Raw genomic sequence first — 288,358 nt, forward strand, 5'->3', positions numbered from 1 at the left:
TATTCATGTATGCATTGTTTTCTCAACATATATTGTTATTCAAGCCATTTTTGTTTCATTAAAATATCATGAAAAGCCTCCTATAGAAATGAATAGGCCAGGCATTGTGGCTCATGCCTGTAATCCCAGCTCTTTGGGAGGCTGAGGTGGGCGGATCACTTGAAGCCAGGAGTTCAAGACCAGCCTGGCCAATATGGTGAAACTACAACTCTACTAAAAATACAAAACTTAGCTGGGTGTGGTAGTGCACACCTGTAGTCCCAGCTACTTGGGAGACTAAGGCAGGAGAGTTGCTGGTGCCCAGGAGGCAGATGCTGCAGTGAGCCGAGATTGCACCACTGTACTCCAGTCTGGGCAACAGAGTGAGACTCAGTAAGAAAGAAAAAAAGAAAAAGAGAGAAAGAAAGAGAGAGAGAGAGAGAGAAAGAAAGAAAGAAAGAAAGAAAGAAAGAAAGAAAGAAAGAAAGAAAGAAAGAAAGAAAGAAAGAAAGAAAGAAAGAAAAGAAGGGAAAGAAGGGAAAGAAAGGAAAGAAAGGAAGAGACAGAGAGAAAGAAAGAAAAGAAAGAAAGAGAAAGAAGGGAGGGAGGGAAAGAAGGAAGGAAGGAAGGAAGGAAGGAAGAAGGGCCAAACCCCAGCTTTTTAAAGTGCTGTACAGTAAGTAGTCCATGGTAAAGCAGTAATATAACTAACAAATGTCATATTTGTGCACTGCTTGGTTATTTCCATTGTTTTCTATTATGTTAACAGCATTACAATGAGCATCTTTGTATAGATACCTTTGCTCCCGGATCCAATTCGCTCCTTAAGGATACTTTTCTAGAAGTAAACGTGCTTGATTTGTGTTTGGTTGCTGCTATCATCTAGCTTTATTTTATAGCTGGTGTTTTAAATACACCAAATAGGGGGACTCCACAGAACTGTGCTGGTCACTCACACAACTCTAGGAGTTAAAACCACATTTTCCAGAGTAATATGAGGCACAGGGATGTTAAGAGACTGAGCCAAGGTAGCAAAAACAGATTAGCCAAGTAGGGAAGTGAGCTGGAGCGATAAGTAATGGGGAGGGAAGTAGTTGCTTGGACCTCATTTTGCAAAAGCAGAATTCTGAGGGTCAAGAGGTGACTTAGTTTCTTCTTGCAAAGTTCATGTGGATTGGTTAAGAGGGATGGAGTGTCCTTTGGTTCCATACACACTATTCTTATTGTGCCTATAATAGCCGCCGAATCTGAGATCTCAAATGTCCAGGATAGCTCAGGACAAGGATGAATGTTTTCCCCATTCTCAACACCTACTCAGGCAAGAAGGGAGGAGGGAAAGAGCTCTTCCAGACAGTTCTTAAACCCTGGAGCCTATCATCTATCCAAGATAATGGAGAGAGGGTGGGTGTGGAGACAAAGGAAGATTGGCCAGCTGGAGAGGCTGTCTGGGACACTGGTCCTATTTCCCATACAAACCTCTCCTAGCTCTCTTGAATGTTTAGTTTGAATGGATTGTGTACAAGATAAAAAATTCTGAGAGGCCTGCACAGTGTTACTGGAGTGCCATCACTCAGTGTAACACAAAGGATAGGAACAGAAGTCCAAGTCCTCACGGCACAGACATTCTCCCCAACATCTCACACCATTCACAGTGAGTGATGGGGGATGGTTGGCCCTTCTTATGAAACCAAAGGCAAGACAATATATTAAGATTTGTTTTGGTGAGGGTGAATGCTACTTCTGAAAATTGGTATCTCCAGGCCAGAAGCAATTCAGTGCACAAAGAGAGTGATTAAGCTAATTTGGTGTAATCACAGTCTGTGTTTCATATTGAATGAGGGTACTTCATGTCCTAAGCACAAATTAGAAACAAAGCGTAGCCCCTGACAACTAGGTAGTTTCCATCTGAACAGGCCTTACAGATCTCATACATATGACTTAGGGGCTGAATGCTTGAAATGTGGAAAGCAGAGCCCCAGAATGTTTTGACTATTTCCCTTAACTGCTTCCTTTCTAGAATTCTCTGAAATGTTAAGGGAAGTGGGTTGGTGTGCCACAGTCCAAAGTCCTATATGGTCACTGGGTGCCCCAGAGCACAGTTTGGATGGGAGCTTGTGGGCATGCACCGGGTGTCTTAACCCCAAGTTCACAGTGACCCATCAGAGGGCCTTGGGTGGCCTGGGGAAACCCATCATTCCAGATTAGTCTTGGAAGTCAGTGGCCCACGGAGTGGAGACCCTGGATTTGAGTGGGCCTCTCTTTCTCGGGCCTCTTGGGCCAACTGCTCCAGCAGCCACTCCCACCTACCCTGTGGATGGGTAAAGTCCTCTTAAACTACAAACGTGCACTGACTCAAGGCTGCTGCTGCTACTAGAAGTGACCCTGGTGACTTTTTTTAATCCATGTGCTCCCTATTAGTTACCTCTAGAAGTGAGAGAGGGAGCCCCAGGGCAGAATTTGCTGCCTTCGCAAACCCCTGACCACACGAATGAGTGGAGAGCAGCTGAGCAACACCCTGACGCAGGGATACATGGGGCAGGCTAGGATTTTTCTTTCAGCAGGAATACAAATGGCTTCCACTCCACTTACTTCAACCCTGGGCATCTAGACCCTACCTCTTAGTCCCATTCATCCCTCTAGAATTCCTGATGCTGTTGATCCTGAGACAAGACCTATCCAGAGAGAGCTGGTCTCCATTTCCTACACTGCCCTTTTTGGGTGAAACTGGCAGGCCATTCCCCCTGCCTTCCAAGCATACCCAGAGGCACCACACATTTCCACCCATATACACTTTTGGGATCTCCAGAACACTCTAGAAAACATCTTCAGGCATTTATGAATTTGCCTCCATTCCAGAGTACCTTCCCTCCACTTTGTCCTTGCATGGAGGCCCTGGCTTCCTATTCCAGATTAGTTTTTCAACATACAAACTTAAATGTCGCCCTTTCAGAAAGGCCTTCCCTCAACCTCCAATCTAAAGTTTGTGACCCTGTTACTTTCTGTGACTGCACCCTATTTCCTTCATGGCAGTAATATAGTAATTTATTTATTTCTTAATTCTTACATTCATTCATTCACTATTGGTCTTCTTTATCATTTAGTAAGCTTGGCAAGAGCTGAGATTATTTCTCTTTTGTTCACCACTATGTCCCCAAGAACTTGCACAGTGCCTAGCACATAGTGGCCCTGAAAAAGTATTATTCTAATGAGTGCACACGCATGTTTACACACAAACACACATATATATGCACAATTGCAAACATGTACACACTCATAAACACAAACATGCACACACACACACACACACACCCCACACACCCCCTTCCCCACTGAACCTTTCTAAATCGAAGAGAGCAGGATGAAAGTGGTTAAAAGCACAGACTTTGAAGTCGGAGAGGCTTGGAATCCAATCCCAGATCTGCCACTTCCTAGCTGTGTGACACTGAGCAAGTCCCTTCCCACCTCTGAGACTGTTATGAGATTGAATGAGACAATCCACGTAAAAGGTTTAGCACAGTACCTGGTACACATTTGGCACTCAATAAGTGGTAGCTGTTGCTGCTGTTATTATTAATCATTTCAGTTTAGAAACCCACTCTGGGTTTCTTTACTGGTTTGCAACACTCAGCATAATCAACATGAAAAAAAGCAAGACGGTCATTATTGTATGAGGCCTGAGAATCCTCCCTGCCAACAGTCACCTAGTGCTGGAGAAGGGAGGGGCAGAAAGGACTGAGCCAAGGGGCCCATAACAGCAGCAGAGGCAGCAGCAGCACTTCAGGGCCGGTTTGGAGGCTGGAGCAGATACTGGTTATAAAAGAGGGATTTCAGAAGTCTTTGCTCAGTCTGTGGCCATTCCCAGGGAATAACACATCAGAGATGGGCAGGAACAATTTGTAAATATAGAATAGTTTTTGTTTATTGAGTACGCACTGTGGGCCAGGCACTTTACTTAGCACTCTGCATACATGATCTCACGTGATCGCCACAGCAACCCAGATGAGAAAATCGAGACCCAGAATGGTTAAAGTGACTTGTCTAAGGCCACACAGCTAGCAAATGGTAGAGGTGTCTGATTCCAAACCTCATGCTCCTACCAACTATGCCTCCCCAATATTGCAAAGAATGCAATGAGCTGGGTACTTTCACATATTCCTTGGGTTGGAGGTCTGGCAGATTGGCATAACACTTCTAGGAGGAAATTTGTCGGTATATATCAAAACCCTAAAATTTTTGTATACTCTTTGACCCAAGCATTCCACTTGTAGCAATTTATTTTAAGGATATAGTCAATGATGCATGTAAAAATGAACCTACAAGGATGTTCAAAGTGATTTGTATAATATAGCGAAAAATTAGCAACAACCTAAATATTCAAAAATTTTAATAAATTTGGTACATCTATAAAACGATACTCTTGAACCATTAAAATGATGTTGTAGTAGAACATTTAATGGCATGGAGAAGTGGATATGACATTGTTGAATTTTTTTAAAAAGCAAGTTACAACCCATTATGTGCAAAATGATGTCATGTTGTAAAAATTAGTACACGTACATGGATGCACATGTGGTTTTTGTTTCCTGAATGCTTATCTATGTTTTCTAAATTTCCAAAAATGAGTATATTTTGTATATTTTATGTTTGTAAATAGTAAAAATTATGTTTTAAGCAAAAACTTAAACCACTTGACCCATGAAGCGCCCAAAACACAAGTCACAGCTGTGAATGACTAATCCATGATTGCCTGATTTCCTTCTGTCTATCCTTTCTTCTTTCCTTCCTTCTCTTCTCCCTCTTTCTGTATCTTTTAATGCAAATTCTGCGGGTTTTTTTTTTTTTTTTTGACAGGGTCTCACTGTCTCCCAGGTTGGAGTGTACTGACAAGATCATAGCTCACTGCAGCCTCAGTTTCCCCAGGCTCAAGCGATCCTCCTGCCTTGGCCTCAGCCTCCTGAGTAGCTGGAAATACAGGTGTGAGCCACCACACCTATACAATTTTTAAATTTTTTTATAGAGACGGGGTCTCTCTGTGTTGCCCAGGCTGGTTTTGAATGCCTGGCCCTCCCAAAGTGCTGGGATTACAGGGGTGAGCCACCACGCGTGGGCTACAAATCTCATCTTATGATGAAGTTGAAACCAAGAGTCCTCTGAACACATGCACATTTTGCACTATGAAAGTCCAACCTTTGACCTGCATGATCTGTATACATTGACTTTCCCTCTCTGCTCTCTTTGCTGGTGGCACTTGCACTTCATTCATTCACCCCCAGGCACAAAAAGCATATTGTTTGCATTAACTGAGGTCAAAATAACACCGGAGGTGGAAGGACAGCTTCAAGGAGATTGTCCTGTTCCAGGGCACCAGGGGGGCCTCTCAGTTCCTCCCCCTCTTTCAGAGCTGCCTCCCTAGGGTACCTAGTCTTTGGATGAATATCCAGGTTCCTTTTCCCAACTGAAAATAGAGATCAAATACAGAATATGAGCTAGTATTTGAAATATTGAGTGGCTAAGATCTGAAATCAATTCCATCTGCCGGCAAATACTATAGACTCCCCATATTAGCTGTGAGATCTTGGGCGAGTCACTTGACTGTCTGAGCCTCAGTTTCCTCATCAGGAAAATGGACATAGAGTTAACCAGTAGAGTTGGTGTGAAGATTCAATGAGATAATCCACGTGACAGACCCTAGCAACAGACAGTGTTCAAAAAGTGTTAGCCATTATACACATTATTAGCGATAGTCCTTATAGGTATTAAATCCTCTTGCTGGGGCATTGTCAGAGTGTACAAAGGCAAGAAAATGGGGTAGTCAAGAGACTGACTCTGGAGATTGATGGACTTGGGTTTCAATCTTTATCACTCACTGGCTGTGTGACCTATCTCTAGGCACTTACCTTCTCTGGGCTGCAGTTTCCTGCTCTGTAAAATAAGGATAATAATATCCATTGCAAAACGGATTTGTGAAGCACAACCAACATGCAGAAAAATGCACAAATGGAAGTGTGCAGCTGGGGGAATTTTCATAAACTGGGTAATGAGCACCCAGCTAGAGTAACAGAACCTGACTACCACCCCAGAAGCACACTGTACCCCCTTTCAGTCACAACACCCCCAAAAGGTAACCATATCCTGTGTTCTAACACCATAGGTTCAATTTGCTTGTCTTTGCACTTTATAAATCACAGTAGATTTTGTGGACTGAAGTAAAATGCACTAATTTTAGTGTGGTGTCTGGTATTTGCTGGGAGCTCCATGTATGTTTGTGCAGATAGATTCCTTTTCCTTACGAGAATGGAAGACAGGAAACTGTCAATATTCACAAGGGCCATAAACAACTAGCATGACTATTTCTCACATAGATATTTACACTTCTTTTTTTTTAAGCCAGCATTTCTTCCCTACCCTCACTGATTATAGCAGATGGGAGGGGAGAGAGAAGGAGGCTGGATCCTTTGAGACTGGCTATAAAAGACCTCTGAGTGCCCACGTATATACCCTCTCACCTTCTCTCAGCAGCCCTGGAGCAATGTTGCCAGGCCTGAGGCTGGCCTCAGGACTGGGGCTGGGGACAGGACAGAAAGAACACAGGGTAGCATACGTACCAGGACCATGCCCCCTACAAACTATAGTTACTGAAGCTTCTCTAGTTACTGATTCTAAAATTCCCAATGTCCTTTTAATAGGGAGATAATTCAAAGATACCTTCAATTTGTGTTTTCTTTTTTGAAGTACAGCCAGTATAAATTATACATAAGTAAACAAAAACATAACATTGATTGGCGAAGAGAAGCTAGGAAATTCGACGGCATTTCCTAGCCACACGGGTCTCTGTGTTTGGGCTTTGCACATTTGGCTCAACAGACAGCCCTTAGAATGTGGGCGAGTTGGCCATGGGAGCCCATGAATGGGAGCCTGTTCTCTTTGGAATGGCCTAGCTGGGCTGGACGGCCTGGTGCTGGCCTGTAGGGGTTGAGAGGATACTAACAGTCAGTAATGAAAGGCCACTTGAAAGATTTCCCACCATTTTCAAAGCCATATGTATGTCATATAACACCTCCAGTGAGAACCTCTGTGGGACTGGAAGCCTTTCTTTTTTTTTTTTTTTTTGAGACGGAGTCTCGCGCTGTGTCACCCAGGCTGGAGTGCAGTGGCGCGATCTCGGCTCACTGCAAGCTCCGCCTCCCAGGTTCAGGCCATTCTCCTGCCTCAGCCTCCGAGTAGCTGGGACTACAGGCGCCCGCCACCACGCCCGGCTAGTTTTTTGTATTTTTAGTAGAGACGGGGTTTCACCATGTTAGCCAGGATGGTCTCGATCTCCTGACCTCGTGATCCGCCCGCCTCGGCCTCCCAAAGTGCTGGGATTACAGGCTTGAGCCACCGCGCCCGGCCTGGAAGCCTTTCATGGGGTCCTCCCCTGAGGCAGCAGAGCTTATGAGAAACTTGACTCCTAGTGGTGATAAGAGAGGCTTTGAGGGAGGCAGTTTTTCCTTCATTTGCTCAATCAGTGGACAAATATTTGCCTAGCCCACACCACACTCTGTGAGGGAGACAACATCTCCAGTCAAGGGATTTGTGGGGTTCTTATAGGGAAAATGTAACAACCAAGAAGGAAGATGGAGAAGCAAGCCACCTCTCTATCTGGCCTGTGAAGGCTGGCTAGGGCAAGAAACAGGGCCATGCCCAACTTCCCTTAGCGGGCAGGGGCTTCACAGAAGGATACAAGGTGAAGTCAGAAGGCACAGGAAACTCTACGGCAGCCATGCAACAGAACCCCCTGAAAACCTGGAGGCTTATGGGAGAGGCCTGCTGCTCTGTGAACCTGGTGTTTTGAACACAGGTCCTCATATCTATCTTAGTTTTTCAAAAACTCAACTCAAGCCTTGGACTACATTACACTTACTATGTGCCACTTGACATGCATTATCTCCTTGACTCCTTGCAAGCACTGTCCTATAATTCAATAATATTCCATTTTAGAGATGAGGAAACTGAGGCACAGAGAGGTAAAGTGATATGTCTGGAGATCACACTGTTAGCAAGTGATGGAGCTGGCTTGGGCCCACGCTGAGTGATTCTAAAGCTGTATACCACACCATATCCCCTCTCTACGGTGACTCCCATCTGTAGGATCAACACTTTGTGATCAAAATCATAATTTCATTCGTTCAAGCCGTATGTATTGAGCGCCTCCATGTGTCAGGCATTGTACTAGGTACTTACAAAGCAGCAGTTAACAGATTGACTCCCTACTGCCACGGAGCTCAGAGGGTAAGGGGAGAGAGGAGTCGAGAAAAGAAATACAACATATAATGTGTATTTATATATATTTCTTCTTAGCATTTGTCAAGTGACAAATGCTAAGAAGAAAAATGAAGCAGGGTAAGAAGACAGACATGAGACGGTGGGGGCTTTCATTTTTTAAATAGATTGCTCAGACAAGGATTGTTTGAAGTGGTGACATCCAGGTGGAGACTTGAATGGAGAAAGGTGAAGCCATGCAGGTATCTGGGGAAAGAGCATTCCAGGGATAGGAGAGACCATGTGCAAAGGGCAGGCCTGAGGCAGGATTGTCGCTGGCATAGTTTATGAATACCAAGGAGCCTCGACTGGAGCGGGTGAGGCAGAAAGTGGTAAGATATGAGATCAGAAAGACAACGGGGGCCCAGATGAGGCAGGGCCCCATTATAGACTTTGGATATGATTTCAAGTGACATGGGAAGCTGTCAGAGGGTTTTAAACAGAAGAGTGCTAGGGTGTGACTTTCATTTTAATGCTACCATTCTGACTGCCCTCCTAAGAATAGACTGAAGGAGAGGAAAGGAAGAAGCAGTGAGACCAATTAGGAGGGGACTGCAGCAATTCAGTGGGGGGCGATGATAGCTTCTAGGACCCAGGTGATAGCGGAGGTGAGGGGACGCGGTCAGATCTTGGATATTTTGAAGATAGAACTTACACAATTTCCAAAAGGATTGGATGTGGGGTGTGAGACAGAGAGGTGTTAAGCATGACTTCAAGGAATTGGAAGGATGGAGCTCCCATTTATTGAGATGGGAAAGACCGTGGGCAGAGCAGGTTGAGGGGGAAATTAAGAGTTTATTCAGTTTGGAAGCTATTTTGTTTGAGTTTCCTATTAGACATGTTAAGTGAAGATCAAGTAGGCAGTTAGAGAGGCAGGTCTGAAATCTATTCTGGGTTGCAGATATGCATTTGGAATTGATCAACATATAGATGGCATTTAGGACCAAGAGAGTAAGTATAGATAGAGAAAGGAGTTGTCTGGGACCTGAGTACTGGGGCCCTGAAATGTTTAGAAGTTGGAGAGAGAAGGACATATAGCAAAGGAGACTGAGAAGAAATAGTAACCAGGGAGGCAGGAAGAAAACCAAGAAAGCATAATGTTATGGGCTGACTGTAAGCGAAGTAGGTATTTTCAGGAGGAGAGAGCAATCTTCTGCAGCAAATGTTGTGATAGGTCAAATCAGATGAGGACAGATAGGGACCACTGGATTTGGAAAGTGGAGGTCATGGGGTAACCTTGATAAGAGCGATTTCAAGGAGTGATGAGGTTGAAAGCATGAGGGGAATGGAGTCTAGAGAGCATGGGAGGAAAGGACAGAGTACACATAAATACCACTTTTGAGTTTTGCTGCAAAATGAAGCAAAGAAATGGTGCAATAGGCCAAGAGCTGGTTTTATCCCAGCTTGGGTTTTACCAGGCAAGTAGAATAGAGGAAGTGAGACCATGGCTTGGTGGTGCTTACAAGGGAATGATTATAATGAATCCAAGCCAATGTGTTCAGAAATAAATCAGAGTCAAATAGCCAGTCAGTATACTTGCCTGTGTATTAACTGCCTGGGATTTTGATACTTTCAAGGAGCCAGTTAGATCTTCTGATTCCCACACACCACATTTCTCAGCTCTTACCACATGTCAATCCCCCATGTGAGTCAAGACCACGGTCATTCTTGCTCCTGCTGTGATTATTCAGCACACTCTTAGACATCACCTCCTCACTTCCCACCCACCCCCTCCTGCCCATTTTAACAGCAAGGTCCACATCATTTCCTTTAGTATCTGCTGCTACCTCCTGCCCTTCCACATGTTTATTTAACGCACAAGATTCTGTGAGAAAACCGCATTGATTGACTGCAAAAGTAATTTCTAAGAGAGAAGTAAATTCTGCAAAGATGAATACATCAGGTACACATCAACTCCCTCTCCAGTCCCAAAAAGCAAAGCCAGAATGATGGCATCTGGAAACAGGGGAGCTCTTTGCCTACAGGCAGAGGCCCCACTTGTCCACTTTACACAAAGGCCCTCACTTGGAGGTACATATGTCTTCCAATGGGAGCAAGTCATTCAACATGTGCAGTCAGCAACACCAATAAAGAGATCTTGAAATCCACCAGACCCTGATCTATTTGCTCACTTTTCAAAAAGGTAAAGGGATCCATTTTGAGTCACATCCAGCTGGCAAAGGTGACTTCTCCATTAGGCACAGGAGGTACAGTGCCTAGGGCCCATTAATAGTTTTAGGGGCCCACAAAAATGTTTTAAAATTGGAAGAAAAAATGAATATGACAATGATACTGAATATATTTAAAACACGAACCCAGCTTGGATTATATTCATCTTTATACCAATGCAGTCATAAAATGTAACTTTTAATGTTTTTGAGGAGGAAGGAGGTCCATGAAGACAAAAGTGTCCAGGGCCCATGAAAGTCATACTACAGCCCCTGCTAGTGTGATGTTTAAGGCTTCCTTCAAACCTGGGTATTTTGTTATGCACATTTTGACTTAGTTCTCTTCAAGTAACTGCTTTGAGATGTACGACTGTTTATTTCTTAACAATTACCAAATAGACACACCTGGCCCTGTGAAAGGTGGGAAAGGGATGTGGCAAGATTATTCATCTGCTTCCCTCTGGCCCCTGCCCTTGCTCACCAAACCATCCACTATTAGTTGAGAAGAGGCTGGGAGCACCTACATGGGACATGTGTTTTCTTTTCATGGATGCATTGGTGTTACTGCCGCATCAGGCCATAGTAATAATAATAGTGATAATAATACTAGCTGGGTGTGGTGGTTCACACCTGTAATACCAGCACTTTGGAAGGCTGAAGTGGGAGGATCGCTCGAGGTCAGGAATCTGAGACCTGCCTGGGCAACATAGCGAGATCCTGTCTCTACAAAAAAAAATTTTAAAAATTAGCTGGGTGTGGTGGCGCATACCTGTAATTCTAGCTATTTGCGAGGCTAAGGCGGGAAAATTTCATGAGCCCAGGCATTCATGGCTGCAGTGAGTTGTGATCACGCCACCACATTCCAGCCTGGGCAACAGAGTGAGAACCTGTCTCTAAAAAACAGAACAAGAAGAAAAATACTGATAATGATAACAGTAAATAGCTGTGGAGCTTCATTGTGTGCTGAGCAGTAAACCCAGCATTTAACATGACTGAGGAAATAATAAAATAGGTGAACTAATTTGATTAAACAGCACCCATTTTTACATTAAACTTCACTTTTTTTTTTCCAGTAGCTTTAATTTTTTTTTTTTCTTTTGAGACAGGGTCTTGCTTTGTCACTCTGGCTGGAGTACAGTTGTGCAATCATGGCCCACTGCAGCCTCAACCTCCCAGGCTCAAGTGATTCTCCTGCATCACCCTTCTTAGTAGCTGGAGATACAGGTATGAACCACCACACCTGAATAATTTCTTTAAATTTTTTTGTAGAGACAGGGTCTCACTATGTTGGCCAGGTTGGTCTCAAACTCCTGACCTCAAGCGATCCTCCTGCCTTGGCCTCCCAAAGTGCTGGAATTACAGGTGTGAACCATCACACTCAGCTAGCTTTGATTTCAAAACTTTTCAAAACCACCTGTCTACAACTGGGAACACTCCATTTATAGAAATAAATTATATAAAATGCAAATATTATCAACATTTAAAAACTATCGCAACATACTTCTGTTCTAATGGCTTATTCAGCAAGATTCTAATCTATGGTTTAGTATTTTATGGAAATTTCAAGGTTCTTTGTACCTAAAGTGCTCACAAATTTGCATATTTGTATGTTCATTTACTCATTCAACAAATCCTTTTTGGTTGTCCCATATATCACAGTCACTGTTTCTAGATGCTGGAAACACGATATTGAGCAAAATCTGCAATGGTCCTTGCCCTCACAGAACTTTCATTTAATGGAGGAGTATGCAATAGTCAAATAATTATACAGGTGTGAAAACTGCAACTGTGACAAGTGCTTAAAGAATGGCAGGAGAATCTGTAATAGGATATTTGAATGCTTGGGGGTGTGGGTGGTCAGGGAAAGCTGCCCTAAAGAAGTGATCTTAGGATGAATGTGGGTTAATTAGGAGAAGGGAAGGAAGAGTTTTGCAGAAAAGGAACAGTTTGTGCAAAGGCCAGAAAGAAATCAGAGCGAACATGAAGGACAGAAGGAAGCCGGTTTCTGGAGGACAGTGCTGGGGAGGTGAGGTTGGAGCAGTAGATGGCAGCCCCATTTTGACGTTAAACTTCTAGGAAGGGGTGTGGCTTCTCACTAGTCAGAGCAACTTGCCTTTAGCAAACATATATGTGTTCAAGTGTGTCAAGTACATTAAAGAACTGGTGTGTCCGTGGCAGCCTTGATAGGGAATCCCAACTTCCTCCCTCCCGACATGCTCACCGTTCTTCAGCATCACACTTTCACTCTGACTCGAGGGGGTCAGTTCCTGGGGGCTCTTGATATTGCTCAGAGCTCTGGAGAAGTGCTCATCCACAACACTGCTGATGTCCCCTTGGAAGTAGGTGAAAAGGACACACCGGGAATTCCATTCTGTCTTTATAGGCTTCTGCTTGCCTTTGGGCATCCGGATGTCAGTCTTCTTCATTTCTTCCATTGTGAGTGAGTGACACAGGTGATAGCTGTGGATCAAAGGCAAAATGTCACTGGCACTATTTTACCAAGTGGCTTGGCTGTGGTTTGGGTGAGCAGTATCCTCAGGGGCAAGCGATTTGCTCCCACCAAGTACACATGCTCACTGGGGCCTCAGGGAGCCACATAGCTTCTAAAGGTCAATGACAATGCTGTTGGGAAGCCTTGTCTAATCAGTCTTCAAGGGACAACACAACAAATCTCCATGAAGTGCTGAGAAGGAGCCTTCTCTTACAAATGAGAATGATCAGACAACCTGACTAAAGAGAGCATCAGGAAATGGGGAGGTGGGAGGACACTGAGGCCAAATAGCAGAGTAACTTGCCTCCTGGGGAAGCGCCTTTCTCCTAAACGAATGAGCCAAGGTTGGCCCAGAACTGCCTGTAGGCATGGGCTCCCATGGAAAGCTTGACCAGGCAATCCAGTGGGTGCTTGACAATTTCAATAGTAGGCATTGCTTTCCATCTTGACCACTTGCACACAAAGTAAACACATCAAATTCTCCTGCTCCCCTGATGCCTTAATCTATGTAAGCCTGTGTCCTGCGCCTACCCGCATTCCATCTTAGAAACTAGCAATTACAAACAACACATCTATAAGGCCTCCAACAGATATATTCTGAACAAAATGCAGAGGTACAAAAAAACATTTTTACACCAATGTTGTCACCATTGGTGGAAACCTCCTGAAAGGTTGTAAGGTTGTCAGCTCTGTTCCCCAGCACATCTTTTGTATCTAGAACAGGGCCTGGAATAGAGTAGATGCTCAATAGCTGTGTATTGAACTACCCTAAACTTGAGTTCCATCATTGGTATCATCATATCCTACCCTGAGAGTTCCTTGTGGGCAGAGGCTGTCTATTTACATCCAGGTCAGGTCCTGGCATGCAGTGGGCCTTCAAGACATGCTGTGGCCTTCCTTTACTAGGGAAGTAGCCTGTCAGGATGCTTCTTTACCTTTGACCAACGAATCTGACTTGCCATGTGCTCTGGCTAAAGATGGATTTGATCTATTCATTCTTGTAAATTTAATGAAAATGACTAGAGTTTAATAGACTGTCTCTTTCTCTCTCTAGTTTATGAGACCTTGAGAACAAAATTTCATATTCATTTCTTTATTCCTAGCACCTAGCATAATGTAGGTGTTAAGTAACCAGTGTTTCCCCTGGTTGACAGTCATGCTAAGCATAACCAGGTACTAGCTCAAAAACGAATCCATTGCACCCTTACTTTCCAAAAACATGCGAACAAACGCTTTGAAAAACTGGTAGATTCTTATAAAGTTAAACATATTCTTATCGTGTGACCCAGCAATCTCACTTCTAGGTACACACAGCCAAGAGAAACAAAAACTATGTCCACACAAAGACATGTACATGAATGTTCACAGCAGCTTTCTTCATAGTAACCAAAAATGGAAAATACCCACATGTTTATCACCAGGAGAATATATAAACTAGCTGTGACATATTTATACAATGGAATGTTACTCAGCAAAGAACAAACAAACTACCAATCTACACAACAGCATGTATGAATCTCAAAAACATGTTGAGTGAAAGAATCCAGACACTAAAGGTCACATATTGTACAATTTCACATACATGAAACAAGCACAAATAATCTGCGGTGATGAAATTCAGAACTGTGGTTGCCTGTGGGGTAGAGATTGAGAGATTGACTAGGAAAGGGCATGAGGGAGCCCTCAGGGGTGTTGGAAAGGTTCTGCATCTTGATGAGGGAGATGGTTACTACATGAATGGATAAATTTGTTAAAACTCATCAAATTTTACACGTAAGACATATGCATTTCACTGTAGGTAAATTATTCCTTTATTTAAAAAAAAGTACATGATCTATTCCGATACTTGAAGGGATAGAAATAAAAACCAAGGTGTTATGAATTATAAAGCAATGAGAAGCATGGAGGCAGTACTTTTTTAAAGCTACAGTTTATAGAACACCTACTCTGTGCCAGAAACTACACATCTATCTTCTCCAATCTCCATAATCCTCAAATTAGGTATTGTTATCCCCATTTTACAGATGAGCAATCTGGGGCTTAAAGAAGGTGAAATAGACTGCCTAGGCTACACAACTAGGGAGTGGCAGAGCTGGGATTTCAACCCAGGTCTTTCTGGCGTTAATGTCTGTCCTACCTTCACCATCCCTTATTGACTATCCATTGGATTTAATAATACCTTCTCCTCTATGGGCCTCAGTCTTTCCATCTATCTCCTAATCCCTAGGGGGCCTCATGCCAGAACCCTAAACCAGTCATCTGGTTTCCTTCAGATAACGCAGGCAGCAACTCCCAACTCCGTCTGCTCCCTCGGGGCTTCTCCTTGAAGCCTCTGCCTGCTGCTGGAGGGGCCAGTGAGCACCTTTGGAGGATTCACCCTCTCATTCTCAGAATTTCCAGTGGCCACTGCTCAAGGTTCAGGCTTGACACAGCTTGCAATCTCTCTTTGCTAACTCCCCTTGAAGCCACATGGGAAGGAGCTGGTAGGACCCTAAGGACATTAGGGCCCTGAAGCACATGCTTAATCTCCTTGGGTAGAATCCACAGATGACCCGGGCCAACTGGCTACAGTCAGGAAATATTAGAGATGGAGAAAGTCAGAGGTGGTGTTTCAGCCCCTTCACCTTGGAGAGCTCAGTCCGTGGGAAATTGGGCATCCTGAATAATAAATTCAGTATTCACTGAATAAGTACTACCTATGCCCTTCTTTTCCTCCCCAACCACACCTCACACAATCAAAAGGAAAGCCATAGGCTACTTCTCTGGATCGACTCACAAGCAACTCCCTGGGCTGCGCTTGGACCACAGTGGAGAGAAACTGTATTTGAGGAATATTAAAATTCTGAGAACTGTCATTGGCATAGTCCTATGAAGAACTGCATCTCACTCTACCTCTGGAGAAACATGAGAAGCTTCATCCTCAAATGAGCCCTCCATAAGAGGTCTCTTCATTCATGAATTAATTGCTGGGGTGTGTCTTGCTTAGGAGAAAGAGATGCTGCACAGTTGGATTGAAGGGGATGTCAGTGAGGCTAAAGAAAGGGTGGCTGTCTCCCAGAGAAGATGTTCCCATATCAATGCCTGGCTTATAGCAAAAGCCTCTCGTAGTAGACAAAACCCCAAGGTCAAGTTTTACCAGTGGTACTGCCAGAACAGCATAATTACTAAACAACGGGCAGTTTGCAACTTTCCCATCTCACAAGATACAAAGACAGAAAGTGCTCCCTCAAATATTGCCCACACTTCTGGAAAAAAAAAAAAAAGAGTGAACGAAAGAAAGAAAGAAAGAAAGAAAGAAAGAAAGAAAGAAAGAAAGAAAGAAAGAAAGAAAGGAAGAAAGAAAGAAAGAAAGAAAGAAAAAAAAGATCTGTGAGCACAGAATCCCAAACCAGCATTTTGGCCAGAACTCTACCATAATCTGCCTGCATGGACGGACTTACCGCACTTCTCCAAAATGGTACCTAGCACTCTGGGGTGGGGTGGGAAGTCAGAGGGGTTGGTTTGTCAAATCAATAACTTGGAACAAAATCCCCAAGGGGACCAGATTACATCTCATTGAGCAAAGTATTTGATGACTACCCCATTTCTTCCCAGTTAAGTTTCTTTCCTCCTCCCCAGAAAAAATCCCCAGATTCTCTTACCTCTTAATTCTGGACCATCACCTGATTCTATGGCTGGGAAAAGATGGCCAGAGCTGCCTGGCTCACTTCAGAGCAGCTTAGTGCTTGCGGAAGCAGGAGCTGAGAATTTGTACCCCCACCTCCTTGTTACTTTCCGCCCCTCTAGCTGGGACTGTACAAGGCGTTTCCTGCTAGCTATCTATTAAGAATGCAGAAAATGTACTCCAACAAGTCAACCTGGTTGGGCACCTGCAGGAATGAGGAAAATGGTAGCTCTTTTTTTTTTCTTTCTTTTTGCACTAAAAAAAGCATTTTGTGGGATTGTCTCTTAAACTGGGAGGCCAGTTGTTTGTCCAAAACCATACACAGAGTCAACAACAAATCAAACATCAGTTTTGGGGTTTAGATCAAACCGATGTCACATCAGTCTCAGGAACTGAGAGTCAGTTTGGTTTATCTCTAGTTTTTCCCTCTCTCTCCATGGGAAGAAAAGGAGAGCTCAGACCCCTAGGAGTCTGGACTTGTCACAGGCTTCCATTGGCCAAAGAGGGAGAAAGGACTTCTCTCAATCCGCAATACGCAAAGCAATTCAGGGTAGGAGGTTTGGAGGAGGGGATCCCAATCCTCATTTAAAAAACCCCTCAATATTACCTCAGTAAGTGGCACCATTATTCAGGCTCCAAATCCTAGAGCCATTCTTCGCTCCTCTCTTTGTCTATTTCATCAATATTAATTCAACAAATATTTATTGAATGCCAACTGTGTGCCAGGCACTATTCTGGGGGTTGTGTTTTATAGTGAACAAAACACACCAAATACCTGTCCTCATGGAATAAATACATACACATGTTATATGTTAGTGTATATATACACATACGTACATTATGTGTACAATGCCAGATGGTGATAAGTACTATAAAGAGATATTAAGCAGGGTAGAAGAACAGGGAGTGATAGGCTAGGTGCTAATTTATAGAGGGTGGCCAGAAAAAGGATTTTCTGATAAGGTGACACTTCAGCAGAACCCTGAGGGGGAAAAAAACCACATGGATACCTGCTTTCCTGATACCTGAGGGAACATCAAATTCAAAAGGTGAGATCGTGCTTAATCTGTTCACAGAAAGGCAGGCCAGTGTGACTAGAGGAGAGGGAGTGAGGGGAAAAGAAGATGAGGACCAGGTCACATGGGACCTCATTGGCCACGCTACAGCTTTTGGCTTTTCCTGTAAGTGAGAAGGAAACCCACTGGAGGGGTTGGAGGAACACATCCACAAATCCTGAGAGTTCTACCTTCCAGATGCTTTCCAATCTCTCCTTTCTCACTACCTCTCCAACATTCACTGTAGTCCAAGCCCTCATCATTTTCCCCCGGACCATCACCACCACAGCCTCCTAACTGGACTCCTGACTTCCACCTTTACCCTTTTCTAAACCATTCAACCCAAGACAGTCATAGTGACCATTTTAGAACACGGAATGCAGTCACTCCTTGTTTAAAAGATTATAATGAAAAAAGTTGACCTCATGGGGGTAGAGAATAGATACCAAACACTGGGAAGCGTGTGTGGGTGGGAGCGGGGGGAAGAACAGAAGCTCTAAACTACAGTTAAATAGAAGGTATTCTTCTGTATTCAAACAAACCTTCTACTGTTTGATAGCAGAATAGAGTGTCTATAGTTAGCAACAATGTATTATGTATTTCAAAATAGCTAGAAGAGAAGACTTGAAATGTTCCCAACACCTAAATACTCAAGGTAGAGGCTGGGTGCAGTGGTTCCCACCTATAATTCCAGCACTTTGGAAGGCTGAGGTGGGAGGATCGCATGAGCCCAGGAGTTTGAGACAAGCCTGGGCAATACAGCAAAACCTCGTCTCTACAAATAACAAAAAAAATTAGCTGGATGTGGTGGCACATGCCTGTGGTCCCAGCTATTGGGGAGGATCGCTTGAGTTCAGGTGGTCAAGGCTGCAGTGAGCCTAGATCATGCCACTGCACTCCAGCCTGAGTGACAGAGCAAGATCCTGTCTCAAACACACACACACACACACACACACACACACCCCAAAGCAAACAAACAAAAATACTCAAGGTGACTGACATCCCAAATATCCTGACTTGATCATTACATAGTCTATACATGTAGCAAAATATCACATATATACCATAAATACATACAAATATTATGTATCAGTTAGAAAAAGCTTCTAGTGGCTTCTCTTCCCACAGCATGACCTACGAGGCCCTCCCTGACCCGGTCCCTGCCTCCATCTCTGTTCTTATCTCTTACCACTCTCCCCTTCACTCCACTCCCCTTCGCTGACTTCCTGGCTCCTCCTTGAACAGGCTAAACACCCTCTAGTCTTTACCCTCACTATTTGCTCTTCCCAGAATGTCCGCCCCCCAGGCATCCCTGTGATGAGTTCTCTCACTCCATTCAAATCTCTGCTCAGTCATGTCTTCCTTCTTTAATTATCCTTTCTTTTAAAACTTTTACTTTAGCTACATGTGCAGGTTTGTTATATAGGTAAGCTGTGTGTCATGCGGGTTTGGTGTACGGATTATTTCACCACTCAGGTAATCAGCAGAGTACCTGATAGGTAGTTTTTCTATCATCTCCCTCCTTCCACCCTCAAGTAGGTCCCGGTGTCTGCTGTCCCCTTTTTTTGTTTGTTTGTTTTTTGTTTTTTGAGACAGTCTTGCTCTGTCACCCAGGCTGGAGTGCAGTGGTGTGATCTCGGCTCAATGCAACATCCGCCTCCTGGGTTCAAGTGATTCCTCTGCCTCAGCCTCCCGAGTAGCTGGGACTACAGGCACACGCCACCACACCCAGCTAATTTTTGTATTTTTAGTAGAGACAATGTTCCACCATATTGGCTAGGTTGGTCTCGAACTCCTGACCTCGTGATCTGCCCACCTCAGCATCCCAAAGTGCTAGGATTACAGGCGTGAGCCACCACGCCCGGCCTGTTGTCCCTTTCTTTGTGTCCATGTGTACTCAGTGTTTAGCTCCCCTTCTCTATCGTATCCAAAGTAGCAGCCTTTCAAAGTCTCTGGCCTGTTGCTCCATTTTGTGTTTCTTCACAGCACTTTTCACCTCTTGGTATCATATTGCACATTTATTTGTTTTCAGTTTGTCACCCCTTCCAAAATAATGCCTGGTAAGTAGTGAGGACTCAGTAAATATTTGTTGAATGGACACATGAGAAGTGGCAGGGGGAGAAAAATTATTCCAGTATTCACACAAGTAAATGTACAACTGCAATGGTGAGGACTCAATGCCTGGTAAAAGAAGAGCCTGTGATAAGGATCCCTGACTTCATCAGGGAAGACAGGGTACCCTCTCTGAGGAAGTAACGCTTGAACTCAGATCTGATAAGACGAGTAGTTAGCCAAGCAAAGAGGGGAGAGAGGAGTGTAATAGGAGGGGCGTGGCAAACCTGAGTGACAGGAGCAGAGGAAGCTATGTGATTGGAGTGTAGGCAATGAGAGGGAACCAGTGGGAGAAGAGCTGGGAAGGCAGGCAGGAGCCAGAGCAAGCAGGGCTTTGAGGCCATGTTGAAGAATTTTGTCTTATTCCTAATAACAATATAAAGCTATTAAAGGGGTTTAAGGATACATGTACTGAGGAGTGTGGGGAAGCGGTGGGAGTGGGAATGATGACATAATCAGATGTGCATTTTGAAAAACACCAGTCTGGCTGCAGTGGAGAGAAAGGATTGAAGGAGTCAGTGAATGTGAGTAGGCTGACAACATTTACTGGCCACAAGGAAGTGATGAGCCAGCAAACATTAAAGATAAAGAATGGGCCAGGAGGTAGGAAGAAAACCAGAGGGATGCTAGAATCCTAAAGCCCAAAGAAGAATGTATTTGAAGATAGAGGAACTGATCACCTGTACTAAGTGCTGCTGAAAAGTAGAACAGTCTACTAAAAATGTCTGTTGGATTTAGCAGCATGGAGGTCATAAGTGACGTTAGTGAGAAGTCTTTGCTGGAGTGTTGAGGCCAAAGGCAGATTCAAGTGGGATGAGAGAAGTGGAGAGGAACAGCTGATACTGACAATATGGAGAGTACTTTGCAGGAGTTTGGAGGTGAAAGAGTGGAGAGACAGAAGAGAATCTGGGGATGGGATTAGGAGGTGCTAAATAAGGTTTTTGTTTCTTTTTCTTAAAGGTATAGGTATTGACATCATTAAAGGCCAATGGAAAGGATCCAGTTGAGAGCAAGAGGTTGAATATACCACAGAAATAAGGTGTTATTAATAATATAAAATTCTGGAGAAAGCAGGTAGAGAGGATGGGATCAAAGTTCAGGTGGAAGGATTGGCTTTACCCTCCTTCCATAGTAGGAGGCCTCCTTCCATAGTAGGAGGCACTGTTCTAAGAGGAGAAAAGACATAGGATGCACACAGATATAATGGAGTTTCTAATCTTGGTACATGTGCTAACCATTATTTATTTACTTATTTATGTATTTACTTATTTATAAGTAAATATAAAAATATTTACTTATTTTTAGTGGTAGGGGAATTGCACTACGAGGCGAGAGATCTTGACTCTAGTCTGGGATCTTTTCCTAAATAGATTTTCAACCTTGGGGAAGTTATTTCTCATTCCTTTGCCCTTTTTTTTTAAGTGAAGGTGCTCTGTTAGATGATCTCTAAGGTTTCTTAGAGCTACTGTAAGTAAATCAAGAGAGGGGCAAGTCCAAAATATTAGAAAACTAACTTAAAATGTTCATTTCATTATTTTTTCAGATACAAGTGCTTGCTTCCAGTTCAAGGAGATAAATGAAGCCACTGTATTTAGTCTCATCTTCGTTCCAAAATCTCACTAAAATGCCAAAATAAATATAAAAATAAGAAGAAAACAATCTAGAGCAGTGCCAGAAAGCCAGAAAAGGTATCACCAGCAGACCAGAAAAACACAGTGGGCTAGGTGCTACACTAAGCAATTGACATGTATTAAAGCATTTTAATCGTTCTATTATTATCCCCTTTTTAAAAATTGAGTAAACAGAGCCACAGAGAAGTAACATAGCTTGTCCAAGCCAGGCAGTCTGGCCTCTAGGGTCTGCATTATGTTATATGACCTCACTGAAACAGTAGGAAATGTTTAAAAATTATAATGTGGAACCCATGCCCTGCTAACATAGAAATAGGAGAAGCGCATTGGAGAAATGATCATATATCTTCCAAATGAAGCACCAGAAAAAGTTCAGAGTTAGCAGGGGCTAGAAGCTAGAGTGAGTCATGGAGCAGAAAGCAGAGAAGTGAGTCGAAGGTCTGCCAAGCTCCTGGGCCATGTTCCAACTCTGTGCACAGTGTCTTGCTGTAGTATTCACCCCTGACTATAGCCAGTGAGAATAGCTTTCTAAATAAAGCTCTTCTTTTGCATAGAGAGGGAGCCGAGCATGGACTTTGTGGTTGGAGAGTGAAGTGGGACTGCCCAGGTAATTTAGAGGCCATCATAAGGACATGGAGACAAAAGCCATCTAGGTCTAGCAGTTAAGTCCTCTAAAGCAGTATACATCCAATAAGATGCTTTCCCAACCTCTAAGCTACTAGCTACCCAAACTGCAACCCAAATGTGTCTATCCACATTTCATAAATAGGAGCCCTCCTGTTGGCTCACCTCCAACCATTCACCTGCACAATTCTGTCACATTCAGAGAGGAGGTCTGTCAGGTGAATGGTAACCTCCATAACTGCTGAGGACCCCAAACCAGTTACCAAAATATAGCAATCTAGACCTCTGTATCAATGGCAAGTCACCAGACATTTAAGAAAAACCTACAGCATGATACAGAAACACTAAGATGACAAGGCAAAACAGTGGACTTCTGAGGGAAAAGTGAATGTGGAACACAGAAGCAAATATGTTTGAAAAATTCTAATTAGCATCTTGAGAGATGTCAAAAATAATATTGCATTCATAGGACAAAATTGGTGTGCTATGAAAAAGAAGTAATCAGAGAATAAGACAGAGTTCTTACAAATTAAAAACATAATTGCTGAAATAAAATAAGTCAGTAAAATAGATAAATAGCAATGGAAATAAATTGAAAACTGTCTTAGCAGTTTGGAAGACCAAGTCGTGGAAGATCAGTGGAACAGACTATAGAGTACCAATATATATGGGAATTTCATATTTTTAGAGGTTTCAAATTACCAAGGAACAGATAGATTAATCAACTGATGATATCGAGACAGCTGGCTATTCATTGGGGAAAAACATCAGTTTTAAGGCCTATCTTAAAACTCGATTATCCCCTTTCTCTCCTGCCTCAATTTTTCCATCTCTACTGGATCATTCCCATCTTCATTCAAATATGCCCATGTATCTCCCACTTCTTACACCCCTCCCACACCTCTATTTTTATTTCTCTGATCCCCTTTACAGTAAAACTTCTTGAACTTGTCCATGGTTGGTCACTATCTCTACTTCTCACTTCCGTTCATGCCTAATCCCACTCCATTAAACTTCCATTTTCCAGTGTATCTACTTTTGTCAAAGTCACCAATCATCTCACTGTTACTAAATCCATTCCTACTTCTTTGTCTTCCTACTCAGTCTCTTAGAGGCATTCAACAGAGTTGATCACTTTCCTTTCTTCTTCAAACATTCTCTTATTCACATTATGGCACCACCTTGTACTGTTTTTCTCTGACCTCACTAGTTCTTTCTTCTCAGTCTCCTTTGCTCAAACCCTAAATCTCAGATTAACTCAGGGATTGTTTGGTTCTGGGATCTCTCCTCTGATTCTGTAATCTCTCTTTTGACAATCCCAGCCCAAAGTTTTAAGTGTCTTCTATGTAACTATGGCTCACAAATTTACATCTCCAGCCCAGACGTCTCCTCTAATAGGCATCTCAAACTTTTTTTTACTTTGAGACGGAGTTTCGCTCTTTTTGCCCAGGCTGGAGTGCAATGGCACGATCATGGCTCACCACAGCCTCTGCCTCCCAGGTTCAAGCGATTCTCCTGCCTCAGCCTCCCGAGTAGCTGGCATTACAGGCATGCACCACCACACCCAGCTAATTTTGTATTTTTAGTAGAGACGGGGTTTCTCCATGTTGGTCAGGCTGGTCTCGAACTCCCGACCTCAGGTGATCCACCCGCCTCAGCCTCCCAAAGTGCTGGGATTACAGGCGTGAGCCACTGCTCCTGGCCCAGGCATCTCAAACTTAATATGTCTAAAACTGAGCTCTTAATTCTCCGCACCCAAATTTGTTTCTCATACTTCACATGAAAGGAAATACCATAAGGTTAAAGATGTAAACATTAAAAATTAAACTATTAAACTGCTAAAATAATATATAGAAATGTATACATGGGAAATACATTACAATAAATATAATATCGATTTGGGGAACGTCTTTCCAACTCTGACATGAAGCTCAGGTGTCATAAAGAGAAAGATTTACCAATTGACACAAGGTGAGCTTCTGTGTACCTAAAACCAATATAAAGTTACAAGACAAAGGGCAGACTGAGAGAATCTACTTGCAGTACCTATCCATATGGTTTCTATCCATAATATAAAAAACTTCTATGAACCATTAAAAAAGGGAAATAAGCCAATAGAAAACTGAGCAAAAGATATGAACAACCAAATCAAAAAACTGAGCAAAAGATATGAACAACCAAATTAAAAAACTGAGCAAAAGATATGAACAACCAAATCAAAAAGCAAGAAATACAGAGTCAACAAACATTTAAAACAATACTTAACTACTTATCAGGAAAGTACAAATTAAAATAAGATACCATTTTCAACTATTAGATTGGCAAAAGCTTGGAAGGTCAGTAATACCTAGTATTAACAAAAATATGGGAATAGAACATTCTCATACACTTGTGAGTGTAAATTAGTTCAACATTTCTGGAAGGCAATTTGGCAAAATCTATCAAAATTTAAAATAAATTAAATTTTGTTTACATAAATTTTACATAAATACATAAATTTTGATTTATGATGTGGCAAACCCACTTTATGAAACCTATTTTAAAGAAATACCATTTCTTTAAATATATTAAAAGATATTTTAAGAGAAACTTGCATTTAATAAAAAAAATTCTGATTTGTAATAAGATAACTACAAGTCAACTAGGATGTTTCAGCATGAACAGTGTTCATCTGTGTAAACCTCCAAAGACACTAATAATGCTACTGGTCTTTGCTTAATTTAAAAACTAAACTTAACTAAACCAAACAAAAGAATATCAGTCTATAGCAAGGGACAGTAAAACTGTGTCTTCATAGGATGGGTAGACCCTTAAGCTATTAAATAAGCAAGGGTTTTCTGGAGTAAGAGGAAGGGAACAGTGGCTATTTTTCTGAAATGTTTATTAATCATCTATTATATTTTATGGTAGGAAATGAAACACATGTGTCCCTCCCTTTTTTTTTTTTTTTTAGGCGGAGTCTCACCTTGTTGCCCAGTGCAGTGGCGAGACCTCGGCTCACTGCAAGCTCCACCTCCCTGGTTCACGCCATTCTCCTGCCTGAGCCTCCCGAGTAGCTGGGACTACAGGCACCCGCCACCACACCTGGCTAATTTTTTTTGTATTTTTAGTAGAGACAAGGTTTCACCGTGTTAGCCAGGATGGTCTCGATCTCCTGTCCTCGTGATCCGCCCGTCTCGGCCTCCCAAAGTTCTGGGATTACAGGCGTGAGGCACCGCTCCCGGCTGTCCTCCCTTCTTTCCTCCTTTATAAATCAATTGAGATTCACAGAATCTAAATTTGCGGTACAGAATTAGCCGAGCATATTTCAAATCTTTTTACATCATAGTTAATTGGTAAAACTAACATCTCCATTAAGACTGCATTACTTAAAATCAGTATTTCATAATCTTCACTCCTCACAATAATGGGCAAATACCAAGCTGCACACTCAAGAGAGATTAAGGCAAATCTTTGGTTAAGAACACCTGAGCATTGATGATTAAAGAATAGACAATTTCAGTTATGTAAGATAAGTAAGTTCTGGAGATCTATTATACAGCGTAGTGCCCGTAGCTAATGATACTGTATTGTATACTTAAAATCTGCTAAAAGGGTAGATCTTTTTTTAAGTTGTAGTTTTGAGTTTTATTTAAAGAGGGTATTTACAACCCTGAGTTGGTAATGGCTAGGAGAAGAAGATGGAGTCCTCTGAAGTTTTGTTTCATTTTCATTTTCTAACTTAGAACATCAAATCTATTAGTTCCTTGTTCAGGGAGGACATCTCCCTTTAGTTTTTGGTATTGAGAAGTTGGTGTGACTCTTCGTGATGTCTTGAAAGTCATAGGCTATCTCTGTTAAAATAAAATTTTTTAAAAGGTGTACAACTTGGTGTTTTGTTGTTGCTTTTTGTTTTTGCTTTTGGTTTTTTTGCTTTTTTTTTTTTTTTAAGACGAAGTCTCGCTCTTGTCCCCCAGTCTGGAGTGCAATAGCGCGACCTCGGCTCACTGCAACCTCCGCCTCTCAGGTTCAAGCAATTCTCCTGCCTCAGCCTCCTGAGTAGCTGGGATTACAGGTGCGTACCACCACGCCCAGCTAATTTTTTGTATTTGAAGTAGAGATGGGGTTTCACCATGTTGGCCAGGCTGGTCTTGAACTCCTGACCTCAGGTGATCTGGCTGCTCCAGCCTCCCAAAGTGCTGGGATTACAGGCATGAGCCACCACACCGGGCCAACAACTTGCTGTTTTGATATAGGTAGACATGATAACCACAATCAAACTAATTAACATATCTGTTAACATCTACACAGTTACCTGTGTGTGTGTGCTGAGAAAATTTAGCTCATGTTCTATCCACTAAAAGAGTAGATGTTAAGTGTTCCTACAACAAATAATAATAATAAAGGGGACAAGAGGAAACCTTGTGAGGTCATGGTTGGTAGCACAGCAGATGTGTTCATTAGTTTTGCTAACAATCAACATTGATCACCACATGATCAACTTAGCTTAAGCTGCCACCAAAGTGAATAAGAGCCTCCTCTCCTCCCGTGCTTGGCTTGTCCAACATATATGCATCTTTGCAGCTCACTTGCCTGTCTTATGAAGCTTTTCCTCACTTTCCCCATCAAGAAGGGATCAGTCCCTTCTTTGTGCCAATGGCTCTTAAAGTGTGGTCTCTGGCCCTGCAGCAGCAGCAGAACCTGGGAGCTTGTGAGAAATACAGAATCTCAGGCCCTACCTCAAACTTACTAAGTCAAAACTTCTGTGGGTGAGCCCAGTGTTTTAATATCCCCTTGGATTTTGCATGCTAAAGTTTAGGAAGCACTGACCTGAGGGTACTTCACTTTACCAGAGCCTCTGAATCTCTGGGTACAAATGAGGTCACCTCTACATCAGCATGCAAATTCCACTAGATCCCTTAATCACCTACATTTGTAAGACTTCCAAATCCTTTCAAGGTCTATTTTCTTCCTGAAAAGTATTTTTAGAAGTACCTAGGGTGTGTTCACACATGCTCCTGAATTGATGAGGGCTTCTCCTCACCTCTGCTGTGCCTAGTCTCCACTGCTGTTCAACAGGTGACTTAAGCAGACAGTTCTGCACGAATCCCCTTAAAAGTTAGTCCAGTTCTGCAACGGAACAGAAGTACAGAATGTGTGATGGCTTGATGGAGTGAGATGCAGAAACTGCTGGACACAATACAAGGTTAAACATGACGTTAGCCACCCTATTAGTTGCATTGATCAATTGAATTGCCCAACCAAAAGCAACTTGGTTGCATCTCTCCAGTGGAAACAGTCTACTCCAGGGCTCCAACCCTGTAATCGTCCTCTCCTGTCTTGCACAGCCCTTTCTCTATTCTGCAGTATCCCATCATTATGCAACCGGATTCAATAATAAATACCCATTTAAAATAAAACCCTTCCCATAACCTTACATTCTCTTCCAGAATCTGCCCTATTCTCTATTCTCTTTCACAAAAAAACTCCTCAAAATAGGTGCCCATGGTTGCTGCCTCTACATCCTTGCCTCCCATTCTCTTCTCCACTCCCTCCATTTGGGCTGAATCCCCAGCACTCTGCTGAAATGACTTTTTTTTTTTCTTTTTTTGAGACAGAATCACTCCGATACCTAGGATGGAGTGCAGTGGTGCAAGCTTGACTCACTACAACCTTTGCCTCCCAGGTTCAAGTGATTCTCTTGCCTCAGCCTCCCGAGTAGCTGGGATTACAGGCACATGCCACCACACTTGGCTAGTTTTTCGTATTTTTAGTAGAGACTGGGTTTCACCATGTTGGCCAGGCTGGTCTTGAACTCCTGACCTCAAGTGATCTGCTCGCCTTGCCCTCCCAAAGTGCTGGGATTACAAGCATGAGCCACCACGCTCAATCTGAAATGACTTTTAACAAAGATCACCAACAACCTCCCACTTGACAAAGGCAATGGCCAGCTTTCTGTCCTCAGTCTCACCTTCTAGCAGCATTTGGCACAGCTGACCCTTCCTTTTTTTTTTTTTTTTTTTTAACCATTCCTTCTTGAAATATTTTCTTCTCTAGCCTTCCAGAAACTCACCCTCTCCTCATTTTCTCCTGCATCACTGAGCACTCCTTCTCAATATCTTTTTCTGGCCCTTTCTCCTATGTCTTACCTCCAAATGCTCAAGTGTGTGAGGGGTGGTGTAGTCCTCTCCTCTTCTCTCTATATATTCTCTCCTGAGGACAGCTCCTCAGTCCCTTGCTTTAAATATGAGCAACATGCTACCGTCACCAAGTTTATATCTCCAGCTCTGACTTCATCCTTGAGCTTTAGACTTGTGTGTCTGCTTGCCTATTTGGCATCTCCCTTAGATGTCATATAGACATCCCAAACTTCACAGAGCCAAGACAGAAGCCTTCAGCTGCTCCACTTCTTAAACCTATTCTTTCCCCAGTCTTCCCTACCACAGTTACTAAAACCACCCGTCAGTCACTCAGTTGCCTGGGACAAAATCCTGGAAAGTCATTCTTGATCTCTTACCCTTAATCCTTTCCCTTAATCTCTCTCCCTTACTTTCTACTTTAACTCCATTAGCACATACTATCACCACTACCTCCGAAATATATCCAGAATGAATACAGTCATTTCTCACCATCTCCACTCTTAGCCTAGCCTAACCATCTATTAACCATCACCTCTCAACTGGACTACTGCAGCAACCCCTTGCGGCCACCTTTTCCCACCAGCCCTTCACTGTTTGTCCTCCTCTCAGCGGTCAGAATGATCTTTCTGAAGCACAGATCAGATCATACTACTCCTCTGCTTACCAGGTCCAAAGACTTTCTTTTTACTTAATAAGCGTTAGGGAAATAATATTGGTATAACACAGGAAGTGTTGGTTTACACATCATTTTTCTAGCACGTTAACATTTTGAGATGATCTGTGGCAAACTTTCACACCATTAAAAAGAAGGTCTTAGTAATATATGGAGACCTTGAGCAAAAAGGAAATTTACGGAGACCTTTCTTTAGTGCTAGTGTGGCTAATTAAATGGTTTAAGTATTGGCTATAGTTTTTTCTATGTTAAGCTATCTGACAAGGCTGCGAGTACAGATGAAGATGCTGCAAAGCCATAAATGCTAAATGATGTTAACATTTAAAACCCCTTGTTAAACCATGAACAATGAAAGAGGCGATGTCCCAGATCACTTTCTTAACTTTGATGAAAATGGTCTCTAGTAGAAGTGAATGTCCTCTAGGACTCATATCTTGGAGAAGGAAGCTGACCCAGAGATTAAGTCTATGATGGGTTAACTGGCTGGGATGTGGGGTGCAAATGTCATCAGAGAGAAAACTTCATTTTTACAATTATTGCAATTGCTATTGTTCTTCTTAATGCTCTATTACAAATTTCCATGGGTTTTGAGGGTTTGCCCTAACCCTACATTTCCCATAAGCCCTATTATTTTTAGCACACACTTTTGCATACTATAAAGTCTTTCAGAGGTATCATTATAATAGAAACATCTGTACTTATTGTAATATCCAAACTTCTTAACATCCTCATCCCCTCATGTTATATCTACTTCTAAAATATGTCCTGAATCCAATCCCTTCTCTCTACTTTCATAGCTACCATCCTCATTGAAGCCACCATCTTTGCTTGCCTGGACTTCTGAAATAGTCTCCTTTCTAATCTCCTTCTTCTAGCTCATTCTCCACACAGCAGTTAAAAAGATCCCTTTAAAACATAAATCAGATTGCATCACTGCTTTGTTTAAAAATAGACCCTCTGTTGGCTTTCCATTACACTCCAAATAAAAACCATCCTCTTTCTGTGGCTTTCAAGTCCCTCTTCTTCCCAGTCTGGCCTGCATTACCTCTTAAACCTCATCTTCCACCACTCTATCCATCACTCACTCTGCTCCAGCCACACTGGCCTGTTTTGGATCTTGGACACACCAAGCTTCTTCCTGCCTCGGGGTCTTTTCATTTGTTTTCTCTGCCTAGGATCATTTTCCCCCAGCTCTTCACCAGGCAAGTTCTTTCTCATCATTTGGGTATTGGCTTAAATGTCACCTCCTCAGCAACCTTCACTCTATCTCCCCAGCTTAAGAATTTTCTCCCCCCAAGTTGTCTCTAGTGCATCATTGTGATTGAATTTGTTCCCAGCATTTACCATCTGAATTTATCCTTTAAAAATATATGCATATTGTCTATCTTTTCTTAGTTCCCCCTTATTGATTCTGGTATGCCCAGACCTAGATGATTGAATTTGTTCCCAGCATTTACCATCTGAATTTATCTTTTAAAAATATATGCATATTGTCTATCTTTTCTCAGTTCCCCCTTATTGATTCTGGTATGCCCAGACCTAGAACAATGCCTGGCTTACAGCCTGTATCCATTGTATCAATGAACAGTCTAACTAGCACTTCTGAAAGTTTCATAAACAAACTCCCAAGAACTCAGATATAAACAGGCTACAGTTCTAAGATTTGCAGGCCTGTTCTTGTACTCCACGGATATTCATGCGCACTCCCAGTCATTCATTGGAAGTGGCTTGTTGACTTCACCATTGTTCTTGTCATCATTTTTGGTGATTTCAATACCAAGTAGAATGGAGAATGAAGCTCAGTACCTTGGTGTTGTGAACACCAAGTCTGTCACAGAAATATTGGTAAATAAATAAGTGAAATATAGTCTATTGCCAATTGACCCAACTCCCTACTCTCCTGCAGTAATAAAACATTTGCATTTGAATTGAGCTCCTATTTCTTCATTTTAATCAAACATGTAGATACTTTTCTAATGATTAGAGATAATAAATGCCAGGCTGTAAGGGATCTAAACAAGTTTGTAGATAGCATGATTTTGGTAAAATTTCTTGTTGTCTACAGAGCAGATAGAGAGAATAAGATGGCAGGGAAGAAGAGTGTAGGGAAATCAGAGAATCAAATCATTTTAGAAATCAAACCAAGGGGTTTTCCAAAAGAAATTTCACATAGTTCATTTAAGAAAGACATTTTTACATCTAGTAAGAGAAATGAGGAACTCCATAAGCTCCCCACTGAGAAGCCCTAGTGATTAGCTATCCAAAAGCTTAATACATCTTGCCAAGACATTTTGCTATTATTCAAATCCAGTTCCCTATGAAGAAAAAATCTTTAATAATAGAATTTTTTGTCCTCAGTGACTAACTCTACTTGTGAGCCTCGTGTTTTCAAAATCTTATCTCATTGGTTTTATGTTAGAAATAACTGTGAATGTTCCCTTTTCCTTAACCTACTCAAAGTTCTTCACATTCTTCTAAAAACATGGAGCCCCTAAAATAATACAACACTTTCATGATGACTATTCTCAACCTTTTAAAAAAAAATGGTTGTCGATTATGTGCCAGTCACTATTCCAGGCACTGGAGTTACAGCAGAGACTGGGACAAAGCCCTGTTTGAACTGGCATGCCGCTAGGGTGGTGGAAGGAGGAGCAAGAGGAAGACAAGTGAACAAACAAGATAATCTGAGAGTGTAATAATTGCTCTAAGAAGGTTCATCAGTAATAGCATCAAGGGAGATTTGGGTGGGGAGGAGTGATGGGTTACCACAGTGAGGATTTCTAAGTAAGCAATAATTCAGCAGTCTGAAAGATGAGAAAGACCCACCTTGGCTGGGAAAAGAGCATCCCAGGTGGAGGTATGTGCAAAGGTCCTGAGGTAGGCATGAGAGACTGAAATAATGCCTGTGTGACTGAAGAGTGGTGGACTAGGCAAAGTTTTGAGATGAGTCTGGAGAGGCAGGCAGGACCAAAATCATTCAGGGCCTTGTTGCAAGGCCATAGGAGGGAGTTTGGATTTCAAGTACTGTTAAAGCATTGTGATAGAAAAACATCAGGGCATTTGGGGCAGTGATTTTTTTAAATCTCAGTGGCTGTTGTATAAATTATTTGGAAGAGGACAAGAATATAAAGGGGGAGTCCATCTTGGAGGCTTTTTTAAGCAAGCAGGTGAGAGATGATGGTGGTTCGTACTAATGTGGTGGGAGTAGAGATGGGAAGTGTTCAGATTTGGGATATATTTGGAGTTTGAGCCAACAGGAAATGAATGTGGGATGGGGAGGTGAAAGAGAGAAAAAATCAAAGACGATTCCTAGATTTCTGGTTTGAAGAGTTGGGCTGCTGAGGTGGAAAGACTAGTGGAAGAATAGAATCAACTACCTTGATATTGAAATCAACAATAATGACAAGGTGGTAGTGATGAACCTCGTCAAATGAATGAGTGTGTAAGTCTATCCATGGGATAAATTAATTCATTTAACAAATATTTATGGAGCCTCTACTATGTGCCAGGTACTGTTCTAGGCTCTAGAAGCACTATTGCTGGATTGATGGCTTTTGTTTTTTGGGGTTTTTTTTTTGGGGGGGGGGGCTGTCTTGTCTCAATCTAGACATTACAACGGCCAGTTGAGGAGGGCCCATGTCTAATGCTGTCTTTCTTCTTCACTGCCTCATTTCATCTAGCATATTATTGGGTACATACTAGCCAAATACATAACTTGCTAATTGAACCACATTAAATAGATTCTATAGTAAGTGTAAATCAGTAGCCTAAATCAGTAGCCTAACACTACTAGTATTTTAATATGATAATCAATATATTCCCAGTGAAATGTGACATTAAAAGCATCCAAGTGCTGTACACATTTTTATTAACCTATTCTCTAATTTCTTAAGAATCGCCTAAAAAACAAAGTTTATGCTGTTTACTTAAAAGGTATTGTAAAAATACGAAAAAAGAAAGAAGGGTCAAGAGAATCACATTTTCAAACTGTAAAGTCACATAGTTGAGTCTAGAAATGTTTACATGAAGATGTTGCAGGTTTATCATTATTTAAGCCTAATTTCTATTATAAACCTGGAAAAGGGCAAATCAAAAGGTCTTTTGTTCTTAGAGCTTGACTCTTCTAATACTATCACTACTATTTAACATTAAGAAGTGGTGCAAAAAGTAGAACACTGGAAGCAAAAAAAGCCACCTTTGTGCTCCACTGCTGGCCTAGCTTTCTTTATTTAGCCTGGGACGACCAGCGCATCTTAATAGCACAGACTTGAAGTTTCATAGATAACTCAAATATGTTTCTAAGCCAACCTGTTTGTGATATTTGAGTGTAATACATCTGGCATACCATAAGAGCAGTATCTTCTTGGTTTCAAATGGAAAGTAAAACAGACCTGTGGGGCTCTGAATAGCTAAAAGTCAACTTTATACTATGAAGTCTTTTTCTCAAGCAATCGTCCCCTGTAATAACTGGCATCCACGAATTTAGGCTATCTGCAGTATCAATTTGTGATTTTAGAAGGGAATAATTTTAACATGTTTTTCTTCCATCAGGGAAGTACTAGGAAGATATACACAAAGCCCATCATGTAAATGAGGTGTGGTAAGAGGCAAAAATCATTTGAGCAAACTCATTTTAAATGAAGTTACCATCCAAAGAAAGGCATACAGTTTGTATCTGAAAGAGATTCAATAAGGAAAAATCTATAAGAAAATTGACAAATATTCACAAAGGGCAAATTTATAAGCCTTCTACTGTTCTCCAGGCCATGGCTTTGTTCAAACTAATTAAGAGCACTTCTCTGCATTACATAGAAATACTTGGTTTACTTTTCAAAAAATCACTCACATGATTGAGAAAGGCATAATCAGAATATTAGCTAATCCCTACCTTCTTGCCAAGCCTCAGAAATGACCAAATAATTTACATCAAGAAAACAGATTATACTCTGAAAAGGAAGTAGTGGCTTCCAAATGAACTGGATTTGGCTCCTCAGGGCTTCACAAAGAGCCCAGAGCTATTACTACTTGAGAAGGAAGTACTTGAGTTACTCCAATGTTGCCCTTATTACATTTCTTTTATAGAAAGCAGTAATAATTTCAGTATTTCATTAATATTGCAAAGACCAGAAATAGTTTTTTCTAACATGAAGTTTCATGTTTGTTCTTGTACAAGGTACTTGTGGACTCAGACAGCAGGGCATTCAAGCCATTCAAAGTTACGCCTGAAGCCACTTCTGGTTTATGCATTTAGGACAGAATGTACCAATAGTTTGTGTAAATTACAGCTGTAAGGAGCATTAAACTTAGTAGTTGTCAGGTGATTGTGGAGCATTGCTGGGCTTAAAATCCACCCCGCTCCCATTTTTCTTTTGATAATAGGATGTATTCTTGCCTCACATTAAATTCAGTTTTCAGGACTAATACAATCTGATTACTTAGTAAACAGGTAGCTATGTGTGCTTTATGACTCTAATTTCTGTTGTTTATATCACCTTATAAATTATTTACCATTTTACATCTGTTTGTGATTTTCACTTCCAGTGTGTTTATATGAAAAGAACCTGTGTATGTGGTATCAACCAAATTGAAGTCAAAATATTCAGGACAGTATCGCATAACTGAAATCCATTAACACACACTTGTGAACACACACACACACTTGAGTTCACACAGAAGACGGTTAACCTGCCAGGGGTGGCAATGACTTTAGACAAAACCCACCAAATAGTGAAAGTTTGCTCTATTTTTAATGTATTTCCCATCCCAAAATTGTGGCAGGGAGTCTTTACTAAGCAATGGTTAGTATCTAAAACAACAGACTAGATGGATAGTATATTCTTTTGAGAGATTCTGGATTTCCAAAATTATAAATTTTAACGTAAAGAATGAAATAAATTCTCCTAATGGTCTCAGAGCTAATTTATGTTGTAGGGTAATCCGTTGTAACCACTGTATATGGAAGGTAAAGCATTCTTTTCCTTTCATTTAAAAAAACAATTTTCCAATAAATTCAAGTTGAAATGCTTCTGGCTTATCTTTAAAGGAAATACTATTTTGGTTTGCAATTTTTCTATACTTAACTTTCTTCACCCCATTTACTGACTTATCCCTGGTGAAAATCCTGAAGATTTTACGAAATCCCAGACATCAACTAAAAAATTCTCAAAATAAAAACAGACTTGAAGTATAGGAACTCTTCTCTATCTATAGGGTTACACTTACAGATACTGTAATGAAAGAGCACCAATGCAGTTTATTTTAATGCTTCTAATTTCTGAGAACAGCTTCTTAATGCTACATCAAAAGTAAATTCATCAATACTGAATTTGGAAAGCATAATCAAGAAAGACCCACAATTTTATTGGGACTACACAACTTTGCACAGTGCTAGGCACTAAGATTCTAAAAAAAAGAACAACTGAAGCATGCATGAAGTTCTTCAACTTCAGGGCATCCACGAACCTCCCCATTTTTTTCTGGGAAGAGGTCCTCTAACTTGAATTAACTTCTAAAGGGGCCCAAGGAGGCTAACAGTACAAGGCAGAATTCTAATCTGGTTCTCTAGATTTTTAATAATAATGGGAGCTGTAGACCACAGGAAATTCACTTTTGCACATCTGAGAGTCAATTTTAATGGAAAGAGGGTAGAAAACAAACAAGAGTTAATTTGCAAGGGCTGGGCAGAAAAAGCAAATCCAGAGGGTTGTTTTCTGAGTTTAGGAACATGTTCTGGTTTATAGAGAGGAAATGGAGACATATGTGCTACTACCAGCGGGAAGCAAGGAGACTACAAAGGGATTCTTCAAGTCCTCAGAAAAGCCAACCGTCAGTATAAATAAAGCGGTATCAAGAATTTACAATGCAATTTACCTCAAGTCCAATTTTCAGTTTCTGCGTATTATCAACTTATTTTTATTGATGAATATCACAAACTTCAATCAATGCTTTTAAAAATATTATTCTGCATGCATTTAACAAATCTGACAAAAGAACAAGTATCCAGTTTACTTGCATTGTAACTATGACATTTTAACTAAACAATCAATTAACATATATTTAAAACCATTAGGTACAGGTAACAATGAAAAACTTCAATGCTTTAATCTGATGGCATCCTACCACTATGCACATGTTCATGTAACACTACTAGTAATTACCCTGAAGCACAGGCAAATGTAGATGGAGGACTCTCCCTAAAAAGCAAGTTTAAGGGATTAAATATCATCATCATCATCGCTACTGAGAATAAAGCTGCTGCCAGTGGATAGGGGCCCTTCTTCAACACTCCCAAAACCACCCAAAGTCCCCCTCTCATCAGAATCATCAAACAACTTCTCATTGGAATCTTCCTCCTCATCAAACAACTTCTCATTGGAATCATCATCTTCGAACAACTTTTCGTCAGCATCTTCAACTTCCTTTCCGTCTGCATCTTCATCTTCCTTTTCATCTGACTCTTCAAACAGCTTTTCATCTGCATCACCTTCTTCCTCCTTTTTACCAGCAGCTTCAAGCCCCTTTTCATCTGCATATTCTTCATCCTCTTTCTCATCGGACTCATCATCAAATACTTTTTCATATGTATCCTCCTCTTCTTCCTTTTCATCTGAATCTTCGTCAAACTCTCTCTCAGAGCCTTCCTCATCTAACACTTTTTCAGAGCCGTCATCTTCAAATTCAGAGTTTTCGGAGTCATTTTCCTCTAACTCGTTGTCAAGAACATTTTCATGAAGCTCTTTTTCAGAGCCTTCCTCGTCCAAATCTTTCTCGAGACCATTTTCTTCAAATTCTCTTTCGGAGCCATCTTCAGACTGTTTTTCAGAGCAGTCTTCGTCAGACTCTTTCTCTGAGTCATCTTCTTCGGACTCTTTTGTGGGGCCAGCCTCCTCTTCAGATTCCTTGTTGGGGTCATCTTCAGATTCCTTTGCGAGGCCATTCTCTTCACAATCATTTTTGAGTGCCTTCTTTTTAGACTCTTTTTTAGGACTACCCTCTTCAGATCCTCTTACGGGATTGCCTTCTTCAGACTCTTTTTGGGGGCAGCCACCTTCGAACCCTCTTTTGGGGCAGCCCTCTTCAGATTCTTTTGCAGGGACACCTTCTTCGGCTTCTTTTTCGGGGCTACTTTCTTTAGCATTGTTTTCAAAAGCACCTTCTTCAAATTCTCCCCCATCTTCTGTCTTTTCAAACTTCTTCTCATCTATAGGTTCTTCAAACGCCATTCCAGTTGCAGTTTCTTGAGCATTCATTTTAGATGTGCTGGGGTGCTCTGAAAAATGCCTTGCTCTAGAAGGCCCTGCCCTTTCGGAAGCAGAGACAGAATCTGAACGCCTAAGGCCTCTGTTGGCCTCCGGAGCATTGAGGAAAGCCTCCCATCCTCTCAGCCTTTCCTCCCTTTCTCTTGAGGTTTCCTCCACCTGTAGATAAATGGAGACTGCCATTAAAATAAGTTTTAGGCAAAAGGTTACTTTTCTGAACATATCTAATATTGATGAAACAACCTTAATTTTATAAAGCATCTCTTCTTAGGAAAGCAATTCCCTGTCTTCAGTTTTCAAAACTTTACATCTTGATTTACTAGAGTTGACCTTAAATAAGATCACTTGAATAAAGGCCAAATATCACAGTACTGCAGAAATGTCTCATCTCTTAAAAAGTTAATATTTGAGCTCTGTCCATACTTCACAGCATACAAAGGAAGAGTAACATTTGGTTGAATGTGTTCTTTTCTTATCACTATTCTGAACAAGCCTCAAACTTTCAGATTTATAAACTGAAAAACTCAAATAGTTCTTTATCTTCTGAATGCAAAATATTATTTAAAAGAAGCATTGTAAATAATAAAGAGGAAGAGTAAAAAATTAAAACATGTAAATAAATAAAAAGAAAAGAAGCATTGTTACATTACATAGGTTAAACCAAACCCAAAATTTAGATCTGAAGGATCAGTATTTGTTGGTAATGAAACAATGTGTGTGTCCCTGACAAGCTGCAGAATTTACCTGATAATCTGTAGTCCCATCCCATGCCTGGGCAGTGATTTGACGGCCACCAAACCATCTTCCATCCAGAGTTTGAATACAATAATCAGCTTCCTCTGGATCCCGAAAGGACACAGAGGCCACACCATCTGGGTGCCTCTAGAAAGACAAGAAAGAAAAAAAAGGAATGAACGGTAAGATTAAAAATAAAACACATACATTTCACAAAGTAGGTAAGTAGTAGTGTTCTCTCTGATACTCTGAAGTAAAAGACTTTATGTATGAAGTCTTTCTTCCCTTTTATCCCAGCCAGTCACATGCAGTCAGCTGCTTCTTTACCTTAATCTTACCTAGCAAGAACCAAGCACAATGTCCTTGGAAATGTTTCTGCTGACATCCCTGTCTGAGAAGCAGGACAGTATAATTGTTAAGAGTGTAAACTCTGAAGTCATATTGCCCTGGGATTAAATCCTGGCTCTGTCAGTTACCAGATGAACAACCTTGGGCCAGGTGCTCAATTTCTAAAGTGTTAGCTTCCCCATCTGTAAAATGGGTATAATAGTGCTAACCTGCCTCAAAGGGTTTTGAGAATTAAGTAAGATAACATGTAAAGTAGCTTGTAATACACAAGCAATAAATGGTGACTCTTAATTACTGGGTGTCAATTTTGGAAGTAAAAAGAGGGTGAGAAGAGGAAATACACAGGAGAATATTTTCCCTGATTGTTCCAAATATGGAGGATGAGAACAATTCACAAAGAGGAGAAAATGTGACTAATAGGGAACCAGAGATCTCAAACATTTTTCTTGTACCCTCTTTCACCTGATCATGTACTTTAGGGTAATGATGATGGAAAATAAGCAAGGCATACCAAATCCATCAAATCCTTGGCTTGTAATCCATGTTCATCTCATTATTGCTAATAGATGATTATCACAAGATAGTAGACTACTCTATAAAAACATTAATCTAAAATCCAGGGGTATACTAACATCTGGGAAGAACTTATAAGGTGGAGGAATGACTGCTTCAGGATCCGTATGTCCAAGCCATGAACTTACATCAAAGAGAAGGAGCTTCCTAATTTGTCCAAACTTCGAACACTCTACTCGAAGGTCTTCTCTGATCTCATTCAGCACCAACGGATCATCCTGAAAAATACGCATGATGAAAATGGGTGTGCTCCCTTCTTTAACTATAAATCCTGAGAATCCAATTTCTTGTTCTGATAAATCAACAGACACAAAAAGGTTTCGCTTAAGGTGAGCTGTGTTTTTCAGTCTATAAAATTTTTTTAAAACTCAAAATCAAATAAAATTAGACTACTAAATCCACTGCTACTCCTATAGGTTTGCCCTGCTTTAAACAAAGGAAATGGACAAGTATGGCAGGCAGCAGAAGGGGCCTACAGTGGCAGAGCAGGAGAAGAAGGCGGAAGTCCTGTGGTGCATATTCAGTCAGACTGCTAATTCCTATGTTCTGCATGGGCATCAACATCACGCTGATGAGAACCCTTTGCTTTGTGTTTTGGATACATTCCTATTTACAGAAATGTTGTAATGGAGAGAGAGAGTAATACATCCCTTTTATTGACTAAGTGTCCTAAGATTGATTTTTGTGCTTCCAAGATGCTATTTTAACTCACAGAGTAAACATGATAAGGATTACTGTTTGTCTTGTCTCTTTCCCACACTGTAACAGAACCATACAAATAAGGAGCTGTTATTAAGCATGCAATAAAATACATTCTTAGCTGTTGCTTTCTTGTAACTATGACCCTATTAAGAACATTCAAGTACTGCTGTTTCTAGTAGCCTAGAGTTCAGGTGGAAATCTCCCTATAACAACAAAATGATTTAAGATTCCCTCTGGGAATTAACAACTCTCTCTCAAAGCACCAATGCATAAAAGGGGCTCAGGAAAAGCTACATTATCAGCTTGAATTTCAACTACATACAAATATAAATGAAAATATCCTATCTATAAATTTCTATTGAAGGTGACTTATACTTTCTAGGAAACATTTAAGTGCATCTATCTTTCTTACACGCTTTCATTTTTCTCATCAGCTAGAGGAACTATAGAGAATTGTGGCTTTCTTCCCATAAGGTTCTTCAAAAAGCAAAAATAAGCTCGCAGGGAGTTACTGAAATCTGATTTAAAATAAAAAAATATAAAATCGTACTCATTTGCATAAATCTGAGGCTTCTAAAACTACAGTTGGCAGAACTCTGGATTTCCCCACTTATAAATCCCAGTTTTGGAGAAGCAGCCAATCTGCTGTATATAAAATTATCAGACCTGAGAAGAATAGGAGTAGAGACTAAAAGTTATGGCTTTTGGGGTGGGTGTGTGTGTGTGTGTGTGTGTGTGTGTGTGTGTGTGTGTTTAACTCCTATTAGAGTGAGTGCTTTCAGAAGGCAGGAACTTTGTTTTATTGAGTTTCAGATACCTCACAGAAAATAGCACAGACTTTTGTACAAAGCCAATATTCAAGAAAATCTTTTTAAGAATTTGACAAACTGTTTCTAATACCTCTCTTTTATTCACCAAGGAAAATCAGGATTATATTTTTAAAAAACTGTTTCAACACGTTTAACAACTTTTAAATTGAAGTGTGATTCCATGGTGGGGGTAGGCATCACCTTTATTTCTATACCAATGTCTCACTGCTTTGCTTTTTTTTTTTTTTTTTTTTTTTTTTTGAAGACAGAGTCTTACTCTGTCGCCCAGGCTGGAGGGGCAGTGGCGCGATCTTGGCTCACTGCAACCTCTGCCTCCCGGATTCAAGTGATCCTCGTGCCTCAGCCTCCTGAGTAGCTGGGATTACAGGTGCGTGCTACCACGCCCGGCTTATGCATCTGAGTTTTGACTCTTCATGTCTTGGTATTCAAATTTGCCAGGCAATGCATTTTAAAATACGGATTTGAATTAAATACTGAAGACCCTCTGAAGTTACATTAAAAATGTTAGCTAGCCTTCACTATTTACCCTGATATCAGACAGTATTCTTAGGTATGTTGCTTCTAACTGTTTGGAATCAAAATATACCCCTCCACCCAAAATCTGACTCCTTTCAGATACTTCAGGATAACCTGACAATTCAGTTTTTGTTTTCCAGTAAAAAGCTCAACGCTGCTGTGTGTTCTTTAGGCTCATATGGAGTCTTCAGTCAAATCAAACACCCCCCACCCAAAAAAAACATGCAATAAAAGCAGGTTTTCCTGTTGGACACTTCTGTCAAAAGTTATACAATGTCTATACCAGTGTTGTCCAATAGAAGGTTCTGTGATGATGAAAATGTTGTATATCTGCATTATCCAACATGGTAGCTACTAGCTACATGTGCCTAGTACAAGTGATGAACTGAATTTTATTTCATTTTAATTAATTTACATTTAACCACACAAGGCTACCATATCTGACAGCACAGGTCTACACTGAGGTTCAGGTGCTCAGAGACAGTGAACAAAAGCAAGATTGTCACTCTTCTTGCTGACACGCTTTCAGCAAGCTAGTTGGACCATGTGAGACCATGAAGATGGGCAAACAAGGATAGCATCACCAAGCATTTCTTTGTGAACTAATTCCACCACTGCCAAAACAATGTCCTACCATCCTTTGTGGCATAAGCATCTAAAAAGAAAATTTGCTTTCATTTGCAAAGATGCTGAAGAGAAAATGTTTTATCCACCGGATGAATGAAAAGACTCTGGCTTGTAAATAACAAGGGTTTCATTTAATAATTCTTTCAATTCTTCATCACATAAATATTAAGGGCCAACTGTGTGCCAGGCACAATTCTATGTACTGAGAATACAGCAGCAAACAAGGTAGACAAAATACTGGGTGTCATGGAGCTCGCATTCTAGTAGACGAGTCAAAATTACTTCAGATAATAATAAATGCTATGAAGGCAACAAAATAGGGTAGCATAAAGGCTCTGTAACTCCAAAGTAATGTTTATACTAAACCAAGAAGATTAAAAAAAAAATCAGGAATTTGCAAGCATGAAACTTCTATCTTTAAGAATATTCACTGGAGGGAATATACAGGGGTCAAGGTAGAGTAAATGTGGTCTTGGGGAAAGAATATTTGTTAAGCTAGGAAAAGCTAAGGCTGCCCAGGGTGATCCTTAGACTCAAATAAGGTGTTTCAATGAGCAAGGCAGGAGGCAGAAACAAGAATAGATAAAATTACACAACAGATTTCTACTTGCAGAGGTTCCAGATACTTTGAATTAGGTTTGCATTTACATTCACACTCGAGTGGCAGGAGTATGAAATGTGTGAATCAAAGACCTCAAGTCACAGAAATAAATATGTCACCTAATAAATCACTTATTTTATTATTATTATACTTTATGTTCTAGCGTACGTGTGCACAACGCGCAGGTTTGTTACATATGTATACATGTGCCACGTTGCTGTGCTGCACCCATTAACTCGTCGTTTACATTGGGTATATCTCCTAATGTTATCCCTCCCCCTTCCCCCGACCCCACAACAGGCCCCGGTGTGTGATGTTCCCCTTCCTGTGTCCAAGTGTTCTCATTGTTCAATTCCCACCGATGAGTGAGAACATGCAGTGTTTGATTTTCTGTTCAACAAATCACTTATTTAGCAGGGGGATAAAATGTAATAAATAATAGAAATCTCGGAGTTGTATTTAGCAGACTAACTATTGTGATCAATCTATGCATTTATTTTATATGCTGCTTTAATGACTATGATCTGGTTTTGTTTTGTTTTGTTTTTGGTTCTTTTTTTTTGAGATGGAGTCTCGCTCTGTTGCCCAGGCTGGAGTGCAGTGGCGCAATTTTACCGTAACCTCCGCCTACCAGGTTCAAGTGGTTCTCCTGAATCAGCCTTCTGAGTAGCTGGGATTATAGGCATGCGCCACCATGTCCAGCTAATGGTTTTGTAATTCTATGCGTTTATTTTAAAGTTATTGCTGGCAAAAACAGTATTTCAAAATGCAACTGGTGTGCATGTGTTTTTAAACCATATTTCATTATCACTGCAACCGTAAAACTGTAAACTGTTATATTTCAAAATTCTTCCAGATTTCTGGTCAGAAGAGACATCAATCAATCAATCTCATAAATAAACCACACGTATCTTTCCAATGACCTCAAAAGATGCCCAAACTCCATAGGTACACAGTAATCACAACACTATTCATTGAGATAGAGCTGAACTGTCCGTTGTGGAGCCCTCGCTAAGGGAGCTACTATTATCATTTTGACTGCTTAAATGCACAAAAGGGTCAGGAATGGGCACTGATGACAACTAGATCATTTGTAAACCTGGAAGTTTACATTATGAACATTTTTCTCTGTATAATTTGCTATCTGTATAATCTGCTTTCTGTATAACTTGCTATCACTAATTTCAGAACCAGGGAGAGAAGAAAGAGTTGTTTCTCCACTAACAATAAAATCAGTCTACACCAGTAGACAGAGATAAGAATAGAGGCAGAAAGTAACACAAGGTACTTTGATGACAATATTCCTTAGAACTCCTTGTTCTTTGCTCCTCCTTTATTCACTTTTTTGAGAGGAGGAAGGACAGTTCCATTCACTTTATTTTTTTTAAATCATTTTAAAAAGTTGATATATAACAGATGTACTTATTCACTTTTACTTGCTGTTCTTGGACTTTTCCACGGACATTAAGCATTGTAACTTTTAGTACCAAGCTGAAGTTTGCATTCACAATTGTGAAGCTGGTACTCCCCACCAAAATCAGCCCATACTTGTTGGCCTGCACTCAAAATCCACAAGCAGTTCCCATAAATCTTTTAATGATGATAAGTTTCAATGGTTTCTCATACCAAGTAGCTGCTGTTTGGGGCGCAGTATGGTTATTAAACAGTCTTATCTGAGATATACTTTAAAACAATACTGGGCTTAACAAAGGGAAGGGAAATCAAAAGACTTAAGTAGCTTCTTGGCTCCATCTTCCTTTACTCCTCACTGCACAAACACGTAGGAGGTGACATAACAAAGATGGGGCAAGCAAGCTCCAGGCTCCCTTGAGAGAAAGAAAGCCTATCAGCATTTATATCAGTAAGTACACCACTTCCTACCTCAAAATCCATAGGATGAAACATATTCTTGATGATGACAACTCGCTCATGGCGCATCCGGGATGGTCCGGCTCGCCTCTCAGGTCTCCAATCCAACTGCCTGAGGCAATGAAGCAGTAACAACAAACTGTAAATTTTGCTTCAGACTTGGAGAGAGAAAAAAATGAGTTGTTCATACAGTACTTTATTGAATATTTAATAATTACTGGATTTTACAACAACAAACTGTATTTCAGTCACAGTTCCAGTCCGAAAACTTTCTGAAATAAAAATAATGGGCAGGGGGCCATGTGCGGTGGCTCACACCTATAATCCCAGCACTTTGGGAGGCTGAGGCGGGTAGATCACTTGAGGTCAGGAGTTCAAGACCAGCCTGGCCAACATGGTGAAACCCTGTCTCTACTAAAAATACAAAAATTAGCCAGGTGTGGTGGTGCACATCTGTAATCCCAGCTACTGGGAAGACTGAGGCATGAGTATAGCTTGAACCCTAGAGGTGTAGGTTGCAATGAGCCAACATTGCACCACTGCACTCCAGCCTGTGTGACAGAGCAAGACTCCTGCCTCAAATAAATAAAATAAAATAAAATAAAATAGAATAGAATAAAATAAAATAAAAGGCAGAGGCAAAATGGCCCCAGTATCTGAAATCCCCAGATTTAATGTTTTTCAGGGCAACTGTTGTCTGATTATACAAACATTCCAATGAGACCCTTGAAAAATCTCTAATTCCTAGTATTTATGAGTTCAGAAGGATACACTTTGAGGCTAAAAAATACTTTTAAATTGTATTGGTTTTTAGGTACTTTATCATTATAAAAAACAAACTGCACTTTTTATGTAAAACTACTCACTCTGTTACAATCATAAATTTTACTGATACTGTTTAAAAAATATGTGGTTAGCAATTTTACCTACTCTTGTAAAAACGATGAGACATCACAACCAAATGCTTTTATGATATTTCATTAGTTTAAGCATGGTGTTAGAAGTGTCACTAGAATTTACTCTGATAAAAGTATTTATCATTTTGACTAATTTCTTAAAACTAGTATATTGCAAAGTACATTAAACAAACAGAATAATAACAGAAACTTGATGACATTAAGTATATACTACATACAACTACAGTAAATACAATTATAAAATCCTGTCATTTCTAATTCCTATAACAAACCTGTACATAAAAATTTAGCCCCGGTACAAGTGATTTAAATCCACACAGAAGGTAAACTAATGGTTCTGGTACAGAAGCCTAACTATCTTATTTAATTTGATGTTCAACGTTTTCCAAACAGATGGCTTCTCTTAGCTCATTGAAGCCCTTATTATATTACAAATAAACACCCTGGAAAATTAAAATTCCCACTACTGCTAAATTATCCTATTGTATAGATTGCTAGAAGTACCAGATGATCTAATGAAATTATTTTAAAATAATGTGTAGGCACATTTGACAGAATAAAACTAGATGGCTATTACCAAAAATATACTCTAGAATATATAGAACTTTTCAAAAGGGAAAAAAATTACAAACTTTTGTTGCATAGACAGCTTCTTCTTATAGTCTTTGCACTTCTTCTTCTTCTTTGAGGCATCATATTCTCCCTTCAGTTGAAACTTTGCCACCTCAACATGTAATTTGTAGCCTCTAATTTCATCTTCATCCAAAAGTTTTAATGCAAGTTCCACAGATTCTCTCTTTATAAAGGTAAGATAAAATATAGTCAGTTATACAACAAAATAAAAGTTCAGGAGTTTTTTAGATGAATGATGATTATACACAAAATAATTTAAATTCTTATATTTATATAGTACTAATATATGAGATCTTTTTCTCTCTTTGAGATAAAGAACTCTAGAATCCGAACCAGGACACCTGCATTTGAGACACAGCTGTCCCTAACTGGCTGTGTGAACTTGGGTAAATTATTCAAGCTTCCTGAGCCCCAGTATCGTCATATGTAAAATGGAAATAGTTAATACCTTCATCACAACGTTCTTGACAAAATTAAATGAAATAATGCATAGAAAGGATAAGGACTAGCATATGGTAGGTGTTCAGTAAATTATGTTATTATTGGGTAATTCTGTCTCTTGAGGCTGCAATTTCTTATCTGCAGAATGAAGGGGGCAAATCTGCATGATTTCTAAGGTGTATTTCTTTTAAAATCCTATAATACTCTTACTTAAAAGACTAGATGACTCAAGGAACTGGGAACACCATAGCCAGCCTTTAATTTTTTGGTTCATCCATTAAATTGTAAGTCTGCAATACACTGAGAAGCAGAAGACAATTATTTGATGACTTGTACTTTATATTAAATACATGTATGGATTCCGGGTCTTACAGAAAGGACAGTTATCAGCCCTATACAAACAGAGTCAAAGATCAGAGGACCTGTAGAAAACAAAAATGGATAACTGAACTCAGCTGCTCACATAAATATGGGTCCTGGAATAATTCACTATATTTTCCTGGAACTCAATTGACTGTTTTGACAATCTTGTACTTCTATGGGTCTCAAAACCCTATTTTTTTTCCTTTAAAAAATTTTAAACATCTAACAGAACTCCCTAAGAATCTGTTATCAGATTTTTGAATAATCCTTAAAGAACTTATAAAACTCTCAAATCTCCTTACATTTGAACATTACAAAACTACCATCCTAAAATGGTCATGCTCATGTCCCATTACCATCACGTTTAAGATTCAGGTCAAAAACCTATTTCCCAAAAAGCTGTCACCTTAATCCTACCCTCTTCTGATCCCACTGGAATACTGCATGCTCACAACACACCTGTGGTGTTTGTACTTTTGCTTTACCATTTTGATTTTACTCTGTAATTATTTTCAGGTTTGACTTATGTACATGTCATCATTTGTTCTGTACCCTGTGATAATGTATAACACATGCTCCTAAGGTGGCAGGTGTTCCAGGAATGATGGCTGCTTTTGGCACTGAGGTTTCTTTGTGTAATTTATGGTACTATGACTACATACAGTTCTGCAAATTTCTCTTAATACCACTCTCTCTTTTCTCACATTCAAAAAAATATTTTAAAGGAGTAAGAATAAGCTATCGTCTCCTTCATGGTCTAATAAAAGGGTCAGAAAAGTCCTTTTGTTAAAGGGCCAGTTTGTAAATATTTTAGGCTTTGTAGGCCACAAGGTCTGTGCTGCAATCACTCAACCCTATCAATGAAACACAAAGGCAACCATAGACAAATGCATAAATGAATTGGTGTGGCTGTGTTCCATAAAGCTGTATTTACCAAAACAGAGCCGGAGTTTGCTGAACCCTGGTGTAATTCATTCCAATGGACAACTAAAATGTCACTGGCTTTTTTTTCTGCTTGAATTTTTAAAATGTAGTCTGAATTGACTGTACACATCAATAAAGAAATCTTTCCAGTGAGAATTTTTCAAGACAAAAGAAGCACTCCAGTCACATACTTATATAACACTTTAACCTGATAATATATTTTCTTAAAACAAGTAAATAATCTTACCAATGTGATACACACAGGTACTAACTGAAATTTCAGTTTTCTTCATATCCTGTTTTGAGTAGTCCTTGGTGTTGGTTACCATCTACAGAAATTATAGCCCTGGTTCCTGAGTTAAAAACGAAGATATAAGAAACTTATTTGATCATACAACTTACCTTCAAATAACAGCAAAGACCATCTCCTTTAAGATTTCCTTGATTATCTTTGTAAAGTTTGACCTTAAATTCCTCTGTCTGAGGATCTCTCATAATAATGCCAAACTTGGACATAAGTTGTATAAATTCATCCACTGTAATATCTGGAGGCAAACCTGTCATTTAAGAAAAATTAAAAAACATTTATAATTGATAATGAAAGTGAATTACTTAGCATTCTATCAATTAGAAATCTATAACTTAGGTGAATGCAGTGTTGATTTTCTAAATATATGTAAGAGTTTTACGTTTACAGAACTGAAGACATTTCACATTTCTGTGTGTTCAAATATACATTAAAATTATGCTTTGTTAAGGGCCTCACTGAATGGGAAGGGACACACTGCTATAAGTTACATTAATGAGGCCCAAAGGTTGGTATGCAAAGTTACACACTAAATTTCTTGGTTCTGTAATAAACACACATATTCCTTACTAACATAAACGGCTGAACAAAAAATGACACAATGATAAAAAATGGACTCTGGAGAAACTGAAAGCTCAAAATCACTTCATGAAAAATCTCAAAATTGAGTATTTCCTACCTTAAACTTGTTTAAAAAGTTATACATACCAGACACGTATACATTTGTATTTCTGTCTTCTTCAACATGAAACCATCCTAGAAATCAAAATTAATTAAATAAATAAAACACTTGCAAGAAAAGATAAGAGTCATATTATGGAATCTGGACAAAGCAGCAGTTTCTTGAAACTTCCAGGACCTTTCTCTTACTCTTAAAAGACCAAGATAAACTAACTCAAATCACTGCCCAGCTTTCAAAGGATTTAAATCTTTTGACAAATAATTAGTTTTAGAGCCCTATCTGGGAAAAATGATGGCCAGTTTATCTTGATTCTTTATAACTCTGACACTACCTTTAAGAAAAAACTCACCTTATTCCTTCAAAGCTATTATAATTCTCGGAAAAGCAACTGTACATATGCACACCCATATTTTTAATTTTTACACTTAAAATGTGTAAGCCAGAACCACTTACCTGACTCAGCCTTTCTTTTTTCTCCCTTCTTTCTGGGATCAGTGGGTTCTGAGGCTTTTTCTTGTGGAGGTTCCTCTGCAGTTCTAGCATGGACATCTTCAACATTTGCGGTAGAACTAGATGCGCCATCATTAGAGAAGCCATAATTGGCCTGATATGTAGCAATGAAATCTTCAGTGATCTAAACAAGCAATTCAGCAGACCCAGACAGAGAAATTCAAAATTATTTCCACCCATAAGAAGTTTAAATTGTTTTTACAGCATGGTTACACAACTTAAAACAGAAGTGTTTCTGTGGATAATAGTTGTAGTTATTAGAGTATAAATGCAATAGTCATCTTATATAGAAAATTGTGCATGCGGTGATAAAAAATAAGACACGAGTACTTAGACGATCAATGCAAATGTCTGAGATATGATTTAAAGCATTTTAAATGATGCTGGCACCTTTTCTAGTTGTTTCATTTGTAAATTACTACCTCTCTACAGTCTACTTAACTAAGGCTACAAATACATACAACAAAGGAAGTACCAGATAATAAAACAATAAAAACCAACAGTCAATGAATAATCTAACCACAGAATCCACTTTTCTCTTACTGTACACATGCACAAATATACGTGTACAATAAGTACTTAAATATCTGTATGCAGAGAGCACGTAGAACAGAACTCTGACTTGGTATATAAAGAATGGAGTTAACAACTGTAAAACTAAATGCTCATTTTAACTTTATCACAAATTAAGACGTTATCTTTTAGTAACAGAACAAATTAAAGACAAATCCAACTCATATCTATCTTCCTCCCCTTTGGGGGAAAAGCGTTATTGCAAAACTAAAGAAATATAGTTATACCATCATACCAATCAACATTAGGCACGCATGGAATGGGGAAAATGTAAAACCCAAAGTTTGAAGAGGTATGGGCTTCAATAACATAAAAAGATAAAGTCACACATTAATCCATTATCACACCTTTGTTAAAAGTATTCAGAATGCTGAAGAAACCAAATCTGCACTCAAAACTAGTACTACCAATACAGAAGTGAAATCGTAAATTTTAACAATCTGGAGCCATTGGAATATGTATACAAATACAGAATGGGAAAGAAAAGTTGCAAAAGAATTTTTAAAACAGCCGTCCAGTCGCGCAATGGAGACAGGTTTTGTATTATTGGCTTGCAAGTCAATTTGCGTGCTACTAGTGTGCCCTTTCCTGCTCATGAGAGCCAGATTAAAAGGGCACTTTTACCACAAAGTTTACAGAACCAAGTTTAACATTACTTATTTTACTTCGAAGCTGAAATAAAAATACTTAGCAATTTCCAAGTACTCCAAACAAATATACACAGATATTTTCCATCTGTATTCTGTGCGTCTCCAGTCTTATTCCTGTGGTTATATGGTTCAAACATATATGCTTAGGGACAAAATTTGCTAGGAAAGTAAAGCAAGGTGCAAAGAAAGTTCAATTAGTAAAGATATGTAAACAGCTACTTTAAAAAAATCAAGAAACTGCATTTTGCACATAGTACATAAGCTAAACATCTGAGTTCCTAGGACAAGTGGGGTCGGCTACCAGAAATGGACAGCTACTAAATTTGCTCTTGGTGTTTTTCCTCTTCGCAATAAAAAGCAGTCATCAATGTAATTACCAACTGTGACCTTCACAGACAAGATTAATAAAGCATAGAAAAGACTTAAAAATTACATTTAAGACACCACCCTAAAGATTTACGTTCCTTCACACATCGGTGCCCCAACAAACACAACAAAAAGAAGCGCCGCTATCCAAGGGGGCTAGGACCAAGGACCAAGGATCTCAGCAAAGCAAACCTAAGAGGAGTGCTCCGCGAGGCTGGCCAGGCGACCCGCTCTGCAGTGGCGCCCGTGGCACTCTCCTACCTTGGGGAACCAAGCCTTCTTGTCCAGGTCCCACTCGTAGGGGGTGTCCGTCGGCTGCTGCCCGAGAGAATCGGTTTCTCCGCCGGCATCGGTCTGGGTGTCACCATCCTTGCCGTCTCCGTACAATTCTTGCATTCGCAACTGCTCATCAAACTCATCGTTCCCATCCAAGTTGCTGCCGCTCATGTTTCCTACTCAGCTCAGGAGAAGGGTTCAGAAGAACTAAGAGGCCGAAATGACGCTGGAGCTGAGCAGAAAAAGGGAGGTCAATCGCGCTCTGCTCGCGCCCCGCCGCCCCCCGGCCCGCCTCCCCGCGGCGCCCCAGCAGTCCCCGGGAAATCGGGGCCGCTCGGCTGCCGCACCGCCCCCTGCTCTGCCCGCCCACCGCGCGCGCGCTGATGCTGGGAGCTCGGCCGCGCCGCCGCCCACCTGGCTTGCTCCGCTGGGCCTCGGCACCGCCGCTAGGTCCAGGGCGCTGCGGGAGCGCGCAGGCGCGCCGCCGCCGCCGCCGCCGCCGCCGACCGGGTCTAAGGCGGCGGCGGCTGCCTCGGCAACGTCAGGATATTACTTGTAAACTAAGCCCTGCTCAGGCCGACGCAGCCGCCATTGTCGGCGCGTCGCGACGTCGCGGGTCGCGCCGACACGCCCACTGTGGCGTCAAAAGGCGCCGACGCCGGCACGCGGCGCGAGACCCGGGGAGGCGGGGCGCCGGAGAGGGGGGAGCGCTACTGCCGCGCGTCGACGCCCACCGGGTTCGGCCTTGGGGCGGGGCGAGGGCCACTGGGATGCCCTGACGCCTCAAGGGCCTTGAGGTCCGCGGGGTTCCCGGCGAATCGGCCGGCCCGGGAGGGAGACGGAAGGAAGGCGTGGGAATATTCCCTCGCGGAGGTGGCCGGGCGGGTGTCGCGAGGACGCCATCTTGGGGGAGTGGGTGGGGCGGGCAGGACAAATATCTCTGGCTTCGAGAAAACGACGCGCCTCCTTCGCCCAAAGGCCCCTCCCCCGCGCAGGAACCGTGTCTTTTACTTGTTTCTTTCCGACTCCATGGGATGGACACCGGATATTGTTCTTCTTGGTGACCTGAGCTCCTGGCACCGGCTCTGGTGTCTAATGCGGAATGAGCGAATGAATGAACGAATGAGGGGTAAAAGGGCCAACTTTTTTTTTTCTGATGTCAGCCTTCTCCTTTATCGGTCTCATACCTTCCTCTGGCTGGAGTTTGACTCCATGGGAAGGATGGGAGGGGCTGCAGTTGCCTGCCTCTTGTACTGCAGGATTCAGTGGCGCTCGAGCTGCGAACTTGAAACTTAGACATAAATGTAAACATCCCAGTGTAAACACCAGCTTTACTGGCCGGCAAACTCCGCTTCTTTGTCATTGTTTTAGAAAGACACAGCATACTTTTGTTCTAAACAGAACTTTGTTTTCAGGAATTACACTCATTGCTGAAAATGAAAAGGTCCATATTTTTAAGTTGGGCAGGTATTTATCCAGCCCCTACTAAGTGCAGGGTTCTGCACGAGGCTCTGGCGACCCAGGAGTCGACAAGACAGGCACAGCTCAGGGGAGACAGAATTAGGATGGTTGGCAAATGACAGATATGAGATGCTGGAGGACAGCAGTTCTCAAACTTTTTGGTCCCAGGTCCTCTTTACACGAAAACATTGAAGACCCCAAAAAACGTTTGTTTGTGGATTATACTTACCAATATTTCTGCACAAAAATTAAAGCGGCCGTTAAAAAATATTAATTCATTTAAAATAATAAGGAACTCATTAGTGTAACCATAAATATCACAACCCAGGCTTGAGGGTGGGGAAAACCTTCCCAGAAGAAATTATTTCACTATTCCAGTGACCTTCACTTCTAAACATAGCAGTTGAGTACTACTTCTAGAAAATCCTGGCTCCCCACGTACCAGCTGTGTGAATCTATGGTTTCAACGATAACAATAGTTTTTAATAGTTTGGGTTAGTTTTTTTAAATTATATTTCTTTTTCATGAAGTTCGCGTCCTGGTAGGAACTCGGAGAACTGAATTTGTGTGCATTTTTATGATACAGGTAATGTGAGTTTTATTAGACTTAAACTTTGCTAAATATTTTTTCCTGGATCCAAAAATAGCATACAGCTGTTTTCAGCAGTGTGTTATTGAGCTCACGTTTCATTCCCGAGTTCACAGCATAGGTGACAATATGTGACACCATCCTACTGCACATGTCATTGAGTGCCGCTCTACTACAACCGTCTTTTGAGCAGGTGACTGAAAGGGTTTCTTATGCTTATGCCCCATGTCACACAGCCATCCTGGCCCAAAGGCTGCCCAGGGCCTGTGTGGTGACCTGGCAGAGTAGCTCTGCGTTCTAGGCTGGATTTGACTAACTGAGCCAGTAAGAGCCTCTCCCAGGGAGTTTTGAGTATGGAACATACAGAGATGTAGTCAGAGTAGCAAAGAAACAAGGAGATACTCCCAGGGAAGGTAAAAGGCAGAACAGAGGCCTGCTATGGAGAAGTTCCCCACGGAGGAGCAGCTGAAGCAGCGAAGAAGAGTCACTGAGTCACCATATTAGTTAGGCAGTAGAGTTGAGAAGTAAACACATTGTACTTGTAATGGCATTCTGTTTGGTCGTGAGATCTGACAGTTCTAATTGCACCATGCTGTGGTCTCTTATGAGGCCTGGTTCGTATTTTTTCTCATTTCCCTGTGTATTCATAGAATAACTCCCTAGTGACTGAGGTAATCCGAAAGCATCTCTGTCTCTGTAACCTGTCTTTTTCAAGTTTTTTTTTTTTTCTTGCAAGTTATAGAAACACTTGAGGTAACAAAAAAAGGGGGGTGGGTGGGTTATAAAGATAGGCGTGGCTACTGAAACTCCAGGACTGCCATGTAGATGGGCCACATAAAGGGATGCTGGACCTAGGAAGAATCTACACAGCTGACTTCTCTTTGAATATGTGCTTCATTCTTCTCTCTGACTTTATATGGGGTGATCTGTGTTATATTTCTGCCCTAATAGGCCACACCCTTCTTGGTGGATAAATATACATTAACCTATAAAAGCAGAGACTGCACTCCAGATAGGACTCACTTACCTGGCCTAGGAACTCTTTCTGAAAAATTACTGAACTATACCAAATCAGATTTTTTTAAAAAATGGTCCCTTCAAGCCCACTCTGTCCAGGAATTTTCCTATCCCCACATCCTGTAATCTCAAGACTTAGTGGAAATAAAAAGACTTCTGTCTTTCTGACAAAAAGATTGATGAATTCCTGACCTAAGTTGACTCAAACTGCAGAAATTCTGCAAACCCAAATTTGCTGTTTTCAGCAGAAATGCCAGTGGTAAGTGTTTTGTAGTGCTTTCACCTCAATGACGAAGACCTACCTGCTGGACATTTGGGTTATGCCTAACTTTTTGACTGTGTTTTCATGCTTTGTGGAGTATTACTCTATTATGGTCCATGTTTTAAGTCTTCGGTCAGGGAAGACCCCGAGCAAAATTGAGATGTATACAGACTTTATTTTGCATATGTCCCACCTCTCCCTGCCATTTAGAGTTCTCTCCAAAGAAATGAAATCTTCCATAGAAACATTTCTGGAACCACAATAGGCAGTGTGAAAAAAAGCTGTGACTATTAGGGACTACTTGTAAGGTTAGCTGTGACAAGGATAATCTGTTGAAAAACAGACCGCCCTCTCAAAAATCAAAGCAAAGCTGTGAATTTTAAGCCAACTACAGCTACAGATGGAAGGAGGCTGATGCCCTACACAGCCATTTAGGGAGTTATATCCCTGACTCACCTAAGGATTGCTGAGAATGAAAAAAAAAAGTTATTTGAGTTCTAGTTTTATGAACTTCCAAAAAGTTCTCTTCACTTTTGTATTCTGGTACTTTTATCAAGTTATATCTGAAAAGTTATTAGAGTTTAGGAGAGTAAAGATGTAATTTTTACTCAGAGTGAGGAAAATAATAAGATTGTTTTAGGGCTCTGTGACTTGAAAGTAACATTTTGGGTTTAAAATGGGTTCCATTATATTCTGTCAGAAATATTGTTTTTAGAATATAAAGTTACAAAGGGTCATTTAAAACTTTATTTCATATTTATTTGTTTTTCCACACTTATTACAGTGTCCACTTTAAAACAATACTAATACAGTATCACACCCCCCCCCCACTTTAAGTAAACCAGTTTTACAGAAAGTTGAAGTCTGATGTTAATACGTATTACCTTTTGGAGCCACATCATTAGCAAAAGTTCACGACTCCACAAGCCATTTAAAGAAAGCTCAACATTACCAAAAGCACACTCAAACATTGTTTTTTTTTTAATACAAATTTACCTATAGTGCCAAACATATGTTTAAACTTGCTCCAAAAGTTTTTCTGAAACCACAGATTTAAATCTGACATGTCTATTGACAACAGTTTAAAAAAAAACAAAAACAAAAAAACCCAATAATTGTTAACAAGCGAATGATGTTAGCAGGTAGGAGCACAGGATAGAAAATCAGAGCTTTCCATCTGATTTCCATGGGCAGAGATTAATTAGACCATACACTTACAGGACTTAGGCACCCATCAGGTTTAATAAAGTCAACCAGGAAAATGATCTGATCACAATTGCGCACCCAGGGGTTAGGGATTTCATGTGGTACTTCTGCATGTTTTTAGAAAGAGGGCACTGCTTACCAGAAAGAAATGAATTTCTGTAAAGGAAGAATTTCAGACACCGTGACAGGTTTGCAGATTTTTCAACAGGGGTCCTCAAATGACACCATAAACATGGCCACTTATTCTGCCTATGAATAAGGCAAGTTCTTAATAGTATTTGTGAATGATAACAGCCCAGTTATTAATCAATGGCAGTTGTAAGTGTTGAAACTACATTAAGTCAGTAAGTGTTGACCCAGTAAGGGAAGCAGTGTGCCCCAGATCCTTACACAGTGCTTTGTACTCGCTGACTCCGAAACATTTTCATTTCAACTGCACAGAATCAGCTACAATGGAATAGAGATGAATGGAAAAGGGCAGCCATTCTGTGAAGGTTTGTTTTTAAGAAAATAGCATAAGAGATGCTTTATCTCTTTTGTGATCCCCTTTTCACATACAAAGTATTTCTAGATTTACACCACACAGTAAATACAAACACAATTTTATGCAAATCACAGTATATGAGGAATTAGAAGCATCACAGATGTGATTACACAACAAATGAGATTTTTAAGTTTCATCTTGTTTATTACATCTTCCTTCCCATTCGACTTCGCTTACTATTCACTGGCATATATAAACTTGTCTTTCTGCACTTAGTGGGGTTTCATTTTATTTAGAAAGCCTGATGACATTACTATTTGTACTTTGAAGAAAGTAATGATTTGTCTTTTACTTACTTATAGGGATCCTTCACTCCTAAGATTTCAACACACTTTTGAAACAACAAAAATCTGGACATCATACACCTACACACAGCTTAGAGTTGGATACACATGCTGGGAGGAGAAACAGCATTTTTCATTGGAAAGCTAGACTCTATCCTCTGCCTGCTTCACACTACACCCAGGGAACGAGGTCACACTAATTTCAGACATCTGTATGTTCCCAGTGCCCGGGACCCTTCCCATCACAGCCAGGGTGGTAAGAGAGGTGTCAGCAACAGGAGGCTCAGGCTGCTCTGCCTTGCAACAGAAAAACTGAGCTTTAAAATGCTTCTGGAAGGTTTTGCTCAGCCAGTAGAGAGCAAAGGGGTTTACGCAAGAGTTGCTGAAAGCCAGAACCCGAGAGAAAATGGTGAAAATGAAATGCATGGCAGAGGGGTCTACATAGGTTTGAGAAGTGAATGAATGGTAGAGGTACAGGAGGTGATTTGGCAACCAGCAGAGGGCAAACAGAGCCACCAACACCAATACCGTTCTGGCAATTCTCTTCCGGGATTCAATCTATAGGGGGAAGAAACATAGCAAAAATAATAATAATAATAATAATAATAATAATAATAATAATAATTTAGCAGTAAGAGATTTTAAAAAGTTTTTCTATAAATTTACATAGAAATTTACAGTTAATTACAGCTGATTTCCCTTTGAACATGCATTTGTATGCTAACTGCCTGGGATGTGCAGGAAGTCAGCCTGTGACTATATAACACAGCAAGTCAATTGGCATGGTAACCTCTGATCCTGGACTCATTAACTCTAATTCAGATACACCTTCCCCCCTAATTTCGAGATACTCTAGGATGTCTGCAGTTAACTCAAAGAATGCCGTGGAATTCTCCAAAATTTAATGTAATTGAAAACAGAGAGATGCTATACAAAACTGCTTTCACTGCATCAGCAGAAGCTGGCTAGGTCAGAATATTCTTTTGAGGTCTACGAAAGTTGCCAAGCTTGTATCTAAAATTGTTTTTACTCTATAGGAATTCTAACCATATAGTCAAAGAAATAAACCCAAAATATGCTGTCCTTTGTATGCAAATATAATCCTACTTACATCTATTAATAAGAGAAATGAGCCAAGTTAGGTGAATATATAGCCCGTGGTCACAAATAGAGCAAAGGTAACTGGTTCACATGGGCATTAAATATGCAACTTCAGTCTCATGAGCACTATTGTTAAACTAACTGAATGGATTAGCTCTAAAAAAGGCGCAGTTTTCTGTGTACTGATCAAGGGGTAAATGGAATCATCTCTCCCCCTTCCCCAGAAGTTAGAAAAATATTTTTAATTAAATGGAACTATGTTTTGGCAACATTCCTTTTATTCTGTCCATATTTATGAGAGGGGGGCACACCTGGCTCTTGCAGTGCTCTTAATCAAGCTTCTGTGAGTCACCGTGTTCTTGTGCTACTTGCATTCCACTCTTTCCCCTCACTCGTCCCCACCTCAGTTTGCTCATCTGTGTGTAAGTGGTTTGCATTGAATAGTGTTATGGATTCTTGCCAGTTCTATATGCTATGTGTTTTTATTCTGTTACACTTCTAAAACAAAAGATGCTTTTCTTCATAGTATCATCTTATGCAGTGTTCCCCACTATTCCATAGGGTAAAAAATTTTGACTACTCTCAAACTTCAATTGTCACCTCTCTAATAGTAGTAGTCCTCCCATTTATTGAAATACTTACTCGGCACCTAAGCATTTCATCTATATCATCTAGTAATCATCTTCATTTTACAGATGAGGAAACCAAGGCTCAGAAAGGTTAGGTAACTTGCTCAAGATTACTCAGCTATTATGTGATAGAGCTGGGATTCAAACTGGAGCCTATGCTCACAACAAAAATACTACACTGCAATTGCATTTATACACAGGAAGATACAGAGTTACTCACTGTGCAAAAGTAGGAACTTCACTTCTAAATTCAAACTAGATTTGCATGAGTACTGATTAATACATACCTGCTTACGGGCATGGCCTTGTTCCTCAGTAGGTATGTTCAGGGTGCTTTTATAAAGGGTCCTAGCAATCAAAGAATAATAGACAGAGATAATAGAGAGTGGAATAATGTAGAACACTAAGAAGCACAGCAGAGAATGTATTTCTTGCAAGAGCTTCTTAGAGACAGGATAAGAGGTACACGATTCAAATGTCATATTTTTGTTGGGATCTCGAAAAGTATATACATTTGAAAATATAGCCTCAGGTAGAGCAAATATCATAGACACGATCCAGACGCAGCCAGCTTTTATACAAGTCTTCAGGATGGCATTGGAGGGCTGTCGCTCAAGTGGCTTCACAACTGCCTTGTATCTAGAAACACATAATCAGAGGCAAGGTCCAAATAAATCAAAGTTACCAAATTTTAGGGTGAGAAGTGACCTTAGTGGTCATCCAGTTCTACCCTCCATGCATATGTATATAACAAAGTCAACATTAACCAACTAGAATTGGCTATGGTTTTAAATGCACATAATACATCCCAATATTTTTATTTATGCTAATCACCTTTTCCATTATTCACTCCTATGAGATATTCCAGATTTGCAATTTTATAATTTTATGTATATACTCTCTATTTAGGACAAATAAACATTTATCAGCATGATTTCATGTGTGATTCACCACCTGGGTATTACCTTAAGTGTTCTAAACGACTTCCTTTTGTATAAGTGACTGATGTTAAACTGAATTAATTTTCCTTTCTTCATGACTGAACAGTTACCAACCTTCCTAGAAAAGAATTCCAAGGGTTTATGTGGTAAAGAGGAGAGGATTAATTTCTTCCCCATTTATAAGTGTTAATTCGTTGCCCAAGCTGATCAGTGGACAGATTTAGGGCGAGGCAAAGTTGCAATCAGAAGTCCTGTGCTGATACAGAGAGATGCCTCCTCATTCAAACAAATCCACCTTAAAATCTACAGTCATTAAGCCAGTCTGCCCTCAAATAGAATATAAGACCAGTCAAAGCAAAAATCTTAAAAAGACACAGGGAAAGGTTTTCCTCCTCTCGGATTGTAGAATCTGAAGAAGCTATTCCTTCGGGTACTGCCAAACATCAATTACCTACAGGCTTCTTTTAGGCTTTTTAAAGCATCACTTTTAACATTTGGAGCCTCAAATTTTTTCATGTTTTTACAGTTATTCTACAATAGGAACACAGAAAAAACAGAGTACTTGGACTGAAAATATCCTAACACAGAATCTGAACACCCTGACTGCAAGAGGATCTCACACGCTCGCTCCACAGAGCTCTAAAAGTCAACCAAGATTAATTTATTTCTCTGGAAATGATAATGTCACTGAATGCCTATAGAGAAAACAAATAGAATTACGTGATGACATTACACTAAGTTACCAGGGAGCTGAAAACCTCACCGTTTTTTGCCATTAGCTAATTTGATGAATTTCAAATAAATTAGATGCTTGTGTCTTTTTACCACTCTTCCGATATATAGTAATGCATATGTGGTCAATTTCACACCTATGCTGGTTTTCATGTTGACTATATTGCACCACTAGGCTGCACTAATGTATAAAGCATGAATTTTTTTTCTTTTACACCTGGAACAATTTGCTTTACTTAATAAACTGGAGAAAAATAAAAACCCCGTTCAGTATACTTTCGAGCAAACAATAAGAATAAATTATCCATAAAGCATGCAATTTCAACTTCTCCTCCACGCTAACACAGAAATTTTAACATTCTTACACTAACTTTTATTTTAAATGCCACCAGATTTTTCAATCTCACATCCACGTTACAGAGTGTGAGAAAAGCAGAATAGTAGCCAGTAAATGCTAAGTACAAGCTTTCCTTTCTTTTTGCCCAATTTCACATCCTGGCAAATATAACAGAGAAAAGAAACTCACCTGTCAGCGCTGAGAATTGTTAACGTGAACACTGACACACCAACAGAAGTGAGCCGGATGAAAGAGAGCACCTTACAACCAATTCTTCCGAACAGCCATCCTTCTGCAAGGTAGTGGGTTGCATCCACTGGCACACAAGTTAGCAGAAGTAAAAGATCTCCAAAAGCCAGGCTGGTGATGAAAATATTTGGAACTGTTTGCATGGATTTGGTCTTGAAAAAGACTTTGATGAGAATAGCATTTCCAAGGATGCCCACTGAAATGATCACAGCATAAGTAATATAGATGGCACACAATGCTTCTATTCCTGGAGAGTTGTCCCCGCTCCGTCCTTTATTTGTGTTATCGTTAGAAACCACAGAGCTTGATGATTCTGTGTCATTTGTGATTGAAATTAAAGTCTGATTAGGTGAGTGAGGCTGCCTTTGAGCCATTTCTTCTGAAGACTGTGTCTTTAATATTTCTTCTTCTCAGTTCAAATACAGTGATTGTCACGTCCAATGCCTACGTCTAGTAACGAGATGGTATTAGGAGAACAGAACAGAACAGAATGGAAAGAAAATCCAAGACATCCGGATACTCCTTTGCTTCAGTTCTGTGTGTCTCCCAGCATGCTTGGCTAAATGCTTACCCATCTGGCACTGAAGAGTAGGAGGTGGAGTTTTATTGGCGTGTCCTGTCATAAGGAGAGGGAGGGGGCTGGGGAAATGCTCTGCAGTTGCTTATTCTTCCCTGTTGGGGAATCTTGGGACCAACTAGACCTTATTAAATCATCTTATTGATTGTTAGAATCACCGTGTTTTCATGTCTACCCAGGATGGTCTATATAGGTTTTGTCAATTTTTTTTTAGAAAAAAACCATTTATCCCCCTGCAATCACATGGTAGTCTAGTGCATTTTCATTTACATGATAAATAAGTGTAGGTGTCCCCTGAAGCACAACCTTGAACCCACTCCTCAAAATTTAATATCAGAGAGATGGTGAAGCAACAAATCATTTACACTTTGATGGGGTTGATGTCACCTCCAAAGAGTGATAATTCAGGTCACTTGGGCTTAATACCTAGCTCTGTCACATGGTAAACCCCAACTTTGCAATTATTCAGACTGTGCTGTACAATATCAAAACAACCTTTTTAATTTTTTTTTTTTTTTTTTGAGGTGGATCTCGCTCTGTCACTCAGGCTGGAGTGCAGTGGCTCGATCTCGGCTCACTGCAACCTCCGCCTCCTGGGTTCAAACAATTCTCCCGCCTCAGCCTCCTGAGTAGGTGGGATTACAGGCACCTGCCACCATGCCCAGCTAATTTTTATATTTTTACTAGAGACAGGGTTTCACCATTTTGGCCAGGCTGGTCTTGAACTCCTGACCTCAGGCAATCCGCCCGCCTCGGCCTCCCAAAGTGCTGGGATTACAGGCATGAGCCACCACGCCTGGCCAAAACAACCTTTAAGAGATGAAAAATCCAGGCACAGCACCAGTTGCTTTGTCTCTAAATGTCCTAATAAAACCACTTTTACTGTTTGATGGTCTGTTTTAATGCCATGTTTTTTGTTTTTTTTTTTTAAAGGGCTGTTTAGGATTTTTCTCTCTAGAAATGGTTAAAGGGAACCTAACCTGCCTTATTCCAAAGCAAAACAATACAGAACATCACTGCTCAAGCTCCTGACACAAAAGAACTTTTAAGAATGAAAATCATTATTTGCAGATGAAGAAATGCCATCGGTGACTTCGGGGATGATGGGCATGTAGATGATGTTTACATCAATTGAAAGAAGTACATATTTAAGGCAATCACCTCAGTACCAGCCAGATAAGCTACTTTTTACAGAAAACATAACCATGTGCTTTATATGTATGTGTTCGTGGAGGGGGGGCATTCTCTGGGAGCAGGAGGCTAGCAGTTGGAGTGTAGTTAGTAATTGAAGCTGCTAAGAAATATTCTCTGAAATTATCAAATGCAATGCATAATGTCTCAGCTAGAAACCGTGTAGTGAGGTGTTCATAAATATAACCATATTAGAAAGTAGTCTGGGGAGTAAAATGAAAAAGAGCAAAGTATTTGGCTAGCTAGTGAACAGGGGGAACAACAAAGGTTGTTCTTTATACTTAGTAGGGGCAACCAGTTCTTCAGAGAAAGTGAAGTGGATGAATTGAATCAATTACCTGCTTAATTTCATGAAGGGTGGAAAACAGATGTGGTTTAAGTCCCCCAAACCACACCTATCCCCCACCCTTTATAAGTTATCGCCACAGCTTGAATCACTCAGCTAAATAACTGCCTTTGATGGGAATGGGGGTGCGCGGAGTGTTTGCATAAACCCAAGTTCCTAAGCTTTCAGATACATACACTTTAGTAATTTCATACACTGGGCAGGTTCTTTAAGATTGTCTCTACAGAAAAGGGCTCCTTAAAGGGTTCACATCTTGTTCTCAGCAAACTAGTGATAAAATCTCCCTCGGAATCCTGTGTATCATTTACCAAGGAGCAAACCATGTCTCACTATTCACACCACAGCCGATCTCCATGCAGCACTGTTTTGTAAGTTCTGTAATGCTTACATGTGATTTCTGAGATTATCTGAATTCCCAGATCTCACTCATGCTTTCAGCAGGCTGCAGCCACTGGAATACTTTTTCTTCTCCCTCTTCCTTCTGATCAGGAGCGGTCAGGAGAGAGTAGTTGTGTTGGAGTAATACTGGAGCAGTGGGGGTCTTAGATCTCTAGAATTCCAGGATCCCCGAGTATCAGAGATGGAAGTGACCCTAGACATGACAAAATCAAATGCTCTCATTTTGCAGAGGCAGAAATGAGGTCCAGAGTAGGGAAAGTATCCCACCCAAAGTCTCACAAGTTCTCAACAGAACTGATGAAACACAGATTCTCTTTGGCTTCTGAAAGGTTAAAAATCAGTGACAAGAGATGAAAAACACTCAGTTCCTGACAATGAGCCATATTTGCTCATTTGGCATTGTAGGCTTAGGTTTTCTACGTGTTCTATTAACCGAAGAACAAGAGATTTCCAGGCTAACCAGTGATTCATGATAGATAATTTAAATGCATTTGCTTTTATATCTCTTTTACAACCTTATAATTCACTCGCAAAAGATAACCATGTCTTGTTAATCATTTTTAGCTAGGCTCCTGGCCTATACAAAATGATGAAATCCTTTTTTGTTTTTAGTACTTAAGTAGTCAATATTATCATCCAAGATTTTCAAAACAACTACCTGGTTCTAGATTAAGGAATTATAATACAATCCTAACGCAGCTTTTTAACTCAAAAAAGTATAAGAAGTTGGATGAGTAAGTTACCAATTTTCTGAAGTTGTGTTTTCTGGTTCACAGCCCAGTTTAGTTGGTATTGTGAAAATGTTTTTTTAAATCTCTAAGGAGCTGGGCATCTAAGGGTGCTGAAGCACCTCTACCTCTCAGGTGGTGGGGAGAGGGGTTAGAAAGCAGCCGCTGGAGAGAAGCTGCCAATTTGGTTCTAAGATTCTCGGCCACCAGTAAACAGGACAGCGGTTCTCAAATTCTGGCTTCCCCCAGAATCATCAGGAAGGCTTATCAAAACACAGATTGCTGGGTCTCGCCTCCAGAGCTGCTGATTTGCTAGGTCTGGAGTGGGACCTGAGTATGTGCATTTTGAACAAGGTCCCAGGTGATGAGGATGCTGCTGGTTGGGACCACACTCTGAGAACCACTTAGGATAGAAATAATTCAGTTCTTCCAAGAGGATCATGGGTTTTTTTTTTTCCTGATACTGAGGTGCAACAGATATTTCTGTGGGTCTTCATTAAAGAAAAAGGTGTTCTCTGCTGTGATAGATATGTCAAAAACCTTCCTGGAGCTGGCTGTCCTCCCTATATATCTCAATCCCTGGTAAGCCAGATTCACTGAACTCTTGGGCACCTATGCCCAAATCATCCAGGGTGCTTGGGTGATCTCTCTAATGGGAGAAATATGAAGTGCATAAACTTTTTGCCTCTTACTCAATTTCAAAATCTGTTTGTATATTTAAGAACTGAAAATTGAGGCCGGGCGCGGTGGCTCAAGCCTGTAATCCCAGCACTTTGGGAGGCCGAGACGGGTGGATCACGAGGTCAGGAGATCGAGACCATCCTGGCTAACACGGTGAAACCCCGTCTCTACTAAAAAAATACAAAAAATTAGCCGGGCGAGGTGGCGGGCGCCTGTAGTCCCAGCTACTCGGGAGGCTGAGGCAGGAGAATGGCGTAAACCCGGGAGGCGGAGCTTGCAGTGAGCTGAGATCTGGCCACTGCACTCCAGCCTGGGCGACGGAGCGAGACTCTGTCTCAAAAAAAAACAAAAACAAAAACAAAAACAAAAAAAAGAACTGAAAATTGAATGACTAGAACTGTCAATCTTTAAGTCTGTAATGACCACAGTTTCTTCTTTTATACTTTTGCACTAGGAAGTCGGATGGATTTCTTTGTTATAGATTAATTGGGTTAGATCAATTATAGGATAATATAATTCGATATGTAGGTGTGTTTGGAGCTATGTAATAATTATTTCTGTTGTCACAGAGTTCTCTTTCATTACTTCTGGTCCTAAAACCTGATTGGTACAGTTTCGTATTCCAAGGGCAGCTTACTATTCAGAATGGCCTCTGCAGAGACCAGGTAAAATAAATACAACTGCGCCATGGAATAGTTGTACTATTCCACTCTACATGGTAGAGTAGAAAGCCAAGAGGTAGAAGCGAAGAGTAGAAATTCCAATCGAATCTTTGAAATGGAATTTTTTGTTAAAGGCAAATTCTTGTCATGATTAAACTTAATGGCTCCATAAAAGTGGACAACCATGTAGGCTGTTGGCAGACTTAGGTGCCTTTATAGATGCCCTTATCACTGTACTTGTCCATCCACACATGCCTAATGGTGTATGCTACAATCAAGGTGAAATTCTACTGTTATAATAGATTGAGACAATTTTGTAATTACATAAAATGTTTAGGCTTCCTGCATATATTGAAGTACAAACTATTAAGTAGATGAATTTTTCTCTTAATGCATTTCTATCTTTCTTCTCAGTTATCTTGCTTTTCCTGGAATTCTCTGCCGTATCCTCAACCATGTGTACCATTCCCATGTGGCTTACTTTCGGCTTCCTCCTTCTTAATCCTGTTCAGGTGCCTCAAATCAATGAAAATTATACATTTACTGTATAGCCCCACAATTTCACTTCTAGGCTTCTACCCAAAATAAATGAAAACATATATCTACACAAAGACTAGTAAGCAAATGAACACTGAAGCATTTTTTGTAAAAACAAATGAGAACCCAAATGTCTATCTGTTATGTTAGCAAGTGGGTTAACAAAATGTGGCTTACCCAGGCAATGGAATACTACACAGCAATAAAAAAGGACAATTGATACTTATTACAACATGGATGAATCTTAAATGTATGCAATGAAAGACACCAGATATACTATATGATTCCTTAATACGAAATTTCTGGAAAAGACAAAACCATAAATTATGGACAACACACAAATAGTTGCCTGGGTCTGAAGGTTGGGGCAGGGATGACTGCTAAGCAGTACAGGGAATATTTAGGAAAGATGGAAGTATTCCAAAACTATGTGGTGTGATGATGATGGATGCATGATTGTATACATTTATTAAAACTCAACCTGTACACTTAGAATGGGTGAATTTATGGTATATAAATTATGCCTCAATGAAGCTGAAAAATGGGGCGAATAAAACTAAGCCCAGGGCCAGATGCCATTGAGGGATAGGGATGAGTGGGACATTTTCTAGCAAGTCTCACCTGTGCACAGGATGGAGCCGGCTCTGCCTAGTGCTCCTGCTGATCCAGTGGGCATCAGGCCACCCTGCAGTCTCCACAGCCTCTGTGAGGACTAGGGCTCTTGCTCTTGGGAGATACTGAGATGAGTAAGACTTAACACCTGTCCTGAAAGAGCTTGGTGAAAGAGATAAAGCAAAGATGCAAATAGCCAGAAAATCGGAATCTCTCTGGCTGCGACACATCCTTTCTCACACATAATGTTTAGCTTCCTGCAACGCCCTCACCTCATGCACTTCTAGGAGCCCCTAACAATGAGGGTCCTCCCAGTATGTTCTCACTGGCACTGTTGCTGTTCCACTGGGTGCCCCATGCTCTGCCCTGCAGTCTCTATGTTACTTTGCCAAGACTTGTAGTCTTTTGCACTTTTCCACCAAGCACAGCAGTCCCTCTCCAGTGATCATGACTGATTTGCTGAGCATTGCCGATATGACAAGGTATGATCAGCCTGCAAATAAAAAATACGTTCTCATTAATCTGCCATGGTGGCACATGCCTATACTCTCAGCTACTCTGGAGGCTGAGGCAGGAGGCTCACCTGAGCCCAGGAGTTCAAGGCTGTAGTGAATGATGATCACACCACTGCACTCCAGCCTGGGTAACAACAGCAAGACCTCGTGCCTAAAAATAATTAAAAAAAAAAAAGAAAAGAGAAGGCCAGGTGCAGTGGCTCACACCTGTAATCCCAGCACTTTGGGAAGCTGAGGCAAGCAGACCACTTGAGGACAGGAGTTTGAGACCAGCCTGGCCAACATGACAAAACCCCATCTCTAATAAAATTACAAAAATTTAGCCTGGCATGGTGGCAAGTGCCTGTAGTCCCAGCTACTCAGGAGGCTGAGGTACAAGAATCAGTTGAACCCGGGAGGCGGAGGTTGCAGTGAGCTGAGATCGAGCCATTGCACTCCAGCCTGGGCGACAGAGTGAGACTCTGTCTCAAAACAAACAAACAAACAAACAATCATCAACAACAACAATAACAACAAAAGGAAAAAAAGAAAAAAATAATAAGGTCTCATCCTTTAATAGCCAAATTATAATGGCATCAAGACCCTCCCCCATTCTTTCTAGAAAAAAATCTAGAACTATTGTTTCCCCCTTTAAACAGAGCCAAGAATCTGTAGACTGCTTTTGCATATCCACATAGCCACAAATCAGTCCTCTACTTTATTTGATACAGTCTGCTGGGCCTCTTGAAATGTACTTCACAACTACTGACATCAAGGAGGTCTCACTTGCTGCTCTCAGTTGACTGATTCTGTTATCCCCATTTATCTATGAGGAAGCTGAAGCATAGGGCAAATCAAATTCTCAAGCTGAACCCAGGGAGCTGGCTCTGTAGTTCATACTCATAGCCACTACCCCATCAGACAGAGGTGGCCTCAACCCAGCCACCAGTTTCAACTGGTTCCAGCATAGAATGCTGACTTGATCCATCCTCATCAAGATGGTTTCCGAAGGTGTCATCTGTACTCTATCAGGCTTGGATGTCCTAAAGAAAACCTGCCTGGGTTCCTGAGGATTTTGACTCTCCCATGGCTTAGATGCAGCTCTTGCCTTTGAGGAGCATCCACCGAGTGTCCTGAACCAGAACCCTCTCCAGTGATCTGGACTCCAATTCTCCCTCCATGGAGGTGTCCTCTCAGGGCACAACAGTTGCTCCTTCTCTGCAGTTTGGCCTCACTGGGACCATTAGAGAGGCCATTAGACAGACATCACTTATACCTTTGACCTCAGTGGACCGGATTAGGGATCTCATTCCCTTTGCTGTCATGAGACTCCTTCATGGATGCAAATAAGTCCCTGGATAGGACACTGGCCTGCGTTCGAGGATTCTGGGCTGGAGGCAGATTCGTGCCTGAATCAGCTCTGTTGCACTTGGCTATTGCCTTCCCTCAGGAGACTTTATCTCTTTGGAGGCCCTCCACCCTACCACTATTCCTCCAAGTTACCAGACCTGCCTGCGATGTTGGAACCCTAGCAAGGGCCACAGTCTAGGCACAAACTAGAATCCATGCCACAAGTGAGATAGAAGTAAATTCTATCATAGTTCAGAGAAAAGAGGCCAGTTGGAGGAGCCTTGGGGATCAGGAAAGGACTCATGGGACAGTCCATTTTTTCAGAGGAACTGTGAAGGGTTGAAGCAGGTAGAGATGAAGGACAGGGAAGAAGTCACAAATAAGTATCAAAGACACAGAGGTGGGAGTGTGTGGGAGCGTGTTCAGGGAATGAACAGTGCTGTGTGGCTGAAGGGTGGGTGTGGATAGGAAAGCAAGGTGAAGTAAGCCTGGCCAGGCAGGTTGACATTAACTTGTGAAAAGCACTTGAATGCCGTGGGCTGAGTCTGCAGTTCATTCAGCAGGCAATAAGAAGTTATTTCTAATTTTTGAGCAGAAGAGTGATTGGTTTGGACCCACCCCTCTCCACAATCTCGGAAGAGGTCCCAGGGCATTCTCATATATTTTGGTTGACAATTTAGGAATGTAGCAGCCACACTACACTTGTGGTTGGGCTGTGCACTTGAGTGAACTAAAGTGGGTGTCTGGATTCGCTTGGCTCCTTTAAAAACATACGAGGCACACCTTGTCCCTCAAGAAGTGCACTGAACCATACCTAAGGGGTGTGCCATGGCAGAGTGGTTGTGTCCCTGGAATCACGTCTGAACATTATTTTGACCTGCTCGTCCTTCATCCCATCTTTGACCACACTGCCTCTAAGTCTTACTTAGTTTTAAGGCCTGACCTTGTTTTCCTTTCCCAGTTCCCATCTTCTGGGTCCGTCCAGTACAAGCAGTGCTTATTGGAGCATAGTGAGGGACTGGGAATGAGGGGCTTCAAAAGTTGGTTTATTGGGGCCAAGTCAACAAAAGAAATCTGTTTGTTGGAGCTGTCTCTGGGAGAGATAAGCCACATGGTTGTGGAGGGAAGTGTTCTAGCTCAAATAGAAATAATAGCTAGGTTCAAATATGAAGAGCAAAATACACATTTTCCTTTGTCATCTAATTAGACCACACTAGCCTTGCATATAGGTGAAAGAGGTGCCACCTCAATGGCTTGATCTGAGATGGAATGACAGACACCATGTACTGAGCATCTACTGTATGCTGGGTGCTATAGGTATTCTTTATGTATGTTATCTCATTTAATCCTGAGACAGCTCTGAGAGGGAGATGATATTCTTTTGCATTTTAGAGGTGAAGAAAGAAAGCCTCAGAAGGTAAATAAATTTGATTAAGGTCATGTATGGTAAACGCACCTAAAAGCAATAGCAAGCATACCCAGAGAACCACCCTGTATAGCAGATGCACCTGAGTGTGTGTTCCCAGCTAGAGAGTGGCCAGCCTGGGATGCCTTCCTTGTCTATGAGGAACATCTGAGCCCCCTGCCTGTCCTGTGGAACACAGACCATACAGGGGCTTGGGGGCCCAAGTTTTGGGTTGCATAAAGGTTGCCAGATGGAGGTTGTTAGGGAAAGGATGCTAACTGAAAATGCTATATAAACTGCATGCTTTATGCAAGTAGTTGCAGTTCTCCTGCCTAGCCCACCACCACTGGACTATTTCCCCATCCATAAGCCCCAGTAAAACCCTATGTCTTTTTCACTAGCTCTGGATCTCTTCTTCAGCCTCTGGAGCCTGGTGCCATCCCCCCTGGAGTTGATAGGGGTTTGGCATGACAGGTCACACACATCTGTAAGTGGAAGAGCCAGAGTTCAAATCCAGAGCTTTCTAGTACCAAGTTGCATTCTCTTTTTATTCATCTACAAGGGCAGACAAAAAAGGAAGAACCACAAGGATGAGTTGGAAGCAGGGCAAAATGAGATACGTGGAATGAAGGCTGTTAATAGTTGAGTCAGTGCTGGAGCACCTTTTGTTTTTCAGTGAAGGTATCTGGTGCACGGTATAGGGGCAGGTGTGGCTATTTAAAAGATCTACTTTCTAGAACCCTGGTCTTTCTTTTTAAGCTTATTTTTAATTTATACATAAGAGATGTACATATTTTGGGGCTACATGTGAAAATTTGTTGCATTCATATAATGTGTAAGGATCACATTGGTGTCATTGGAATATCTATCACCTTCAATTTTTTTTTTTTTTTGAAACGGAGTCTTGCTCTGTCACACAGCCTGGAGTACAGTGGTGCAATCTTGGCTTACTGCAGCCTCCACCTCCCGGGCTCAAGCAATTCTCCTGCCTCAGCCTCCTGAGTAGCTGGGACTACAGGCACCCGCCACCATGCCCAGCTAATTTTTGTATTTTTTTTTTTTAGTAGAGACAAGGTTTTACCATGTTGGCCAGGCTGGTCTCGAGCTCCTGACCTCAAGTGATCCGCCCACCTCAGCCTCCCAAAGTGTTGGAATTACAGGCATGAGCCAACGCACCCGGCCCCTATTTGTCTTTTCTTTATGCTAAGAACATTTGAATTATTCTCTTTTAGCTTTTTTCAAACGTACACTAGATTATTGTTAACTATGGTCACCCTAGACTAGATCTTATTTCTTCTCTCTAACTGTATATTTGTACAGATGAATCAACCTCTATTCCTCCTCCCCTCCCTCTACTTTTCTGATTAGTAACCTGGATGATCTTCAACTGAGATTCTTATGACACTGACTTGGGACCTCTCAGGCCTTGGTGAGCAGTTTTGAATAGCTGGATCTGGCCTGGTTTCTATGAATCAGTCTCATATTTGTGTGTGGGGTGGGGGGTGATGAAGGGAGTAGTAGACAATAAAGCTAAGAAGCTAGAGCTTCTTGCCTGGCTCTAGGAAGACATGGAAGTACATAAATCAGAGAAGATGGGATATATGGAATGGGAGGATGAGGATTGGTTATTCCTTGCTGTTTCAGGGGATTCTTCCAGATTCTCACAGCAATACTCAGACTTACGATTCACACACCTCCAACCCCACCAAGAAACAAGAGAACTCCCCATCTAAGGAGGGAGATGAAGTGTATCTTGTAAATTATCAAGAGAAGGACATGGGCTCAAGTTTAGGAAAGGTAGACAAAAGGTAGGGCTGAAGTCATCTAGATTAAGCACAGAGGCAGAGCCACAGAAGTAAGAAAGGTAGCTTGAAGCGGAGGTCAGAATGCTGGCCTAAAGCTCCTTAAATACCCCTCTGCCTCAAAGCCAAGGTTGGTCATATGGACTAAGGGGTGGAACTGAATGCATAGATGTGAGACATATATTCCCAAGAATGAGGACAGGAGGATGCCGTAGTCCAAGATACAACAGGATCTGCACTACCCCTCTCCCAGACCATGTAAACCCCTTATAGTCTGGTACAAGAGACAAGTGACTTTCCTGAGCAGTGTTTATCCCCAAAGCAGCCCTATTTTGGAAGACAGACTTCCAGTCTCTAGGGACCATGTCCATGATGTCTTTATTACTGAGTGTTATTTGGGTATCTAAAACACATTTCTAGTAGAAGTACAGAGGATCTGAATAATAAAACACCGCACACCATGAGACAAACTAAATATCAGTTCTAGGAAAATAAACACGTAGATGAGCTGAGTTAATAGATGCGAATAACAAAAATAGTTTGAAGCTCGGGAGATGCACACAAATTCTGTAATAATAAGAGTGGACCATAGACTACTGACAAGCAAAACAAACTGCTGTGGCATGGTGAATATGTTATTGTGCTTCAATTCACTTTTTCTTTCTTTCTTTTATTGCTTCTAAGATACCTGTTTTCCCACACTCTCCACTTTCCTTTTAGCAGAGTGAGGAGGTGATGAGCTCCCTGCATCCCCTAGTACGTGTAAAAAGCCAAGGGGCCAGCCCCTTTCCATCCCCAGTGGAGAGCACCTTGCCTTGGCACCAGCAGGGGGAGTTTAGGAAGAGGTAGGACTAAGCTGGGAGTTCCTTGCACAACAGGCCTTTATCACTCCAAAGCCAACCTCACCCAAGAGATAGCTTCCTACTGCAGCAAAACGCAAAAGTTTTCAATCTTCCTTCCTGTTTGCATTCATGTATGTCTGACACATCCTCAGAGCAGTTGGCCAGGCCTGCCGCTTGAAGTGGCGTGAGACTAGGAGGCAGTTCCGTGTTCCAGGCTATTTACTGGGCTGGCTGCATGGACTTAGGTGCCACTCTGACTCTCATGGACCTTAGCTAACTCGGGGCCCAGCTCAGACGTGAGGTTGGGGGACGAGCTTCCCCCGATTAACCTGAGGCTGGTGAACAGAGGTGGGATGAGAAAAAGGCTTCCAAACTAAGACTCCTCTATCATCATCCCTTTCCAATTTTCCTTGTCTTTTAGAGTAGGGAAACAAGTTTTCCTACAAGCGCAATGAAATGAACTGTTTTAGAGATTTATCTCACATGCCCCACATGCTTGACTGCACATCAGTTTATGCAAAGTTACATAATCTCAAAGATGATCTCTTGGCAGATCTTGAAAAGGTTATATGATTGCAACAACCGTGAGTACCAAAGAGGGATATGTTAGTGAAGTTGAAACAACAGTTTGCCAATGTAGCCACTCTAGAGTCCTCTAGAGTCTAGATTGCACTTCTCACAGTCCTCGGCACTTGAAGCTCTCTGCTTCGCTCCATTTCTTCAGCTCACATTTTCTTGAAAGCATCTGTAGTTAGGGCTTTTACAGGGCAAGGGTATTGCATTTAAGGTAACATTTTACACTTTCTGCTGTATCTACTATGGATGAAGGAACACTATTTCTCTTGGTTTCTAAAGCAAATAAGCCAGGACTAATCCTTGAGTCTTTGGCAGTGACTCAGTGGCCTACAATGAGGGTGACTTGAGAAGGATATGTGATCATGACTTTGAGAAGCATAAAAACAGAAGCCAGAAAATAAGGATTCAAACTCTTCCTAAATGGATTCATTCTCTGCACATAAGGATCAATACTCCTTACACTCTCTCCTTTATTTTCTTCCCTGTCTTCTGTAAAGTCTAGACTGTGGGTTCTCCATACCTCACCTCTCTCTTGGGTAGATTGAAATAGGGCAGCTCCATTTAGAGCCTGATCTATTTCCAATAGAAGCAGATGTGCACTGACTATTAGGGGGGCAGAACAAGGATCATCCTGCCATTACTTGATGCACAGAAAGGCATCTCAAAAGGAGAATTAGGGGGAGTTGTGGTCCAGAGAAAGCAGGAAGAGGTGGAGGAAATGTTGCTGCCTTGTGAGGTCTAGAACCTAGTTCATGGGCCTCTGCTTCTTTGCACCTGTGCCTCTGAAGACCTCTCCTCTCTGAGAGATAGAAATTGAATAGTTATCTTAGGGCTTCCTGTGATGCTGGGAACTGAAAATACCATCAGCTTTTCCACTTTCCCAGAGCCTGATTTCTTTCCAGTAGGAGCAATTGTGCATTGATTATAAGGGAGATGGATCAAGAGACATCCTTCCCTTGCTAGGTGGCTTGGAAGAAGCCCAGAGGGAGAATAAATTGGATGACCCACATGGAGAGATTTGGTATTAGTCAAGAGAACAGTGGGAACCACAGAGACAGAGTCACTGCCCTGTCCACACAAGCTGCCCCTTCATAGGGGTTGTCCATGTAGGAGGAGGCTTAATGTGAAGACCGGATAGGGGGCTCTGACATTAGTTCTCCACAGTATGATAGAAACATTGGAGAACATGTGTCAGCCCCGAACACAGGGTGTAGGAGATCCCCTTTGTGGGATACAGCAGCTGTGTTCTTCCCTTTACAGAGGCAGCCGCCTGGAATTACTTACAGCTTTTCTATCATCCTCAATCTTTAACTATGTGGAAGCATAAGTGTGGGTGGTGATTTGTGGTAGAAAATTGTGCATCAATAGTGATCCATGCTTTGTGTGGTGGGCTGGTAGGCAGCTCAGAGGTTGGTTTGCCAAAAAGGCTGCCCCTGTTTAGGGACCTCTGAAAGCATTCTGTTGTAGAAATAATAGTGGGGAAGCTGTTGCCCCGTCCCTTCTAGCACGTCTTTTCCAGCCCTTTTCTATTGTGCTAATAGACCCACTCACTCTATACCTACCTTCCTTTCTCCCTTTACTGCTATTTCTGTGTCTTTTACACAGAATCAGAGGCTGGGTGTACCTAAGTTTTTTTGTTTTTTTTGTTTTTTTTTTTTTCTTCTTCATTTTTCTGCTTTATCTTTGTCCCCAGGAAAAGCGTGTGTTGCTTCATAAGGGAAATTGATTAGTTAATGATGACTTATTTTAGGGCTTTCAAAAGGGCCCAAAGAAATAAGCACCTCTGGGATAATTGAGTATTATTTACCTTAGGACTGAATTGGCAATGATGGAATTGTAGTAGGGACAGGCAGAGAGAAAGAGTTTGACTGATTTATAATGGGCCCTGAAAATTATGCATAGACTACAACTCATTCTGATGCTAGCCATGTTTAAGGGTAGCTGTGCCATCTCTCATTCATCTTACTTCCCTTCGCTCTCATCCCTGTCCCATTTTATAAGGACATCTCTAAAACCGAAACCAGTAAAAATGAATGAGCCCATGCTCACAAGGAATATTTCCTTTGGTTGCTGGGGTCAGCCTTTGGCCTATCTTCCTCCTTGCCTCTTTCTTCTTAATAGTTTCCACTATTTGCTACTCCTACTCATTGGCCTGGATGCCAAAGTCAAAATCTCCCTTCCCTCACTTCACCCTGCACACCCTCTTCCTCCATGCTAAGGCATTGGGAAGCAGGATACCACAGGGGCAGGCTTGGGGACTGGCCTTTAGGGCCCTCCCACCCCAGGTTTGCTTCATGGTCCCATTTTCTGTGCGAGGATAGCTCTTGAGGACTAGAATTCACTCTCTTTTTCCAAGGAGACAGTCCCTTACCCCTATTGGCTATACCCGGTAGAAGAGTTGGTACCTCACACGCCATAGGTGGGCCTCTCCTACTTCCTGTTAATAAGGGCTCCGCTCTTCTCTTCCTCTGGCAGCTCTTTCTGAACATTTCTAGGTTTTTCCACCTGTAGGGCCAGCGTTACGGGCATGTGACCCGGGTAGTTACACAGGGCCCACTGCATAGAAGGGCCCTATGTTTGGTTTCACGTTCTGCTGTCATTATCTTGAAATTCTTAATAATTTTTGAACAAGGGGTCCCACGTTTTCATTTTTCCTGGGCCCTGCAAATTATGTAGCTGGTCCTTTGTGGCTGCCGTAGCCTGAGATCAGGAAGGAAATTACACACAGTGCACTTCCTCCCTGCCAAACCAGGCCCCATGTGGGGTGCCAGATCTGTTCTTCAGAACCTTGGTTGAACAGCTCCACCAGCCTTGCCCAACCGCTGGCTGACCAGCCCTGGCCCCTTCTCCAGTGCCCCTTGTTCTCTCCTCACAGGCTTTGTGTCCTGGGGCTCTTTTAGTGTAGACCTTGACCTTATCTCTTAGCAGACTTCAGTGGATGCCTTAGGTCAAGGGTGACTTTTCCCTGCTGGATAGCGTGGATGTGCATTATCTCTAACCATGGGGTCCCTGGGCTCCACTGAAAGACTGTCCCTTTCAAGGGCCAGCAGGTATCAGGGAAGAAATACACACGTGATAATTTGTGATGAACAGGGGTGCTTGGCTTAGATTTCTTGAATTTTGTAGGGCCTGCTTTGCAGTGTGTGTTCCTGACCATGTCTTTGTGCAGCAAAGCAGGGATGACTTAAACTGACCCTTCCCTGGGATCCTCCTGGCACTCAGGGGAAGCCTGGTGAGTAGGACGTGGCCCAGCCCTAAGTTCTTAGAAGAGACTAAGGTTAAGGTGACTGCAGCCCTCTGTGTCTGCTTGGGACAGGAGAGTGGAAGTCGTGGTGTGAGTCCAGTTCCTTCCTTCCTTCCTTCTTTCCTTCCTTCCTTCCTTCCTTCCTTCCCTCCCTCCCTCCCTTCCTCCTGCCCTTCCTCCTTTTGTCCTCCCTCCCTTCCTCCCTTAATTCCTCCCCTTCTTCCTCTCTCCCTTCTTGCCACTCTCCTTCCTTCTCTGCCTTCCTTCCCTTATTTTTATGTCTGTGAAGCTGTCTCGGCTCTTAGATTACCAGGTAGTAGCTCTCAGGATTGGGTACCCTGACACTTTGCCAGGGGACCAGTGGAACACCTCCAGGAAAGTGGCTCACTTTGCCTGGCAGTAGTGGCATGTGCAGTCTGCCTTAGCTCCTTTTGGCTATGGCCAGTGGTCTGGTCACATCATCCCAGAGCCAGACATCCTGAAGGTGAGTGGGGCCTCTGCGCTTTAAAGGGGGCCTTCTCTGTATGGCTTCTTCCAGAAAGTTCTCCATTCCCAGTTTTGGTGCCAAAGAAGGGGTGGATAGTCTTGGTGGACTGACTTCTTGGGTGTGCTTGAGCTGCCCTGGGCTGTGGTGGTTGAGGGGCATCACAGGGGAAACAGTGGGACCAGGCAGGGCCAGAGACAAGCAGGAGCTGGTGATACTTGGAAGCATTGGATGTAAAGACCTCTGCTCTTCTTTACTTCAGACCTGGAGCAAAGGCCAGCCCAGCAGGCAGAGTGTGACCACAACAGGCAATTGGTGAGTGGGTGGTGGCATCAATATCTGTGCCAAAAGAAATGCCCTCTGATGGGGGATGAGGAGTAAGGGTGAAGGGAGAGTTGTGGAGGGTATTAGTGGGGCAATGAAGAATCTGGTGAGATACAAGAGAAATTCAGGCAGGCTGACAGAAAACTGTTAACAGGTATCAGGGACTAGTAAGAGGAGCCAGCAAGAGCAAGAATGATGTGGTATGATCATGACAGGATGACATGGAGGTCAGGCTGGTTGCAATTCATTTCTTGCTCTTGGCTTACTAGCTGGGTGTGTTAGGCTGTACTTGCATTGCTGTAAAGAAATACCTGAGACTGCATAATTTATAAAGAGAAGAGGCTTAATTGGCTCATGGTTCTGCAGGCTGTACAGGAAGCACGGTGCCAACATCTGCTTAGCTTCTGGGGAGGCCTCGGGAAGCTACAATCATGGTGAAAGGTGGAGGAGCAGAGACATCATATGGCAAAAGGAGGAGCAACAGAGAGAGTGGGGAGGGAGAGGAGGTGTCACGAACTTTTAAACAACCAGATCTAGTGTGAACTGGGAGAGCTCGCTTATCACCGAGGGGATGACCCAAGCCATTCATGAGGGATCCACTCCCATAATCCAAACACCTCCCCCCAGGCCCCACCTCCAACATTGGGGATTACATTTCAACATGAGATTTGGGCAGGGACAAATATCCAAACCATATCTCTGGGTAAGCACAAAGACCCCAAAGGTTTGAAACAGCTTTCTTGACTGCTAGCGAGCACTCACCCTTAGTTGCAGTGCACTCTGCTAATTGGTAGGGTCCTACCTAGTCTGCATTGCAGAAGGAGCCAGGCCACTCTGACCGGGTGAAGTAGCATTGTCCCACCTAAGCCTTGGCTCCCCGCCAATTGTTGCTGGTGGGGTTCCCCTTGGCTATTGTGACTGTAGTATGCTGAGGTCCATATCCACTTAAGTGGGGTAGCCACAGAAAACCCTGCAAAGCCCTAAAGGCTTTTGCTATTGTGGCTGCCTCTGCCTCTGTCACAAAGACCCAAATTTGCCCAGGTATAGAGACCCATCGTTGGTGCCCTGTGACAAAATCTTTGATGCAATCCAGCCCTGAATGCCTAAATCCTTCACTGCCAAAGAGGCCTCAGGTCACCACTGCATCCTATTTGCAATGCACAACAGGCTGCCAAGGAGCCTGTGTATTAATGCTGTGCTCCAGCATTCCAGCATGCTAAGGTGCTGGCTCTATCTAACATGAAATCACACACCCTGGCTGCCATGGCAAAACTGAAAGCCGAGGAAGGCAGCACTGCTTCAGAGGATATAAACTGGGACTCCTCAGAGGAGGAAGCCCACCACCATGAACAACAAGAAGTAAAAGTTCCAGCAGCTTACCCCGTAATCAGTCACAAAATAGCGACTAGAGGGTAAGAAACAGGAATGCAAAATAAAACCTAACATCTGACCCTATTGGAAATTCAAAATCTCATTAAAGTTTACATGCAAATGAAGAACGAAAAAGGGACTAATTGGCTATTATACCTCTTCAACAATGGCTGTGAGCTAAACTTGTCCCCTTCCGAGATCCGCCAAGTGATAACTATCTCACGCGACCTGTTAGTTAGCAACATATTGCAGGCTCCTACTGAACTCTTAAACAGGGCCTGTCCAAAATACAATATTCCCTGAAAAGACACCCTCTCTCCTACTTTGGAGTTTTGTGGCCCAACTAAGAGCCCACCCCAGCACAGTAGTACTCAGTGTCAGGGCCCTTACTAACTAGACCTCACTAGGAGAAGGCAGACAACTGCTCAACAGAATTGGTATGGTCCAATAGGTCCACCATTTTGGTGAACGCCTAGAAGGCAGAAATGCCCTTACCAGCCCTATAAAGACCTCCCTAGATGCACATGCCTGACAGCTATTTATTAGGAGAAGGACTCCAAATTTCAGGGCATCCCCACTACCCCTAACTGGACAAGCAGACCCTGTAAAAGAGGCCCTGGAGGGATTACTGGCCAACCATCAGGTCAGTCTCAATACCACAGTCTACCAGACCCTAACACGAAATAAGCCCTTTAAACAAAAGAGTGCCGATAAGGGCCCTGGGGCCAAATTCAACCCCATCTCCCCAGACAAGACAGCCCCACCTCCCCAGACTCAACAACCCCACCTCCTCAGACAAGACAACCCCACCTCCCCAGACAAGACAACCCCACCTCCCCAGACTCATCACTGGTACCAGAAACTTCAAGATTTTAGGTATCCTCAACCACTAAATCTAAGGAAAAACTGTCTTGGAACTACAGGACACCTTAGAACTGGCCATACAAATAGCCCAGCACCACCAATTAAAATAGTTAACAATATAACTCAATTTTACACGAGAAAATTCCCTGAACTCTCAGGGACCTTTTCTCCTGGGTATCCCCTGCAGCCTTGGATGATTGGCTGTACACCTTGTTCCAGGGTCCCTCTTGCTGGCAGGTGGACTTTTCATACTGAGCTGGGTTTGGACAACCAGCACCACCTGCATGTAAGTATTTTTAAAAGAGTCCTGGCATAATTAACCAAATGTCAGGGGATGAATTGTGGAAAAATGAAGCCGAACTCTTAGCACCTCTTAGCAAAATGAGCCAAGTCACTCTTAGCAAAATGACATTTGACAAAACTATTTACATCTGCCAGGCCAAAAAAAACCATCAGAAGCACCAGCTGTACTCACTACGCCCATTAAGTCCCTTATGAGGCAACCTGCCCTGCTTCTTTTGATCTCTAATTATCCACAGCACGATAATAGCCTGAAATTAGCCTCTGACATTATTTGAAAATCCTGCAGGCAGGCTCCTGTTCTTTACACATATCCCCAGGAACTGGTTCTCTCTGTCTTTCTCTTCCCACAACCCCCTCCCCACCCAGGAAGGTAGACAAAGCAAGGCAAAAGGAAAATCCCTGAGGGAAAGGGCCCACGGGCAAGACGGCTCTCTGATGTTTAGGCACAGGAAGAAAGAGAGAATGGGCCTGCCTGGTGGCTCATTCCTGTAATTCCCAGCACTTTCGGAGGCTGAGTTGGGTGGATCACCTGAGGTCAGGAGTTTGAGACCAGCCTGACCAACATGGAGAAATCCCATCTCTACTAAAAATACAAAATTAGCCGGGCATGGTGGGGCATGCCTGTAATCCCAGCTACTCGGGAGGCTGAGATAGGATAACTGCTTGAACTTGGGAGGTGAAGGTTGCGAAAGAAAGAAAGAGAGAGAGAGAGAGAGACATAACAAAACACCATAGTTTGGGGGCTTAAACAACAGATATTTATTTTCTCACAGTTCTAGAGGCTGGAAGTCCCAGATCAAGGCCCAGCAGGGACAGTTCCTGGTGAGGACTCGCCTCCTGGCTTATGAGAGAGAGAGAAAGAGCGAGAGAGAGAGAGCGAGAGAGAGAGAGAGAGAGAGAGAGAATGAGCTTTCTGATGTCTATTCTTATAAGGACACTAATCCTATCAGATGAGTTGCCCACCCTTATGACTCATTAAACCTTTAACCTTAATTACTTCCGTATAGGTCCTGTCTCCAAATACAGTCACATTGGGGGTTACTGCGTCAACATATGAATTTTGGAGGGACACTATCCAGTCTGTTGCACTGGATTGTAAAGTTGGTGAATAGAAATGGCTCCAGCTCTACTACTAGCTACGTGGCCTTGGACAAATCACTTAACCATCCAGTGACTCAACTGTTTCTCACCTGTAAAATGTGGATGGTAATGCCTATCTCACAGAACTGTTTTAAGGCAGTGGCAGCTCTTGAATTCCCATATAGGAGTGAGTGAGTTAGAGGGGACAGCCAATGGGAGCTTATCTTGAATATCCTAGCAAGTATAATGTTGTTGTTTTTTTTTCATTACTCACCTCCCAATATATATATATGAGTTGTTTTAAGCCATCTGATGGAGATAGGGGTGGGCAGCTGAAGTCCCTATCTCTCGAGTTGCCCCTTGACTTAACACTTTGTGAGGATAAAACAAAACAATGTGTGTAAAGTACAGCGCCTGGCACATAGTAGGAAAAACCTTGACGAAATCTGGTTATACAATGCAGTTCACAAGACTGGGTTTATGCAACCATGATCAGTAGGTTGGGCTAGATTTACAGTGGTTGTTAGTCCTCCTTTTAAGAGACACCTATGCCTAGGCCTAGCCCCAGAGGCTGTGAATCAATTAGTCTGGTGTGCGTTTCTAGCATCCACGTTTTAAAAAATCTCTCAAGGTGATTTCTAATGTGCAGCAAGAGTTTAGAACCAATAGTAGGGCCTATAAATGTATCTAAGTCTGTCTTGGGCATCAAATTAACATTGCCTGTTAAGAAGGGAGGCCTATACACTCTAGGAATGAGTCAGGGCTTTCAAAGTAGGGTTGAGAGGACAATAAATGACCATATTGATCTAACCACTGGGAGGGTAGCTATTCCCTTTCCCCTTTTCTCTTTTCTTGTGAAGATACAGCACTATGTCAGTAGAACTGTAATCAGTGTTCTTTTTCATGCTTTTCCCAGTGGATATGCCACATCATAAGACACTTTGGAAACTCACTGGCTAATAGAATGAATAATTCAATCTTCAGGAAATTAGAAGCAGCACAAACATCCTTTATTTAATTTCTACTTTGAGCTCAAGATGTTGCTTGGCAAATACATCTGACAATATGTCTATCTTGTTTATTTCTGGGCCCACAGTGTCTATTCCAGTGGCTCATATAGAGTAGGTTCTCAGTAATTACTTGTTGAATGAATGAATAAATGAAATGAATATAGCTCTCCACACAGATCAATGGAACCGAGCTTAGTTGCCAGGACATATTCTAGTTTAGGGACCTGTGCATGTAAGGCTGGTCTCTTGTCTTTATATCAGTGGGTTAACGTTAATTTTTTTTTTTTTTTTTTTTTTTTTTTTTTTTTTTTGAGACAGAGTCCCGCTCTGTCGCCCAGGCTGGAGTGCAGTGGCGCGATCTCGGCTCACTGCAAGCTCCGCCTCCCGGGTTCACGCCATTCTCCTGCCTCAGCCTCCCGAGTAGCTGGGACTACAGGCGCCCACAACCGCGCCCGGCTAATTTTTTGTATTTTTAGTACAGACGGGGTTTCACCGTGGTCTCGATCTCCTGACCTTGTGATCCGCCCGCCTCGGCCTCCCAAAGTGCTGGGATTACAGGCGTGAGCCACCGCGCCCGGCAACGTTAATTTTTAAATAACTTATTGTAACTAAGAATTCTCATGTGTGTGCCACCTCAGAAGACTAAAATAAGTGAAGACAAGGTAGAATTATGACTCTGAGTTCCTCCATCAATTGTTCTAATACTTCCTCCTGGAATATGTGCTGCTAGACCTGTACAAGCTTGCATTTTGATTATTAAAAAGATATTTGGGTCACAGTGTTTAGTATCACCAGACTGTGATCAGACATTCACCCTATGACCTGAGAGGGAGATTGGGTTGTTGTTAGAATAGCCATTTGCTTAGGCTTTTTGCTTGAGTTTACCTCTTTCTTACTTTTGTGTTCACTTTTATTATCATAGTTATAATTTGAAAAGAGCTTTGAAAGCATTAGTGAAAATGTTCCCTTAATGGAATCTTTGAGGCAGGCCCATAAGCTAGAATCAGTCCACAATCCCTTATCCAAAACCCTTGGGGGCCAGCTGCATTTCAGAATTCAGAAATTTTTAGCTTTTAGAAAGATAATATGGTATATATGCTCTATATTTGTTAACATCACTAATGCGGTCTGAGGTAATATCCCATTAGAAAACACATTAATATTTCTGCAGTGAAATGTGTATATCTTCACATTAAATAGAATAAATAAAGACCATAAATAGCCTAATGTCATTTCAGGACAGGTTTTGCCATCAAATCTATTTTTAAAACTTACAGTTTTCAGCGCTTTTTGGATTTTGGAACTGTAGATAAAAGCTTATGGAACTATGATGGGCATTTCTTAATGGAAAGTGCTTGAAACGGTGCTTGGCACTTAGTAAGAATTCAGTAACTGTTAGTTTTGTTATTGTCATTATTACCCACACCAGTGTATCCACACTGACATACTTAAAAGAAGGACAACAGAGCTAGGGACAAAGACATTATTTTCTCCACCCACTTACAGAATACACTTTCAAATATAGGAGCATAGAAAAATAATCTTTAAAAATCTGATTTATTTTTTTAAGAGTGGGGAGTGATGAGGGGAGCTCAAACTCTTTTTTTCTTTTGTGGAGAGGCGAGGGTCTCACTGTGTCACTCAGGCTGGTTTCAAACTCCTGGGCTCAATTGATCCACCTGCCTCAGCCTCTCAAAGTGCTAGGATTACAGGCATGAGCTGACTTCTGATTGAAAATGGAGTAACCCATTCCTCCCAAGTCCTCCCTTTCACAATTAAAAATTACTGAACAGCCTGTAATCCCAACACTTTGGGATGCAGAGGCAGGAGGATCACTTCAGGCCAAGAGTTCAAGACCAGCCCTGGCAATACAGCGATACCCCATCTCTACAAAAAATATTTAAAATTAGTTGGGCATAGTGGCATGTGCCTGTCATCCCGGCTACTCAGAAGGCCATAATCATGCCACTGCACTCCAATCTGGGTGACAGAGAGAGACTCTGTCTCTTAAAAACACACACACACAAACTGAAATTAACACAACAAACAAGCGTAGGAAGATTCTGAAAGTTGGAAAGAAGGTAGACTATCTTAGGACCTCGGGACTTGAGGCTTTCATGGTGGTGAGTCCCCTGGATTTCCTCATTGCCTCCCATGTATCCTGGACAGGGTGCCGGAGAAAGGTGCTGTAACCCAGCACTGCCAACAGAAAGAGACAAAAAGGGCTCCAAGAGAAGCCTGCTACCCCTAGTCAAAAGACTGGGAAAAGGGTGACCTGACAGAATAGAAAAGAAGCTGAAAATACTTGCCTTAGTGCAGCCAAACACCAGTTGAAAAATTGCACCAACCCCTGTGGTTTTAGCAAGGCTGAGTAATGAATTCATCTTCCACCCCAGACCCAGAGGAAGTAGGCAGTGTTCTGATCTCTCTGCCAGGGTCAGGTCAGCAGAGCCCAGCAGACAGGTGAGCCTCCACCTGCAACTAGGCATCAATGAGACAAAACAAGGTAGGGCTGTAGTGGGTCTGGTCTGCATTCTGATTTGCTGCCCAACCTTGGGTCAGTGGGACCCCAATGAGGAAATTAGTCTCCACCTTCACCCAGTGTCAACAAGGTAGAATAAGGCAGTGAGAGACAGTGATCTGCTTTTGCCACAGAATCAAGGTTGGGAAGGAGCTGGACTTCTACCCCTCTCATCTGCAATGAGGAAGTGTGAGTTATCAATCACTTTCGCTGGGGTGGTGTCAGCAGGGCCCACCTTCCCAGGGACGCATGCACTAGCACTACACCTAAACAGGATGGCTACCTGCTAATAAGGAGGATTAAATAGGAACCAGATCTTTTGCCACAATACCCCAAATGTCCAGGATACAATAGAAAGTCACTCATTACACCAAGAGTCAAGACAATCACATTTGAATGAGAACAATCAACAAATACCAACACTGAGATGACCCAGATGTTGGAATTATCTGACAATTGTTTTAAAACATAAATCATAAAAATGCTTGAACAAGCAATTATGAATTCTCTTGAAACAAATAAAAAAGAGGAAAAAATTCAATAAGGAAATAGAAGCCATTCTGAGAGCCAAATGGAAATTATAGAACTGAAAAAAATGAATGAAAAAATAAATAATCACTGGACAAACTCGACAATAGATTGAAGATAATAGAGGAAAGATTCAGTGAAATCAAAGATAAATCAATAGCAATTACCCAATCCAAACAACAGAGAGAAAATTGGAGGAAAAGTGAATCGGGGACCTGTGGGATAACAAAAAGGATCTAACACTTGTATCATTGGAATTCCAGGAGATGGGAAGAAACAGTATGGGACTTAAAAAATATTTGAAGAAATGATGTCTGAAAAATCCCCAAATTTATAGAAAGACATAGTCTTACAGATTCAAGGAGCTAAGCAAATCCGAATAGACCTACAGAAATACATGAAAAGACACATCATAATGAAACCCCTGAAGACTAAAGGCAAGGAACAAAATCTTGAAAGCAGACAGAGAGAAATGAGACATTACTCACAGAGGAACAACAATTCAAATGACAGTGTATTTGTCACCTGGAAGCATGAAAGTCAGAAGGAAGTAGTTCTGGGGAAGCTGGTTCTTCAAGACTGGTAAACCTCTAGAAAGACTGACAAAGAGAAAGAGATGACAAAACACCAATATCAGGAATGGAACAAGATATTACTACAGATCCTGCAGCCATAAGGAAAATAATAAGGGGCTACTGCAGACAATATACACATATAAATCTGCGAATTTAGAAGAAATAGTTCAATTCCTGAAAAAGCACAAAATACTAAAACTTACCCAATAATAACAAGATAATCTGAATCTTTCGATAACTATTAACAAAATCAAATCCATAATTTAAAACCTTCTGGAAAAGAAATCTCCATGCCTAGATAATTTTACTGGTAAATGCTATTAAATATCTAAAGAAGAATTAACACCAGTTCTGTCTACCCAATCTCTCTCTCTCTCTCTTTTTTTTTTTTTTTTTTTTTTTTTTTGAGACAGAGTCTCTGTCGCCCAGGCTAGAGTGCCGTGGTGTGATTTTGGCTCACTGCAACATCCACCTCCTAGGTTCAAGCGATTTTCATGCCCCAGCCTACCGCGTAGCTGGGACTACAGGCATGTGCCACCACACCTGGCTATTTTTGTATTTTTAGTAGAGACGGGGTTTCGTCATGTTGGCCAGGCTGGTCTCGATCTCCTGACCTCAAGTGATCCACCCACCTCGGCCTCCCAAAGTGCTAGAATTACAGGCATGAGCCACTGCACCCTGCCACTACTCAATCTCTTACAGAAAATAAAAGAAGAGCGAACACTTCCCAACTCATTTTATGATCCTTAATGTGAAAAACAGAGACAGTACCAAGAAAAGAAAAAAAAAGAAGAAAAAGAGAGAGAGAAAACTTGAGACCAATCTCTCTTATGAACCTTGATGCAAAAATCTTCAACAAAATATTAACAAATAGAACCGAGCAACATATAAAACAAATCATACACATCATGATCAAGCATGTATTATTCCAGAGATCCAAGATAAATTTGATATTTGAAAATCACTCAGTGTAATCCACCATATTAACATGCTAAAAAAGAAAAATCACATCATCAAACCAATTGATGCACAAAATTATTTGATACAATACAACATGCATTCATGGTTAAAAAAAAAGAAAATTGAAAATAGAGGGGGCAGTTCTTCAACTTAGTAAAGAACATTTACAAAAACCTCATAGCTAACATCATATATAATGGTGACAGACTGAATGCTTTACCTCAAGGATCAGCAACAAGGCAAGAAAGTTCACTATTCACGATAGCAAAGACATGGAATCAACCTAAATGCTCATCAATTGTAGACAAAATAAAGAAAATGTGGTATATATACACTATGAAATACTATGCAACCATAAAAAAGAATGAGATCATGTCCTTTGCAGGAACATGAATGTAGCTGGAGGCCATTATCCTAAGCAAACTAATGCTGGAACAGAAAACCAAATACTGCATGTTCTTACTTATAAGTGGGAGCTAAATGATGAGAACACATGGATTAATAGAAAGGAACAATGCACACTAGGACCTATTGAAGGGTAGAGGGTGGGAGGAGGAAGAGTATCAGGAAAAACAACTAATGGGTACTAGGCTTAATACATGGTGACTAGATAATTTGTACAACAAACCCCCATGACACAGGTTTACCTATATAACAAACCTGCACATGTACTCCTGAACTTAAAATAAAAGTTAAGGCTGGGAGTGGTGGCTCACACCTGTAATCCCAGCACTTTGGGAGCCTGAGACAAGGGGAGTTCAAGACCAGTTGGCCAACATAGTGAAACCCTATCTCTACTAAAGACACAAAAAATTAGCTGGGCGTGGTGGTGGGCGCCTGTAATCCCAGCTACTCAGGAGGCTAAAGCAGGAGAATTGTTTGAACCCAGGAGGTGGAGGTTGCAGTGAGTCGAGATCACGCTATTGCATTCCAGCCTGGGCAATAAGAGTGAAACTCTGTCCCCCCTCAAAAACAAAAACAAAAAGAAAACCAAAATACAAGTTAAAAAAAAAGTTTCATCTTATCATTCTTATTCAGCATAGTCCTAGAAGTTCTAGCCCCTGCAATAAAGCAAGAATAGAAATAAAGGCATTGAGATTGGAAAGAAAGAAATAATGAAAAATGTCTCTGTTGGAGATGACGTGAATGTCTATGTAGAAAATATCAAGAAATCTTTAAAAAGCTTATAAAATTGGTGAGTTAGCAAGGTGTTGGGATACAAGATCAACATGCAAAATTACCTCACACTCTTATATATAGTAGTACCTCCTTATCCATAGGAAATACATTCCAACATCCCCCAGTGGACACTTAAAACCTCAGCACTGAGCTCTATATATACTATGTTTTTTCCTATATATACATACATACATATGATAAAATTCAATTTATAAATTAGGCACAGTAAGAGATTGTCTCTCAAAGTACTGTTCAGACTGTGGTTGATAGATTGGGGGACTACTGTACTAGAAACAAACAAACAGAAATGAAAATTTAAAACAATACTATTTTCAATCACGCTAAAGAAAATATATTACTTAGATACAAATAAAACAAAATGTAATAGGATCTCTATGCTGGAAATTATAAAATGCTGGTGTAAAAAATCAAAGTTGTAAATAAATAGGGAGATACGCCTTGTTCATGGATTGGGAGACTCAATATAGTAAAGATGTCAATTCTCCCCAAGTTGATCTATACGTTTAATGCATTCTCTATCAAAATCTTAAAAAGATGTTTTGTGGATATAGACAAGATTATTTCAAAATATACATGGAAAGGGAAAAGAACTAGAATAGTTAAATCAGTTGCTAAAAAGAATAAATTACAAGTAATCACTCTACCTAATGTTAAGACTTACTATATAGCTATAGGAACCAAGACAAGGTGGTATTGGCAAATAAATAGATATGTAAATCAAGGTAACAGAATGAGAATCCTAGTATAGATGAACAGAAATGTGTTCAATTATTATTGTTATTATTATTATTATTGCTTTTTGAGACGGAGTCTCTCTCTTGTTGCTCAGGCTGGGGTGCAATGATGTGATTTTGGCTCACTGCAACCTCCGCCTCCCAGGTTCAAGCGATTCTCCTGCCTCAGCCTCCCAAGTAGCTGGGATTACAGGTGCACAATACCATGCTCAGCAACTTTTTTTGTATTTTTAGTAGAGACAGGGTTTTACCATGTTGGCCAGGCTGGTCTCAAACTCCTGACCTCAGGTGATCCAAGCACCTTGGCCTCCCATAGTGCTGGGCTTTTTTTTTTTTTTTTTTTTTTTTGAGACGGAATCGTGATCTGTTGCCCAAGATGGAGTGCAGTGGCATGATCTCAGTGCAACCTCTGCCTCCTGGGTTTGAGCGATTCTCTTGCCTCAGCCTCCTGAGTAGCTGGGATTGCAGGTGACTGCCACCACGCCGAGCTAATTTTTTTATTTTTAGTAGAGACAGGGCTTCACCATGTTGGCCAGGCTGGTTTCAAACTCCTGACCTCAAGTGATCCACCTGCCTTGGCCTCCCAAAATGCTGGGATTACAGGCATAAGCCACTGTGCCCAGCCTCACTTCATTTTTGACAAAGGTACAAAAGCAATTCAATGGAGGAAGCATAATGCTTTCAACAAATGGTGTTAGAACAATTGGACATCCATACATAAAAAGAAAATAAACTGTAACCAAAACCTCACACCATATTTAAAACTTAATTCAAAATGGATAATAGGTTTAAATAAAATCATAAAATTATTTTTAAAATTTAGAAGAAAACATAGAAGAAAATTTTTGTGATCCAGAGCTAAGAAAAGAGTTCTTAGACATGACCCTAGAAGTGTAATGCATGTAAGAAATAACTGAATAAATTGGACTTCATTAAAATTAAAATGTTTCTCTGGAAATATCCTGTTAAGAAATTGAAAAGACCCACTAGAGACTGGGAGAAAATACTTACAAATGAGAAATTTTAGTTTCCCAAGGCTGCCATAACAAATTACCACAAACTTGGTGGCTCAAAAGAACAGAAATGTATTCTCTCACAGTACTGGGAACTGTAAGTGCAATATGAAGGTGTCAGCAGGGCTGTGCTCTATCTGATGGCTGGAGAAGGATTCTTCCTTGCCTCTTTCTAACCTTTGATCGCTGGTGGCAATATTTGGCATTCCTTGGCTGTAGATGCATCACTCTGCCTCTTTTGTCACATGGTCTTCTCCCTCTGTGCCTATGCCTAAATTTCTTTCTTCTTATAAGGGCACCAATCATTGGATTAGGGCTCACCCTAATCCAGTAGGACCTCATTTTAACTTGATTATATCTGCAAAGACCTTATTTCCAAATAAGGTCACATTCACAAGTACTGAGGGTTTTGACCTGAGCATATCTTCTTGGGGTACACAAGCCCACAACGTAAACCATATATTCAACAAAGGCCTTATATCTATAATATAAAAAACTCTCAAAACTCAACAGTAAAAAGAACAATTAATCCAGTTGTAAAATGGGCAAAAGACATCACAATATATTTTACCAGAGAGGAGACATAGGTATCACGTAAGCACAAGAATAAATATTCAACATCGCTAGCCTTTAGAAAAATGCAAACTAAAACTACAAAGGGATATCACAACATAACTATTAGAACAGCTAAAATAGAACTTATGATAATGCTAAATGTTTGTACAGATGTGGAGAAACTGGATCACTCAAACATTGCTGTTGGGAATATAAAATGGTTGCAAATTCTCTGGAAAACAGTTTCACAGTTTCTCATAAATTTAAACATACACTTACCATATGACTCTGCAATCATTTTCCAGAGCATAAAGAAATGGAAACGTATGTCCACACAAAAAATTGAACACTATTATTCATAGCATCTTTATTTGTAATAGCAAATTACTGGACACAGACCAAATTTCATTCAATGGGTGACAGTTGTAGAAACTCTAGTTACTCAGCAATAAAAAAGAATGAACAATTGATAACATGCAATGACTTGGATAGACCTCAATGGCATTATGCTTAGTGAAAAAAATCAATATCAAAAGTTGATACATTGTATGATTCCATTTATTTTATATTCTTGAAATGACAAAAACAACAGATTAGTGGTTTCCATGGAAAAAGGATTGTGGGAGGTTACATGCAAATTCAAAGAGTTAGCAAAGGGGAGTTATTTTGTGGTAATGGAAACAGTTATGTACCTTGATTGTGGTGGTAGTTGCATGAATCTATACTTGAGGTAAAATTGTACAGAACTATACACACACATGAGCATGCAGGTTAAAAAGTGGACAACTGAATAAGGTCTTTAGTTTACCTAACAGTATTATACCAATGTCTAATTTCTGGTTTTGATATTGTGCTACAACTATATAAGATGTCACCACTGGGGAAAGCTGGGACATAGGACTCTTTCTACTATTTTGCAACTTCCAGAAAGTTGCAAACTTAGTCGATACACTTGACTACATTAAAAAGGTCTGAATGCCAAGTGTCTGTATTCTATTAAATTATTTTAATCACTCACTTATTTTAAGCTCTGTGTAGTAGTAATGAAGATTTACTGAGCACTAAGAAGGCGTGAGACACCATGCTAAGCATTTTACATTCATTATCTCCCACTATAGTTAGAAGTAGGTAATATTATGTCACCCATCTTTTACAGATCCTAAAACTGAAATTCCAAGACGTTCACTAAATTTTCCCAGGTCACAAAGCTGTAAGTGGCAGAACTAAGGCTTGAACCTAGGTCTTTCTGACTCCAAAGCTTGTGATCCTAAGCACAATGGCGTAATGATCCCATAATTGAGCAGCTGTGAGGCCAAAATGAGGCATCACATGTCAATTGCCTAGCTCAGTGTTTGAAATACAGCCAACATCCAATGAATAGCACGTTTTTATTATCATCATGTTTCTCACTATCATTTATTAATTGTGGTCTTAGCCTTAGCATTGAAGGGTATCTGGTCCTTATACTTAAGGCAGTGTGAATAGTACCATAAGAAAAAGCTCAGATCCTTATCTATAAAATCATAAAAATATCTACCCCACAGAGTTATCATGAGTTTTGAGTAAAATTAAAGTCGATAATATATGTAAAAGTGCTCTGTAAACAGAAAAGCTCCCTGCATGCTAGCTGCATTGCATTTTGTTCCATTATTTTACCTCAAGATTGGCAGCTAAAAAGCTTTCTGCCTCTCAGCCATGCCACAATCCACAAACTCATCACCTTGCTCTCTTGCTGTGTGTTTCTATGGCATCAATCACCATAGTTTCTAGATCCTCTGACAGAAATATTAGGTGAAAGGCAGTTTAACAGAAGGAATCGGTGAATTTGACTCAAAGAACTCCATCCTCTCCACCTCGAAGCAGTGTTGAGCTGAGCAGCAGTAGGTCACATACTCATGGCTTCCCCATTCATTGCTTCCAGATTCTTGTTGCACAAGTTAAATAAAGGGATGAATTTCAAGTCAGTTTTGAGGCTTTCAGTAATTGATAGGTCTCTCTGAAATAATTTCTCCCTGGGATAAGATTTCACAATTATTCCTCTACATCAGAGGTTGGCAAACGATGACCTGTGGACCAAATCTGGCCTGCTGTCTGTTTTTGTATGGCCAATGAACTAAGAGTGTTTTTCACATTTTTTTAATGCTTGAAAACATGTAAAAAATAATATTTTACGACACATGAAAATTACATGAAATTCACATTTCAGTTCATAAACCAAGTTTCATGGGGATACAGCCACTTTCATTGTTCATGCAGATTAAGCAGTTGTAAAGATATTTATCTGGCTCTGTACAGATAAAGCTTGTTAACCCCTTCTCGACGTAAGAACATCACTCATCAGTAATAACTAGGTCTATACTCAACCTACATTGAGCCCAACCACTCACCCCTATATACCACTCACAACACTGCCCTCTTCACTCCCTCCTTGTTTTATAAATATACCTATCTCCCACACTACAGTACAAGTTCTTTGGAGGACAAGGTCTATTTTTTTCTGTTTAATATTGGTATCTCACAAGGTTCCTATCACAGTATTTTACTCATAATAGACAAATAATAAGTGTTTTTTAAGCAACAGAGCTGGATCAAATTTCCATAGCAACTGGGTTTCATGAGTAGAGGTTCACTGTGCAAAATCCTTTCTACCCAGTTCATTCCATTCAGTGCTGGAGGTCACATATGAAGATACTACTTGCAAAATAGTATTTTAGCTCTGAAGCGGGAAAACTCATGAATCACGATTCTGTTTAAATGTCTGTTGTTTTTACCCTCAGAGTAAAAAAGACCTTTCTAGATACATCACTAAACCCAGAAAACATTTTTTTTTAAAAAAGATTGATACACTTGATTACATAATAATAAAGAATTTCTGGCCGGGTGTGGTGGCTCACACCTGCAATCCCAGCACTTCAGGAAGCCAATGCAGGAGGATCACTTGAGGCCAGAGTTTGAGACCAGTCTGAGCAATATAGTAAGACCTCATCATAACAACAAAAATTAGCCGGGCATGGTGGCATGCACCTGTAGTCACAGCTACTCTAGAGGCTGAGGTGGGAGGATTGCTTGAGCCCTGGACTTTGAGACTGCAGTGAAACATGACACCACTGCACTCCAGCCTGGGTGACAGAGCAGCACGTTATCAAAAAAAAAAAAAAAAAAAAAAAAAAAAGATTTCTGCATGACAAAAACACCTAAACAAAATGAAAATACAAGTAAACTGAGAGTAAAGAGTATTATTATCAAGGAGCAAATTTCCCTAAATAAATTGTATTTACAAATCAGTAAAAGACCAATAAGCCTTATAGAAAAATAAGTGAAGATGAACAAACAGCTTGTGGAAGAGCAAATACAAATGGCTGTTGACATATAAAAAGAGTCTCAGCTTCAGTAATAATAAGAAATGCAAATTCAAACTCCGCCACGATACCATTTTTATGTACAACAGTGACAAAGTTTAATGACACATTTTGAGGACAGAAGTATGGGAAAACAAGCACACCTCGTACATTGGTAGTAGAAGTATAAATTGTCTTTCTATGAAAATTCACATGCCTTTTGTCTTAACAGATCAACTTCTAGAAATTTATTCTACAGATGTACTCATATATGTGTGATTTACATACAAAGTTAGTCATTGCAGAATTTTTTGGTAACAGCAAAATATCAGAAAAAGCCTAAATATAAACCAGTAGGTGACTGGTTAAATAAGTGATGCTGAATATACAACACTATGCAGCTGTTAACAAAAAGAATGAGGAAATGCTTTACATACTGGAGACAGGAAAAATGGCAGTTTTTTTGTACATTTTGTACATTTTGAATTTGTACCATGTGATGCATTAGCCTTACAAAAACCATTTTAATTTTTAAAATATGGGCTTACTTCTTGTTCCTTAATGGTAGCTACTTCAGAGTTTGTGCTATTGTCATTCTCTGTACCTATGGTATACATTTCTTTTGTGTCTATTCAGTAGTTAATAAAACCTATTAAAAATAAATGTCTCTTTTGAAGGGTAAGGATTTCTTAATTTAAGGAAGACTGTAGGCTACTGGGCAGAAATCTTAGCACATAAAAATTGACTGAGTCTGGAGCTTTGCCATGAAAATCAAGATTTGTGGAAATACAAACACATTTTAATTTAGTCACAGGCACTGTTGGTAATGAATATAGGCAAAAATTCTCACTCATAGTGAATCATTAATTTTGACAATAGAAGTGTAAATAGGACCATAAATAGAACTTCCAATTATTCTTCTACGCCAAATACATCAGTTAGTCATGGCACATATTTATAACAAGTGACATTTTCCCCTGATTTTCTGCACTCTGTTCTGTGCAGTCTGGTATTGATCATGAGAGAATGAAGGCCACTGACTCCAAGTCCCTTTGGGTTTGTCATCTTCTTCAGACAACCTTTCCCCACAAATGTCAAACAAATTCGGATCATTAATGGCTGCTTCATAAGCTAATCAAATTAGAAAAATTCTTTATTCTCTGAGTGGATTCTTTCTAGGGATAAGATTTAGTTTAAAGCACACCCATATGCATATAAAATTAACTGCTATAACAGTGATTAATTTTACTTACACCAGCTACCAGCTCTAAACTTCCTGGAGTTCCAACGTAAGTCTCTAGCATCCAAATAATATACGGTATGATTTTAAAATTCTGGGACTAGCCAGTGCTTTCCAATGACATTAACAATACCACCCTGAATTGTAAGTGTTACTGCCTCTTTTCCAGTCTGTCTTCCCTACTAGCTTGTGAGCTATGAGAGCAGGAATAGGTGGTGCATTTTTTCCATCCTTTTATCTTCCTCCTCTAGTTTCTATAAACATTGACATAGACTAGGTGCTTAGTTGGTTATTGAATGAATGAATAAATAAGTATTTTTTCCTGTTATTTTCTGCCACATTTGAAAAAGGAAGAGTATGTAGAGACTTTATAGTGTAGGTTTGAGGGTAGAAGAACTAGTTTAACGAAAAAAAAAGTAAGATTCCCCAGGAGTCCTTTACCGTACCTGCGAACTACTAACCAACCGCACCCTAAGTCATATGATGCACAATTATTGGTACACAAAAAGAATCAAGTATGTATAACAACCCAAGAGAATAAATAAGCACTAAGTCTGAACTACTGTGCTCTTGGCCTTCAAACTCATTTATGGATAGTTGATTTTATTTTGGTCTTTGCTGTTTGATTCATTTACCCATATAGGTAAAACAGATCCAAACAACATCCAATAGAAAAACTTAGAATTCAGGTGAAATTGTCTATGACTTAAACCCCCACTGAACAGTTTAAGTGGAAATTTAATGCTTACAACCCATTTAAGTACATGTTTTTAACTAGAATTACCACTCTTATTTATTTTTGCCTCTAAGCTTCTTGTCACCCTATAAACCAGGAGTTGGCAAACGATGGCCCACGAGCTGGCCACCTGTTTTTGTAAATAAAGTTTTAATGGGAACACAGCCACAGCCATTTGTTTATACATTGTCTGTGGCTGCTTTCACAGCACAGGTTGAATAGCTGTGGCAGAGACTGTCTGGCCCCCAGGCCTAAAATGTTTACTTTCTGACCCTTTAAAGGAAATGTTTGCTGACTCTTGCTATCTCTGTAAAATCATATGGCAAAGATAGAAAGAAAGGTACATTCCCTCAACAAATAACTAGTATTTAACTGAACTTTAATATATGCCAAGCACTGGAAATTAAAAGATGATGAAGACTCTGAATAATGTTGGTACAGAACATACTTCCAGCGCCAAGTAAAGTACATATTCTCATTTTGATGACAAAGTAAACAATGCTGAATTTGAAATCTAAATGTTACAGCGAAAAGCTACTGGATATAGCACAGAGATTTGAGGCACATAAATCCGCTGTCTTTCACAGAAGCAATTACATAGTTCCAGAAACCTGGAAAAGTGTCATTCATTCCAGCTGAGAAGTACCTAACTCAATCAATTGATATATGTTGGGCTGAAGGTAAGAAGATCCCTAACTCGGTAACTACTACTATTACTAGTAGCTAATACATACAGTATTGATTATACGCCAGGCACATATATTAACTTGTGAAATGCTCATAAAAACCCAATGAGTTAGAGGCTGTTATCATCATTTCCATTGTACACATGAGGAAACTGAGATACAGAGTGGTCAAGTAACTTTGCCCATGTCACACAGCTAGTAAGTGGGAGATTCGAAATTTGAATCTATGTAGTTTGGCTTTGGAGTCTGGGCTCTTAACTACCCGTATTGCCTTTAACTATTCTCTGATTTGGAACATAAAATGAAAATGTTGGCCATGATTTCTCGGGTTTTTCCAACCATAATATTTTAGGATTCAGGGTTTTAAATAATTATTTAGATATACCAAACTGTGGGAATTACAAGAAACAAGACACTTATTATCAATTTATTCAACAAGTAATCACTTAGTGCCTGTAGTGTGCCAAGCTGTATTCCAGGCACTGAGGATACAGCAAAGGGCAAAACAGACAAAAATTCTTGCTCTTGTAGTGCTTGCATTCTAGTGTAATGCAATAATAATAATGACAAACATTTCTAGAGCACTTACAATAAGCCATAGGTTGCACTATGTAATTTACAGGATTTATCTCTTTTAATCTTCCCAGCTATTATTAACCGTGTTGTACAGATAAGAAAACTGAGACTTACCAGTTAGGTACAAAGGTCACAATTAGTAAGTGGTGGGGACTCAATCAGTTTACTTGTAGAGTTCCTGTGCTAACTCATGTTACACTACTTCCCTTATAAGGACTTTCTAACTAATTGACTGGCTAGCTAGCATACAGTTAGAGTGAAATGACTTAAAAAAAAAACAACTCACAGTATTTTGATAGTTTCTTTTTAAGAGAAGCAAAGGTATGGTAGGAACCTGATCTGCAAAGTGACACCAGAAACTGAGCTAACAGGCCAGAAACAAGAAGTCCAGAAGCTTCCAGAACATCAGAAACTCTGAGCTGACAGGCCAGAACATAAGAAGTCCAGAAACTTCCAGAACATCAGAAACTCTGAACTGACAGAACACAAGATCATCTATACGATGAGCCCTGGGCCCCTTTTGAGAGGAATCACAAAAGGGATTTAGAGACGGATAGTCTTCCAAGATAGTAGGGTTACAATTCTGGGATTTAAAAAAATATATCCCAAAGACTGGCCTAACCTCTCTCTGGGGAAGTGGGGTCATCCCCTAGGATGACAGTGGGCTCACCCTAAAAAAGAAAAGAGCAAAAACAAACAACAGCAACTACAAAACCTTGTGTCTTGGGTCTTGTCTTCGAAGTCATCAATGAATGCATTTGTTACTCAAGTGATCTCAACCAAATGCTCTCTAACCCAGATCCTGGAAGAACATGTTCTTCCACAGAGTGTACTGTAAAGCAGGAAATTAAGATTTTGCAGTTTCAGTAGCAAAATTATGCAAGGGTTCAGAGTCAAATTTCTTTGTGATTATCACCAAAATTTGTGAATTTCCTAAAGTTTGATGGACCTCAGAAAAGGGTGTTTACAAAACCTGAATGGGCTTGACCATCCCAAAGGGCACTCTCAATAGACTTTAGGAGCTCATTAGGACTTGTGTTTATATAGCTAAAGTAAAGCCAAAGGCTATATATAACTATCCAGTAATTTAAGATATTTCATTGGGCCGGGCACGGTGGCTCACACCTGTAATCCCAGCACTTTGGGGGGCTGAGGCGGGTGGATCATCTGAGTTCAGGAGTTCAAGACCAGCCTGACCAGCATGGTGAAACCCTGTCTTGACAAAAATACAAAAATTATCTGGACGTAGTGGTACATGTCTGTAGTCCCAGCTACTAGGGAGGCTGAGGCAGGAGAATCACTTGAACCCAGAAGGCGGAAGTTGCAATGAGGCAAGATCGCACCACTGCACTCCAGCCTGGGTGACAGAGAGAGACTCTGTCCCCCTTCCAAAATATGTATATATATATACACACACACACACACACATATATATGTGTGTGTGTGTATATATATGTGTGTATATATATATTCCGTTGTGTCAACCATTGTACAAATGTTTTTCTTTTTCTTTTTCTTTTTTTTGAGACAGAGTTTCACTCTTGTTGCCAGGCTGGAGTGCCATGGCGCCATCTTGGCTCACCACAACCTCTGCCTCCTGGGCTCAAGCGATTCTCCTACCTCAGCCTCCCGAGTAGCTGGGATTACAGGCATGCGCCACCATGCCATGCTAATTTTGTATTTTTAGTAGAGACGGGGTTTCTCTATGTTGGTCAGGCTGGTCTCAAACTCCCAACCTCAGGTGATCCGCCCGCCTTGGCCTCCCAAAGTGCTGGGATTACAGGTGTGAGCCACCGGGCCCAGCCTATACAAATATTTTAACAACCAACTGCTGCACAATGGATCCAGTTAGCTGGGTAGATGCTAGGATTTCCCTCTGTCAATGGGGTATGCGGAGGGAGAGTCATTCAGGTTTTAATCTAAGCTAGGATTCAGAAACATGTAAATATTTTGACTGCATCATGACCTCCAATCCAGTGATTCATCACTTTTTCTCAAATTTCAGCTTCCTCCTGTCCTCTCTTCCTTGTCCAGCTTAGGTTCCATGAGCCATTATTATAATCACTTCATTGCAGCTCCCTGATCTGTGCTCTTCTCCCCCGACCCTGGTCTGTGGTTCTGTCTCTCTCCTCTCCCCTATAGTATTCACCTGGCAAAAGCTCAACTCTGATTGAACCCAGCCCCTGAGCCAACATGTTTCTAGAGACAATCACAGAACTGGAATACCTGCCTTCACTTTAAATTCATGATCATGGATATCGAATGACACTTAATACCACAAGTCAATCCTGGTACATTTCCCTGGTAAGTTCATTTTCTCATTATCCAAAACATTTATTTCATACCTTATCCTCTGTCTCCTTAAGCTTCATACACCCCTCATTCTCAGCTGATGTCCTCATTTTATATTTCCTTGACATAACAGAAGAATCCTCTCCTTACTGAAGTTATCTATCATCACCCTCCACCTCCACCAGTCATTCCTAGTTATTCATTGAAGATTTCAATACCTGCCTTAGTGTCTTCTCAGCCAAAACTACTGGTATTTGTGGTGACTTCAACATCAAAGTATAGAATTCAGCTAACATTCTGGCCACTCAGATCCGTAATTTTCTCCTTTTTTCTTCATCTCTTTTCCCCCTCATCCCCTCATCCCACGGCAGCCATTTACTCCCATAGTCATACCTTAGACCTTTACGTTATTGAAAAAATGTAATGCACCACCTGCAAAATTTTAACTTCAAGAATGCTGCACACTACCACCTCCAACCATTCCAGCTCGTTTCCTACAGTTCTCCCACTCCAACTATTCTTCAACTCTTACTTAGACCTTCAATCCATTAAACTTATCACTTTTTCAAGGACCAATTGAAACACTCATGTCTTTGCTTCCTTCCTTACCCAACTTAGACTTCACGATCCAATATTATGAGCACCTCCTTGCATATATTTTCAAATGACTTATCCCTGTCTCCCTCCATCAGACTTGTCTTGCAAAACCCCGATAGTGGTTTTAAGCCCAACTTTCCATCTACTCTGTGCCACCTCCTAAGCATATAAACCTCTCTGGAGGAAAGCACATAGCCACGCTGACTGGTCTCACTTATTTTTGCCAAAGGTTCTAGTGTTTCCCTGCTTTTTCTCTTGCTCTTCTACAATTCATTCCCTATAGAGTAGCCAGAGTGATCATTTTAAAGAGTAAATCAGATTATGTCACTCCTCTACTTAATATCCTCCAGTGCTTCTCACTGCTTGTGAATATAATCTAAAGTCTTTGCCATGGCCTGCCAGGATGTTCATAAATTTCCCACACCCACTTTTCCAGCCCAAGTCTTCTTCACTAGGTTCCAGTCACACTTGCCTTCTTCCACAAGTTCTTCTAATGTGTTCCTTTCCCAGAGGATTTTTGCTCACTGTTCCCTCTCCCTGAAACATTCTTTCCTCATATTCTTTTAGGTCTCTACTCCTCAGAGAGTCCTTCTCTGGCTACCCTTTTAAAAATAACCACTTCAACTTCCCATACACTCAATTTCTCACTAATCCCTTAGCCTGTTTTATGCTTCTTCATAACACTTCTCTCTCTCTCTCTCTCTCTCTGAAATTCTATGATATACTACATGTTTTAAAATTTTCATATGTATTCTCCCTTAAATTGAAAACTCCATGACATGAGAATGGGGACTGGTCTATTTCACAGAATCCTCAGATATAGCCTAAAATGGTGCCTAGTATGTGTTCATTGAATGAATACATATTTTCATTTCCAAATCCCTGATTCTATCTTAATCTGCACCAGCCCTCTTGATAGGGTTTGGTTGTGTCCTTACCCAAATCTCATCTTGGATTGTAGCTTCCATAATTCCCAAGTGTCATGGGAGGGACCTGGTGAGAGGTAACTGAATCATGGGGGTGGGTCTTTCCCATGGTGTTCTAGTGATAGTGAATAAGTCTCACAAGATCTGATGGTTTTATAAAGGGGAGTTCCCCTGCACATGCTCTCTTGCCCGCTGCCATGTAAGACATGACTTTGCTCCTCATTCATCTTCCACCATGACTGTGAGGCCTCCCCAGCCATGTGAAACTGTGAGTCAATTAAACCTCTTTCCTTTATAAATTACCCAGTCTCAGGTATGTCTTTATTAGCAGCATGAGAACAGACTAATACACCTCTCTTCCCTCTTGAAGAGCAACCTCACCACTTGTGACCTGTATCCCAAAACTTCTCATCCACCCAAGGCATTTATTCCTTTGCTTATCCTCTTTTACATGTCCAGTTACTCCATCCCTACTAGAACATTCCCATCAGCATTTGAACTTACTCTATTATCTCCCATCTTAAAAAAAAATCCTGTAACCTCATATCCCCTCCAAGATTTCCCTGCTCTCCTTCACAGTAAAACTCCTTCATAGATGCCTTCAAATACTGTGCCATCTCCACTTCTTTACCTGCTATTCATTCTTTGGCTGTCTTAGATCTGGCTTCTTTACTCATCACTCCACTGAGGCAGTTATGAATAATCTCACCAGCAATCTTCATTTTGACAAATCCAGTGGACACTTTAGGGCCCTCAAATTACTTGATCTATCAGTAGCATTAAAGACCATTGACTACTTGTCTCTTGAAACTCTTTCTACTCTTGGTGTCTATGCCTTTCTGATTTTCCTTCTACCTCACTGGCCTTTCCTTTCCAGTGTTCTTTGTAGGCTCTTCTCATTCTACTAGACTTCTAAATGTTGCAATTCCTTAAGGTTTGGACCTAGGCCCCTTCTCTCTATCTACACTCTCTTACTAGGTGATATTACCTGGTCCCATTGCTTTAAGGACCATCTATATGGCAGTAAGAGCCCAGTTGGAGGCATTGGGATCCACCATCTCTGCTTAAGTTCCTCTCTGGGTGAGACTTCATTTCCTACCGAAAAAACAGTACTGTGTAGCTTCCATAAGCCAGAGGCAACAGGAGATAGCCATGACTAGTAGGTGCTCAGTAGATAAAGAGATAGATACCCAGAAGATGCCAAGAAGGCAATAGAATTACTTGTGAGTACATGTGAGGCATCTCCTAAGGAATCCCAAGGTCCCAAGGTCCCAAGGAATAAATCCGGTTTATTACTGACAATGTGAGTCCATTCATACTAGTAAGGCTGGAGAAACACAGGATATTATCCTAGTCATCATATTTTATATCTGATGCTTTTTGGGATGTTGACGTAAGTGGTGGAGAGAAAACCTGTCTATTTTGCAAAAGCACCTCTCACTACTTGCCCAACATTACTACTAATAAGAAAATAATTCCTTTACAATAATTGTTTACTTGGGGAAATATAATGGGGGAAAGTCAATTGGTAAAAAATGATTATGAGTCAGTATATGTGCTCCATTAGTTTACAAGGCTTTCAAATAACCCAGAAATAACTAAATAAGCACACTAAATATGTGTGACCCTTTATTTGCTCCATTAACAGTGGGTTGGGATTTTAAAAATGGATGGGATGTTTTTGAGTATGGGAGAGTCCTATACTTTTATCAAAAGACCAGTTACCTGGGCCACACAAATATTCTTTCCTGGACAAAGCAACAATTCTGTCTGACACAAGTTAGTTCCAGTGCTCTTAGGTAAGAGCTCAATAGTCAGGGTACATTTGGGGCAGGAATCCCAGGGTGTAGCAACAGCTCCCTTGAAACTATGGGGCCTTGCAAGGTTATTTAAGTAACTCTGGCCAATGAAATAAGTCTTTCTGGTTTAAGTCTGGAATATATTTTTCCTAAGCTTCTTAGGTGTACAGGGGGTGGGGAAAAGTTTGAGGACATATTATTTGATGTCTTTGGGTATCCAGTACTTCTTGATTATTTCTTTGGGGTAACATCAGAGAAATTAATGTGAACTTGATGATCCATGGTTGTTCTCTCACTGATGTCAGTTACAGTATTGAACTTCTAAGTATAGATGACTGATGACCCTTATACTTACTTCAATCTATGAAGTTTCTGAATCCCTCAGCCTCCCTAATATTGGTCGCCTTGGGGATGCTGAAGAGACAACATTTTAAGAACAGAGTTGGGAATGAAGATATCAGATGAAACACAATAAAATGATAATGATAATTATAACAACAGCAATAATAAAAACTTGCTGAATACTCACTATGTATCAGGCACTGTGCTGAATGCCTTATATGCATTGTCTTATATAATCTTCACAATATCCCTATAATGAAGTACTACTTATTATCTCCATATTACAGAAGAAATTAAGACTTCGAAAAATTAAGTGACTTGCTTTAGGTCACATGACTAGTATGTGGCAAAACCTGAATTCAAATCTAGATCTGTCTTACTCAAACCCACACCAAGGAAAAGAAAGTTAAAAAAAAGATAAAATATAAGCTACTACACTAAAATGCCTGAAGATATCAATGATGTATACTATTTTTAATGCTGAATTGATATATATCTTTATCATACTGAACAGACACATACCTTTAAACTTTTCCATGCACCCTATATAATGAAAAATGCAGATAAAAGAAATATATTTCAGATGAAAATCAGCCCATCTTTATTGCAGCTCAATCATTCACATTTTCCAAGAAGCAACTGGTGCCATGATACTGTGATATTTGTCCTTATGAATAGAATCTTGAGGTTTCAAAACCCAATTTTCTAAAATATGAAGTTCATTTCACTTTTATTCTGCCTTTTGGGGTGATCAAGAACACACCCAGCCTCTAGCAACAGCAAGTTAGACTGTACTAGTCAGCGTTCCATAGCACCATACTACTAGCACAAACTTTGTCTGAACACATTGCTCCATGCCCTTTCTTAGGAATACAGGAAAACTGGGGATAGGAGCAGAGAATTAACCAGGATACAGGCCAAAGGTGGTTGGCTTTGGATCCCAAGGGCTGGAGGCGAAAGTGAGTTATGATCCAAGGCAGCAAGAAGTAAAAAGAAGCCAAGGTACAAGTCCTTAATGAGTATTGAAAATCAAGCCGTGGAATCCAGTTCATTCACTATACCCACCAACAGCAGTGGCATGGAAAATGGGAGACAACAACTGGAATAGGATGGAAAGAAGTTTGAAAGCCAATTGAGAAGGTCTCCGAGTGCTGACTGATCCTTAGAAACCTTAGCTTGGCCTTCTGAATGCTTCAATTTCCTTCCCAGCCTCCTCTCTCACCATCCTCCCCTCATCTAACAACACGAACACAGCAAGCACTTCCATACCTCTAAGGTTTTCCTTATGCTGCCCCCTCAGCCTGGAATGCCTTTCTCCCACACCTTCGGACTTTGATGATGAACTCATCTTTCAAGAATCAACTTAAAAACTGCTTCCTCTGTGAAGCCTTTCTCATCTTCCCCAACTTAGCATTAGTCATTGCATCTCTGTGTTGTCATAAACTTTACTTATATCCTTCACAGCACATACATTATATGTTGCATTGTAGTTATTTGTGTCTGTGTCTGTATCTCTTACTGATGTGTAAGCTCTTTGAGGACAGTTTTGTTTCTTCCTTATACCCAGTTCCTTGAGGATAGGGACTTTTAATCTCCGTCCTATTTATCTTTGTGTGCTCAGGGCCTGGAAAGGACCTAGCACAAAGTGAGGCTCTTGATAAATGTTTATTGAATGGATGAATGATTATTGACGGATGAGTTTATGAATAAATGATGCAGACAAACCATAGCATGTAAAACACTAAAACAGCAGAGAGGGGGAAAAAATCTCTTTTATTTAGACACCATCTTTTTCCAGAAAAAAAAAATTATGTGGCTTGAAAATCATGTATATTTGGATTAGGGAGGTGTTTGAAGAAGACAGCAAATGAGTGACTTTGTTGTGATAACTAATCTTTTGGTTTAGAGCAATAAGAAATAAGATACATCTTTAAAGCTCATTCTTTTTGTTTTGTTTTTTCACTCTAGACAGAAATACACAACCTTCAACAAAACAGTGATGCTCTCAAAGGAGCTAAAAACACAGGATATTGACAGACATGTTGTCCTTTTTCATTAATTTTTTGTTACTCCTTTCTCAGAGCTAACTGATAAAGGACACAGGTGAGAAAAAAATGTCAAGTAGAGATGAACAGATGTGTCAAAAAGAAATAAAACTTCAAAGTGAAAGATGAAGTAACCTTTGCCCACTGAGATACACTATCAAGTGAGTCATCTGTCCTTAAATCTAACAGCTACCAACTTCTAAAGAGGAATTGAAGGGGCTTACAGTGAAGGATGGGGAGGGAGAGAGAGAGAGAGAGAGAGAAAGGGGGAGAGAGAGAGAGAGAGAGAGAGAGAGAGAGAGAGAATATAGGAATATAGCCAGGTGGGTTAAAGTAAAGATAAGAAAAATATCTGCAACTCCATCAGAAAAGGAGAAACATGAATGGACTAGGAACTAAAGATAAAGAAGTCACTGCAACTGAATGTTGAAATTCATTCTGGCCTTTCTGACAATCAAGGAAATAATTCATGATGGATTACAAATCTCTCCTTGTGTAAAGAAAATGTGGCACTGGGAGTAAGTCATCAACTCTTGAGCTGTTTCTTTAGAAGTGAGAATGGTTTCTGTTTGAAGCCCCCCCCCCACTCTCTTGGCCAGTACCTCTGTTAGCCATGACACACACTGGCAAGGTTGGCTGTAACGTTAGAATGAACAGAAGCTGAGAGGTCCACAGGGGACTGAACATGTGGCTCCTACCTACTGAGCTGCCTAGATGTAGACTCCGAAAAGTGATAAGTAGGAAAGCTCCCCATTCCAAAAGAACCATATTTTTTAAAGCTAATATTAACACTTAACATACAAACATCTAGATTATTTACCTTGGCTTCATTTTGAAAAGAAATCCTTTGAGAATTACAGTCAAAGTTTATTCAGTTTCTCAATTTAGAAAACCTTTGCAGAATACAGATAAGTAATATCCAAAACTTTCTATTTGTTAATTAACTTTTCCTATTACCAATAACTTAAACCCTAGTCCCCTCCTCCCCAGAAAGACAAGTTACAGCTAACACTTAAACATTCATCTTCCTCTTCTAATTGCTGTGTAGGAGTAATTCTGTGATTCTGGAAGGAAACTTCAGTGAATAAATGAACAACTCTCTCATTTGCTATTTGGAAGTTATAAAAATTACAAGACATCATTCCATTATATTCCCTCATTTCCTTGTCATTGGGAAAGGTTCCAACCTCTCATCATATTAAAAAGCAATTATCAAAATGTTTTATTCCATAATAAGTTTGACTACTAGGAATAAAAGTATTCAGAAATCAAAATAAGGGGGTTCTTTTTAGCATATAAACAGGTGAGTCGATCCTCCAAATCTGAAAAAAAAATATCAGTGAAAGATTACTCTTGAAACCATCTATTTGGAATTTGGTGTCTTTACCTTGGTGTTTCTATACTGCCTAATTCCCATTAAACTGTTGTGATCAGATTGTAGATGTTATCTTCTTGCTGACTATGCAGGCTGATGGAGTTGGGTCACAGTTCCTACAAAAGTTAGCACACAGCACTATTCACCAAGGTAAGCTGGGTTTTGTTAGAAAGAATTTAGAGAGTCCTCATGCCTGGGTTAGTCAACCAGTAGTGGGCTCTGAAGCCACCACATGCAGGGCACTGAGCTCCGGAGCTGGGGAGAATTACAAAGGGATTTAAAGATATGCCATCTAGCCCCTTTGTAATAATCCTTAACTTTGTACAGAACCTTACAATTTACAAAGAGCTTTCCCCTAGGTTACTGATTTTGATCCTTACAATAACCTAGAGAAGCCAGTAAAGTAGATCTTACCAATACTCATTTGATAAATGAGGAAACCAAGGCTCAGAGGGTTTATGTGCTTTGCCTGTAGTCATGAAGTTAGTTTAAAAAAAGGAAGGCTTTTGATGAAGAGTACAGTGCTCTTTTACATCCTGTTACTTTTCACGTATCAGCAAATGCAGGTGTGCACATAAAAGAGACAGCTGAGTCAAATCACATATAAAACCATCCGCCTGAGGGATCAGTCAGAAAGGAGCAAAGGATAAATGGTGAGGTGGGTTAGGGTGTCATCCATGGCCAAGGCTGCTGGACCGTATGGCACCTTTGTATGAATTAGAAAACGTGCTTACTTCTAATGGATATAGTCCTGAGGGTGCAAGTAGCTTACAGAACCTTTGTGGGAACTGGAAAAAAATGGGGAAATGTGCCCCTTCCACCCATTGGATGTGGCCAGTACCAGAGTGCAGGGCTGGGGTGAGCATGGTTTAGATTTCAACCAGCACTGGTTTCCTTGGCTGGGTGCTTTGGCACAAAGCATTTCTACATAACCATACATGGTGGTCCTGACTTAGGTGACTAGAAGACCCAAGACTAGGAAAAGCTAGCTGGAGTCTTTGCTACTGGAAGTGTGGTTCTTGGACTAGTAGCATTGGCTTTTAACCGGGAGCACGTTAGATACACAGAATCCCAGGCCTCACTTCCAAACCTACTGACTCAGAATCTGTGTTATAATAAGATCACCCACATGATTTGAGAGATCTGGGCTCCAAAGGAGAGATAAGCGAAGAGCAAGATCTCTGGGAGTTGGAGCAATGTGAATCCCTGATTAGCTGTGGAATGGCAAGCAGGTTTGCCTGGCTGGAGAAGAGGGCACTCAGAGCACAGGTGAGCCTCTGCCCTCCAACGGCAATCTGATTGGAACTCAGTCTACAGTCTAACATTACCTTTTGCTTTTCTTCTTTCTCTCTTTTCTTTTCTTCTCTCTCTCTCTCTTTTTCTTTCTTTCTTTTGTATTTTTTCGAGACAGGGTCTCCCTCTGTCGCCCAAGCTGGAGTGCAGTGGTGGAATCTCAGCTCACTACAACGTCTGCCTCCTGGGTTCAAGCAATTCTCCTGCCTCAGCCTCCCGAGTACCTGGGACTACAGGTGCGTGCCACCATGCCCGGCTAATTTTTGTATTTTTTGATAGACAGAGTTTCACCATGTTGGCCAGGCTGGTCTTGAACTCCTGACCTCAAAGCGATACCCCCCCCCGCCATGTCGGTCTCCCAAAATGCTGAGATTACAGACGTGAGCCACTGAGCTCGGCCACCTTTTACTGTTCTTATGTTACTTGATTCAACAGACATGGTTTGAGCCATCTCTGATGCACTAAACCCGACACATCTAAAGCTCAGTATGTCACAGTCCCTGTTCTCAAGGAGGTCACTGTCTAGAGATAACAGAGAACATTCAATCCAACGCAGCAAGCACGCCAATGAAGATGTACACAAAACACCTGGGGGAGCACAGAGTAGCAGCAAACAACTCTGCCTATGATATTTGAGTTAGGTGTTGAAAGATGAGGAATTGCCCACACAGAGGACAAGCATTGTCTCTCCAGGCAGAGGTGTCTATCTCCCTCAGTGAATTGTGGACCTTTTAAAGGGGGTCTGGTTTCATTTATATCTCCCTCCCCTTCGCCTGTCTCAGGGACTACCATAGTGGCCAATGCACAGCTGTTAATCCTTGCTAACTCACTGATGAACTGACAGACTGACTGGAAAAAAAAAAAAGTGAATGAACGGCTTTGGAAAGAGGAGTCCCACAGACTACCATGGGAGGTGAAAAGACCTTATAATCTCCTGGGAATTACGTGGTTAAGATCTACAGTTGTGATCTGGCTGGAGAAATGAGGGAAAGAGCTAAGAAATAGTGTATTGTGCTAGGGTTTCTTGTCTGAAAGAAAAATGTAACAATGAGACAGAGACTGTAAAAAAAATACACTTTTGTTAAATCTAAATAATTCTTAACAATGAGCTGAGAGAGCCTGCAATCAGATCTATTCTCTCCAAATAGGGCGAGTGGAGGGCACCGGGAAAGGCTGCTGCCAGGGAATTAAGCCTGCTTTCTCCAGCTCACCGTGGGGTTCCATTTTGCTTTGGGCAAGAGAATGGACATTTTCTTTTTACAAATTTCCATTGCACAGAACAAGACAAGAGTTCCCCAAATGAAATCCAGTCATTAGTCTCCCTCTTATATAATCTGCATAATACTTCCAAAGAGGGGCAGAGGGAGGGGGTCACAAGAGGTGAGCCAGGTACCTGAAAAGGCTCATCTGGGCCCTGTTAGTGCAACAAAGTACATTGTAACCCATCTGCCCCAGAGCCTCCATGCACTGAATATTCAGTCATAGCACATAATTGGCTGGGAGTCTGCATATACTCTAAGTTGAATGGAGATGACATTTTCTGCAATATAAGAAATACATTTCAGAAAAGTAGGTTAGACTCTGTTCTTTAGTGTAAAAAAAGTTACTGGGCATTCAGGGAAGGCTAAGGAGCTCAGTGTGGTTAAAATCAGTACAAGTGGTAGGGGCCGGGAAGGGGAGGGGAGATTTCATATAAAAGATGCAGAGGTCCTGAACCAAGTCCATGGAACATGGAGAAGAGGAAAGGAAGGATTTCAGAGGTATTTCAGAATTGAGGAACAAATTAAACATGGGTGGCCAGAGATTGAGGAGAATTGAGAATGGCTCCCAGATCTCTAGTTTGGGCACTGGCTGGGGCTGAGGGGATGAAGATCATTAGTTTGAATATGAACATGTTGAGTTGGAGGTGCTTATGAATAATATAGGTGCTGATGTTCAATAGGAGTTGGAAATATAGGGCTGGAGTTCAGTGGAGGGGTTTGGGATGGAGATATAGATGTGGAAATTACGAGCATATTATACTGAAAGCCACAGAAGTGAATTACGTCTCCCAGGGAGAACACAGAGAAAGGAGAGGAGAAGACTGAGGAGCGGACCCTGGGAAAGGCCAACAAGAGCCAGGACAGAGTGGTATCAAGAAAGCTGAGAAAGGACAGAGTTCAGGATGGAGTGGGTTGTCAAGAGTTTGGGATGCTACAAGAGATTGCAGAGGATAAAGGCTGAAAGGAAATCAGCAGATTAGTCAGTTACTAGGTCCTTGGTGATCTTCACCAGAGCACTTTCAGTGGCACAGGGGAGGAAAGATCTGGTTTTAGGAAAACAAAGAATGGCTGCAAAATGAAACACTGGAGACGACGAGGGGTTTGGTGATAGAAGAAAGAAAAATGAGTTGGTGTCTTGAGGAGGAGACAGATTCTCAGGAAGGACTTTTAGTATGCCAAAAGCTTGGGCATGCTGACCAGAGCAGGACAGATTTGGGTGATGGGAGAAAAAAATGGCATTAATGGAGGTAGGTCCCTGGGGAGGTGAGGTAAGGATGTGTCTTAGAAAGGAAGGACACCTTTCCTTTGAAGCAGGAAGGAATTAACAAATAAGCAAAGAAACAAGCAGAATAGAAAGTGTTGTTTTTCTCAAACAAATCAGCAAGAAAAAAAACTCATCAAAAAGTTAACAAATGACATGAATAGACATTTCTCAAAAGTAGATATACAAATGGCCAACAAACATATGAAAAATACTCAACATCACTAATCATCAGGGAAATGCAAATTAAAACCACAGTGAGATACCACCTTTTTCCCACAAGAATGGCCATTATTAAAAAGTCAAAACCCAAAGATGTTACTGTGGATGTGGGGAAAAGGGGACGCTTATACACCGCTGATGGGAATGTAAATTAGCACAAACTCTATGGAAAACAGTATGAGGATTTCTTGAAGAACTAAAAGTAGATCTACTATTTGACCCAACAAACTCCACTACTGGGTATCTACCCAAAGGAAAATAGGTCATTATATGAAAAAGACACATGCACATATATGTTTATAGCAGCACAATTTATGATTGCTAAGATATGGAACCAACACAAGTGCCCTTGACTGACGAGTATATAAAGAAAATGTGGTGTGTATACATATACATATACACCATAGAATACTACTCAGCCATAAAAAAGAATGAAATAATGTCTTTTGCAGCAACTTAGATGGAGCTGGAGGTCATTATTCTAAGTGAAGTAACACAGGAATGGAAAACCAAATACTGTATGTTCTCACTTATAAGTGGGAGCTAAGCTATGGGTACACAAAGGCATACAGAATGGTATAATGGATTTTGGAGACTCAGAAGGGGGAAGGGTGAGAGCAGGATGAAGGATAAAAAACTATACATTGGGTACAATGTACACTACTTGGATGACAAATGCACTAAAATCTCAGACTTCACCACTATACAATTTATCCATGTAACCAAATCCATTTGTACCCCAAAAGCTATTGAAATAAATTTTATTTTTAAGAATGTGTTGTTTGGAAAACATCTTTGTCAATAGAAATATTAGCCCTTGAATAATTAACAAAGAGGAGGGACACAATCAGGCTCAGTTGTGTAAAGAATAATTCCAGTTTCTCATGCCAGCCTCTTACCACTGACACCTGATTAACATATGGCACCCTAACAATTATGCATATCAATATATACTTGTCAGAATAACTTCATTTTAAGTTTTGTTTCACAACTAAACTCTCCTTAAGTTTGCTCAGTTTTCATAACTTGTAGCTTATGTAATATTGTTTGTTCACCATCTATAAAAGATTTAAGGAGATTGGTTTGGGCAGGAGAAAATTCTCGCATGTCAGTTTACTTCTATGACATTTAACTTGGCAATTAGAGGAATGAGAGAGAAAAAAATAATGTGTATACAAGAAACAGAAAAGGAAACTTTATGGCCCTGTCACATTCAAGAGATATGCTTGTTCATGGAGATGCTTGTCTCATTTTGAGAGAAGATTGTGTTTTTGAAAGAAGTTTTTTTTTCCCTAGGCCTCTGGTAGTTACATATAATTACTGCATCCTAGGGAACACAAATGCGAAGAAAGCTCAGCAGATGTGTTCTTCGGAGGTCATCGTGTGAGAAGTGGTTTGATGTGCACTACAGCAAAACTTATTCTGTGATTTGTTTTGCTCCCCCACACAATGACTCATCTCTTTGTCTGAGACATGAAAATCTGTATGGTTTTAAATGGTATCAGAATATGCTTTTAATTCTATCATAAACATTATTAAAATAATGGCTACCATATATTGAGTGCCTACTATGTGATAGATATGATACATGTATTAGCACAGTATTCAAAAACTTTTTATTGACTCTCTTCTTAATTCTTTCAGTAATCCTAAGAGATAAGCAATCCTACCAATACATTTTTTATGTAGGAGACAATTGAGGCTTCATCCACCAGTTATTACCCCATTTCTTTGTTCTTATTCACAGCAAACATTACTAAAGCATTATCTCTACTCTGTCTCCAATTCTTTCTTAGACCCACTCTAGTTAGGCTCTTGCCTGTACTAGTCCATAAAAACTGCTCAGGTTAAGTCACCAATAACCTCCTCATTCTCAATCTGTAAGTCGGCTTCCAAGAAGGGCTCAGGGCACCCCTACTGAGAACCACTGCTCCATGCTGCCAGATGATGGAGTCATCAAGGGCATGGGCTTTGGTATGAGAGAGGCTGGAGTTTGAATGCCAGACCTGTCACTATGTACCTAACTTTTGGCAAGATATTTACATTTCTTAATTTTATCCAACAAACATTTATGAGGGCTGCTATATGTCAGGTGCTGTTCTAAGTGCTTGGGGGTAATAATCTTCCTTGACCCAGAAGCAGCATTTAAGACAGTGGATTACTCCCTCCTCCTTAATATGCTTTCTTCACTTAGTTTCCAGGACATCATAATCTCTTGATTTTCCTCTAACTTCACCAAACACTCCTTAGCCTCCTTTGCCAGTTGTGCCTCTTCTCTGACTTCTTAATATTGTGGGGCCTCGGGACTCAGTCACTGGATTTCTTCTCTATCTCTATTACTTCCCAGGTGGTCTCATCTGAGCTCATGACTTTGTAGGCCATCTCTATACCTATGACTCCCAAATTTATATCTCCAGCTTGAACTTTTCCCTCGAACTTCAGACTTGTGTATCCAACTTGCTACTCAATATCATCTCCACTTGAATTTCTTTATTTTATTTTATTTTATTTTATTTTATTTTATTTTATTTTTTGAGACAGAGTCTTTACTCTGTCACCTAGACAGGAGTGCAGTGGCATGATCTCGGCTCACTGCAACCTCCGCCTCCTGGGTTCAAGAGATTCTCGTGCCTCAGCCTCCGGACTAGCTGGGATTACAGGTGTGCGCCACCACGCCTAGCTCATGCCTAGCTAATTTTTGTATTTTCAGTAGAGATGGGATTTTGCCATGTTGGCCACGCTGGTCTTGAACTCCTGACCTCAAGTGGTCTGCCTGCCTTGGCCTCCCAAAGTGCTGGGGTTACAGGTGTGAGCCACCACACCTGGCCTCCATGAGGATTTCAAATAGGCATCTTGGTATGTCCAAAACACTACTCCTGATCTTTCCCCATAATGAAAATGTAAGAAAGAATTTTATGCATATATCATAACATCACTTTGTGCCCCATAAATATAACAATTATAATTTGCCAATTTACAGTTTTTTAAAAGAGTAAGAACAAAGGAAAACCTTCTCGAAACTATACCCTTTTTCAGATATAGGTAGTATCTTAATCCTTGTGGATATTCTTGACATCTTTCTTTTTCATTCACCGTACACAATCTATCATGAAATTAGGATGAATCCACCTTCAAAAATCGGCAAGTCAACCATTCCTCACCACATCCTCTGCTACCTCCCCATTGCTTGATCTCATCAGTACTGCTTCTACCTATCACAGATAGCCATGTGGCTAGTTCCCTTTCATTCTGTGCTTAGGTGTCACCTTCTCAGCAAGGCATACCCTGACCACCCTGTTTGATTTTGCAGTCTGTACCCTCTCCCCAGCATTCCCATGTCTGAAGACCCCGCTTGACCTTTTCTTTAATCTGTGACACTTATCACCTCCTAGCACATCATAGTCTACTTATTTATGTTAATTGTTTGTCATTTATCGCCCCCTCTTAGAACATAAGCATCATAAAGGCAGGGATTTCTATCTATTCTGTCCACTACTGTACTGCCTAAGCGCCTGGAACAGTACTTAGCATAGAGTAGATCCAATACGTGTTTGTGGGATTGAATTAGAAAGCTTAAGTATCTTGCCAAAGGCTGCTTACACAGTGACAGGTCTGGTATTCAAACTCCATCCTCTCTGATACCAAAGTCAATACCCTTGACAACTTCATCCTATGGCAGCATGGAGCAGTGGTTCTCAGCAGGGGTGCTCTGAGCCCTTCTTGGAAGCCAAGGAAGCAATATATTCTTGCTACAGCCAAGCATACAAAGTATTATGATGACTCTCAGAGAGAATATTGAGTTGAACATGTCACTCAATACAATATACACTGACGTTCAACTCGATGTAAGGGGGAAGAGGTGTGCAGCAACATCAAATAAGTATCCGGGGGCAGGGGCAGGGAGGTGGACTGGGGATTTGTTGTTCAATGGGTATAACATGTCAGTTATGCTAGATGAATATGTTCTAGAGATCTGCTGTATAACATAGTGCCTATAGTTACCAATACGGTATTGTGCACTTCAAAATATCTTAAGTGGGTAGATCTTACGATATGTGTTCTTACCACAAAAAAGAAAGAACACAAAAACTTGGGAGGTATTGGATATGTCTATTACCTTGATTGTGGTGATGGTCGAATAGGTGTGTGCATATGTTCCAATTCATCACATTTACACCTTAAATATGTGCAGTTATTTGTATATCAATTATACCTCATTAAAGCTCTTAAACTGGTGGGGTTTTTTTTAATTTTAAAAAATCAAATGTAACAGAACACTATCACACAGGTATGCAGAAAGACTGCCTGTTCTCTTGCCTCATGGGCGTATAAGTGAGTATGGTTAGGTTAAGCAACTGTTCTATTTGAACTATGGCACAAGGCTGAGGCATATTGATAAACAGTAATTCTTTGCCAGGTCCTGTGAGGCATTGTTAGAGTACAATAGAGATAACATTATTATTATTATTACTGACTTGCTTATTAGATTTTTAAAATCCATTGAAGTGTAATAACAAAAAGTCTAGTACTCAACATTGTGTCATAGGTTTTGTTTTTGTTTTTGTTTTTTGGATTTTTTTTTTTTTTTTTTTTTTTTTGAGATGGAGTCTCACTCTGTTACCCAGGCTGGGGTGCAGTGGTGCCATCTCGGCTCACCGCAACCTCCACCACCAGAGTTCAAGCGATTCTCCTGCCTCAGCCTCCCGAGTAGCTGGGGTTACAGGCATGTGCCGCCAGGTCTGGCTAAATCTTTTTTTTGTATTTTTAGTAGAGACGAGGTTTCACCATGTTGGCCAGGCTGGTCTCGAACTCCCGACCTCAAGTGGTCAACCCACCTCAGCCTCCCAAAATGCTGGGATTACAGGCATGAGCCACTGGGCCTGGCCAATGTCATAGGTTTAAAAAGTTGTTGAGCACCCTTGGCATCAGTTAAGCTTTACTGACTTTAACCACCCTTCCGCCATGTAGGCCAGGCAGGACAACACACCTTTTTCCTGCTTTTATTTCTAAATTAAAAAAAAAAAATGAATGAAGCAGAAACCATAGAATAGAGTTTAATTCATTTAAGAAGCAAACAACAACAATGACACAACCACAAAAACAATGAGAATTTCCGTGAGTGGGTATGCATGGTACACAGGGGAAAGAGTAGTAGATGCCCAGGAGACCTGGGTCTAGTCCAGGCTTTGCAACTAAATATGTGACTTTAGCCAGGTCATTTTCCTTCTCAGGGTCTCAGTTTCCTCATTCATAAAATAAGTGGTGGGGTAAAAACAAAAAATAGAACTGGCATATGATCCAGCAATTCCACTGCTGGGTATATATCCACTAGAAATGAAATCAGTATGTTGAAGAGATACCTGCACTCCCATGTTCACTGCAGCAGCATTCACAATAGCCAAGATATGGGATCACCCTAAGCATTCATCAACGGATAAATGGATAAAGAAAACTTAGTATATATACACAGTGGGATATTATTAGGCCTTAAAAAGAAAAAAAAACTGCCATTTGTGACAGCACGGATGAACCTGGAGACTAATATTTTGGTAAGTGAAATGAGCCAGACACAGAAAGACAAATATTGCATGATATCACTTATATGTAGGATCTGACAAGTAAAAGGGTGGCTACCTGGGGGTAGTCTAGGGGTAGACTGGGTTGGAGAAATGGGGAGATGTTGGTTAAAGGATATACATTTTCAGTTATAAGATAAATCAGTTCTGAGGATCTGTTGTACAGCATGGTGACTATAGTTAAGAATACCATATTGTATACTTGAAATTTGATAAGAGAGTAGACTTTAAGAGTAGATCTTAACTATTCTCGCCACACAAAAAAGTTAGCTGTGTAAGATGACGGGTATGTTAATTAGCTTGATTGTGGAGATCATTTTACAATGTATACATATATCAACACATCACATTGCATACCTTGAATATATACAATTTTGATTTATCAATTATACCTCAATAAAGTTGCAAAGAAAACCCACAAATGAGGTGAGGGGCAGCCCTAGATAACCTGCACACTGTCCTCCAACACTGATCCTATGTGGGCCAATTGTTATGGGTGGAAGATAAAGATGTTGCTTGAAATAAAATGTACAAGAGATTAGAAAAGCATTTCAATTCATTTATTTATTTCTTTATTTAGTTAGTGCCTTAGGTGCAGAGGTTGAGTTAATCAAACTCAGCTCGTGGCACATTTATCGTCATTGGTAACTTGCTTGATTTATTTATTCCCTGTCATCCCCACACTTCACTCAAATTCTCCTCCCTCCCTCATTAGCAACTATTGTCTTCTGCTTAATTAAGATATTTTTGTTTGCATGTGTTCTTACAAAACGTGTATTATCAGTTTGAATGAATGTCTTTTGAAATTTCTGTAAATTGCATATTGTGGTATTGTGTTATATATATTATTCTGCTTCTTGCTATTCTTTTTTTTTTTAACCCAGCACTGTGTTTTAAAAAATCTATACATGTTTCTCTATGTACAATTAATCTCTTATTTCCAATTGCTGCAAACTACTCGAGAATGTGTGTCCACCACATTTGTCTCTCCGCTCTCTTGGTGATGGATGCCGGATTGTCTTCAACTTTCTGTCACCATAAATAATGCTGCAATGAGAAGCATTCCATTTTAAAAAGTATTGTAGGTGAAGATGCGAATAGGGAGCTGCTTCTGAGCTGTGACTAGAAGGATGAAGTGCTACTGTTAGGGTTTCCTTTTCTCCAGCATGCTGTAGAACCTTGGATAATGGAATTAAATCCAAATGCTTCAACTGGGGCAGTAATCAGAAGTTGGGCTCTTGTGTCAAGTAACTGTGCTACTATATTTTCTTCACTGAATTGACTAGTTATTTGAATTAGTTAACCCATTTGATGAGGGATACTGACACTGTGTAGACGCTCCACCTCTGCCCTCTCTCCCAGGGGATGATCCCACACAATCCCCCCAAATTATGCAGACCATAGTCTCTGATCTCAAGTGGATCTTTAAGGAGACCTACAAATTTTTCTGTTTTGCTACTTAGCTCTTCCTCCTGTTCTCTATAACAGCTATTTTAAACTTTCTCCATCTTATCAGTCTCTTCTCACTTTCAGCAGGTTGCCTTACCTCCTACTTCATAGAGAAAATAGAAGCTATCAGATGAGAGCTCCCTTAAATTCTAATTACCAAATCTATATATTTGCCTGCGTCCACACCCACCCTTGCCACCATCCTTTCTGTTACAATGGGGTGCCTCACCTTCTGTCTAAGAGGAATCCTTCCATCTGTGCTGTGGATCCTATCCCTTCCTTCCTTGTTCTATTGGCTAAATTATGTCCCCCCTCAATATTTCAACCTTCATATTTCTGCTAGCTACTTCCCTTAACCATGTAAATGTGTTCGTCTCTCTCTTAATACTACATTTTAAAAACCTTTCTCAACCTCAGTCTCTTCCAGTGACCTCCACCCCTCCACCAACTTTTGCAACTTAGTGGCTACATTTATTCAAAGAGCTACATTGCCCTCTTCTCCTTCTTCACTGCTCAACCTCTTGGATCTCACCAGAGTTTCTTTGGCTTATATGGGACCTCATATTTCTGGTTTCCTTCCTACCTCTCCAACCATTCCTTTAGGATGTCCTTTGCAAGATGATCCACCTATGCCTGGCCCTCAGTGCTCCTCATTTCTGGGCCTACTTACTTCCATTCTTCCTCTGTGTACTCCCCCTGGGAATCGCATTCACTCCTAAGGTGGCTTCAGTTACCATTGATATTGCCAAAATCTCCATCTCCATCCCTAACCACTCTTCTCTCCTCCAGACTTACATATCCAACTCCCTTCTAGACATCTCCACCTGAGTGTCCCACAGGCATCTCAAAACCAGATGTCCAAGACTGAATTTATCATCTTTCTCAACAAACACCCTTTGATCATTTTCACTGTTACATCTCAGGGAAATTCATCACACTGCATATATTCTTATCATTACTAAACTTTTAAATTACAAAAGTTATAGATACTCTATAAAAATTAAAAATATACAAAAGTATGTAAAATACAAAGTGAAAGCCTCATCAATACTTCTTCCCAGAGGTAAACCACTATTAACAATGAAGAGTGTGTCCTTACTTTTTTCTGTATAACTATGGACATGCACGCACACACGAAGTTTTGTTTTCACATACTTTATCATGCTACATGTACTGTCATGCAAATTTCTTTATAGCAGAAAAATATAGTGTGGATATATTTGAATTATTAATCAAATTGGTATAGCTTCTTCTTAGCTGCATATTATTCCATACTATATATAGCCCACATTTATTTAACCCTTCTGATACTGAAAAGCTTTAGCTTATTTCCAGTTTTCACTATTTCAGGGTTGCACTGATTAACCTTGCTGATAAATTTTTGAATTGTTGAGCTATGATAGAATGCTATAAGTGGAATTTCTGAGCTAAGTTTATATACATTGAAGTTTGGATAGACATTGCTAAAGTGTGCTCAATAGCTTGAATGGGGTTTTCCCTCTACTTTTCAATTGAGAGACAGCATACTACAATAAGATGCATAAAGTATATTATTTTAAGTGTGCAACTGAATGAACTTTTATATGTGTATTTAGCTATGAAAGCACCATTTCCAGCCTCCCAGAAGGCTCCCCCCAGCCTTTTTTTCTTTTTTCTTTCTTTCTTTCTTTTTTTTTTTTTTTTTGAGATTGAGTCTCGCACTGTTGCCCAGGCTGGAGTGCAATGGCGTGATCTCGGCTCACTGCAACCTCCGCCTCCTGGGTTCAAGCAATTCTCCTGCCTCAGCCTCCTGAGTAGCGGTGATTACAGGCACCCACCACCACGGCAGGCTAATTTTTTGCATTTTTAATAGAGATGGGGTTTCACTGTGTTGGCCAGGCTGGTCTCGGACTCCTGACCTCGTGATCTGCCCACCTCAGCTTCCCAGAGTGTTGGGATTACAGGCGTGAGCCACTGCGCACAGCCAGAAGGCTGTCTTTAAACCTTCCCAGTACAGACCTCTCCCTGAGAGATCACCACTATTCCAATTTCTATAATCGTCGATTCTTTTTGTCTGCTCATATAAATGAAATTGTATAGACACAAATGAGTCTGGCTTCTTTGACTCAACAGGTTTTATATTTATCCATGTTGTCGTGTGTGTGCATAGTTCACTTTTTACTGTTATATAGTATTCTATTGGATGAATGTCCCACAATTTGTTTATCCATTCACCTGTTGATGGATGTTTGGTTGTTTCCACCATGTTGGCTGTTATGAAGAATGTGGCTGTGAACATTTGTGTGCAAATATTTTGGTGGACACGTTTGCATTTATCTAGGGTGTATATGCCTAGGAGTAGAATTGCTGGGTTATAGGGTGTGTTTAACTTTCTTAGAAACTACAGAACAGTTTTCCAAACAGGCTAAACCTGTTTGCCCTTCCACCAGTTGTATAAGTTGAAAACTCCTAGCATATGAAAGTATCAAATACTGTATTGTTACTGTACACTTAATTGTCTCCCCAGACAATTTTAGGAACTGTCTTGTTCAGTACCTCAAATATAGTGGGATTCTCAATAAATATTTGTGGAATTAGACTAGTAATTGAGCAGTTACTATTTGTTATGCTTCAAGGTCTCTACCACACAATTTGAAGAACTAACATACGTTACTGTGGACAAACTGTTGTACGTATGGATGTTTTATTACACAAAGGAAAGCCCATTTTTTTGTGTATAGGACTGTGGCCTTTACTTTATTGTATCCTCTATGGAGCTTAGCACAGAAATGGGCACAGAGGAAGTGCTGTAATGACTAGCATGCTGGACTTAGTGAGCTACCAGATTCAAAGACTGCCAAGCCTCTCTGAAACCTTTACCTACTCATATTTCTAGGCTGAGGTCTAAAGGAGACAGACAGAAGAGAAAAATTCTCTTCTATCCCTCACTGTCTACACTGTCACCAGCCCCAGTTTCTTAGGTTTTTAACTATAGATAGATAGTTTTCACCTTCAAAATGTTAGCCAGCTCATTCATCTATCTAGCTATAGACAATTAGAAGCCTATCTATAGTTTGTTACTAACTATCTATAGTTGGAAACCTAAGAAACCTGATTTATGAGGTCCACTAAAGACCCAGATCATGCAGGGTAGGAAAGAGCGATCCTTGATAACATACATCTTTATGTCTTTCCTTGTGAAAGGTCCAGTGCATGAAGATGTGATATAGCCCGTTACACTAGGTCTTTAGTCTTCCCGTGTAACTGTCTGTAAAGTTCTCCATTCCTCTGGGAATTTGTGAGCTGAGGATGTAAAAAAGAAAAAAATGTTTCTTGCATGAACTAGGCCTTCATCAAAATTCACTCCAACTCAGATTCATTTCCATTTCTAGTCCCATTGCTGCCCACAACCAACTGAGCATGATGAATGAGTTGGCTGACATTTTTAAAGTGAAAACTGTCTATCTGTTCATCTAACCATCTATCTAGCATATCCCCGGATTTGAGTGTCTTCACTTTATTAAGGTAGCATATCCTTCAGTCTTGCCTCCTCTCACATCTAAGTGAAGGAGATGTAAACAACAATCCTTACCCTTGTTTCTATGACGAATACTAGGTTAACATAAGTAAGTCTTGCAAACTTGGGAATTTGCCAGTCCCAAGTTTTTGTTTAATTTACATAATCATTTGCATAGGACTGCATATATTAAGGAAACATCTGTACTTTTCTTATGCATTTAGATGAGATGAAGTTTTTTCAATATTTGAAGTTACTACTTATTATTGATTTCTTCTGCCTCTCCCTTTTTAGGAATCTCACTTTGTGAATATCATGCCATTAGCCTGGTAAGGTGGAGAATGGAAGTAACACTCCTCCTAGCTTTCCTTCTCAGACAACAGAGCACTCCTTAATCAGAGCTGAAGGGTCCTGGAAGTTGGGATCAAAATATATTTTCAAATATTTTGAAATAAAATAAAAAGCTTTATGGTGAAGCACCTTCAAAAAGTGTAATAAAAAACGCCCTTTCAAGTGTAGAGACATAAAGGTATACTTTATAATGAATCACACTTTCTCAACCTGCATGATCCGGACCTAAGCAGTTAGGTTGCAGAATGGAGGTTGGGGGAATATTTCCTAGTACTGGGGCTGAAAAGGTGCTTGTCTGGAGAGACATGGCAAGGTGACAACGTAGACAAACAATGAAGCTCATTTTCATATATTGGCTTTCCTTAGAGTGAGGCCAACTTGTGTACCCAATATCTCTAAAGACCACCTTTTCTAACAGCACTCTTATCTATCATTCTGGGATGCTTATCTTGAACTCTTCAGCTCTCTCACCGCATGCTGATTCATCTTAGCCTTACAACGTAACTAGTGAATACCTGAATGAGGCCTCAGGGTAAGGGAGAGATCTACTCTTCTTAGCACTATCGCACCCTCACTGGAGAAGGATGCTACTGAATTAGTCATTCATTCAAGCAAAGTATATCCACTCCTATATTGTGTGAGGTGAACATATGTGGGATTTTTTTCCTACCTACTCATTCGTTCCTAACACCCTACTTTCTTTTCGTAGAATGACTTCTCCCCCATTGTGGATATTCTTGGTGGGATGGTAAATTCATACTTCTACTACTGTCAAAACCAAAGTGCTCCTGAAGACTTCTTCTGCCACATCCCTCCTCTCACTGCTCAGTATAGCACAAAATTTAAGCTCACCTGATTAGATATAGGCTCACAGGACTTTGAGTCTTAAGCTAGTAGCATGAGCACAGAAGAAATTACTGTTTATTCTTCCCAGTAATGGCGCCCGTATGAGTCTACTTCCCTGCTAGGAGACAATCACTATGGTTCCTACTTTGTAGACCCCTGTCCTTTTTCAAGCCCTGCTCTTTTCTCTTCTTTCTTTTTTTAAAACTTTTAAGTTCAGTGGTACAAGTGCAGGCTTGTTACATAGGTAACCTTGTGTCATGGGGATTTGTTGTACCGATTATTTCATCAGCCAGATATTAAGCCTAGTACCCATTAGTTGTTTTTCGTGATCCTCTCCCTCCACCGACCCTCCACCTTCTGCAAGGCCCCAGTGTGTTTTGTCCCTCTCTATGTGTCCATGTGTTCTCACCATTTAGCTCTCACTTATAAGTGAGAACATGCAGTATTTGGTTTTCTGTTTTGTGCAATAGTTTGCTAAGGATAATGTCCTCCAACTTCACCCATGTCCCTGCAGAGGACATGATCTCCTTCTTTTTTGCGGCTGCATAGTATTCCATGGTGTATATGTGCCACATTTTCTTTATCCAGTCTATCATTGATGGGCATTTAGGTTGATTCCTGTCTTTGCTATTGTGAAGAGTGCTGCAATGGACATATGCATGCATGGATCTTTATAATAGAATGATTTATATTTCTTTGGGTATATACCCAGTAATGGGCTTGCTGGGTCAAATGGTAGCTCTGTCTTTAAGTCTTTGAGGAATCGTCACACTGTCTTCCACAGTGTCTAGCCCTGTTCTTTAACTTTCCCATAAACGTTTTGAATTCCCAAAACACTTTCAATAAGATCCCTTGGTTAGTCAGAATTGACAATAATGTCAGCTCAAAGACATTTGGTTCATGTGGCTGGTAACCAAAGAACCTAGAGTGAAACATTGTGCTAGGTACTGAGAGTACAGTGGTAAACAAGACAAACAAGGTTCTTGCCCTAATGGAGTTTATGTAATAATGGAAAGCTTAGGTCTACTCAGCACTAAGATAACAAACCCTAGATTAGGAAAAGTCAGCCATTGCTTTCCTATGCTCATGTATTTTAGACCATTTATGCACTCAGGCATGTGACAAATATTTATGGAATGTCTATGAGTTACCAGACATTATATGTATAAATTTAATCCATTCCACTTGTTTTGCCTAATCAACAGAGGCATAATTAGTTCCTTCCTTCATTGCTCCAAACTCCTTGTGTACCCTAAATGCTTGAAGATCAGGACCAGAAACACATCATAAGCTTGAGCTATTAGAGATACAAGCCTTACCTCCTCTTAGCTTTCTGCCCCCTCCCCAACCTTCCCATATTCCTGTGTGCAGGGGAAGTGGGCTATCACAGAAGGTCACTGTCATCTTTGGGACTTTGGACAAAATGATAAGGATTAGGATTCTGGGCAGGAGCTTCCTTAGACATGCCTCAGTGAGAGTTTAGTACCATTCAGTGCTTGCCACTTGCCCACAAGGTACCCAGGGTGCAGCAAAGAATGAAAAGTTCATTCTCTGAAGCTTAAAGGGGCTTTGTAATTTTGCTGATCAATGCTTAATAAAGACAATTTGCCTGTGGTATTGAGAAATAGTGTCCTGTCTTATTCAAATGTCCACCACCTGCCACCATTGACTCTACCTGGAATACCCCACTCTCAGCCTGACTAAATCTTTCGTGACTTCCTGCCTATAAAGCACTTTTCTTCTATCATATCCTTGCTCTAATCATTCACTATTTCAGTGTGTGTATCTGGTCTCCCCAAGTAAACAGTAAGCTGCTGGAGGTAGTGGCCTAAGTATGATGTGTCTGTATCTTTCCCTCCATGTCAGGACTCAGTCAATACTTGGGAGTTGATTGATTGTTGATTGATAGCAGTACAAAGTTTCTAGGGTCTTTTATCCATAATTACTTGGGTCCATCTTCACACAAATATCAGTCATTTTTTGCACCCAGGAAAAGCAAGTCAAAGGATGCCAGGGAGATATTTAATCAGTGTTTTCCCTGCAATTTCAAGCTGCCTTTGAAATTGTAGAAAGCCCATGTTTTCCTAATTAGCAAGGGGTGTCATGACAGGAATCATGAACTTTTCTATCAAATAACGTTTCTGTTCTCGACAGTCTGTCAGGTCATTAGAGATAGGTTGTACATTTATCACTCCAGCAGCAGCAGAACAATCAAGGTTTTATTACTTGTTGAAAATAAGTAAAATCATGGGCATTTTAACAGCCAAAATGATCCCCCAAATCAAACCACATGCAGAATGCATTTATTTGTAAAAGTGCTAATTGTAACCAAGTCTTGTCCTTAAATCTATTTTTGAGTGAAGGTGACAATATTTCAGTTCAAAGACATGTAACATTCAAGACACTTTGATCATTATTCATGTTAGTCCCCCTTCACACACATGGACAGACAGACAGACACACACACACATACACACACACACACACACACTCACCTTCCCCTACCAAAAAAGTATACATGAAACCACATGGGGAACAATGGATTTGACTCTGATGGCAGATATTCAGGGGCCTAAGGGCCAATCTAATTTTTATATTATGCGAGGTGATGGGGGAACAATGGAGACCTAGGAGCTTTATACCAGTGACTGGCACCAGTGCTGTAGTCTGTTTGGTAGTCAGCATTAAATTTTGTTTAGAAGATCATTGTGATACCTTTAATGGGGTAGACATGGTAGGTTGGGGCCATGAGGTAATGAGTGGTAAGCTGATAGGAGTTTGAAAGAAAAAGGAATGAAGATGTACTGTGTTACACTGTGCTAGAACATTTTCAGACCTCATCTTATTTCAGTTTCACTTCAATTTTAGGATGCACGTATGATCATTATTACATCACGAGGTCACACGCATCTAGAAAGCGACAGAGCTGGGATTTGAACCCAACTCTGCTGTCTCCACAGCCCACTGCATCATACATTTTCGTAAGGGTCCTGGGGAACTTGATTTTTGATATTGAAATGTAGGCATTTATCTTTCTCACTGGAAGCGTCTGGTTATCTTTATTTATTTATGTATTCATTTATTTATTGCTCCAAGCAGTAATATATTCTCTCAATACAAGATTCAAAAGATACAAAGAGGTATAGGGTGAAAAGTAAATGTCTCTTCCTCCTTTGACCCCGGATACTCAGTTACCCTTCCTGAAGGCAACCACTGATACCAGTTGCTTGCGTATCCTTCCAGAGTGTTCCTCTCTTTACTTATTTCTATCCAAGGACAAATGTGAGCAGCACACCTGACCGGGAAGTCACAGAAGGCAAAGCTGATGTACACTTAAAGCTTTTGAAACAAAATTTCCAATGCCGTAGACATTTCTCCTCTAATATATCTTAACGATATATTAGGTAACATATCATAACGATAGCCTGAAGTCTCATCCAAAAAAGAAACAACTATAACGCCAAATAGGAGAATTATTCTGACTTCAATATTTACCAAATGTTATCTTATTCTTCCCCATACAAAATAATATTTGAAATACAAGGTTGGAGCAGATTGTTTCACAAATTCAACATTTTCCCCAATCAGGGGTTGGGAGGAGGCAAGTATCTCTACTGGGATTTATTGAAAAATTCTGTTTGTGAATGGAATTCATTTTGGGATTTTTGTTTTTATTTTTATTTTTAATTTTTAAAATTTCCATAGGTTTTGGTGGAACAGGTAGTATTTGGTTACATGAGTACATTCGTTAGTGGTGATTTGTGAGATTTTGGTGCGCCCATCAGCTGAGCAAGTATACACTTGGAATTCATTTTTATTTCCACAGGTATTATATTCTTTTTACATAATTAGGCACAACTTCACAACTCAAGGAGAGGAACAGTAAGGGTCTTTGTCAAAATCATCTGCAGTAAAGAAAAAAAGAACATTTTCAGCTGTGGCATCAGGGACTTTGCACATAGTAGAAGCATAAGAAAATTTTATCAAATGAAGGAAAAAATAAAGAAATTAGAAGAGAAGGGAAGAATGTGGTGCTTTCTTTGGACCATTTTATATAAAATCTGGGGTGAATTAATTCATCCAGACAGCACTGTTTGGGCAACCAGTGCATATGTTCTCCCTACATTGTGAATAAGAGGCAGCATTATTGACCTTAGCCTTAACCTAGGAGAGGATGTTTATGTACAAACCTTGGAGGCCTTCAAGAGAAGATGACGTAAAATGTGAACATACACATTTATATCCCTTATGGATTTGATATTCTTGCACTGAAAGTTTGGCTATTTCTCAAGCTTGAGAATGCCTGGTGGTACAGAAGGCATGATTTTTCACTCTCTGCTAATAGAATCAAGCTTCTGGCTGCCACCAGTACAATGGTAGCACCCAGATTTCAGTTTCAGAACCTGTGGCAGATCTACCTGCCCCACCGGCTCAGTTTGTCTCAACCGATGAGCACTTTAATGTTGGTTTTCCAGTTCGATTGCTTGGTAAGGCAACATCAATATCCTGGATATGGTATTTGCTAGTGATCCTCTGAAGCAAAATATGTACACATCAGGCTGTATATTTGCTAATTAAACAGTCCCCAGGGACATCAAGAAATCCAATGCTAAATAACCCTCTTGGAAAATGTTATTTCCTAACCAGCCCCAACTATTATGTACTAAGGTGCTTCCACAACCCATGACTTGTCTATGTCATGGCACCCCAGTGCCTTTATATGAGCACCAAGACATATCCACAGGTTAGCTGGCCAGAGTTTGATAAATGCTTGTGGCCAGGGAGAGGTTTTTTTCCTGTGCATCACTAACTTTCCCACACAAAAATGGGAGACTGAGACTCTATACAGTAGTCAACCAGCCTAAACTGGAAAACAGTGTTGTGTCATATACAGCCCTGAAACTGGCAGGCACTTAAGAGATTATCCATTCTAGCCCCCTCATATTAAAGGTAGAAAGAATGTATCTCCAAGCAGAGAAGTGATGTGATCAAGGTCACAGAGTGACTGACAGAGCTGGAACCTGAACCAAAGCCTTCCAACTCCAAGTTTGATGCTTTTTTAACCCACCTTGCTGCGTCCAGATTGCCTTCAGCCCTTGGACATAGAACTGGTTTTTGGAGCCAATATAAAGAAAAACACTAGAGAATGAGGCAGTCCTGCCTCCAGCACTGAGAAGGCAGGAGAATGACAACAGCCAGGCCACCAAAGTGTGTGTGAACTGGAGTATACTTTGGTCTTAAAGAAAGGCAATCAAAGACCACTGCGCTACCATCTAACTAGAAGCACACAATGCAGAATCATCACAATATCAACCTGAAGTTCTTAAGTTCTTGCTCACTTTGCCTTTCTCTTTACTTTAAGCCTGTAGGCCAATCCTTTTCCTACAGTTTCCCTTTTTACATAATTAGGTACAACACCCCATTCCCAACTGAACATCTGTCTCTTCTTATAAATATGGCTTCCTATGGAAGAAGCTCAGCATCTAAGATGGATGTGTATCTCTGAGAGTTTTCTTGATAGGTGTACTAGCCCTGAGAGCCAGAAGACCTGAGTTCTGGCTCCAGTTCTGCTGGATGGCTAAGGGCTGAGTGACTGGCCCCAGTTTTACTGGATGGTAAGGATGGACTCAGTGACTGTCAATAAGGCATTTTCCTTTTCCCTGATTGAGGTTCCTCAACTGTAAAATGAAGGGATTGGACTAGACAATGTCTAAGGTTCCTTCTGGTTTTAACGGTCTGTGACAATTGTTTTTAATTACTCATGAATTTTCTAACCTCCCATCTCTTCTTTCCTCTATTAGTCTAATAACACATCCATACTAAATTTACTAGGTACAGACACACCTATACACACTTCTGTACACATTTCTATGCTTCTATACACACTTTCTCAGCCAAGAATGAGTCAAGGTATACACATGCACATGTGCACTTAGTTTTGAAGAGGAAGTATCATCCAAGACCCAGTATGTGGTCTCACGTTAATTCAATATGCAATATAAATGTAGACAACACAGCCCTTTTTTCTTACCATTTGGAAAGCTTATTTCTGAAGGTGTGCCTTGTGCAGAGCCTAAAGATTTGAAAGTGGAGCTAGTTGCAGTTGACTTGAGGAATGGTGTCAACAGTTTGTGCTCAAAGGTTTTCTTTAGTCCCTCCTGTTTATATCCAACTTTTATCTGACACCGGCTGCTCGCATCTGAAATGATACCAAGAAAAGTTAAAAACATAAAACTCATCAAATTCTATACTTAAAGTGGTGAATTTTATGGTATATAAATTACACTTCAATAATCTGGTTTAAAAACACAAAGCTTGATGCACAGTGTTCATTCTGCGTACCTGAAGGAGTCAGCTTTTCTATGAAGTTGTAAGAAGTAGGTTTGTACTATAATGTGTGGTGTAAGAAGAGACAATTCACATACCTAGGATGCCTGCTTTTCCGAGAGCACAAGGACCAGCAGATTGCTGATATGGTCAGCATAAAGTGGGGAATGGGGGGAATCTCAGTGCTACTTGTAGAATCTTAGAGTTCAAATGCTGCCTTCACTAAAGAAAATTGATTAGGCTTTGTATTGAGACTGAGAGAAGCTGCCTGAATTGGATGGAAGATCCTTTTGATACATAGAACATCAGTTTGCCTGCACTGGAAACATTCTTAAGGGAAGCATCAGCGTTAAGAGGCAACATCTGAGTTCACTACATCCCCCAGTTTGTGGGCCATCAGTACACCTGTGCAGCCCACTGGCCAGGCATCTTAGGAATGCTTATAAGTTCTCTCTATCTCCACCACCACTCCTTGCTTCCTATATCCACTCAACCCACTGTTGGCTACTAGCCAGAAGCCCCTGAGACCCAGTGCCTGGAACACAGCAGACACGCATTCAATGTTCTTTTAATTGAATTGAGACTGATGTGACAGTGAGGGTAAGCAATCCAAGGAATCTGGGCCAAAACAAAAGCATCCCTAGTTTAAAATATGGCCCAAGTCACATTCTTCATTTGACTTCATTCATCTCAGCTCAAAAGCACAAATCATTTTCACGACATGGAAACAGCCTGTGTTTTGATGCTGATATGCTGTATGTACTCAAGTTAGGAGACAAATTAATCTGATCAGTTTTGTAAAACATGTAAAATTCAAAACTTCATCCAAACTGACATCTTACCAGAAGAGTTATCCAATCGCAACCACCCACAACAGAGGTGTATCTGCCACTGCTCCCGCACACTCTCCTTCATCACACAGTGAAACACAAAAATGAAGAATCCTAAGCCGGGAGAAGAAGGTCAGTCTTTTTCGGTTTCTTTCACCAGCTGTCACCAATGCCCTGACTCAGGTCTGCTCCTGTCATGAGAGATACTACTTTCAAGGAACCCCAGGACCACTACTGGCTTTCTGATCTTGTCTTTGTAGCCTCCCTCCCAAAGGCAAAAATGTCTATATCAAGACTTCATGTCAACCGCTATTTTGTCCCGGGGCTGCTGTTCATCCTAGAGCATGAGAGGTAAGGTAGCCCCTCTCTGAGATTGCTTTCAATCATCCCCACAACCTGGCATTGGCATCCTTGTGTAGTTTCCTTCCACATTGGACCAATAGAATATAGCAGAAGGGATGGCATGTCGCTTTCAAGATTAGGTTATAAAAGATCTCTCTCTCTCTCTCTCTCTCTCTCTCTCATCACTCTGAAGGAAGCCAAGTATTTTGTCCTGAGGACATCCTGGCATCTCTGTGGAGAGGCCCACATGGTGAGGAACTGAGGCTTCCAGTCCACGACCATGTGGATGAGCCTTCCTGGAAGCACATTCCTCAGTCCCAGTCAAGTTTTTAGATCATTGCAGGCCCGGATGACAGCTTGACTACAACTTTACGACAGTCTCTGCGTCAGAAACACCCAGCTAAGCTGCTCCTGAATTCCTGATCCTCAGACACTGTGTGAGATAATAAATTTTTGTTGTTTTAGGCTGGTAAAATTTGGGGGTAATGTATTACATAGCAATAAATAGCTATTACACATGCTTTTTGGCATAATGACACCATGTGGAAACCATGGATTTGACCCTCAACTTCCAATGCCAGCCCTGATTTTGTCCTGCAAGGGGGAGGGAGGGGCTGAAAGTCTTTGTCAGCAGTGCTGGCCATTTCTCTTTCTCACCCTCTAAAATATCTCCTTGGAAGATAAAAGTATGACTTAAGATTATCTTGGCCAGGCATGGTGGCTCACACCTGTAATCCCAGCACTTTGGGAGGCAGAGGCAGGTGGATCACTTGAAGCCAGTAGTTCAAGACCAACTTGGTCAACATAGAGAAACCCCGTCTCTATTAAAAATACAAAAATTAGCTGGGTGTGGTGGCACATGCCTGTAGTCCCATCTACATGGAAGGCTGAGGCACGAGAATCACTTGAACCCAGGAGGCAGAGGTTGCAGTGAGCCGGAATCGAGCCACTACACTCCAGCCTGGGCGATAGAGCAAGATTATGTCTTAAAAAAAAAAAAATTATCTTCATTGCAAATTCCCTGGAGGACCAATTAGATTTCCTGCAGTTGGGGGTAGAATTGGCAGAAATAACTCCTGTCAATAGCCCGACTTATATTTATGGTCCATTACAAAAAGTCTTTATCCACAAAACCTTTCCAGATGCCTCAAACTGAAACTCATTTTTCCCACTTCTGAACTCTCATAACATTTTGTTTCTTGTATTGTTATATGTAGCCATACAATTATTCATCTATTTCCCATTTCTCCACCTAGCTGTTGAGTCTTTGAGGGCTGAGATATGTTTCCTTTTCATATTTATGCCATTTTGCCCTTCATCTTTAATGCACTAACTGCTGCAGCTCAATAAATGTATGTTGATTTGAACTCCAAGGCACTTGATACACAAACTCTCACATCCACCTACAACATAGTGATAACTGCTTGAGCCTCAAAATATTTATTCTGATCCAAGTGCAGTTTGGAAACCTTTATTCTCTATACAGGTTCAGCTTGCCTCTAAATTGGCCAGTTGTCCTGAAGGTAAATTAGTATCAAAGAGGTCTTAACCCATTGTAAACTGAGCACCAGTCTATTGTAAATGCCCCAAAGCAAATTTCAGCTAGAGCACTGCTGGAAGTAAAGATAACAAACCTGCACATTGTGCACATGTACCCTAGAACTTAAAGTATAATAAAAAATAAATAAATAAAAAGAATCTTGATGGAGGCGAGTGACAGTCTCCTGCCATATTCTGTCCTTGTTTGACCATACCTCCCACCAGCACCATGTTCAGTTTGGGAGGCTTTGTTTTAAGAGCAAGATGACAAACAGAAGTATTCAAGAATACAGTGAAGAAGGATAGTGAAGAAAAGCTGAAAGAGCTGGGATGTTGTATCCAGACCAAAAAAAAAAAAAAAAAAAAACTTGGAGTGGAAAACATAGAGTGAGAAGAGATGGTAACTTAGCCACAGATCTGAAAGGGCTGCCATGAAAAGGACAAATTAGGCTTGTATCTGTACAGTTGCCCGGATAGAACCAGGAGAAATGGAAGAAAGTTCCAGAGCAACCACGTACTAACAAATCACAGCTAGTGTTTATTTGGCAATAAGTATATGATAGGCATTGTACTATTAGTCTCATTTTTATAGTTGAGGAAACTCGGAGTCCAAGAAGTCTAGTAAACTTGACCCAGGTCACAGAGCTAACATTGAGCTGGCAGCACCAGTTCCGAATACAGGCAGTCTGACTATAGAGCCCAAGGCCTTAACTACTGTACTATACTAACCTCAGGTAAGGAAAATCGGTACCACATCAGAGCTGATAAATGCTTTGCTTTACAGAATGGTGAGCTCTCAGTCTATGGAAAGTTTCAGGCAGAGGCAAGTGACTTCTTGTCACTCGATGGGAAGTTTGATTGGGAAGATCTTGGCTCCCTAGCCCCAGCCCTGAGACTCTGATTCCAGATGGGAGGCTAAATGGAATGGCATGTAAACGGAATGGCATGTCTCTCTAACTCTCCCAAAAGCTTTATCCCCATGTGTAACCAAACAACTGCGGGGATGAATTCAGCAGTGTTTGCTGTTTTTCTGAGCAGCAGCCACCTGGAAGGCGGCGCAGCACCCCGAGGAGAGCAAACCACAGTCTCAGAGCAGGCAAAACTCCTCCAACTTCAGCATGTACAAGGGGTGACAGTGACATCAAGCACCTATTACTACTCTGATTTCTTGCATAGAGTTTATTTTTCAGACTTAAAGGTTATTCTGTGAATTCCAATGAGCTGCCTGCCAACTCTCCCCCTCTGCCTGACAGCTTTCCTTTTCCTTTCCCATAACAGATTGATCTGCTTACTCACTAGGAAAACACAGGCATGAGGGAAGATGTCAGGTTTTTGTCACCTGCAGTTTTATTTGTGCATTCCTCCTTCACAAATAGCTCATCATGAGCATAATTTTTCCCACTTGACCACAGGTCACCCCCATCCCCTTCAGCCAGCGTTGCAAGCTTGTCATTTGTCTTTTAAATGACTACTTTGTTCACTTGTTCCACCATTTGTTTTGGAGGTTATTCGGGTCATGTGTGTGTGTGTGTCTTGAATTTGAAACTCTGAGCTCTGAAAACTCCCTTGCTACAAGATGGTACATGCTATCTTGTAGTCATTTCAGGCAGGACTGGCAAGACTTTGTGCTTGATGGACATAAGGCATATCTGACAGACAGAGACAGCTTGGCTCTTTTGGTGCTGGATCTATGGGACTTTGATTTTAGTTTTCAAGAAATACCCAGTTAGAACACTTATATACTGTTGGTGGGAATGTAAATTAGTTCTGTCACTGTGGAAAGCAGTTTGAAGATTTCTCAAATAAAGTAAAACAGAGCTACTATTTGACTCAGCAATCCCATTATTGGGTATATATCCAAAAGAAAACAGATCACTCTACCAAAAAGACACATGCACCCTTATGTTCATTGTAACAATATTCACAATGGTAAAGACACGGAATCAAACTAGGTGTCCATTAATGGTGGATTGGATAAAGAAAGTGTCTACATAGCCACCATGGAATACTACTCAGCTATAAAAAAAGAATGAGATCATGTCATTTGCAGCAGCATGGATGCAGCTAGGGGCTATTATGCTAAGTGAATTAATGAAGGAACGAAAACCAAGTACTGCATGTTCTCACTTAAAAGTGAAAACTAAACATGGGGTACACATGGACATAAAGATGGCAACGGTAGACAACTGGGGACTATTAGAGGGGAAAGGAGGGAGAAAGTAAGGATTGAAAAGGTAACTATTGGGTTCTATGCTTACTACCTAGATGATGGGATCATTCACACCCAAAACCTCAGCATGACAGAATATACCCAGCTAACAAACCTGCACATCTACCCTCTGAATCTGAAATAAAAGTTGAAAAGAAAAGAAATATCCTATTAAATTCTGCTTCTATCCATGCAGTTTCCTTCCTTAGATGCTACTTTCCACCATAAGCGTGGTTTTGAAAACACCCCTGCCCCTCCTTTTTAAAATCAGAACTGCCTGGCTTTCTTGATCTTTTGCCAGCTTTCCTTTAACCCCTCTTTCCACAGAGTGAGTGCATTTTTCCTCAGAATCACTGAGCCAAAGAGAAGCCTGGAGTTACCACTGTGGAGGAAGTCTTCACAGGCACTTGGGTTCTAATCCGTTTCCATGGACAGTCTACACCATGACTGGTTAGTTCTTGAGGTTAGAGCATCAGGTTAGAGTACTGTAGTGTGGGCCAGGCAGTTCTATCCACAGAAAAAGTGTAGAACCATCACCAGGGCCTACACTAGAATACAACCTTCAGTTCTACACTAGAATTCAACCAAGTGCCAGTAGCCTCAAAGGGAACCAAGAGAGGGTGGTATTGAGAGTTTCTAAAAATTCCATTCCTACTACCAGAGGCAATAAAAATGGCATGTGAAGGAAGAACAACACATTTTGTGACTTCTTATATTCCAATTAGAACATGGCTGTATATGGTTGGCAGGATCTGGTGGGACAGAAAGTTTCCACTGATCCACCTCATTGCTTAAAATAAGATGGTTTCTTGAGTCATAAAACATAAATGCAAAAACCATGCCTTCTGCTACATTGCTTCCCCCCACTCCCCGCAGCACTTTGCAAGTGCCTGGAATATAATAACTGCATGCCAATTTATTTTTCTCAAGGTTCCTCAGGGATTAACAATGACCACAATAAAAGGTTCAGAGGTTTTTAAGACACTACATTAAAACAAGTTTTTAAAGACAATTTTTTTTTGTAATAGAACTTTTACCATGCTAATGTACATAGTGCTATTCCAAGAAAGGGGGAATGTAATTTGCCACATTTCCCAAAGTTATTTGACCATAGAACTTTTTCCTTGCAGGAGCATCCCATGGGATCATCAGTGGGCTTCAGTATGGAAAAGAAGGGTTTATTGAATGAAAAAAAAAAAAAAAATAGCGGAGAGCACGAAGGGAGAGTCTAACTCAATGAAATGCCAAGTTGACCCTCAGCCTGTCCCTACTGGAGTAGCCCAGATGGACCGGACCAAACTTGAGGATAAAAGTATGGGGTAGAATTAGAGACTCACACAAAATAATTTTGCAGGCCTCTTCCCCTCAGTATTTTTAATAGGCAAAATCAGGTTAAAATGAACATCAGCAATTACTCAGAGTTACATGAACCAGATCCCTAGCTTTCTTTTCTTTTCTGTTTTTCTTTTCTTTTCTTTCTCTCTCTCTTTCTTTCTTTCTTTCTTTCTTTCTTTCTTTCTTTCTTTCTTTCTTTCTTTCTTTCTTTCTTTCTTTCTTTTTCTTTCTTTCTTTCTTTCTTTCTCTGACAGAGTCTCTCTCTGTTACCCAGGTTGGAGTGCAGTGGCACGATCATAGCTCACTGCAACCTCTGTCTCCCGGAGTTCAAGCGATTCTCCTGCCTCAGCCTCCCAAGTAGCTAGGATTACAGGCGCATACCACCATGCCCGGCTAATTTTTATATTTTTTAGTAGAGACGGGGTTTCACCATGTGGGTCAGGCTGGTCTCAAACTCCTGACCTCAGGTGATCCGCCTGCCTCAACTTCCCAAAATGCTGGAATTGCAGGCATGAGCCATTGCACCCAGCCCCTAGCTTTTACTTCTCATGCCATCTTTTGTCGACCATTTCATCACTTCATTGACTATTTGTTCATTTCATCAGAATAAAGGAAAATAATTAAAAGAACTCGATCTAGGGCCTTTAGCTTAGGATCATCTAATTCAACCAATTGTGGTAACTTTTTAAAGGTTGCCTTACAGCAAAATCAAGGCTACAACCTTGGCCTTTCCCATAGCCCTTTGCTTTTAACCTTCATTCCTGTATGATTCTATGATAGTCTAGCCTGGCTCTTTCCCAAAATATTAGGATATCTGATGCAGATAGAGTCTATGGGGCCAAAACTTTAATGTTTCTGCTTTCCAGTTAATTGCTATGTTTAGCTGGATTGTGCACTTCAAAATATCAACATGAGTGTGAATCTGTACATTTTTTAGCACAATGTGTTGATACAATGAACACTCTATGAAGTATTGCCAATCAGTGTTTGATATAGGCATTTCCAACTACCTAAAGTTGAATTACCTATCTGGGCTTCTCCCTATACCACTGAGTAAGAGAGAGTGGGCTGTGTGTGCATTTAATGAAGACTAACATCTAGTTAATGTTTCCAACAGGTGAGATTATTTTCCACAGCAACAAAAGCTTTGCTGGAGCTGTAGCTGGCCACGAAAAAGGCAAAAAGCAGCAGTTACCTTGCAAAGTGTTAAAAATGGCAAAAAGATACAAGCAAAAGATTCTCACAGGTCCCCAGGCAAAAAAGGCAAACCCCCAGGTGAGGCCAAGTAAGAATGTCAGGCTCGTTGTGCCTTTGAGGTCATGCAGGATCATCTTCCGACGAGTCTTCTGGCTTTGGGATTTCACAGAATTCAGTTGAACAAGAACAGTGCAGAACATGGAGAGATTCATGAGAAATATGAGGCAAAAATAAGCCACCACTGAGATGTAAAAGATAGAATCATCTTTAATCCAACAACTGTAAGAAACAAAGAAGACTATCATGAGATAGGGAAACATAAAGTCCTATTTCTCAGAGACTGAAGATCATCTAGTCAATTTTATTTCACCCTAAGGGCATCTAGCCCTAGAGAAATGAATTGGACAGAGTTCACTCACACCAACTGCAGGCAGAGCTGGAACAAGAACCTCAATCTCCTGAACCCCACTTCAGGGTTCTCTCCAACACTAAGTCAGAAATCCTAGAGGATGGTTTCTACCATCCTCTAGGATTATGCGGAACCCGTCAGTCCAATTCCCTAGGAAATGGTTCTATTCGTTAATAGCAGAAAAACGAATGATACATTTTCCCCCGAAGTGGCTCTCTGTCGCCGCGCTCCTCACACCGCCCCTGCATGCCCTTCCTCCCAACACCTTACACCTAAGCTCTTATTTGCAGGATGAATTCTACTTTACATGATAAATATCACAGTGAAAGGATGTGAGCAATGAGTGGCTTTTCTGAAAGCTATATCAAACAATGGTGAAATTATGAAAGTTAATGAAAATGCTACAAAAAGAGAACAGCTCTAGGTGTACTGCTTTAAAATATGATGTATTTGGATGACAAAGGCAACACTGGCCACTGGATTGATTAATGACTCTATAGTTTTTATTAAAGAAAAAAATATGCAGTGATTCATATGAACAAATATTCCAGTTAATAACATTTGCAATTACTGGAGGCATTTTCCCTGATTTTTGAACATGGAGAAGATTGACTAATTTAACTGTGTGTCAACTGAGCTCTCTTTTCTAAAACCAGGAAAATCTCTTTTGGTCATGTTGTTTATGTTGGCATGGATACTTTCACTTATGTGTGAGTTTGTCTCTGTGTGTGTGTTGCAAACGTGTTAAAAAACATTTAATTTTCCTAATAGATTCTGATACCTAGAGTTCCCTGAATATTATCAGCATCCTTAAAGGATGCTATAGAAAACTGTTAAAATGAGATAGTGTTATATGTTTGGGTAGAGAATCACCTTCAAGATATATTGTTAAGTGGAAAGACCAAGGTGCCAAATGGTGTATATCTACCACTTGGGTAACAAAGTGTGCAAGAGAATATCCATACAAATTTGATCTTTGGTAATAAATTGGTAATAAGAGTTACCTCAGGAGGGAAACTGGGTAGCTGGAGTTTGGAAGTGGGGCTTATTTTTCATCCTCTACCCTGTTGTACATTTGGATTTTGTTCCATGTGCATGAATTACTTCTTCAAAATATAATTTGAAAAAAAAAAACTATTAGAGCAGTCTGCCTCTTATTAACCAAGTCACATCTGAAAAGTCTCTTTTGGGAAAAAGTGGAGTTGATTTTGTTCTGGTTTTGCTTTAGCTCTTGCTTTTGATGGTTCAAGAAGAGTCACCATTAGGTAGACACTGGGGACCTTTTAAGTCACAAAACAGGCAAGGGGGGAGGTTGGAGCGGGAGATAAGAAGGAAGGCAAGAGAAAATGGAAGAGAAAGAAAAGATAACAAGGAATTTTAATTAGAAAGCATCTGCTATAAAGGGCAAAATAATTTTGACCCGCTGGAAACTGTCATCTCAATATGAAAGACGGGGGAGTCTTGGAGCAGGACCTCCTACATTTGATTCCAGTCCAGTGGGAGAGGAAATCTATAGTGGAAGAACTTGAGAGGCAATGATAAAAAGAATGGAATAATCAGAAGTGTAAAATGAGATTGTGCAGCCTAAAGGACCGCAGGGCAACTGTCTACACGCCTACACGCCTGTAAAAGAAGGTTTTGGAGAGGTGGGGTGAAGTGAATTGCTACTCTCATGTGATTGTGGTTGACAGAACTAAAGAGATGAGCTTATACATCAAATGGGATAAAAAGAAAAAAATGAAAAGAAACAAGAAAACAACAAAGCTGAGGCCGTTTACAAAGGAAAGCTGTTTAGCATTCTTCAGGGAAGACCTTTGTTGCTGAAAGGTAAAAAATGTTTTCCAAATCATCTCAGAATTTCCTTGTAGTGGCCACTAACTCTTTGCAATGACCTTTGCAATGTGTGAGCTTTGTAATCACAATACCTGCCAGTTACACAGCATTTGCCATAGAACAGGCAATATGCTGAGCACATTACATACATGATATCATTTTAATTTGCACAGGACGTTAACAGGAAACATTATTATTCCCATTTTCCAGAGGAGGAAATTGAACTAAAAAGTAAAGTAACTTGCCTAAGGTCATAGAGGACCCAGGCAACTAACCATTACATAAATGTAGCCTTGACTATGCTTAGGGCAAAAGGGCTTAGGCTGATTTCTTCCTGAAGCCAGAGTCAAGACCAATCCCAGGCAAGAACGCTTTACCATACCTTGCTGGGCCAGAGCCCCACCACTAGAGAAAGAGATGCTGGTACTTACAATGGAGTTGTTGGGCTCAGAGTTCCATACAGATCTTTTTTCACACTGACTGTGATTGCCACCATGATTGCTGGGATTCCTGCAGTGGGAAAGCAAGTCAGAGGCATTTCTTCAGGTAGCAGGGAGGCATCCTAATCAATGACTGTGGGTGATGATACATTAAGACACTGTTTAAATGAGCCACAGATGTGTGGGCATCAAAATACTATTGTTTGCAAAATGTTTGTGAATTCTTCCGAGTTAAACATTTCTAGGAGTTCTCCAATCTGCTAAACTAGACAGCATGCCAATGGCTCCAATACAACACCCACCAGTTATTAAAAATAGCTCAAGTGCCAAAAAATCAACTTGGCAAAAGAAGTATCTAGTTGATTGGAATGCAAGTTCGCATCAAGCATTTCTTCTTAGATGATAAGCCTCTAATTTTTACTCCCTTTCCACATCGCCCCTTCTTTCCCAATAGCTTTTTGTCTAGGTCACCTTAGGGGAAGGGCACAGGCAATCAGCTGCAGCCTTCAGTGCTTTTTTGACAGGGAAACTGTTTCCACACTCATTACTAGTTTGACATTTTGACTAGATCGACCAGTTAACAACCACTCAATTCAGTCAGACTATAATAAAGCAATCAGTTCAGTCGAAATGGTCAAACGTGAGGAGAGTATAGACACAGGGTTTAAAAATCCAATTTCATGTACATTTGCAAAACTTAAATGATTTCTTTATCTCTCAATTGCATTTCTCCTAGACTAAGAGCATACACCTACATACATTTTAGGGGTTTTGTTACATGCTTTCCAAAGCTGTTCCAAAGCCCAGGATGCCAAGTATCTTGAAAAATCCTCCACTGTCCCATTCTGTGATAAACAGGATAGTCCCTTCAAATCTGTAGAGCCCACCCCAAGCACAGCACCTAGAATGCTGCAGATGTTTTTAAAAATACCCCCGAAGGCTGGAAGGGAGAGACAGAGGAAGGCCTCATCTTTAGGATGGAAGTTGTGTGGCAGTCTTCAAGCTGTGTTTACATATTGAATTTTTTTTTTTTTAAAAAGATCCCTTCGGTTGTTATTTTAAAAATATAAACAAATCTACTGTCTTGGACAGGGATTCATTAGGTTGGTGCAAAAGTAATTGTGGTTTTTGTCATTAAAATAAACCTTTCCAACAGGTTGCTTTGGCATTCATAAGGCAGAACTCCAAACATAAACAGATGTTAATATCTATTTTCCTTACAGTTGATTGCTTTTGTCTAATATTGAAATGCTCCAAAACTCCCTGTAGTGGGACAGCTCAGCTGTGGCTTCCTGGTGACCTTGCATGTATGCACATAGACCACGCAGGTAAAGGCTTATCTGAATTTGGGCGGTGTGCCCTGCGGACCTCCACAAATTCAAGAAGATGGGAGGCCTGTGGGGAGGTGCTCCAAGGCCATCTCCTATTCACCTCCCTGTCTCCTCCAGGAGGCTGTCAGGAGACAGCTTCTCATCATCTCCCAGGGCTCTGCAGAGGTGTGGGCCTTTGTACCCTGCCCCCTCAGAATAGGGCAGCAGAATAGGAAACAGCATCACTTCCATTTAAAACCAGCTCCTCAGCCACCGGGAATCCTACAAGTCATGTGACAGTCATCCATTCTCTTTGTTTTGGTGTCGTTCTTTTTAGTGTGGGGGACAAGAACATGAAAGCTGGCACTTTTAGGTACCCTTCCTTTCACAGTTTATGTAAGTAGTAAACTGAACCTAATAGTGGCTTATTGTATCTTTCTTTACTGATTGAGCCAGTCAGACTTCTCAGCTTGTGTGTGTAACTAAAGTTTTCCTGCTTCCAAGTACCAAACTTTAGCCTTTCCTGCCTCTCCTTGTAACCCAAGAAATGTATATGAAATTAGAAGATCAAAGAGATAAGAAGTGAGTCCTGGAGGAAGGGCTTAAAAAAGAAGCTGGGAATGAGTGACGATCAGGCAGAAGTAAAGCCAGGATGGAGTGACATTTACAGCCTTTTCACAGTTGGCCATATCATCTGCTTTTTGGATTATTCATGAAGGCTCTCCCACATTTTTCAATCCTGTGATTGAATCAAGATGAGGGACACAAGGCTCTAAGGGGAGTGTATCGACTGCTTTTGGCTCTGTGTTTCTGATGGATTCCAAAGTGTACTAAAACAAGCTTTTAGATTATGATCTGTTCAGTATTTGCCTGTCTCTGCTCCCCACATTAGCATAGATAATAGCACTGACTGTGTATCCAGTGAAAGCATGTACTATGTTAATGAACTCATTAAAGGGATGAGTAGCTAATTAGGAGGGTATTGTCTTCACAAAGGCAGTGGAAGATAAAATCTGTGTTCCTATGTACCCTAGGTATGCTACTTAATGTATATCTCCTACGCATCTAACACATTGTCTGAACCCAAAATCTGCCTTGAATACACAAGAGAGAGAGGAAAGGAGCTGAGCTGACCATGACAGTTAGAAATGCAGGAAACAAGCCAATGAAATGACATTTGTGTTCAGAAAGATCTATGCTGAGGACCATTCCTGGCTTCTTCCAAGGCCAGCAGTGATCATCACAGTCATGAGGTGTGATGAGAATCAGGTTCTGGCTGACCCAGCACTCTTTCACCCATTTCAAGTCTTTTCCCTGTTCCTTAAACAATATGGCAAGACCATAGAGGTTAGAAGTCCAAACTATGGAGACAAACTCCCTGGCTCAAATCCCAGCTCTCTTGCTTACTAACTGTGTGAGTTTTGGCAAATTACCTAATTTTTCTGTGCCTCAGTCTCCTCGTCTATTAAATAGGAATAATGATGGAATCTATCCCATAGAGATATTATGAGGATTAAATGCATATGTAAAGCACTTAGAATAGCATCTGGCACATGTAAGTGCTACCTAAGTGTTAGCTGTTTTATCAGTATTTGTTGTGACTGTAACTTCTGCAAAGGAAGAGATAAAATCTATTCACTACTGTAGAGCCAGCACTTAGCACAACATACAATAAGTAAGTGCTCAATAAATATTTGTGCACCAACTCCTCGCCATAAAGGTTAAAAATTGAATTAATAGAGCAATACAGGCAGAAAAAAAGATGCATGCCCAAACACCAGCAAGGCCATCCTTAATTTTTTACCTGTGATATTAACAGAATCTAACAGAGCTAGAATTAGAAAGACAAACTTAAGACATAAATATCAAAAACAATGGCAGATATACTTACCCCAACCAACTAGACAAAATTTAAGTATATAATTTGGAATATATATGTTGAAGACTTTGACTAGAGCCAAATACATGTGGACTGCCTCCAGGCCCATCCAAGTAAAAGAAACAAGCAGGAAGTAATGAAGTGCCACTGCAGCTGTGATACAAACTCCCGCCTTCTGAAATGATGACAACCAAGAATTGACCAGAAATACCAGGTTTAGCATCAGTAGTGCTATGCACAGGTTGATCAGAATTTTGGCAGGATAATCTTTTCGAAGTTTGCTGAAAGAGAAAGTACAAGGTTAAGTTAGGTAAAGTCTGTTTTTTTTTTTTAAATTAAACATTGCCACATCTTATCTACATAATAAGTGAAAGAATAAAAGAATTACTCATCTTTGCTTATACTTTGAAGTCCCCCATTCTCTTTCCAGGTAGAGTCAAAGTATAATAAACATAGTGACCTTAACTAACAGAAATAATAATAGCCTCTCTCAACTACACACTTGAGAGAGGCTATTATTTTTCTTTTTATCTTTTAGAAAGAAAGAAGGAGTTTCCTAGGTATTATGATTCTATCACCACTGCTTCAGCAGGCTGGAGCTACATATTACCAAATAGCAGGATGACTATGGAAACCATTCCAAGTAGAGCTACTTGGATAGTTCTAAAGATCCCAACATATGGCCTCATGGAAATATGGCCTTAAGTTTTATTAAGTGATTGCAACTGTACTTTGCAGAAACTCACCCAATATTTTTCAGAATAAAAAATATGTATTACCCCCTTTGATTATTTTACACTCTTATTAATTATTTATTGATTTAAATTTTGCTGTTTTCATTTAGTGTGAATTTTTTTCCTGAGGTTATAGTGAAGTGCACAAGTGTTAACTATATAACTTGATGGATCTTTACATATGTATATACCTGTGGAACTTCGACACAGATCAAGAGGCAGAATATTTTCAACATCTTAGAAAGCTCTTTCATGCTTCTCCCATTCAATATCACCCACCACAGGTAACCAATACTCTCACTTCTATCCCCATAGATTTCACCTGCGTTTGGAACTTTTTGTAAATGGAACCACACAGTATGTTGTCTTATTTTTCTGGCTTCCTTTGCTCAATTCTGTGTCTCTGAAATTTAGATATTATGTTGTATTGTATAGAAGTAATTCATTTCTTACTGCTGTGTAGCATTCCATTTTACAAATATATCACAATTTATTCATCCAATCAACTGTTAATGTAAATTGGGGTTGTTTCTAATTTGAAGCTACTGTGACTGAAGCTGCTATAAATATTCTTGTACATATCTTTCAGTGGACATATGTACTCATTTGTCTTGAGTATATATCTAAGAGCGAAATTTCTGGGTCAACAGCGAGATGTATATTTATATTTAACAGGTATTGCCAAAGAATTTTCCAAAGTGTCTGATCCATTTTACATTCCCACTAGCAAATGTACGAGTTCCAGTTGTTCAACATGCTTGTTGACACTTGCTATTGTCCTTATTTTTAATTTTAGCCATTCTGGTGGGTGCAGAGAAGTATATAACTGTGGTTGTAATTAGGATTTCTCTGATGAGTAATGATGTAAAGAACTTTGTCATATGCTTATTGGCGCCATCTGGTAAAGGTTAGGCTTAGGCACGGATATTCTCTTTTGTGAGGTGCCTGTTCAAGTCTTTTGTCCATCTATAAACTTTATTGTCTTTTGCTTTTTGATTTGTGAGAGTTATTTACACATTCTGCATACACGTCTTTTATCTGATATATGCATTGTGATTATCTTCTATGTAAGGTTTGCCTTTCACTATCTGAATTGTGTCTTTTGATTAAAGAAGTTCTTAATAAAGTCTATTTTATCAAATTTTCTTTCAGGGTTGGTGTTCTTATATCCTACAGAGAAATATTTTCCTATCCCAACTCTCTTGTTTTACAAAAATCCAATTAAAATATTTTTAGAGGAGCCTTGATGTTTTGTTTTTAACCTGTCCACTTCATAATCTAATGGATCCAACTTCTTCCTATTGTGATGTGTTCATGAAATTAACAAAGTTACAATGGTAATAGCATCCATCAAACCAAATTAAACGTACTCAGAGCAAGGCTGTATCAACTTACTGAAAAGCTATGTATGTCACCACTGCAACACCCAGGAAAATGGAGGAGATTCCACATCCGGTGTATGTTATAAGCGCTAATATCTGTTCATTCACTGTATCCACTGTAGATCTGGATAAATCCTAAGGAACACAATGTGTTGTGTTTTACACATTCACCAGAGCAAGTTTATGGCAAAATGCTTCCAGTGTTCACTAACGGTAAGTTCCCAGGATGTATAACATTTCTGCCATAGCTCTTCTAAAACCAGATTATGTGAATGGATATATGATAAGACCTAATATTATTTGTTGAGTATGCCTAGTTCAACTGACTGTGTACAGAGCATGGGGAGCCATCAATAGCATTGGAAGAGCATTTAGTCCTTGGCTTCATCATCATTAACATGTTCTACATTTAAAATATAACGAAACTAATAGATGTGAATTTGGGATGCAAAGTGAATAATTATCTGAACTAAGCATCTCAAAACACTACACAGAACAGAAAAAAAAAAAAAAAGATCCTTTTCCTTAGACCTTAAATAGCTTTCACAAAATTAACAAATAAAATGGACCTTAGAGACCACAAAGTTCAGTAATTTATTAATTAAGTACCATTAAAGATCTGAAATGACATGCAAAATTATTTGAATATATGTGTGCACTGGTCTAAGAAGAAGGTCCAAAGCTTTCATCAGATGATTAGAGATTCATGACTCATAAAAGGTTAAGAAGCAGTATTTACTTTGGTAGTCCTCAACCAGGAGTGATTTTACTCCTCTCCCAGGGACATTTTGCGGTATCTGGAGGCATTTTTGGTTGTCACAACTGGGGAGGGTGCTACTGGCATCTAGTGGGGAAAGACCAGGGATGCTGCTAAACATCTCACAAAGCACAGAACAACTCCCCACGACAAAGAATTATTTGGGGCCCAGCGGGGTGGTTCACGCCTGTAATCTCAGCACCTTGGAAGGATGAGGTGGATGGATCATGAGGTCAGGAGATCGAGACCATCCTGGCCAAAATGGTGAAACCCCGTCTCTACTAAAAAAAATACAAAAATTAGTTGGGTGTGGTGGCAGGCACCTGTAATCCCAGCTACTGGGGAGGCTGAGGCAGGAGAATCGCTTGAACCCAGGAGGCAGAGGTTGCAGTGACCCGAGATTGTGCCACTGCACTCCAGCCTGGTGACAGAGCAAGACTCTGTCAAAAAAAGAAAGAAAAGAAAGAAAGAAAAGAAAAAGAACTATTTGGCCAGAATATCAATAGTGCCAAGATTGAGAAACCCTGGTGTACTCCAGTCATTCACATTTCAGAAGAAAAATCTAAGATCCAAAAGAGGGAAACAACCTGACCAAGATCACATAGCTAGTTACAGACAGAGCTGGAACAAGAACCCTGGTCTCTCTCTCTCTCTCTGGTTTTTTTTTTTTTTTTTTTTTTTTGAGACAGGGTCTCACTCTGTTGCCCAGACTGGAGTGCAGTGGCCTGATCATGGCCCACTGCAGCCTCAACCTCCCTGGACTCAGGTGATTCTTCCCACCTCAGCCTCCCGAGTACCTTGGACTACAGACACATGCCATCATGCCCGGCTACTTTTTTTATTTTTATTTTTTGTAGAGACAGGATTTTGCCATGTTGCCCAGGCTGGCCTTGAAATCCTGGGCCCAAGCAATCCATTCACCTCAGCCCCCAAAGTGCTGGGATTACAGGTGTGAGCCATGATGCCCAGCCAACCCCAGTCTTTTGACTCCCACTGTAGTGTTCCAGCCAATTTGGAGGGAGTTGAACAAAATTATTACAATTCAACAAGTATCAATTGAGTACCACTTACTTGTTGAATAGATATGGTTTAAAAATAAATATAAAACAGACCCACAGCCCTCAAAAAGCTAACCATTCTTTGTGGGAACAAGTAACATATGACACATTCAGATAACAGTATATAATAAAGTCACCTAAGAAATCCAGGAAAGTATTCTGATGTGGGTAGAGAAGAAGGAATACATTTGATAGTCCTTTGGAAGAAAAACTCAACAAATACCTATGATCCTTCTTACATTTAAATATTTTAATGACCAGACCCTTTAATCCAGCAATTCTACTTCCGTCAACTTATCCTGCAAAAATACTTACACCAGTGTTCGAGGACACATAAGTAAGAATGTGTATTACAGAAATGTTTGTAATGAGAAAAACAGCAACAGCTATAATGTCCACCAGTCAGGAATTAGTTAAATTTATTGTGTTAAACCCAAACAATGGTATACTATAAAGGTATTTTAAAAATTGAAGTATAATAGATAGATACACATTTGCCTGAAAGTTGTGCAATATATGTTGTTAAGTGAAAAAAGCAATTGGTAAAAACAGTATGAATAATTTGATGCCATGTTTATAAAACAAAGCAAAAACATACATTAATATATACACAGGAAAAAAACCTAAATTAATATACACGTTAGACTGTTAAAGGTGGTGATCACTTGGGAGGGAGGCTACAGGGACCTTTTCTGTACTGTTTGAAATTTGAGAAGCAAGCATTAATTTCATAAGGAGAAAAAATAAATAAATATTTGTCTCAATCTGCTCTACTTTGGATGAACAAATTGGAGGGGGGCTTTTCTTTTCCAAATGCATACCATTTTTAAATAACAATTCACACATATATTACTGGTCTAATAAAAATTCTCAAACTTCCATCAAGGAGTGACTAAGAGACAACTCACCATTAAGACTCCAAAATGGGTGAGATGGTCACACTGACAGATTGTGTAATTTACGTTTGTTTCCTTTACTTTACAGCCTGATGAATTCCATCCACCCAGCCCATCTGTAGGAGACAGAAGGAAATTTCAAAGCAATTTTGTTTTTCTCAGAAATGTTTAACTTTTCATTATATGCACTATTTAAACGTATGTTATAATTAGTATTATTTGCTAAGACAGCAAGATTAGGGGTATAATTGAACACTGAAATTAAATTAAGTCTAATAGACTAAACTGACTTTTTGGGGACTTCGTAAATGGCATAACTTCTTCAGCTCTCACTTTTCCAGTTCTTGTACCATACCTCTATAAATTAGGACAGACTCTAACCATGAACAAAAGTCCTGCCACCACACTACAGTGATAAAGACTTTTTTTAAAAGTGGCCAATAAATAGGAAGCAGGCAGATCTGGAATCTTTTTAAGGACATGGACATATGGAATATAGGCTGGCACTTGAGCTTACTCAGAGGGACTGGAATAGACATCTGAAAACCCAGCTGAACCCGCAATTCAAAGGGTCTCAAGTGCTTTGAACCAAAGTCAGATCATGGTCTAGAACTCTGCAGGGCCAATTAGAGCCTCTGCTCTACTGGACACCTGGCTAGTTTCTTCTGAGCACACTCAGAGTTTAGAACTAACACTTATACTTCCATAACCTGTAGATCTCAGGTACTAGACCGGATTGAGAGTAGAACTACACGAGTGGCACTAGACCAAAGGGGTTATCCCAGGGCAGGCAGCTAAGTGTGGTCAACATTTGTCCATCTGGGATAATGCCAAAGGTTCCAGAGGTTCTAGATGCATGGGACAGAGGTGCAGGGGCAAAGGGTGACCTGAGATTAGCCCAGTAATTTGCATTAATGAACACAGAGATCAACTTATTGAGGTTGTAGGGGACAAAGCTCATCACTTTATAGGAGTTTTATCCTGAGAGACTTGGAAGGAATCAGGAAAGGGCAGGCAGTGTTATTTTTGTCTGTCAGAAAGAAGTAGTATTCTTATACCCTAGGGAGCCAAATGGGAAGAGAATTTCCATTTTGTCCCAGAATTCCAAGGATAGTGAAAAAGGGAAAGGTCCTAGGCAGAGTTTCCACAGGCAGAAGGACTCCTCACTTAGCCACTCCTGGCGTTCTTAGGGAAATTGATTCTGTTTGGAAATTGTCTGAGATTCGGTGATAACCCTGGATATTTCCAGTGAAGATGGCAGGCCTAAGAGCAAATCAGTCAGCAATGACCATTCACAGTCTCTTTTACAATCTGTCTCCAAAGACTCATGCTTATTCCAGCAATTAGGATCCTTAGAGACCAACCAAGAATTTTCATCTCCTCAATGAAAAGATAAAAAGACTGGGGCTCAGAGGGGGTAAATTGCTTACCCAAGGTCACACAGTCAGTCTAAAAGAGGTGAGGAGAAAAAAAAAAGGGAAGGAGGTTGTAGATCTCGCAAAACTCTGTGGGAAAGCCCACATAAAGAACCAGGTATTCCTTCCTCAACTTTCTTCAAACAACTCAAGGTTACTCTGCGCTGGGCCTTCCAAATTTCTTTCTTCCAACTTTGCTTACCCTCGAGTTGTGTGATTTTTCTGATTTCCCAAATAATTATCTTTGGGGCCTAAGATACTTATCATAAGCTCCTATACTCTTCAGGAAACTGCGGGTAAGGAGCAATTAGTTATTGGGCATGATTGGAGCGCTGTAGTCCCAGCACAAATTGAGAGATCTTACCTATCAAAAAGGAAAGTTGTCTTAATTCCCATGCCCTAATTTGATATAAAAATCATATCCTGTATCTTGGTCATTCAGAATGCTCTGTAGGGTCTGATAAGACAGTAGTCTGAGCACAACTCCTTCCCATTTAACTGCCAAGTGGGAAAATGGTCTGGGGCAAAGTCAAAGTTGCTAACAAAAATACTTACTATTATTCTCAAAATCCCAAAAGACACAGTGAACTTGACCATAATTCTGGAAAAAAGGAAATCAGAGGTAAACACCTTGCTTTGTGATATTTACCGTATAGTAACATATACACACAAGTGTTTTCTTCTCAATACGTTTTCCCATGGTAGACATGAACACACTCATATGCACACACATATACACATACACATTTGGGCCATTTGTGAATTGGCTGTTAGACTAACTCCATCTAACTCTGGATTTACAAGTGAGAAAACAGCATGTCACTGGATGGTGATCTGATATGTCCTTTAAAATATTTGGTAGTATTAAAAATTGCCATGCCCTTCTGGTACAAGGCTATGGATAGTCAATGCTGGGCTGATGTGTTCCTTCCGCAGCTTTGGAATTCGGGCCTCACTGCTGAGATCAAGCCTTATGAACACAAATTTGATCTGTTCCCTCATTAGGCCTACAGAACATTCCTAAGATCTCACCAGCTCCTATAGTCTTCAGGAAACTGCAGGCAAGGAGCAATTAGTTACGGGGGATAATTGAAGTGCTGTAGCCCAGACCAAATTCAGAGATCTTACCTATCTAACATGTTTCATTTGGTATTTGCTTCTTTAAATTTCCTCTCCCTCTCTTCCTTCTCTCCTTCCCTTCCAGAAGCAAGACCAGTGAAAAGTATGCTGAACCATATGGTCTTTTAGACTGGGAACGGAGAAATATATTGAGACTTCACACTGGCCATACATTAATGTCAAATAATGGAATAGTCATTCATACTTGTACTTAGGCTAAATTTGATTATTTAGTAATATATACCTTATTTTATGCCATACGACTATGCTTTTAGTTCTTTGGTGATAATTCATACACATTTTAATGTTCTTTATGGAAATTCAAGTAATACAAATATTCAATTATTTTGAGTGAAGTTGCTTGCCTCACTCAAAAATAAATGGAATCACATGTCATTTAGTGTGATGGGACATCCAAAAGATCCAGTCACTGCCCCACCAATCTGTCACAGTGCTAGAATGCCGATCACTTTAGGATAAGGCATTATTTCTAGAAGGTTCCAATTATAACACACCTTTGCTACCTGGAATAGGACATTCTTCATTAAGTGTTAGAATCACATCTGTTAATTAACAAATTACTTTTAACAGAAACATCGTGAAGCGTTCCTGAGGCCATTTGATTCAGAACTGAAAATGGATATATTACCTGGTTTCCTCCAATATGCTGCAGAGTGATAACCACTGGGTCAGCTAAGTTTTGAATAAACATATCTGAAATGCTGGCACTCACAACATATGTGGTTAATGCTTTAGTGACGTTTTTGGTCTGCAGATGAAACAAAAGAGGAGTTCAGGACCTAAATTTCTAATTACATATTAATAATCAATCTGGAATTTTGAAGTGCTACACATAACATTAGGTACAGAAATGTGGAAAATAAAATTGCAAGCTAAGGTCAAAGGTTATTCAGCTCATCTCCTGTCTTCACATAAGGTCTCCATTATACCAAGCTAGAAGAATTCATTAATCCATCTATCCATCCAAATGTCTATCTAGCATGCATTGGTTTTGCATCTGCTACTCAGTACTGCACTAGCAACAAAATGAAACTATTCTCTATTTTGATAACTTTCTGGACCTTGACATTTCACAACTTAACCCAGTTCTAACTCTCAACCATCCTTGCTTACTTTTAGGGAGCTCCTCTATAAGAAACCTAAATCTATCATGTGTAAGTTATAAACCACTTCTTGTTCTATTCTGACAGAGATGGAAGTAGGTTGATGAACACCCAGTTTGAAACAAATCTCAGAGGACAGTCATCGCCTTCTTAGGGGACTGTGAGCTCTGAGGGCAGAGCCCAGGCATTGTATAGCCTGGTGTTCCTCACATATCCTAGCACACAGCAGGTGTCTTGTGCCCACAGTGAGCCACTTATTATGTGCTTTTAATGCACATGCCATTTGCAGTCCTCACTGAAACCATATAAGCATTTTTCAGATAAACTGAGGCTTGGGTGGCTCAGTGCCTATATGGATAAAGGTCACAAGGCTAGTGAATGACAGGGCAGGGATGCTTAATAAATGTCGGTTTAAAGGCAACAAACTAGAATGTATCTGCTGAGAAGCAGGGCTTGCTAACTAACAGTGCCAAAGTACCCCAGGCCAAGGCTTCAGGATGCAAGCCATCTGAGAGGCTGCCTTTTCTGGGGCACAGGCACATGTGAAGAGGCCAGAGATAGGGCTGGTGATACCAGACAAGAGGGAGAGGAAGAAAAATCTCCGAGGACTTCCCCAAAAAAGCCTAGAGGACATGAACCCAGATGATATTCCTTGGAGACCCTGCTGGGCCACTTTCAGAAGATGCCAAGGTTTCATATTTCTGAAGAAACAGTGTGCAGTCCCTACTACCTACCCTACACACCTGAGCCCTGCAGCCTGGGTAGTTGCGAATTCAGCCTGGGGCTCCACTAAGACTCTACTTACTTCCTGTTTCTGACCTGTTCTGTTCATTCAAAGCCAGTCTGGGGCAACCTGATTTAGAGATGGCCAGCAGCAAGATATAATGGGAAGGGCCCTGCTGACATTCAAAAGGCCAAGTGCTAACCCTAGCTCCCTTGTTCCTCTTAAGCCTTATTACCCCTTCTTGGTCTGTTGGTGACACTAGGAAAGATGGCAGACTAGATGTTATTTAATGATCCTCCCAAGTTAGTCTAAGAGACACAGTTTTCTGTAGTGAAAAGGCCAAATGAGGAGACACATGCTATGACCCAAGGCTTAATTAGCCTTTTCTCTGGTCTCATTTCCCTTACTACAAAATGGTAGCCATGCCAGGAAAGGAACAGAGCCTTCCCATCCTTCCACCCTTTGCACTGTAGGCTCAAGTTTTATCTGGTATACCTCTGAACTTTTAGACAAGCTATTCCCTCTATCTGAAACTCTCTTCCCTCCTTCTCTTTGCCCTGTTTCATCTTTGAGCTCCTATTCAACTTCAGGACTCCGCTGAGACCTTTCGCTCACTGCACTTTCCTGATCTCCCAGATGAGTGGTAGATCTCCTCTTCTATGCACCCAGAGTCTCCGTGCCATATTGTAACCGTCTAGTGCCTGTCCCTCTCCTTGAGAATCACAGCTAGTGGAGGCGTGGAGGAGGAGACACATATTATCCAAGAGTGGTGCCTTATCAACAATTTCTGTGGACCAGGCATAGTGGCTCACACTTGTAATCCTAGCACTTTGGGAGGCAGAGACAGGAGGATGGCTTGAGGCCAGGTGTTTGAGACTAGCTTGGGCAACAAAGTGAGACCCTGTCTCTACAAAAAAAAAAAAACAAAACGAAAATTAGCCAGGCACGGTGGTAAGCACCTATATTCCCAGCTTCTTGGGAGGCTGAGTCAAGAGGATCACTTAAACCCAGGAGTTCGAGGTTGCAGTGAGCTGTGATTGCACCACTACACTCCAGCCTGGGTGGCAGAGCGAGATTCTGTCTTTAAAAGACACAAACAAACAAACAAACAAATGTCTAAAGTTATATGTCATAATGACTTAAGATTTTGATCAAAAAAATGTTAGAGGAAGTAGTGTGAAAGCAAGGCTGTGATACTCGGGGATTCAAGAAAAACAGAATTAAAGAGCAGCATCTTTTGTAAGTACTCATTCCCCAATAACCAGTGGCACAGATCCCAGCCTTGGGTCACCCCTTCAATGTTAGAACGTTTAGGTCTCTTTTCTCCTCCAGCAGACTGGAAGTTCCGTGAGGGCAGGCACTATGTCTCTTGCTCAGCATTGCATCCTCAGCATTCAGCACCATGTAAGACACACAGTAGGAATTAAATAAATATTTGCTGAATGAATAAATGATTGAGTGAATAAATGAATAAATTGTGGCACCTTCAGCAGATTCCTTCCCCTCTCTGAGTCTCAATGTCCTCAATATCCATTTTACTTTTACCAATGGTAAACTGAATAGATGGGATGATATGAGTTAGGAGGGCCCTTTCAGCACTGAATTTGACGGCAGGCTAGTTCTAATCCTTCTTCATCTGGTACTATGACGTTTGCAGGCTAATTTTGGCAAAGATCTTTAATCTTTTTCAGAAGAAAGTGTTAGTGAATAAAAATGACTTATTAAGTGTGAAATCTATGCAAAACAAGTTTATCTTTATTCTATGAGGCAAGCACAGCCCTCTGAAGAAAGGAGAGAAATTAAGACCAAAATAATGGCATCTCAGGTGACACAGAGAAATTGTAAGCCTTCCAAAAGAGTCAGAGTGTTATGGATCACATTTTTAATTTTTATTAAAATGTTTTGCCCACTAAATATTTTGCCCAGGAGGCAGGAAGGAGAGCAGAGGCTCACTTACTCCAAGCAGCCATCCTGGGTGGGATTTGAACTAAGCCCACAGGAACAAATAGAATTTAGATAGAGAAAAGAGTGGCTAGAGAACTCCAGGGGAACAGAAAGTCTTACAGACATAGCTGGAGGTGACATGGTATAGTTGAGGTGGTATATGGTATGGGTATGTGCTATATTTTGAGTTGACCCAGTGCAATCTCCCACAAAAGAAATGTGAATATTTGACCATTAGAAATTCATTACTTTGGATAACCTCTTTAGAAATACAAACACATCTAGGAAAATTAATGTATTGACTTCTTAAATACATGAACTTTCAAGTCAGATAGCCTGAGTTTGATTCCTAGCTGCGCCACTTTTTAAGTATGTGGCCTTGGGAAAAATTACTTAAACTTTTTGAGTCTTGACTTCTCATGAGAAGTAGATGAAATAATAAATGTAAATATTAACAATTAATAGTGTTCATTATCTTCAAATTCATGCAAACTCTGATTACTGTCTTCCCAATAAATAGATGAGACAGAGTGGTCTAAATGAATGAGCCTTTTGTTAGGCAGAGACCTAAGACAGGATAATAATAATAATAGTAGAGCAAACAGTTAACACGGTACTTATGTGCCAAGCAGTATTGTAAGCACTTTAAATACACTAACTCCTTTAATCCTTCAATAGCTCTATAAGGTATTCATATTACCCTATGCTACAGAGAAGGAAACTAAGGCACATGAAGGTTGAGTAACTTGCTTGAGGACACACAGGCAGAATACGGCATTGCCAGCTTTAAATTCAACCAGGCTGCCCCTGAGTCCACACTCTTCAGCATCACATCAGGCTGCCTCTGTTTTCTAGTGGGTGAGGACTGCAGCCTTCAGGGAAAGTTCTGTGGGGGCTGTGGGAAGTAGCAACAAATGCCTGCAGGCAAATGTCCTTCTGGATACCACCCAGCTTCAAAGGAATTGGCCCAAAATAGTGGACATGTTGGCTTTGAGGAGCCAGGGGAGATTTGGGAGGAAAGCACTGACAAGCCGAAACATTATTTCATCAGGAGAACTCGCTGTTCTTTTCTGGCTTTGAAACATCTTGAGACCTCTGTTTAGCCACCAGATAATCCTTAAGGTCCCTTCCAAAGCTGAGATGTTGTGAAAATTAAAAACTGTAGAACATCATTAAAGTAGACGTTGATTCATGTTAAGGGGCAAGGGTTGTGCTGGAAGACTTGTGGAATCAATCAGCATATTCTAAAATAAACAGAATATCATGAAAATAGCAAGAGTTCATAATTACAATGAGTCACCATATGCCAGTTCATCACAGTCACCACAGGCAAGAATTTACCTTAAAGAGTGAAGTTTGGCCAAAGAAATTAAACAAGATCGTTTGTAAGTTGCTAAGAGGAATTCTCTCCGTCAGTGATTTAGGCAAATATATGGAAGCCAAAATCCCTCCCACAGGGACATTGCCTAGGAAAATCTGTCAAGAAAAGCCAAAAAATGAAAATTGGAGTCTTCATTCATCATAGTGAAGTCTTGCCCACCTACCTCCCACCCCAGTTCAGCCTCAGAATATCACTCAAAGGGCTGAAAGGTGGGAACTAGCTCCATAAGCTATGATATACTTTTCTCACACACACACACACACACACACACACACATATACAATCACAGGCCAAGACATGATCCTGGTACACATAGACATAGACACGAACACACATCATCTTTTCCTTTCTAAGCCTATTCCTGAGGTTCTCTCCCTCTGAGGTTCTCTCCCTTTGATCTCCTTTCACCTGGGTAATAATAGAGATGAGAGGGAAATGACAAATTAGGTCATTTGCCCTGATTATTAGAAATAAAGACCAGTCTTGGAAATCAGGATACCGTCCTCCATATGATAAAAGGAAAAAACAAAACAACAACAAAAAACACAATACAATGGTATTAGGCACTTTCCTCATAGTTTATGGAGCAATGTTTTGGCTAAAAAGTGAAGCAGTAAAGTGAGGCATTAGCGCTTAGCAATTCTGCTGCATGTCACAGCTATGGTTTGAATATGTCCCCCCAAAAGCATGTACTAGAAACTTAATCCCCAATGTGATAATAATGGGGGCTGGGGCACAATGGGATATGTTCAGGTCATGAAGGCTCCACCCTGTTGAATGGATCAATGCCAATTATAAAAGGGCTTGAGGCTGTGAGTTAAATCTTTTGTTCTCTCTCTCCCTCTCTTTGCACATCTGCCATTGGATGACACAGCAAGAAGGCTCTCACCGCAGGTGGCCCCTTGATCTTCGACTTCCCAGTCGTCAGAACTGTGAACCAATAAATTTCTCTTCATCAGAAATTACCCATTCTGTGGTATTCTGTTATAGCCGCACAAAATGGAATAAGACATTCACTATTAGAAGTATTTGCTGAGTTGATTGGTAATAGTATTTGACAAGTACTGGAACATTTTTGAGAGTCAAAAAGGCTTTGTTAATAATTACACTAAGTCCACAGCCATAAATCGGGACTCTCCCAGACAAAACAGGATATGTGGACACACTTACTTGCATTCTCCCATTTAATCTATCAACTCTGAGAGGTAAGTTGTATTATGGCAACAGGAAATGGCTTAGAAAGGTTAAGTGACTTGCTTAGGGTCACACAACTGAGATGTGGTTGAACAAAGATATATACGATTTTGGCCCACTTTTAAAATTTATCTGTTGCCTCTCAAGTTGCTATTATCTAGCTGGGTGTATAACGGGGGTTAAAAGTGAATAATATTTCTAAAAATGACTTGTAGTCTCAAAAGCCATATGGCTCTTTGCTAAGCAGAAATGAACTCTGCTGGGGCAGTCAAGTACCATGGAGAAGACATGATTTAGCTTCTACATGTAAGCAATTTGGTACCAAGAATACAACCGGTGTTGTTTGTTTTGTCTCTCCACCAAGATTCATGATAGAAAACCCCATTGTAAACAAAATACACTGGGAATTCAACATCTGTTTCAGTATGGCTAAGTAGCTCCTAATAAACTCAACCCTCCTGCATGTAACAACAATACAAAGTAACAACGACTTGAAGGCACTGGAAAATTACCAGACAGTTTCTGGAGAAGAGTAAACACTTGGAAAAAGGTAACATCACAAGGTGGGGTACCCGTTTTTACAGCTTGCAGCCTGATGGCAGGCTGAAACTAATGCTGTGAAGGACATCTAAAACTTTGATTTTTTTTTTTTTCTAAATTGCAGTCTTTGTGGAATGAAGAACCAGAAACAAAAGTCAGGGCAACCATAGCCACTGGGAGGTGATGGGGGTTGTGGGGGGACATCTGGAATGGAAAGCGGGATCCAAAATTCTGAGTATAAATTCTGCCCAAATATCTGCCTTACCTCTGGACCACATATGTACAGGACAGATTTCCACTAAGAATGAAGGAAGTTAACTGAGATTTGAACTGCCACTGAAGAGATGGTGTCTACAGTATAGACCAACCAAGTTAATTGCCTGTTATGACAAAAATCTATAATCTACAAAAGAATAGAGTAGAATCTAGAGTGTTCATATATAACATTTATAATACCCAGGACATAATCCAAAATTACTCAATATATGAAGAAAAAATGTGACCCATTTTTAAAAGACAACCAATGGAGTTAAACCTTGAGATGATCCAGATATTAGAATTAGCAGACAAGGATTTTAAAGCAGCTAGGATAACTATGCTGAGGTATTTAAAATAAAATATGTTTGCAATTAATGGAGAGAGGAAATAATAGCAAAAAAAAATATGGAAACATACAAAATAGAAATTCTAAACTTTAAGCATAATATTGGAATTTTTAAAAAAGTAAATTTTATTGTTTGTATTTAAGGTATATAACATGATATTATGGGATACATATAGAGAGTAAAAAGGTTACTATAGTAAAGCAAATTAACATATCCATGATCTCACATAGTTACCTCTTTTTTTGTTGTTTTTATGGCAAGAGTAGCTAAAATCTATTCATTTAGCATGAATTCCAAAAACAGTACAATTTTTAAAATTGCACAGGATGGGTCCAATAGTAACACAAAAACAACAGATGTCTGCAAATTTAAAGGTAGATCAGCAGAAATGATCCCTTTAGAAGAATAGATAGTGAAATAATTAAAAACATAAACAGTCTCAGGGATATGTGGGGAAGTATCAAAAGGTCTTACATACAAGTAATTGGAGTCTCAAAAGAAGAGGAAAGAGAAAATGGTGAGGAAACAGTATTTGAAGGAATAACAGTGAAAATTTCCCCAAATTCAGTAAAAGGTATAAATTTACATATTCAAGAAGCTCAGCAAATCCTTGGCACGATAAGAACAAAGAAAAAAAATGCCCAGGCATATAATAGTCAAACTGCAGAATATCAAAGAAAATATTTTAAAAAGCCAGAGAAAATTTATACATTATATACAGAGAAACAAGAACTCAAATGATTACTGATTTCTCTTCAGAAAACATAGAGGCCAGAAGAGAGTGAAACGATATCTTTAAAATGCTGGGGACTGGGGGAAGGACTTGCCAATCCCGAATCCTATAGCAAACAAAAATATCCTTCAAGCATAAAGATAAAATAAAGACATTTTCAGATAAATTAAAAACTAAGAAAATTTATCATCATCAGACCGGCATTACAATAAATCCTAAGTGAATATTTTTTGAGCTGAAGGGAAATGATACCAAATAGAACTCTGACCTTCAGGAAGGAATGAAGAGCATAAAAAATAATAAGAGCATTTACTAAGTAAATGTAAAAAACCATTTTTTCTCTCAATTTTTAAAAATAACATAGGACTTTTTAAAGTAATGACTATAACATTGTCTTGTGAAGTTTATAATTTTTTTGTGTAAAATGTGTGTGTGACAATTATAGCATAAAAAACAGGGGGCATAAATTGATACGTCTAGTTTAAAGTTTCTACATTTTACATGAAGCAGTACAATATTAACTCTAAGTAGACTGTAAAAAATATACAAGTGTATATTATAATCTCTAGAGCAACCATCAAGAAAAAAATGCAGGCCAGGCTTGGTGGCTCACGCCTGTAATCCCAGCACTTTGGGAGGCTGAGGCAGGTGGATCACTTCACGTCTGGAGTTTGAAACCAGCCTGACCAACATGGTGAAACCCTGTCTCTACTTAAAAAAAAAAAAGCCGTGCGTAGTGGCACATGCCTGTAGTCCCCTCTACTCTGGAGGCTGAGGCACAAGAATCACTTGAACCCAGGAGGCGGAGGTTGCACTGAGCCCAGATCGTGCCACTGCACTCCAGCCTGGGTAACAGAGGGAGACTCCAAAAAGAAAGGAAAGGAAGGGAGAAAGGAAGGAAGGAAGGAAGGAAGGAAGGAAGGAAGGAAGGAAGGAAGGAAAAAAGAAAGAAAGAAAGAGAAAGAAAGAAAGAAAGAAAGAAAGAAAGAAAGAAAGAAAGAAAGAAAGAAGAAAGAAAGAAAGAGAAAGAAAGAAAGAAGGGAAGAAAGAAAGAAAGAAAGAGAAAGAAAGAAAGAAAGAAAGAAAGAAAGAAGGAAAGAAAGAAAGAAAGAAGGAAAGAAAGAAAGAAGGAAAGAAAGAAAGAAAGAAAGGCAAATATATACAATTAAAGAATCGGTAAACAATTAAAATTCAACTATAATAAATGTTAAAATAAAGCAAGAGACAACAGGAAAGAAAGAACAGAGGAACAAAAGCCAGAGGGATAGACAGAAATTAAAATAAAATGATAGTTCAAATCTAACCACATAAATAATTACATTAAATGTTAAAAAAAACTACACACTCCAATTAAAAGTCAGATATTATCAGGATGGATAAAAAATGAAACACAAACTATATGCTATCTACAAGAGGTACACTTTAAATATAAAGACAGCTAGAAAGCAAATGAATATAAAATATACATTTGTACCTTTTAGAGTAACCATAAGAAGGCTTGGATGACTTGGTTTTTTATATTGAAACCAGATAAAATAATTTCAAGACAGTATTATGAAAGATAAAGAGGGATATTTAATAATGATAAATAGGTTTGGGGGTAGGATTAGTATTAGAAAGACAAACCAACACAAATGTATATGTGCTTAATAAAAGAGCCCCAAAATAAACAAAGCAAAACTTGAAAGGAATAAATGGAGAAATAGACAGTTGCACAAAATTAGAGATTTTAACACCCTTTTCAACTAGAGAACAACTAGGATAAAACAAAGATGATTGGAACAACACTGCTGGCACCTTGACCTATATCCAACAACTGTAGAATGCTATTTTTTTTTGAATTCCATGTGAAACATTCACCAAAATAAATCACACACTGGGATACAAAATAAGTGCTCTGAATCAGTGTCCAATATATGGTACTGTTTTTCCCATAGCCAGGATTCACAGTTCCAGGAATCAAGAGTTGGAAGTGGAAGTGACACTACTCACCATCACCCCTAATGATCCACTAGCAAAATTTTTGCTTCCTATTCCCACAATATTACATTCGGCTGGCCTAGAGGTCTTAGTTCCCGAGGGAGGAATGCTGCCACCAGGAGACACAACATCGATCCCCTTAAACTGGAAGTTAAGATTGCCACCTGGACACTTTGGGCTCCTCCTACTTTTAAGTCAATAGGCTAAGAAGGGCGTTACAGTGTTGGCTGGGGTGATTGACTCGGACTATCAAGATGAAATCAGTCTCCTACTCCACAACGGAGGTAAGGTACGCATGGAATACAGGAGATCCATTAGGGCATCTCTTAGAGTTACCATGCCCTGTGATTAAGGTCAATGGGAAACTACAACAGCCCAACCAGGCAGGACTACAAATGGCCCAGACTTTTCAAGAATGAAGGCTTGGGTCACTCCACCAGGAAAAAAACCACGACCTGCGGAGGTGCTTGCTGAAGGCAAAGGGAATACAGAATGGGTAGCAGAAGAAGGTAGTCATCAATACCAGCTATGACCACGTGACCAGCTACAGAAACAGAGACTGTAATTGTCATGAGTATTTCCTCCTTCTTTTGTTAAAAACATGTTTGTGCATGTATACACTTGTACTAAGAAAATGTCTTCATTTTATTTCTTTTTTCCTTTATCATGTGACATAGGATTTACTGACTTCATATCAGCATTTAAGTATTGTTAATTTTATGTAATAGTATTTGTGTTGGGGATTTGTGCATTTCCAGTTGTACAAAGGATAGTCGTATTCTGTTAAACATAATTATGACCTTATTATTGTCTTTATTTGAAGATTATGTGTGATCTCAGGAGATGTATATGGGTTCAACTTGGAAAGGGATGGATTTGTGATGGTTAATACTGAGTGTCAACTTGATTGGATTGAAGGATACAAAGGATTGATCCTGGGTGTGTCTGTGGGGGTGTTGCCAAAGGAGATTAACATTTGAGTCAGTGGGCTGGGAAAGGCAGACCCACCATTAATTGGGTGGGCACCATCTAATCAGCTTCCAGCAAATGTAAAGCAGGCAGAAAAACGTGAAAAGGAGAGACTGGCTTAGCCTCCCAGCCTACATCTTTCTCCTGTGCTAGACGCTTCCTGCCTTTGAACATCAGACTCCAAATTCTTCAATTTTGAGACTCGGACTGACTCTCCTTGCTCCTCAAGCTTGCAGACAGCCTATTGTGGGACCTTATGATCATGTAAGTTAATACTCAGTAAACTCATATATATATGTGTGTGTGTGTATTTACATATATATATACACACACACACACACACACATATATCCTACTAGTTCTGTCCCTCTAGATAACTCTGACTAATACAATAAGCTTCAACCAATGTAAATGGATTGAAATTATACTAAGTATATTCTGTGACCAAAATGGAATAAACAAGAAATCAATAACAATAAGATATCTTAGGCTGGGTGGGGTGGCTCATGCTTGCCATCCTAACACTTTGAGAAGTTGAGTTTGAGACCAGCCTGGGCAACATGGAGAGATCTCATCTCTACAAATAATTTTTTTAAAAGTAACCAGGTGTGGTGACATGCACTTGTGGTCCCAGCTACTCGGGAGGCTGAGGTGGGAGGATCACCTGAGCCCAGGAGGCTGAGGCTACAGTGAGTCGTGATTATGCCACTGTGCTCCAGCCTAGGTGACAGAGTGAGACCTTGTCTCAAAAAATAATAATACAATATCTTAGATAGCTCCAAATACTTGTAATTGAAATAATACACTCCTAAATAATCCACAGACTAAAGAAAAAAATAGAAAATATTTTGAACTGACATAATAAAAATACAACATATAAAAATTTGTGAACTACAGCTAAAGCAGTGCTTAGAAAGATATTTACAGCTTTTTAGGATTATGTTACAAAAGAAGAAAGGTCTAAAATGAATGATCTACAGATCCACATTAAGAAGCTAGACAGGCCAGGAGTTGTAGCTCACACCTGTAGCCCCAGCACTTTGGGAGGCTGAGGCAGGAGGATTGCTTGAAGCTAGGAGTTCGAGACCACAGCAGACAACAAAGAAAGACCCTGTCTTTACAAAATAAAAAAATCTAAAAATTAGCCGGGTGCGGTGGTATGTGCCTGTAGTCCCAGTTACTGGGGAGGCTGAGGTGGGAGGATTGCTTGAGTACAGAAGTTGAAAGTTGCTGTGAGCTATGGTCACACCACTGTACTCCAGCCTGGGTGACAGAGAGATTTCATTAAAAAGAAGAGGAAGAAGAGGAAGAAGAAGAAGCAGAAGAAGAAGAGGAAGAAGCAGAAGAAGCAGAAGCAGCAGCAGGAGAAGAAGGAGGAGGAGAAGAAGGAGGAGAAGGAGAAACAGCAGCAGCAGCTATGTAAAGAAGACAAAAATAAAGCCAAAGTAAGTATAAGAAAGGAAGTAATAAATATAAAATCAGATATCAAAAAGTAGAAAACAAGTAATAGGGAAAATTAACAAGGCCAAAAGTTGTTTAAAAGGATCAACAAAATGGAAAAATCCCTATACTATCAAAAATAAAGGAACAAAAAAAGAAATTACCAACATCAGAAATGAAAGAAGGTTTATTACTATAAATCAGAGGTTGACAAATGAACCAGCAAGCCAAATCCTTCCTAAGGCTTGTTTTCGTATTGCTCTGAGCTAAGAATAGATTTTACATGCCATTTTTAGGTTTTGTTGTTGTTGTTGTTGTTAATAGCTTTATTGAGACTTTACTCACATACCATATACTTTATCCATTTAATGTATACAGTTCATTGGCTTTCATCACATTCAGAGTTGTGCAACTATCACTACAATCAATTTTAGACTATTTCTATCACTTCAAAAAGAACCCCTGTATGAATGGATGAACAAAATGTGGTAAATACATACAATGGAACATTATTCAGCCTTAAAAAATTAGCAAATTCTAACATGCTACAACATAGATGAACCCTGAAGACATTTTGCAAAGTGAAAAAAGCCAGTCACAAAGAACAAATATTGTATGATTCCATATACATGAGGTACCTAGAGTAGTCAAAATCACACGATCTGGAAGAATTGTGGTTGTCAAGGGCTAGGAGAGGGACGAATGGGGACTTGTTATTCAATGGGTCAGCTACTGGGGAGGCTGACCTCCCTAGTAGTTTTGGGAAGACGAACAATGTTCTGCAGACATAAGATGGTGACAGTTGCACAACATACATTTCATTTTTAAAAGGTTGCACAAAGAAAGAAGCAGAGGGAGAGGAGAGAACGAGAGGGAAGGAAAAGAGAGGAAAGCAAGGGAAGGAGAGGCGAGGAGAAGAGAGAGAGCGAGAAGAGAGGAGAAGAGAGGGAAGGAGAAGACAGGAGAAGGGAGAGAAGAAGAGAGGAGAAGAGAAAGAAGGAGAGGAGAGGGCAGGAGGCGAGAGGAACGGAGAGCAGAACAAAAACAAAAATATAAGAACATTCAGCAGACAGAGACCACCTGTGGCTTGCAAAGCCTAAAATATTTATTATCTGCCCTTTACAGAAAGTTTGCTGACTCCTGCTATAAATCCTACAGACGTTAAAAAAAAAGGAAAATATCATAAATTATTGCCAATAAGCTTGACAAGTTAGATGAAATAAACTCTTAGAAAAATACAACTCTGCAAGAAAAATACAACTATCCAAAAACTGACACAAGATGAATCAGAAAATCTGAATGGCTCTCTATCCACTAAATGAATCTAGTTTGATATCAAAAAACTTCCCACAAAGAAATTTCAGACCCAGAGCGTTTCCTAGTGAACCCTATCAAGCATTTAATGAAATGATAGCAATGTTACACAAACTCTTTCTGAAAGTAGAAGAGGGACCATTTCCCTACTCACTTTTAGAATGTTGCCAAAATCTTTCTAAAGCCTGACTAATAAATCACAAAAAAAGAAAATTTCAGACCAATACTCTTCATGAATGTAAGGGCAAAAATACTTCACAAAACATAAGATAAACACTTAGAAAATAGCAATACATAAACATGATGATGCATCATGACCAGTAGGGTTTCTTCCAGGAATGCAAGATTGGCTTAACATTTTAAAATCAATATAATTTACCATATTAAGAGAATAAAGAGGAAAGCCAAATGATTACTTCAAGAGATACAGAAAAAGCTTTTGACAAAATTCAACAACAATTTGTGATAAATTTTTTCAGGAAACCAGGAGTAGTAGTAACTGCCTCAATCAAATAAAGAACATCTTTTTAAAAAAACAAAACAAAAACATGGGTAACATCGCAGTAATGGAAAAACAGTGAATACTTTTCTCCTAATATTAAAAATAAGACAAGGATGCCCACTTTAACCACTTCTATTCAACATTTTGTTGGAAGTACTAAACATCAGAATAGGCCCCCAGAAAGAAATAAAAGGAATAAAGATCAGTAAAGAATACATAAAACTCTCTATTGTCAGATGATGTTGGCTCACATGGAAAGTTCTAAGGAATCTCTAAAACAATTATTAGCAGCAATAAGTGAATTTAGCAAGTGCGTAAGAAACAAAATGTGTGTATATATATTATAGCATATAATATAAATAATATTTCATATGTAACCAATTCCATTTTTATATACTAACGGCAAATGATTGGAATATCTAGTTTTAAAACTATTCCATTTTCAACAGTATCAAAAAACAAAATACTTAGGAATAAATTTATCAAAAGACATGCAATATTTCCCTACCTAAACTACAAAACATTGCTGAGAGAAATGTAAATAGAACTAAATAAATGTTCCTAGATTAGAAGACTCGATATTAGTAAGAAACAAATTCTCCCCAAATTGACCAATAACTTCAACTCAATCCAAATCATAATCTCAGCAAGCTTTTTATATAAATTGATCAGCAGATTCAAAAATTTATATGGACATGCAAAAGGCTTAGAATAACCAAAGCAACCTTGAAAAGCAACAATGTTGAAGTATTTATATTACCTGACTTCAACACTTTAGGAACCAAGACGACCTGGTAATAACATAAGAGTTAAAACAAAACAAAACAGAATAGGAAAGCCCAGAAATAGCCTTACATTTACACAACTATTTGATTTTTCGTCAAAGGTACCAAAGCAAGCCAATGGGGAAGGAAAAGTCTTTTCAATAAATGGTGCTGGAAATACTGGATATCTACGTAAAACAAAATGATCCTCAACTCCTACCTCACGGAATACATAAATCAATTAATTGAGTTTTAAACGTGAAAGCTAAAATCATAAAGCTTTTAAAGAAAAGCATAAGAGAATGTTTTCATGGCTTCCTGATAGACAAAAGTATCCTAGACAAGTCATATATGGTTATTCATAAAAGAAAACAGAAGTATAAATTAGACTTCATGAAAATTAAAAACTTTTGGTGAGCACAATGGCACACACCTGTAATCCCAGCACTTTGGTAGGCCAAGGTGGGAGGATTGCCTGAGCCCAGGAGTTCGAGACCAGCCTGGGCAACAAAGCCCCATCTCTACAAAAAATCAAAAAATTAGTCAGGCATGGTGGTGCATGCCTGTGATCCCAGCTACATGTGAGGCTGAGGCAGGAGGATTGCTTGAGCCCAGGAGGTCAAGGCTGCAGTGATCTGTGTTCAAGCCACAGCATTCCAGCCTGGGTAAAAGAGTGAGACCCACTCTCATACAACAACAACAACAAAAAAAAAAAAAAAAAAAAGAAAGAAAGAAAGAAAAAAGAAAGAAAGAAAGAAAAAAGAAAATAAGGAAGTGAAAAACTGCTCATCAAAATACATTATTAAGACAATACATAGGCAAGCCATAAGGAAAACATTTTCAAAACATACATCTGATAAATTGCTTGTATCCAGAATGTGTAAAGAACACTTACAACTCAGTAATAAGAGGGATGCCCACTTTTACCATTTCTATTCAATATAGTACTGGAAGTCCTAGTCATAGCAATCAGACACGAGTAAGAAATAAAGGGCATCCAAATTGGAAAAGAAGAAGTCAAGTTGTTGCCATTCACCAATGATGTGAATGTATACCTAGAAAACCATAACAACTCATTCAAAAAGCTCCTATATCTGATAAATGAATTCAGTAAAGTCTCAGGTTACAAAATCAATGTACACAAATCAGCAGCACTGCTATACACCAACAGCAACTAAGCTGAGAATCAAATAAAGAGCTCAATCTTTTTTACAACAGCTGCAAAATAACTAAAATAAAATACCCAGGAATATACTTAATCAAGGAGGTGAAAGATTTCTACAAGGAAAACTACAAAACACTGTTTAAAGAAATCATAGATGACACAAACAAATGGAAACACATCCCTTGCTCATGATGGAAAGAATCAATACTGTGAAAATGACCATACTGCCAAAAACAATCTATAGATAATACAGTTCCCACCAAAATACCATCATCATTCTTACGGAACTAGAAAAAAAATTCTAAAGTTCATATGGAATCAAAAAAGGCCCACATAGCCAAAGCAATTCAAAGCAAAAAGAACAAATCTGGAGGCATCGTATTACCCAACTTCAAATTATACTACAAGGCTATAGTTACCAAAACAGCATGGTACTGGTATAAAAATAGGCACATAGGCCGGGCGCAGTGGCTCAAGCCTGTAATCCCAGCACTTTGGGAGGCTGAGATGGGTGGATCACGAGGTCAGGAGATCGAGAACATCCTGGCTAACATGGTGAAACCCCATCTCTACTAAAAAAATACAAAAAACTAGCCAGGTGTGGTGGCGGGCACCTGTAGTCCCAGCTACTCGGGAGGCTGAGGCAGGAGAATAGTGTAAACCCGGGAGGCAGAGCTTGCAGTGAGCTGAGATCTGGCCACTGCACTCCAGCCTGGGTGACAGAGCGAGATTCCATCTCAAAAAAAAAAAAAGGTACATAGACCAATACAACATAATAGAAAACCCAGAAATAAAGCCAAATACTTACAGCTAACTGATCTTTGACAAAGCAAGTGAAAACATAAAGTGGAGAAGGGACACCCTGTTCCACAAATGGTGCTGGGATAATTGGTAACCCACACGGAGAAAAATGAAACTGGATCCCCATCCCTCGCATTATACAAATATCTACACAAGATGGATCAGTCTTAAACCTAAGACCTGAAACCATAAAAATTGTAGAAGATAACATCAGAAAAAAACCCTTCTGAACATTGGCATAGGCAAAGAATTCATGACTAAGACCCCAAAAGCAAATGCACAAACAGAAACAAATAAAAGGGATCAAATTAAACTAAAAAGCTTCTGCACAACAAAAGAAATAATCAACAGAGTCAACGGGCCATCCACAGAGTGGGAGAAAACATTTGCAAACTATGCATCCAACAAAGGACTAGTATCCAGAATCTACAAGGAACTCAAACAAATCAGCAAGAAAAAATCAAATGATCCTATCAAAAAGTGGGCAAAGGACATACATAGACAATTCTCAAAAGAAGATAGACCAACACCCAACAAACATATGAAAAAATATTCAACATCACTAATCATCAGGGAAATGTAAATTAAAACCACCATGAGATACCACCTTACTCCTGTAAGAATGGCCATAATTAAAAAGTCAATAAACAATAGATGTTGGCGTGGATGTGGTGAAAAGGAAACATTTTTATACAGCTGGTGGAAATGTAAATTATTGCAACCACTGTGGAAGACAGTACGGAGATTCCTTAAAGAACTAAACTTAGAACTACCATTCCATCTAGCAATCCCACTACTGGGTATCTACCCAAAGGAAAAGAAGTCATTATATGAAAAAGGCACATGCACACACATGTTTAAAGCACACAATTCACAGTTGCAAAGATATGGAACCAACCTAAGTGTCCATCAACTAAACAAGTGGATAAAGAAAATGTGGTATATATACACCATGGAATACTACTCAGCCGTAAAAAGGAATGAAATCATGTCTTTTGCAGTAACTTGGATGGAACTAGAGGCCGTTATTCTAAGTGAAGTAACTCAGGAATGGAAAACCAAATATCATATGTTCTCACTTACAAATAGGAGCTAAGCTATGGGGACACAAAGGCATAAGAATGATATAATGGACTTTGGGGACTCAAGGGAAAGGGTGGTAGAGGGTGAAGGATAAAAGACTGCATATTGGGCACGGAGTGTACACTGCTGAGGTGATGAGTTCACTAAAAATCTCAGAAATCACTACTAAACAACTTATCCATGTAACCCCAAACCACCTGTATCCCAAAAACTATTGCAATAAAAAAAGAAAACTACCCAATTTAAAAATGGGCAAAAGATTTTAACAGATATTTCACCAAAGACATACAAATAACCAATATGAACAGGGAAAATTACTCCACATCATTTGCCACTCTAGAAAACACTATGACAGTTTCTACTACATTTAAACATATACCTACAGGCTGGGTGAGGTGGCTCATGCCTGTAATCCTAGCACTTTGGGAGGACAAAGTGGGTGGATAACTTGAGGCCAGGAGTTTGAGACTAGCCTGGCCAGCATGGCTAAACCCCGTCTCTACTAAAAATACAAAAATTAGCTGGACAAGGTGGCAAGTGCCTGTAATCCCAGCTACATGGGAGGCTGAGGCGGGAGAATCGCTTGAATCTGGGAGGCAGAGGTTGCAGTGAGCAGAGATAGTGCCACTGCAATCCAGCCTGGGCAGCAGCGTGAGACTCCATCTCAAAAAATAAAAAGAAATAATAAATAATAAACATATACCTATGAGCCAGCAATTCCATTCCTAGGTGTTTATCCAAGACATACAAAAACATATGATCACATAAAAACTTATACACAAAGGTTCATAGCAGGATTATTCATAATAGCCAAACTGGAAACAATCCAAATGTCCATCAAGAGGAGAATAGACAAGGAATCTGTTGTACACCCATGCGTTCGAATATTATTCAGCAATAAAAAGGAACAAACTACTGAAACAAAAGGATGACTAAAAAAATTATGCTACATGAAAGAAGCCTTATACAAGACAGTACATATTATAAGATTTCATTTATATAGTGTTGTAGAACAGGAAAAACTATGTCAGAAAAATATAAGAACAGTGATTGCCGCTTCAGGTAGTAGTTTCAGAGCTTCACTTGGAAAGGGCACAAAGGGGTTTTCAGAGGTGATAGTAATATTCTATATCATTTTTAAAAATATAGACTCTCGCTCTGTTGCCTAGGCTGAAATGCAGTGGTGTAGTCATGGCTCACTGCATCCTTGATCTTCTGGTCTCAAGCGATCCTCCCACCTAAGCCTCTCATGTAGCTGGACCCCAGGTACATAATACCATGCCTGGCTAATTTTTTAGTTTTTTGTAGAGATGGGGTTTCACTATATTGCCCAGGCTGGTCTCAAACTCCTGGGTTCAAGTGATCCTCCCACATTGACCTCCCAAAGTGCTGGGATTACAGGAGTGGCACTGCACCTGGCCAACATTCTATATCTTAATAGGGGTTTGGATTACACAAATGTATGCATTTGTCAAAATTCAGAGGGTGTATACTTGGGATTTGTTCATTTTCTTATATGTACACTTTATTACATTTTTAATTGTTAAAAAAAAAAATCTAACCTCTGAAATTGTTTTGAGTAGGGTTGGCAGCCTATAACATGCCAAAGGCTAAGGTAGTATCATATGGTGGAAAGGGCCCAGGCTTTAAAGCCAGACAGGCATAGGTTTCAATCCTGGCTTAACCATTAGGCTATGTGTTCTTGGGCAAATTACTTCTCTGTTTCCTTATCTGCACAAAGGAGGTGGTAGCACAATGTCCAACATATAATGTGTTCCTTAAATGGTGGCCAATAATAAACTGACATTTGAGATAATTTGGGGTCACAGGGCCAAAGGCGGTATCACTGCACAATTCCCAGACACCACTTCAACCAAGGTGTTAGCCTACTAAAGATTATATATGAATCTTACCTGGGATGTCTGTATGTCCATAAGGTCCCCTGAAGATAAAACCTTAACAGAGTGCCCTCTCTCTCTCCCAAGGAGTAAATGAATGAAGACTTGAAACAGTGCTTGGCTGATTGGCTCTCAGTTCCCTGAGCTGCACTCACCTCAGGGTCTGTGCCTTCTTCATAGGAGTGAATGCTGAAGGCCATGCCATCAAACGTGTGGTCCACCCGCAGCACAGCCAAAGCCAGCCCGGCCACCGTCAGATTTGCTATCTGCCCAGAAAACTCCATCTTGTGACCAGTACGCTCAATTATCCTCAGAATTCTGCAAGAAACCACAGATGGAGAAGAGCATCCTACCCTTTAAAAGTAAAAAACCCATCCTCCTTGCAAGATTTCCTCATTGCAAGACTTTTCTTTGAGTTTTAATCGCTATCTTTATATCATTTAGGAATTATTAAATAAGAGCATTGGCTTTGGAATCAGACAAGTTGACATCTAAATCTTAGTTCCTCTAATTTCTAACTGTGTGGACAGATAAAATAATCTCACTTAGCTTCAGTTTCCTCACCTGCAAAGTTAGAATTAATATTACAATCATCTCAAAAGATTGTTGTGAAAATTAATGAAATTGTTACATGTAAGCCAGACCCTGCAGGACCTCGTGGGACTTTATAAGAAGTTTGGATTTTATTCTACGTGTAATGGAAAGCCACCTAGTGGTTTTAAAAGCAAAGTAAGGACATGATCTGATACCTACATTAAAAGATTACTCTGGGTGCTATGTAGAAGATGACCCATAGAGGGTCAAGAATGGAGGCAGAGAGACCATTTAGGAGGTTATTATAGACAGTCTGGTGAGAGAAATGGGACTAGGAATAGGGTGCTGGTGGCGGAGATGGAGAGAAGTAAATGAATTCCACCGGAATATTTAAGGGATTTTAAAAATAGATGTACAGTGACAAATACAAGAGTTGGTTATTAATTGGGTGTGAGTTAGAGGGAGGTAACTAGTACTATTCTCAAGTTTTCCACTTTAGCACTGGTTGGATACATTTTATAGACATTAAGAACACTGAGGGAGCACAAAAGTTGGGGGAATGGACTGGGGGTTTGGTTTGGGGTAACTGTTTACTTGAAAACTTGTTGTCACTAAGATTCAATTAGAATTCGAATACATCCTTTCACAACGAACGTTCGAGTAAAGTGACCCCATTGCATTGTACTAACTGAGCTACTGAGCTTTCAATGTGTAACTACCTGACTTTTAAAATCTATGATGACTGTATGCCAATAAATTGATAATATATACAGTCGTCCGTTCGTATTCTTGAGGGATCTGTTCCGGGACTCCCATGGATACAAAAATCCACAGATGCTCAAGTCCCTGATATAAAAAAAGGGTCGTATTTTCGTATAGCCTATGCACATCATTGTATATTTTAAATTATCTCTAGATTACTTATAATGCCTAATATAATGTAAATGCTATGTAAATAGTTGTTATGCTGTATTGTTTAGGGAATGATGACGAGAAAAAATTCATACTTATTCAGTATCGACACAAGATTTTTTTAAGGATATTTTCAATCTGTGGTGGTTTGAATTCACAAATGCAGAACGCACAGATACGGAGGGCCGACTGTATTTTAAATTTTTTAAAAATAATGTCTTTCACCAAAGTATTAGTACTTACTCATTGCTTACTTCATGCAGATCAGAGGCTGAATTGTTTTGCTTTTCCAAAACAACGTTGATTATTTGTAATACAATATGGGTTAGGTTCATACTTATCTCATCACATTGTGAAATATCTGATATTTTAGAAACAATAATCTTTGTCTCTTCTTTATCCAGGACTGGGGATTCATTTATCAAATTTAAAATATGCTCTGCAACATCCTGAGCATTCTCTGGGGAAAGAAAGTTGAGACATAAAAGCTTCATGACTTAGTCTTCTGCCATTCTGGTGTACTTCCTTTCCTTTAAAGAGTAAAGAGGGTGAGATGAGAATACCTGCCAAGGTAACATGTTTACAGAAGGAAAATATTGGCCCTTTGTTTCTACAATAGGTGTAGTCCCAGAAAGTAGAACATAAGTCACATTTTTATTCATTAAAAAGTTTTCATTCATTAAATCATTTTTCATACGCACCAGGGAAATCGTTTTGTCCCTGAAGAATTATCTTGACATTTGATTCTCATTAAATTGAGACTTTTGAGTATTGGATTGTGTTAAGTAGATCCCACCTTATACTCAAATATCAGCAAACACTCAGTCTATGTTTTCATAACTAAGGGTGATGGTTACATTTTCCTGTCAAGAACCATCAAACCACAGGAAAAAAAAAAAGCAAATATGGACTATGTCATAATAAAAAGCAGTTAATTTAGATTTTCCAGAGAGTAAGAACAATAGATATGAACTCGCCCACTTTTTTCTTCACTTTTTATTATGGAAATTTGCAAGCATACACAAAAGTAGAAAGAATTGTGTAATGAATCTCCATGTTCCTCATGAATAACTCAACTTCAACAAGTGTCAATGAATGGCTAATCTCATTTTCTCTACACTTCCACTCACCTTTTCCCCAACCCCATATTGTTTCAAAGCGAGTCCTGGATATGATATCATTTTATCCACACTTTAGTATGTATCTCTAAAATAAATGATTTTTACATGTCACAACGACAATAACAAATTAAATTTTAAAATTAGCAATAATATTCAAAATCATCAAATATCCTGCCAGTGCCCGAAAGTTCTTGTCTCATAAACGCTTCTTCTAAATAATTGTTTTGTTTGAATTATGACTCACTTTTAAAGTGAAGAGCTTTGTTAAACGAATACAGCACAAATTCGATTTTAGTTAAATATAACACAAATAAAGCTGAGCTTTCTTGTGGTGTCTTCCTAGCTTAAAGCACTCACATTCAAGTCCAGTAACCAAAATATAAAGGAAAATAATAAAAAATACAATTTGTTAAGAAAAATTCCCGAGAGAGCCAACACTCATAACACACTTAACCCAGGTTATATTACAAATAGTCAATTCTGTTTCAGAAAACAAAATAATTCAGCATAAAATTCATCCTCTCTCTTTCTGTCTGTATTTCTCTTCCTCTCTCTCTTTCAATGACCTCCATAGTTATCAGTGTCTCCTCAAATCTCTCTCCTATCCCAAGTTCCCCACAACTTAACACCTTCAAAAGCCTACACAGGCTACTTTTTGCTTTCTCCTTTTCTTCTTTATTTTCTTTCTTTATTCTCTTTTTTTTCTGCAAACAACTTTCTGTTCTCATCAATGTAAATTCAGCAATCATAACTGAGATCCTCTCAATTCCTCCCCAACCATTACCCCAATTTGTCCAACAATGCCTCACATGGGAACTGAACTAGCAAAGACAGAGTTCTCCCTGAGGAGATGGGAGGCAGAAAGGAGATTAAACAAGGTCGTAATTGTTTCTGAATTAATATTTTGTCCCAGTTAACATCTATCTTCTGGTAAGTTAAAAAAGCTGAGAAAATATTAAGACTAGGCATGACAGAAAAAGATAGTGAGCTCATTCACGGGTCTTTCTACTGCTCTTATTAAATTGCTCAGACTTTGTTGAAAATGGAATAGCAAGAGCTGCCTAGTCATGATTCTTTGGGCTTCAGTGGTGCAATTTCACTTTCACATAGTCCCTGCTGTGGCAGAATGAACGTAAACAGCAGGCCAATGGGAGACTAGCTATACTGTGGAAAGTAATTATAGACCTTTTCTCTGGAGTTGTATAGTTTTTAAGGAAAATTCAAGCTAAATTACACTCATCGTGTAAAAATTCCTGGTCCTCAAGCAAAAGTAATAAAGGGACTCCTTTATTTGTTGCAAAATAAATTGATCCTCATTCCTTGAAATACTGTTACAGTTAATCTGCCAGTAATTGCAACATTCAGAATAATAATATCTGCTATTTACTGAGCAATTTCTGTGAGCCAGTGTTCCAGGTTATCTATTGCTGCATAACAAATCACCCTAAAACTTAATGGCTTAAAGCAATAATGTATTATTATCCTTCATGATTCTGTGTGTTAACTAGGCTCAGTTGAGTGTTCTCACTTGGAGTGTCTCATACAGTTGAAGTCAGATAGCAGCTGAGGCTGAATACATCAGAAGGCTAATCTGGGCTGGATGTCCAACAGGGCTCACTCACATGGCAGGCAATTGATGCTGACTGTTCAGTTGGGGCTGTTGGCCGTACTCCCTACGCATGGCCTCCCCCAGTGGTGTGGGCTCAGTAGTGTGTGGATCCGGCTTGTGATGTACTGGAGCTAACTTGTACCAGCTGGTGAGAACCAATTGTTAAATTTTCAGGAATTCTGTGAACTAGTTGTTAAACATGGCCATTATTAAAAATTAAATTATATAAACTTACAATTGCATAAATTATATTTAAAATGATGCTGAAACATCTTCACTTTCTAATTATTTTGCTACATTTTACTAATCTAAGCTCTTGTGATTATTTACATATCTACTGTATCTGCGCATCCATCTCTTACCAACTTTATAGTTCAGTCACTATACATTGCATTGTAGGTTGTATTCAGCCATGGAGGAGAGGGTATTATATCATGAAAACTGGCAAAAGCTACAAATCAGCACCTTCTTTGGGTAGACTTGGTTGTTAAATATTTTTCAGCACGTCACTGTTTGGGCTTCTTACAGCATGGTGTCTGGCTCTGAGGAAGCATCTCAAATGAGAGTGTACCAAGAGAAAGGATGCAGAAACTTCCAGTCCCCTTAAAAATTAGTCCCATCATTGGCAAAGCCGCTTCTCCCAAATTCTCCTGGGCTAAGCAGTCACAAGCCAGCCCTGATTCAACTCCCAATTGACAAAGAGGGAATGAGTTGGTGGGCATTTTGGAGATAGGATACAACAGCAAGGCATTATACATGCATTTTCTCATCTATTCATCACAATAACCTTTGTATTAGTCACGAAAGTACTCACATTATCCCCTTTATATAGATGAAGAAGTTAAAACATTGAAATATTCTAATCCAGTGCTGACTCCAAAGTTGAGCTCTTCAATATCACTTTTTACAACATCTGTGCCTTTGGCCCTTTTCTCCACTGTGTTGGGGGTTGGGACAGCTGTGCTTTGCAGTCTTTCTACCTGACCTCCTGGAAATCCCCACTGTTTTCTCTTAAGCACTCACTATCCTACCCTGATGGTGGAATGGACACAGACAGAAAATAGTTTTGTGAAAAGTTCCAGTCAACTTCACTAGAGCCTGATGCATCTTTAATATCATGGAGGTAACAAACATTGAGCACAGAAGAGAATCCAAAGAACTTTGAAATAAAGGTACCTTTTCTAATTCTGTGATATTAAAGAGTTAAGAAAAAGGAGCATTTAAGTGAGAGAGCTGAAGAGTTTTTCTTCAACCAAGATATCTAATGCTTGTCAGCAAGATTGAAAGCAAAAGAAAATAAATTGTTTCAGCATGAATACGTTTTTCTTTCCTTTATATTGTATTCATTGTTCATTAAGCCCCTAATTTACAAGTAGAATAGAAGGATTCTTCCAAAGATAATAAATTTGATAGTTTACTTTTCAGTTATATACATTACAGTCATCATCCAACTGTTCCTTTACTCCGCGGTAGTTTTTTTATATATATAAAATGACTTCTCACAGTCAATTTTCTAAAAATCCCAACCCAGTGCAGTGTTTTTGTTGTTGTTATGACTGTTTATTAACTTTTTTTCCACAAGAGAAAATTCTATTAGCATTTCTAAAGAAAATGTGTCACTAAGAAGGAGGGAGGTCAGCGTGAAACATAAACCCTCTAACTTTCCTCCCACTCACTTCAAGCTATAACATTTCCTATTGCCCTGACTCTTGGTTTCTGATCTAGAAATAATCAGAGCTGTGCTTGCTTTCCTAATTCTTCTACATAGTCCTCAGCAAGGATCTCAAACTTGCATCCTCTGCAAGGAAAACAAGTCTGAGAAGTTCACTGCTTCAAGGCCAATTCCCTGGTCCTTCTGAGAGACACTGGAATGCCTGTGCCTCAATTTCTGACATTTCACTATGGGAGGGACCCATTTTATGCAGTAGAACCATGTCTGGCAAGTTGTCTATGAAGAACAGATTCAATGTCTCGTGAGAGCTCATTTCCTGGCTCATAGACCGTCATTTTTTCGCTGTAACCTCACATGGTGAAAGGGTCAAAGAAGCTCTCTGGGGCCTCTTTTATAAGGGCACTAATCTCATTCATGAAGGCTCCACCCTCATGACCTAATCCCCTCCCAAAGGCCTTATCTCCAAATACCATCACATTGGGGTTAGAATTTCAACATATGAATTTTTGGGGCACACAAACATTCAACCTATAGAGTACATTTCACCATAAGAGACATAAATATGGCAAATATGCATATGAAAAGCTATTCAACACCATATGTCGTTAAGGAATTGCCAATTAAAACAAAAATGAGATACCACTACACACCTATGAGAATAGCCAAAATCTAAAACACTGACAACACTAAATGCTGGAAAGAATGTGAAACAACGGGAACTCTCATTGCTGATGAGAATGCAAAATGGTACAGCCACTTTGGAAGGCAATTTGGCAGCTTCTTACAAAACTAAACATACTCTTATCACACAATCCAACAACCACACCTTTTGTTCTTTAATCAAATGAGTTGAACACTTAACATCTATATAAAAACCTGCACACAGATGTTACTAGTAGCTGTATTCATAGTTAACAGAACTTGGAAGAAACCAAGATGTCCTTCAGTAGGTGAATGAGTAAATAAACTGTGGTACATCCAGACAATGGAATATTATTCAGTGCCAAAAAGAAATGAGCTGCCACGCCAAGAAAAGACACATGGAAGAAATTTAAATGCACATAACTAAGTGAAAGAAGCCAATCGGAAAAGGCTGCATATTGTAAGATTCTAACTATATGGCCTTTTGGAAAAAGCAAAAACAGAGAGATAGTAAAAAGATCAGTGATTGCCAGGGGTTGAGAAGAAGGAGGGATGAATAAGTGGACTATAGAGGACTTTTACAGCAGTGAAAATATCCCATATGATATTGTAATGGTGGATTCGTGTCATTATACATTTGTCCAAACCCACACAATGTACCACAGCAAGAGTAAACGCTAATGTAAAACTATGAACTATTGGTGATAACCATGTGTCAGTGTACATTCAATTGTAACAAACGTACCACTCTAGTGGGGGATGTTGATGGTGGGGGAGTCTGTGCATGTGGTTGGGGGAGGGCATATGCTGGAGCTCTGTACTTTCCACTCAGTTTTGCTGGGAATCTAAAACTCCTCTAAAAAATAAAGTCTATAAAAATTAATAAAATTTAAAAACTTTTAGCTAGACTGACCAGGATATAAAAAAGTGAAGACACAAATTACTAACACCAAGAATAAAGGTGCGTTGGGGGGCATTACTATCAGTCATAATCTAAAAGACAGACAATAGTAATAAGTGTTTACAAGGATGTGAAGAAATTGGAACCTTCATACAGAGTCGGCAGGGATGTAGAATGGCACAACTGCTATGGAAAACAGTTTTGAAGTTCCTCAAAAACTAATCATAGGGTGACCATATGACCTAGCAATTCTACTCGTCGATGTATACCCAAGAAAATTGAAAACATATGTCTACATAAAATCTGTACATAAATGTGTATAGCCAGATTTTTAATAATAGCCAAAAGGTGGAAAAGAAATGTCCGTCAGCTGATGAGTTAATAAGCAAAATGTGGTATATCTATATAATGGAATATAATGCATTCATAAAAAGGAATGAAGCAATGATACACGCTACAACATTGGATGAACCTCAGAAACATGAAATGCCCCAAACTGGCAAAATTCATAGATAAAAAAGTAGATTCGTGGCTGCCAGGAGCTGGAATGGGGGAGAAATGGAGAGACTGCTAATGGGTACAGGGTTTCTTTTTGGGGTGATGAAATATTTTGGAATCAGTGATGATGGTTGCACAATCTAGTGAATATGCTTTTAAAAACCCACTAAATTGTACACATTAAATAAGTGAATTTTATGATATGCGAATATCTCCATTAAAAAGTTTGTAAACTACATTGAGATATCAATTTCTGCTTATCATATCGCAAAAAGATCCAGAAGTCTGATAACAAACATGCTGTGTTGATGAAGGAGTTGTGAAAAAAGGCACTTTTCATACCTTGCAAGTGGGAATCTAAATTGCTATAACTATTACAGAGAGCATTTTGACACCATCAAAAGTGTGATTGACCCAGCAATTCCACATTCAAGGACTTATCCTTTAGGTATACCCCTACCTTCTCAAAATTGTGACATATGTGTAATATTCATCAAAGCGGTGTTTTTTTTTTTTAAAGAGATACTCTTTATTTTGAATCTCTTTTACGTAATAATATGAATTATGCTAACAGCGTCACAAACGAAAATAAAAGCTAACATGGTCTACAAATGTATTTTTGAAAGAAATGCAACCTTCTATATCAGCTGCTTAGACAATGCTAACTCTAAAACATCTTATACACTATCAAAAATGTGAGTATTTTTTAAAGTATGTTATACTATTTTCCCTACAATGAAAAAAACACAAAAATAGTTGTACAGTCATGTTTTCATAGAAAAATGTTACTGACAACCTAAATACTCATCCATAGGAAACAGGTTAAATAAATTGTGGCACATTTACTGTGGTATATATAATACAGTGCAGAGGGGGAAAAAATAATGAGAAAACTCTTTATATGCTGATATAATAATCTCTGCAATATATTGTTAACAGAAAAAAGCAACGTGAAGAATAGTGTGTATAGCATGTTCCACTTTGTGTACAAAAAGTGAGGGGGAGTATGTGTGTGTGTGTGTGTATATATATGTGTGTGTGTATATATATATACACATTTCATTATGGATCTATAAAATGGATCCACAAAATATCTCTGTGGATAGTAACTGAATGGCTAAGGTCTGCAGTGGGATGGAGATGTTTTACATATACCCTTTTTGTTTTTTGAATATTGAAGTTGGTGAAGTATTACTTATTAAAACTTTTTAAAAATTAAAATAAAATAAAAACAACAATTAGCCAAAAAAGTAAAATAAGGCCGGCTGCAGTGGTTAACACCTGTAATCCCAGTACTTTGGGAGACTGAGGCAAGTGGATCACTTGAGGTTAGGAGTTTGAGACCAGCCTGGCCAACATGGTGAAACCCACCTCTGCTAAAAATACAAGAAAACATCCAGGTGTGGTGGCAGGCGCCTGTAATCCCAGCTACTCGGGAGGCTGAGGCAGGAGAATTGCATTAACCCAGGAGGCAGAGGTTGCAGTGAGCTGAGATCGCACCATTGCACGCCAGCCTGGGTGACAACAGTGAAACTCTGTCTCAAAAAAAAAAAAAAAAAAAATGAAAGAAAGAAAAGAAAAAAATATGTATATAGCAAAACCAAACAAAAATCACTGAAACACTGATAGTCCTAACATCTCATGCCCCACCACCACCTCCACCAACATTAATTACCTTTGTTCTGAAATTGGATTGTCGTAAGGTAGATTTTCCTAAGTGGGATTTGCCTATACTCTCTCTGGTTTGAGGTCAAGTAGGCAAAATAATCGAAGTTCCATAATTTGTCTTATATGTACAAAACAATCTTACCGTCACTTATGGTAATATTAGCAAGATCCACAATCTTGTCAGGAAGTTCCTGAAGCAATTTGCATTGTTTAAACTTTGGCTTTTCCCACTGAGATTTGCCCGTGTTGATGCTGATTGAACTGAAAAAAAGAGGAAAGAGCTTTCTCATCAGAGGATGAGGCAAGGATAATCTTAAAGCAAATAGTGGGAGTATCCCTAGCATGCCTTCTCCTCACCTGCCCCCAGCCCCCTGGCATAGATAGCAAAGGTGAGAGCCCAGTACTTCTTTGTGAAATGAAGACATTTTGCTCTTAGGGAGCAAGTGAATCTAGGGTCAACATGTGGGAAGGGGAAAGGGGAGTGGATAAACAGGCGAGGGAGCTGGGAATGGGGTGTGGGAATGTCCTGCTGACCAAGTGTCAAGACAGAGATTCCGGCCCTCTAGACATAACTCTTTGCTCTCACTGTCCCTTCTTACCCCTCTTTTAAGGGGAAATTCCTGTTGGAACGTGGTCTCTATCCAGCATATTAACTTAAAACAATTAATATAGAGCCCTCGATAGCTCACTGGCCCTCATCATCCACCCTCCCCTGTGTCTCACCCAATTCAAAGCAGTTCATTTCAAGTCAGCTAACACATTTATTGGGCACCACTCCATTCTAGGAAGGTAATAGGTAGCACAGGCAAACAGGGCAGGGCTTCATCGCTCCCTCAAGGAACTTGTAAATAGGGGGTTTAAAACTCTAAATGTAACTACTTGAAACTTAGGGCAAATATAAGATGAAAAGCTGTATAAACAAAACTGAATCTATCAAACCACCAAGGAAAGAGACGTTACTTTCAGCATTTGAGCTGAGCTGTGCGCTGAAAGGACAGAGGTAGAGAAAAATCTCTTCCCCCAACCCCAAGAGCAGACAGCACAAGCAGAGAAAGAAACCCGGGAAGCGCCCATTGAGCCCAGAACAGCAAACGGTCATTTTGATTGGAGCGTATGGTAAAGGGAGGGAGAATGCTGAGTGAGACATCAGGAGAGGAAGCCCACGGTCTGAAGGACTATATTTAGAGGTTTCGACTTAATTCTTGAGGCAATGTGGAGCTGGAGCAGGACGGTGGCATGACAGCAGCCATACTTCAGGAAAATTATGCTGGCAGCAGTGTAGAATATAGTTGGCGGAGGTGGGTAAGGCGTACCGTTAAGCTAGATGGCAAGGAGACAGCTCTAATAGTGGGCGATAACGGCTTGCACCAGGGTACTGGCAGTGGGGTTGGAAAGGAAAGGCTCGATGTAGGCTCTGACTATGACTGTCAAAGCTGCAGGACTTGCTGACTGATTAGACACAGGGAGGAAAAGGAAAGCCCGTAATGTTGCTTTCTAAAAGAGTGCTTTTAAGCCTCTGTCAAAACCTGCTGCCCCTCCGGTTTTGCCCACTTAAGTTAATGGCATAAACCATGAACAGCAGAGAGTAAGAAAAGAGGGCTGATGATTTTAAAAAGGAAAATGATAAAGTCAACAATAGAAGAGTGATTTAGTAAATTACTCTAGCCCATCAACTATAGACCAGTTTCCAAGGTCGTTTTTCGAAATGAACATTAAGATCATAAATGTAAAACATGGAAAATGTTTGATAAACCATTGAATGAAATGGTAAATTACATTATTGATACAAGGACAGTGATTACTGCTACATAAAACTTAAAGGCATACAGAGAAAGGCTAGATGAACAAAATATGTCAACTTAAAAACAGCTATGTTCAGGCAGTAGGGTTATGGGTGACGTTTTTCTCTTTTGTCTTCTTGAATTTTCTTCTGGGATGATGGATAACTTTTATCTTTTGTCTCCTTGAAAATTTTTCTTATTATGTTGCACGCATATGTTTAAACAGGTCCAAAAGGTAATAGAAAGAAAGACCGGCACTAGAGGTGGAGGAAGGGTGCATGCTCAGAAAAATGACATAGAAACATGTCCCCAATTAAGCAGATCTTTGTATATCTGGATCAGCAATTAGAACTTGGCCTGTACATACCAGACTCTTGTGGCGTTTCCATCCTCATTTTTTATGCATCTAGTTTGGGCTGTCTCCGTAGGGTTGGTTAATAGCCACTTATAAGTCCCTTTGTATTTGGAGGCTGTTTCATCGGCTTTGCAATTTCCAGGCTCTACAGAGAAAATGTATGCACACTTTAAAGGGCAAGAGGCACTTAAAAGTATTACGAACATCCATTATTATTATTACTGTATAATAATATAATATTATATGTTATTATGAACGTCACTATTACGCTGCACGTAAAGATCAGCAAATAAAAAAGAAAACTTTTTCTATCTAGCCATTTGGACCAGGCCTTACTGAAAATATCATTATATGGAGTGGTTTTTTTTAAATAACAAACCACCCAGTATAACGACATATTTAGTCCTTTTCATTAAAACAACCAGTTTATGAGATACGTTTTTCTAAAATTTTTTGTAGAGACAGTGTATTGCTATGTTATAGAGGCCGGTCTCAAATTCCTGGCCTCAAGCAATCCTCCCGCCTCAGCCATCCAAAGATCTGGGATTATAAGCATTAGCCACCTCACCTGACATTGTTTTGTCTTGTTTTTAAAACAATGCACATGCATTGAAAAAATTCAAGCCACACGGTGGAGTGTAGAGTCAAAAGTTCCCACCTACCAATTGCCCAGCTTCTGAGGTACCCACTGTTATCAGTTTTATGTCCAAAGATAGGAGACTGTAGGCCAACTTCTCTCTCTGGGATGGCCCCCTTCTTAACGGACTGTGAGATGGATTTTGTTTTAGTAAACTCAGTGTATCTGACATGATCAATATAGACAGGGGAGCTCTGTTTTGTTTGTTTGTTATTTGAGGTCTTACTCTGTCACCCAGTCTGGAGCGCAATGGCGTGATCATGGCTCGCTGCAGCCTCAACCTCCTGGTCTCAAGTTATCCTCCTGCTTCAGCCTCTTGAATAGCTGGCACTACAGGCATGCATCACCATGTCCCGCTATTTTTTTTTTTATTTACTTTTTGTAGAGACAGAGTCTTGCTTTGTTGCCCAGGCTGGTCTCAAACTCTTGACTTTAAGTGATCCTCCTGCCTCACCCTCCCAAAGTTCTGGGATTATAGGTGTAAGCCACTGCACACAGTCTAGGGCTCTGTTTTCGATGTTGGTGCTGAGGGACAGGGTAAACTTCCACAGAGGGCTGTTAAGGCAAGGTTTTGCTGTCACATGAAGGGAGATGTGACCTGGGCTAAGTCTATATGATAAGTTCCCGGTTTTTACTGAGCACTCACTGGGTTTCATGGCCCTGATTCTGGAAATATTTCCCTCAGGTGTTGAGAGAATGGTGTGAGAAGTGGCCCAGCCAGCTTTGCTCAGCTATCCCAGTCTCCACCCTGAGTGAGAGTGAAAGGTGCCTTCCTCTCACTCTTACGACACATTCATTAGTGTCATTTACATGGTGGGCTCTGCCTGTGGCTTCAACATGTTTCTGCCCTCCATTTCACTGACACCCCTGCACTGTCACAGGCTGCCCTCTGATGCTTAATCAGTATGTTGCCAAGGATTTTGCGTTCTAATGCCTGTGTGTGTTATCTGGCATTAGAGCTGTGTGAGCTCAATGATTTCTACAGCAGTCTATTGGGGAAAAGGAATAAAGCTGAACTGGGAAGGAGGTGGAGTGGCCTGGTAACCTCGCACTTTTACCAATAAAGCTTTGCTAATCAGAGAATGTCCATGAGAGAAATCTGGGACAGTTCCCAGATCACTTGCAAGATGAATAAGATGGCTGAGTCAATCAATAAATTAGCAATTATCTATTGGGCATCTACTGTGTGTTAATGAGGAAGCTCTTCAGGTCTCTGGGTATTTATGCAAGAGGGAAAATCCTCCCATTCCATTGACGGACTGACCATTGCTAATATCCAGAGCCGACCAGCAGTCTCTGGTAACTCCTCCAGCAGTCTGTTCTTCCATAGGTTCTTAAAGGTAGAAAGGTCATCAGATCAAGTGGGTACCAAGAATATGGAAAAAGCATAAAGGTGACTTCTCTCCTTTTCGAACTCAGAATTCTTAACCAGGTATGCATTATGAGTTTTATAATAAAGGAAGTAAGTTCATACTGCAATATCCACCCCCCCAAAAAATTACCTAGTTTTTTCACTGCAACATGCTCAGAGTTTACTAATAACGTCAATTGATCTTGTGTGAAGTTTCCATGCGTGAAGTTGCCATGTATTTTACTTTTGATTTTGCTCATCAATTCCGAGGATGCTAAGGAAGAGCTGGCTTTTATGATGACCTGACAAACACAGCTACAAAGCAGAATAAAAAAGAAAGATTGTTGCAGTTATGTCAAGGGAGTGCAACTTGGACTGCAATGCTGAAATTTTTGTACAGCTGATTTAATTGGTAGTTCATAAATGTCAAACATTTTACAGCTATTACGTGGCCAATTTTAAGAAGTGATGGAAGACAGCATACTGAAATATTCTGATAAATTTTCTCTTATCCAAAACAGACAATGCAAAACCTATTTTCAAAAGAATGGTCAGTAACATACGCATTGTGTTGAAATTGCTAGCCTTGAGATTTCTCTAAGAGTTTGTAATAATTAATAGAGAAGATGGAGTTTTCAGGATTTATTATTTCAGAGAGAACCTTTTATTCTTCTGGTCTCCAATTTACCCATCATTACTGAAATCAGGCAAATAGGCATATGATGCTCAATTAGTCTATAAAGAAGTGTTCTGAAGAAGGCTCATTTCTATAATAAGTAATAATGATGATAATGATAATGATAATGATAGTAGCTAACATTTGTGAAGCCCTTCCTCCACATATTCTGATTCACTTTTTTCTCACAACAACCGTATGAGGTAATGCTATTATTATTCCCATAATACAGATGATGGAACTCAGCCTCAGAGAAATAACGTTTCCCATGGTCACAAAGACTCACTCAGTATTTATGTCCACTAAAAGATCACTGACGAAAGGATAGGGCCATCCTTGACTTCATCCTCTATCCTCTACAGCAAGATCCTCAAATATTCTGAATGCCTCTAATATTCCATTAGGAGAAATAGGAACACTTTTACACTGTTGGTGGGATTGTAAACTAGTTCAACCATTATGGAAAACAGTATGGCGATTCCTCAAGGATCTAGAACTAGATGTACCATATGACCCAGCCATCCCATTACTGGGGATATACCCAAAGGATTATAAATTATGCTGCTATAAAGACACATGCACACGTATGTTTATTGCAGCACTATTCACAATAGCAAAGACTTGGAATCAACCCAAATGTCCATCAGTGACAGATTGGATTAAGAAAATGTGGCACATATACACCATGGAATACTATGCAGCCATAAAAAAGGATGAGTTTGCGTCCTTTGTAGGGACATGGATGCAGCTGGAAACCATCATTCTTAGCAAACTATCACAAGAACAGAAAACCAAACACCGCATGTTCTCACTCATAGGTGGGAACTGAACAACGAGATCACTTGGACTCAGGAAGGGGAACATCACACACCGGGGCCTATCATGGGGAGGGGGGAGGGGGGAGGGATTGCATTGGGAGTTATACCTGATGTAAATGACGAGTTGATGGGTGCAGCAGACTAACATGGCACAAGTATACATATGTAACAAACCTGCATGTTATGCACATGTACCCTACAACTTACAGTATAATAATAATAAATAAATTAAAATAAATAAATAAATAAATAAATAAATAAATAACAAATGATGTAACTAAAAAAAAAAAAAAAAATATTCCATTAGGAAGCACATTTCAGATACAAAAACTTACCTATATCTTTTTTCCATTTCCATTTGTAGATATGGCTTTTTGAAGAACATATTTGCTAAGTCTCCTGCCAGCTGTTGCAAGTTAGGCATACCTGTACTTACTCAAAACTTATCTCCATGTCTAATCTGAGTGATGTCCGCCCCTCCCCTGAATTATATTTGGTGAGGTCCCTGCTCATCCTACCTCCTTCCTTTGGAGTCTAGCTCTTCTCAGCTTTCATCTTTCCAGTCCAAAGAGGAGTCTTCATTTTAAACCTCTCCTCCTGCTTGTAACAGACCCTCTACTCCATTCTAAAGACCTCTTCATGGGCCTTTTCTGTCTATATGTTCTTCCTGATGTGCATCAAACAGATCAACAATAGCCAGCATTCCGGGAGGAGCTGGACCAAGAGTCTGAACAGAACCGAAGCTACTTTCCATGTTGTTGTTGTTGTTTCCAATTTCCCTGCCAAGTATTTCGTGGACCTTTTTGACCATAACAAACACTTCACTCCCCCATCCCAGATTATGACCACCCCATTTTCTCTTCACTACAAAGGGGCAGCAGGCTGGCTGCTAGCCTGAGCCATGACCAACCGAAACAACATACTTCATGAAGGCAAGGGCCTAATTACAGCATATGTGAAATAATCCCTGGGTACTTTGATCTCCTTCTGAAAACTCTGGCCAACTGGCCACACACACGGAATTAAATGGAAGGAAAATCAGAACTAAGTGTACCAGCTATTAATAAACTCAGTTCCTACTTCCTACCTGTATGGTACATAGGAAATTGTAGCCATTTCTTGTCCTTCTCTCTGTTCCAACTAATGCAAAAGAAAAGTACATAGTCACTGAAATCTTTAAACAAATGTCATAACTGAGTACAGGGCTTATTGTTAGCAACAATTATAAAATTATGCTTTACATTTATGTAACCCATTGCCATCTACAAACTAGCCTCAAAAACATCAATGCATTTACTCCTCACACCAACCGTGTAGGGTGAACAATGCAAGAATTGTCACCCTGTTTGCTACATGAGGAATCTGAGTCACAGAGAAGTTAAATGGTCTGCCTAGTATCACGCAGTTGACAAGTCACAGAACTAGGAGCAGAATCCAAGCCTTCTGGGTCTAGATATTAACATGCTATTGACAATTGTAAACACTATCTAACATTTTCTATGTTCTAAGCCCAGTGCTAAACATTTAACATAGATTATCTCATTTTATCCTTCCAACAGCCCTCATCTTACAGATGAGGAAACAGGGCACAGAGAGGTTAATTAAGTTGCCCAAGGTCTCATAGTCAGGAAGTGAAAAAGCAGGGGTTCCAACCCAGGCAGCTTGACCACATTATCACCAAAAGGATTTTATACCCATTATTGACAGGACTTTTAGTTATATCATGCTTTAATGTGTATACATCAAAACTTATGACTCAGCTATTTACAGAAAATACTTTTAATGATAGTGGATAATTTGGAATGCACCATAGTGTTTTTTGTTTTTTGTTTTTTGTTTTTGTTTTTTTTTTTTGAGACAGAACCTTGCTCTATCACCTAGGCTGGAGTGCAGTGGCACAATCATAATTTAGTGCAGTCTTGAAATCTGGGCTCATATGATTCTCCCCACCTCAGCCTCTTCAGCAACTGGGACTACAGGAATGCACCACCGTGCCCAGCTAATATTTTTAAATTATTTTTTGTAGAGATGGAGTCTCCCCATGTTGCTCAGACTGGTCGTGAACTTCTGGCCTCAAGCAATCCTCCCACCTCAGCCTCCCAAACCTCTGGGATTACAGGTGTGAGTCACTGCACCTGGCCCCTGTACCGTGGACTTGATTGTACTGTGTATCATCAAGTATTTACCTCATACTTAAATACCTGGAAAGCTGTGTGTCTGCTACTCATTTTACAGTGGGCTGTTGTAAAGCTTTGAGGCAATTGAAAAAGAACTGAGAATTGGGGCAAGGATGATGGGAGATAGTTTTATCACACTCTGGCTTCAAATCTGGACAAATAGAGGGTGGATTTATTGTGTGAATCCAAGTTTTGCAAATAATTGTGTCACTCTTGGAAGAGCTAGGCTTTCTTGCAAGACATCTATAACCAAGAAATTCACTTACCATTTACAATCCCTGAGTCATTCCACACTCCTATAGACCAGAAAATGTGCCTCAAAAAGCTGCCACATGGATAGTTCAGAAAAGCAGGGGATGTTTTCTTGATGGCTTTTTGTGCCAATCCCAAAGGAAGTAACATAATTTGACCCCCAATTGTCACAACAGAGCCTCGCCTGATAATATACACTTGGGTGGAAGAGCTATTGACTTACATCTAATCAGGCATAGGATAGGTCACAGGTAGATTCATTTTGAAAAATTACTTACAATAGCTCGATCCATGACCATCTCTTCCTCTGAAATGTCCCTGTATCAAAAGCATTACAAAATTATAGGAAAATGAAATATAGTACCAAGTATGCAGGGCACGAGATCAGGAGAAAGGCAACACTAGAACAATAGACTTCTCCCAGCCTGGAATTCAAATAATGCTGAAGCTCCAGAGAAACACTTCCAATGGGCTTGCTTACTACATGCATACCACAACGGTGGCAAGCCTTTGACTTATTAACCTTGAATCCAGGAATCTATTCCATAATGGTACCAGCAAAAATGCATAAAAATAGACATACAAGTGGAAATGACTCAAGTTTCCATCATTAGATAATTGGAGGAAAACATCATGGCACACCATATAAAAGAATCCTCTACAATTATTAAAACAAATGAGCTATATCTGCATATATTGGCCTGAAAAGGCATACGTGATGTATTATAAGGCATGAAAAGAAAGTTGTCCAACAGTATGTAGAGGAGGATCTTATTCTCTTAGTAAATGTGTGAAAACAAATCTAGAGAAATCAATAAAATAAGCTGTTAACAGGAGTTCTTGGAGGAGTAGGGGAAGGCAAGTATTCAGAGATTTTTACTATCCAGGTTTTATATATATATATATACACACACACACACATATATATTTCTATAAAGCTCTAAGATTTTGCAGTGGTCACATATTACTTTTGTAATAAGGAAAAATAATAGACACGGTATTTAAAAAGAATGTTGTTTACCCCCAGACATCTCTAGTTTTGTTTTAGTGAGTTAAATGTTGTGAATGTTTGTGTCCTGCCAAAATTCAATGTTGAAGTCCAATCCCCAGTGTGATGATATTAGGAGGTGGGGCCTTTGAGGGGTAATTAGATCATGAAGGTGGAACTCTCATGAATGGGATCGGTGCCTGGGGTGTTGTGTGTGTGTGTGTGTGTGTGTGTGTGTGTGTGTGTGCGCGCGCGCACACGCGCGCGCGCGCACATGTTTTCCTTCACAGTTCTTGGCTTATAACTCCCATAGCCCTTGTTACAGTCTTGTTATAATGTCGGGCGTGCTAGGCCTCAGAAGCTAGCTTCAGCAAACAGAATCTCTCTGATCTTCTCCCACTCTCCTTTCACCTGCCCCAAGGCAGAACTCTAATCTTTCTTCACTTTTCTGATTGTGAGTCTTAAGACCCTCTCCAGAAAGAGTCTTGCCTCTTATGAGACTTGGGAAAGGAATGCTGACATAATGATGTTTCCATAAAATCCCGAGAAGACTGGGTTTGGAGAGCCTCCCAATAGCTGAACACATGGAGGTTCCTGGAGGGTGGTGCACCCAGGGAGATCAGAGAAGCTCCATTCCCCTTGTCGCTTACCTCTCCTTACACATCTCTTCATTGGTGTCTTCTGCAGTGTCCTTTATAATAAACCAATACACATAAGTGTTTCCCTGAGTTCTGTGAGCCGCTCTAGCAAATTAATCAAGCTCAAAGAGGGGGTCATGGGAATCCCAAGTTGAAGTCAGTTAGTGAGAAGTTCTGGAGGCCTGGACTTTTGACTAGTGTCTGGAGTGAGGGGCAGTCTTGGAGACCTGTGAGATCTGAAGCTATTTTTGAGAGGATAGCACCAGAATAGAATTGAAGTAGAGAACAACCAGTGGTGTCAGCTGCTTGGTGTGTTGGGGGGAAATCCCCACACATTTGGTGGTAGAAATCTTCTATATTGATTGTTGTGTTGGTATGACAACAGAGGAACAAAAACAGTTTGAATTTTTTTGAAACAGTACCCTTATAAGAAGAGACAGGAGAGCTTTCTGTCTCTCTGCTCTCTGTCACTTGAGGACACAGCAAGAAGAGGGCCATCACCAGACATTGAACCTGCCAACACCTTGATCCTGGACTTCCCAGCCTCTGGAACTGTGAGCAATAAATTTCTGTGGCTTAAGCCACCTAGTCTATAGCATTTGTTATAGTAACTCAAAACTGACTAAGACAATAACCTACCATAGATTTACCTCCATTTATTTATATGAATTTTCTTGACCCTATTAATACTTATATGAATTAATATGTGATTAATAATTAATACTTGAATATGTAAGAGAAACCAAAATCCCAGTGTACAGAAGACAGGCAGTAACATTTTATGTTTTAAAAATCAGTCGCCATGGCTTAACAGAGCCATGCCTATTTTTCAAAGAACTTCTGTGGGGTGTCCCTTTACAGAGGATTAGTATGTGTGCAGGGAAAGAATACAGGAAATACTTCCCAGGTGAGCAATTGCCTTTGCCATAGTTTCCACGATACTGCCCATTTCACTGCAATCACCATTCGAAATTTGTGCCCCAAGCAAATGTTGGACTAGTCAACATTCTTGCTTTAGACATTTCAAGTTCACTTTGGAATTTCTCATTTCTGAAAGTGAATCATTCCAAAATAAAAGGCCTTATAAATCCTTGCACATTGTCCATACATAGCACTTCAAGGTATGATTTTTGTATAAGTCACAGATTCATAGAATCTTAGAGATGAAAGGGGCATTAGAGGTAACTCAGTCTAACTGCATGACTTCCCCTATTGGTTTTCTTTTGTTTTGTTCTCGCATTGGCTTTATACCTTACAATAGTAATACAAATTTTTTCCTCATGCCAAAACGAACCTACTCAGGAAGGAAGATGCAACTAAAAATGTGGCAGCCCTAAATCTCAGACATAAACACAGGACATCCCCTCCAGATAGGAACAGACCCAAAATGCCCTCAAATTGCCCTTTGACCCACAGTAAATGTCATTCACGTACCTGCTTTTAATTTGGGTTTCCAGATTAGCAAGAGAAAATTCACTGTTCTGAAATATAGAATTCAACTGTACAAGACAAAAAAAAAATCAGTTTCATTATTCTGCTCCTCTAGTTCAACTCAGCAAAGTCACCTGGGATGATGTGATCATTAAGCTGCACTCATTATTTCAGCTGGCTCAACATTTCCATTTGCTCCACTAAGTTTTTCAAATTACATATTACCTACTGTTATGGGCTGAATTGTGTCTTTCCAAAACTCAAATGTTGAAGCCCTAACCTGAATGTGGTTATATTCAGAGATAAGGTCTTTGAGGATGGAATTAAGGTTAAACAAGATCATAAAAGTGGAGCCCTACTCCAATAGGACCAGTGTCCTTATAAGAAGAAAAAGAAAGACCAGGGATGCGTGTGCACAGAGGAAAGACCATGTGAGGACACAGGTGAGAAGATGGCCATCTGCAAACCAAGGAGAGAGGCTTCACCAGAAACCAACTCTGCCAGCACCTTAATCTTAGGCTTCCAGATTCCAGAACTATGAGAAAATAAATGTCTGTTGTTTAAGCCACCCAGTCTGTGGTATCTTGTTATGGTAGTCTGAGCAGACTAATGCACCCACCCATTTTCAAGGATTTATAACCATGCCATAGACACTTGAAAATAAGTGCTGACAGGGAAAGAATGGAAACAGATATGATTTTTTGCTGTTGGGAGATGGTGCAAGTTGATGTCACCTATCTGGGGGGTCTTTTAGTAACAGCTATTTAAATGTGAAAGGTTCACATCTTTTCATCTACTGATTCCAATTCTAGGAATTTATCCTATAAAAATACTAAAGTGCCCCAAAATTTATTTCTAGGGAATTGTTTTCAGCATTGTTTTTTTCTTAAACTTTTTTTTTTTAAAAAAAAAGAAAACAAGATCTCGCCATGTTGCCCAGGCTAGTCTCGAACTCCTTGGCTCACGCAATCCTTTTGCCTCAGCCTCTCAAAGTGCTAGGATTACAGGCATGAGCCACAGTGCCCAGCCCAGCATTGTTTCTAAATAGAGAAAAAGATAGAAACAACGTAAATGTCACCAATGGATTAAAAAAAACCCAAAAACCTGTAATACAACCACGTAGTGAAATCCTATGCATCTGTTAAAGTATACGATTTATATTTACCAGCATGAATATGTGCAAAGATACATGGTTACGTGCAGAGGAGGGGGAGCAAGTTGAAAAATAGCATAACTAGTACAATTACATTTATTTTGTAAAAGAACACACATGCATCAACATTATAATATGCACAGAAAAAAAATCTGAAAGAATGTACCTTAAACTGTTAAGAGGAGTTAATGCACAGAGCAGTATTAGAGAGGACATTTACTTTCTGGGTTTTCGATGTCAATGTCTGATTTTGTTACAGAGAGTATGTATTAGTCATATCAAGAAAAAATTAAGGATAAGTAAAACATTCACTGTGTTCGAAAGAGAAAAAAATAAAATTCAGAAAACAATAATACTTAAATACCATTGTATTTAAGTATACATTTTGTTATCACTGCTCTCCCACTTTCCCCAAATAGGAAAATTTGGCAAAGACTCAGAATTTGTGTCACTAAAGGGAAATGTACAGATCTCAACAAATGAAAATAATAACATTCCATAAAAGCTTTTAGCATTGGTACTATGAAAGAGAGATTGCATATATTCTCATGATGTTGCTTACAGAATAGACAGATTTGCAGCAAAAAAAAAAAAAAAAAAAAATCAAACTTCTTAGCTGTGAAATTTATTATTGGTAGAAAAAAGTAAAGCCTAGTTTTAATATACTCTGTCATATATATACATGTATATATTGACATATATTTATATATACCATAAATATGCAAAAGATTATTTTACCCAATTTTCTGTAAATTCGTTTATAACACTGGTAATAGGGATCCTTGGCTCTTCAACAAAGACAGAGAAGCTCATTTCAACATTGTAGAAGGAAACTGTAATTAAAAATAAGGAGGTTAATTTTATTCATTTAGTTCAAGAAATTTGACTTCTGTAAATTTGGTGAAAAGTGTTCTCTGTTTTAAAGTAAACCAAATAATAATGTCTACTGCCTAAACTTAGCTTAATTTAACTCCAAGGTCAAGAACCAACACTTTGACTCCATATCAAAAAGCAGAACTGGGATGTTACCATCCCAGTTTTGCTTTAATTATTTGGACACTTCCTTGATTTCTAGTTGACAGACACTCCACAAATCCCACCAATTCTCCACTCTCATTGACCAACAGACTTTCAGTCCACTCAACGGCCAAGCTGAACATTATCTCAGAAGATCACTTTCCCTGAGAAAATAACTGTTGTTTTTTTTCTTCCTGTGCCTTGTTTTCTGCTTTAGATTTTTCTCTCCTTTTTTCCCTCTTGCTCTTGTGTATCCTATCAAATTTCTATTGTAGAATGTTAAAAGTTGCAGGAACAGGCCGGGCGCGGTGGCTCACGCCTGTAATCCCAGCACTTTGGGAGGCCGAGGAGGGCGGATCATAAGGTCAGGAGATCGAGACCATCCTGGCTAACACTGTGAAACCCCATCTCTACTAAAAATACAAAAAATTAGCTGGGTATGGTGGTGGGTGCCTGTAGTCCCAGCTACTCGGGAGGCTGAGGCAGGAGAATGGGGTGAGCTCGGGAATGGCGCTTGTAGTGAGCCAAGAAGGTGCCACTGCGCTCCAGCCTGCGTGACAGAGTGAGACTCTGTCTCGGGAAAAAAAAAAAAAAAAAAAAAGTTGCAGAAGCATTCAAAATTTGAACAATATGGAAGCCAAGTATTCCCTGGCCTTGGACAAGCACTCCTAGCCAGCTGCAGGTAGGGATTGGAGAAGGCTGAGACCTGCATAAAAGGAATCCAAAAGGTAAGATAGGATATCTTCTGGTGTTTTTTCTGGTGTTTTCCGGTGGGTGGTCAGCATGCTCAGACCTAAGGCCATATGATCCTCTTACTGGGAAGGGGTGATGTTCCTAGTCCGTGTGCACATTGGCAGAATCAGAGTCAGACCGTCAAGAACGAAACAGGTGGAAAGTAGGCTTAGAAATTGTCATGCTGAGTGAAAAGATACATTTACATTACATGCCAATAAAGCAGAGACAAAAAAGATGGCAAGAGAATTTTGTATTTGGACAAGGTACTCACTGTACCCATTGTCTGAAGGAGATAAAAAACACCTGCACCCTTCTTCATTCTTTTCTGCCTTCCAAGAATGGGCCACTTTGGAAAACACATGACCCATAGTGCACGAATTCTGTTGGGGCTACACCACATGCATTATGGAGTAGTACCTGTGAACTTGGTGGCAATAGGCGAAGGTGATGCTTCCATAGATAGAAAGGAAGGTGTGGAGTCCAGCCAAGTTGTCTCAAAAAAGGACGATATTGGTGAAGACACAGTTGCTGTAGAAGGATGTGTCACCCCAGTGGATATTAGTGGAAATGAGGCTCCAGGAACAGTGGTTTTAGTAGTCATTATATTTAGAAGGGAGTCCAGTGTGGGCTTAGGAATAATTAAGGTAGAGGGTGATGCTGCTGCTGGAATTCTGCTCCATGAAGATGTTATTGTAGAGCTAGGCAGAGGCATGGAACCAACAGATAGAGTGTGGTCAGTTGTAGAACGTGACATAGTCTTTCTGCTAAAGGATGAAGGATGAGGCACAGTCCTGGGGCTGGCAGTTACTGTGGTTCCGGAGGATGCCTCAGGGTGTGTGGAAATGTACACAATGTCATCTGTGACTTTTATAGACATAGGGAGAGAAGTTGGGAAGCCAGTAGTGATACCACCCAGTGTAGGTGTAGGAATGGTTTGGGTGAGTATGGTGCTCATAGTAGCAGAGGGTAGTGTTGTCAAGTTAGTGAATGGGTGCACTGATATCATGTCAGATGTCAGAAATGTTGATTTTGACTCCTCTACTGTAGAGGAAGTCATAACATGAGGGGCATTAGATACAGTTGCCAGAGGGGAGCCAGAAGGGAGACTAGATAAGAGCCTTGTCAGAATGGGTGAAGTAGTAGCCTTTGAAATTACAGATCCTGAAATGGCACCAGAAAGAATTGATGGGAGTGTGGTCCCAGGAGTTACAGATGTGGTTATTTTCTCAAATGTGTGCTTAACGTCAGCCAGTGTGGGAGTGATAGCTCTTAAGGGTGTTGATAATGAAGGGTTCTCAGAAAGCCTATAGGTAGGAAGAATTCCTGACATAGGAATTGATGATATTGCCATGACATCTTTAGATACTAGACCAGTCTGAGAGGCTGTGAATGTTGACAAAGGCCCAGGAACAAGGTGTAGAGTCTCTGTTTCCATCCCATTGGATGTAGGTACATGAATAGTGGTGGAAATTGGAAACTGAGAACCTTCAGCTGTGGGTATGCTCCAGGAAGTCATAAGCAGAGGTTGGGTATTACTAGATGTGATTCTTGTTCCCAGAACTGGAAATTCAACCATTTGGGATGTGGGAGGAGGAGAGGTCTCCGGAGTAGAGAACTCAGCTTCACTACTATGAGGTGAATAAAGAAATGATGCCAAAGAGGGTGGAGTTGCACTGGATGGGGTCCATGGAGTGTATGAAACAGGGGTATTCAAAGATGTGGCATGATTTGTTAAGGAAGTCTTTTCTAACAAGGAAGTCATCTTTCTAGTATTAGAAGAAAGGTAAGTGGTGGTTGTTTTAACATTTTTTGTGGCTCCAGAAGTATTCTTAAAGCTAGTCAGAGATGGGGAAACTTGAATATTGAAGGAAGTATGGAGACTATCGGCATGAGTAGGTGAAAGCATATTTTCAGGAGCAGTGGTTCTGGAATATGTATTTGTGTGAGCTACCCCCATACCACTGTTCACAGTAGATAGGGACCTCTTAGTAATTCCAGATAATATGCCCAAAGTTGTAGCCTCATCTGCTTGTGATGACTGTTGAGTTGCTGATAGAAATGGTGAAAATGTGGTCTTTGGAATGGAGGAAATAGCTCCAGTGTTCTTAGAACTGAGTAGAGAAAAGGCACTGGTACCTACAAATGGAGTCACTATCCCAGCCATAATAGTGGTGGGAACGGTTTTTACAAAGGGGAGAGTTGGCTCTGTTGGAGAGAGAATGGTTGTAGGTGTGATCCTGGAAGGTACCTCTATCATTTCTCTAGTGAAAGCAGAGGAAGCCATTTTGCTTTTTGAAGTAGGCCCAGCATATGTCACAGGTGTGACATCCAATGTAGATGTTTGCATGGTCATAGTAATCCTGGGGGTAACCAAAGACAATAAAGTAGAGAATAACCCAACTGTTGTGGAAGTGTCAGAAGAGACTGTTGCAGGTGTGAAAGCAGAGTTATTAGCTGACATTGAGGACATCTCAGACATAGGCCCAGAAGTGGCTGTACAGGGACTTTCCAAACAACCTGGATGCATTGTTTTAGAAGATGTAGTGATCAGTATTGGGGGAGTGTCAGAAACCTTTTTGGAGGTGAAGGCAGTTACACTAACTGGCAATGAGGACATCTGGTAAATAGGAGTGAAGGTTGCCATAGAGGATTCTCTAAGAAGCATTGTAGGTACATTTGGAACGGAAAAGGCTGTAGTGATCCTGTCGGAGAGAACTGTAAAACTGTCATTGTATAGTCCAGCTGTGGAAAGAGACAAGGACTCAGGGAAAGTCTGTGTGCTTTCAGAAATGAAAGAAGCAACTGAAGTCACCTCAGGTTGTGTCCTAAGTGAATGCAAGTGTGAAAAAGTTGTGTTGATGTCCATAGGATTTGATATTCTGGCTGAGCTGGAAGTTGTGGTATTTACAAATGAAGTATCCTGGCCATATGAGACAGAGTGAGTCACATAGGTGGAGTTTACTATCATTTCCACAGTCCTGGGAGTATATGCTGGAAAAACACTAGTGCTTTCCTTTTCAGGAGACAAAAAAGTGGTGATTGTCAGAGCTTGTGAGGGGAGAGCTGTTTTCCCAAGACTGGTAGACATTTCTGGAATGTGAACGTCTACTGTGTTCCTTGAGGTCAAGGTAGGTGTAATCTGTGTACTTCCAGAAGTGGGAGATGAAGTCGAATTTCCATCAGAGGGAGTCCCAAGTGGAATCTCTGAAAGCAAATGTGTTTGGTGACTGGAAATTATTGTGGTCTCAGGAAATCCTGTATCTGTCATTTCCAAAAATGGAGTACCCCGGGAGTATGAAATAAAAAAATTCTTTGATGGGGACATTTCTGTCACCTCCGTAGTTCTAGGGGTTTTTCCCAGGGATATGGTCATCTGGTCTTCATCAGAAGATAAGATAGAGGTGCTAGTCACCAAGTGGGTGGACACTGGTGTGTGTACACGATGTGTGACAGGTGGAGAAATGTGACTGTTTACTGAAGTAGTAAGCTTATTGGCAGAGATGTGTGAGGGTGCGGTCTCATCAACAACAGAGGTCTCTGCGGTGCCAGTAGCCAAGTTGGCAACATTTGCACCACCACTGTAAGTATATGGGAAGCTGAGAGCATAGGTAGAAGTCTCTTCTACTAGAGATATGGGTTGAGTTGCTTCTGGTGTAGATGTAGTTGAGATCACATGAGTGGAGGACGCAGGAGGAATGTTGTCAGGGGGAGGTTTTGAGCAGACAAGAGTGTTTGTAGATGGGGTAACTGTATCAACTGAGGTGGAGAAAAGGGTGGTTTCAGCCTTAGCTGTCACAGGAGTGGAGAGTCTCAGTGAAGGAAATGGCGTTTCTGTCAGAGAAGGAACTGCCATGGATGTCTTCCTGACAGAGATTACTGTGGCCTCTGAAGTGGTATGAATCGAGTCTCCGTGGGTAGGCACAATATCACTGGTTGTGGAAGCAGTCTGATCCAAAGGTGGTACCAATGCTGTGGTCATTGTAGTTGACGATAGATTTGAGACATCTGAAAGCACAGATGTAGAAAAAGCCCTGACCAGTGTAAAAGGCTCAGACATGGTAACCTCAGTCTCCTCAGACACAGTAACCTCAGTCTCCTCAGACACTACAGAGCTGCCATTAACTGGCAATGAGAACATATGAGTAACAGGCATAGGGGTTGCTGAGGAATGAGCAGCTGGAGGCTGTGGAGGTAAGATACCATCAGACAAGGACGTAGCTGTCCTGTCTGTAGGGGTTGTGGGGAAACTGGTTTCTGATATCCTTGTGGTAGAAGCACCCAGGGGTTCACCAAATATATGTGTGCTCCCAGAAGTGGGAGATCCAGCTGAAATTCCCTCAGATGTCTCTGAAGTCGAATGTGCTACATAGGTGTGGTTAAAATTAAACATTTCTGTCGTTTCATTGTATGAACTCCTAGGTGTAGTTTTCACCAATTTTGTCAAAAGCCAACTTTCTCTCACCTCACTTGTTGCAGTTTTATTATCCAATGGGGTACTTAGCTTTTCTATCTCAGGAAAAGAGGAAACAGCGACAGAAGCTGTCACCATTTGTGCTGATTCATTTGTCACTTCCAGCATTGTTGAAAATGGAGAAACCTCAGCCACTGCTGCTATAGTTGATTTTCCCATAAGATAATGGGAAGTTGCTTCTTTTCTTGTCACAGTGGCATTAAATCTTTGTGTTGTTGCTGACCTTGGTACAGGGGTCGTTGTATCTTCAAATGCAATTGCACCATTTATTTCTGTTTGTGTGGTTTCAGAAGCACTTTCCTCAGTAGAAAAATTTGGTTGAATGTAAGCAAGAGTAGATATTATATCTACTGATGGAACAATAGTCTCCCTTGGTGTCAAAGGAAGTTCATTTGCAGGTTTTGCAGACATAGGGATTGTTTTTAGTGGTAAGGTGGTAAGTTTAAATTCAGGCATACTGGTTATGGATGTGGTTCCAGAAACTATGGAGAAATTAGAAAACCATGGTGATGCCAATTTGGATACAGCTGTTGTATATCTGGCGGTAGTAGCATCAGTGGTAGTGGTACCTTCGCCCTCTGGAGATGCTTTCAGTGGGGTGATATTGGTAGTTGTAGATAAATGTTCTGTATGAGTAGCACTCTCATGAAATGCTGATGTAAAATTTTCATTAGGCACAAATGTGAGTATGGTGGTTGTGTTCATAGATGTCAGCAGGGTCTGGTCTGGCCTGGAAGTCCAAATGGTCTCATTGCTGGAGAACAGATGGGCAGCTTCATCAGTTGTGGATGTTGCACCTGACTCAGGTGCCTTGGATGTGGAAGCTGATCTAGTGGAAATCAAAGTAAGCATGTGTCCATCAGCTGTAGGTGTATTCTGGGTACAAACTCGTCCTGTGATTGTAGAGGAAAGCATAGTTTCAGCCACTGTAGGCGCAAGTGTGATTTCAGGAGTTAAGGCTGTATGTGTAGCTTCAGCATCAATAACTGTCTGTACACTCTCAGTCCCAGTAAATGAAAAGGATCTTAAGGAAGAAAGGGTCTTAGAGGAGGTCTCTTTAGACATGGAGGTAGACATGGCATCTTCCACTCTGGATAAAGACACATCCTGAAAATTTGTAGATGTCAATTCTGTTTCAGCTGTCCTTGGGGCAGGCGTGGTCTCAATAAACCTAGTTGGGAGAGTTAATGAATGGACTGTAAATGCTATTTTCATATCAGTTGTTGCCAATGGAGATGCTGTCTGGTTTCTAGGAAATACAGAATCTACTGGAGCAGCTGTGGAGATGAGCACAGACTCAGGTGGGAATGCTGATGCAGTCCCAACATGAGTAGCTGCAGGTGAAGTCTTTTCCATTGTAAACCAAGGTACAGTTTCAGCAGCTATAGATCCAATGAACTCCTGGTCAGCTGTGGAGATAGGGAGTGCCCCAATATTTGTGGATTTTTGTTTGAGACAAGGTGTTGTAGACATAGATGTTGACTCAATAATTGAAAATAAAGATGTTGTCTTCATAACAGCCGACTGAGATTTCATTGCTGAAGTTGTAGATGCAACTGAATTCTTGGTAAATCTGGCTGTGGATAGGAAATTAGAAGGTGTAGGTGGTTGCAAGATTTTAGTAGCCATGGCTTCAGTCATTTTTGTTGTCTTTGTGCTTTCTGAAGATGGGGATTTCGTTTTTTTCATGGAATTGGTAGTAGTGTCTATGGATATACTCTGGGTGGGCAGAGAGATGGCTGATGAAGTTGATAAAACATCTACTGCAAATGTAGCTGTCTCATCTACCGGTGTCTTTAAGATCTTTTGTGCAGTCATTGTTTCCAGAGGTGGAGATGTTGTATTGGAATATGATATGGTTGTGTAATCAGTTGCAAATATAGGTATGCTTTGAGACAACACTGCAGAGGAATGTGCAGTCTTTTGTGGTTTTACTCCAGTAATTTGGGATGGAGTGGTCATATCTATTTGTTGTGAAACAGTTGTACTTTTTCCTTGAATTGTCATATTTTCAGGAACAACTAAAAAATCAGAAAGAAAGTGGTATTTTGGATTCAGCTTTGGAAATTAGAGACAATTCTTTAAGAAAGAGCTCTATAATTTATTTTCATCTTGTAAGAAAGTACCACAGATATAATCAAATCACTTGATCACTTGATTTTCCTTAAGACAATTTTCTACTCTCTAAGATCTCTATATGGCACTCATAACACCCTGGTTAAGTAACTGGTAGGAGGACATCCATTTTGTAGTATCTTCATAAAATATATAAACATTCCTGAAAGAGGGATGCATGCCACAGTAGTGCATTAATTAAGATGATTAGCTTTGGGAAATGATCCAATTCCTTGAAAGACACAGCTATAAGAACTCACTTAAGAAGAAACAGATAACTTGAATATTCCTATATCTATTAAAGAAATTGAATTGTGTCATTTAAAATATTCCAAAAAGAAAATTCAGCCTTAGATTCAAATGGATTAGTTTTAAATACTGGCACCATCACTTTCACACTCATTACATAACCTTGGACTAGTTGCTTAACCTCTCTGTGCTTCAATTTCCTCCTCTATAATATGAGGATTATAATAACACCTATCCTACAAAATTGTTATGAGAATGAGTTAATGTGCATCAAACACTTAGCATAGCTTCTCATACAGAGTAAGTGCTCAAAAAACAGTTGACTTTCACTTGGTCAAACTTCTGTCACTCATTTAAACACTAGATTGAAAATGTTTTAACCTGAAACTCCCAAATTAGCATTTATTTCGTAGCACTAATGAGTTGAAAATACTCTTTTCATTGCTTTCCATTGCACAACATACTCCTGTGTTTTCTCCTACATCTCTGTCCACTCATTTCTGGACGCATCCTATTTTACCTGACCAAGGCTTTGTCCCAGGACGTCTTCTCATTTGGCTGTATAGTTTCTCTATACCTAGGATTTCAATTTACACCTATACACAGTCAAATCTCAAAGTTATATCTCTTGACCAGATCTCTATTTTGACCCCACATTTATATTGTTTACTTGATATCATTTCTTGGATATCTCATTAACACCTCAAACTCAACAAGCTCCAGCTTGAACTCATTAACTTCTTCCCAAACTGGGCCCTCTTCTGGTATTCCTTCAGTGACTGGCCCTACACTATCCTACATTAAATTATGCAAGCTCCAACTCTCTCTCTCCCTCTGTCTCCTTCATTCTCTCTCTCACCTGCCATAGCCAATCCATAATCTTGTCCTATTGATTGTAGCTCCTAAATATCTCTTGGCTCCCCCCAGTTTATCTCTATCTCCATCACTTACCAACCTAACCAGTCACCATCATCTTTCACTTGGACTACTGCGGTAGCCTCCCAATTGAACTGTCTGCCACTAATCTTGGACCCCATCTAATCTGTTCAATAATACAACCAAAGTGATTTTTTTAATGCCAATATCTGATCCCCCTCCTCTCTCTCTCTCTCTCTGTCACACACACACACACACACACACACACACATACACACACACGCACTGAGCTCTCTTTAGTTGCTTTCTATTGCTCATAGGATAAAAAGAAAATTTTTTCTTAATAAAGCATATGAAGCTATGCATGATTTGGTCCCTCCCTATCTCTTCAGTCTCAATTTGTGCTAAGTTCTCTCTGTGTGTGTGTGTGTGTGTGTTTTTTTTTAGTCTTCCTCTTTTTAGTTCTATAATACTTGGCATGCTCTTTCCCACCACAAGACCATTGTATTTGCTGTAACCTCTACTTAGAATGTTCTTCCCATCCTTCCCCATCTGATTAACTTCTGCCAGTCCTTCAGTTCTCATCTCATGCATCACCTCTTCAGGGAAGACTACCTTCCCTGACTTTCATGACTAGCTCACACCAATCTATTCTAGATTCTTATGACACCTCATACCTCTTCTTCATGTAATGTGTCATAGCTGGAGATTTATGTGATTTTTAATGTCTCTCTTCCTCGCTAGACCACGTGGACAGAGTCCTCATCTTTTGTTGCCCACCATTGTATCTTTAGTGTCTATCCCAGTGCCTCGCACGTGGTAGATGTTTAGTATCTATTTGTAAGCTAACTGAATAACTGAATAAGGCTTGGAACAATGTGAGAGCAGTGTGAAGATTCCTATCCCCATATCTACTGGAAAGTAAGAATTGACAGGGTATGACAACAAAGAGGTTTAAGAGATAAAGAAGAGAGAGAAATCTCAGAGAAATCAAATTTTGCTTCCGGGCAACTTGGAGAATAGTGGTAATATTCATAAAAACAGAAAAATTGGGAAGGCAGCCTCACTCAGAAGAAAAACACCCAGTTCAGATGTGGGCAAGTGGAATTTAGGATAATAGTGAATATCCAGGTGAAAATGGTACATAGCAAAATTCAAGGCTGAGTCACGATCTTTCTCCAATTCAAATCACCCAAAATGAAATCATTCATGTTTAACTTAGGGAAATTAGTATTTTGAATTCATCCACCTGAGAAGCATATTACCTATGATGTAGGAATAACTGTGGTAGTAGACAATCTACTGATTTGTTTCACTGTCTTGGGCATTAAAATTACTTATAATTTGCATATCCAGAAATTTTGAGGTGTGTGTAGGATGTTCTTTAGGATTTTGTGGTCATTAGCAGGTAGAATGAGTAACAATCCTGTAACTGACCATATTAGATGAGTTGATAAAAGTACACACGTTTATAAGGGGAAAAGTCGAAGCTATACAAAAAGTACTTTTTCACTTAATTTTATGACATTTTTCCAATTATCACAGATCCACATTATGTTAGGCCTTATCAAGAAACTGGTATACTTCAGCAGCCAAACGTGTATTTCAAGCTTTATGTTTTCAAATTTGTCCATAACTTCATGTGAAAGGAGAATTGTCGGGATCTTGTTTCCAATTTTGTAGATGGGTTTACACCAGCCAACTGGTTTAGCAAACCTCTGTGAAAGTGTCACTTCTAGCACATTTGAGGAGTGTGGCATCCTACAGCCTGAAATCACTCTATGAATACACTAATTGTTGAGAGCAGAGCTCACAATTCCCTCTCCTTTACAAAACATTAATGATTTAACTGCATTCACTTTTTAGGAAAACAATAAAACACTAAATACCATAAAAGCCTAAGTTATCTTCTTTGATGCAGCATTCAAAGAGTACTATTGGAGTAATCCATAAGTAGTGGAAAACTCTTTTAGAAGACGGGAAATGGGAGTTAGACACGGTATTTTTATCAGAGAGGGGTAAGTCATAGATGTAGCAATTGTTATTAACACTTCCAGTAAGCACCTCAAGAAGGAATATAAGATTTAGAAAGATAAAAACAAATGAGTTGAGCTAAATTGCCAAGCAGGTGGCATTTTAAGTAGCAGAGACCTCAAGAAATAATGCGTCTTACATTGCTCCATTTTAACCTAAAGTCTGGCTTTGTATATTTCAGCAAACCTTCCATTAAATCTTTCAGATGCAAGGTTTCTTCCAGAGGGACTGCTGTATCAAATTTTTCTTCTAAAGTCTGTATTAATAAAGACTGAAATCTTCATTCATTAAAATCCCAGAATTTTAGAGCCAGGACTTGGAGATTATATTCAATGCTTTCATTTAGAGATGAGGCTCAGAGAAGTGCAGTGTTGAGATGAGATTTTCACAGATGAAAGATTTAGAGAAGAAATTAGACAGCATGTAGCAATGCTTCAATTATCCAACACTCATAAATGTATGCCCTCGATTTAAATGGAAACGCCCCAATCCAAGGAGAAAGAAAGAAAGAGACTCTATCGGAAGGTACCAAGGAGAAACAAAGTTAAATACTAAATGCCAAGTTCTGCAAGTGCTGAACAGTGCAAGAAACAGCAGTCACCCAAAACAGTGAAACAAACTTTAGAGGACAGCATTGCAATGCTAAACTAAAACATCAAGGTGACTTTGCTGGCCCAGGAATCAAAACTCAGTGGGGATCCCAAATTATGGACATTCTCTGATATAATATCTGCCTTGAATAATCATTCATATCCTAGATAAAGACAATTCAGTCAAACGATCAGTAGCTTTTTAGAATCAGGATCCATTGGAATTAAAGATTCCTATAAACCTCACATCTAGAAATTAATTACAATGGGTTGGCATTGAAAATGATTGAACATTCAAGATCATTTTGTATAATGTAGACTGATACTGAATATAAATTTCTTTTATAACTTAATTTGTTTATTGGTGACCTTATTGTCTTAATCTGTACATACTTTTGTTTTTCTTAAATTCAGTAATTCAGACTTTCTGTGCACCTATCATTTCTAATGAGTGAGGTTCACTTTACTTCTGCTTCATCAATCTTTCTCTTTTCCCTATATGTGGTGGGGATTTTTTTTATCCTAAATGGCACACTTATCTCCATTGAATTTAATGCCTGTCCTTCTCGGAAAAGAAAATGTTGTAAGTGAGTAAGGTAGTTACAATGCCAGTGATATTATCTCCGTCATTTTGTTGCACCCTATCTGTGTACGCATATACACTCAAGAGCTTTTACTGCCCAAGAACTGATGTTAAAAGCAAATGCAGACTTCTCAACTGAACAAGATGGCATAGATCCACTTTTCTCTGCTCCTCCCCAAAAGGTACAACTACAAATCCTGGAAATGGTGTAAGAGACAACCAAAGAACTACAAAATGTGCTAAGAATAAAACAAACTGGTTTGGGACCCCAAGAGTAAAGGAACAACATAGTGGCAGTTATCTTCTCCCCCTCACCAAACCCAACATAAAAATGTGGCCCAGGACCTATGCTTCCCAATCCCCAACTTAGCAACAGAAGTCAGTCCAAGTAGGTTCATTCCCCTTCTGGATCAAATGGGAGTCCCTCTGACAACCTCAGGCAAGTCGGATACTCCAGCAAGGGAGACTGACTGGGCACCTTGCTAACAATAAGCAACCAAGAGAAGCATTCTCCTTCCCTATCAGGCCTGAATCTCCCCTCTCCACCAAAAAACACTGGCTGAACAGAACCCAGTCTAGGAAGACTATTTGTTTTTGCCAACCCAAGTTTCTCCTCACCCACTCAGAAAAACCAAGGCAGGCAGGCATAAGAGTAAAAAAGGAGCCAGTAATAGCAAATGGCCTGATCCAGGAAGTCTCTTTATCCCTGCAGTACTGAGATTCTCCTCCCTCACCCAGAGACACCAAGGCAGGCAGGGGAAACAAGAAAAAGGGGATCTCCAGCAGCAGGTGGCCAAGTCTACGAAAACTAGCCCAATATTTTCCTTTCCTGTCCAGAGACTAGCGGAAGCCAAGGGGCATTGGTAGGGGGATGCCCCCACACCCATCTCCCTCTGAGAGACAGTTGGAGGCCTGGCCTGAGGAGATGCCTTCTGCTCTCCACCCAAGAAGCACCAGCAGAGACAGGTGGAAGTCTCAGGGGTACCAGATAAATCAAGCAAGATGAAATAACATCACAAAGACTCTAAAAATTAAGTTGTATTTGGAAGCACAGCCCACAAAAATGGACCATGACCTGTGTGCTAAGCCCAACCAGAATGACTGACTGCTAAAATAAAAGATTTAAAGAAGACACAGAATCTCCTAACATAATTGACAAAATGTCCAGGATACAATTTTTTTTAAATTACCTGTCATATTTAGAAGCAACAAAATCACAACTTGAGTAAGAAAAGATAATCAACTGATGCTAAAACCTAGATGAATCAGTCACTGGAATTATCTGACAATGATATTAAAGCAATCATCATATAAATAATTCTGCAAGCAATTACAAATTCTCTTGAAATGAAAAAAAAAAGAATCTCAGAAAAGAAATAAAAATTGTTAAGAAAGAATCAAGGCGATGGGTTCATAGGTGCAGCAAACCACCATGGCATACATTTACCTAGGTAACAAACCTGAAAATCCTGAACTTAAACTTTTTGAAATTATTTGGAAAAAAATAAAATGGGACCAGGCACGGTGACTCATGCCTGTAATCCCAGCACTTTGGGAGGAAAGGCGGATGGATCATGTGAGTCCAGGAGTTTGAGACCAGCCTGGCCAATATGATGAAACCCCATTTCTACTAAAAATACAAAAATTAGCCAGACATGGTGGTGGATGCCAGATACTCAGGAGGCTGAGACATGAGAATCCCTTGAACCTGGGAGATGGAGGTTCCAGTGAGCCGAGATCACGCCACTGCACTCCAGCCTGGGCGACAGAATGAGACTCTGTATTGAAAAAAACAAAGAAACAAAAAAAAAAAAAAAAAAAAGGAACCAAATGGAAATTATAGAATGAAAGAATACAAAGGCAAATTTTTAAGACCAGTTGGATGGACTTAATAGTAGAGTAGAGATGACAGAAGATAGAACAGGTAAACATAATGATAAAATAATAGAATTCACCTGATCTAAACAATAGAGAAAATGCATTGAAAAGAAAAATGAAGATAGCCTCAAGGACCTGTGGAACAATAACAAAATATCCAACATTCATATTACCATAACCTTAAAAGAGAGGAGAAAGACAATGGGGCTGAACGTATATTTAAAAAAAAAAAAAAAAAAAAAGGCTAAAAGCTTCCCAAATTTGACAAAAGACACAAACCTAGAGATTCCAAAAGCTAAACAAATTCCAAGAAGGATAAAAGCCAAAGAAATCTGTGGCAAGGCACATCATAATTGAACTTTTGAAAACTAAAAGACAAAAGATTTTGAAAGTAGACAGAAAGAAACAAACATTACTTATAGAAGAGCAACAACTTAAATGATAGATTTCTCATTCAGAACTAAGGAGACCAGAAGAAGCTGTCATAAAATTTTTCAAAAACTGATAGAAAAGAATTGTTAACCATGAATTCTATATCCAGCAAAGCTATCTTACAGAAATAAAATGGAAATGAAAACATTCTCTGATGAAGGAAAATTAAGATACCTTGTCACTAGCAGACCTATCTTTAAAAGATTAGCTAAAGGAATTACTTTAAACAGAAAGAATTTTTTTTTAAGAATCTTGGAGAATCAGAAAGAAAAAATGAGCAAAGGAAAGACCAAAAATATGGGTATATAAAATAGATGATCCTTTTCCTCATGAGCTTTATAAATCATATTTGATGATTGAGACAAAAATTGTAACATCATCTGATATTTAAAACAACAAAATTTAAAAGTGGCTGGATATGGCAGCTCTTGCCTATAATCTCAGAACTTTGGGAGGTCAAAGCAGGAGGATTGCTTGAAGCCAGGAGTTCAAGACCAACCTGGGCAACAAAGTGAGACCCTAACTCTACCAAAAATTAAAAAACAAAATAGCTGGATGTGGTGGTGCACACCTATAGTCCCAGCTACTTGGGAAACTGAGACAGGAGGATTGCTTGAGCCCAGGAGTTTGAGGTTGCAGTGAGCTGTGATCATGCCACTGCACTCCACTTCTCTCCAGTCTGGATGACAGAGTGAGATCCCTTCTCAAAAAAAATCTGAACAGTGAGGAAGGTCAAAGGACCAAAATGGAAGTGAGGTTTCCATACTTCACTCAAACTGGTAAAATGTTGACAACAGTAGGCTACGGTAGGTCACATTTTCATATTGTAATACCAAGACCAACCACTAGGAAAACCATACAAAGAAAAACTCAAAACCCCATAAGTATGCTCGAGTAACCCATAGGTTGCTGTTTACAAAAGAATATACTTCGAATATCATCATATAGGTAGGTTGAAAGTAGAAGAATGGAAAAATTATACCATGCAAGCAGTAAGTTTAAGGAAAGTAAAAATGGCTATAATAATATTCACTAGAGTACAGAGCAAGGAAAATTACTGGACTCAAGAAAAGACACTACATAATACTAAATGCATTGCTCCACCAGGAAGACATGGTGATCCTAAATGCATACATATCAAACAACAGAGTCTCAAAATACATGAAGCAAAACTGATGGAGCTAAAAGGAAAAATAGTAAATCCATAATTATAGTTAGGAATTTTAATACTCCTGTCTCAACAAGTGATAAAGCTACTAAACAGAAAATCAGCAAGTATATAGAAGTTCTGAACAACACAATCAACAGACTTTAGTTGACATAGAGCACTCCAGTCAACAGTGGCAGAATATATATATTTTTGAAGCACTCATGAAATATTCACCAACATAGACCATATACAGGGCCATAAAACAAACTTCATTTAAAAGAAGTGAATTTATAAGACTGCCCTCTCTGATTATTATGAAATCAAACTAGAAACCAATTACAGAAAGACCATAGAAAAGTTCTAAACAACACACTTCTGCATAACCCATGAATCAAAGAAGACATTTTAAGAAAAAAAAATGTAAAACATTGAATTAAATAAAATTATTTTAATCAAATTAAATTTAATTTAAAAAATTTGGGAGATGCAACTAAAACAGTGCTGAGAAGGGAGATTATAGCACTAAATGCATACCTTTAAAAGGAGGAAAGATCTCAAAACAATAATCTCAGCTCCCACCTCAAGAGTCTAAAAAAAAATCCCAAGATGAATCCAAAGCAGGCAGAAGAAAAATAATCAAGACCATAAAAGAACTCAATGAAATTAAAAATAAGAAAACAATAGAGAAAAATCAATGGAACAAAGATGATTTTTTAAAGTCAATAAAATTGATAAACCTATAGCAAGACTGATAAAAGTAAAAAGAGAAAAGCACAAGTCAGTCGCCAATATCATAAATGAAACAGAGAATATCACTACTTATTCTGCAGCAATTAAAAAGATAATAAGAGAGTATTATGAATAACTTTATGTTCACAAATTCAACAAGTTAGAAGAAATAGACAACTCCTCAAAACCCATAAATTACCAAAGTGCCATCAAGAGGAAATAGACAATATGAATAGCCCTATAGCTATTAACGAAATTGAACTAGTAATTTAAAAGCCTTCACAAAAGAATCTCCAGGCCCAGATGATTTCAATGGAGTTTACTGCCAAGGAAGAATTAACACCAATTTTATAGAATCTCTTCCAGAAAAGAGGAACAAACGCTTTCCAACACATTTTATGAGGCCAGTGTCATCCTGATACTGAAATCAGACAGAGACAGTAAAAAAAAGAAACTACAGACCAATATCTCTCCTGAAATTAAATACAAAAATCCTCAACAATATATGAGCAAACTAAATGAAACAATGTATAAAAATAATCATATACCACGACCAAGTGGGATCTATTCCAAATATGCAAAGTTGGCTAAACCTTTGAAAATCTATCGACATAACCCACAATATCAACAAGATAAAGAAGAAAAATCATATCAACTGATCCAAAAAAAGGCATTTGACAAAAACTCATATCCCTTCACAATACAATCTCTGGGCAAGTTAAGAATAGAGGGGATTTTTAGCAACATGGTAAAGGGCATCATCAAGAAACCTACAGCTAACATCAACTGTAATGGTGAAAGATTGAATGTTTTCCAGCTAAGATCAGGAACAAGGCGAGGATGTCCACTCTCACCAGTATGATTCAACGTGGTACTGGAAGTTAGAGGCACTCCAACAAGGAAAAAAAAAAAAAAAAAAAAAATTTTTGAAGACACTGCAGATTATGCAGTAGTCCAGATACAAAATCTCAAGGAATCCTCAAGAAAAAAAATTTATCAGAACTCATAAATGAGTTCAGAATACAAAATCAACACACAAAAAGCAATCACATTTCTATGTCCTAAAAATGAACATGCAGAAACTGAAATCAAAAGCACAATGCTATTTCACAATTGCTCCAATGAAAATGAAATACTTAGGTATACACTTAAAGCATGTGTATGCTGAAAATCACAAAATGCTAATGAAAGAAATCAAGGAAAACCTTAAAAAATGGAGAGGCACGCTGTGTTCACGGATTGGAAGATTCGATGTAGTAAAGACGTCAGTTCTCTTCAAATTGATATACAGATATAATCCAATTCCTGTCAATATTCCATCAAGGTTATATGCAAACAGACAAGCTTAGTCTAAAATTTTTATGGAAATGCACAATCCCTAAAATAACTAAACCAAATTTTGAAAAGAAGAATAAGGTTAGAGGAATCACTCTACCCAATATTAAGGCTTGATGTAAAGTTACAGCAATCAAGATAGTGTGGTATTGGCAGAAGGATAGATATATAGATGATTGGAACAGACAGAAAACTCAGAAACAGACACATATAAATATGCTCAACTGATTTTTGACAAAGGTACAAAATCAACTCAATAAAGCAAGGATAACCTTTTCAACAAATAATACTGAAGCAATCGGACATCAATAGACCAAAAAAAAAAAAAAAAAAAAAAAAACCAGAAAGAAAGAAAATGAACCTCAACCTATACCTCACACATCTTATGCAAAAATTGACTCAGAATGGACCACAGACTTAAATGTAAAGTACAAAGCTATGGAATATTTAGAAAAAATATAGGGGAAAATCTTTGGGATCTAGGGCTAAGCAAGGAGTTCTTTTTTTTTTTTTTTTTTTTTTTTGAGACGGAGTCTTGCTCTGCCGCCCAGGCTGGAGTACAGTGGCTGGATCTCAGCTCACTGCAAGCTCCGCCTCCCGGGTTCACTCCATTCTCCTGCCTCAGCCTCCCGAGTAGCTGGGACTACAGGCGCCTGCCACCTCGCCCGGCTAGTTTTTTGTATTTTTAGTAGAGACGGGGTTTCACCGTGTTAGCCAGGATGGTCTCGATCTCCTGACCTCGTGATCCGCCCATCTCGGCCTCCCAAAGTGCTGGGATTACAGGCTTGAGCCACCGCGCCCGGCCGCAAGGAGTTCTTAAACTTGAACACCAAAAGCATGACTCATTAAAAAAATTAATTAATAAACTAGATTTTAACAAAATTAAAAGCTTTTGTTCTGTGAAAGCCCATATAAATGAATTTTTAGACTGAGTATGGTGGCTCATGCTGCAATTCCAGCACTTTGGGAGGCCGAGGTAGGTGGATCATTTGAGGTCAGGAGTTCAAAACCAGCCTGGTCAGCATGGGGAAACCTCATCTCTACTCAAAATACAAAAATTAGCCAGGCGAGGTGGCATGTACCTGTAGTCCCAGCTACTCAGGAGGCTGAGGCACATGAAACACTTGAATCCAGGAGGTGGAGGTTGCAGTGAGCTGAGATCATGCCAGTGCACTACAGCCTGGGCGATGGAGCAAGACTCCATCTCAAATAAATAAATAAATAAACAAATAAATAAATAAATAATTTTTTAAAATCTACAGACTAGAAGGACATATTTGCAAAAGATATACCCAACAAAAAATAGAATATAATTTTTAACTTTTAAAACTCAACAATAAAATGAACAAACAATACAGTTTTTTAAAAAGGGCAAAAGACATGAATAGACATTTCACTGATGAAGACATGAAGATGACACATAAGCACAGGAAAAAATGTTCAATGTCATGAAGCATCAGGGAAATGCAAATTGAAAGCACAATAAGATATCACTACAAATTTACAAGAATGACTAAAATGAAAAGCAGTGGCAACACCAAATGCTGGCAAAGATGCTGAGAAACTGATCCCTTATGCATTGCTGGTGGAATATGAAGTGATAGAGCTACTTTGTAAAACTGTAAAACAGTTTTGTAAAACAGTCTGACAGTTTGTAAACAGTCTGACAGTTTCTTATAAAGCTAAATGTGCAAACAGTTTGGAGGTTCCTCAAAAAACTAAAAATAGAACTACCATATGATCCAGCAATCCCACTTGTGGGTATATACCCAAAAGAGAGGAAATAAGTATTTCAAAGAGATATCTGCATTCGTATATTTATTGCAGCACTGTTCACAATGGCTAAGATTTGGAAGCAACCTAAGTGTCCATCAACAGATGAACAGATAAAAAATATGTGGTACATATACACAACGGAGTACTATTCAGCCACAAAAAATGAGATTCAGTCATTTGCAACGACATGGATGGAACTTGGAGTCATTATGTTGAGTGAAATAAGCCAGGCACAGAAAAACAAACATGGCATGTTCTCATTTGTTTGTGGGCTACAAAAATCAAAACAATTGAACTCATGGATATGGAGACTAGAAGGATGGTTACCAGAGGCTGGGAAGGGTAGAGGGGCCTTGGGGGAGGGGCAGGAGGGGATTAATGTGAACAAAAAAAAGTTAGAAAGAATAAGACCTACTGTTAGACTGCACAACAGGGTGACTATAGTCAATAATAATTTAATTGTACATTTAAAAATAACTAAAAGAGTATAATTGGATTGTTTATAACACAAAGGATAAATACTTGAGGGGATGGGTACTATGATATGATTATTTCACATTCCATGCCTGTGTCAAAACTTCTCATATACTACACAAATATGTACACCTAATATGTACCCACAGAGATTTAATTATTTTTTAAATTAAGAAAAATTCTAAACATGCAACTACCATACAGCCAAGCCGTGGCATTTTTCCCAGAGAAATAAAAACTTACGTTCACACACACACCAAAAAAACCTGTACACAGATATCCATGGCAGGGTTATTTTTTATAACAGCAAAAAGTTGGAATCAGCCCAAATGTCTTTCAACAGGTGAATAATTGAATAAACTGTAACATATCCATACCATGGAATACTACTCAGCAATGAAAATGAGTAAACTATTGACACACTCAACAACCCGGATGGCTCTTCAGAGAATTATGCTGAGTTAAAAAAAAAAAGGCAATGCTAAAAGTTTACACACTGTGTGATTCCATTTATATAATATTGTTGAAATGACACAATTTTAGAAATGGGGAACAGATTAGTGTTGTCACGGGTTAGGTATGAAGCGGGGTAGGGGAAAAGGGTGGGAAGGAAGTGGGTATGGTTATAAAAGGTCAGCATGAGGGATCCTACTAGTATTAGAACTGTTCAGCATCAGTATGCCAGTAGATACACAAGTTTACCCAGGTGATAAAATTGTATAGAACTTAATACACAGACATAAATGAATATAAGAAAAACTAGAGAAATCTGAATAGGATTGGTGGGTTGTATCAATGTCAATGTTCTGTTTGTTATACTATAGCTTTGCAAAATGTCACCATTAGAGGAAACTAGACAAAGTGTACAAGAATTTCCAACTGCATGTGAATCTACAATTATCTCTCAATAAAAAATTCAGTTAAGAAAAAGCAGATGCCTAGCCTAGGCAACACAGCAAGATCCCATCTCTACCAAAAAAATAAAATAAAATAAAATAAATGAATAAATAAATAAAAATTAGCCAGGTATGGCGGTACATGTCTGTAGTCCTAGCTACTCGGTGGGGCGGGCGGTGGGGGGCTGAAGCAGGGGGATGGTTCGAGCCTAGGAGGTCAAGGCTGCAGTGAGCTCTGATCGCACAGCTGCATTACATCCTGGGCGGCAGAGTGAGACCTTATCTCAAAAAAAAAAAAAAAAAAAAAAAAAAATCAAATGCAACAGCCGGTACTGTGCTTGAGCAATGGCTGAATTTCCATCTATTCACATTGAACAGAAGCCGTGAGGTCAGGCCTCCATCTTTGGAGCGCTCACAAACATGATTTGCCATATTCACTTTGTTCCTGTTTGTGAACAAGTGATCACTTGCACAAATAATTTGCATAAGCCTTGCTGTCTCTGTATTTTAAAGTGGAGATAATCCATGCTAATTCACAGGGGTCTGTGGGCTTAATTGCCATTTGCTCTTTCACTCTACACAAAATTGTATTATTGTAATCATTGGGAGCTGGAGAACAGAGGTATAGAGTAGCTGAATATTTATGAGGCATTTTGTTGCAGATGTACCTGCCAACAGAATGTTAAGTAGAACATTTTCTAAGGTACCAAATTCTGGTTGTGATTTGGGTATATCACCTCATATTAAATCTACGTGTCGTTCTAGCCCACATATCACATCTGGTTTTTCTTTCAATCAGGACCTCTATAAATATGATTCAGCATGTTGATTAGATTTGTGAGAGATAATGGTGACCAGAAAATGCCACAGACAGATCTGCCTGTTGGGTAGAAAAAATATGAAATGAGTATCTTTAAGGTGAAAAGGAAACTTTTTTTTTTTCAAAGTGGTGTCTGCATTCAGTTTCCAGACAAAAGCATGAAAAACGAATGCTGCAATAGAGAGACAGGCTAGAGCCTCTATCTCTGAGTCTATAGGAGAATGTCATCCTGTGAAGGAGAATACAAATAAGAAGGCTTTGAGTGAACTACCAACAGCTCATGCTTACCTTTCGTGATGAGAAACGAGGGTAGCACAGAGAATTGATGTACGAGGACAAGACCAAATTGCCTTTTAGCTGGTAGAGCCCATCCCCATGGAACCTTTCCTATCAGAGCTGATAATTGGATAGAGGAATTAATAGTGAGCCGAACAAAGGCCTTTATAAAGGACATAGACCATATAATCCATCTCTGCATATTTTAAGAATAGTCAATTCATAAACTAATTCAAAGAAGTTGGAGCATTAGAACAATTAACAAACCTCAGCAAATCAATGACCCCGCAGATATAGGGATGCTATGCTTTGATACAGTGTAGATTTCCCAGGATTAACTCAATTCAAGTTATTTCATTCTTTTCAATAGAAGGGATTTCTTAAATGTAGAACTAAGAGGAATTTAATCTGCATGTCTTTGGAAGACTCTCTTCACACATTCACAGGTCAAAAAAATTCCTTTGTTTGATCATGTGTCTGAGTTGAGATTAGGAAATTATGCTTGCCATACGTTGAGAGGAACTTTAGCTTGTGATAATTTATTTATGGTTGCTTCAAGATATTTCTGTCACCACCCATTACTTTTAAAAGCCCTGTAGACTTTTGTCATAGCTAGAAACAAGAAACAACTTAAAAGTCCTTCAAGCAGAGCTTGTTGAATAAATTATAGCATACCCCTTTTCTTTCATACTATTCAGCAGCCTCCCCCAAAAAGAATCAGATAGCTCTGTATTTTCTGATATGAAAATGCCTCCAAAAATATTATTAAATTTTAAAAAGATGCAGAAAAGGATGCATATAATGATGAACCCAACTGTGAAAAAGAAAAAAAATATTTACATGTAAATTCAAGTTTTACATTTTTTCTGCAAGGATATATAAGAAATTGTTAACAATCATTGCTTTTGGGGAGAGACACATCGAGTAAAAGACTGAAGTGAAAGGAGACTTTAGATTTATACTTTCATGTATTTTAAAATCTTTTACTGTATATATCTAGTAATTTTACTTTAAGAGATCAATTAATTTTTAATGAATAGTTACATTAATAAAATAACTAGTAAAAATGATAACTCTATTTAAATTGTAACAGCTTATAGGCTTTTACTGAGAAATTTTACCCTTAGGAACGTGTCCTATAAAATTGCAAACCTAAATGTACCAAGAGGTATGTATGAGGAAATTTACCGTAGCATTATTTGTAATTGCAAAAAATTGAAAGCAACTTAAATGGCCATCAATGATGGGTTAAATAAATTATGTTACATGTAAGTTATGTTACATGGAATATATGTGGCCCTAAAAACAGCTCTAAATATACTTATGTGTCTGTCCATGACAGTATTAAGTTAAAATAAATCAAGTTGCAGAACATGTATGTATATATTATTTTTGATTTTAAAACTGTATACACTCATGCACATACATGCACACACTTATTATAAACCCACGGAAAAAAATTTTTTAATAGACACTTCTGTGAAGAGGATAGTGAAGGGTAGGTTTTACTTGATATTTCATATGCTTTTGTATTGTTTAAATATATTTTATTCACAAACACATGTATTACATTTGTAATTTTTAAAAATAAGGAAAAGATGCTTAAAAACTACTTGAAAGCAAAATTTCTAATGACTAGAAATTTCACTGCTATTATTTATCACCATGTTGTTTAATATTCCAAGACATTTCCAACTATAGTGAATACTTGTTTATTAAACCCAGGTAGGGTTCATGTTTTTCAGGCAATGTTCCCCAAAAGCCTTGTTCTCATGAATATATAAATATATATATATAATTTATGTGTAAATAGATTTATTGAGATTTGTAACCTAGCAATGTGCTCATTAAAACTTATTTTTTAAAGGTCATAATCCTTTTATGGGCCATAAATATCAATTTATTAGGCAAAAGCTGAAGCTAGACATGTTGTAATCACTCATATTTATTCATATATTGCCCCCTTTGTCCCAGATGTCATATAGCCAAAATCGAAATAGGTGAAATTCTATGGTATTTTACAGATCCTTCAGTGGTGAGGCAGGCAATGACTCCAGCTAGTAGCCTAATTTCCCCAGGTGAATTATCAGACCAGCCATTACCTCCAAAGGAAGCTTCTAAGACATAGTAATATAGCATAACATTTTGGGGGCCACAGGCTCACTTGAGATAGTCCTGTATGGTGGGAAGTGAAAAGAACATGTGCTTTGCAACCAGACCAGTCTGTTCAAACCCCAGTTATACTACTTATTTGATTGGTGACATTAAGCAATTTACTCAACCTCTCTGAGCCCCTATTTCCTCCTCCATAAAATGCCTGGCACACGGTAAGAACTTAGTAAAAGGCACCAGTTACCATAATATGTTAGCATGTGATGGAAACTATAGACTGCACCCTCTGAAAAAAAAAAATCTGCCCTGTATTTTTAGGGTGTTGTAATTTCAGGGGCTTTGTCAACTCCTTCAAGGCCATTCTGGCCCCCAGATTAGAAACTCCTGGTCCAAGGTTTGGAAAGAACACTCAAAGAGATCTGAATAGTAGAGGAACATTTACTACCTTTTTTGTTTGTTTGAGGTGATAATTTCCTTGTTTCTTATGTTAGATTGTGCATTATGCCCACCATGATTCAATCAGACCCAGAGGATGGTGGTCCATTAAAAAGTGTATGAAAGAGGCCGGGTGCAGTGGCTCACGCCTGTAATCCCAACACTCTGGGAGGGCAAGGCAGGCAGACCACTTGAGGTCAGGAGTTCAAGACCAGCCTGGCCAATATGGTGAAACGCTATCTCTACTAAAAACACAAAAATTAGCCAGGCATGGTTGCACGTGCCTGTAGTCCCAGCTACTCGGGAGGCTGAGGTAGGAGAATCACTTGAACCCGGGAAGCAGAAGTTGCAGTGAGATGAGATGGCAGCATTGCACTCCAGCCTGGGTGTTGCAGCAAGACTCCGTCTCAAAATAATAAATAAATAAATAAAAATAAAAATTTAAAAAAAGTGTACAAAAGAGCAAAATAAAAGAGGGTTGTCTAGTACTTTAACACAGCAGTGAGATTTAGCTATCTGCTCACAAAGTGGTAGAAAAACTCATGGCCATTAACTGGCCAGATTTGGTTTTAAAAGACCACTGCTGAGCACATGGATATCCGGCCATACTTCTGGTTCCTTAGATCAAAAATAAAATTACTTTAAACTGCTTTGGGTGAGCTGTTCAGGCTTAATCTACTAGTCTGTAGCTCAGTTTTGTAATCAGAGCCAGCTAGGAATATTCTCTTTTATTTTTAAGGCCTCAGAAAAGAGAAAAACCAAATACCTTTGGGTAGTAGCACAAAGGAATAGCTTTCCTGTTCCTTTGCATTGGTCTAATCTCAGAGAAACAGAAATGCCCTGGAATGTGCCTCTGCTGTTAACTCAAACAGCATCCAGACTGTTGGTGAAAACATATGCCCTTAGTCTGAGAGAGCCCTTTTAGGCATGGATCTAGCCCCTATTCCTTTCCTAACAGCTTCCTCCTGGAAAGAAATAAAACCCATAAGAACAGCCAATAACACTCCTTCAAGAATAAGTGAATATCTCGGGAAATGCAAAAAAATCTTGTCTTGATGCTATTATCCCATGCTGAAGACTGCTGCTGCTGATAGTGGAGAGGACTGGATTTGAGAGCAGAGTGGGATTATGTAGAGAAAAGCAATCTCATCCTTCCTTCCCCAAACTCGAGAGGAGACAAATACAGGTGCAATTCCAAGAAGCCAGTTTCCTCACAAGAACTTCATCCCAAACAGTTCTCCAATATCATAATTGCTCTCAGAAGAAAAAGTAAATTGGTTTATAAATATCATTCCCCACTAAAAGGAACAGGGATGCCTTAGTAAAATGATGGCTCCTTGGGCTGAGCAGAAAACATACAAGAAGAGCCTGGAACATCTTGTTGTGCCAGAGAGTAAGAAAATGCTCAAAGAATGATGGGGAACGTGTCAAAAGGACACAAGAACCAGATTGAAGAACTCTCACTGACCAGCCCTGGACAAATTTGAACATCAAAATAAATGATAGTAACAGATTGCAACCCATTGAATAAAATAAGAATCTGTGAGTTCATGTTCAAATAAATAAACACATAAATAAGGTTGGGTGTGGTGGCTTACACCTGTTATCCCAGCACTTTGGGAGGCTGAGGCAGGAAAACCACTTGAGCCCACCCAGAAGTTAGAGGTTACAGTTAGCTATGATCATGCCACTTCACTCTAGCCTTGGCAACAGAGTGAGACCCTTTGTCTTAAATAAATAAACACATAACTATGGAAGAAGAAAAAGCTCTTTCTTACAGTAGAATGCCAATTAATAAATGTAAAAAAATGGAATTTTAAAAATCATTATTTTGCAAACATCATAGTGATTAGTGAATCAGGCAAGAATCATGAATAGATGTAAAACCTATTGGGTGAAATTATGTTAAGAAGGGGATATTTACATAACCTCCAAATATCTCCCCAGAAATTACTCAACAATTAAAAAGGAAAAAATAATAACTTTATGGTAGAGAAATCTGACAGAGATCACTGAAATCATGTGATCAAAGTTATTATGAATAATGAGACAAATTGTCACCATGTGTCTACTGATGTGATGCACTGAGAAGAATATAACATCATTTCTGTGGTATTCTTACCAAAAATTCAAAGCCTGAATCTAATTATAAGGAACTATTAGACAAACATAAATTGAGAGACAAAATAACTGGACTGTATGCTAAAAATTTCTAGGTCATGAAAGACAAGGAAAGGCAGAGAATCTATTCCAAAGTAGTCTAAAGAGACATGACAACTAAATGTAATGTGTGATCCTGAGTTGGATCCTGGGGCAAGCAAAAAATAGTTACAAAAGAAATTACTAGGATAATGAGCTAAATATGAATGTGAAATGTGAATTAGATATTAGTATTGTATCAACATCAAATTTTCTGATTTTGATCATTATAGAGTGGTTAAGTAAGAGAATTCCTTATTCTTAGGAAATACACACTGAGATATTTAGGGGTAACAAAGAATTTTGCCTGCAACTTACTCTCAAATGACTTAGAAACAAATAAGTGGTGTGTGTGTGTGTGTGTGTGTGTGTGTGTGTTCTTCTATCCTATTCTTCCAATCTTTCTATAAGTTTGAAATCTTATCAAAATAAAGATAAAAGAAAACAGTATGTGCTCCTCATTAAAAAGTGATGACAAAACTAGCAACCTGGGGCCACTGCAACACTACCCTTGCTAAGGAAAAAAGTTGATAAGTTACTCACAGCAGCGCAGTGTCCTGTCAACAGTTGGGATGATCTTGTTGACAAGCCAAACGTCTTCTTCCCAACTAACTACATTTCCATCTAAACACTTCATAAACTCTTCGTTATCCAGGATGTGGTCCCAGAGTTGAAAGTAGTACAAGCTGCCAGGAAAGCTACGCATCATGCTTTTAACCTCGCTGCTCCCATTCTTGAGAAAGTGCCCTAGGATTAGAGTCCCATGAGGTGTCAGGTTGTGTGGTTGATCCGTTACTTCCAGTATCCTTTTTTTATTCAGGAAAAGTTCTAATCTGCCCTTCACACCATCCCATATCAAGCATATTGTATGCCATTGAAATGAAGCCAAGTGGTGACGGATAGAAAAGGTCTTTCCCAATTTGTATAGTATTAGCTGTTGATGGTCTCCTGCAAGTCCAAGGTCTATGTCTTCTCTGCCCAGGAGGGCGTTATTTGTAACATAGGAGAAGGCCATCCAATACCTTGAGTTGTCATCCATGAATACCAGATCAATGCATGCTGTGAATCGGCTGAGTTCAGGAATGGTATCTATCAGGCTTACATATGTGTCACCTCTTCCAAAAAAATCCAGCTTTTTTCCTTTTAATGAAAGTGTATCTGTCCAAATTTGGGGGAGGGGAAAGAGAAAACAAATGAAATTTCTGTTAAAAATTGTTTTATTGTATTTGACAATATGGTCAAATCTGGATTATACAATATAATTATGAGTCAATACTGATCCAAATAAACAAAAATAGTAGATGTAAAAAATCATCTCTATTTGACATTAGCATGTGATTTTTGTTTTGGCAGAAGAGTTTCTTCCTAATTATATTTTGCCTGGACTAATATGAAAAGTTAGATTAGTGTTCCCAGAGCACATACCAGCTGGACAGCTTGGAGAGGCAGTTAGAAGTGTATGGCTAGTGAAAGGGTGGGGAAGAGGCCAACGAAAAGGCAGCTTGGAATTCAAATTTGCTACACATAATCCTCACTCATATAATCAAAAGAGAGCTATTTCCGCCCACCTAACTGCCTTATTGTATTCAGGGTGCAACAGCAATTTGTTTCTCCAATGCCTTTTCCTGAGCCAAATGATCTAATTTATTCTGTCTCTGGGGACTGCTTCTCACTGAAAGGCACTGACAAAGGCCTGAAGAATGACCAGCTGGACGATACTGAAACTCTGGGACTTGTTTGTACTCGGGAATGGAAGACATGGCACTGCCCTGAGTGCATCCTGATGGCCTCCTTCTGTCTCCTCACCAAGGGCACTGCAGTGGTTTCAAGATGGCCATAGACTCCAGTTACCATTGGCTCTGGAGTCAGACAGCCTGGGTTGAAATTCATGCCCTAACACTCATCAGCTGTGGAACTTTGAGCAAGTAACGTATCCTCCTGATACCTCAATGTTTGCTTCAGTAAAATGGAGATTTGGGGCCACAGCGTTGTATGCCCATTCAACTTTAAGGGCTGCCATTCACATTATAGTCTATGCCAGATAATAGCCTCTCCCTAATGACTTTACAAGATTATTTGAAGATTAAGTGAGATGATATATGCAAAACCTTGTCAAACATTGCTGAAGGACGTGTCCATTGGGTACAGTCTTTTGGTAAGTAATTTGGCAGTATCTATGAAACTTTACATTGGACATGCCCTTTGTCTCACAAGAAGCTACAGATGAGTGATGATACTATCACCACTACAAACCTTACACCCCCAGTCTACTAGGTAAATATCTGAGGATTATCTAATTATCAACCTAATTCCAGTGCCAGTACAGCCTAAGCCAGAAGATAAAGAGCTTTGTGGCAGAATTGGAATTGTAACCAGTCCCTGAATTAGAGTTGTAACGTTGGGACCACCACTCTAAAACAGTGACAGCCATAACAGAGCACTACAGAGGCTAGCAGGAAGTAAATACTTCCCTGCTTCTGGGAGATGCCGCCAAACGAAAGCTTCCAGATATTCTCTGACCATATAGTATTCTCTCCCTCCATTCCTCTAGTGGACATTCTCCAAAAGCAAACAATAACATGCATATGCCTGCCCCCATACACACTCATATACATTTCACCTGCCTCACACACTCCCATGTGCAGGAACTCATACTATCCACCTGCCAGGGAGTTACTTCTGAACTATCCAGTGATGAATGAGCAAATGCTTATTTCTGTCCCTGGCTTATGTGATTATATTACTTTATCATCTTTCGTGTGACTAATAAATCAAGAGTTGATCCCACAAGACAATAAGCGATCTGAAACCCAAATCTCAATTGTTGTTGGTTAACTGCCTTTCTGTTCAGCCCTCCGAAATGAGGTCAAATACATTTAAGAACTGGTTTTATGGTGAGCATAAATCTCCAGGACTTAGTTGCACCTTAAAAGAAAATGTATCATAATCTCACATGGTCTACAAGGGCCTCTCCTCTCTGAAGTATACTAATTTAGTTTTTGATTTTTTGTTTTAAGAGGGGGTCTCAGTCTCTTGCCCAGGTTGGAATGCAGTGGCATGAACATGGTTCACTGCAGCCTTGACCTTCCAGGCTCAAGCAATCCTCCCACCTCAGCCTTCCAATTAGCTGGAACCACAGGTGCATGCCACCACGCCTGGCAAATTTTTAAATTCTTTTTAGAGACGATGTCTCATTATGTTGCCTAGGTTGGTCTGGTCTCGAACTCCTGGGCTCAAGCAATCCTCCCACCTTGGTCTCCCAAAGTGCTGAGATTACAAGTGTGAGACACCATGCCCAGCCTGCAGTATACTAATTTAAAACCAGTTGCCAAAAGATGGGAAAAAGCAATTTACAAAAGCAGAAATATAAAGGCCAATACTATAAAAAGATGCCACCTTACTATTTTTAAGCACAAATTAAAACAATAAGGAGACACCATTTTTGCCTACTTGGTTGATAGAATTTTAGAAGACAGAATATCCAGCGTTGGCAAGCCTGTGGGAAAATGAGTCACTCTTACACACTGCTAGTGGGATTGCCAATTAAGTATTTTTTTTCTGAAGGGCAATTTGCCATTATCTATGGCAATCTTAATTGTATATAATTGTGTGTATCCTTTGACCCAGCAATTTCATTTCTACCAATTCATTTTAGACAAATATACAGATAGACAAAGATGAGAGTACAATGATATTTATTGCAGCATTGTTTATAATCAAGAACAATTGACAAACCTGCATGTCTATCAATAAGTGACTATTTAGGAAAATTGCTACCTCTATACAATGGAATAGTGAAACAAACAAGATAGGCCTCTATAGTCATGGAGAGTTTTTCAAGGCTTACTATTGTGTGAAATGGGAGTTACATTAAGTGCAGGTGCAGTATTATCCTATTAAAAAGTGAAAGAAAAATATGCAGGTAGTATGCCCACAGAAAAAAGTCTGGAAGAGCACATATTAAACAGTTAAGAATGCTTATTTTTAGGTGTGAGATTTAGGGAAATTTTTTACTTCTTATGTTACTTATTTCAGCATATTTGCGTGTTTTAAAAAATCATGTATTACACTTATAATCAGAAAAATAAAGATGGATGGGTGGATGGATAGATAGATGAATGGATGGAGAGAGGTATGGATGAGTGGATAGGTAGACAGATGGAAGATGATAGATAGATAGATAGATAGATAGATAGATAGATAGATAGATAGATAGATAGAATCACTGTGGCCTTACTTAAGATTCTGCAGATATAGGTAAATTCTGCTTAGACATAAACAGAAGTGTGGTGTAGTGCAGTCTAAAATGCCAAATTTGAGTCCCAGTTCTGCCTCTTACTAGCTGTGTGAACGTAGGTAACAGATGCCTGTGAAAGCTCTCAGCACAGTGTCTGGCACATAGAGAGCACTATATAAAAGTTAAATAAATAGCTCATATCACTTCTCCGTGCCTCATTCTTCCATAGCAAGATGGGAATAATAACTGCCTACCTCATAGGGCCATGGTAAAAGGTGATGCAATCATAACTAACATTTAGATTATGTGTGTGAGAATGTTTATAAACTGTGAAACTCCATGTAAATTTCAGTCGCAATGTTTGCCTAGGTCACTATTAGAAGCCTCTTCCTTCCTCCACAACCTCTTTTGCACCCTCACACGTGGAAGCCCACCTGAGCTGAACCCCACCGCAGCCTCTGGGCCTCTAGCAGGACTCCGAGGAGGCCAGACTGTGACAAGACGGAGAAGGGCTTTGCCCTTCTGTTTGGCCAGGCAAGCAGCGTTCTCTGCCGGGCCTCTCAAGGGCCTGCTTCAAAGGCCACTTGTGTCTTTGCATATGATTTCGCTATCCATTGCAGATGTCTGCTTAGATGCTGCCATCTGTTCCCTGGCAATTTTCAAGTCCAAATTGCATGATTGCTCCCCTGAAGCGTGTTCTCTCTTGATTTGGCTCCTCTGTGTCTCTTCGCCTCTATCCACTGTTTCCTTTTATTTTAAATGACATTTATTGTCTTCCTTACTTTTTTTTTTAGGTGTTTTTTCCATTATAAAAGTGATAGTGTATATGTTTTCTTAAAGAAAAACTGAAAAGTATTAGAAAGTAAAAAGATGAAAACAAAGCCAGCCAGAGAGTCCCACCACCCAGAGATAATCACCATTAACATTTTGGTATATTTCCTCAGTTTTTTTCTGTGCACAGACTTTGCTTGTTTTTGTGAGGCTGAGATCATATTGTAAGGAAAATTGGGTCCCCTGCTTTTCTCACTCATAGCATAAGTGTTTTCCATGTTAGGAAAAACTCATCATAAATCTCACTTAAATTACTGTTACTGCCCTAGGAGTGCCAAGCACCATTTTATTTGTACTGGGAAATTTCATATAACATAAAATTTACCATTTTAACCATTTTAAAGTCTACAATTCAGTGGTATTTAGCATATTCATAATGTTGTACAACTATCACCATTATCTAATTCCAGAACATTTTCATCATCCAAAAAGGAAACCCTGTACCCATTAAGCACTCACTCTCAATTTGCCCCTCCCCTCCAGCCCCTGGCAACCACTAATCTGCTTTTTGTCTCTGGATTTGCCTGTTCTGGACATTTTATATAAAGAGAGTTAGACAATATGTGTCCTTTCGTATCTGGCTTCTTTCATTTAGCATAATGTTCATCCATGTTGTACCATGTATCAGTACTTCATCCTTTTCCACGGCTTAATAAGATTCCATTATATGGATATATCACATTCTGTTTATTGATTCACATTAATAGACATTTGGATTGTTTCTATCTTTTGGTTACTATGAATAGTGCTGCTATGAACATGCATGCCATTTATTTTGTTTGAACACATGTTTTCATTTATTTGGGGTATAAATGTAAGAGTAGAATTGCTAGGCTATATAGTAACTCTACGTTTCACTTATTGAGTAACAGTCAAACTGTTTTTCACAGCAGCTGTACCATTATATATTCCTACCAGCAATGTATGAGGGCTCCAATTTCTCCACATCTTAGCCAACACTTGTTGTTTTCCACTTATTATTGTTATTGTCATCCTAGAGATTATGGAGTAGTATCTCATTGTGGTTTTGCTTTGTGTTTCCCTAATGGCTGATGACATTGAGCATTTTTTAAAATATGTTTGTTGCCATTTGCATAGACTTTTTGGAGAAATACATGTTCAAGTCTTTTGCTCATTTTTGGTTGGGTGGCTTGTCTTTTTCTCCTTGAGTTGTAAGCATTCTTCGTATATTCTGAATACTAGAACCTTATCAGATATATGACCTGCAAATATTTTCTCCCATTCTGTATTGTCTTTTCACTTTCTTGATAGTGTCTTTTGATGTGTAAAAGTTTTTAATTTTAATGAAATTCAAAGTATTGAATTTTTCTTTTATTGCTCATGCTTTTGGTGTAATTTCTTCTTCTTTTTTTTTTCTTTTTTTCTTTTTTTTTTTTTTGAGATAGAGTCTCACTCTGTCACCCAGGCTGGGGTGCAGTGGCGCAATCTTGGCTCACTGCAACCTCCGCCTCCTGGGTTCAAGCGATTCTCCTGCCTCAGCCTCCCGAGTAGCTGGGACTACAGGCATGTGCCACCACACCCGGATAATTTTTTGTATTTTTAGTAGAGACGGGGTTTCACCGTGTTAGCCAGGATGGTCTCAATCTCCTGACCTCATGATCCACCCGCCTTGGCCTCCCAAAGTGCTGGGATTACAGGCGTGAGACACCGTGCCCGGCCGCTTTTGGTGTCATTTCTAAGAATCCATTGCCAAACCAAAGGTTGTGAAGATTCTCCCTTATGCTTTCCTCTAAGAATGTTATAGTTTCAGTTCTTACATTTAAGTCTTTCATTCATTTAGAGTTAATTTTCATGTACAGTGTGAGATGGGGAGGTCCAACTTCATTGGCACAGAGTAGGTCCTTTGTAGCTGTTTACTGAATAAATAATTGTATCCTGTATTAGGGCACTGAGTTGGAGGCTAATGGGTGGGCAAATGGAGTGCTGTCCCTTGTGCAAAGGTATCAGGGATGAAGCATCTGGCATAGAATGAGAAGTTCTGAATTGTATACTGAACTCGTGCTCTGCCCTCTGTTTTAGGGAACTATTAGCAAAAGATCAAGGGAGAATTCTCTCTGCCTGTCAGACCCTAAAAGTAATAAATACATTCATTTTAAAAGTCAGTGAGTAAGGCCAGGTGTGGTGGCTCACGCCTGTAATCCCAGCACTTTGGGAGGCAGAGGCGGGCGTATCACCTGAGTTCAGGAGTTTGAGACCAACCTGGCCAACATGGCAAAACCCCATCTCTCCTAAAAATAAAAAAGTAGCCAGGTGTGGTGGCAGACACCTTTAATCCCAGCTACTTGGGAGGCTGAGGCAGGAGAATCACTTGAACCCAGGAGGCAGTGGTTGCAGTGAGCCGAGATCTCGCCACTGTACTCCAGCCTGGGCAACAAGATCAAAACTCTGTCTCAAAAATAAATAACCAAATAAAATAAAAAGTCAGAGAGAAAAGATTTAAAACTCTAAGAGACAGACAATCTGAATGGTTTTTTCCAGGAAAAATCCCTTTGTTTTCTGCTTATGACAGCATTAAGTAACATCAGATATATCCTATACAGTTTTTTCTACCCTTTCTTAGAAGGCAAAGTTTCTCCTTAAAATGTTCAAGTGTTTCAAAGTTTGGGGGACTGTGATTCCAGGTCCACTGTCCTCTACTACCTTCAGGGAAAAGGACAAATGAGGTTCTTCCATGGTTAGGTACTCTGGGCATGATCTGGTCACTGTTTCTTCCCCATGAGGTAACCTACTTTCCTCTTTTTAATTCTAACCCAATGAGCTTGCCAGAGCATCAGTGTCTGTGTCATTAGTTTGCCAGGGCTGCCCTAACAACATACCACATACTGCGTGGTTTAAACAACAGAAATGTATCATCTCACAGTTATGGAGGCTAGAAGTCCAAGGTCAAGGTGTCAGCAGGGTTGGTTCCTTCTGAGAGCTGTGAGAGAGAATCTGTTCTATGCCTCTTTCCTAGTTTCTGGTGGTTTTGTGGCAATATTTGGTATTATTTGGCCTGTAAGCACATGACCCCGATATCTGCCTTCATCTTTACATGGTGATATCCCTGTGTGCATATCTATGTCCACACTTTTTCTTCTTATAAAGATACCAATAATATTGGATTAGGGGCCCACTCTACTGCAGTATGACTTTATCTTAACTAATTATATCTTCAATAACCCTATTTCCAAAGAAGATCACATTCTGAGGTACTGAGGGTTAGGACTTCAACATATGAATGTTGGGAAGACACAGCTTGACTCAATACTGTGTAAGGCTCAGAACCCAGCTAACCACCTGGTAATACCTATGAGAGCAAGGTGAGGAGGCAGAGCAGATTTGAGAAAAAGGGCCCACCAGAGGCATCAGTTGTGTTTATACCTTGAAGAATCTGGCCACTCTGAGAGTGAGCATTCTACCAAGGCTACTCCATGCCTGCCTCATCTGGGAAGTGTCACTACCCACTCATAAAAGGGCAGGTGAGCAGATACTCACTTGAGCAGGGAGTCTTCTGGCTCTTAGAATCATAAGTCCTTGGAATTCAACATTCTGCAGCACTGAAAAACTTTGTAGACCAGGCCCTGGTCTAGCAGCCCCATGGCTGTCTGAGTAGATATAATCAATAGGCACCTGACACTGGGGAGCTCCATTACCCACATCACCGTGGCCATAGTGTGAACAACCACAGAGAATCAGAGTTACTATCTGCCACCCACTGCCCACACTTTCCACTGGTCTTGTAACCAGGTTAATCCTTAGATAAACCAGGCCTACCAGATATAGAAGTGTCCAACCCTGATCCTCATTTCTACCACCAATCGCCAGCCAGAGTTGTCCAACACATCCCTTCCTCTAGTACCTAGGCTGCTGACTCCATATGTGGTCTGCCAAGAGTTCTTGGCATAGGATACAGAGGAATTATCCTCACATAGGTCATGTGATTGTTCCTTCAAATCTTGGATTCAAGGCCCACGTCTCACCCAAAAAAAATAGATGTCCTTACTCATAAAGCCAGAAGCTCCCTGAAGAAATTTATTTACTCAACAGTGATGGTCATTGAGCATTGACTATGTGTCAGTGTTAGAGTGCAGTAATAGAGTAGACATAACACACAAGGTCCTTGACCTCGTCAGCTTACATTCCAGGGACTGATGCAGTCAATAAACAAGTAAAGGAAAAAACACAAATTACATACAGTACTCTGAAGGAAGTTGACAGGTTGATGAGTTAGTTAATGGTAAAAGCAGAGATGAGGGGAAAGGAAATGTCTACATTATATAGTATAGTTAAGAAAGGCCTCTCTGAGAGTCATTTTAGCTCAGTCCCAAGGGATGAAAAAAGAGACAGGATACATAAATGTGGAATAAGAGTGACCCAAACATGGGTAACAGTATGTGCAAAGGCCTTTTGGTGGGACTGTGCTTGGTGTGTTTATGGAATAGTAGGAAGCCAGTGTGTATGGAGCAGAGGGAGAAAGAGGAAGCATGGTAGTAAGTGAAGTGCAAGAGGCAGTGGGAGATCAGATCATGTAGTGCTTTTTAGGTCTCATTAAAAAGTTTGAATTATATTCTAATTTTGATAGGAACTTATTGGCAAGTTTTGAGTAAAACAGTGGTATGATCTGACTTGATATATTAAAGGATCACTCTGGCTGCTGTGTGGAGAATAGACTGTAGTAGAGCAAGAGTGAAAGCAGGGAGACCATTAGGAGGCTACTGAAGTCAGCCAACAGAAAATGATGGTGGCTCAGCCCATGGCGGAGGCAGTTAAAATGGTTTAAAAAGAGAGAGAAGAAAAGAAAAGAAAGCAGTCAGATTTGGGACGTATTTTTGAGGTGGCATGAACAAGACTCAATGGATTAGATGTGGAGGGTGAGAGAAAGGGAAGAACGAAAGATGGCACCTAAGTTTGCATAAAGCTGTGTGCAGAGGAGCCATTTCCAGAAGAGGAAAGACTGCTGATTATTACCTGGCAGTGGAATTACAGGGCCCTCTACTGAGGTCTCTATGTTGTGATGCTAACAGCTCCCATAAGCCCTACCTTGATAGACCAACTCAAAAGTACCTAGGTAACAAAAATCCAAGCCAAGGATCCTAGAAGCCCATCCACCTCTGGGCGATGAACAACATGGGGAAAACAGTATTTCAGACCTACTTTTCAGCCTATGCAATTCCCTATCAATATTTTTACTGTTGATGAAGGAAATCTGTAAAACTTGCTAGCCTGAGACAGAGTATGGTGGTCAGTCACCCTCCTACATGACATGCTCAAACTCAAACAGGCTATCATATGAGCCTTTTTCATCTGTCCTATGCTGGACAAATGTGCTATGCCTGTGCCAACTCAAGGAAATATGTATCTGAAAAAATAAAAAAGAAAGAATGTATACTTCAGAGTCCAGAAGGCATAATTTCCCAGGTGAAATGCTTTGAGTATTGTTAGACAAAATATCTGTTTTTACACATGAAAAAATGCTTAATAGTCATAGGGAAATGCACATCAAAACCACAGTGGAGTATCACTTCATTTCCAATAGGATGGCTATGATCAAAAAGACAGACAATAGCAAGTGTTGACAAGGATGTGGAGAAATCAGAACCTTCATACACTGCTAGTGGGGATGTAAAATGATGCAGCCTCTTTGGAAAATGGTCTGCAAGCTCCTCAAAATGTTAATCATAAAGTTATATATGACTCTGCAATTCCACTCCTAGGTATATTCACAAAAGAAATGAAAGCATATGTCCACACAAAACTTGCACACAAATGTTCATACAGCATTATTCATAATAGTCAAAATGTAGAAACAACTCAAATGTCCATTAACTGGTGAATGGAAAAAAATATGAGGTATATCCATACCATTGAATATTGTTCAGCAATAAAAATAAATGAACTGCTGATGCATGCTCCACATGGATGAACCTTGAAAACATTGTGTAAAGTGGAAGAAGCCAGTCACAAAAGGCTGCATATTGTATGATTCCATTTATTTGAAATGTCCAGAATAGGCAAATTCATAGAGGCAGAAAAGAGATTACTGATTGCCAAGGCCTGGAGTGCTGTGGGAGGAACGGAGAGTATGATATTTCTTTTGAGGATTATAAAAATGTTCTGGAATTAGATAGTAGTGATGATTGCACCACTGTAAATATACTGAAAACCATTGAATTGTATACTTTTAATGGGTGAATTGTATGGTATGTAAATTATATTTCAATAAACGGGTTTATTTTATTTTGTTTTGTTTTGTTTTGTTTTGGGGACAGGGTTTCACTCCCGTTGCCCAGGCTGGAGTGCAATGACGCGATCTTGACTCACTGCAACCTCCACCTCCTGGGTTCAAACAATTCTTGTGCCTCAGTCTCCCGAGTAACTGGGATTACAGGTGCATGCCACCACGCCCGGCTCATTTTTGTATTTTTAGTAGAGACGGAGTTTTGCCATATTGCCAAGGCTGTCTCAAACTCCTGAGCTCAAGTGATCCACCTGCCTTGGCTTCCCAAAATGCTGGGATTACAGGCACCACACCCAGCCCAATAAAGCTGTTTAAAACAAATGTTTTTTCTCAAATGCCAGTCTCTACAACCTTCTAGAACAGTGCTGTCTAATAAAACTTTCTGTGATACGGAAATGTTCTGTATCTGCACTGCCTAATATGGTAGCAACCAGCCACTTGTAGCTATTGAGCACTTAAAATCTGGCTTGTGTTCCTAAGAACTGAATTTTTAATTTAGCTTAATTTTAATTAATTAAAACCTAGCCACATGTTGCAAGTAATTACCATATTGGACAACTCAACTCTTGAATTCATACAGAAATTTAGAGTTTCTACTCAAAGTTTATCCTCCACTTCTCCTTTCTCTTGGAATCAGTTTCTCAAGAAAAGATAGACGAGGCAGGGTGGCACACGCCTGTAATCCCAGCACTTTGGGAGGCTGAGGTGGGAGGATCACTTGAGCTCAGGAGTTCAAGACCAGTCCGGGCAACATAGCAAGATCCTGTGTCTATTTAAAATTTAAAAAATAAAATTTAAAAAAAAAAAAGATAAGGCTTTTTCTGAACCCTGGCTACACAAACACCTTTCAGAAGAACTTCTTTACCTCTACACTCCTACTGTGTCCTGACTCCCCCAACCTAGTTTGTCTCTATAGCATAAAGACTGATTTTCTGACATGGCTCTGGGGCTATCCTGTGTCAAAAGGATTCCTGGTCAGGTTGTCTCTGCATATGTGACAACTCAGGAAAGTTCATTCCAGCCCAGATTGACTAATTGACTATCCAATATAGGAGAAAAAGTTACTGACTCTAGAGGCTAGGTGCCTCAAAAACCCAGCCTCCCACCTCAAGAATGTCACAAAACCCCAGTCTCCCAACTCAAGAATGCTCCAGAACACATGTTACACTCTTTCAGCCAGCAAAGCCTGTCCTGCTCCACTTGAGATGTGAGTGTGTGTGTGTGTGTGCCTGTGTGTGTGTGTGTGTGTGTGTGTGTATACATGGTATGAGCAAGACCTTAGGACAACTACTATAGCCCTATGTCTTCAACCCAAACCTATCCATACCCATTACATAGCCAATAGCCAGCACCATTAAGAGGAAAATCATGTTATGGACTGAATGTTTGTTTCCCCCTCCCCTTAAATCCTATGCTGAAGCCCCAACCTCTAATGTGTTGGTATTTGAAGGTGTGGCCTTTGGAAAGTAATTAGGTTTACATGAGGGCATGAAGGTGGAGCCCCTATGATGGGATTAGTGCCATTATAGAAGAGGAAGAAAGCAGAGCTCTCTCTCTGTCTCAGCCTTGTGAGGACACAGAGAGAAGGCAGCTGTCTACAAACCAGGAAGAGGGCCCTCACCAAGAATTGAATCATCTGGCACCTTGATCTTGAACCCTCAGCTTCCAGAACCATGAGAAATAAATGCCCATGGTTTAAACCATCCAATCTATGATATTTTGTTTTGGCAACCTGAGCAGACTAAGACAGAGCACTAGGAAACTGAGTCCCTTGTACAGCCTAAGTCCTAGGCCCTCTTCTCTCATTTATGCCTTATTTTTTATCTCCTGCTCCATTCTGCAACTATTCAGCTCTTGACCTCAGTCTTCATCTCTTCTTTCTGGCTCTGCTCTCACCCCATAGACCTTAATACAGATTTGGTTTCTCCTTCTCAACCCTTGATATTCTTCTATGGAGACAGTTTTGCTCCACACTCTGGCTCCTCCCAGTTAGAGCATCTCTGAGTCACCCTCTGCTTAATCTGGCCTTAATCTCTCCCCAATAATGACCCTCACAGTTGGGAGGCTGGTGACTCATCTGGAGCCTGAAGGGAACTGAACCTTAGTTATGCTGTTGTTTCCAAGGACAGGTTTTTTTTTTTTTTTTTCCAAGAAGAAAGTAATGAATTTCTTGGTAATCAAAGAACAATTATAATTGAGTGTTTGAGAACCTACAAAAAAAAACTTGTTTGACTCATGAATTTGAGACTTAAACAGTCTGGAAAACCTCGTGACTGCTTTAAATTGACCTCTTCAGGTTGAGGACCTGCACATCTATCATAAGTTTCACTGACCATTGCAAAAATTAGCCAGGCATGGTGGCAGACGCCTGTAATCTCAGCTACTCAGGAGGGTGAGGCAGGAGAATTGCTTGAATCTGGGAGGCAGAAGTTGCAGTGAGCCAAGATCGTGTCACTGCATTCCAGCCTTGTCAACAAAGCGAGGCTTTGTCTCAAAGTAACAATAATAATAATAATAATTTTCATTGACCAGTGATATTCCTCGCAAACCCATGCAAACTTTTCAGTACCACACACTCTTCACTTTTTATTCCATGACTGCACTAGATTCCTATATTCCACTATTCTAGATTGCTCTATACCATGCCCTGTAGCCCTTCACAAAAACCCAATGGAGTTTGTGTCATATACCCCACCACCATACAGGTATTGAAAGTTTTCATCATTTAAAATTGCATGAATTCATTAAATCAGCACATATGAACCAAGTGCCTAAACTATGTCAAGGCCTGTGTTGGATGCTTTGGATAAAGAAATTGGGAAAATACAGTTTCTTGCCCTTGAGGAAACAGGCAGAGGAAAAATAAATCAACTTCTTAGCAGGTAGGTCAGGCCAGATGACAAAGTTGCCACTGTACCCCGTAGGCCCCATTTCAATCTCTATTATAAGAAACATGGTTCCCCATCAGGCTCTGCATGCAGCAAGAAGCCAGTGTTTGCTCTTGATGGCGATGATGATTTGGTATTTTTGCAGATTAGCTCTTACACCTGAGGACCATTCAAATTAAACCCCAGGTCAATTTCATCAGGCATTGTCACTCACTGGCATTTATGACATTTTAGCTAAGTACTTATGTGCTAAATGAGCAAAGTTATCAACCGAATTTACTTAATATGGACAAGATTTCAGTTTACCAAGACCTTCTCCTGAAGTCTCTAAATTATCAGCTACTTGAGTGAATTGTCTTAATTATCTACTGCAAAATAGAGATAAATTATATTCATTCCTGTCATAGAGTCTAGGGAAGGTCTGGGTGCTTCCAGAATATATGCCCATTGCTTTATGAATCTGTTACCAGCTGTTTGTATGCCTCAGTTTCCCCATCTGTATTCTATGATTCTTGCCATGTGCATATAATGGAGATAGAAAGATGGTATCACAATGCTTCAGACAGCTTTAAATAAAGCATTATGGAGGAGAGGAAACAGCCCAAAAGAAAACCCAAATCTTCTGTTACGTGTGCATTAGCTGCCAAATGGCATTTCAGAGTTGCTTTAAGAAATGTCAAAGGCAGTAGTCCAAGTTACTGCCTGCTTGAGGCCAGTTCTCTACCAGTAGTACAGAATACTGAATGAATGAATTCACTTACTGACACTTCAGCTTCTTCTGTAGCCATACTGACCGAAAGGTGACCATTAAGAGGCAGCCCAGCAAATCTCCACTGGTAGTATTTTTCAAATGGTTTATTTCTATAACCTACTATACATGAGACATTGAAAGAGATAATAAGAATATGTTTTCTTACCTGAGAGAAAGATAAAACTCGACATGAGAATCAATCCATAAAGCTTCTGATATATGATGCGCTCTTTCATTGTCTAAGTCTGTGTTTAAAAAGTCAAAAATATGCCCAGCTCAGATTCAGAAAAGACAATTTCTAAGTGTATGTGACCACAATTCTCCTTTGCATTCCACCTAAGGTTTTTTCCTATTGCTTAAAGTCATGTCAGCCAACCACATGATAGGCATTTACCTGAGATACCCAGCCTGGCTGAAACCTCACTGATGGATTTATCTATATACTAGCTCAACAAATTTTATTGAATCCCTTCTGTGTGCCGGACACTGTGTTGCTCCCTGGGAATACAGTGCTGAGAAGACAAGACACAGATATCTGCCATCATAGGACAGTTAGCCCTGTGGGGAGGAGAGACATTAAATGCATAATTACAAAATGTGAGGCCAGGAGTGGTGACTCACACCTGTAATCCCAGCACTTTGGGAGGCTGAAGCGGGTGGATCACCTGAAGTCAGGAGTTTGCGACCAGCCTGGCCAACATGGTGAAACACCATCTCTACTAAAAATACAAAAAAACAAACAATAATTAGCCGGGCATAGTGGCGGGCACCTGTAATCCCAGCTACTTGGGAGGCTGAGGCAGGAGAATTGCTTGGACCCGGGAGGCGGAGGTTGCAGTGAGCCAAGATTGCACCACTGCACTCCAGCCTGGGCAACAAATGCAAAACTCTGTCTCAAAAACAAACAAACAAACAAACAAAAAACCAAAGTGTGATACTTTCAACCCTAATGCACAAACTTCAATTCAACTACTTGTAGTTGTAATGATCCTAAATTTCTTGAAGGACTGTTATGCAAGAAGACCTTGTTGACAAAAGTAACTCATCAAATCATTTGTATTTTTAAAGCAGATCCGTTTAGAGAAATCTAATCACCATTTCATTACATTCACCCAGCTTCTCTCATTAATTAATTGTAACTATAGTGTCTTATGTGGAAAATGCACTGAAAACCCCCTTTTCTCCAAACAAAACGGTGTTAAAACTGCAAATCCTACTGAAACATGTTACAGAAAATTGGCGGTAGGGTGCTGATGGGCATTTATGATTTTAAATAAAATATGCTTCTGAATGATTTACTACTGATTTGAACACTTCCTTTTCTATAGGATAATGCAACATATTGTATTTCTTTCTACCTCCAAGTGGGATTTAGAGTGAATAGACCCACTTTACATTTAATGTAACAGAAGCCAATTAGGAAGTCAAATGAATCTTGGGCTTGCTATGAACACCAGCCATTAATCAGGCTCTTCATATTTACCAAGGATTCTACTGCCATTCTCATTAGAATAATAAGGGAATTTGTATGAGTTGGATGGGTTTTCTAAACTATGAACTTAGAAGTAAGGGGGTGTCTAAATCTTTTATGACTTGCAAAATGAAATGCAGCTTAAATTTATAGTGCTATAAGAGGACTAGGCTGAGATTCAGTAACTGGCTGTGAGGCCATACATATTTCTCTTCCTTAATTTCCCTGGGCCTCAGTTTCCTTATCTGTAAAAATGGAGATAATAATCTGCCTATTTCCCAGAGCTGCTCTCGAAGAGGATCAAATGAGACTATGCTTCGAAGGCAATTTTCAAAGCATAAAGTGCTATAGAAATGGATATGATTGCTATCTATAAAATGGAATTTTCAGCAGCAAATAATCCAATTTATATTTTTCTTACATTTCCTCTAAACTTTTATAACAACTTCAAGGTATGTTTCAGAAACTTACCTGGTGCCCAATAAATAAATCATGGGACATTTACACAACAGAATACTATGCAACCATTAAAAGGAATAAAGGCCGGGCATGGTGGCTCATGCCTGTAACCACAGCACTTTCGAAGGCCCAGGCGGCCGGGTCACTTGAGACCAGGAGTTCGAAACCAGCCTGGGCAACATGGTGAAACCCTGTCTCTACTAAAAATACAAAATTAGTCGGGCATGGTGGCACATGCCTATAATTCTAGCTACTTGAGAGGCTGAGGTACGAGAATCACTTGAACCTGGAAGACAGACGATGCATTGAGCCGTGTTCACGCCACTGCACTCCAGCCGGGGTGACAGAGCGAGACTGTCTCCAAAAAAAAAACGAATAAGGTAAGTCTATATATAAGGCATGAAAATGTGGGTTGAAGAAAGGGGGTGGGGCTTGATAATTTTTCCATACTGTTCTGTACTGTTTGGTTATTTTACAAAGATTATAAATTAGTTACATAATTTTAAAAATCAAAGGACAGGAGAAAGGAAGAAAGCAAGAGAGAGGAAGGTAAGGAAGATAGGAAGGGGAGGAAAGAGACAGGAAGGAAAAATGGGAATTAAATGTTTCCTTTATACTTCCTATGATTGTGTACTGTTTGTTTTTACAATGAGCATACGTTACTTTCATAATTTTGAAAAAACATAAAAGGAAGGAAGGAGGAAAAGTAAAGAAAGAGGAAAAGAGAAAGAAAGGTTGAGGATTAAAGACCTGAATTTTATACCTCACACAATTTCAAGCAATTTGGTTATTTTATGATGCATATTTCTTAATTTTGTGGTTCAGAAAAATTTAAGGGAAAGAAGTGGGGGGAAGAGAGAAAGAAGGAAGGAAAGGAAAGAGGGAGGGAAGGAGGAAGGGAGCGAGAGAGACACTTACCTGAGAACTGGACTCTTTTAACTTCCCAACCCCAAATGACCAGATCTTGCTTCTAAATTCCTAGGTTTGATGTGAAATGAAAGAAGCACAAAACAGGAGACTCATTTTCTGCTGTCCATGCCTCAGTCACCTTCTTTTCTGCATCAAACCAGCCTCTCTGCTCTTAGCTTTATGGGGCTTATTGATCCAGGTAGATCCTCTTTTTGTGGCTTGTAGCATGTCATGGGGCTGCTCTCCTGAGCATAAAATCAGCATGGGCAAAGTTCTCAGGTTATTACAACCCTGCAATAACCCATTAATTTGAGGGCTCTGACCCAGTTTTCACTAAGGATTATCTTCAGTTCCTAGTTGATTATTGCTTTAATTAAATTGGATATATTAAAAGGGTACTTGCTTACTTGACTAAGGCTCATTTCACTTTATTGAGAAAGTGGGGAGGAGGAGGGGTAGTGTTCAGAACTATGAGCAGAAAGCAGAGGCCAAGGAGGCATGAACTTGTTCACATCTTACTCCATCAGTAAGGTGAAGCCAGCTATTTACCCGCACCGGACATTCATTCTTCAAGTCACCTCGAAAGTAAATAGATTTACTGAACTGGCTTTATGTTCATCTCAAGAAGGGGATGTGGTTTTTGTCCCAGAAGGTGTCATTACAGCCCCTTAGGGGTGACAGAAATACCATCAAATCCCATGGAGGATTCAGAGATGATCCCTGTCAGCCTCTGAACTTCACAGGTGAGGCCCCTGAGGTTCCAAGGGTAGAATGACTCGTCCAAAGTCATAGAGCTTGTGAAAGGTAAAGCAGGAGCTAGAACCAAGGTGTTTTGACTACCAAACCAGTGCATTTTCCTCTTCGTCTCATATCTTCAATGGAAAATTCAGTCTCATAGGAGGCTGAGTCGACCCAGCTTAAGGCCAGGATTCTTCACAGGGGAACAGAGAAGGAGGAGGTGTATTGGAATCATCCATGATTCACCCCAAAACCCACAAACTGTGATCAGTGTAGTGAATAAGAACCCAGGCTTTGTGGAAAGACAGGCTTGAGTTTGAGTCCCACCTGTGTGACTTGTAGCCAGTTCCCTAACATCTCTGGAGCCCCCAGTGTCTTCATTTGTAAAATACTGATCATGGAACTCACTTCATATTGCTGTGAATATTACATAACACACCGTATGTAAAGTGCTTGGGCCAGCGCCTAGCACCAGGTTCCAGCACCACTGCTCCTATCTAGGACTCTACCACTTCTCCTTTCCAGTAGGCACAAGGCTTAGGTTTTGTGACCCATCCCCAACGTGGGGTCACACAGCCTACAAGGAGATGTAGAGCCATTACCAAGAAACATATTGACACTTCCCTGGCATGTGTTCATATTTCACACCATGCCTGCTCATTGATCTGTCTCCCTCACAACACTAAGCTCTGGTAGGGCAAGAACTCCATGTTCTCCAGTGGTTCACATGCTGTCTGACACATAGAGGGTGCTCAATCAATACTTCATAAACTCTACCTTTCTCCCCTACTAAAGTGTAAACTTCCTGAGGACAGGGAAACACATCTTGTTCTTTCTGTCCCCTGACCCAGGAGTTAGTACGGTGCCTGACACATAGTAGGTGCTTAATTAATGTTTGCTGAAATGAAGAAAATAATTTAGAGGAGAGTTATTCACATATACTTAGAGATGTCATCAAATATCTCTGGAAAAGGATCCTGGTAAGACTAGCTGCTTCTAGAGAGGGAAACTGAGGGGTTTTGGGTGGGAGGGAACCTCAGTTTTCACTGAACAGGCTTTTGTACTGTAAGAATTATAATCATCTGCATGTGTTATTTTTTTCAAAGAAAAGCACTGTATGTTTTATTAAAAATCCAACATAGCACAAATGAAATAACTGACTAGAAAATTAAATTGGGACTCTTTTGTCAGGAAAACATTTGTCACCTGGGAAGGCTTCAATGGGTATCTTTCATTCCCTGGAAGGTTATAAGGAGAATGTTGACCATCTGCTCTCCATATCTACAGAGAAGTAGGAAATTGACTGAAATCGCAGTGGGAGATGTAAGTTAGATATAAATAAGTCATTATTGACAATAGGAATTGATAAGCGCCAGAAAAGGCTATCACGGGATGTTATGAGCCATCCATGCCTGGAAACTCAAAGGCCTAGGTAGCCATATGGCTCTGCTGATTTACTTGTCCTCCCACAGAGAGGGCTGAGCTGATTGACTTGTTGCAGCTCTGTCCCTGTTTCTAACACTAAAAGACCCTTAATCTGTTGAAGGTCCAAGCTGTCTTCATTCCCTCTCCCTTTCCTGGTATGAGCATCCTACCAGGCCAATTGGTGGGGAATAGCAAGCCAGCTATTGAATTTGGAGCTTAACTGTAGAAACAGCAAAAGGGTCCAATGCTGGAGGAAAAATCATCTGTGCTGACAACTCCTTAAGAGATTTTGAAGGACAATTTTAATTATATTTGATTGCCAACTTAAAAACTACCACCCAACTACGAATGATTACCTGCTCATTGTCATTCCCATGCATTCCTTTATACTTTCACTACATATGTGGGCATTCCTTAACAGTGCGTAGTATTATTTTGCATAGTGATACTACATGTTTTTAAACATCACATAAATTTGCCTGTCTTTCTTTCTTTCTTTCTTTCTTTCTTTCTTTCTTTCTTTCTTTCTTTCTTTCTTTCTTTCTTTCTTTCTTTCTTTCTTTCTTCTGTCTTTCCTTCGAGAAAGGGTCTGGCTGTTGCCCATGCTGGAATACATTGGCACAATCAAGGTTCACTGCAGCCTCTACCTCCCAGGCTCAAGCAATCCCCCCACCTCAGCCTCCAGAGTAGCTGGGACCATAGGCATCCACCACCACGCCTGGATAATGTTTGTATGTTTTGTAGAGATAGCATCTTGCTATATTGCCCATATGGTCTCAAATTCCTGGCCTCAAGCAACCCTCTCACCTTGGCCTCCCAAAGTGCCAGAATAACAGATGTGAGCCACTGCAGCGGGCTCAGGCTTTTAAACATACTATAAAAGGGGTCATATCACAAGAGAGACAGGACACCACAGTAGCTAATAAAACAGACTCTGAAGCCAGACTACTTGGTTTTCCTAATGTCTCACTGCCTCAGCTTCCTCATCTGCAACATGGAAATGATGATGATGAGGAGGAGGAGGAGGAGTTAATGGTGATGATGATATCCACCTCTATTATTTGTATAAAATCAATGAGATAATATATGTAAAGCACTTAAAACACTACCCGGTACATAATAAATGCTTTATTAAGTATTAGCTATTATTACCTATTCTTCTGCAACTTATATTTCAAGCAAAACAGTATCCATACAGTCCGCAATCATTTGAGTGCCCACTGTGTACAGGCAACATTCTGAGATGCTAGGGATTCAGCAGCGAACAAAACAGATAACTCTATCTCCCCTCAAAAAGTTTCTGTTTTAAGGTTGGAACAGGTCAGATTAATAGATATGAGCCCAGTAGGCAAAGATTCTGCATTTAATGTTGCACCTGGGGGAGTTAGAAAAGGCTCTAGGCGGGCCCAGGCCTAGCAGCTCCAGCCCAGCAGCAGCTGCACTGGCGGCGGCAGTTTGCTCGAGGCCCTGCGCCCCCTGCAGCCCCTCCCCGGCGTGGTGCGGGGAGACGCAGCCGCCCGCCCACAGCTGAGCCCGGGGTGGCCTTTGACTCCAGCCGGCCCGGCCGCCCCAGGGCTGTGCGCGGCCCGTGGGCCTCGCGGCTCTCGCGGATCCCTGACCCAGCCGTCCTGTCCAGGAAGTGGTCGTCCTGAGCGCCACGGCTCACTCCCTGTGCAGTCGGGCCTGCCCGGCACACAGAAGTTAAAGGCAGATCCAGAAAGCCTTTTTGCAAAACTAGAGAACATTGGGAAAGGCTCCTTTGGCGAGGTGTTCAAAGGCATTGACAGTCGGACTCAGAAAGCGGTTGCCATAAACATCATTAATCCGAAAGAAGCTGAAGATGAGAGAGAGGACATTCAACAATAAATCACAGTGTTGAGTCAGTGTGACAGTCCATACGTAACCAAATATTATGGATACATGACGGATGTATGAAGGATACAAAAGTATGGATAATAATGGAACATCCTGATAGAGGCTCCGCACTAGATCTGTTAGAACCTGGCCCGTTAGATGAAACCCAGATCGCTACTATATTAAGATAAATACTGAAAGGACTTGATTACCTCCATTGGGAGAAGAAAATCCATAGAGACATTAAAGCGGCCAGCGTCCTGCTGTCTGAGCACTGCGAGGTGAAGCTGGCGGACTTTGGCATGGCCGGCCAGCTAACAGACACCCAGATCAAAAGGAACACCTTCGTGGGCACCTGGTTCTAGATGGCATCCGAGGTCATCAAATAGTCGGCCTACGACTCAAAGGCAGACATCTGGTCCTTGGTCATAACAGCTATTTAACTTGCAAAAGGGGAACCACCTCATTCCAAGCTGCATCCCACGAAAGTTTTATTCCTCATTCCAAAGAACAACCTACCAATGTTGGAAGAAAACTACAGTAAACCCCTCAAGGAGTTTGTGGAGGCCTGTTTGAATAAGGAGCGGAGCTTTAGATCCACTGCTAAGGAGTTATTTAAGCACAAGTTTATACTACGCAATGCAAAGAAAACTTCCTACTTGACTGAGCTCATCGACAGGTATAAGAGATGGAAGGCAGAGCAGAGCCACGAAGACTCCAGCTCTAAGGATTCCAACTCGGAAACAGATGGCCAAGCCTCAGGGGGGCAGCGATTCTGGGGACTGGATCTTCACAATCTGAGAAAAATATCCCAAGAAGCTTGAGAATGGAGCTCTGTAGCCATCGGACGTAGACGGAAATAAGATGAAAGACATCCCAAAGAGGACTTTCTCTCAGTGTTTATCTACAATTATTTCTCCTCTGTTTGCAGAGTCGAAAAAGAAGAGCCAGGCGTGCGGAGGGAACTTGGGGTCCACTGAAGAGCTGCGAGGGGTCACCTACCTGGCGGAGGAGGCGTGTGCCGGCATCTCCGACACCATGGTGGCCCAGCTTGTGCAGCAGCTCCACAGATATTCTCTAAGTGGTGGAGAAACTTCATCCCACTGAAATTCCTTTGGCATTTGGGGTTTTGTTTTTCCTTTTTTTCTTCTTCATCCTCCTCCTTTTTAAAAGTCAACAAGAGCCTTCGCTGACTCCACTGAAGAGGTGCGCCACCGGGGGCCACACCAATGCCGGACGCCTGTCCAGGGACACACACAGTCTTCGCTGTGCCGCAGCCAGATGAAGTCTCCCACATGGGTGGGGAGGGTCAGCTCCTTCCAGCGATCATTTTATTTTATTACTTTTGTTTTTTAATTTTAACCATAGTGCACATATTCAAGGAAAGTGTCTTTAAAAACTAAAACAAACCCTGAAATGTATATTTGGGATCATGATAAGGCAACTAAAGACATGAAAACTCAAGTATCCTGCTTTGAGTTGATAACTTCCTGTGGGAGCTGGAGAATTTTCGGGAGGATGGGTGTACGGATTTGCATATAATGTCATTTTTGCAGAGACCATTTCAGTGTGCATAAGGAATCACTGTGTACAAACTGGCCAAGTGCTTCTGTAGATAATGTCAGTGGAGTAAATATTCGACAGGCCAAAAAAAAAAATGTAAAGTCTCTAACAGTTTTGGGGTTTTTGTTTGTTTTGTGTTTCTATTTAGTTTTGGTTCATAAAATTAAAACTAATTAACCAATTTTTAGAAGTTATGTTCTACTGGATGTAGACAGACAATAAACAAACAAAAAAAAATAGATAAAGCATATAACATATTAGAAGGTGAAAAAAAGCCATAGAGGAAAGCAAAGTGGGAAAGGGGTATAGGGATTTCTGGAAGGAGGGTGGGGAATGCATTTTTATTTTTATTTTCGCTCTATGGCCCAAGCTGGAGTGCAGCGGCATAATCTCAGCTCATTGCAACCTCTGCCTCCCGGGTTCAAGTGATTTTCCTGCCTCAGCCTCCCGAGTAGCTGGGATTACAGGCATGCACCACTACACCTGGCTAATTTTTGTATTTTTTAATAGAGACGGGGTTTCACCGTGTTGGCCTGGCTGGTCTTGAACTCCTGACCTCAGGTGATCTACCCGCCTCATCCTCCCAAGGTGCTGGGATTACAGGCATGAGCCACTGCATCCAGCCGGGAATGTAATTTTAAATAGGGTGATCTGTGATGTCCTCACTGAAAAGTGACGTTGGAACAAAGACCTGAAGGAAATGAGGGAATAAGCCACGGGGATAGTTGAAGAAAGTGTTCTGGGCAGGAGGATATAACCTGAACTCTGCAGGGTGCTTGGAGCCTTTCTAAGGGCAGTATTGAGGTCAATGTGCCAGAAGCAGAGTGAAGAGGTGAGAGAGGTGATAAAAAGCCAAATAACACAGGGGCTTGCAGGCTGTTTTAAGAACTTTGGTTTTACTCTGGAGAACAGGGAGCCATTGCAGGGTTTTAAAAAACTTATTTTGAAATAGCATCAAACTTACAGAAGTGGTGTAAGAATAGTACAAAGAATTCTCATTTATCCTTCATCCAGATTCTGCAAATTGTTAACATTTTGCCACATTTGCCTTATTTCTCCTTACATATATTTTTGAAGCATTTGAGTGTAAATTGGAGACATCCTGTCCCTTCATTCCAAATACTTCAGCAGGCATTTTCCTGAGAACAAGAGTAGTTTCTTACGTAACAACTAACAAAATAAGGAAATTTACATTAATGCATTACTACTTCATATACAGTCCACATTCATATTTAGACAGCTGTCTCACTAATGTCCTTTATTGCATGTTTCCCTCTGATCCAGAATCTAATGTAGATCCTGCTTTTAGTTGTCACAGTTTTTCAGTCTCCTTTAATCTAGAAATGTTCCTAAGCCTTTCTTTGACTTAAATAACATTGACATTTTTGAAGCATACAGGCTGGCTATTTTATAGAATATCCCTCAATTTGGGTTTGTCTAAGCTTTCCTCGTCACTCAGGTTATACTTTTTTGGCAGCACAGAAGTGATGTTCCATCATTCTCAGTGCATCACATCGGCACCTGCACGATGTCACTTTGTCCCATCATTGAGGATATTAACTTTGATTACTTGGTTAAGGTAATGTTGACCACATGTCTCCACTGTAAAGTTATTTTCCCATTTGCAATTTATAAGTGATTTGTGGAGAAATGCTTTAAGCCTGTGTAAATATCCTGTTCCTCCTCAAAACTTCAACCTGCTGGGCACAGTGGCTCACATCTACAATTCCAGCACTTTGGGAGGCTAAGACGGGTGGATCACTTAAGCTCGGGAGTTTGAAACCAGCCTAAGCAACATCATGAAACCTCATTTCTAGAAAAAATTAACCAGGTGTGGTGGCACACACCTGTGGCCCAGCTACTTGGGAGGCGAGGTAGGAGGATTGCTTGACCTGAGTTGTCAAGGCTGCAGTGAGTCAGGATCACGCCACTGCATTTCAGCCTAGGTGACAGCGAGACTCTGTGTCAAAAAAAAAAAAAAGAGCTTCAACCAATTGTTTTAGTATTCATTGTTACTTTTTACCTGATGGTTGTCAAATGGTGGTTTTCTACTCCGCCATTTTTGTACATGTATTAGTCAGCTTTCTACTGAAAGGGAGAGTTTTTTCTTCTCTCATATTTATTCATTCATTCATTTTTATCAGTATGGACTCACGTATTTCTATTTTAATTAGTGAGTTACAATCTACTACTATTATTATGTTCATGTTGAATTTGTTCCAGATTTGTTTAATGGGAGCCCTTTCAAACTGGCTTCTGTGTCCTTTTGACATATATATACCTATGATTTTCTGAGCACTTTCTTACACTCTTGCACAAGATGTTCCATGTTGAATCTTGCATTTTTCCTTGCCTCATACCTAGAATCCACCATTTATCTAAGGACTCTGGTTCCTTTTAGAAGAAAATCATGTCTAGAAACCAAGATTTGAGTAAAGCCAGAGTTCTGAGCAAAAGAATAACATGATAAGACATGTTTTAAAAAGATCACTTAGGCTTCTATGCTAAAAATTAACTCTAAGGGGACAAAGGAAAAAGCAGGAAGATGTATCTGTGTTAACAGAGTAGATTTCTTTCTCTGCAATGCAAATCTGACCATGTGGCTTTTCCGTCAAAATTATTTGACAGATGATACCACTTATAAAGTTAAAACCCTGTGGCACTGCAAGAAAAGCTCTTCTGTGATCCGGTCCCTTTTGGACTTTCACCCTTCCTTTCTTCCTTTCTTTCTTTCTTCTTTTAAGATTGAGTCTCACTCTGTCACCCAGACTGGAATGCAATAGCACCATCTTGGCTCACTGCAACCTCCACCTCCCAGGTTCAAGCAATTCTTTGCAAATGCTGCTCCTTTTGCTTGCCCCCCAACCCCTTGACCACCTCATCCTTCGTGACTCAACACGATACTCTTTTTCCTTTGTAAAGCCTTCCTCGAACAATTCTCTCCATTTGCATCCCATCCCAGGTATAAATTATTATTCAGGTCACTGTGTTATTACACACTTCATCATGGAAACATACTGCCTCTCCTTCAGTCACCTTTCTGGAATCCTAGGAGAGAAAAAATTACCTTCCGAGGTTCTTTTTATCCTGATATATCAAGGATGATTGGTTCTGTTGGCATGAGGCCCAAGGAAGTTCTGATTCACTACAGCCTCGCCCCATAACACAAGTGAAACCCCAAGGCTGGAGGGCTGGAGTCCTTGACACAAAACAGGAGTAGCAGGGCTTCCAGGAGGGCAGAGGCCTGCTCAGATAACCCTGGAGATATGGGTAGGCCAGACTTCAAAGGCACATGGGACAGAGGGAAGAGAGAGGCAGGCTTGTCTGACTAGAAGACATAACTCAGTTGAGTTTTGAGACTTCTATAAGAACATTCACCTTCCCTGGCTGGGCGCGGTCCCATCACTTTGGGAGGCTGAGGCAGGCGGATCACCTGAGGTCGGGAGTTCGAGACCAACCTGGCCAAAACAGTGAAACTCTGTCTCTACGAAAAATTAAAAAAAAAAAAAAAACAGCTGGGCATGGTAGTGGGCGCCTATATTCCCAGCTGCTTGGGAGGCTAAGGCAGGAGAATCACTTTAACCCAGAAGACAGAGGTTGCAGTGAACCAAGGTCACGCCACTGCCTGGGCGACAGAGCGAGAGTCTGTCTCAACAAAACAAAACAAACAAACAAACAAAAAATAACATTATCCTTCCCTTAGTGACCTCCAAATCTTATCAAACCCAACAATAGACTTCTTCCTCTTGTTATCTGCCAGTGGACTAAGGTCATCCAAGTAGGTCACACCCTTCAAGGCAGCTAGAAAACTGTAAGGTGCCTTAAGTTAGTCCTCTTGAAGAGGTCTAGCTTTCTGAAACATTTCCTTCACTGTCTTGGAGACGAATCTGATTAGCAGCCCTTGGCACCCATCAAAGTTCTCTAGTGTCACTGCCCTCTAGCCAAAGACTACCAGGAACACACCTGTAGTTGAACAAGTTGGGCTTATTACTTGTTGCAACAGGGCAAAACACACACCATGGGGCACCTCAGTAAGAGGGAGTTAGAAAAGACATATTACAGGATTTGGGCTTTGGTTGGGTGATTCAGGAGGGTTTAAAGAAGCAAGGGTTCTGGCTGGGTGCAGTGGCTCATGCCTGTAATTCCAGCACTTTGGGAGGCTGAGGCCAGCGGATCACAAGGTGAGGAGTTTGAGACCAGCCTGGCCAACAGGGTGAAACCATGTCTCTACTAAAAATACAAAAATTAGCCAGACATGGTGGTGCGTGCCTGTAGTCCCAGCTACTCAGGAGGCTGAGGCAGGAGAATCACTTGAACCCAGGAGGCAGAGGTTGTGGTGAGCCGAGATGATGCCACTGCACTCCAGCCTGGGCAACAGAACGAGACTCTGCCTCGGAAAAAAAAAAAAAAGCAGCAGCAGCAGCAGCAGCAAGGGTTTGCTTTAGATTTAGTGCTGTCAGAAAGTGAGGACAAGTTTATCATTGGGTATATCCGAAAGTCCTACCTCTAGGGAGGGAAAACTGAGCAAGACTGAAGCAGTAATTGGAAAGGAAGCAGCAGTCACTCGTCTTATCAAGGAGAAGGAAATGTTTGGCATTTTGTGGTCTGCACAGTGATCTTGTTTTTGTCTGTGCTTGGACATAATTATGAAATGGCCTTGTTTTGTATTACTTTATCACGATCTTAGAGTCAACTTATCTGGCACTGATATTTTGTAAGATCCTTAATGTCCAATAGGAGAATAACTTGAGTCTAGCTTTGAGTGCCAGGCCAGCTTGTACCAATGCTGAGGCCTAGCTGTGAACATCTCACTAGTTCCCAGATGTGAGGGGCTGTTTCTTTCTGCTTCTTTTGGTCAAAGGCAGACAAAGTCAGGCTGCAGGATGTTACTCCATGATACCCAGATTTTCCCCATTGCTGATCAGGAGCTGGTTTAGAGAATGTAGTCTGTACTTGGACTGAGGTTAGTCCCTCCAGCTTGCTGCAGGATGAGTTGTTGCATTCTCTGATATGAAAATGGCTGTATGGTAAAAATTCAATATAAAAGGACTCTGGGAAGATAGTATCAGCAATCTTAATTGTAATTAAGAAAAGCAGCTATCAGAAATGGATATTGTGGCCAGGCATGGTGGCTCACACCTGTAATCCCAGCACTTTGGGAGGCCGAGACAGGTCAATCACTTGAGGTCAGGAGTTTGAGATAAGACTGACCAACATAGCAAGACCCTGTCTCCACTAAACATAATAATAATAATAATAATAATAATAATAATAATAAATTAGCCAGGCGTGGTGGTGGGCTCCTGTAATCCCAGCTATTAGAGAGACTGAGGTAGGAGAATCCCTTGAACCCGGGAAGTGAAGGTTGCAGTGAGCCGAGATGGCGCCACTGCACTCCAGTCTAGGCAACAGAGGGAGAGTCCGCCTTAAAATAAAATAAAATAAAATAAAATAAAATAAACATATCGGTAAAAGGTCTCGAAGTTATGGACCTAGATTTTGAAACCCAGGCAATGAAAATATATCCCAGAATGCAACCAGGTCTATTTGAGACAACCAGATGGCTTTTTCTTTTAGCACACTCACAAACAGTTCTGCTTTCCCTGTAGTACTTACATAGGTGAAACGAGTAATATTTGCTACAACGCAAACTCCCTCTTGGCTGGAAGAGGAAAGTAAGGGCTATGTGATTGCCCATGACAACTCTAGTTAATGAATTCTGAGTAGTTTCTTGGGCTTTCAGAGCAGAAGTGTGTCATTTATGACTTTTACTAGTGTTAGAGACAAGTTTCAGACCACCGTTCTAGTTGTATTATGCCCACTATGGGATTTGCAGTTTCCAGTGCAAGCATAAAGAGGGAATCCAGGTCAGGGGTGGTGGTTCACGCCTGTAATTCCAGTCCTTTGGTAGACCAAAGTGGGTGGATCACTTGAGGTCAGAAGTTCGAGATCAGCCTGGCCAACATGGAGAAACCCTGTCTCTACTAAAAACACAAAAATTAGCCAGGTGTGGTGGCTCATGCCTGTAATCCCAGCTACTTGGGAGGCTGAGGCAGGAGAATCGCTTGAACCCAGGAGGCGGAGGTTGCAGTGAGTTGATATCGCACCACTGCACTCCAGACCGGGTGATAGAGTGAGACTCAGTCTAAAAAAAAGGGAATCCATTATCCCCTTGGAAATTCTCTTCAATAACCTGTGTTTGCCTCAGTTTGGAGGCTTCTGGGTGTTCTCTGGGAGACACAGTCACAGAAAGGATGGTAGTTTTAAACCTTTAATGATTACCCTGAAAACACAGGATAAGGTGGTGTGTGGCAGGAGGTATAAGGTCTTCTTATATTAAAAAGGTATATAAGGAGATATATAAGCAGTAAGACCTGAGTGGAGCACAGATTATATTTGGAGTATAACTATCATTTACTGCAATAGAAGTGAGCCAATTTGTGGCTTCTGAGATAGACAAGTCCCTTTAGTATAATTTTAGTATAATTAAACAGCTCCTGCAAAGAAGGTTGAAGAGAACAAACTGATCATTGCACCCAGATATTCCCAATGTTAGTGTCCACTCCTGATTGACTACACCTTGCTGATAGGATTATAATGACTTCAGTAGAAGCATTTTGTTGATGTGAGGTCAGATCCAATTTTTACAAAACTAAAAATTGGGATTAATGCTGTGAGGGAAACGAGTACCAGAAGAGACCTGTAAAAGGGAATCTACCTCCTGAAGTTTTTAAAGGAAGAGCTATTACATTTTTGTCAGCAGGATTAGGCAGGAGTGGGGGTGACATAAGTAGCAATCAGTTAACTTCAGAGCCATAGTTATGGGAAAAAGTTAAGTGGTGGGAGACCATAAGGAGACAAAAATAATAGGATGCAGCCTGGGCAACAAAGTGAGACCCCATCTCTACAAATAATTTTTTAAAAATTAGCTGGGTGTGATGGCACACACCTGTGGTCCCATCTATTCAGGAGGCTGAGGCGGGAGGATTGCTTGAGCCCAGGAGGTCAAGGTTGCAATGAGCCATGATTGCATCACTGCACTTCAGCCTAGGTGACACAGCAAGATCCCATCTCAAAATAATAACAATAGTAATAATAATAGGATGAATAAGGGATCATTGCATTACTGTTCTAGAAGATGTCTAAGTAGAATAATAAGCAAAGTTAGTAGAAGAGTAAAGGAACTGAAAAGGGAGATGAAGAATCATAAAATTAATCTTGTTCTGTCATATTGGGTGGGAGCTACTCACCCTCTGAAGCCAGCAATTTTTGGAGGATTTTTTTTTATTATTGTTACAATTTTTTCTTTTTTTTTTGAAACAGAGTCTTGCTCTGTCACCCAAGCTGGAGTGCAGTGGTGAGATCTAGGCTCACTGCAACCTCTGCCTCCCGGGTTCAAGCAATTCCCTGCCTCTGCCTCCCGAGTAGCTGGGATTACAGGTGCCTGGCTAATTTTTGTATTTTTAGTAGAGATGGGGTTTCAACATCCTGGCTAGGCTGGTCTTGAACTCCTGACCTCATGATCCACCTGCCTCGGCCTCCAAGCATGAGCCACCACACCCAGCCAATTTCTGGAAGATTTCTAAGAATCCAAAGTTTAAGGTCTCCAGATAGAATGGATGTCCAGTAATCAGGATGAGACTATGCATACCCTTTGAACTGGGAAACATGAATTCAAGCACCAACACCTTGGAGTTTTACTGCTGTGTCAATTGTTAACAGTACCTGATAAGGTCCTCGCCTTCAAGGTTCAAGAGCAGTTTTTCTCTAGTGTCTTCTCCAGAAGACTAAACCTCCAGGTTGCAGATCATACAGAGGCTTGGTAATAGAGCTGGAGTTATGGTATGGGTCACTTACGTTAATTGGTCATGTCTACTTACAATCAAACAGACTCTAAGACTGAGGATGAAATTACCAAATACATAGGGTGACTTGTTATTAATTCATTAGATAACTTGTGTGTCTGTCCCAGATGGGGGTGATCTTGTAGACATTAAAGCTAATCTAACACTTTAGGCCAAGTTTGTTCAGCCTCTGATCTGTGGGTTACATGTGGCCCAGGACAGCTTTGAATGCAGCTAATGTGGTTTGACTGTGTCCCCACCCAGATCTCATCTTGAATTCCCACATGTTATGGGAGGGACCCAGGGGGAGGTAATTGAATCATGAGAGCCAGTCTGTCCCATGCTGTTCTCTTGACAGTGAATAAGTCTCACGAGATCTGATGGTTTTATAAGGGGGATTTCCCTGCACGCATGCTCTCTCTTTGCCTGCTGTCATCCATGTAAGACATGACTGCTCCTCCTTGCCTTCCCCATGATTGTGAAGCCACCCCAGTCACATGGAACTGTAAGGCCATTAAACCTCTTTCTTTTGCAAATTGCCCAGTCTTGGGTATGTCTTTATCAGCAGCATGAAAACGGACTAATACAGAGGTCTAACACAAATTCATAAACTTTCTTAAAATAGTATGAGTTTTTTTGTGATTTTTTTTAACTTATCAGCTATTGTTGGTGTCAGTGTATTTTATATGTGGCCCTAGGCAGTTCTTCTTCCAATGTGGCACAGGGAAGCCAAAAGATTGGACACCCCTGCTTTAGGCCATGGAAGTTGTAGGGTTTCTGGAGCTTTGCTAGTTTTAGTTTTAGTTTTAGAATTGCATTAGTTCTCTTCTCTTTATGAGGCCTGTAGGCAATAAGAACAGTGCTGTTTCTGGGTAAAAGACAGAACTTTACAGAGCTCCTTAATAACAGTCCCAGTAAAAATTGAGTTCCCTGTCACTAAAGAGAGAAGATGGAATTCCCCAGGTTGGAAAAATGAGATCAAGATTTCATTTTTTGCTTTGGCAATGGCCTGTTATGGGTTGAATTGCATCCTTTCAAAATGTATATGTTGAAGCCTAATCCTAGTACCTGAGAATGTGACCTTATTTAGAGTTCTGGTCTTTGTAGAGGTAATTAGTTAAAATGAGGTCATTAGGGTGGTCCCTAATTCTTATAAAAAGTGGAAATTTGGGCACAAAGACAGGCACACATAAAGGGAAATTGATGTGAAGAAATGCAGAGGACAGCCATCTACAAGCCCAGGGTAGAGGGGCCTAGAACAGAAAGGACTAACCCTGCCAACACCTTGATTTCAGACTTCCATGCTCCAGAACTGTGAGGCAATTGATCTCCGTTGTTTAAACAAGTTCTCTCGAATAATCTGTGTTTGCATCATTTTGAACACTTCTGAGCATCCTTCTCAAGGAGACATGAGCCACTTAAAGGATTGTAGTTTTATTTTTATTTTATTTTATTTTATTTTTTGAGATGGAGTCTCACTCTGTCGCCCAGGTGGGAATGCAGAGGCATGATCTGGGCTCACTGCAACCTCCCATCCTGAGTTCAAGCAATTCTCCTGGCTCAGCCTCTGGAGTAGCTGGGATTATAGGCGTCCACCACCACGCCTGGCCAAGGATGGTAGTTTTAAAACTTCCCCCTCCCACCCTCCAGTTTGTGATGCTAGATTCTGGCAGCCCTAGCAAACAAATACAGGACCATGGTTCTCTGACAGGAAAAGTTTAAACGCATTCTGAAAATAAACAATAACCAGGCATATGTATCAGCCCTTTGAGGGGACGTTTGTATGAAGTCCATCTGGAGGTGTTCAAAGGGCCATCAAGGCTTTGGTTCCTGTCTGTGCCCCATCTTTACAAGTTATGCAGGAACATGTTGTTAGCAGATAGGACATGTTTCAGAAACACCTTTGACAATACCCCTAAAATCACCCCACCAATATCAGTTTAATATTGTGGCCAACTTATCAACTTATCTCTCCTATTTTGTATAATGCCATGAAGAATTTTTGCTGAATTCCTTTTTTTTTTTTTTTGAGACGGAGTCTCACTCTGTTACCAGGCAATCTCGGCTCACTGCAATCGCTCCAGGTTCGAGCGATTCTCCTGCCTCAGCCTCCTGATTAGCTGGTACTACACGTGCGTGCCACCAGGCCTGGCTAATGAATTCCATTTTTAATAGATTTGGTGCTGCCGGTTGGCCATCTTAAGATCTTCAATATTATTTTTGTGCAATGAGCCTTCAAAGATTTTTCCAAAATCTTTGTTTTCAAAATGAGGCCAATCTCTGACAGTTAATAACAATTTCATTGAATTCCTCCGAAGAGTCTCTTTTCTGAGTGGTTACAGGGCTAATTTTCTCGGTGAAAACTGCTTATTTAGTTTAGTAGTCAGCTAAGGTTTTATCACAAGCTTCTGGGTCCTTGTGCTTTGAATGATGCTCCACTTTTACTATAGCAATTAAGTTAACAGCATCTGAAAACATCCAAGACTTCTTCAATTTGTCAATTGTTATAGGTGTTTCTGTCAAGGTCAGAAAATCTCTTGGTTTCAAGGTATTTTGAAGTCAGACTAACCTAAAACCATGTACTTAGTATCAGCATAAGTATTTATTCTTTTAATTTTTGCCAGTTAGTAAGTCTAGGTAATCAATTAAACCATCTAAACTGACTTAATGTCTGCGAGAAGTTTTCCTTTTAAGAGTTTTTTTTTCTTTTGAGACGGAGTCTCGCTCTGTCACCTAGGCTAGAGTGCAGTGGCATGATCTCAGCTCACTGCAACCTCCACCTCCCAGGTTCAAACAATTCTCCTGCCTCAGCCTCCCAAGTAGCTGGAACTACAGGCACAGGCCAGCATGCCCAGTTAATTTTTGTATTTTAGTAGAGACGAGGTTTCACCATGTTGGCCAGGCTGGTCTGGAACTCCTGACCTCAAGTGGTCCACCCGCCTCAGCCTCCCAAAGTGCTGGGATTACAGGTGTGGGCCACCACACCCAACCTTAAAGGAAATTTAGGAGTGTGACAGCATATCCTATTTGACAATTTTTGGTCTTACTCTTTATGTGTGAACAATTAACAAACAAAATAAAATTAGCATTACCCAAGGGAGTCTCTAGAAGGTCTGTGCACTGTATGGATCATTTTTTGTTATTGTTTTTGTTTTTAAGAGGTAAGCAATTAAAGGGTTTTCCTTTTTCAGGTTGAGGAAAAAAGGCTGGGTTTATAGAGTTGCAGCAATGGGCAGTGATGTGTGAAAGAGAAAGCAACAATGCTTTGTATGTTAGGTAAGGAGGTAAAAAGTGGTGGGTATTGGCTGGGTTCAACGACTCATGCCTGTAATCCCAGCGCTTTGACAGGCCAAGGTAGAAGGATCACTTGAGGTCAGGAGTTTGAGACCAGCCTGGGCAATATAGTGAGATGCTGTCTCTACAGAAAACTAAAAATATTAGCCATTAATGGTGGCATGTGCCTAGAGTCCTAGCTACTCTGGAGGCTGAGGCAGGAGGATCGCTCATGCCCAGAAGTTTGAGGTTGCAGTGAGCTATGCACCACTGCACTCCAGCCTGGGTGACAGAGAAAGACCCTGCCTCTAAAAAAGAAATAAAAAACAAAAGTAGTGAGTATTTAAAAAAAAAAAAAACACACAAGAGTTTTCACAGCATGGAGAAACATCAACTTTAGTCAGAAATTAAACTAACTGAAGTCTTCACATGTTTTTCTATTGCTGTTACACCTCTTAAATAAGAGGGATATGTGTTGGCCACTGAGCCTAATGAAAGACCGAAATAAACAATAGGCCTCTAATGATTCCATGAAACAGAGGCAGTATTCCCTAGTTCCTGTTCAGACCTTTTGTGAACAAAAGGGTAAGTGAGTTTGTGAATCTAAAATCCTGGAAAAATTTTGTGGTGAACAATTATTGTATCAGTTTTTGTGCTTATACATGAACATGCTTCTTCTACTTTGTAAAGTATTCAATGACTGAAATATATTCATATACAACCTAGCTGTGCTCCACTTAATGTTATAGTTCAGACCAGGTCATAGTTGGTCGAGTAGGACACAATATTGTAGTGCAAGCGGGACCACAGAATAAATGCAAACTCACTCCCTGGGACAGCTCAGGCACTGAAGAAGAGTCTGATGAAAACATCAGAATCCCACATCTGTAGTTAGGCTCATTCCAGAAGATTACCACCCACTGACTAGGCAAGCAGCTACATCTCATGTCAATCAAGGCCCATAAGAAGCAGCAGGAAGAGAACAAGGTGATGGGAGATGCAGTCGATGGCGCACATAGGACAAGCAGCAGGGTAGAGTCACCAAGATAAGGCTTAAGGGTAGAACTCTCCAAGAAAGATGATTTCTTTACTATTGATTGTTTTTCCTCCAAAGAGAATTGGAGACAGCTTCCAAGGATTCATCCAATCCAAACATATTTTAAATAAAGTCTTTTTTTAAAAAAAGGCAAAGGATAAAGTTACTAAGCAAGTAACCTAGTCCAGCAGTAAGACAAAGATCCAGCTTTGCCTCAGGGTCTCAATTCAGATTACCAGCAAAAGGGATCATTTAAACTAGGGGGTGATCCTGCCTGCTCCTGTCAAGCCAGGTCTACCACTCACTGCATCTCTCTTTTCCAGCTCCGACTCTCCAGATTGCCTGGTGATCTATTTTGTTTTCTTTTGTGTTTCCTTTTCTGTTTTGTTTTGTTTTGTTCCGTTTTTTGAGACAGAGTCTCGCTCTGTCACCAAGGCCAGAGTGCAGGGCTCCATCTCGGCTCACTGCAACCTCCACCTCCTGGGTTCAAGTGATTCTCCTGCCTCAGCCTCCTGAGTAGCTGGGACTATAGGTGCGTGTCACCATGCCTGTCTAATTTTTGGTATTTTTAAGTAGAGATGGGGTTTCAGCAAGTTGGTCTGGCTGGTCTCAAACTCCTGACTTCAGGTGATTTGCCTACGTTGGCCTCCCAAAGTGCTGGGATTACAGGCGTGAGCCACAGAGCCCTGTCTTCTTTTTCTGTTTTGAGTGTCTTTCTTTGCAGGTTTCTGTAGCCAGAAGATCTGCATTCCACTCCCAGTGGCTCCAGTGTAAATTCCCCTTCCCCCTGGGGAAATGCACTAGCTTGTTTTGGGGGGCTTAGGGGTCTTTTTTCTTTTTCAGTTTTTTGTTGTTGTTGTTTTGTTTCTTTGCCTTTTTTTTTTTTTTTTTTTTGCTTTTATTTGGAGGGAATGGGAGAAAGTGGGAACAGGGAAGTGGGAGGTGGATTTTGTTTATTTTTTTAACTCATTTCCAGGGGGTGGGAATTTCTTTTAATACGTGTCATGAATAAAGTTGTTTTTGAAAATAAAAAAAAAACTAGAGGGTGAAAGAAGGCTTCAAAAATGATAATGGACCCAAATTTGAAAGGTAAGTGGCATTTGTCTGGGTGGAGATGAAGGAATCAACACCTCCGGTAGAGGAAGAACTGTAGTTCCTCCACTGAGGCCTGAGTAAAGTGCCTGGAACTGAAATGATGGGGAGGAGCCATGGTAGGTGAATGAGACTGGAGGGGAACAAGTGACAAATCTTACAAGGTCCTGAATGCCTGCTAAGGAGCTGGGTTGGGCTCCTTTGCAATCACTCAGCACTTCTCACAAGTTCTGAAGAATGGAAAACTTAATCAGAGATATGCCTTAGAAAAATATGCAGGATAATAGGGTAAATGATGTGTCTCAAGGTGACTACACATGAATGTCTAAGTCTGGGAAGAGGGGCAGGGATGAGTGTTTAACAAAAGTTACCAGGTTAATGTGATGTGAGGAGTCTGTGACACCACAAGACTAGGTGGGAACAGTTGGGGATGAGAGAGAGAAAATGGGATCAAGAGAGACTTTAGGGAACTCCTGGTGAAAACAGCCTTCTGTAGGGGCACTTCTGCCCTAAGGGAAGCTGTTCAGAGGGAGGCACACATTTCCTGACATTACTACTCACATGTTATCACAATATTCTCTCTAACTGGCTGAAGCTACTACTCCCTCAATGACATCTCTGTCTCCACACACTGCACCATGCCCTGGGGGAAGGTCCTGAGATGATTGCAGAAGCCATTACTTATATTACTACTATATTACTATTCACATTTCAGCTCTCTAACTGGCTGAAGGGACCTACAGGAGGGAGAAGACATGATGCCTCCCCTGTGGAGCATCTAATTAAGGTTTCTCATTGGTGAAAGGTGGCCCAATGGCTGACTTCCTTCTTAATGACATCCTCCGTAACAGCAATCAATGTGCTGGCTTATCCCCCAGCACCTCACACGATAGGGTCAAGTCTTTTTTTTTTTTTTTTTTTTTTTTTTTTTTTTAACGAGGTAGCCCTAAAAGTAATTCTCTCTACATGACACCTTGACCTACACACACAGCATTGTACCCAGGAAAAGGGTACATCAGAGGGTTTCAGAAGTCATCACTGACATTACTAGTTACTTGTCTGCACAATGTGCTCTCTGAGTGACTGAAGGGATCGTCTTTAGGGAGGAGCCATGATGCCCCCACTGTGAAGCATTGATGTCCTCTTTACTGAGGTTTCCCATTAGTGGAAGATGGCCAATAGCCATCCTCCTGTTTAACCAAGGTTTTTTTCTGACTAGCCAATGTGCTTGATTTTTACCACAGAACTCTAGGTCATAGGGCAAGACCAGTAAAGCTAGAGGAGTGGCCTTATATGCCATCTGCACCTCCACACACTGCACTCACCTAAGAAAAGTACTTGAGAGGGTTGCAAAAGTGATCACTTCTATTACTAACACAATACTATTCACATTTCAGCACAATATTGTCAATGAAAGGCTAAGGGGACCCACTGGAGGGAGGAGCCACAATGCCTCCATTGTGAGGCATTGATGTCCCCTTTATTAAGATATTATATGGGGAGCACCATATTTTAAGGCCATCTCAATACTTTTTAGCGACCTGACCCTATGACTTGGGGTTCTGGGGTGGGAATTGAGCACACTGGCTGCTGGCACAGATGCCTTGGTTAAGTGGAAGTGCAGACACGGGACAGCTCTCACTAATGGGGAAACCTTAGTAGAGAGGATACCAATGCCTCACAATGGAGGCAGCATAGTTCTTCCCTCCTAAGAGTGCCTTCAGCTACGCAGAGAGCACCTTGTGCAGATGTGTGAATTGTCATGTTAAGAATGAGTTCTGCAACCATCTGATCTCCTTCCCCTAGGGTAGAGTGCAGGGTATGAATGTGGAGGTGTCATAGGGAAATGATTGCATTCTAGGGTCACCTCTATTCCTCTTAATGGCTCTATCCTATGATTTGGGGTCCTAGGGTGGTAACACAAGCACATTGGCTGCTGACACAGAGGCTATGATGAAGCAGGAGGGTTGCCATTGGCCAGCTTCCACCAATGGGAATCCTTAGTAGAGAGAAGAACATCAATGCCTCATAATAGAGGCATCATGGCTCCTCCCTCCAAAGGGTGTCTTCAGCCACTCAAAAAGTACTCTGTGATGACATTTGAATAGTAATATATTGGTGCTGTAGTAGTGACAGTATTAGTAATAGAAATGATAAACTCTGCAACACTCTCAAGTCCTTCCCCTAGGAAGGACTTTGCAGTGTTTTGCGATGCAGATATCATACGGAGAGTACTACTTTCTGGGGCCACCCCATACCTTTGAATGGTCCAACCCTATGATTTGGAGTTCTGGGAGGGGGAAATCAAGCACATTGTCTGCTTATACGGTGACCTTGGAAAAGTAGGAAGGCAACAATTGGCTAGCGTTCACCAATGAGAAATCTTAGTAGAGAGGACATCAATACCTCATAATGGAGATATCATGGCTCCTCCCTCCAGGCTCCCTTCAGCCACTCAGAGAGCACCTTTTGCAGATATTCTAATAATAATGCCAAGGATGAGTTCTGTAACCTTCTGATCTCCTCCTCCTTGGTAGAGTGCAGTGTATGAATGTAGAGGTGTCATGGGGGGAGCACTACTTTATAAGGCCAACCCTATTGTTTTTAAAGACCTGACACTATGATTTGGGGTTCTGGGGTGTTAAAGAAGCACATTGGCTACTGGTACAGAGGATGTCATTAAGAAGGGCAGCCATTGGCCCACCTTTCACCAATGGGAAGCTTTAGCTAGAGGGGACATTATACCTCACAATAGAGACATCATGGCTCCTCCCTTCCTTGGGTCCCCTCAGCCTCTGAGAGAACCTTCTGCTGAAATGTAAATAATAATGTATTAGTAATACTACTAGTAATAGAAGTGACAACTTCTGGAGCCCTCTCAAGTTCTTCTCCTAAGGACATTTCAGCACAAGTTTCTGTCAGAGGCTGAGGGGGCCCAAGGAAGGGAAAAGCTATGATGTCTCCATTGTGAGCCAGAATATCGTCTCTAGCTAAAGCTTCCCATTGGTGGAAGGTGGGCCAATTCCTGCGGTCCTTCTTAATGACATCCTCTGTAACAGCACAAAGTGATTAACACCCCAGATTCCAAAATATAGGGTTGAACCATTAAAAGAAACATGGGTGGCCCTAGAAATTAGTGTTCTCTCCCTCCCATGACTTCTCTACATCCATACACTGCCCCGTTCCTAGGGGAAGGAGGTCAGGGGGTTGCAAAACTCATCCCTGACATTACTATTTACACATCTAAAGAACCTGTTCTCTGAGTAATTGAAGGGCCCCTTGGAAGAAAGGAGTCACGATGCCTCCATCATGAGGTCCTGACGTCCTCTCTACTAAGGTTGCCCATTAGTGGAGGCAGTCCAGTGGCTGCACTCCTATTTACTCAAAGCCACTGTATGACTAGCCAATGCATTTGACTCCTAGAACCCCAAATCATAAGGTTGAACCTTTCAAAAGTATTAGGGGTGGCCCAGAAGTTAATGCTCCCCCTATGATATCTGCACTTCCACACATAGTACCCTCCCTAAGTGAAGGACTTTGGAGTGTTGCAGAGGCCATCATTTCTATTACCAATACTATTATTAATACATTACCTATATATTACTATTCACATTTCAGTGCAAGATTCTCTCTAACCAGTTGAGGGGATTCATGAGAGGGGATTCAATAGAGGCATCGATGGCTCCTCTAAGGTTTCATATTGGTAGAAGATGACCAATGGCAGCCCTCCTACTTAATCACAGTTTCTGTGTTAGCAATCAATGTGCTTGTTCACACCCCAGGACTCCAATCAATAGGGTAGAGCCATTAAGAGGAACAGGGTTGTTCCTAGAAAGTAAAACTCCCCACATGACACCTCCACATCCATACCCTGCCCTCTACCCAGGGGAAGGAGATCAGAGGGTTGCAGAACTCATTCTTAACATTACTATTCACATGTCTGCAGAAAGCGCTCTCTGAGTGGCTAAAGGGACCTTTGGGAGGGAGGAGCCATGATGCCTCCACTGTGAGGCATTGATGTCCTTGCTACTAAAGTTTCCCACTCGTGAAACTTGGTTAATGGCTGCCCTCCTACTTAATCACAGCCTCTATATCAACAGTCAGCATGCTTGAATTTCACCAAAGTGCCTCATGTCATAGGGCACTAGAAGCAATAAGGGTTACCCTGGAATATCTCTGCTTCCTCATACCACTTCTACTTTAACCCAATTATCCTGCCCTAGGGAAGGAGTTCAGTAGGTTGCAGAAGTCACCCCTGACTGCACTATTCACATGTCTGACCAAAGTCCTCTCTAATGGCTGAATGGGCCCATGGGTGGGAAGAGCCATGATGCTTGTATGGTGTTGACTGACCTCTCAATCTACAGATTCTCATTGGTGGAAGCTGGGCCAATGGCTAGCCTCCTACTTAATAGTAGTCTTCTCTCTCTGCCAACCACAGATGGGGTTTGTGTCAGATCTAAAGGTAAAAAGGTCTCTCTCCCATTACCACTCTCCAGAGTATACAAAAAGCATATATGAGTTTTTATGAAGAGATTATTTAAAAGCTCATAGTCTTGAGACATTAAGTGATGAATGTCACTTGAGTTTGTGGAGTAGGATAGACTATTTTACACAAAGTGGGAAAGATATTTTAAAATCTCTCAACCTGATTATAACCTGATTATATGTAAATGTATATAATATCTGGTCTATATTATTTATATGCTACATAAATATATAATAATGATCAATTAATTAATAATGATATTGTCAGTTAGCAAAAGTATGGGCCTTTTCCTGACCCCAGTTGAATCTTTTGAAACTGATTTTAATTTGCTTTTGGGATATATATATGAATTGGGCCATGGTTGCTATGGAGATCTCAAAGATCATCCAAACTTCTCTGTGGTTATGTCTGAAATGATGTCTTTGGGGAGATTCAAATTATGAGGATGAGGACTGTGGGTGTCTGCCTCTCAAGATGCCACTTGTTATCAGCTACCATCATCTACTAAACCAGAAAGACTCATAGATTCCCTATCTTAATAGATGATTACATTTCATAGTAGATCTTTTATCCTGTCAACCATCCTGAATAACATACCAAATTAATTTGGGGGCATAAATGGATGTGCTTTTTAGGAGAATTTGGCTCTATTTTCAGCTGTGAATTATGCATTAGTAAGAATTATTTGGACAGCATTCATCATCATTTCCGAAGTTAATGAAATTCCATTACACTTCAGTACATTTTCATTTTACCCAGTGGTAAATTAATTCTCCTTCCCTCTTTCTCTCTGTCTCTATCTCTCATTCCTCGTTTGCTTCGTTTACAGTAGTTACAGAGAGGGAAACATGGAGAGGCTTCATAACTAGAATAGGTTAAATAAGGGCCAGGAAAGACAGATGTTACTGATTCTGTCTATAATAATGATGTGTTCTGTAACTCAATGCCAAGATGAGCAAGAAAGGCTGCTTGTTTTCATAACTGCCACTGCTGTTTCCACTGCTCAAGAATTAAGGGCGGATTGGCACTGGGGGGCTTAGCTGGGCTATAACTTAGAAGCCTGGTCCCTCATCTCCTTGACACACTGCTCACACTTCTGAGGTTCTAGCAGGAGCAGCAGCACATACCACCCAGCCACGCTGCAGAATAGACTGCTTGACTTGGGGAGTCTCCTTCAGCAAATGAGAAAGCCAACAGCTTTGCAAAGTTCAGCTTTGCCCCATTGAGGAGAAGCAAGCCTGGAGCTCTCCTCTGTGCTAGCTGTTTCTGTTCATTATTGGCCTGGTCCCACCCTAGTCATAGCCCAAGCTAATCCTGCTCCCACAGGTCTCCTGCCCAATAGGTAAATAAATCTTCTCTCCAGTTCCCTAGGAACAGATCAAAGTGCATCCTGGAAGTTACTTTGGCCCTGACCCCTCACAGGTGGCTCTGTATGTTTCTAGACTCTTCTTCTAGCTAACAGTGTAGTGGTTAAAAGGGAGTTCTCACTCTGAACACAGAGAAAGCAGGGTTTGGGTGCCTTGTACTACTGTGCGAACATTGCCAAGTTCTGTACCAACTTGAGCCCTGGTTTTCACAGCATAAAATGGAGATAACATCTCTCTCACAGACATATTACGAGGAGGAAATCAGATAACGTATGGGAAAGTACTGAGCACATGGACTGAAACTTAGTGAGTGGCAGTTATTACAATTGTTTCTAGTTCATTCTAATGCTATTTACTGATTGTTTTCTGATTCCCTCCTCCTTTTCTCTTCTATTTGCAGTTATGTGCAGCCTCCTGCCCACTCTCTGCAAAGTTCAGAGGGGTCATGGTAGCCACGAAAGTGTGGCTAGCCTTAAACACTCATTCTAATACCCTGGACTTCACAGTCTCAGCCAATCTAAGCATGCTGTTTGCTTCATTTCCCATTCCTCTAGTCACATAAGCATGCTCAGACACTTGTGTTTACATTGATTGTTTAGAAGTTGGCATTGTGCCTATAGAAATGTGGGAAGGGTAGGACATTTTTACTCTCTTTAACTGTTTCATTCACCTCAGCAGTGAGTCCCATCGGGCACTATGTTAGGAAAAAAAAAAAAAAAAAGAGTACCTGCTCCATTTCAGGTAGATTTCAGGGCCCCTCATTTGAATAGGCCCCTGTAAGTGCTGGGAGTCACAGAATGTTCTAGGTGGAAAGGGATGCAGATATCAAAGTCACCCCCAAGATGATGCAGGACTTGAGAAGACGGGGAAGATCATTTTCAGAGTGTTTAGTGGTTTCATTATACAAGTAATAGGTGACATGTTATATTATAAACCTTCTGCCTTTAGGCAGATTTGTGGGTTTTCTTTTTCTTTTTCTTTTTTTTTTAGAAAATTGAACTTTTGAATCCCTTATAGAGGAAAAAGTCTTCCAAATTCCTAAATACCAAACCATACAAAACAACTCTATTTCTATGGCTGGAAAAGTCCTCAATCAATCAATTCTGTCAGAGCAATTAGAAATGACCCCAGTCAGATGGATTGTTTTCTGGTTAATGGTATTTGGCCAAACTAACCGGAATGAAATCAACCAGATGGCAATCCCATTGATTTTACAAACATGGATCATTTTAGAGTCCAAAAAAATGGCCTTCCAATGAGCACTTCAGACATGTGATAACAACACAGACTCTTGCTTATATTAATATGTAGTAGCCATCACTTTAGATTACTTTTCATGTTGATTTAATTGCCCCGTGTATATAATATATGTTTATTCAGACTACTCAATACTCTTGATTTCAATTAACTCTAGACAAATCCCTCCCAGAGCAAAAGGCAGAGAGCCTAAGTTTATTTGCCTATATTAACCAAATTGACAGGTAGTCAGGCAAACACAACCATAGCAACATCTGTGTAGTAAGCTGCCCAGAGCTCCCAAGGCTGGAGAGTGATGCAAGTCATGTGGAGATAAGAGAGTACCTTGACTGTCATTTATAGTTGTCAGGGAACTGACAGAACTGGGGAGGTGCCCTACTCTTGCTGAAAGCAGAAGTCATTAATGAGGGAGAGTAATCAGTATTGATTATGAAAGGTACAGTAAATCTTATGACCATATGTATCCCCTTATCAGGAAATATTCTCCAGGAGTCACCAATCCTGGGAAATTCAGATGGTTGTGACTAATTTGGAGCACAGCAAATTTGTACATAAACTTATTAGCTAAAAAGCAGCATGATATAGTCATTGAATTAATCTGGGCACCAGAAGGCCAGGGTGTTGTCTTCACTCCACACTGTGTAACCTTAGGCAAGACCTTCCTTTCCTCTGCCCTCACTAGGTTCACCTGCAAAAGGAAATGTGTTACACTAAATGGCCACCAAGGTGTCTCTCTCTCTCTCTCTCTCTCTCTCTCACACACACACACACACACACACACACACTCTCTCTCTCTCTCTCTCTCTCTCACACACACACACACTCTCTCTCTCTCTCTCTCTCTCTCTCTCACCCTCTTATTCTACAAATTTCTCTCTACTAGGAGAGATCTAAAGAAGTAATCAATTTCTTCAAATTGGAGAAAATGGATATTCTCTTACTAGTAGAAATTGTTCCCAGAAGTATCTAATTTTAATAGAAATAATATCAAATAAACTTCTCTCTTTAGACCAGGCTTCAGGCTGAGATCATGAACTTGTCTTTCTCCAGGGTTCTTTATTTTACTCTGGAATGACTTAGTCACCACACAACACGTGGCCACTACTGTTTTTAGCTACTGGCCCTGTCAGGACTTGCTTCTATAACACTTTTTTTTTCTTTGAGATGAAGTCTCACTCTGTTGCCCAGGCTGGAGTGCAGTGGCACAATTTCGGCTCACTGCAATCTCTACCTCCCGGGTTCAAGCGATTCTCACTTGGAGATTCTCGGGCCTCAGCCTCCTGAGTACCTGAGTTTACAGGCACCCGTTTCCACACCCTGCTAATTTTTGTATTTTTAGTAGAGACAGGGTTTCGCCATGTTGGCCAGGCTGGTCTCGAACTCCTGACCTCAAGTGATCCACCCGCCTCAGCCTTCCAAAGCCTTCCAAATCTGCTGGGATTACAGACGTGAGCCACTGCGCCCAGCATATCACTTTTTTAAAAAAAACTCTTGATGTGAAAAGCTCCCTTCTAGACAAGAGACCAAATTATTACACATTTTCATCCTACTTTCCTTGAAGACTTCACTTCTCATCAGAAATAAATGAGAGGTCCAAATACCCTGCGTCTTTGCCAGCGTTTCATGTGAACAGTTTTGTCTTTGTTTTAGTTGTAGCCATCCTAATAGGTATGCAGTGGTATCTCACTGTGGCTTTAATTTGCATTTCCCGAATGACTAATGATGTTGAGCATCTTTTCCTGTGCTTATTTGCCAGCACTATGCTTGGCACATAATAAATGCTCCCTTCCAAGATTTTGGGTGGTTTCTACCCACTGCTTCCCAAATATATAATTTCAACAGGGGCCATCTAGAGACAAGGATTTTAAGTTGCAGTTGCGTGTTTGGGGAGAAAGGCATGGGGGAGCTAGAGAGAAGAGAAGTTCTCCTGAAACTTCTCACACAGCACACTGTGTAGTGACCACAGACTTCTGGTGGGAACAATTGTCCTAATTCTAGCTGGGTGTAGTGGCTCATGCCTATAATCCCAGCTACTCAGGAGGCTGAGACAGGAGGATTGTTTGAGGCCGGGAGTTTGAGACCAGCCTGAAGAACATAGAGAGACCCTGTCTCTGCAAAATAACTTAAAAGACTACCTGGGCGTGGTGGCACACACTTGTAGTTCCAGCTAATCTAGAGGCTGAGGCGGGAGGATCACTTGTGCCTAGGAGTTTGAGGCTGCAGTGAGCTATTATTGCACCACTGCACTCCAGCCTGGGCGACAGAGTGACACCCTGTCTCAAAGTAAATAAATAAATAAATAAATAAATAATTTTTTAATTGCTCTAATTCTAAAAATTACTTTTAGTACTAGCTTCTCTGAATTACATATACAAATACACACACACATACATGCATGCACACACACGCACATGATCAGAGGCAGCCTTTTTAAATTAAATAATTGTTTTTGAGTGAATTGTACAGTAAAGGCAGATAGCTAGATTGTAGGGGAGCTGTAGCAAGTCGCTGAAAACCTGCCCACATGTCCTGCATTATTACAGTTATGATTCATATAAAATGAAAACATTTACTATCCTTGCAATTTTCCCTTCACACTCTAAAATGAAGTCTCCATCATTTCTCATTTCTTTTGCTGTTGTTTTGTTTTGTTTTGATTTGCTTTTTAATCACCAACTTGATTCTCAAAGTCTGGAACTCGATTACAAAGTTCATTTTGACTTACCAAATATTTGCTGGGTACCTAAAACATGCCAAGCACTAGGCTAGAAAACATGGGAGAATTTCATGATAAATAAGACATTCTCTCAACTCCTGGAGAGGAACTTGTGGTCTATGTGCCCCTCAGGCTTGTTTCCGGAAACAGCTGAAAATTCTGCTTCTACTCCAGACTTAGTACATGGAGTCTAGGCATGAGGTGAGTCCTCTATTTTATTTTTTAAGAGACCTTTTCTCCTTTGATGACCCTCCAAACACAAAGCTTCCTTTAGTCTCCAACTCACTTCCTCTTTTTTAACAACATTCTCAGCTTGTGTTCAACTATTTCCTGTTCACATTTTCTAACTGCCCTGTTTATTATTCTCTGCCTTAAGAAAAACCATAGAGTAAAAACATAAAATATTATACTTGATTTAGCATATATTATCTGCCTAAGGAACCAAAAAAAAAAAAAAAAATGTCAAAAGAGGGTTGTGAGAGGTCTAGGCACAGTGGCTCATGCTTGTAATCCCAGCACTTTGGGAGGCCACGGTGGGTGGATTACTTGACGCCAAGAGTTCAAGACCAGCCTGGCTAACATGGTGAAACCCTGTCTCTACTGAAAATACAAAAAAAAAAAAAAAAAGATTAGCCGGGTGTGGTGGTACATGCCTGTAACCCCAGCTGCTTGGGAGGCTGAGGCAGGAGAATTGCTTGAACCCAGGAGGCAGAGTTTGCAGTGAGCCGAGATCGTGCCACCGCACTCCAGTCTGGACAATAGAGCGAGACTCTGTATCAAAAAAAAAAAGGGGGGGGGGCAGTGAGAGCAAGAGTAAAATCATTGTAGTGCATATCCTGTTCATATTACATAGATATAGAACAGATGATAGATGAATACATACATACACACATACATACATAGATTCTTGTTTAAGGAACCTCTTCATCTAAATTGGTAATTCAGTGAGAGGAAGAGGGGATTGTATTTGACAAATGCTAGAAGGAAGTCCATTTATTTCAGTGAATAATTCTGTGCATGCTTGTTTATTACTGAAGAGAATTTTGTGTGTGAGAAAGGAAGGTTTGAATTACTTAACTACACAGTCAATTCTTAATTATCCATGTTAATAGAAGTGATTACTCTGATCATCTGAAACAACAGATAATCAAAAATTCTTCCCCTTAATTAGTCACCTATCCTCCTACAGTTTGTCTCCCTCTCTACAAAGAGGGAGTCTGTCTCCCACCCAGCAAACAATTTTCTGTACATTAGGGAAAATGTTTTCCAGAGGTAATCTCTCCCCCTACAGGCAACTAGCCTACCAAGCGATCCATCAGTTTCCTGAGGAGAGGCTGTAATCCTGGAATGCCTATGTGTTAATTTACGACAAAGTCTAGGGATGGTAAGGACGGAATCTCTTCCTAGAGTTAGAAATATACATGTCCACTAGTTAGAGGATATACTCACCTCCTGCCTCCTGGTATTAGTGCATCTCAGAAGCCAAGCCTTCAGGAAGGAAGTGGTATAGGGCAGTGATTAAGAGCCGAGATGATCAGGGAGAGCTATGTGACCTTGGGCAAACTGCTTTCTGAGCCTCAACTTACTCAGCTATAAAATAGGGGTCATAATAATTATGACTTCATTGAGCTATTGTCAGATATATGAGACAACTACTGAAAAGCCCCTAACACAATGAATGCCCTTGGTGATATCAGCTATTATTATCATCATTATTGTTTTTACTAAGGTTGTTGACAGTGCAAAGAGTCATTCCAGGCCGGGCACAGTGGCTCAAGCCTGTAATCCCAGCACTTTGGGAGGCCGAGGGAGGCAGATCACTTGAGGTCAGGAGTTTGAGACCAGCCTGGCCAATATGGTGAAAACCCATCCCTACTAAAAGTGTTTTAAAAAATTAGCTGGGTATGGTGTCATGCACCTGTAATCCCAGCTACTTGGGAAGCTGAGGCATGAGCCTCTCGCTTGAACCCGGGAGGCAGAGGAGGTTGCAGTGAGCCATAATTGTGCCACTGCACTCCAGCCTGGGCGACAGAGCCAGAATCTGTCTCAAAAAAAAAAAAAAAAAAGAAGCAAGAATGTGGGCCATCCAAACTAGGAGCTGTGAGTTTGCTGCAAATGATTAACAATAATAATAATAATAATGAAATATTTTGATTTTTAAAAATACATTCTAGTAGATTCAAGTTATCCTGCAATAAGCTTTGCTTCTCACCTCACTTCTGATATTCTTTCCTGATAGCAGAGGAAACCGTAAGATTAGATCTGGTGCACTGGGAGCCCTGGGCACTCTCTGATGGGTGGGAATGTATTTGATGAAGATTGAGATCTGTTGACTGGGGGGCCTTTATACTCAGCCTGACCTCTATGAGTCCTGATGAGAGATTCCTTCCCTCATCCTGGTAGAGAGCATTTTCTAGTGCCTGCCCCTCCCATCAGCTTCAGTTTCTCCAGGTTTCCAGCCAGACCACCCATCTCTCCCTACCAGAACGACTTGGCTTCCTTTATATGTGTTCATATCATTGATGGTATCTCCTAATCTGGCTCCAGACTGAAGGTGATTTTGCAAATATCTAATCTCATCCATTCCGGATGGATTTGATCAGATCACATTTCAGAGTTCTGAGACTAGTCTCCTGTCAGTCTTGCCTATGTCAACTATCTTTGTGAAATGGTCAAATCCGTTTTTTTCTGTGCTATGACCCGGGCTGCCTTAGAAATTCTCTGATGATGGTTCCTTCCTGCTCAGACTTAGGGTTCTGGGATTCCAGCTGGGAGAGGAAGAGGATCAGTAGGAAAGGACACAGAGTAAGCAGATGTTTGGAGGAAACCAAAAACTTCCTACTTAGCACTTTAAAGACCTCCTACTTAAAGACCTCCTCTTTAATAACTCCTACTTAACACTGCCCAGAGTAGCTCTTCTCCTGATCCCATTTTTCTCAAAGGAAGAGATATTGGCTTGCAGATACCGAAGCAAACGTTTCAAATTTAACGTATTAGCGAAATCTCATAAGTTATTAATATTTGGTAAACTGGATGATTTCTGGTCTTTTTCCCTGGGCCTCCACAGAAGGACCTGACCTTGCATGATAGCCATCTTCCTTTTACTCACTAGGTGGCAGCAACACTCAGTTTTGCCAAATAGGAAAAAAAGGTCCTTATTGTCATTTCTGTGATGATCTCTGTCATCTGTATCTTTGATTTGGGAGCACCTCGATATTTTGTATTTCTATTTTTATTTTGATGGACAACTAAAGTTTAATTCCAGTTACAAGTAATCACAAATAACTGTACAGATTTCAGGAAAAGGAATTGAATGTAAAACCAGGAAACAACCAGCACAGTAACTGATGAATGGATGATGAAATAGAACTGGAATGACTTGTCCAAAGTCATACAGGTAGTTAGTAGAAGAGTGAGAACTAGAAATCTGTCTCAACTGTCAACCCCAATCTCTTGCCCATTTTTTTCTTTTGGAAGGTGAATACACCCAATAGTTTCATGGAGTAATTATGGACCCTGGAGCAGATTCGTTAACCTCTCTAGGCCTCGAGTTCTTTGTCTGTAATATGGGGACAATGATACTAGCTACCTCATAGGATTTTATGAGAATTAAATGAGACTATGCCTGCAAGGGGCAGGGAGGCATGTCATACTCAGGCAGGTGTGTCACACACAGGAACGGGCAGCATACACAGGGACGCCTGATGGCATTTTGGACCACAGCTTTCTTTGAGAGAGTCTCATACAACACCCCTCCGCCCACAGTTTGCCTTCTTTTTTCTACATACAGGACAGTGCATGCATTTTTAACAAACACATTTAAGCTATATTCCAAAAATAAGAAATGAGAAAGGGGGACTGATGTCCAATGAGAGGATGTTCAAGGTCTCTTTCAATGTTAACAGTCTCTGAATGCAATGTGTCTAACTCCAGGTTTCTCTCTTAGCAGAGGAAGTGGGAGAGAAAGTGCCTCCATCAGTTGCTATCACATTGCCTCAATAGCCCACCTACAACAAAGACCTGAGGTAGAATAGTCAGCTTTCCCTGATTTTCTCTGAGTATTCTAGGACAGTCTCTGAGTACCATACCTGGTACTCTGGCTCCCTTAAAATATGCACAAGACCATCATGAACAGAAACATCAATACAAGTGAGTCTCATACAAGTAAGCATTGCATTTGCAAATATCATAGTGTAACCATAATCAGGGACCCACTTCTCAGAAATCTTTTTTTTTTTTTTTTTTTTTTTTTGAGACAGAGTCTCACTCTGGCACCCAGGCTGGAATACAGTGGTGCCATCTCGGCTTACTGCAAACTCCATCTCCCAGGTTGAAGTAATTATTCCACCTCAGCCTCCCAAGTAGCTGAGACTACAGGTGTGCGCCACCAGGGCAAGCTAATTTTTGTATTTTTAGTGGAGATGGGATTTTGCCATCTTGGCCAGGCTGTTCTCAGACTCCTGACCTCAAGAGATCCGCGCGCCTTGGCCTCCCAAAGTGCTGAGATTACAGGTGTGAGCCACCACGCCCAGCCATCAGAAATTATTCTTAGGACCGAAGCTACTGAGTATCTCCAGAAAGCCTAGGGCTGAGCCAGGTTATGTGGCTGGTAGAGTCCTGTAGAATCACTGTAGCTAAATTAAATCCAAGTGATCTCAATGCCTTGCAGTTACAAAGTGCCTACATTATTTGTGCAATGTTTTGTTCGTTTTTTACAAGGCACTTTGGGAGTATTTTTAATCTCATTTGATCCTTAAAACAGCACTAGTGTGGCAGGCTGTAAGTCACCATCTCATAAATAAGGAGACTATAAGAGGCAGAACAAGATCAAGTACAAAGGCCTTCAAATCAGACAGACTTGAGTTCATATCATAGCTCTGGTACTTCCCAACTGTGTGACTTTGAGCAAGTTAAATGATCTTTCTAAGCCTCAATTTCCTCCTCTGCAAAAAGGGGCTAATAGAGTTCACTCCAGGGGTTGTTCTGAGGGTTAAATAAGATAGCGAATGGAGGCAAATGGACTTGATATTTTTTAAATTACTTATTATTATTAAATCATTGACAATTTGTAACAGAAGTCAGGACAGGCACCCCAAATCCAGTTTGCTAAATGTTCAAATTCAAGGATATGGATTCACAGATCCAGAGTCAGACTTTTCTTGCTCAAAGAAAAAAAAAGATGGTCTTTTCTTATTAGCTGATCTTTGATACCAAAATCACCTTTTTGTCCTCAAATTTGTGAATCTCCAATGTTGGATCTGGCGAAGTACTTTTCATATTTCTACTTCCATGTGTGGCTTTTGTAAGATTTTGCCTAGTATTGATATGCAGAAACTGTCCTGTTGCGGATCAGCATGGTCATTTCTGCTCCAAGATTCTGTACAGAAAGAGGAAGTTAGAAAAAGGCCAGGAAGGCCAGGCACGGTGGCTCATGCCTGTAATCCTAACACTTTGGGAGGCCGAGGCGGGCGTATCACCTGAGGTCAGGGGTTCAAGACCAGGCTGGCCAACATGGTGAAACCCCGTGCCTACTAAAAATACAAAAATTAGCCGGGTGTGGTGGCGTGTGCCTGTAATCCCAGCTACCTGGGAGGCTGAGGCATGATCCTCTCTGCTCAACCCAGGAGGCAGAGGCTGCAGTGACCCGAGATCGCACACTGCACTTCAGCCTGGGCGACAGAGCAAGACTTCGCAAAAAAAAAAAAAAAAAAAAAAAAAAAGACAGAAAGAAAAGGCCAGGAAAGCACCAAGCACCAACAGTGCAGAAGACAGGGTGGGGTAAGTAGGGGTGGGGAAGGAAGTTTCAGCCAAGAATTCGCAAGTTCCTTTTCTATGCCTGGAGAGAAGAGTTAAACCACGTTTTTTCCCCAATAGTGTAGTCCCGATGGGGTGCAGTGGCTCAGGCCTGTAATCCCAGAGCTTTAGGGGGCTGAATCAGGAGAATCGCTTGAGGCCAGGAGTTCAAGGCTGCAGTGAGCTATGACTGTGCCACTGCACCTCCAGCCTGGGCAACAGAGACCCTGTCTTTTAAAAATAAAAAATAATATTGTCTCCCCATCACTGAAGACATGCAGACGCACTGAACTGGTGGTACTTCTCTGGAGAGCAATTTGGTTTGAAAGCTCTTTATACCTCTGCCCCCATTGCTGAAACCACATTCCGAAGAAAGAATCCCCAAAGGAATGAGGGGATAGAGGGTGAAAAACTGTGTAAGGTCATTGCAAGCCCAGCTATTTATAATGGTGAAAAACTGGAAACAATCCAAATGTTCAATAATGGTAGAGTATCTAAAAAATGTAGTCTATCGACCAGGTAGAATGCTATTTAGGCATTAAAGTGGTAAGTATGCAGGCTGTGTTAACTGAAAAAGGCAGATCACAATGTGGTATGGACATAAACATTACAACTATGTAAACCTAAGATATGTAGACATTAATATAAAGGAAAGAGGCCAGGCACGGTGGCTCATGCCTATAATCCTAGCACTTTGGGATGCTGAGGCCAGCAGATCACCTGAGGTCAGGAGTTCCAGACCAGCCTGGCCAACATGGTGAAACCTCGTCTCTACTAAAAATACAAAAATTAGCCAGGCAAGGCGGCAGGGGCCTGTAATCCCAGCTACTTGGGAGGCTGAGGCAGGAGAATCGCTTGAACCCACGAGACAGGGCTTGCAGTGAGCTGAGCTTGCGCCACTACACTCCAGCCTGGGAGATAAGAACGAGACTCCGTCTCAAAAATATATATGTAAAGGAAAGAAAACATGTGTAGTGTAGGGAACAAGCTACTGTGCATGCCGCTTTATAAACATTATCTCATTTAATTCTCATAGCAACTAATCATTTTGTTCTTTTTTTTTTTTTTTTTTTTATACAAGTTCTTGCCCTGTCACCCAGGCTGGAGTTCAGTGGCACGATCTCCGCTCACTGCAACCTCCACCTCCCAGGCTCAAGTGATTGTCCTGCCTCAGCCTTTGAGTAGCTGGGACTACCAGACATGTACCACAGCACCTGGCTAATTTTTGTATTTTTTTTTTTTTTTTGTAGAGGCTGGGTTTCACCATGTTGCCCAATCTGGTCTCGAACTCCTGAGCTCTGGTGATCCACCCACCTTGACCTCCCAAAGTGCTGGGATTACAGACGTGAGCCACCATGCCCGGCCAACATTTTGTTCATTTTTATACACACACACACACACACACACAAACACACACACAAAGCTGCTGGGGGCCAGCCGCGGTGTCTCACGCCTGTAATCCCAGCACTTTGGAAGGCTGAGGCAGGCGGATTGCTTGACGTCTGGAGTTCGAGACCAGCCTGGCCAATATGGTGAAACCCCATCTCTACTAAAAATACAAAAACTACTCTGGCGTGCTGCTGCGCGCCTATAGTCCCAGCTACTCAGGAGGCTGAGGCAGAAGAATCACTTGAACCTGGGAGGTGGAGGTTGCAGTGGGCCGAGATCACGCTACTGCACTCCAGCTAGGGTGACAGAGTGAGATGCCATCAAAAAAAAAAAACCCGCTGGGATTATAATTTGCATTGTGAAAAATTGGACTTTAAAACGGGTGGCTCTGGCTCTGGCCAGGCATGGTAGCTCATGCCTGTGATCCCAGCACTTTCGGAGTCCGAGGCGGGTGGATCACTTGACATCGGGAGTTCGAGACCAGACTGGCCAACATGGTGAAACCCTGTCTCTATTAAAAAATTAAAAATTTAGCTAGGCATGGTGGCAGGCGCCTGTAATCCCAACTACTCAGGAGGCTGAGGCAGGAGAATCACTTGAATCCGGGAGACAGAGATTTCAATGAGCCGAGATCTCACCACTGCATTCCAGCCTGGGCGGCAGAGTGAGACTCCATCTCAACAAAAATAGATACATAAAACAAAACAAAATTAAATTAAATTAAATTAAATTAAATTAAATGAGTGGCTCTGCCATTTACAAGATGTGTGACTTTGGACAAGTCACTTTCTAAATTGCTTCCTTCATAAAATGAAGAGGAAGCTAATTAAATGTTAAATCTGAGTGTCTTTGAGCTATCAAATGTGTCATAATTTTAGTTTGTATGTCTCTGATGTTCCTGAGAATCACAGTTCAAAATGCCTACCATGAAGTGAGTGTCCATTAACATGTTTTGAAAAGTATGGTGCAAGGCCCAGTGCAATGGCTCATGCCTGTAATCCTAGCATTTTGGGAGGCTGAGGTGGGTGGATCACCTGAGGTCAGGAGTTCCAGATCAGCTTGATCAACATGGTGAAATCTCATCTCTACAAAAAATACAAAAGATTAGCCGGGAATGGTGGCGGGTACCTGGGATTAGCTACTTGGGAGGCTGAGGCACGAGAATTACTTGAACCCAGGAGGTGGAGGTTGCAGTGAGCTGAGATCGGGCCATTGCCTGCGCGACAAGAGTGAAACTCCGTCTCAAAAAAAAGAAAGAAAAGTATGGTGCAAAATGCCACCAGAGAAAAAGATAACTGACTTTCCTATCTTAAAGCAATACACAATTCAAAATATTCTATTAATGTCATTCATATTTTCATAAATTTTGGTAACTGGAATAAAAGTGCTTCCTTTCTACCATACCCAGAGAATTGGCAGAGATGGAGGTTGCAGTGGGGGGGATAACATACCCAGAAAGAATTGGAAACTATGCACAGACAGTTTAAGTGAAAAATGTGGAAATTCTGGCTTGAACCAGCATTGTTTTCAACTAGCTTTCAAATAACTTTGTCATCTAGGAGGCACTGTTTCCCGCAACCACAAGCTGTCCTTCTGAAGTGAGGGAAGGAGGAATGTGTTAAGCCACGTGATCGGGGTTAACCCCTCCTGAACCTGACGCTCTTCAAGGCCCACGTGCCTCCCTGTTTGCCATAAACTGCCATGACTCTGGTCTTCTGACTTGGATTCTCATGAGATGCTGCTTCAGTTTTTGCCTTACTTTTTGTTCAGTTTTTTTTTTTTTTTTTTTTGAGACACAGTCTCGCTCTGTCACCCAGGCTAGAGTGCAGGGGCACCATCTTGGCTCACTGCAGCCTCCGCCTCCTGGGTTCAAGTGACTCTCCTGCCTCAGCCTCCTGAGTAACTGGGGTTACAGGCATGGGCCACCACATCTGGCTAATTTTTGTATTTTTAGTAGAGACGGGGTTTCACCATGTTGCCCAGGCTGGTCTCAAACTCCTAGCCTCAAGCAATCTGCCTGCTCGAACTCCCAAAGTGCTGGGATTACTGGCATGAGCCACCGCGCCCGGCCTGCCTTACTCTTGATAGATGTTTTCTCTTCTTGCAAGATCGCTCTTCCAGTAAGGCTGTCTCCACTTGTAAGAAATGAGAGGAGAGTTCAAGCACTGTAGTGGCTGCAGTCTGTTGAGACTATATTTGTTCCTGCCTTCTGGCTTCTCCCATCAGGAGACAAGCTTGAGGGAGGGGGGAGGTGAGTCTGCAACTGGACAACATTTTACCGGCACCTCAAGGGAATAGACCCTGCCTTGTCCCCTTCTGAAACAGGCCTTCTCCCCCGCCACAGCTGAGGAAAGTAGAAGGGGCACGGTAGGAACACAAAGGGTACTGACATTCTGTAAAGCTCCAGCATTCTGGTCTTTAAAAAGACTTCGAGTATATGAATGAGTCCTGTGTTCGTTTCTCCCCAAACAAGCATCTTTGTTGGATAGTTACACACAATTATTATTCTTTGCCTAAAAAAACTTGATCTCGTTTCTAACTGCAAATCCCCTCTGCCAGCATTTGGGTTGCAAAATGCTTTGTTTTCTTGGCCTCCTGTCTTTAGTCTCTACATCACCTGGTGAAACATTCCCAGTCCTCTGTTCACAAATGAGGACTTTTAGGGTAAATGTGAAGAGAGAAGAGAAAGAAAAGGCTTTCCGGTAACTTTTGAGTAGGGACAGGATCAGGAAGCATGGAATTATCTATTGCAGTCTGAGCTATGTGGTATGTCTATTATTATCATTATTAATAGTAACAGCATTTGAGGGGATAATTCTACTGATTTCATAGCTTTTTGTGTGTGTGTGTGTGTGTGTGTGAGGCAGGGTGTCACTCTGTCCCCTAGGCTGGAGTGATGCAGTGGTACAATCATGGTTCATTGCAGCCTCGACTTCCTGGGCTCAAGCTATCGTCCTGCCTCATTTTTTGATTTTTTGTAGAGATGAAGTCTCACTATGTTGCCCAGGCTGGTCTCGAACTCCTAGGTTCAAGCCATCTGCCAGTCTTGGCCTCCCAAAGTGCTGGGATTACAGGCGTGAGCCACTGCGCCCGGCCTCATAGCATTATTGTCAGGAATAAGTGAGGCTGAGATGTAAATAAAGTGTATGACTCAGTGCCTGGCACACAGTAAATTCCTCCAAGCTATTAGCTATTATTACTACTAACAATCATTTTTTATTGAGTTTGTACTGTACATTGGGCACTGTGTCTGATCTTTTATATCAACTGATCTGAATAACAATGGGACAGTTATAAGGAATTGTCATTATGCTCATTGTACAGATGAGAAAACTGAGGCTCAAGGTCACAAAGTCCTTAAGTGGCAGAACCGGGACCCAGGCCCAGATGTGTTCAGTTCCAAAGCCCCTCACCACACTGCAGTGGATAAAGGACACTTTCAGGGGCCTCACAAGTTAGCCAGTCAGTTACTCTCCTCACCAGTCTGTTACTAAACTATGAATGCTAATATAATGACAGCATTTCTCCCTGAACCAATTTTCTTTAAATGCCATTTCCTCCTTCTCTAAAAAGACTGAACACATCCCTGACTCACATTTGAACAAAGTCATGTCATATTTCAGATTTTCCTTTCCCTGCAGTCAGCCCTATGGCAATTACACAGGCCCAGGGCCAAATTCCAGCTCAGAGTGGAGGATGGGTGAATACCATAGGCTAAGAAAATAGCATGAGACCAACTAACAGAGGTCCCCCAAGTGCTGTCTTATCCTGCTATTTCCCAGGAGGCTGTGGATTAAGATATAAATGAGACATATGGAGATGGTAAAAAGCATATGTCAGGCATGCTGTGGTCCATGTTCCTGTCAAGCACACACACTGGGTCATTTTTAATATGAAAACACCACCAAGCAGGCTACCCAAATATTTCTACAGAACCAAAATTGAAGTCAGTACTTTATTTCTCACACCTCCCTTCTTACATCAGCCTTTTCTGCAGTATCCCGGAATTAGGTGCACATACCTCTGCCCTGCCCCCAGCAAAAGGAGAGAGAAAGAAAAGAACTGGTTAGTACCAAAAAACCAAACAGTTCCTCCTGGGTATGTTTCAGTTGAACTAATTATCCCCAGGCATAATAATAAATGTCATGATCAACAACAAAATTTATCGAACACAAACCTTCTACACAGTATTGAAGAAGGGCATTGTGGTAAAATGCCATCAGCATCCCTGCTGCACCTCCCTGTTGGTGATGTGTTCCCCACCTCCCTGTATTGTGATGCGCTTCCCTGCCTTGTCCTAAGCTCTGAGGACAACACGTAAAAGAACTCGCCATTCGAGAAATAGCCTTTTCTTCCATGAAGCCACTCAGGTACACTAGAGCTTGGCCATTTCCCCCATTCCCATCCTCACTCCCAGATTCAGATGGAAATTTAACGTGGCTGCTCATTTGGCCTTTGGCATAGGCTCCCAGGCGCCATTTTTAGTGGCCCTCTCTTCCTCTGACTCCTCCTACTGATGGAAAGCTTGTGAGCTCTGGGGTCAGATTATCCTGAATTTGAATCATGCCTTGGTGAGGTGGGGAAAGAGGAAAGATCAAAGCAGAGGACCTTGTAGGCTCAGGAGACGTCCTGGTTTCACTGGTGCAGAAGAGAGTTCCTGGGGGAAAGTAGTGAGGAATGAGTCTGGAACAGCAGGTAAGGGCCAATTCACAGGAACCTTTACAAAGAGAACAAGTTGTTAAATAGTACATCTTTCAAAACTTTGCAACATCTCCATTTAATTCCCTCCTATCCCCTTTTCAGTTTCATTGGGAGGATATAGGCCAAATTCCAGCTGGATTACATAATGGTTCCCAGCGTTGGATCAGCAATTCTCACTTTTTTTTTCCTCCCAAAAGATTGTTTAGGCAGCCTTTCACGTGTGCGTAGAGCAAAGAACATTCATTAGATAGGGTGTCAGGAGACTTCGGTTCCAGCCACAGGAAGTTGAGTCAACACCTCTCTCTGAGGCTCAGAGGAAAGTAAAAGGACTAAAGCAGGTGGCCTTGACAGTTATTCCTAGTTCTGACATCCTTGATATGTTCTCAACAGTAACATCTGGAAACTAAAGAAAAGCAAAATCCAAGTGTATGGGTCTTCCATGAGAGCAGAGGAAAATGGTCTATTTACCCATTGGCCTCAGGGATAACCTGCACTTTTTCTCTTCTCCTCATCTACCTCAAGTCTCTTCCTGAATACTCCCCTTGTGGGCCTTGAAGTGTTGGCTGTTGGGTTAACCTGAGCCTTAGAACTTTTGCTCTGTTTTTGCCGAGTCCTTCACCTGACCTGCATGCAAGGATGATGGGAATCCATTGGCAAAACTTGCTTTGGCTCTTGGCTACCCATGCGTGCATGCTGATAGACCCACATGCCCTGGAGACTGTGCACACAGGTCCCTTTATATTCTCAGGCCCTTTTTCTCCCAAAGTACACATTCTTTAAATAGGGCTGTGAGCCGGCTATGAAAAAAACAATGAGGTTTACAGTGAAGGCTTTCAGCTACACAACTGTATCAGCCCATTGACAACTGAGTTTTGCAAAGGGACATTCTCTCAAGAAGAACCAGAGCAACAACAGATTTTTAACCATTGAAAATGGCTTCAGATTGAGTCTCAAAGTGTTTATAATCTAAGACTTTAGAACACCATGTAGCCCCAGATAGGACTTGATGATTAATGAAGTACACTACATAAGTATGGATCCAGAGATTCCTCCCATCCACAGAGCTTCCAGATGTCTAGATCAACACTCAAAGCAACAAACCATGTCCTCTGCCACAGAGATATCTGAGTTTGCAGCATGAAAAAGTGGGTGCTGAGTGCAGTGGATGAGGGGACATGGTCTACTCTGAATCTGACCAATTTTCCTTGGGAAACATCTCTCCCAGTTTATAGGAGAAGATTTTCTTCTGTGGCTCACTTTCTGTGTGTGATCTGGATGTTTTTACTTCTCCCTCATTCATCTAGCTAGCTCATTTTAAAATGTAGTTGGCTTTGTGTGTGTACTGTCCTTTGTGAGGAAAAGAGATAGAAAATCACGTATGCAGTGCGTTGCATCAGACTCTGTCACAGGGCACTGTGATATGAAATGCCATCAGGCATCCCTGCTGCATCTCCCTATAGGTGACATACACCACCACTCCCACCTGTCTGTATTGTGATGCGCTTCCCTGCCTTGTCATGCTTGCTGGTAACGTCATGGTGATACCTTGGCTTTCAATGTACTCCAGGGCAATGTACACAATACTAGATCTGTATTAGAATCTCTAATATTTCCCATTATCAAAGTGTAATGGTATTAAATATTCAGCTGTAATTGTCATCACAGAAGACATTATTCAGTATACTTTCTTAGGAATGGATGTCATACAAATAATAACACTTATAGAATCAGAAACTCTGGGAATGGGGCCCAGAAATCTATGTTAACTCCCATGTTCTTCTCATTTGTTCCTATCTGGATTTTACCAATTTTTACCTCTATTAGAAATTCCAAAACGTCTTTAAAGGGCATCCCTTGATACTTTCTGCTTTTTGGCATCCTCTGAAGCTTCCCTTATATTGCAGGCCTGTATTTGGAATGAGGAGGCACAGCCCATGTTTGCTGTACTTTATTTGAAGTCAAGAAAAAAAATGAGGACATTTTCTTGCCCTTTAATAATTTTAAGTCTAGACCTTTTCAACACTGGGGTGGCCATCCAAAATATTTTCATTTCTTCCTTCTTCAGTACCCAGGGGGCTTCTAGTACTCTCTTTCATTCATTCAATAAATATTCTTTACAGGATACACAGCATGATAAATGTGGCACATCTTCCTTTACACATGCATTTTGAAATCAGTCCCATGTACTCAGCATTTATTGACTCTTCTGAGCCTTTCTAGAAGGAAGCCTGTTTAAAAGGAGTCATATCTATCTCTGTTGCAAGATATACATTAAACATCCATTTTTTTATCTGTATAACTTTAAGGGGTACAAGTGCAGTTTTGTTTTATGGATATGTTGTGTAGTGGTGAAGTGTGTGGGCTTTTATTGTAACCATCAACTAAACACCCATTTTCAATGCTTTCTTCTTCAATAGTTTGAGTCGATTTCATTAGAGGCTTAAGAGACAGCTGTACCAACACTCAGGTTAGGAGATGTAGTTGTGGGAGACCTTACCAATTAGAAAGTGTAACTTTCAAAAGGCTCAGTAGCCAGAGTGTGAGGACTGGATCAAGGAAGAAGTGGAAGACAAGGGTGAGGAATTAATAGTGTCTGAGGGCTTGTCAACTGGAAATTGGGAGGAGCCAGGTGCAGTGACTCACACCTGTAATCCCAGCAACTTGGGAGGGCAAGGCAGGTGGATCATTTGAGGTTAGGAGTTTGAGACCAGCCTGGGCAACATGGTGAAACCCCATCTCTACAAAAAACACACACACACACACACAAAAAATTAGCTGGTTGTGGTGGCACGCCTGTAGTCCCAGCTACTCAGGAGGCTGAGGCAGGACAATCGCTTGAACTCAGGAGGTGCAGGTTGCAGTGAGCCACGATTGCACCACTGCACTCCAGTCTGGGCGACAGAGCGAGACTCCATCTCAGAAAAATAAAGGAAAAAGAAATTGGGAGGCCCAGTGGAAGGAGGATGAGCTCTGGCGTTAGATATATGTGGGCTTGAATCTTGACTCTGCAACTTCCTAGCTGCGCTAACGGGGCAGGTTAGTTAACCTCCCTGGGCCTGCTTCCTCATCTGTAAAATGAGGATGGGTATAGAAGCGAGCTCATAAAGTTTTGGTGAAGATTACATGAAATAATCCACGTCTACCCTTTCGCACTGGGCCTCCCATTGAGTAGGCAATCGGCAAATGATGGCTCTTACTATCAACCAGGAAGTTTCCTCGGCTTATCTACTACTCCAAGCAGATTGCCCCCACCGCCACACCTTTCCTCTCTGAGGTTTGTCTACATTCCTACTTTGGAGGGAAATGGCAGTGGGAGCCTCTCTTTCCTCTCCTCAGAAGTTGACTGCCCCCTCCCTGGTGAGCTCAGGCAATGAAAATCAACCCCTCCACCCCAGGGAAGACCTAAAAGGAGATGGTACAGAGCAGCCTGCAGAAATTAGACAGCGGGGTCACCCTGGTCCTCTGTGCCACAGGAAGGAGGGGTACTGAAGTGTCAGTTGTGGGGGGGCAGTGCTTCAGCGGGAATTCCAGAGCTGAGAAGGCTGCCATCAACCAAGTGAGACATGACCAGGCCCTGAGGCAAGTCTGTAACTTAGGAGGGAAGAAAGCGCAGATGTGGGAAAAGGAAGGAAAATGTGAGTCGATTTGGCAAGAGATGAGTCCAGAAGGAAACATCACTCTTTCTGGGCATCACAGTCAAGCTACAACAGATGCAGGACAAGAGTAAGCGATGAGAGGAGAAAGAACACAAAACCAGAGCCTTGTCTCAACTGTGTATGTGACAAGGAATCTAACAGGTCGTTCAGGATGGAGAGAAAAAGCCATCGCATGGCTGGTAAGCTTAAAACTCATAGTACAGGGCTGCGGTGGCGGCAGTTTGCATGCAAATTTGCTAGATTGGTAAGCTCACTAAATGTTTATTATATGTAAATTCAATTGTTAAAAAAACTTCATCTTTTAATAGAAACAAATGTGGCAATTTCTAGACCTATTATGACTGGGTTTCTGAATGTTTTTCCCAAGGGTGTAAAGTTTAAGGGGAAAAAATAGCCTAGAAGGAAGAAAAAGCGAGCAGGATTCCAGTTCTCTGCTCGCTGGGGAACACATGCTTTCCAAATACGGAGAGGAGAGGAGAGGAAAGCTGCCGCCTGGGTTCTTTCCCAGTTCTGAGTCTGTTTTGGCTACAGAATACACTCCACTTTCCCCAAGCTGACAGCTTTCAGTTCCAATATTTTTTTCTCAGAAATGTACATTCTCATGGGAGCTCCTTGGTGAGCTTCTGCAGCCCCAGAGAAACATCTAAAGGGACCCTGATATAAGTCATTAGTTTAGAGTCAATGAGATTGGGGGCCCTAGAGGGCAGGATTCCTTCCGTATGTATTTGTCCCCACACTGCTAGTCACAGAGTAGGTGGTTAATAAAAGATAGATTGAATAATTTACCTACTAAATGAATGCTAAATCTCACAGTAATATACCAATGATGTTAGAGAGAAAGAAGTTATATCTATAGATTAAAAGGCATATCAAATAATGCAATGTATGGACCTTGTTTGAATTTTTATGCAACGATTTTTTAAATGAGGCAATTTGGAAATTTGAACACTGCCCTGCACCATGTTTTTTCTTTTTTTCTTTTCTTTTCTTCCTTCCTTTCTTCCTTCTTTCTTTCTTTCTCTTTTCTTTTCTTTTTTTTTTTTTTTTTTGAGACAGAGTTTTGCTCTTGTTGCCCAGGCTGGAGCGCAGTGGCACAATCTCGGCTTACCACAACCTCCGCCTCCCGGGTTCAAGTGATTCTCCTGCCTCAGCCTCCAGAGTACCTAGGATTACAGGCACGTGCCACCATGCCCAGCTAATGTTTGTATTTTTTAGTAGAGACAGGGTTTCACCATGTTGGCAAGGCTGGTCTAGGACTCCTCACCTCAGGTGATCTGCTCGCATTGGCCTTCCAAAGTGCTGGGATTACAGGTATGAGCCACCGCACTCAGCCTTTTTTTTTTTTTTTTCTTTTAATGTCATCATTTAAAAATAGATTTTACATTAAGATCCAGATTTCCAGTTTATTCTGAAAAATGGGAATATCTGGCCACAAATGGGCCCATCTCCCCACTCAGCGACCGTGGGCTGGAATTAAGGCGTGGTTACTTGCTTTTGGAGGTGGTTCCCACAGTCCCCATCTCAGGCCCAGAATAAGTGCTAATTCTTCCACAAAGACTTATCTGATCACTCTAAACAGGACTGATTTCTCATCCCTTTTAGCCCTTGGAACCCGTTTCAGTTACTCACCTAAATCCTACTCATGCCACCTGTATATGGTTATTTCTGGATGTCTTATCTCCCCTCTTCCTCCTACACCCTGGCTAGACTGAGGCCTTTAGAGGCTCTAAACACTGAAAAGACTAGTAGGGTGCCTCCCCATGTGTAATTCCCAATCAAATTTTATTTTTCAAAGTGACAATGTTTACAAATAAGTTGAAGACAAACTTCTAGATTGAAAAAAACTCGGCTGGGCACAGTGGCTCACGTCTGTAATCCCAGCACTCTGGGATGCCAAGGAGGGTGGATCATTTGACCTCAGGAGTTGGAGACTAGACTGGGCAACATGGCAAAACCCCGTCTCTACTAAAAATACAAAAATTAGCCGGGCATGGGGGTGCAGGTCTGTAATCCCTGCTACTCGGGAGGCTGAGGCAGGAGAATCACTTGAATCTAGGAGGCAGAGGTTGCAGTGAGCCAGGATTGCACCACTGCACTCCGGTCTAGGTGACAGAGTGTGACTCCATCTCAAAAAATAAAGAAAAAATTATCTAACTTCTTATTTTGAAAAACCTCAAATCTTTACCCCTACATTCTTCAACATTTATGTCTTTTTGTGTGTGTGTGAGATGAAGTCTTGTTCTGTCTCCCAGGCTTGGAGTGCAGTAGGCAATCTCAGCTCACTGCAACCTCCGCCTCCTGGGTTCAAGCAATTCTCTTGCCTTAGCCTCCCGAGTTGCTGGAATTACAGGCATGCACCATCACATTCAGGTAATTTTTGGGTTTTTGTCTTGTGTTTTTATTTTTTTGTAGAAATGGGGTTTCGCCATGTTGGGCCAGGCTGGTCTGGAACTCCTGAGCTCAAGTGATGTGCCGGCCTCGGCCTCCCAAAGTGCTGGGATTACAGGCGTGACTATTTATTTCTTAAGAAGAAGTGCATTTTCCTAGGTGACTACAACATCATTCCCATACCCAAGAAATTTCACCTTGATACAATATCATGTACCATACAGTTCATTCAAATTTTCTAATTGTGCCAGTAATGTATGCCTTTTAAAGCTTCTTTTGAAAATTAGGGTTCTAATCAAGGATCATTCATTGCATGTGGTCTCTTTAGCCTCCTGTGATCTGGAACACTTCTCTGATTTTTGTTGTTAGTCTTTCATGACACTAATATTTTGAAGCATTGGGGCCAGTTTTGTAGACTATATCACAGTCTCTACCTCTGTCTGAAGGTTTCTTCATTATTAGATATGGGTTCAACATTTTTGCAAGAAACTACAAAGCTGATGTGTTTTGCTAAATTTTCTGTTTGTGGAGTTCCAGATAAGGTCATGAAAGCTGAACTTGCATTTGTGCATGTGTGTTTTGTGGGCACCCTAATCATATGTGTGTCATATTAATAAACATGGATGGCTACCATCCTGGATATCATGCAAAGCATTAATCTCTGTATTTACTTAGAAGCAGAGCTTCGGAAGTTATAATGCCAAACTGTTTATTTTCCCCACTAGGTTTTTTTTTTTTTTTTTTTCCTTCAAGACAGAGTCTCCCTCTGTTGCCCAGGCTGGAGTGCAGTGGCAGCTCTCGGCTCACTGCAACCTCCACCTCCTGGGTTCAAGTGATTCTCCTGCCTCAGCCTCCCAAGTAGCTGGGATTACAGGGGCCTGCCACAACGCCCGGCTAATTTTTGCATTTTTAGTAGAGATGGGGTTTCCCCATGTTGGCCAGGCTGATCTTGAACTCCTGACTTCAGGTGATCCACCCACCTCGGCCTCCCGAAGTGCTGAGATTACAGGTGTGAGCCACCGTGCCTGGCCCCCAACTTGTATTAACCCACATCATCGCAAACATTTATTGACCACGTTTTAATTTTTGTTAAATGTGTAGGCGCAACATAACATAATGTCTTTTTTTTTTCATCTTTTGTTTTTGTTTTTGTTTTTGTTTTTTGAGACAGAGTCTCGCTCTGTCACCCAGGCTGGAGTGCAGTGGCGCTATCACGGCTCACTGCAAACTCCATCTCCCGGGTTCAAACGATTCTCCTGCCTCAAACTCCCGAGTAGCTGGAATTACAGGTGCCCGCCACCATGCCCGGCTAATTTTTGTATTTTTAGTAGAGACGGGGTTTCACCATGTTGGCCAGGCTGGTCTCGAACTCCTGACCTCAAATGATCCACCCGCCTCATTCGCCCAAAATGCTAGGATTACAGGCATGAGCCACCATGCCTGCCCCTGTATTACATATTATATTACATATATTATATATTAATATATGTAACATATACTATCATTGCCAACATATGTAATATATGGTATTAGCTTCTTCCATTTTATAGCTCCTATGTCATTTGAAGACTCAGTGGGCTCGCCAAAGTGCCCATCTCACAAGTGGTCCTGCCCCATTTTGGGATCTCCTGCACCACACTTAATGGCCCCAACCATAAACTGGGTCCCTACAACTGTGTCACCACGCACACACTCACAACAGTAGTGACTCCACCTCATAAAGGCAAGCGCCCATGAAGTGAGGTCTGCCCCTTAAAGGAGCCTCAGGCCAATTACGGCTTTCCTTGTGAATGGGAAAAACATTCTGCAACCTGGTAGAGTCTCTCCCAAAATCCGGAGAGATTGACGCCAATAAGTCCTCTGCCTCTCTTTAAAGACTCACAAACATCTTAAAGATATTTCACCCAACTTTGAGACCTATGTATCATGATTTATTGCGCAACAGTTTAGGGAAGTCCACTCATGATGGGGCCCCTAGCACCTCAAAGCAACCCTGCCACTCTCAACCTCTCCTTGGGCCTCTTCCCCCAACTTGGGTCTTTCTTTGTGTAGTGTTTCAAGGACTAGTAAACTCACGATACAAGTGCACCCAGGAGGCACGCCGTAAATGCTCTTTAAATGAATGAATGAATGACGAAGAAATGTTACTGCGTTGCTAGGTAAAGGTGAAGAAAGGAATGTTGGGGGCCAAGCTGGGTGCTGATTGGCTAGTCCCCACAATGCAGTAAGGGCAGAGCACGGAACGTAGGAGAGGGTTTCTTTAGACCAGGCAGTCGCTGCCCAGCCGGTCAGGACGTGGGACGCAAGGGGCAATCCTGCCTGGTTCGCAGGTCCGAGGCGGGCGCGGTGGCCCTTTGGGCCCCGCCCCGCCCCGCCTACCGGCAGCCAGGCCAAGGCCCAAGCGGAGGTCGCGCCGACGCCTGCGCAATGTATGCGGAGAGCCACCACCGCCTCCGGTCCCGACTCCGATGATGGCGGACGGCGCCGCCGCTGGCGCTGGCGGCAGCACATCTTTGAGAGAGCTGCGGGCACGGATGGGTGAGCGGGCGGGCGGCTCCCGAGGGTGGTTCGGGCCCGCGTGGGAGGTGGTGTTCCCGCAGCCCCCGGGCCGTCGGAGCGGCGCAGCGCGGGCCACAAAACTTTTCCCTGCAGTCGCCTCGTGCTATCCGGTCCTCCCCTCACCCCCGCCGGAGTGCCCTGGGACGGGACAGGGAGTAGCCTTGGGCCGGGGGTGGGGGGTTGAAATGGTCTGCCGACGCCGCGAGCCGCCTGAGTCCCGCCGCCAACGGTCGAACTGCCGCTGCCAACGGTCTAAGCCCCGTGGACGCGGCGCGAGGGAACTCACAGGCTCTGCTTCGACGGGTGGGGCGGGGGCGGCTGGAACCCGGACCCCGCGGACCGCCCCGAGCCCCGTCTGCCCTTGGGGGGCGGCGGCCGCCCGCGCAGCCGCCCCAACGAACGCGCAGCTGCCCCAACGAACGCGCAGCTGCCTGGGATGTGCGGGCGCCCGCGGGGACTCCGCGCGCCGGCGCCGCCTCCGTGGCCAGGCAGCCTTTCCAGGCACGGAAAATTTGAGTTATCCCCCAGCCCGGGTCGTGGCGAGTTTAGGCGCTTTTACTGTCGCAGTCCTTGCCTCTCCCAAAGGCTTACCTCCTGCACCCTCCCAGTCAAGGTTCAGGGAAGAAGCTGGGTGAGGGTGGGGATACTTAAAAGTTGATTTAAAAGTTGGGATGCAACTTGGCTCTTTGCATCTCCTGATTTGCCTGCTGTAGCACATGACTTAGACAAGATGTCATCTTCCGTGGGACATCTTGCAGTCCCTAGGCTGAACTGAACGAGAATCAGCACTTCAGAGTGCTTTTTCCTCAACGGGTCCCATCGCCAAAAAGTTTTTCTCTCCTCGAAAACCGTTAATCTTACACAATTTGACAGCGCATTGCTTGGTCCAGGAGACTGCTCCACTACCTGAGAGAGGATTTCTTCCTTGCAGGAGGTTGCCTTTAGCCTGTTAGCCTAGTTCCCTCTGCTATGAGCGCGAATAAAACGATTTTATTACTTTTAATTGAATTTGTTAGGGTTTTTTTTTTTTTTTTGCATTTGCAATTAAAAAGTTAGATTGTTTACGACTGGGAAGCCGTACGTCACTTGAGAAGACTTTGAATCAGCTCTCCAAAGACTGTGTCAGAAGCATATACTACATACACTTTCACCATTCATCAGGGAGAAAAGAATCTTCCTTCCGTGTCTAAACTTATGGTTCACCTAGAAAGAGAGTCTCCAATAAATTGTGTTGCTTATTGGTACCCGTGGCTCTCAGACACTGGTTTATTTCAGTGATTTAGATTAACCAGCATTACTCCAATATGGTGAAGAAGTTGTGAGCCGGATAAACCCCTAAAAACAATTGTGTATCAGATGTTGGAAAGTGTTTTAAAATTATATATGGAACAGATACTTGAATTCACAGCATTTCAAACCAAAAACTTAACAGCCACGTAGAAGTCTTAACCTAGAACCCTGGTTTAAATCCTTGCTGCCCACTTCATGTTAGGAATTGGAAATATCGCACGTTAGACTTTTTTCACAGAGCACCAACTTGACCAGAACTGCCCTTTAGATCTCAGCGTTTTCCTGAAAGGGTCAAGGAGAAGATGTTTTTGCTAAAATGTTGTTTTCATCTTCTGCTGGGAGCCTGTCAGCAAGAGTTAAAACTGTCTTGAATACATAACATATAAATGCACAGCACAGTCAAAATACATTTATTTTATACATTTGTGTATGCATTCAACAGATACATGTGTATATATATATGTGTGTTACATATAAAGTGTAAATATATATTTGTCAAGTGATGTTTTCTGTGCATAGCACTGTGCTGAGGTTGTAACATACCGAATATTTATTTTAACAAAACACATGTGTTTATATTTTTATGCAGAATTGTTTTAAAATAAAAATTAATTTGAATATTTCAACCAGATGAGCGTAAGAAACTTGCCACTGACATATCACCTTTCCCTTCTTGTTTTTCTAAATTCACCAGTGTTTCTCAGTTTAGAATAACTTATTCAAAGAATAATTTCTACCAATGCAGAAAAAGTTACTGAAATTGACAGCCAGATTATCATACAATTTTAGAGTTGGAGAAACCTTAAGATTATCTTGTCAGGCATCCAGAGTCCCAGCTGTAAAACCCTGGGGGCACTTCTACGACTTGAATGGGCACTCTCCTGAGGAGCTTAATATTTTTCCAAGTAGCCATTCCATTGTAGACAGCTCTAAATTGTAGAAAATTGTCTCCAATTTTGTCTTCAAGACAGCTATCTTTGGTTTGAACTTGGAGGTCTTCTGAAAGTCTCAGCCCTATGACTTTGGCTTTTGCTATTTGAGGCAAAATTCTGTGAATCTGCCTGATTTTTATGGTTCGCTGATGGCAGATTTCTTTTCCTGTTATTTTTTCTTAATATTTCAAAATAAAGTTGCTTTGAAATTTACAGTTAAATCAAGTTCTGGCTTCACCACTTACTACTTGTGTGAATTGGGAAAGTTATGTTTAGCTTCAGTTTCCTCAACTGTTAAAAAAAAAAAATTGGGGAAAATAATTATGTTCACTTTATAGGATTGTTGTAAGAATTACATGCAGTAGGCCAGGCGCGGTGGCTCACGCCTGTAATCCCAGCACTTTGGGAGGCGAGGCGGGCGGATCACGAGGTCAGGAGATCGAGACCATCCTGGCTAACATGGTGAAACCCCGTCTCTACTAAAAAAAAACACAAAACATTAGCCGGGTGTGGTGGCAGGCGCCTGTAGTCGCAGCTACTCGGGAGGCTGAGGCAGGAGAATGGCATGAACCCAGGAGGCGGAGCTTGCAGTGAGCCGAGATGCACCACTGCACTCTAGCCTGGGTGAAAGAGTGAGACTCTGTCTCAAAAAAAAAAAAAAAAAAAAAATTTACATGAAGTAATACAAATGAGCTTTGTAAATGGTGACATGATATACAATATGTGTTATGGACGTTTTTAGAAAAGTTCCATAAATACAGATTAAGATTCATAATTCAGTTTTAGTAATAAACTACACATTTTCTTATTTAATCTCTGGACAAAATATAGCTTTTACTTTAATTTTGGATTTAGAATTAGTATAAGGACTACAGAAATACCTTGCTGTTACTTTTAACTGAATATTAAGTAAATTCCCTCATTCATTTAAATGCATGTTAAGTAAATTCTTCCATTCAATGAAGTTGAATAAAATGTTGACTTTAATATATCCAGACATAAAGGTGTTATCCCATTTTCTGGACATTTTAAATAATTTTTAAACCCTGTCCTTTCTGTTAATGTATTTCTTACCAGTAGGAATTTGAATACAAAGGTCTAAAAATCAGATTTGATACTACTACTACATTAACCTTTATATGATTTGGTTCATTATTCTCACCACAGCTACTTCTAAGGTTATTTCTGTTTAATAAGATTTTTAATTAGCCTGGTAAAAATGTACTTTTTTTGAGACAGGGTCTCTCTCTGTCGCCCAGGCTGGAGTGCAGTGGGATGCTAAAGGCTCACTGCAGCCTCAAACTCTTGGGCTCAGCCTCCTGAGTAGCTGAGACTACAGGTGTGCACCACCACACCCAGCTAATTTTTGTATTTTTATAGAGATGGGGATTTGCCATGTTGCCCAGGCTGGTTCCAAACTCCTGACCTCAAGTGATCCACTTGCCTTGGCCTCCCAAAGTGCTGGGATTACGTGCATTAGCCACCACTCTGGGCCAAAAATGTAGATTTTGAGAGAAATTATCAGCTAAATAATGTCAAATACAGACTATCCTTAGGACTTCTAAACAGGAGAACTGAATGTGTAAAAACAATACTTACAAGTACTTTATTGTTTTCTCTGTGCTCACATAAAAATGTTGCAAGTGGGTATATAGGAGTGTCTATAGACTAAGAATTTTTGTTAATATACTAGTGCTCAAATTCAGAAAATAATTGTGGTCCATGGAATTGCCAGTAGTTAAATTATTAAGGAAGCTGAGAAGAGTCTCGTCTTCAAATTAGGCTAGGTCATATATTATCTGGGCTGTTCAGCCCCTGGGGTTAAAAAAAAAAAAATGGTGATCCTTATGGCAGCAATTGTGATGTCACTTTCAAGGTTATGCTGTAAAATAACTCCCTCAGTGGCAATTAACACCTCAGAGTTCATTCATTTTATAAGTCCAAGGACAGCCCCTCTATTCCCTCAGTTACTTTAACTGCCCATCTTCAACCATTATATTTTTCTTAATACATAGAAACCAGACTTGTATGCAGCATCACAGGGGCTTACCTCCTGTGCATTTCTACAAGGGAAGAAGAGTTAGTTTTCATACTCTTTTTGAAGATGCTCAGTATTGTGGGGCATTTTAGATATAGCCATATGTGGAATTAAAGGGTTCAGGGATTCCCCTATAATAACTCATGTGTGTCATCCTGGAATTTTAGTTTTCTTGCTTTTCCTCATACTGTGCTTTCCTAATCTTACACTTCACCCTTATCGAAGTTTATCACTTTTCTGCCTGTTTACACGTTTGTTTGCACCTTGTACAGTTTATATTTGTTTGCTTGACATCTACCTAGAATGATACCATCTCATTGGAGATTACTTTTTCTAAAAGCCTATTTATTTCTCCACCTTCAATATGCATCAGAATAGAGCTTTTAACAACTGTAGATGCCTGGGCCCCACACCCAGAGACTGGTGGTGGGGAGCAGGCAGGCAGGCATTGCTGATTTTC

At 40.6% G+C, this 288,358-nt stretch overlaps 5 protein-coding genes and 1 pseudogene across 12 annotated transcripts in view; 2 read left to right on the plus strand and 4 right to left on the minus strand.

Annotated features, from left to right (window-relative positions):
- Window positions 1-12,917, minus strand: part of VGLL1 (vestigial like family member 1) — a 17,932-nt gene extending 5,015 nt beyond the window's left edge. Inside the window, exon 1 of the mRNA XM_021932723.2 lies at window positions 12,670-12,917. Within this exon, the coding sequence (XP_021788415.1) occupies window positions 12,670-12,883 (214 nt within the window). The 5' untranslated portion in view covers window positions 12,884-12,917. The remainder of the gene's footprint in view (window positions 1-12,669) is intronic.
- A 22,781-nt stretch (window positions 12,918-35,698) lies between these two features.
- Window positions 35,699-51,285, minus strand: HTATSF1 (HIV-1 Tat specific factor 1). 2 transcript variants are annotated; one of them, XM_031660764.1, is made up of 10 exons: window positions 50,933-51,285; window positions 50,504-50,750; window positions 48,597-48,777; window positions 48,170-48,217; window positions 47,557-47,711; window positions 45,426-45,589; window positions 43,889-43,988; window positions 38,860-38,949; window positions 37,820-37,957; window positions 35,699-37,234 (listed from the first exon to the last, which is right to left on the minus strand). In XM_031660764.1, exons 2-10 carry the CDS (start codon window positions 50,687-50,689, stop codon window positions 36,032-36,034), a joined length of 2,265 nt encoding a protein of 754 aa, XP_031516624.1. In that variant the 5' UTR covers window positions 50,690-50,750; window positions 50,933-51,285; the 3' UTR covers window positions 35,699-36,031. The 2 variants fall into 2 exon arrangements, with proteins under 2 accessions (XP_031516624.1, XP_031516625.1); XM_031660765.1 differs by lacking the exon at window positions 50,933-51,285 and having other exon boundaries at window positions 35,706-37,234; window positions 50,504-50,873.
- Window positions 51,286-55,997: 4,712 nt separating this feature from the next.
- Window positions 55,998-60,922, minus strand: BRS3 (bombesin receptor subtype 3). Its single transcript, XM_003918340.5, has 3 exons — window positions 59,811-60,922; window positions 57,899-58,250; window positions 55,998-56,439 (listed from the first exon to the last, which is right to left on the minus strand). The coding sequence occupies exons 1-3, from the start codon at window positions 60,242-60,244 to the stop codon at window positions 56,026-56,028; spliced, it is 1,200 nt and encodes a 399-aa protein (XP_003918389.2). The 5' UTR covers window positions 60,245-60,922; the 3' UTR covers window positions 55,998-56,025.
- A 63,349-nt stretch (window positions 60,923-124,271) lies between these two features.
- Window positions 124,272-232,339, minus strand: ADGRG4 (adhesion G protein-coupled receptor G4). Its single transcript, XM_021932722.2, has 22 exons — window positions 231,826-232,339; window positions 217,258-217,872; window positions 191,702-197,776; window positions 190,271-190,365; window positions 188,383-188,447; window positions 185,601-185,640; window positions 183,981-184,033; window positions 181,551-181,714; window positions 179,424-179,556; window positions 177,418-177,536; window positions 169,408-169,624; window positions 167,874-168,036; window positions 152,691-152,825; window positions 148,207-148,326; window positions 146,994-147,039; window positions 145,036-145,139; window positions 142,326-142,447; window positions 140,209-140,477; window positions 136,999-137,077; window positions 134,324-134,604; window positions 127,716-127,817; window positions 124,272-126,745 (listed from the first exon to the last, which is right to left on the minus strand). Exons 1-22 carry the CDS (start codon window positions 231,893-231,895, stop codon window positions 126,528-126,530), a joined length of 9,285 nt encoding a protein of 3,094 aa, XP_021788414.2. The 5' UTR covers window positions 231,896-232,339; the 3' UTR covers window positions 124,272-126,527.
- Window positions 232,340-237,421: 5,082 nt separating this feature from the next.
- On the plus strand, window positions 237,422-240,478 carry LOC101009098 (annotated as a pseudogene). Its single transcript, XR_002519637.2, has one exon. The product of XR_002519637.2 is annotated as a serine/threonine-protein kinase 24 pseudogene (transcript).
- A 42,813-nt stretch (window positions 240,479-283,291) lies between these two features.
- The window catches only part of MAP7D3 (MAP7 domain containing 3), a 34,196-nt gene continuing 29,129 nt past the window's right edge, over window positions 283,292-288,358 (plus strand). For 2 of the 6 annotated variants that reach the window (XM_031660811.1, XM_009198345.4), the window contains exon 1: window positions 283,292-283,617. In XM_031660811.1, coding sequence (XP_031516671.1) covers window positions 283,548-283,617 — 70 coding nt within the window. In that variant the 5' untranslated portion in view covers window positions 283,292-283,547. The remainder of the gene's footprint in view (window positions 283,618-288,358) is intronic. The other 4 variants (XM_009198343.4, XM_009198348.4, XM_009198347.4 and 1 more) reach the window with 3 other exon arrangements.

This window comes from Papio anubis, chromosome X (assembly GCF_008728515.1).
Source record: "Papio anubis isolate 15944 chromosome X, Panubis1.0, whole genome shotgun sequence".
Classification (NCBI taxonomy): domain Eukaryota; kingdom Metazoa; phylum Chordata; class Mammalia; order Primates; family Cercopithecidae; genus Papio; species Papio anubis.

What these genes read in the sequence shown, in the direction of transcription:
- ADGRG4 (XM_021932722.2), bottom strand. Translation starts at nt 231,895, where the DNA reads ATGAAAGAGCGCATCATATATCAGAAGCTTTATGGATTGATTCTCATG. An exon ending in TGACAGGACACTGCGCTGCT is followed by an intron (nt 197,777 to 217,257) that starts GTGAGTAACTTA and finishes CTGATTTTTTAG; the next exon opens with TTGTTCCTGAAAATATGACA. An exon ending in TTGGGATTTTGAGAATAATA is followed by an intron (nt 145,140 to 146,993) that starts GTAAGTATTTTT and finishes TGTCTCCTACAG; the next exon opens with ATGGGCTGGGTGGATGGAAT.
- HTATSF1 (XM_031660764.1), bottom strand. Translation starts at nt 50,689, where the DNA reads ATGAGCGGCAGCAACTTGGATGGGAACGATGAGTTTGATGAGCAGTTG. An exon ending in TACAAATGTATACGTGTCTG is followed by an intron (nt 47,712 to 48,169) that starts GTATGTATAACT and finishes CTTAAATGACAG; the next exon opens with GTTTGCCTCCAGATATTACA. An exon ending in ATGGGACTACAGATTATCAG is followed by an intron (nt 37,235 to 37,819) that starts GTAAATTCTGCA and finishes ATTTATCTACAG; the next exon opens with GTGGAGGAAACCTCAAGAGA.
- BRS3 (XM_003918340.5), bottom strand. Translation starts at nt 60,244, where the DNA reads ATGGCTCAAAGGCAGCCTCACTCACCTAATCAGACTTTAATTTCAATC. An exon ending in ACAATTCTCAGCGCTGACAG is followed by an intron (nt 58,251 to 59,810) that starts GTGAGTTTCTTT and finishes ATGTGTTTCTAG; the next exon opens with ATACAAGGCAGTTGTGAAGC. An exon ending in AAGGCCATGCCCGTAAGCAG is followed by an intron (nt 56,440 to 57,898) that starts GTATGTATTAAT and finishes TTCCCCCTATAG; the next exon opens with ATTGAATCCCGGAAGAGAAT.